Source organism: Momordica charantia (assembly GCF_013281855.1).
Source record: "Momordica charantia cultivar OHB3-1 chromosome 6 unlocalized genomic scaffold, Mcharantia_2.0 BLBB01000006.1, whole genome shotgun sequence".
Classification (NCBI taxonomy): domain Eukaryota; kingdom Viridiplantae; phylum Streptophyta; class Magnoliopsida; order Cucurbitales; family Cucurbitaceae; genus Momordica; species Momordica charantia.
The window spans coordinates 33,108,625-33,379,851 of NW_028275164.1; the positions used below are offsets into that span (position 1 = coordinate 33,108,625).

At 35.7% G+C, this 271,227-nt stretch overlaps 47 protein-coding genes, 1 long non-coding RNA gene and 1 other non-coding gene across 114 annotated transcripts; 24 read left to right on the forward strand and 25 right to left on the reverse strand.

The window, feature by feature from the left end:
• Positions 1–4,120: 4,120 nt before the first annotated feature.
• On the forward strand, positions 4,121–7,191 carry LOC111022743 (Long-chain fatty alcohol dehydrogenase family protein). Its single transcript, XM_022299974.2, has 3 exons — positions 4,121–4,465; positions 4,573–4,851; positions 5,409–7,191. The coding sequence occupies exons 1-3, from the start codon at positions 4,247–4,249 to the stop codon at positions 7,149–7,151; spliced, it is 2,241 nt and encodes a 746-aa protein (XP_022155666.1). The 5' UTR covers positions 4,121–4,246; the 3' UTR covers positions 7,152–7,191.
• Positions 7,192–7,692: 501 nt separating this feature from the next.
• Positions 7,693–10,362, reverse strand: MRL7 (polyadenylate-binding protein 2-binding protein). Of its 2 annotated transcripts, XM_022299980.2 has the most exons (5): positions 10,191–10,362; positions 8,806–9,857; positions 8,446–8,530; positions 8,209–8,320; positions 7,693–8,117 (listed from the first exon to the last, which is right to left on the reverse strand). In XM_022299980.2, exons 2-5 carry the CDS (start codon positions 9,642–9,644, stop codon positions 8,014–8,016), a joined length of 1,140 nt encoding a protein of 379 aa, XP_022155672.1. In that variant the 5' UTR covers positions 9,645–9,857; positions 10,191–10,362; the 3' UTR covers positions 7,693–8,013. The 2 variants fall into 2 exon arrangements, with proteins under 2 accessions (XP_022155672.1, XP_087980860.1); XM_088124734.1 differs by lacking the exon at positions 10,191–10,362 and having other exon boundaries at positions 8,806–10,184.
• A 1,118-nt stretch (positions 10,363–11,480) lies between these two features.
• Positions 11,481–13,558, forward strand: LOC111022683 (large ribosomal subunit protein eL36). The gene is made up of 4 exons (XM_022299892.2): positions 11,481–11,637; positions 12,568–12,671; positions 12,861–13,060; positions 13,276–13,558. Exons 2-4 carry the CDS (start codon positions 12,570–12,572, stop codon positions 13,304–13,306), a joined length of 333 nt encoding a protein of 110 aa, XP_022155584.2. The 5' UTR covers positions 11,481–11,637; positions 12,568–12,569; the 3' UTR covers positions 13,307–13,558.
• Positions 13,559–17,348: 3,790 nt separating this feature from the next.
• Positions 17,349–21,776, forward strand: NPGR2 (no pollen germination related 2). 5 transcript variants are annotated; one of them, XM_022299964.2, is made up of 6 exons: positions 17,349–17,686; positions 18,151–18,480; positions 18,950–19,202; positions 19,445–20,664; positions 20,901–21,054; positions 21,325–21,776. In XM_022299964.2, the coding sequence occupies exons 2-6, from the start codon at positions 18,217–18,219 to the stop codon at positions 21,642–21,644; spliced, it is 2,211 nt and encodes a 736-aa protein (XP_022155656.1). In that variant the 5' UTR covers positions 17,349–17,686; positions 18,151–18,216; the 3' UTR covers positions 21,645–21,776. The 5 variants fall into 5 exon arrangements, with proteins under 5 accessions (XP_022155656.1, XP_022155654.1, XP_087982115.1 ...); XM_022299962.2 differs by having other exon boundaries at positions 18,194–18,480; XM_088125989.1 differs by having other exon boundaries at positions 18,194–18,480; positions 21,340–21,776.
• Positions 21,777–23,304: 1,528 nt separating this feature from the next.
• LOC111022755 (rho GDP-dissociation inhibitor 1) lies at positions 23,305–27,243 on the forward strand. The gene is made up of 6 exons (XM_022299993.2): positions 23,305–23,440; positions 23,556–23,748; positions 24,233–24,296; positions 24,386–24,607; positions 25,074–25,198; positions 26,903–27,243. The coding sequence occupies exons 2-6, from the start codon at positions 23,566–23,568 to the stop codon at positions 26,969–26,971; spliced, it is 663 nt and encodes a 220-aa protein (XP_022155685.1). The 5' UTR covers positions 23,305–23,440; positions 23,556–23,565; the 3' UTR covers positions 26,972–27,243.
• Positions 27,244–30,160: 2,917 nt separating this feature from the next.
• Positions 30,161–32,947, reverse strand: LOC111022726 (heterogeneous nuclear ribonucleoprotein 1-like). Its single transcript, XM_022299952.2, has 2 exons — positions 32,580–32,947; positions 30,161–31,623 (listed from the first exon to the last, which is right to left on the reverse strand). The coding sequence occupies exons 1-2, from the start codon at positions 32,799–32,801 to the stop codon at positions 30,532–30,534; spliced, it is 1,314 nt and encodes a 437-aa protein (XP_022155644.1). The 5' UTR covers positions 32,802–32,947; the 3' UTR covers positions 30,161–30,531.
• A 103-nt stretch (positions 32,948–33,050) lies between these two features.
• Positions 33,051–33,135, forward strand: TRNAM-CAU (transfer RNA methionine (anticodon CAU)). Its single transcript is given in 2 exon segments — positions 33,051–33,088; positions 33,100–33,135. It is a non-coding gene; the product is annotated as a tRNA-Met (tRNA).
• A 1,864-nt stretch (positions 33,136–34,999) lies between these two features.
• LOC111022744 (phosphate starvation response 1) lies at positions 35,000–39,660 on the reverse strand. Of its 2 annotated transcripts, none has more exons than XM_022299975.2 (8): positions 39,502–39,660; positions 37,872–38,653; positions 37,555–37,762; positions 37,395–37,471; positions 37,072–37,111; positions 36,798–36,855; positions 35,927–35,996; positions 35,000–35,645 (listed from the first exon to the last, which is right to left on the reverse strand). In XM_022299975.2, exons 2-8 carry the CDS (start codon positions 38,541–38,543, stop codon positions 35,304–35,306), a joined length of 1,467 nt encoding a protein of 488 aa, XP_022155667.2. In that variant the 5' UTR covers positions 38,544–38,653; positions 39,502–39,660; the 3' UTR covers positions 35,000–35,303. The 2 variants fall into 2 exon arrangements, with proteins under 2 accessions (XP_022155667.2, XP_022155668.2); XM_022299976.2 differs by lacking the exon at positions 39,502–39,660 and adding an exon at positions 39,341–39,483.
• Positions 39,661–41,571: 1,911 nt separating this feature from the next.
• Positions 41,572–43,170, reverse strand: LOC111022733 (acid phosphatase 1). Its single transcript, XM_022299960.2, is given in 4 exon segments — positions 41,572–41,856; positions 42,229–42,438; positions 42,694–42,743; positions 42,745–43,170. Coding segments are annotated over 4 exon segments (774 nt in total). The 5' UTR covers positions 43,081–43,170; the 3' UTR covers positions 41,572–41,678.
• Positions 43,171–46,620: 3,450 nt separating this feature from the next.
• LOC111022746 (large ribosomal subunit protein uL14x/uL14z/uL14y) lies at positions 46,621–50,728 on the reverse strand. 2 transcript variants are annotated; one of them, XM_088125397.1, is made up of 6 exons: positions 50,572–50,728; positions 50,157–50,441; positions 49,416–49,457; positions 48,772–49,156; positions 47,792–47,897; positions 46,621–46,963 (listed from the first exon to the last, which is right to left on the reverse strand). In XM_088125397.1, exons 1-4 carry the CDS (start codon positions 50,582–50,584, stop codon positions 49,074–49,076), a joined length of 423 nt encoding a protein of 140 aa, XP_087981523.1. In that variant the 5' UTR covers positions 50,585–50,728; the 3' UTR covers positions 46,621–46,963; positions 47,792–47,897; positions 48,772–49,073. The 2 variants fall into 2 exon arrangements, with proteins under 2 accessions (XP_087981523.1, XP_022155670.1); XM_022299978.2 differs by lacking the exon at positions 47,792–47,897.
• A 30-nt stretch (positions 50,729–50,758) lies between these two features.
• LOC111022711 (Glutathione S-transferase family protein) lies at positions 50,759–54,565 on the forward strand. 3 transcript variants are annotated; one of them, XM_022299929.2, is made up of 4 exons: positions 50,759–51,688; positions 51,932–52,181; positions 52,774–52,967; positions 53,943–54,565. In XM_022299929.2, the coding sequence occupies exons 1-3, from the start codon at positions 50,892–50,894 to the stop codon at positions 52,918–52,920; spliced, it is 1,194 nt and encodes a 397-aa protein (XP_022155621.2). In that variant the 5' UTR covers positions 50,759–50,891; the 3' UTR covers positions 52,921–52,967; positions 53,943–54,565. The 3 variants fall into 3 exon arrangements, with proteins under 3 accessions (XP_022155621.2, XP_087981521.1, XP_087981522.1); XM_088125395.1 differs by having other exon boundaries at positions 53,958–54,565; XM_088125396.1 differs by having other exon boundaries at positions 54,070–54,565.
• On the reverse strand, positions 53,935–58,167 carry LOC111022710 (homeobox-leucine zipper protein ROC2). Its single transcript, XM_088125285.1, has 9 exons — positions 58,081–58,167; positions 56,774–56,908; positions 56,355–56,648; positions 55,941–56,048; positions 55,624–55,836; positions 55,210–55,372; positions 54,550–54,791; positions 54,367–54,474; positions 53,935–54,285 (listed from the first exon to the last, which is right to left on the reverse strand). Exons 2-9 carry the CDS (start codon positions 56,861–56,863, stop codon positions 53,935–53,937), a joined length of 1,569 nt encoding a protein of 522 aa, XP_087981411.1. The 5' UTR covers positions 56,864–56,908; positions 58,081–58,167.
• Positions 58,168–61,019: 2,852 nt separating this feature from the next.
• Positions 61,020–63,007, forward strand: LOC111022745 (plasmodesmata-located protein 1). Its single transcript, XM_022299977.2, has 2 exons — positions 61,020–62,057; positions 62,590–63,007. The coding sequence occupies exons 1-2, from the start codon at positions 61,301–61,303 to the stop codon at positions 62,718–62,720; spliced, it is 888 nt and encodes a 295-aa protein (XP_022155669.1). The 5' UTR covers positions 61,020–61,300; the 3' UTR covers positions 62,721–63,007.
• Positions 63,008–66,628: 3,621 nt separating this feature from the next.
• Positions 66,629–67,379, reverse strand: TOM22-V (translocase of outer membrane 22-V). Its single transcript, XM_022299979.2, has one exon. The coding sequence runs from the start codon at positions 67,264–67,266 to the stop codon at positions 66,949–66,951; it is 318 nt and encodes a 105-aa protein (XP_022155671.1). The 5' UTR covers positions 67,267–67,379; the 3' UTR covers positions 66,629–66,948.
• A 2,946-nt stretch (positions 67,380–70,325) lies between these two features.
• Positions 70,326–75,072, forward strand: LOC111022706 (auxin-responsive protein IAA11). The gene is made up of 4 exons (XM_022299923.2): positions 70,326–70,948; positions 73,007–73,341; positions 73,846–73,969; positions 74,422–75,072. The coding sequence occupies exons 1-4, from the start codon at positions 70,569–70,571 to the stop codon at positions 74,489–74,491; spliced, it is 909 nt and encodes a 302-aa protein (XP_022155615.1). The 5' UTR covers positions 70,326–70,568; the 3' UTR covers positions 74,492–75,072.
• Positions 75,073–75,165: 93 nt separating this feature from the next.
• LOC111022705 (Leucine-rich repeat transmembrane protein kinase family protein) lies at positions 75,166–78,928 on the reverse strand. Its single transcript, XM_022299921.2, has 2 exons — positions 75,923–78,928; positions 75,166–75,770 (listed from the first exon to the last, which is right to left on the reverse strand). The coding sequence occupies exons 1-2, from the start codon at positions 78,588–78,590 to the stop codon at positions 75,361–75,363; spliced, it is 3,078 nt and encodes a 1,025-aa protein (XP_022155613.1). The 5' UTR covers positions 78,591–78,928; the 3' UTR covers positions 75,166–75,360.
• A 3,747-nt stretch (positions 78,929–82,675) lies between these two features.
• Positions 82,676–85,627, reverse strand: SDD1 (Subtilase family protein). The gene has a single exon (XM_022299990.2). The coding sequence runs from the start codon at positions 85,251–85,253 to the stop codon at positions 82,947–82,949; it is 2,307 nt and encodes a 768-aa protein (XP_022155682.2). The 5' UTR covers positions 85,254–85,627; the 3' UTR covers positions 82,676–82,946.
• A 2,544-nt stretch (positions 85,628–88,171) lies between these two features.
• Positions 88,172–95,094, forward strand: LOC111022757 (pentatricopeptide repeat-containing protein At4g21065). 11 transcript variants are annotated; one of them, XM_088125944.1, is made up of 6 exons: positions 88,172–88,354; positions 89,158–89,263; positions 89,470–89,549; positions 89,700–89,771; positions 91,286–91,535; positions 93,059–95,094. In XM_088125944.1, the coding sequence occupies exon 6, from the start codon at positions 93,328–93,330 to the stop codon at positions 95,002–95,004; it is 1,677 nt and encodes a 558-aa protein (XP_087982070.1). In that variant the 5' UTR covers positions 88,172–88,354; positions 89,158–89,263; positions 89,470–89,549; positions 89,700–89,771; positions 91,286–91,535; positions 93,059–93,327; the 3' UTR covers positions 95,005–95,094. The 11 variants fall into 11 exon arrangements, with proteins under 11 accessions (XP_087982070.1, XP_087982071.1, XP_087982075.1 ...); XM_088125945.1 differs by having other exon boundaries at positions 89,158–89,249; XM_088125949.1 differs by lacking the exon at positions 89,158–89,263 and adding an exon at positions 90,140–90,188.
• A 998-nt stretch (positions 95,095–96,092) lies between these two features.
• MUR3 (Exostosin family protein) lies at positions 96,093–98,936 on the reverse strand. Of its 2 annotated transcripts, none has more exons than XM_022299994.2 (2): positions 98,791–98,936; positions 96,093–98,506 (listed from the first exon to the last, which is right to left on the reverse strand). In XM_022299994.2, exon 2 carries the CDS (start codon positions 98,353–98,355, stop codon positions 96,592–96,594), a length of 1,764 nt encoding a protein of 587 aa, XP_022155686.1. In that variant the 5' UTR covers positions 98,356–98,506; positions 98,791–98,936; the 3' UTR covers positions 96,093–96,591. The 2 variants fall into 2 exon arrangements, with proteins under 2 accessions (XP_022155686.1, XP_022155687.1); XM_022299995.2 differs by having other exon boundaries at positions 96,093–98,662; positions 98,791–98,920.
• Positions 98,937–102,535: 3,599 nt separating this feature from the next.
• Positions 102,536–109,965, reverse strand: AAS (Pyridoxal phosphate (PLP)-dependent transferases superfamily protein). Of its 3 annotated transcripts, none has more exons than XR_015791818.1 (13): positions 109,759–109,965; positions 109,523–109,643; positions 108,562–108,634; positions 108,120–108,350; positions 107,281–107,444; positions 106,436–106,576; positions 105,867–105,926; positions 105,020–105,184; positions 104,634–104,690; positions 104,417–104,481; positions 103,390–103,506; positions 102,960–103,097; positions 102,536–102,810 (listed from the first exon to the last, which is right to left on the reverse strand). XR_015791818.1 is itself a non-coding variant. In XM_088125917.1 (13 exons), exons 2-13 carry the CDS (start codon positions 109,622–109,624, stop codon positions 102,691–102,693), a joined length of 1,440 nt encoding a protein of 479 aa, XP_087982043.1. In that variant the 5' UTR covers positions 109,625–109,643; positions 109,755–109,961; the 3' UTR covers positions 102,536–102,690. The 3 variants fall into 3 exon arrangements, 2 of the variants coding, with proteins under 2 accessions (XP_087982043.1, XP_022155577.1); XM_088125917.1 differs by having other exon boundaries at positions 103,383–103,506; positions 109,755–109,961; XM_022299885.2 differs by having other exon boundaries at positions 103,383–103,506; positions 109,759–109,960.
• A 3,121-nt stretch (positions 109,966–113,086) lies between these two features.
• Positions 113,087–116,599, forward strand: EMB3129 (GTP-binding family protein). 4 transcript variants are annotated; one of them, XM_022299955.2, is made up of 10 exons: positions 113,089–113,372; positions 113,679–113,816; positions 113,918–114,034; positions 114,400–114,543; positions 114,628–114,714; positions 115,080–115,195; positions 115,392–115,573; positions 115,821–115,878; positions 116,126–116,290; positions 116,373–116,599. In XM_022299955.2, the coding sequence occupies exons 1-9, from the start codon at positions 113,226–113,228 to the stop codon at positions 116,247–116,249; spliced, it is 1,113 nt and encodes a 370-aa protein (XP_022155647.2). In that variant the 5' UTR covers positions 113,089–113,225; the 3' UTR covers positions 116,250–116,290; positions 116,373–116,599. The 4 variants fall into 4 exon arrangements, with proteins under 4 accessions (XP_022155648.2, XP_087981920.1, XP_022155647.2 ...); XM_022299956.2 differs by lacking the exon at positions 116,373–116,599 and having other exon boundaries at positions 113,087–113,372; positions 116,060–116,200; XM_022299954.2 differs by having other exon boundaries at positions 113,090–113,372; positions 116,126–116,599.
• Positions 116,600–116,799: 200 nt separating this feature from the next.
• On the reverse strand, positions 116,800–118,898 carry CSP41A (chloroplast stem-loop binding protein of 41 kDa). Its single transcript, XM_022299953.2, has 6 exons — positions 118,451–118,898; positions 118,201–118,322; positions 117,815–117,917; positions 117,575–117,713; positions 117,212–117,489; positions 116,800–117,128 (listed from the first exon to the last, which is right to left on the reverse strand). Exons 1-6 carry the CDS (start codon positions 118,826–118,828, stop codon positions 116,946–116,948), a joined length of 1,203 nt encoding a protein of 400 aa, XP_022155645.2. The 5' UTR covers positions 118,829–118,898; the 3' UTR covers positions 116,800–116,945.
• A 392-nt stretch (positions 118,899–119,290) lies between these two features.
• Positions 119,291–121,193, forward strand: LOC111022690 (GRIP/coiled-coil protein). Its single transcript, XM_022299901.2, has 6 exons — positions 119,291–119,446; positions 119,544–119,669; positions 119,750–119,872; positions 119,974–120,204; positions 120,300–120,464; positions 120,564–121,193. Exons 1-6 carry the CDS (start codon positions 119,396–119,398, stop codon positions 120,885–120,887), a joined length of 1,020 nt encoding a protein of 339 aa, XP_022155593.1. The 5' UTR covers positions 119,291–119,395; the 3' UTR covers positions 120,888–121,193.
• Positions 121,194–121,305: 112 nt separating this feature from the next.
• On the reverse strand, positions 121,306–123,851 carry LOC111022677 (uncharacterized). 13 transcript variants are annotated; one of them, XM_088125802.1, is made up of 5 exons: positions 123,587–123,851; positions 122,552–123,006; positions 122,379–122,450; positions 122,221–122,262; positions 121,306–121,680 (listed from the first exon to the last, which is right to left on the reverse strand). In XM_088125802.1, the coding sequence occupies exons 2-5, from the start codon at positions 122,906–122,908 to the stop codon at positions 121,483–121,485; spliced, it is 669 nt and encodes a 222-aa protein (XP_087981928.1). In that variant the 5' UTR covers positions 122,909–123,006; positions 123,587–123,851; the 3' UTR covers positions 121,306–121,482. The 13 variants fall into 13 exon arrangements, with proteins under 13 accessions (XP_087981928.1, XP_087981927.1, XP_087981923.1 ...); XM_088125801.1 differs by having other exon boundaries at positions 122,537–123,006; XM_088125797.1 differs by having other exon boundaries at positions 122,221–122,292; positions 122,537–122,967; positions 123,587–123,847.
• Positions 123,852–124,148: 297 nt separating this feature from the next.
• FZL (FZO-like protein) lies at positions 124,149–132,015 on the forward strand. 2 transcript variants are annotated; one of them, XM_022299935.2, is made up of 11 exons: positions 124,154–124,834; positions 125,184–125,737; positions 125,865–125,933; positions 126,736–126,933; positions 128,428–128,559; positions 128,943–129,029; positions 129,132–129,563; positions 129,665–129,832; positions 130,040–130,270; positions 130,689–130,804; positions 131,609–132,015. In XM_022299935.2, the coding sequence occupies exons 1-11, from the start codon at positions 124,330–124,332 to the stop codon at positions 131,889–131,891; spliced, it is 2,775 nt and encodes a 924-aa protein (XP_022155627.2). In that variant the 5' UTR covers positions 124,154–124,329; the 3' UTR covers positions 131,892–132,015. The 2 variants fall into 2 exon arrangements, with proteins under 2 accessions (XP_022155628.2, XP_022155627.2); XM_022299936.2 differs by lacking the exon at positions 130,689–130,804 and having other exon boundaries at positions 124,149–124,834; positions 131,609–131,776.
• A 914-nt stretch (positions 132,016–132,929) lies between these two features.
• Positions 132,930–135,180, forward strand: LOC111022741 (protein FANTASTIC FOUR 2). Its single transcript, XM_022299970.2, has one exon. It carries the CDS (start codon positions 134,373–134,375, stop codon positions 135,045–135,047), a length of 675 nt encoding a protein of 224 aa, XP_022155662.2. The 5' UTR covers positions 132,930–134,372; the 3' UTR covers positions 135,048–135,180.
• A 1,778-nt stretch (positions 135,181–136,958) lies between these two features.
• SCY2 (SecY protein transport family protein) lies at positions 136,959–147,134 on the forward strand. Of its 3 annotated transcripts, XM_022299900.2 has the most exons (14): positions 136,981–137,115; positions 137,330–137,392; positions 139,778–140,296; positions 140,431–140,519; positions 141,716–141,795; positions 141,916–142,005; positions 142,302–142,393; positions 143,327–143,410; positions 144,328–144,469; positions 144,738–144,854; positions 145,008–145,137; positions 146,034–146,157; positions 146,271–146,377; positions 146,646–147,134. In XM_022299900.2, exons 2-14 carry the CDS (start codon positions 137,377–137,379, stop codon positions 146,733–146,735), a joined length of 1,680 nt encoding a protein of 559 aa, XP_022155592.2. In that variant the 5' UTR covers positions 136,981–137,115; positions 137,330–137,376; the 3' UTR covers positions 146,736–147,134. The 3 variants fall into 3 exon arrangements, with proteins under 3 accessions (XP_022155591.2, XP_022155592.2, XP_022155590.2); XM_022299899.2 differs by lacking the exon at positions 137,330–137,392 and having other exon boundaries at positions 136,959–137,115; XM_022299898.2 differs by lacking the exons at positions 136,981–137,115; positions 137,330–137,392 and adding an exon at positions 137,917–138,028.
• Positions 147,135–147,252: 118 nt separating this feature from the next.
• TT8 (basic helix-loop-helix (bHLH) DNA-binding superfamily protein) lies at positions 147,253–150,555 on the reverse strand. Of its 4 annotated transcripts, none has more exons than XM_022299896.2 (7): positions 150,021–150,551; positions 149,853–149,949; positions 149,724–149,738; positions 149,546–149,602; positions 148,818–149,196; positions 147,899–148,743; positions 147,253–147,596 (listed from the first exon to the last, which is right to left on the reverse strand). In XM_022299896.2, the coding sequence occupies exons 1-7, from the start codon at positions 150,389–150,391 to the stop codon at positions 147,510–147,512; spliced, it is 1,851 nt and encodes a 616-aa protein (XP_022155588.2). In that variant the 5' UTR covers positions 150,392–150,551; the 3' UTR covers positions 147,253–147,509. The 4 variants fall into 4 exon arrangements, with proteins under 4 accessions (XP_022155588.2, XP_022155589.2, XP_087981227.1 ...); XM_022299897.2 differs by having other exon boundaries at positions 147,899–148,740; positions 150,021–150,550; XM_088125101.1 differs by having other exon boundaries at positions 149,724–149,949; positions 150,021–150,555.
• A 12,343-nt stretch (positions 150,556–162,898) lies between these two features.
• LOC111022698 (aluminum-activated malate transporter 14) lies at positions 162,899–165,433 on the forward strand. Its single transcript, XM_022299913.2, has 5 exons — positions 162,899–163,766; positions 163,917–164,189; positions 164,500–164,618; positions 164,740–164,883; positions 164,962–165,433. The coding sequence occupies exons 1-5, from the start codon at positions 163,325–163,327 to the stop codon at positions 165,280–165,282; spliced, it is 1,299 nt and encodes a 432-aa protein (XP_022155605.1). The 5' UTR covers positions 162,899–163,324; the 3' UTR covers positions 165,283–165,433.
• Positions 165,434–169,405: 3,972 nt separating this feature from the next.
• On the reverse strand, positions 169,406–178,578 carry LOC111022713 (protein trichome birefringence-like 10). Of its 8 annotated transcripts, none has more exons than XM_088125780.1 (7): positions 174,509–176,258; positions 173,515–173,653; positions 173,264–173,409; positions 171,973–172,131; positions 170,859–171,536; positions 170,404–170,561; positions 169,406–170,219 (listed from the first exon to the last, which is right to left on the reverse strand). In XM_088125780.1, the coding sequence occupies exons 1-5, from the start codon at positions 174,967–174,969 to the stop codon at positions 171,179–171,181; spliced, it is 1,263 nt and encodes a 420-aa protein (XP_087981906.1). In that variant the 5' UTR covers positions 174,970–176,258; the 3' UTR covers positions 169,406–170,219; positions 170,404–170,561; positions 170,859–171,178. The 8 variants fall into 8 exon arrangements, with proteins under 8 accessions (XP_087981906.1, XP_087981904.1, XP_087981900.1 ...); XM_088125778.1 differs by having other exon boundaries at positions 169,406–169,880; positions 169,970–170,219; positions 173,264–173,653; positions 174,509–176,247; XM_088125774.1 differs by having other exon boundaries at positions 173,264–173,653; positions 174,509–176,247.
• On the forward strand, positions 169,580–170,240 carry LOC148211103 (antifungal protein ginkbilobin-like protein). Its single transcript, XM_088125781.1, has one exon. It carries the CDS (start codon positions 169,580–169,582, stop codon positions 169,982–169,984), a length of 405 nt encoding a protein of 134 aa, XP_087981907.1. The 3' UTR covers positions 169,985–170,240.
• A 138-nt stretch (positions 178,579–178,716) lies between the features above and the next one.
• On the reverse strand, positions 178,717–179,219 carry LOC111022685 (outer envelope membrane protein 7). The gene has a single exon (XM_022299894.2). It carries the CDS (start codon positions 179,079–179,081, stop codon positions 178,869–178,871), a length of 213 nt encoding a protein of 70 aa, XP_022155586.1. The 5' UTR covers positions 179,082–179,219; the 3' UTR covers positions 178,717–178,868.
• A 706-nt stretch (positions 179,220–179,925) lies between these two features.
• On the reverse strand, positions 179,926–183,102 carry LOC111022752 (small nuclear ribonucleoprotein SmD1b). The gene is made up of 4 exons (XM_022299984.2): positions 182,948–183,102; positions 182,747–182,823; positions 180,330–180,521; positions 179,926–180,194 (listed from the first exon to the last, which is right to left on the reverse strand). Exons 1-4 carry the CDS (start codon positions 182,959–182,961, stop codon positions 180,133–180,135), a joined length of 345 nt encoding a protein of 114 aa, XP_022155676.1. The 5' UTR covers positions 182,962–183,102; the 3' UTR covers positions 179,926–180,132.
• On the reverse strand, positions 182,140–182,740 carry LOC148211104 (uncharacterized). The gene is made up of 2 exons (XR_015791739.1): positions 182,366–182,740; positions 182,140–182,277 (listed from the first exon to the last, which is right to left on the reverse strand). It is a non-coding gene; the product is annotated as an uncharacterized LOC148211104 (long non-coding RNA).
• A 111-nt stretch (positions 183,103–183,213) lies between the features above and the next one.
• On the forward strand, positions 183,214–187,076 carry LOC111022673 (uncharacterized). 3 transcript variants are annotated; one of them, XM_022299867.2, is made up of 7 exons: positions 183,214–183,370; positions 184,452–184,850; positions 185,171–185,242; positions 185,501–185,566; positions 185,834–185,899; positions 186,477–186,536; positions 186,690–187,076. In XM_022299867.2, the coding sequence occupies exons 2-7, from the start codon at positions 184,476–184,478 to the stop codon at positions 186,846–186,848; spliced, it is 798 nt and encodes a 265-aa protein (XP_022155559.1). In that variant the 5' UTR covers positions 183,214–183,370; positions 184,452–184,475; the 3' UTR covers positions 186,849–187,076. The 3 variants fall into 3 exon arrangements, with proteins under 3 accessions (XP_022155559.1, XP_022155558.1, XP_022155561.1); XM_022299866.2 differs by lacking the exon at positions 183,214–183,370 and adding an exon at positions 183,424–183,637; XM_022299869.2 differs by lacking the exon at positions 183,214–183,370 and adding an exon at positions 183,888–184,106.
• A 788-nt stretch (positions 187,077–187,864) lies between these two features.
• On the reverse strand, positions 187,865–188,460 carry LOC111022709 (uncharacterized). Its single transcript, XM_022299927.2, has one exon. It carries the CDS (start codon positions 188,422–188,424, stop codon positions 188,008–188,010), a length of 417 nt encoding a protein of 138 aa, XP_022155619.2. The 5' UTR covers positions 188,425–188,460; the 3' UTR covers positions 187,865–188,007.
• A 418-nt stretch (positions 188,461–188,878) lies between these two features.
• Positions 188,879–198,265, forward strand: LOC111022702 (CBS domain protein with a domain protein (DUF21)). 7 transcript variants are annotated; one of them, XR_002603003.2, is made up of 15 exons: positions 188,880–189,526; positions 189,645–189,721; positions 189,878–189,961; positions 190,045–190,158; positions 190,918–191,001; positions 191,184–191,255; positions 192,371–192,438; positions 193,052–193,139; positions 193,356–193,429; positions 193,494–193,866; positions 194,090–194,136; positions 194,216–194,310; positions 195,604–195,781; positions 195,917–195,989; positions 197,100–198,265. XR_002603003.2 is itself a non-coding variant. In XM_022299919.2 (13 exons), the coding sequence occupies exons 1-13, from the start codon at positions 189,286–189,288 to the stop codon at positions 194,935–194,937; spliced, it is 1,431 nt and encodes a 476-aa protein (XP_022155611.1). In that variant the 5' UTR covers positions 188,885–189,285; the 3' UTR covers positions 194,938–195,565. The 7 variants fall into 7 exon arrangements, 1 of the variants encoding a protein (XP_022155611.1); XR_002603006.2 differs by having other exon boundaries at positions 197,125–198,265; XR_002603005.2 differs by having other exon boundaries at positions 197,129–198,265.
• RTFL14 (ROTUNDIFOLIA like 14) lies at positions 197,875–198,372 on the reverse strand. Its single transcript, XM_022299920.2, has one exon. It carries the CDS (start codon positions 198,293–198,295, stop codon positions 198,179–198,181), a length of 117 nt encoding a protein of 38 aa, XP_022155612.1. The 5' UTR covers positions 198,296–198,372; the 3' UTR covers positions 197,875–198,178.
• Positions 198,373–201,146: 2,774 nt separating this feature from the next.
• LOC111022751 (putative glutathione peroxidase 5) lies at positions 201,147–203,555 on the reverse strand. Of its 2 annotated transcripts, none has more exons than XM_022299982.2 (6): positions 203,391–203,555; positions 203,206–203,282; positions 203,063–203,124; positions 202,782–202,900; positions 201,460–201,627; positions 201,147–201,368 (listed from the first exon to the last, which is right to left on the reverse strand). In XM_022299982.2, the coding sequence occupies exons 1-6, from the start codon at positions 203,442–203,444 to the stop codon at positions 201,336–201,338; spliced, it is 513 nt and encodes a 170-aa protein (XP_022155674.1). In that variant the 5' UTR covers positions 203,445–203,555; the 3' UTR covers positions 201,147–201,335. The 2 variants fall into 2 exon arrangements, with proteins under 2 accessions (XP_022155674.1, XP_087981835.1); XM_088125709.1 differs by having other exon boundaries at positions 202,992–203,124; positions 203,391–203,473.
• Positions 203,556–204,494: 939 nt separating this feature from the next.
• LOC111022676 (mediator of RNA polymerase II transcription subunit 33B) lies at positions 204,495–220,760 on the reverse strand. Its single transcript, XM_088125867.1, has 13 exons — positions 220,538–220,760; positions 220,120–220,452; positions 219,374–219,484; positions 217,656–218,009; positions 217,133–217,449; positions 216,948–217,039; positions 216,059–216,419; positions 214,766–214,976; positions 211,847–211,961; positions 211,558–211,719; positions 210,484–211,141; positions 206,841–207,047; positions 204,495–205,908 (listed from the first exon to the last, which is right to left on the reverse strand). The coding sequence occupies exons 2-13, from the start codon at positions 220,416–220,418 to the stop codon at positions 204,788–204,790; spliced, it is 4,008 nt and encodes a 1,335-aa protein (XP_087981993.1). The 5' UTR covers positions 220,419–220,452; positions 220,538–220,760; the 3' UTR covers positions 204,495–204,787.
• Positions 220,761–221,418: 658 nt separating this feature from the next.
• Positions 221,419–227,638, reverse strand: LOC111022742 (Exonuclease family protein). Of its 2 annotated transcripts, none has more exons than XM_022299971.2 (7): positions 227,483–227,638; positions 224,714–224,865; positions 224,511–224,644; positions 224,114–224,325; positions 223,724–223,930; positions 223,355–223,435; positions 221,419–221,846 (listed from the first exon to the last, which is right to left on the reverse strand). In XM_022299971.2, the coding sequence occupies exons 1-7, from the start codon at positions 227,521–227,523 to the stop codon at positions 221,585–221,587; spliced, it is 1,089 nt and encodes a 362-aa protein (XP_022155663.1). In that variant the 5' UTR covers positions 227,524–227,638; the 3' UTR covers positions 221,419–221,584. The 2 variants fall into 2 exon arrangements, with proteins under 2 accessions (XP_022155663.1, XP_022155665.1); XM_022299973.2 differs by lacking the exon at positions 227,483–227,638 and adding an exon at positions 226,964–227,445.
• Positions 227,639–228,089: 451 nt separating this feature from the next.
• Positions 228,090–231,182, reverse strand: LSM2 (Small nuclear ribonucleoprotein family protein). Its single transcript, XM_022299895.2, has 3 exons — positions 231,025–231,182; positions 230,653–230,811; positions 228,090–228,502 (listed from the first exon to the last, which is right to left on the reverse strand). The coding sequence occupies exons 1-3, from the start codon at positions 231,025–231,027 to the stop codon at positions 228,383–228,385; spliced, it is 282 nt and encodes a 93-aa protein (XP_022155587.1). The 5' UTR covers positions 231,028–231,182; the 3' UTR covers positions 228,090–228,382.
• Positions 231,183–233,769: 2,587 nt separating this feature from the next.
• Positions 233,770–240,323, forward strand: LOC111022721 (uncharacterized). Of its 2 annotated transcripts, XM_088125369.1 has the most exons (6): positions 233,770–234,110; positions 234,444–234,627; positions 234,978–235,386; positions 236,545–236,738; positions 237,123–237,206; positions 237,735–237,874. In XM_088125369.1, exons 1-5 carry the CDS (start codon positions 234,015–234,017, stop codon positions 237,140–237,142), a joined length of 903 nt encoding a protein of 300 aa, XP_087981495.1. In that variant the 5' UTR covers positions 233,770–234,014; the 3' UTR covers positions 237,143–237,206; positions 237,735–237,874. The 2 variants fall into 2 exon arrangements, with proteins under 2 accessions (XP_087981495.1, XP_087981494.1); XM_088125368.1 differs by lacking the exon at positions 236,545–236,738 and having other exon boundaries at positions 233,782–234,110; positions 237,735–240,323.
• Positions 240,324–240,824: 501 nt separating this feature from the next.
• RRP4 (ribosomal RNA processing 4) lies at positions 240,825–245,451 on the forward strand. 2 transcript variants are annotated; one of them, XM_022299986.2, is made up of 8 exons: positions 240,825–241,126; positions 242,159–242,315; positions 242,438–242,539; positions 242,660–242,705; positions 242,970–243,059; positions 243,252–243,317; positions 243,993–244,058; positions 244,740–245,451. In XM_022299986.2, the coding sequence occupies exons 2-8, from the start codon at positions 242,161–242,163 to the stop codon at positions 245,199–245,201; spliced, it is 987 nt and encodes a 328-aa protein (XP_022155678.1). In that variant the 5' UTR covers positions 240,825–241,126; positions 242,159–242,160; the 3' UTR covers positions 245,202–245,451. The 2 variants fall into 2 exon arrangements, with proteins under 2 accessions (XP_022155678.1, XP_022155677.1); XM_022299985.2 differs by lacking the exon at positions 240,825–241,126 and adding an exon at positions 241,587–241,745.
• A 1,822-nt stretch (positions 245,452–247,273) lies between these two features.
• Positions 247,274–251,219, forward strand: LOC111022724 (DNAse I-like superfamily protein). 3 transcript variants are annotated; one of them, XM_088125675.1, is made up of 4 exons: positions 247,274–248,554; positions 248,632–248,764; positions 248,834–248,979; positions 249,915–250,052. In XM_088125675.1, the coding sequence occupies exons 1-4, from the start codon at positions 247,571–247,573 to the stop codon at positions 249,957–249,959; spliced, it is 1,308 nt and encodes a 435-aa protein (XP_087981801.1). In that variant the 5' UTR covers positions 247,274–247,570; the 3' UTR covers positions 249,960–250,052. The 3 variants fall into 3 exon arrangements, with proteins under 3 accessions (XP_087981801.1, XP_087981802.1, XP_022155642.1); XM_088125676.1 differs by lacking the exon at positions 249,915–250,052 and adding an exon at positions 251,094–251,219 and having other exon boundaries at positions 247,275–248,554; XM_022299950.2 differs by lacking the exon at positions 249,915–250,052 and having other exon boundaries at positions 247,275–248,554; positions 248,834–249,130.
• On the reverse strand, positions 249,188–253,085 carry LOC111022723 (Major facilitator superfamily protein). The gene is made up of 18 exons (XM_022299949.2): positions 252,687–253,085; positions 252,542–252,604; positions 252,377–252,466; positions 252,209–252,268; positions 252,064–252,129; positions 251,889–251,954; positions 251,666–251,741; positions 251,506–251,570; positions 251,342–251,434; positions 251,167–251,247; positions 250,915–250,999; positions 250,735–250,778; positions 250,601–250,663; positions 250,455–250,514; positions 249,969–250,022; positions 249,831–249,890; positions 249,643–249,757; positions 249,188–249,444 (listed from the first exon to the last, which is right to left on the reverse strand). The coding sequence occupies exons 1-18, from the start codon at positions 252,840–252,842 to the stop codon at positions 249,329–249,331; spliced, it is 1,413 nt and encodes a 470-aa protein (XP_022155641.1). The 5' UTR covers positions 252,843–253,085; the 3' UTR covers positions 249,188–249,328.
• A 2,745-nt stretch (positions 253,086–255,830) lies between these two features.
• On the forward strand, positions 255,831–258,892 carry LOC111022674 (receptor-like cytosolic serine/threonine-protein kinase RBK2). The gene is given in 9 exon segments (XM_022299870.2): positions 255,831–256,073; positions 256,466–256,811; positions 256,920–256,931; positions 256,934–257,170; positions 257,248–257,402; positions 257,647–257,726; positions 257,811–257,946; positions 258,072–258,218; positions 258,582–258,892. Coding segments are annotated over 9 exon segments (1,314 nt in total). The 5' UTR covers positions 255,831–256,016; the 3' UTR covers positions 258,726–258,892.
• A 1,508-nt stretch (positions 258,893–260,400) lies between these two features.
• On the forward strand, positions 260,401–263,058 carry LOC111022693 (histidine-containing phosphotransfer protein 5). Of its 2 annotated transcripts, none has more exons than XM_022299908.2 (6): positions 260,401–260,791; positions 261,090–261,220; positions 261,405–261,473; positions 261,800–261,871; positions 262,265–262,337; positions 262,686–263,058. In XM_022299908.2, the coding sequence occupies exons 1-6, from the start codon at positions 260,732–260,734 to the stop codon at positions 262,692–262,694; spliced, it is 414 nt and encodes a 137-aa protein (XP_022155600.1). In that variant the 5' UTR covers positions 260,401–260,731; the 3' UTR covers positions 262,695–263,058. The 2 variants fall into 2 exon arrangements, with proteins under 2 accessions (XP_022155600.1, XP_022155599.1); XM_022299907.2 differs by having other exon boundaries at positions 260,427–260,791; positions 262,652–263,058.
• Positions 263,059–265,675: 2,617 nt separating this feature from the next.
• Positions 265,676–267,334, forward strand: LOC111022737 (uncharacterized). Its single transcript, XM_088126011.1, has one exon. The coding sequence runs from the start codon at positions 265,798–265,800 to the stop codon at positions 267,007–267,009; it is 1,212 nt and encodes a 403-aa protein (XP_087982137.1). The 5' UTR covers positions 265,676–265,797; the 3' UTR covers positions 267,010–267,334.
• The last annotated feature ends 3,893 nt before the right edge of the window (positions 267,335–271,227 follow it).

Consider the following 271,227-nt stretch of genomic DNA (forward strand, 5'->3'; position numbering starts at 1 on the left):
TAGGTTATATTCCTCATTTAAATTTAGTTAGTTAATTAAGTTTTTTTTTTCCTTTCATTAACAGATATATTAAATTTATTTTAACCCATCAACTTAAGCTTTTAGTTGATTGATTGTTTAATTATATTTAACATGTTATCAAAGCGACATTTGTGTGTTCAAATCTATGTATTATTATTTCCTCCTAATTTATACTCATTTTTACTTGTTGGGTCTTGTCCAATTTTTCAAGTCTACAAGTGAGGAGAAGTATTAGGTAGGTTAAATTTCAGAATTAATTGGTCGTTATTAAACGGTTAGCATTTTAATTATATATTGTTGAATCCTTCATCTTGCAATTTAAAAGAGGTTAGCTTTTTTTAATAAATGATAGCTACTCTTGGTATGTGCAAACTTCATAATCAAAAGATGGGGTTTATTTCCTTTTAATAAGTGACATTACACAAAAGATTGTTTTTGTCTTTATCTTTAATTTATTATCTTATCAATTTTCAACAAAAAATTTAATTTATTTCAAAACTTAATACTTAACCTATCTATATGTAGTTTAGCTACACAATTCACAGAAACGTTTATTCGCCTAGTAAATAAATCTAAGATATATCATAGATTTTAGACCATTTATGAATTATTATTATTTTCTTAAAATAGTCAAATCATTTATGAATTAGACTATTTCTCAAAAAAAAAAAAAAAAGTACGAAATAGGCATTAAATCGCATTTACACGTTATGTTAATAGTTGTCTCTAAAAGGTTTATTAGTTATATATATAATTGGTTCACCTACTGTTTTGACCCACTTTGGTTCATTTTAATCTCCGTACTTTGAAAATGTTCATTTTAGTCTCTATATTCTAAACTTTGGTTCATTTTAGTCCATGTACTTTAAAAATGTTCAGTTTGGTCTTTATACTTTTAAAAAGTGATCATTTTAGTCTATTTTTACAAAAATCTTAACACAAATTTTACACATAATAGAAACTTTTACCATAAAGTATTGTTTACATTTTAAACAATATATTGATTTTAATGTCGTGTTGAAATGATGATAGAAAAAATTAGATTAAGGATAAAATTAAAGGACAAAAATAGTCACTTTTTAAAAATACAAGGATCAAAATGAACATTTTAAAAGTACAGTGACTAAAATAAACCAAAATTGGAAGTATATGGACCAAAACGAATATTTTAAAAGTATAGAAACCAAAATGAACCAACTTAAAGTACAGTAAATTAAAACTCTGATAATGGTCTGCACAAATATAATTTTTTAATTTTGGAATTTAAAAAAGATTATTGAAGTGTTTTAGAAGTTCAAAAAAATATAATAAACAAAGACGAATAACTTTAGAAATGTAATCTTAATTCAGCAAGACCTGAAGAAAAATTCTTCCAATACTTGTTTTTATTAATGGGTAAAAAATCTACAATGCCAGCTTGAACATAGTTTAAGCATCTATTTTAGATCAAAAAAGTCATGAGTTTAAATTTTCATTCTCACTGTATTGAAAAGAAATATGAAACAAGTTATCTGTTTATTTTAAATTATTAAACATTTATTAATATGTATAGTTGCATTAAATAATCATAAACATAATTTCAGTATTTTCGCCTTTTATTTAAGAGATATATGCAAACAAGCTACGACATTTCTTTTAAATTATTATACATTATTAATATATAGTTACATTAAATTAAATATTCATAAATATAATTTCAGCATTTTCGCCATTTATTTCTAAATGGAAATTTTAATCAATGGATAGTATAAATTTAAAAATGTTGAAATTTCTAAGGAAAAATACACTTTTAGTCCCTCAAGTTTGAAGTAGGTGTCTATGTAGTCCTTCAAATTTTAAAATGGATACTATTAGTTCTTAAAGTTTGATAAATGGTTCTAAAGGGTCTCTAGACCATTTTGACGGTTAGTTGATTAATGTTAAAATTTTGCATATTTGGCCAAATAAATTACTTCAATAAATTTCTTTTCTGATGTCTGGATTTTTCAATTTCTTTCTTGTTTTTCACAATATATCATTCCTCTGCCTCCACTCTTACGGTGAAACTCATCACTGGCGGCTGCCGTCTCTATCCTTGCCATACATCACTGTCACTGCCGACCATGATGACCTTCTCCGACCACAAAGAGGGGATGGAGGTTCTGTTAAGGATCCCACATTGAAAAGAAAAGAGACCTAACAATAGTTTATAATAGTCATGGACTACTTCTCTCATTGTCAATTAATTTTGGGATTGAACCCCATGAATATTGATATTGTATCAGAGTCCAAGACATCTTAGGTTTCGATCAATTTTATGATTATTCAAATTAGGACAATGCAACCAAATCAATATCCCAACTTCTCACCCACATTAGCTTTAAAAACTCTTTTAAACTACGAATCTCCAACCTCTAAATTTCAATGAAAAATGTTCAAAGATTAACCTCAAAATCCCCTCTAATGGTGGTGACCACTCTTGCTCCTCCTCTTTGTGTCTCTCCTTCTCTACCCCCTCCCATGGTGACGTCGATACTGATTTGAGATACCCTCCCCATAAAACGTTTGGACTCCATCTTGAAATTGAAATTTGTTAGTTGTTAGTTGTTAATTAGGGTTTTGAATTTGGGCGCGCAACAAAGAGGTTGCTGGTGGCGCCCGCGGGCCACGATGGGTGGGGAGGACAGAGACGGCAGGGTGATGAGTTTCACCGAAAGAGGAAAGGGAAAGAAGGAGATATTTTCAAAAATAAAAAAGAATTTGAGAAGTCCAAGCAATTTATTTTGCCACAAAATACAGGCAGTCACATCATTTTAACATTAGTCAATTAGTCAATTAACGGTTAAAATGATTTCAGAGACCATTTTTTTTTTCTTTTATGTGAATTTTTGTTCTCTTTTTTAGTACAATTCTATTTTGTTATCTTTTTAAGTTCCATCATTACGAAAATGGGAGACCTAAATTAACTTTTGATATTGTAATTTTTGTTTGGTTTAAATGATGTTATTTTTATAAAAATTTTAAACCTCATATTATATTTAAACTACATATTGATTTTATATAAACGTCTCAAATTTAGAATAAAACACAACTATTTTATATTATTTGTTTAAAATTTTACCTATACTTCCTCATGAATTTACCAATGTGTAGTAAATTAGTAATTACTTTCCGATCACTAAAAATATGACGATTATTTAATTTTTTAATATAAAAAATCTATATTTTTAGATTATTTTTATTCTATTTGTGGGAGCATGAGGAAGTAGCCAATGGAGGCAGGCATTTATTGTTTGTTTATTTGAAAAGGATAAAACTGAACTTCATAATCCATCTACGTGTTTGAAATTTGACGAGCATTCCAATTTTACCGATCATCTTGGGAAAACAAATTCGTTTTCTCTCACTTTTTTAATATAAGATTTAAATCATTTTTGTTTGTGTATTTCCCATTTTAGATTATTTTCGCGATGTAGAAAAAAATATAAAATTGTATTAAGAAAAATCATGAAATGATTTTTTTAAATCCACGTTAAAATCAAGGTATTAAATATTTGCTGACATGTCAATATTTTCATGAAATTGAGACTTCAACATTTTCATCGACATTGATATTTAAAATCGGAAATGGATTACAAAGGAGTCGGGGACACAAGATTTAGTTAAATATAATTTAGTTTGCTTATTTACCAAGTTGTAAGTCTTTGGTCGGTTGGCAAGCCCCTTCTACCTCTCATGAAACTATGATTCCAAGTCGCCTAGTTCGAACCAAACCATATACGTATATATAAACAAAAAATTATGAAATTGTGAAAACTTGATTGCATAAGAATCCATGGATAAAACAATAGGCTCATGGCATATATTGAAAAATATTTATTTGATAAGTGTTTGGGGTCAATTTGAGAACATATGAAAGTTACAATTACAATATTATTAAATGAGCTCCATCTACAAATATTTTGAATTTTTTTTTTTATTGTATCTTACCCTTTTTTATATAACGTGTTAAATTTCTGTTTCCGCCACGGTTTAAAACCTGAGTTAAAATCTTATAAATAATGAGTAAAAAAGATTTTCCCCGCTGACAATGAATATAATCGGAATCAAAACAGGATTTAAATCGCAGTATAAACATCACAGGAAAACCAATCCATTCCATAGACACACCCAGCAAAATCCAGACTTGGGCGGAGTTGAGTCTCCTCCATCGGAGAAGTTTTCGAGTTCCAAAGGGAGAGCTAAAATGGCGGATAGAGAAATTAGCTCCCACCCACTACTGAGGAGACGAAGAACAGAGTTCAACCATGGCTTCTCTTCCTCCCAGATGGAATCCATGGCCGCCTTCTGTGAAGCTCTCGTCCCCCCTCTGCCTCTCTCTGCCATTGACAAAGAACACCCACCAGACCCATCTCTCCATTCCTTCTACCAAGCCTCCGCTTCTCAAACCCCGATGCCGGATGAGGTCATCTTCTTCCTCTGATACCCTTTTAAGTTCTCGTCAAAATTTGATGATTCCTATTCCGAAATTGAAAACTTGTTTGTTTGTTTGTTTTAATTCGGGAATTTTAGGTAGCTGAGCTATTGGCGGCGAGGGCTCATCCAAAAGCTGTGTTTCTTGTGAGATTAGTGCTGAAACTTGTGTCTTTCAGATTGGGGACATTGTTGCTCTGTGGTTGTCTTTGCTTGGATTGGAGATGGCCTTTCATTCTCAAATTCTCTGAAATTTCTCTGGAGAAGAGAGAGCGGATTCTCAGCAACTGGTCTGGAGCTCACCAGAAGTATACTGTGCTTCTGAGAATGGCTTTCATGATTATTAAAGTTTTCTGCTGCTTCAATTTCTTCTCCAGGGTAAGATTTCCTGGAAATCTCTCAGCTTTCTCTTTCTTATATCTTTGTTGCTTTTAGTGAGAGAGAGTGTGTGTGTGTGTGTGTTCGTGCTCAAACATTGCTTCAGAAGATTTGGCCATGGACGATGATAAGATGGTATAAATATGTACTGTAACTTCAATATTGTTCGAGTTCTGTTTGGTTGTGAAGTTTTCAACTTGTGTCTAAACTAAGTCTCTAACAGAGATACACTATATTAAATTCAAAAGTGAAAGTTCATGAATCTGTTGGACGTTCTTTCAAGTTTAAAGGTTTACTAGGCACAGTCTTAAAAGTTTATGTACCAAACTTATATTTTAACCCATAATTAACTCTTCTCTTGTAACACCACAAGAACATCTTAATTTTGTTATCCGATCAATCTCTCCTCCAAGTTTTCATATATATTGACATTTACAGCATTCCTTCCTTTGATCGTTAACTAAAGGCTGACACCCTCCTGTTCTCTGGTTCACAATCATGAAGGATCTACTGATATTGAGTATTATAATAGAAAGGATTCTTGTGTTTTGTTTCAGTTTGATGAGAGGTGTAAAAACAAAGCATGGGAAGTGATGGGGTATCGAGTAGACACCCGAAAACGGTTGAACGAAACCCAAAAAGAGCGGCCTCTTGAAAAGGGGGTGATAGAAACTGGCAATGAAGATGATTCCACTCTTCTCCGTTCTCTTTCCCTAAAAGGCCTTGAAGCAACTGAAGATAAAAAACATGGTGCCTATAAGATCAAATGTGATGTTGTGATTGTTGGCTCGGGATGCGGCGGCGGAGTTGCAGCTGCAGTTCTTGCAAGATCTGGTTTAAAGGTAGTTGTTCTCGAGAAAGGGAACTATTTTGTGCCTGAAGATTATTCCTCTCTGGAAGGTCCATCCATGGATGAACTATATGAATCAGGTGGACTGAAGTCAACTCTTGATGGGAAGGTTATACTGTTGGCTGGAAGTACTGTGGGTGGAGGCTCTGCTGTAAACTGGTCTGCATCCATTAGAACTCCGAAATCTGTTCTCGATGAGTGGTCTACCGATCGTAAGATTCCTTTGTTCGGGAGCTTCGAGTACCAAGCTGCAATGGATGCAGTGTGTAATAGAATTGGAGTGACAGAGGGATGTTCGCTAGAAAGTTTCCAAAATCAAGTTCTTCGAAAAGGCTGTGAGAATCTTGGTTTGAAAGTCGATTCAGTTCCGAGGAACTCTTCAAAAGATCACTATTGTGGCTCTTGCTGTTATGGTTGTAGAATTGGTGATAAGAAAGGGACCGATTCTACTTGGTTGGTCGATGCAGTTGAATCTGGTGCAGTGATCCTCACATTCTGCCAAGCTGATCAACTCATTTTGGAAAAAACCAATAACATAAGTAGAAACAAGAGATGCTTAGGAGTGATTGCAACTTCGTTGAGCAAAAACGTCACGAAAAAACTTCATATCGAGGCAAAAGCAACGATCTCGGCTTGTGGTTCTATCTTGACGCCCCCTCTGCTGATTGCGAGCGGATTGAGTAACAAAAACATCGGCAGGAATCTCCACTTGCACCCTGTCATATTTGCTTGGGGACACTTCCCTGAACAACTGTCCGATCTCACAGGTAAAATATACGAGGGAGGGATCATTACTTCCCTCCACAAGGTAGTCTCAGAAGACTCCAATGTCCACACCATAATCGAAACTCCGGCTGTTGGACCAGCCACATTTGCCACATTGTTTCCATGGACTTCCGGGCGTGATATGAAAGACGTGATGGTCAAGTATGCTCGAACTGCTCTCCTTTTTGCTCTAGTAAGAGACCAAGGTTCAGGAGAAGTAATGGTAAAGGGCAACGTCAAGTATCGACTCGACAAGGCTGATAAAGAGAATCTAAGAAATGGCTTGAGGCAGGCGCTGAGAATCTTGATTGCAGCAGGAGCCACTGAGGTGGGCACCTACAGAAGTGATGGGCAGAGAATGAGATGTGCAGGGAGAAATAAGGAAGAGTTGGAGGAGTTCCTCGACTCGGTCGATGCGGTCGGGGGGCCGCTGTCGAGGGGCGAGCACTGGACCATATACGGCTCAGCACATCAGATGAGCAGCTGCAGAATGGGGAGCACAGAGGAAGAAGGAGCAGTGGATATGAATGGGGAAAGTTGGGAAGCACAAGGCTTATTTGTATGTGATGGAAGTGTGCTACCAACTGCAGTTGGAGTTAACCCCATGATCACTATTCAATCCACTGCGTATTGCATTTCAACAAATATTGCACAGTTTTTGAATAAAGAAGAATCTATTTTGTAATCTTCCTGAAAATTTATCTAATAACTAGTCCCTTCGTCGATTTGTCTTCTTTTTTAGATTGAATCAAAGAAAAGATGATAAGCTTGTGATTACAACCTTAATCACTATACTTAATCCATCTCGAATTGCCATGGTCAACACCATGTTAACATTATAGGCTTGATGGGTTGTACAATGATATAGAATTTGAACCTCCGGACATATAAAATACTTTGGATGATTGATTATTTATATATCATGGTGTTGGATATTAAAAATTTTAAATTTAATATTAATAACTTATGGTATTAACCCGCTTACATTTGAATTATGCTTTTTTTCCTTTTAAATAAATTTAAATAGTATTTTTGGTCACATACTTTCAAAACGTTCATCCACTTTCAACTTTATTTATTTTAGTCTTCAAAATGTCCATCAATATAAGTTGATTTTTTCAAAAGGATAGGAAAAAATAGAAAAGAAAAGGAAAACACTGCTCCCACAATTGTCGAGCGAAGTTTGTCAGTAACAACTGATGAATTTGTGAGTTTCAGGTCATGGATGCTACAGTGAAGACTTACTGACTAAGCCAAATGATTAAAAAATATGCAAATTTCAGCTCTTGAAACAGATCATTGAGCAGTTCAAAGGAAGCCTGTGAAAGACATCTATTTAGTTCAGATTTTACTGCCTTCGAATCTCTCTTGAAACTAAAGATTACAAAATAGATTCTCAGAAAAACCAATATATTTACTTGTTTTGAAGTTCTCACTGAAAAACATGTTTCTCTTATGTTGTTGGTTGAGAACTTGGGATCATATGTATGTTTATCAGTATCTCCGCAAGTATAGAGTATGTTTGAGCAGATGGACGAGGTTCGAGGTCAAAACGGTCGAGACAAAGCTTTATCATCGATCCATAAAGGCTTCTTTGCTTTGTAGTAGAAAAATGCAATCATCTGAACCAATTCATCTGATGTCCGAAAGTCTGCAAAAGAATGTAACAATACGTGGGTGGTAAGTTTAAGAGAAAAAGTTTCAGAAACCGAAATGGAATGTGGCAGGAAATAAATGTGGACCTTTTTCCCTGTACAAGACCTTGTTTCCTCTTAAAAATAAAATTTGAGGGCATTCTCTAACTTTCAAAGCGTATGCTAGATCTCTCTCGATGTTGATATCGATCTTAACCGACTGCAATACAAGTTTAACCAGGCTAGAATCAGGTAAGAAACGAAGTTACTTAGACCAATCAATCTGTTTATGTGGATAAATCTGGAGGAATCAAACAGCTTAAAAACGCGCAATTTAGCCCATACCCGGGGTGGCAAGCGATCTTTTGCATTCCAGTATACTTGTAGTGCTTTCTCTAGTTCTTTCAAAGTCTTCCAATTATCAGTGGCCCTGGGAACAGAATAATCAATTCACAAGTAATTTAATATGGAATGTGTCTTCTGCAAGAAATTTCAAATTTCCTACATATATCACTCAATATTACCACAATTTTAAGTACTATAAGATAAGAATGCATGATGCATAATGCTCGTTAAGATTTAAGATAGAACAACAACAGCTATTACTTTTAAAGAACATTGAAGCCTGTTGTATTGCTACTGTTGGTCTCAGTATATTGAAGAATCGAAAATTTTCACAAATTTGAAAGGGTAGAAGGAGAGCACCTGTTATATCTTTCGAAAACAAGAACAACAAGTGGACTAGGATGGAAAGCAAAGCTCTCCCACTCCAAGCAGTTGATTTCCTTCACCCAGTTGTCATCGATTTCCCCTTCCCAGTTGATTTCAACACCATCATCCCCAACTACATTCTTGATCGGGTGCTGTTCGAAATATTCCGATGCTCGAACTCCCCATCCCACATCAGCATCCAGTGGCCAATTCGGATCTTCTTCCTCCACTACCATCTTCTTCTTCTTCTTTCTTCCAGTTCCATCACTTTCATCTATCTCCTCTTCCTCCTCGTCATCGTCGTTGTCGCTGCTGCTGTCAAACTCAACCTTGTCATCAGCTCTTTCCTTGAATACATTCTCCTTATTTTCCATTACTTCTGCATTTTGCTGTCGAATCGATGCAAATGTTTGTTCAAGTGTGTTGCGAACAAAATCTTCAAGAGCTGCAGCTTCACTTCTACGGCCACGTCGAGGCTTCCTCGGGATCGTTGATGGAAACATCCTAGCACCATTTTCTTCCTCCTTTTCAGAAGCTTTGGCCTTCTTACTGTGACTTCTTGATTTCGGTTTCACTTTAGAATCAGCACTAGGTTGAGGGTCATGTTCTGAATTGGATTTAGATGAAACAGCAAGGTAAGGAAGTTTTCGGCTGTGGCTATAGGGTACAAGGTTCAGCAGAATACCATCCGAATGATATTTAGAATAACAAGAAGGCTTAAAAGTCCGATATTCAGTAGGGACCGTCAAGAACCGATGCAAACTAAAAGCATTACGTACTGCATATTGAGGTGAAACTGACATCGAGATGGAAGAGGCTTGGAGAAACATCATTTCCTCAGTTTCCAAAATACAATTACATAAAAGGGGACTGGCGTAGATGGAAATAAGCAGAGAGGACTGTTTCAAACACAGATGAGACCAAAACAAAACAAAAATGAAAGCAGCCACAATTGCCCAATTCCTCTGCAGTTAGACCCTTGACTTAACCGAATACCTCAAATTCAGGTCTCCTCTTAAGCTTACACATGCACTTTATATTGATACCTAAGCATAGAAATAAAATTAATTGCAGAAGACAGAAACCACAATCATAAATTGATTTTCAACACATCAAGACATGCATAATTTGTTCCCTTCCCTCTTACAAGTCTTCAAACTTGACTGCAATCAAATGGACAAAAGACTGTATCAAGTGGCCTAAACACTTCATTTTCAATTTCTCACGACACCCACTAAAACTAGACAAGAAACACCTTCAATGGTAGCAAAAGGACAGAGGGAAAGAGTACCCAAGGGAAAAATCGAAGTGATAATAGAGGCAAAAGTAGAGCAAGAGGGTGGAAATTTGAGCAAGTTTGGAAGCAATATTCAACATACCATTATTGGGTGCCAACTGAAAGCGGGGAAAATGCTGCCGAAAGATGTATGGAGCTTCCGTGGCCCAAATGTTTCAAGCTTTTACAGAGTCGCAGTCGCGCGGGGAAAGAAAGAACCAACTCCCCATATCCAAAGAGTCTCTCTTGGAAGGATAAATATCAGGTAAAATATCCATTTCTACTCCCTAAACTTGGAAATTAATTTTATATTCACGATAACCAACCTATCGAAATTTTGCCATTAATAAAATGAATGCTTATTCTCAGTTTTTTAGTTCTAGAGAAGAACAGAGTTTCGTGGGAAGAAGTGAAGTTTTTGTTTTTTTTTTTTTTCCTTTTCAAATATAACGATGGGTGAAAATTTGAATCCATGATCTCGATCATATATGTCAATTACCACTTAGCTGTATTTATGTTGCCGAATCTATTTTATCTTTTTACCACCTTGATTTTTTTAGAAGACCTATTACTTTGTATTAAATATGCAAATACCATAAATTATTTCGAGGAGTTAGAGTGGTTTTGCTTACCTTTCCTACCTTTAAAGAAATTATAGGTTTAAATTTCAACTCCTAATATTCGTGATGACTTAATAAAAAGTAAAATCATTGAATTTAGTCTGTAACAATTTAGTTAATAAACTTTTGTGTGTAACAATTTAGTTCTTATAGTTAAAGTTTGTAACAATTTGGTCTATATCGTGATTTTTTTTGTATTAAGTTTCTTATATATAGATCGATAAATCGAGCCAAAATATGTTTATAAAGTATAAGACTAAACCGTTATATGATAAAAATTGACACTTAATTTTGATGAAATTTTTTATCGCATGGACTAAATTGTTATAAATTTTAAATTATAGAGACTAAATTACATACTAAAGTCTAGAGACTAAATTGTCACCAATTCAAAAGTACATAGATTAAATGGTTACAAACTAAAGTTTAAAAATTAAACTGTTGCTTTAACAAAAGTATAAAAATCAATTGTGTTTTTTAACCGCCAACTATAGCATATTTCTATAGGTTAAGGCATATTTATCGAATCATGAGTTTAAGAGTTCCATCCCTCGAACCAACGTGTTGTTCTCGAATTTTTTTTTTAACCAATTGAATAAATCCTAAACAAAAAGGTTGGCAAATGCCAATGAGTCTGTCACTCATTTATCACTGGTTAAAGAAAATAACAAATTTATCATTATATCCTTTTAATTATATAAATTAAAAAGTTATTTTTATTCCTCTTTCAGCGTTTCCTTTTATTTGTTAAAAAACAAAAAACAAAAAACAAAAATAATTACATCTAAAAAATAATTAAAAGAGAAAACCCTAAATTCTACCCTCCCGACTCCTTCTCTTCCCCTCTTATTTCTCCGTATCTCAGCCGCTCTGTGTTTCTCTCTGCTGCAACGCGACGCGCCGGCACGCCTCTCCGTCGCAACTACGCCGGTACGCCTCCATCTCCCTTTTCTTTCTTCTCTTTCTATCTCATTCTCTGCACGCCGGCACACCACGCTTGTGCTCTCCTAGCACCCCTCCATCTCTCACTCTCTAGCACACAGATCAAAGGTTTTTTTTTTTTTTTTTTCTGTCAATTCGACCAATCTCACGTTATGTAAAATTGGAATGAGGTCAACTTTAATTTAAAAATCCTAACACTGAAAATGATTTGAAGTCCTTGCAAATTCAGGCGGGAATAAGGGCGTAGATTTCTAGTTCTGATACCACTAGTTTCTTTAGCGCACGAATTGAAATTTTCTCTGTGTTTTGCGAAGTTTTTATATGACCAATCGTTCTGTTTCTGAGTCGTTCTCATTAATGCTATATGTGTAGTTAGCTGCTGTTTTGAGTATAATGTATGCTCTACATTGCATCTTGATCCTTTGTTTTCTAGTTGATCGCGTTATATGGAGGCGACATAATAATCTGCTGCAGGCAATTTTTGTTTATATTAAAATTTTTTTTGGGTGATTAGGACTATTATACACACGTTTTGGGTTTTCACCTTCTTCTCAAGAATCCTTCATTTTGTTTGGAACTCTTCAACAAATAATATTTACACGTTAAATGTGTCGTAAAGTTTGGATATTGCTGGAATTTGCATAGTTATTACTTGACTAGAACTCTTAAAAGGGAAAAGAAAAAGTTTAGTCACGTATGTGCTTTTCTGATTTTCATGATAATGACCTGAATTGTTCTACATTTTTCATGAACCTGATGATATGCAGATTTAGTTACAAAAATCAAGTGGCAGGAATCACATTTTTGCTTTTTCTATTGCTTATATCAAAACCAACTCTTGTAGGGTCTTGCAGAATCGAGGTTTTGTAATTAAGCTTCAAATTTTTAGAGTGAACTGATTGGTTTTTGTGCAAACAGGTATGGCTCCAAAACAACCGAATACAGGCCTTTTTGTCGGGCTGAACAAGGGGCATATAGTCACCAAGAAAGAGTTGGCCCCACGCCCCTCTGATCGCAAAGGAGTAAGTTAACATATCCCTCAATGTATTAGAGTTCATGCAATAGTTGGAAGTGGAAGCCATTGGATTTTCTTTGTTTAAACATGTTTTTCTAGGGGATGCTATTTACCTTATTTTAAATTTCCTGTTAAGACCACATCATTCTGAAAAGGTTTTGTTATATTGTGCATCTATCATGACTAATTAATGTAGAAAACAAGTAAAAGGGTTCTCTTTGTCCGGAGCTTGATTCGGGAAGTGGCTGGTTTTGCCCCATATGAGAAGAGAATCACTGAGCTTCTAAAAGTCGGAAAAGACAAGCGTGCTCTTAAGGTAGCCAAAAGAAAGCTCGGAACTCACAAGAGAGCTAAGAAGAAGCGTGAAGAGATGTCGAGCGTTCTAAGAAAGATGAGGTAATCTTTTAAGAACAATATTTAGGTGCTAACTGGTGAACATTTTTATGCCGACCATCATTTAAAAATTATCTAGTTTTGCATATTCCTCTCTTATTTGTAAAAATTTAATGATGGTCAAAGCAAGATAGGTGCATTTCCCATCCTTTAAATGGTCTTCGGACGAAGTTATAATTAAGATTCTGATTCCTTTTCTGGATGCGTTTTAATTGCAGGGCCGGTGGAGGTGGTGAGAAGAAGAAGTGAGATCTACACTTCTCTCATTCTTCTCTCATTCATTCAAAGCTTTTACTTTCGGCTTCTCATTTTTTGTTGTTTTACTATCGAATTTGTTACAAGACCGAGCTCTATTTAGTTTGCGTGCTAGTAGATTAAATTCTGTTGTCTTTGGATTTGTTTTACTAATACCCAATTTTGTTACATCTCAAGTCATGGTTTTGAGTTGTTTGTACTTTTAGATATTCACTCAACTTGCAACATCATCTTCTCCTGCGTTCACTCTCATGTCAAATTATTGATATTTATAATCCTATTATCAATCTCAGTTACTTTTTTTTTTTTTTTTGAACTTGAGATGTGCTGGGAAGTTCATATGATTATGTAGTGACATGCTGATGGGAAGAAACTGAACTGCAAACTCTAATCTCCTTCGTTAACGATCTTGTTTTTAGTTTTAGGCTAGGTTGTGTAGGTTGTTTGGCTTGATTTTTTTAACACTCCCAAGTCTGGCATATCTTTCGATAATATATTTTTAATAGCCTTTTAGTTTACTTTAAATTGTTTAATGAGTTTAAAAGAAAACTTCCTATATCCTTATTATGTTTTTACTATTTATTTTTGAAATTATTTTTAATTGATTTATCTTTGTAAAATGCCTATCGATTATGATTCTCGGGTGACATGGATTTAAGATAATGGTATAAAATCAAATGTATTTGATATGAAAAGATTATCAAATATATTTTATGTTGTTTTTTAAATTTATATTTTTCTTTTGGTGGTTCAAATGGAATTGATAGATGTAAAACTTGTTAGTGGGAAGACTTCTATACAATGTTATTCTGTCGGGAATTATCCTTTAGATTTCTTTTCCCTCTAGTTGAAAATTTTGATATATATATATATATATATATATATACATATATGATTTCTTCTTATAACAATTTCATTTTAACTTAATTTTTATTTAAAAAAACTATACTTTTTTTAAAGCGTGTTTAGAAAATAGATTAAAAAGTTTTTTTATTTGTGCAAAAAGATAGAAAATTGTGTGAATAAAGAAAATGAACAAAAAGAAATAAGAGCAAATGAGTAGGACCTGCTTTTGTACTTATGTTCATAAAGGAACAAGACGAGGCAAAGTGACATTCATAGTCCAGTCCATAACTTTCATAAAAACCGTATAATTTTTTTCTATATATATTTTTTAAAATTACACTATCCAACATAAATGTAATATTTAATTTTAAAATGTCACGGCTTTTCATTTTTTTAATATGGCATAAATTTAACTTTTCTAAATCTACTTTATATAATATTTAAGTTTAAGTCTGATTTTGACTGTGCGATTTTTTGTAAAATTTTAAATTTGATACTATTTATGTACATATCCCTATTTAAAATAATTTTTTAAAAAATTAAATAAATAAATAAAAGGAGCTTGCTTGCCAAAAATTTCAAACTTAAGGTAAATTTCCATAGACAATTTACCCAGTTTTCATTTGATCTAACTTTTTTTTAATCAATTTTTTAAAAAATACAATAGAAAGTAGATTAAATTTTGCTTAAAAAAAACTAGGTTAAAATATTAGTTTGGTACATTCCATGTACTTTTAAAATATTCGTTTTGGTGCCTCTACTCTCAATTTTAGTTAATTTTTTAGTCCCTATACTTTCAAAATGTTCATTATGGTATCTGTACTTTTAAATAGTGACCACGTTGGTCCCTTAATTTTATTTTTACTCTCATTTTTTTTTGTTATCGCAATTTCAATGCAACGCTGCAGTCAATATATTTCTTATAATATAAACATAACTTTATACTAAAGTGTTTTTGTTTTGTGTAAAATTTATGTTAAAATTTTGTAAAGCAAGACTAGAATTATCACTTCTTAAATATAGAGGCTAGCATGTTCAAAGTACATAAACTAAAATGAACCAAAGTTAAAAATACATAAAAAAAATAAACATTTTCAACGTAGCAAAGTGAGACTACCTAGTGATTTTTTTAAAGATAAATCTACCCTAGTGAGTATTATTCATGATTATCATCTTTTTTAACGAATCCATGATTGTCATTGATACTAGTAACATCGTGTCAAGAAAATATTAATGGAAATAAAAGATTTTAGTCGGTCGAATCATTAGAAAATTTTATTGAATGGGACCCACTTTACCTATTTAATAGAGTTAATTGAAAAAATATTACAAATCTAAACAATAAAAACCATAATCTACCCAAGAGATTATTATTCATGATTATCATCTTTTAATAGTAAATTCATGATTATAATTTATGCTAGTAATTATTGGAATATTGGGAACAAAAATTTAATCGGTCGAATTATTTGAACGGAACCCATTTTACCTTTTTTTTTTTTGCACATTTAATTTTAAAAATTTTATCGACCCATAAATTTGATAAATATAATATAGGTGTATAAATAAATATATAAAGGTATTATCCATGGATTGTGGAAGAGTTAATAATAAATAAATATATAAAGCTTTCTTTCCAGCAGTGACCTAAAAGACTTTATTCTAAAGTTGGGGAACTAACAAAAGTAATTATTTAAATATCAGCATATCATAAATTATATTTCAAAGTATTTAGGGAAAATACTTTTTATTATGTAATCCAAATAATATGGAATTAAAAGAAACTACTTCATTTATTTTTTTAAATACAAAATTATTTTATTTTTTACATTAAAAACTATTTTATATGTCGATATATATATATATATATATATATATATATATATATATATATATATATATATATTTTATAAGAACATGTCAATATATAATTGCAACTTTATTAATCTTTTTATTCATGCGTTGAATTACATAAAATAATGTAAGTGTGAAATTTCCAACAAAAAAAAAAAAAAAAAAAGAAGAATCTTCTTTCTAGAATATAAAAAAGGGGGGAAATTTGTTAAATTTATGTGATAGTTGCAATGAAAATCGACATCATTAAATTAGGCGCAAAATTATCTCTTCAATTGAAGATTTTATTTGTCAATGATCTTTTGTTGGCTTCACGAATTAAAATAATGTATTTAAAAAATAAGTTTCAAACTATTATGTTTGGAGAAATTTAAAAGTTACCTATATATTGAATGTATTATGTATAATGAGTAATTACTTGCTAATTTTTTTAAAAACTAAAAATCCTTCTGCTTTATAAAATTATTCATTTTATTCATAGAATTAATTATTTTATTAGTATATACAAAAAGATCCTAATGTTAAAAAAATAAAAATAAACGTAATCACTCCTCCACTTTATAAATTTTTCTTTCTATGTCGAACATAGTAACTAATTAAGATATATATCACCTATAAAAATGTTAAAGTTTAACAAAACTAGAAAAAGAAATGGTTAGTTTGTGCATCAATATTAATAAAAGTTAGGTTAAAAAAAATTAGTGATATCCGTAATGCAACTTTAGTTTGAAACAATTTAATCCCTCTCATTTCAGATCGATAACAATTCAGTCTCTACATTTTAATATGTAATAATTTAATTATTGTAATTTAAAGTTTACGATGATTTAGTTTCTAATATTTTTTCTTTTTAATATATGTAGAGCGATAGACCAATAAAAAATAACACTTATTTTTATGGGATTTTTTACCATAGAAATTAAATTGGTTACAAATTTAAAAATATAAAGATTAAATCGTCAGACGAAATAAAATTTGATTCAAACAACAAAACGAAAGAAAAACAATAGAGGTAGTATTTATTAAAGGAAAAATTAATTCCCATAATATTTTTTTCCAAATTTCCTTTATTCTTCCAATAGTTCGCTTCATCCATATTCCATATTTGAATTGTCAGAAGAATAATCGAATTAAAGAGAAAAAAAGAAAGAAGAGAAAAGAAAAGCAGAGTCTCTGACAGTCAGTTGATAAACGGTTTACCGCCGGCGCGTAACACAGATAGCCATGAGATGTGTGCCACGTGGCGAAAGGAAAACCTCAGACAACGTGGTAACTTACGGGGCGTGGGACCCAATTTTGCATTTCGACTCAATAAATTTCTCCTAAAATTCTAATTCCTTCTAATATCTCTGATTCTAATTCTAAACCCCAAAACCAAAAAGGCCAAAGATCGTCTCCTCTTGGATTCTGTTTCCTTCCTATCAATTTTGATTTTTTTCCTTGTTTTCATCCGAAAGCAAATCCCAGAGCTTAGTAAAGGAAGAAAAAGCGAGAGAAAAAAGAAAGCCAAACAATAAAGTAAAGATTGTTCGAGCTTTCGTCTGCTTTTGGTAATTTTTAATTTCAAAAGGATTCAAAAGCGCTCTTGATTGGTGAAGAAATTCAAGTCATGGGAATTGCTGTTTCTGGCTTCTGCCTCCCCTCGCTCCTCTTTTACTTTTGGGAAAACAAAAGGTATTTGCTGATGCTCTTTACCCTTTCGTCCTATATATTTCTTGCTTCTTTAATCGCTCCGATTGTTTCTCTTCCTTATACTGGGTTCTGGGTTTTTGCGAATTTCCAAACTTTCGTTTCCTTGGATTATCATTTATGGGGTTTGCTTGAAGGAGGCTGAAGTTGGAATGTAATGGTTTAATTTTCAAGGTGGGTTTTAGAATTTTATATGGTGTTTTTGGGTTTTTCTTGGAGTTTAAGAACGCCATGTTTAGGGTTTTGATAATTAAAGACATGCTTTCTGATTTTTCTATCATGTATCAATCCTTCTTGTTTCCCGAGTTTTGGTCCGGAATTCAGACTCTCTTAATTTAAACGTTGATGAGACATTTGTGTCTTACGGCACTGTAAATGGGCTGATAGATAACAGAAGTTGCAGAACTGTTGTAATGACTGATTTTGTTTTATTTTTTGAATTTTTGAAGGCTTTGATTTATATTTGATGGTGGGTGGTTTTTGTGGTTGAAGATTTTTGGCTGCAGTGAAACAATATGAGGAGTGACATTAAGATAGAAAGGGGGAGGAGAGCTGGAAAGGGGAGGAATAATATTAGGAAGATAATGAAGTGTTTATGTTCTGGAGAGAAATTAAGACCTAGGGACGATTTGATTCCATCATCCGAATCACCTTCCGCTTTGGAGAATTCAGCAAGTGAACGCTCTTCGCGGCCTGGTGAGATCGTCAAAAAGCCAGAAATCGGCAATATAGAAGAAGCCGAGTCTTCGCTTCGTGAGAGTGGTTGTTTGAATTATGAGGTTAGATTCCTTAAGCTTTCTAGATTACAAGTTATCTTTCTTGGTTTATTGTTTCATTTACAAACTTATTTCCTGAGGAATCCTATGGAGCAAGGAAGAAACAAGTTCTTTTTTTCTTCTCTCATTTTTTCGCATTGGTTTGTCATGACAATCCAGAAGAAGCAAGGTATTGTTTTACGAAGACAAAGTTTAGGGAGGATAACTTAACAGTAGTTCATATGAGATTCATGAAAAGAAATTTAAGTGAAACAACTCATAGAGTTTTTTCTTCTCTCTACACACTTTTTTGGTCTCTCTCTTATAGTCTCACAAAATGGCTGTCATTGAAATAAAAGAGAGTTAAGAAAATAGGGGTGATTAGGATCAAGGTGATAATTAGGTTCTACGCATCATAGTACCAATATTTTTAGATATATCTTTGTTTAATTTGGAGGAAGGATTGCAATTAATTTATGCCTGTTATTTGAAGGAAGCAAGAGCATTGCTGGGAAGATATGAATATCAAAAAGGAAATATTGAAGCTGCTCTTCATGTATTTGAAGGAATAGACATCACTGCAACAACTAGTAAGATAATGATCTCCATAGCTAGAAGAGGAGAACGCCAAAGAAGACGGTCACAAAATTTTACGACCCCTCCTATGTCTATGCATGCTGTCAGTTTACTCTTGGAAGCCATCTTCCTCAAAGCAAAATCATTGCAAGGCCTTGGGAGGTTCGGAGGTATTATTTATTAGTTGAGTTCTGGGAATCTATTTATTTTGTCAAACTCTCTCTAATGTAAATTTTTGGTTAAATACCACACAACTCTGGTTTTGAGTTTTGGTTGGAATATGAGCATTCACTTTGATTTTCTTTTTCTTGGTTGTCTGAACTAAAAGGAAAAACACTGTCTGAGGGGGTTCTAAAAGTAAAAGCATCGATGCGTAGCTGATATATATTTTCCTTTTCCATCATTCTTGCAGAAGCTGCTCAATCTTGCAAAGTTATTCTGGACATACTTGAATCTTCATTTCCCGAAGGCTTGCCTGAAAACTTTGGTGCTGATTGTAAATTGCAGGAGACAGTTACAAAGGCGGTCGAGCTGCTTCCAGAACTATGGAAACTAGGTGGTTCTTCTCAAGAAGCGATCCTTTCGTATCGGCGGGCACTTCTTCACCAGTGGAACCTTGATGCAGGAACCATTGCTCAAATTCAGAAAGAGTTTGCCATTTTTCTTCTGTACAGCGGTAGTGAAGCATGCCCTCCGAATCTCCGGTCCCAAATTGACAGCTCATTTGTACCAAGAAACAATATTGAAGAAGCTATACTCTTATTTATAATATTACTTAGAAAATTTGTTCTTAAAAGGATTGATTGGGATCCATCAATCTTGGATCACCTGTCCTTTGCTCTAACAATATCAGGGGATACAAGAGCTTTGGCAGGTCAAATAGAGGAACTGCCTCCCGGGACTCTACATCGAAAAGAAAGGTACCATACTCTGGCTCTCTGTTATTACGGAGCGGGTGAAGACTTGGCTGCTTTGAATCTGTTGAGGAAACTGTTGGGTAGTCATGAGGATCCTAAATCCGTTCCTGCTTTATTAATGGCATCAAAGATTTGTGGAGAGAACTGCGACCTTGCTGAAGAAGAAATGAGTTTTGCTCGTAGAGCTCTTCAAAACTTGGATGCTGGATGTGATCAATTGGAAAATGTTGCCAATTGTATGTTGGGCGTCTCACTTTCTGTATGTTCTAAATCAGCCGCTGCTGATTCCGAGAGGTCCACCAGACAATCCGAGGCGATACAGGCACTGGAGGCTGCACGGAAAAAGACTAGAATGACCGATCCTAATGTCCTCTACCCTTTGAGTCTAGAATACGCTGACGAGAGGAAGTTAGATTCGGCACTTTATTATGCAAAGCAGTGCCTTAAACTGGAAGGTGGATCTAATGTTAAAACTTGGTTACTACTGGCTAGGATTCTCTCTGCTCAAAAACGATTTGTGGATGGTGAAAGTATCATAAATGCAGCTCTGGATCAGACAGGGAAATGGGATCAAGGCGAACTGCTTCGAACAAAAGCGAAGCTTCTAATTGCACAGGATGAATTGAAAGGTGCTATTGAGACTTATACTCAGTTACTTGCTGTTTTCCAAGTTCAGAGTAAAAGTTTTGGCTCGGGAGATAAGAAGCTACATAAGGTCTGTTTCTGTGTTTCCTTTTCATTTTATACTTATTTCATGATTGATTTGCATGTAATTAACTACATTGAAATGGATGATGTAACAGTCTCTTAAGATGATCAAGTCTTACCATTTCAATATATTTCTGTAATTCTAGATCCATTGCTATTTTACTTATCGACCGTCTTGACTTGAGTTTGCTTTAGATGTATTGTTGCTGTCATTTAATGGTTTTTGGTGCGGCACTTTGACAGAGCCGCAGAAACTATGCTAGAAGTTTGCAATTGGAAGTGTGGCATGATTTAGCTCTAGTTTATATAAGGCTCTCACAGTGGCAAGATGCCGAGGCATGCGTTTCGAAGTCGGAGGCCATCTGTTCTTATTCAGCTTCTAGATGTCATATCACTGGTAAGACATTATTATCAGATAGATTATCTTATCCTTACTTTGTTGTTAAGCTTCTCTTCTCTTTTGAATGGACGATTTTGAAGGCGCCCAAAAAACATTTAAGATCATTTTAACTCCCTATCATAATAGATGCCATCGATTTTGTGTAATACAGGATATACAGATCTGATGATAATATCTTGTGATTTGAAGAAAACTGCAATATTTTCAATATAGTTTTTAGCTCAATCATCTGATGTTGGTATTTGGAACTTGTTATACTGACTACAGGTGTGCTTTATGAAGCAAAAGGCTTGTACAAAGAAGCTCTGAAAGCTTTTGTGGCTGCTCTGGACATCGATCCCATCCATGTCCCGAGCTTGGTTTCGTCTGCCATGGTTATCAAACAACTCGGCCACGGATCGCATCCCGTTATACGAAGCTTTTTGATGGATGCTCTACGGCTCGACCAGACGAACCATGCAGCATGGTACAATCTTGGGCTATTCTACAAATCTGAAGGTACCAAGTCATCGTTGGCAGAAGCTGTTGAGTGTTTTGAGGCTGCAACTTTTCTTGAAGAGACTGCTCCTGTTGAACCCTTTAGATAAAACAGAACTGCTCAAGTATTCTTTTAAACAAATTATTTTCCTTGTGTATCTTCTGCTTTCAAATATAGTTTATACCCTCATATTGTACAACAACAGAAAGTCAATAAATGGAAAAGTTTCTTTCTATGATTCTTTATGGTTTCAGTTCCCCTTCTCTCAATCAAACTCGATTATTTTGGAATTAAACCTTTTTCCTTCTTCTCAATAAGTTTTAACCTAGAAGACTGCTTTTATTCCAATAGCATGAGAAAAAATGGGAGATGAGCAGATATTTTCAGGACCTTAGTTTTACATCCATTCATACAAAAGGTTAGTGTCCTCCATGGACTATGAAAAATGTTTAGTAGTTACCAACTTTTAATTTCTTGTCTAACTAGTTTTTTTGAATTTTGATAAAAAAAGTTGAATTTTGTTTCTAATATAACAACTTGACTTTTCAATTTGATATCTAATAAGTTATTGAAATCAATAAAAAAATGTCTAATAAGTCATAACTTGTTAGATATTTATTAAGGTTTAGGAACCCATGACCTTTCCATTTGCCACTCCAGACCCACGAAGACTTGTCTTTTTCGCTATCATTTCTGTCATGGAGCTTCGAGGAGACTTATGAATACCTTGGCTTGGCTCTAAGTCGTATGTACCAACATTCAATGTTGTATTATGCAGCGCAAAAAATTTGTCTTGGTGCATTAATTGATTCTCCAAATAAGTCATAATTATGACGAACACATTTTTACTATTGCACTAATACTTATATTGCTTTGCTATTCTGTCTAAAAATTTGGAGACTAACTAGTAATTTTGATCTTACATGATGAGATCGGGTTAATATTCATTTCATGTTTTTTTAGTATAACATATGGGAGTGGGAGATTGAACTCACAACCTCTTTGTTGGAGATATATATTAATTATCAAATTATGCTTGCTTTCATGTATTAATATCCATGTTAAAATATTAGCAGATATGAATAAGAAAAATATGTAATTTCAGTTATTATATTTCTCATATTAGAAACTTATATATAAAATGCATCACACGGTACCGTTTTACTATTATTTACTTATTTACTATATTAAAGTGGAAAAGGATTCAAAATTATTTTATTTATTATATCATAATTACAAAATAATCTACCAAAATGATCGTAGGCATTTTATGGCTTCTCCTGGGAATGTAAAGCCTAACAAGGTTAAAAAAATATTTTGTCCTAATACTTTATTAGAATAACGATATAATTTATAAAATTTAATTTGTAACGATTTAATTCATGTAAATTGGTAACAATTTAGTATCTGAAATTTAATATATAACATTTTAATCAACAATTTAGTTTAAAAAAATTCATCAAAATTAAACATCGATTATTATTATATAACACTTTAATCTTTCTAATTTATAAATACATTTTGTTTTTATTAATTTATTAATCTAATATTTTTTTACAATAGAGATTAAGTCAGACAAATATTAAACTAAAAATACTATACTACGCAGACTAATTACTTAATTTTTTAACCAAAAAAGAATGAAGACAAAATTTACAGGAATGAAGTGGGTAGATTTGAAAAGGCATATTCTATAGGGACCTGAATGTAAAATAAATTGGATAAAGATTTTTGTATGTGAATTAAAAATTTAGTTTCACACGATTATCCACTGTGCTGTGTCCAAAGAACAGCACGCCGACAGAGCACTGTTTTCAAAGACAAACACAAAAATCGCCACAAACAGACAAAAACAATGGCCACAAACATGCTCTGGAGCAGAATGTTTATGTGAGAGTACGATAGGTACATTTTCGCTGCCCAATTTCGAACCCCACGCCATTGTTCCATCAGGTTCTGCTTTTCACACATCTTAAAATTCGAAAGCTCTGTTTTTTTTCTTCTTCTTTTTGGGAGAAAGGGTAGCGCCGATGGAGGAAGCAGGGCCGTCGTCGGCCGGAAATTTTGACGAGCAACGGCGAGAGCAGCCGGCGGAGGAGGCGAGTGGGAAGCAGAGTGATGCTTCCGAGGCCGGAGAATACGATGCTGATGATAAAGATGGTTTCACTCCTGGGCCTCTGCTTTCACTCAAGGAACAGATTGACAAGGATAAGGTCTCTCTCTCCCCCTTTTCAAATCCCCATTTTGGTGTGGATGATTGAGTCTGGTTCTTGGTTGTAGCTTTTGGATTAAAGGGTGTTTTTTGGTTAGGGCTATGGTTATAGGTTAGGGTTCACCTCTTGTATTATGCTCATGGCCTACCCCGTAGATGCTGAGGAGGCTTTCACCCACTCAAGGCTACCTATAGTAGACAACAGAGGTTTTAAGTTAATAAGTTTTAAATTTTGGGGCTTGAACCTATAAACTTGGGTATCTACAAACATTTCAAGCACTTACCACTAGGGCACCCCTTAGGATATCTGTGCATATTCATAAACATTTTTTACTCATCCCTTGCAACTTGCAAGTGTGGCTCTAAACCTTGCTAAACAATTAATGCCTAGATGACCTTATTGAACATTAGAAGGCAATCACTTGGAACAAGTGACTTTTGTAGGGTCTCTGAATCCCGTATCAATGTTGGTTGTGCCTTTACAGGATGATGAAAGCTTGAGGAGGTGGAAAGAAAAGTTGCTTGGTTGCTTAGAAAGTGATCTGAGTGGTATATATTCTCTGAATTCTTTCTTCAATAATCCATACTTTTGTTGCACTTGTACATGTACTTGAACATTTTGCTTTCTTTTACATTAGAACAAATGGAACCTGAAGTCAAATTTCACTCCATTGGAATTATTTCTGATGAGTCTGGGGAAATCAATACTCCATTGCCTGTTAACGAAAATCAAAGTCGTCGTGTTCTTTTCACTCTTCGAGAAGGATCTCGGTACCAACTTCGGTTGACATTTACTGTCATGCATAACATCGTCTCGGGCCTGACCTACTCCAATAAAGTCTGGAGAGGAGGATTGCTAGGTACGTGAAATTTTAATGTCCTACTTTTCTTAAAGCATGCATTTTAAAGTCAAATCTTAACTAATTTTTTAACACTGCTATTTTTCTTACGATGTTAGAACAGCATTTTATATGGTGAATAACAAATGTTGTAAATTTTAATCATGATCTTACACAACTTATACATCCTTTTAGTCTACCATTTTCCATCTACAATCAAACCTTGCATTATGATATAAAATTCTTTACCTTAGTGTTGCCTTTACCTCATAATTTCAAAATTCGTTACCTTATACTATCTTCTTTTTCACTCGTTTTTTTTTCTTTCCAAGTATGTATGCTTTTTTACTATCACAATCTTTTTCCTCCCATCTTTTTATCTTACTTTATACCGAGGAAGAAAATTATCTACTTCAAAATCATAACCACTATTCATTTTGTTGTCTTTATAACCTATTGTGCTTGTGTTTTTGGCCGTTGTTGTCAGTTGATCGGACACAAGGAATGTTAGGTACTTTTGCTCCTCAGCGGGAACCATATGTCGAAACCTTGGAGGAGGAGACCACTCCATCTGGTGTTCTTTCAAGGGGAATTTACTTGGCAAAGCTGAAGGTATGCATAAATAAATACACGAGTGCAGGCACATTGTTGAGCCTCACACCGAAACGGTTACTTAAGAGCCCAAATTTAGTAGTCCATACTTTAGTCACCATAATCATAAGTTCATATGAAAGGGAAGTCCACCTCATGCACAATGGGAAAAAGTAAAGAATACTTGAGCAAGAATGACTCTATTGATACGTATTGTCATATAGTTCATCTAGAAGACGATTAACAATCTCTGAGATCATCACAAATTTCCCAAAAAGTCTAAAATGCAAAACCTGGGTCAAGTAGTTCTCTCGGGAAGATTGATGCATATGGTATACTTTAGCTGATTTTCCTTCTCATTTATACTAATTCATTTTTTTGCTAGAGGCTTGTTTGAAACTTTCTTGAATTTCATACCTTAATTAGTTGGGAGGTGTTTTGTCTTTTGGGTGGATAAAAATAATTGTGGACCTTGTGGGAAACCAGTGAAAATGAAAACAACAGCCAGATATGGTGCATACTATCAAGATTTGCATACAAGTTCTTGAAGGATGAACTTGTGCTTGAGAATCTGAAATATATACCAGGAAATATTAATTCTTCTTAAATATTAGCAGTTTATCTAAAAGTTGTATATAATCTTTTATTTAATAATTGGAGTATTGGAGGTCCTACACCCTGCATTATGCTCATAGCGTTCTCCACTAATCTCTAGAAATTTTCCATTTTGCCCACCCCTCCAATCTACCAAAAAAAGGTCTTTTCTATTCCAATGTCAGAGACAACAAGGATTTAAAATTATTTAATTTCCACTTAGAAGCTTAAATCTAAGACCTTGGAATGTATTTCCAATCATCTCAAGACCTTACCATTGGGACCACCTTGGGGGCGGTCATAATACTGTATATATTGGTTCATTCCATAAGAAACAATTTCATTGATGCTATAAAATTACAAAAGAGGGAAGTATACCCATCCAAGGAAGTTACAATAAACTTTTCTAATTGGATAAAGAAAAAGCTATAATGGTGAAACATTGGGAGCATTTACACCATGATATAACTAATAAGATTAAACCATTAAAAAAAACTATCGAAATGACGCTCCTTGAAGATTCTATAATTCCTTTTTGATATGAAATTCTCTTGTGCTTGGAGTATCAGGTGGCTCAAGTCATTAGTCAAGCACAATTCAAATGGATGCTTGAGCCACCTTTGGAAGAAATCAAAGAAGGATGACTATGGCCTATTTGGTAACGTTCCCATTTCTAGTCAACACCCATGGATTCAAGCATGATAAAACAATAGTTTTATTTATGTTTTGGAACAAATTGGAAATCGGAACAAGAAACAAGAAACTTGAAAATGTTTCTAAAAAAAATGAGAAATAAAAAACGTAAATAGTTAAAAATGGTTAGGTTTCTTAATAAAATTAGAAACGAGAAAGAAGAGTGGGAACGTTATCAAACAAACCCCTAATGTCTCGTTTTTCTTATATGTTAAATAACTGCTTGAAGGGATGAGAAAAATTCTCTCATTGCTTTTTGATGAGGGATTTCTATCAGTGACATAAATTGATTTTGATGTGTTTTTTGAACTAAAAGCTTTCTGTCCAATTAACATATTCTTGTGCTTTGCTGTTGAATATAAGATCACGTTGCATTGTTTATATGGATGAATTGCAGAAATCCATCTGGTTAAACCTTTATTTGTTGCTTTATCACAGTTCGAAGATGACGACAAACGGTGTTACATGGAACTCGAATATTCCTTTGAGATCAAAAGGAGCAGTTAGCTCGGTTCACTTCACATCGAGTCGATGCACGTCTTCTCCCTTTGCTAGGACCATTCCTCCCTTTTCTTTCTTAATTGTTTTCGTTCATTGAACTATGTCATCATCTTTTTTCCCCTCTTCCTTTTTTAATCCACAGTTGGAATTGTGCAATTGGTTTTTGGATTTTCATATTTATTCTTGTACTTCCAAAAACCTCCCTCAGAAACCAAATTTTGAATCTTGAAAGCTAGGAAATTGTTTTGGAGATGGAAAAGTGAAACATTCATAACCTACATGTGTTCCTTCTCATAATATTAGCACCTTTACATGCAAAACTATTGACAGAGCATACTAACAAAACATCTCAACTAAATTTTGGGGCATTATTTTCACTGGCATACAACCGAGTTTTTCATATAATAATTGGAAGAGAAGCTCTACTGACGTTTCTTCTATTTTTTACAATGTTTGTGAGTTGAAAATGTTCTTTACCCTCGAGGATTCTAGGCACCAACACCTTCCCTGCTTTCTCCGACTCTGAAGCATTATTAACCTCTCGTTTTAGCTGGAATTTGCCATTTTGGCTACAAGAAATTCTATTTGTGCAACCTGCAAGTTATGGAGGAAGACAACAGCTGGAGTAAAACGTAATGATTACGAATCTCGTTATCTATATTATATTATATAATGCAAAAAATGTATATTTACCCATCCACAACACATCTGGGAGTGGTGTTTAATTTTTAATCGAAGATATATACTTTAACCACAAACTCAGAATTTTAATTTTAAAACAACCAAACATTAATGCATGGTTAGAGAATGCATTTTCAGTTTCTATATTTTCACGCTTCGTAGGTCATTTCAAAAAATTCAATCCGCAGCACCAAATCCTTTATTAAAACAAAAAACAAAAAACATATAATAATTAAATGGCCAACACCCCCACATACTCATTTCATTACACCCCGTAAAAATTAAACTCTTAATTTTCACAAATAATAAAATCTCAACCTCTAAATTTTCAATAGTAAAAATTAAACTAGAAAAAGAATAGCCGTCGGATAAATGTAGGGCTCCTTTCGAGTTTAAGTTGGCAGCTTCGCAGACAGTCCGACCTGCAAGACATGATTCACCTTCGACGAGGTAGGTTGCAAAGGAGATGACATTACAAGTTTTAACAATAGGAACACCGTCGACGAGGTAGGTTCAACCGTACGGGCAACTTTGGGATTCACCACCCGAGCGATGCATCTATCGGATTTAGTCAGAGCGGCGTCGAATACGACGGAAATGGAGCACTTAGAAGAATCACAGGTCCAATAGAGGAGTGTAGAGAGGAAGGGGAGATGGATATAGTGAAAATAGAGGTGATGTTTGCAGAAACAAACAAAAAGACCAACCCAAAAACCGACGCTGCTAAAGATAGTTGTATGGTTTAACTTTTAATAAAATTTTAAGTGAGTGTAATTACAACCACTACCATATTCTAAGAGTGATTTCTACAATTTGTCCAAATTAAATCATTCACATTAAATATCCTCATATGGTTAGACCATATAATATATATTATAGGGTCTCACTTAAATTTTGTTGTTTGTCAACTTTACTCACTTGGTTTGGTTTTAAAGCATAAATTGCTTGGCATAAATCTTCTCCCGGTCAAGGGAGATTTTGTGAAGTTTAAATCAGAACAGAATATCAATAAACAAAACTAAGGTTTATTTTAATCGCAGAACAAAATCAATAAATTCTTATACAAGATAAGGAGTTGGTCCTATGCAATTATAACATCATTTGGTTAACCTAAGCTAGTTTTACGTATATATCATTGACCAAAAATCAGAGGTTCAAGTCTCTGCTCCTACTTGAATTCAATTAATAATAATAATATTAAAACATCATTGGTCTAACACTAAGATAGCCAAAAAATGTCACGAAATTCAAACCGGTTCATGCAACTCAAACCACAATTTGGAAACCATAAATTTTCTCAACCCGTAACCTAAATACATTAAAATCCCCAGACGAAAAATATCTAATCTATGAACTTGCATCAGATGCTTATGAAGATACAAATACCATAGTCAGAATCAGCATGAGAGAACAGACTCCAATTCAGAACTTACTTCAAACAAAAATTCCGACTTCGAGAAGCAGCTAATCATACAAAACGAAAACTAAAAGAATTCATCCAGAAGAGAATATCTATAACCTAAATGAGAAATATTGATTCACATGTTAATTTATGGGTGAAATGGTAAATGACAATAGTTTACAACGGAAAGAAAAAAAAAAAAAAAGTAATAAAACAACCAAACAAGTAGATGCTGGAAACTAAGGGATGGAAGAAGGTGATGCCGCCTATGTAACTCCCCTAGCTTGCCAAGCACTTGCTATACCACTGATATTTGAGCTAAAATCTGGGATCACGTACATTCAAAATATTGAAGCAGAAACTGAAGGTTAGGATGACAAAACATAGATGAGTTTAGGATAATAAACAGTATGTTGCACCTGCACGCTAAAAAACCTATATGTTATATTGGTGTGATTTTTGTTATACCTTTGGATTCCATAGAGATGAAGTCGGTTATCTTGATCAGGATGATATCTAAGTTCCTGGGTTCAATTGTACAAAGCCAAACAACTGAACTAACCACCTTAATAGTCCAATATTAAGTAGTTATGCCAAAAATTGTAGAAAAAAGGGCATGAGATCTAAACTAGAGAACGGATGAAAAAGACTTACTTATGCCCACAAGAATATCAAGGTGACATACCACAACAGAGATGGGCGGTTGAAGAATATCCGAACCTCAGTCCATTAGCTGCATGAAAGATTTGTTAAACAATGCATTCAGCAGCTCCGAAACTCCACCTGAAATTCCTGTGCATGCCACAAATCCCATTCAATAACTTGTGCTAAGCACAGTTCGAAACTCAAAAATGATCCTTTTTCCTTATATAAAAACACTATATCAAAATAATTCTCCATCTCTAGAATATCAGCTAAAATGATGTTTACTTGGCTTTCAATAATCTGGAAATGAACGAAGTTGTAAAGATCCCCCCATAACAAGGAGAAGCTGATGGCGTATTCTACCTGAATGCTACAAGTAAGCCACATCCACTAAGGAACTGCAGAAGCCCAGTACTTAGCAAACATTGAATGCATAAAAAGAAATAGAGCTACATCTTATACCAAAATTACCACGAAAAACAATAAGTTTGCAATATAATAAAAATATATAGAATATCCTCATAACCACCCATCATAAACATAAAGAAAAGTAAATAGATACGATTCTAGCTTCTACATGAGATTAAGAAAAAACATAAAAGAAGTTTATCAATGTTTTCAATTTTCCAAATGCTCACAACAATAAGCAACCTCAAAATAACAAGCCTAAAAATAAATATTACTACTGCTAGAAAGCAATGGACATATTCAACTACAGAATTACTACTGCCTGATAGCACTGAGAATGAAGAGATCCAACCATTCTCAGGATCTGTAGCTATCCAGCATAGGTCTTGCACGTGGAAAAGGATGGCATGTGTAAACATTTGGTGACTGGTTAACCATGCCTGGACTGAGTGCCACCATATCCACCACCATAAGCACCAGGAGTCTGTGAAGCATCAGATCGCCAGCCACCACTAGAGTAACCTGAATTTCCATTGGTGTCACCATAGCCACTCCCCATGTACCCACCACCACTCATGCCATGTGGCTCTCCACTTGAACCACTACCAACATTGCTATTTGGGGCGCTCGTAGCTCGTCCACCAGAGGCTCCATAGCCACCATAAGGACCATCACTTCCACCATAATAACCTTGATTCCCATACCCAGAAGCCCCACTAGGAGATTGGCCCCTCGGGGCAGAAGGAGGTCCACCAGCACCTGAGCCACTCCAAGGAGCTGCAGCCCCAAAGCCTGGACTAGCACCATAGCCAGGGCCACCATATCCAGGAGCTTGATTGGTCCAAGTACTTTTCATGCCCCCAGGTGCTCCACTTAGATAACCAGCATTGACTGCACTTGGATTTCCAAATGGTCCAGCTGGACCACCAAATCCAGCACTAGCACCACCATACATACCAACACCATAACTACCATAACTTCCATAAGGAACGCCACTGTTTGGTCCTCCATACCCATAACTTGATACACTATATCCAGAATATGGGGGGAAACCGCCAGCAGTAGACTGAGGTTGCATATATCTATTACCATCTGATCTACCATCAAAGTTGTTAACGTTAGTGCCAGAAGCACCATAATTCTGATAGCCTCCACGCCCACCACTTCCTGGATTTGCATCTTTAGGAAGTGCACGTTTCACCTCTACAAGTTTACCATTCAGTTCATGAAAGCTCTTATAAAGTACTCTATCAACAGAATCTTCATTGTCAAAAGTTATGAAACCAAATCCACGAGGTCTCTGAGTATTTTGGTCATACATTATCACTACATCAGTTACTTGGCCATAATTTTCAAAATACTGTCGGAACCCATCTTCAGTTAGTGCCGAAGGCAGACCTCCCACAAATATTTTTTTGGTCCTAAAATATCCACTACCTCCGGAGCTTCTGCCAGAGTTAAAACTCCCACTTCTAGAGGAAGTTTGTTGTTCCTCTCTTGATAACGCCCTTTTTGCCTCCACCTGTGTCAACAAAGAAAATTTTAAAATTGCTGAGAAGACCTCGTGGGAATGCAAATAAAGGAGACGAATTCACTGCATGCACATGTCATCATCCTCATCAGTTGTCATGAAACTCGTAGCAAGCTAGAAAATATAAAATTTTGCAAGATTTTCAACAATATCTATACATAATCATATGTCATGATGGGTTAAGTTGACGTCTATTGACTCCCTCACTCAAACCTAAATTGACTTGCTACAGTGCAAGGACAGGAACCAGAAAGGCATGTGCTAGATAATCAACTCCTCAGGCATACAGGTTCCTTCCCAAAGTAGGGATACATTCACTTTGGTCCAAAAATCACGAAGAAAAAATCTAGTATCATGTGGCGGTATAACTGTCATAAGAGTTCACTATCAGCCCAATAAGATACAGCTCATGTGTTCCAGTATCAAACGAATCATAAACCACAGAACCAAATTTCGCATAAGCTAATGGAAGTACTTACAAAGTCTAGAACCCTAGGAAATACGATTACTAATGAACCGAGTTAACTATACAATTGAGAAGGGTACCAATTATAAAATGATCCTATAGCGCAATTCCAACTTCCCTAGCAGTTGAAAGAGGAAGGGGGAATCGCCAAAGACGAAATAACCCAAGCGTTAAAATAAACTATTCTGACCAGTTCCTTACTGTTTAGGACCATTCCTAGGCCAGAGTCGATAACAGTAAAGTAAACCAATTACAAGCTGATGAGATAAAAGGGGACTGAGAATGGGTTTCACTAGAGAACCACTGTTAATATTGAGGACCTAATTTAAAGTAATCAGTAATCAATCACTATTACAGCTTACAAGAACATGATTCCCGAAATCCTCATAATGATAACTTCAAGAAGTAAAGCTGTCGAGGAAAAGAAACCTAATTAAGCAACGAATTAATGCATATTGAATTGCAGGAGAGGAGGGAAAACCTGGCGGCCATCGATGGTGTGCTTATCCTGAAGAACCTGATCAAGAGCGGAAGGATCAGAGAAAACGACGAAGCCGAACCCGCGGGGACGGCCAGTGGTCTTGTCGCGCATGATAACGGCTTGGATAACATCGCCAAATTGGCTGAAATAGTCCCTGAGCTTCTCCTCGGAGGTGTCCCACGCTATTCCTCCGATGAAAAGCTTCCCTTCGTCGGAGTCCATGCCTCCGTTGCCAGAAAAACTACCGGAATTTGCTGCTACTTCTCGTTCGCCAATGAGTTGGAGTTTCACTCGTCAGCTCCGAGAGATCGAGAAAGTAGAGAGAGAAAGAGAGGAATGGAGGGAAGGGAATGAGCGCGAGAGTACGAGGAGGGAAATTGGGGGCTAGGGTTCCGCAAAAACGATGTCGGTTCATTGAATAATAAAACAATTATAATTATGTAAAATAAAACAAAATCTTTACCAACAATTGGGGTGGTGGCGCAGTTGGCTAGCGCGTAGGTCTCATAGCTTCTGAGTTATCCTGAGGTCGAGAGTTCGAGCCTCTCTCACCCCAATTATACCTTTTCCTTTCATTTTCCTCTTTAATCACCAAAATACACATAATCTTGTGCCAATTTTATTTATTTCAACTATCACATAATTTTTTTTTTCTTTTGCCTTTCTTTTTCTAGAGAAAAATTATGTAAGTCTGATATTTTTTTTCCCTGACCACCAAAATACACACAATCTTTGTCCCAAATTTATTTATTTCTCAAACTAAAAGTTTGTAATGTTCACTTATACATGTAATTGAAAAAAACTATGTTTATAAATCTTGGTTTACACCAGAAATACTTACAAGTACCTACTTCCTTATATTATAAAAATAAAAAATATTTATTAATTAGAAAATAGAGAACTAGAATGTGTATTTATTTCATTTTGTCTATGAATTAAGTATTACTTTGTTTGCACATGAGATAGATAAAAGACCCCACAATGATTAAATGGAGGGAGGGTACAAACATTGTCATATTCTTAAATTCAACATTGATTCACTTTGGTGAAATTTTGAAAGGGAACAAAAGTTTCTTTTCTTCTATTTTTCAAACAAAACAATTCTATTTCTATAAAATATATGTCAGGCCACTATATCAAAATGCTGATGTGGCATTATATTAATTATGTTTTGGATAAAGTGTCATATATTTTATTTTTAGAGACAAAAGTGTCCCAGTTTAATAGCTGATTATTCTCAAAAAAAGAAAAAAGGTTTAATTGCTGCTTGAATTTATTAAAACATTGGACTTTTTGAAATGTTGAATTAAGTTTTGAGAACGACAGTCAAGTTTGGCGTAGCTAAATTGTAATTATCAATGTTTTTTAAGTTGAATAACATATGAGTAAATGGATTTCAATATTGGACTTTTCGAACTAGAATATATTTGAACTATAGTTACATTTGATGAGATATTATTTAAATTATATTTAGTTTAGATTATATTATTTGAATTAGATTTCCTATTCGTATTATTATAAAGAATTATAGTGGTATAAATGGATTATTAGGTTTGTATCAAAAGAATTGAATTCAATGAAATTTTACATGTTACTTCCCCTATTTCTCTCGTTCCAGCAAAGAAAACTACTTCAGGTACTATTCTCCTACCTGAAATATGTGATTCAACGGTCGTAATGTGATATTGGAGGGGAATACGAGTATTCTGACACTCGAAAAGTCGTTGGGGTAAACTCTTTTTCTTGACAAAATCCATAACGTCAGGAAAAATCTACTTCTCCCCGATATTTTATAGAAAACATCGGGATAATTAAGCCACCTACCGACGTTTTCTAAAAAAGATCGGGAAAATGTTAATTTTTTCCGGCGCTTTTGAATAATGATTTAAAATAATATCAAAGAAATTCCCAAACAACTTTTCTCCCACGTTTTTTAAAAAAGGTCGGGAAAAAGTAACTTTTCCCGACCTATTTTAGAAACCGTCGGGAATAATGATTCATAATGACAAATTAAATGTACTACTAGTGACAATCTTTTGCATAATTGAAAGATTCATAATGGAGAAATAAGAGAGTGAAATTTCTGACAATGTATAGCTGGAGGTTCTTGGTTGTGCTGTTGAAGAATTGAAAAATGAAGGAGAAGATGGTTACATTTTCAAATTTGATTTTGTTGAAGGGACATATTTTAGGATCCAACCAAATGAGAAATTTGAGTGGCTTGAAGATGAAGCTCTTGCTTAGAAATAGGGAAAGGAAATTGACAATGTAACTGTTGTTTATTCATTTGTTTTTAAGAACCATCTACATCATCATATGGACACTCACTGACAGTTGGACCAATATCACTTGGGGAAAAGAGATTTTTGGGTAAAAGAAATTCTAAACCCAACTCTACTAAGTTGCTTTGACTTTATATATAAAAAAAAAAAGTGTGTTTTTTCACTTCGTAAATTGATTCTGTTGTTGCAAAAGAGGTTAAGAATTACACAAATGGTATCATAGAAGTTTGTTACAAAACACACTTCCAGTTGCATATTGAAAGGATCTCAGCGCCTAAAGTTGCAACCAAGTGTATGATCTCCACATACAAAGAGAATGTGAGAGACCATATATATGTAATGCCTATATCATACTCAAAGCAAAAACCAGGGAGCTACCCTTTCCCGCAACCTACACTGCCATTTTGAAGATTCAGTATGGACAGACTATAGACAACATGACCTACTCATCCGTCCTTTGGCGCTTTGATAGCTGAGAGCTAGATTCAGAAACATTCGGCTCAAGATTCGCCCGTACTTCCCTACGAGGAGCTTCTGGTTGCCCACATACTTCATCAGTAACCTTTTCAGATATCATGTCAGCATTAGATGGATCGGTGTGGATCGTGCGATTTTCCAACCGAGAAGCTTCCAGCTCTGTTTTGGAAGAGAATGGAGAATCCTCCAAAGTGGAGGCCGATGTTGATGCCTTTGTCAGGTTATTGCTCGATTTGCATTGTTTTTCAAACATCATCTGAAGGTACTTCCCCTGTTCTTCTATTCTTAACTGTAAATTTCGTTGGATCTGTCAAACAGTGAACAAGATAGGAATTATCTCACGGATCATAATATACCAAATGGAGGCATGGGTATTCAAGGATACAAATGTTGGGAGTCGGAAGTAACGCATTCATGTCCACATGAATATGAGACCACATACATACACACACTATCTTTTAGAATTCATTAAACACAGATTGGTTCAATAAACGAACGGTCAGTAATTAATCCTTTGGCCACACAATTTCAAGGAGAGAATTTAACTCGATTAATTGGCAGAATCATTTCAAAGGAACAAATACATACCTCGAGTTGTTCGTGTAGCTTTTTCTGAACTTCCATCTGCAGGCGTAGAGCCTCTGTGATATCAATACTCCTGTTATGCAAAACAAGATTGATGTTAGGAAACACCACTTCATACTTGGGAATTGGGAAAAATTGATTGTTCGCAAGACCACAAGTATGTAAGGCCACAGGTTTGGTTCATTTTCAAAACAATGTTATTACCAAATAATTCCCAAGTTAATGTACCCCCAAGGCCTAAAGTATTCCAATATGAACATGATGGACACAAATTACTGGAGTCTACCAGCATAAGCGTGTGAGGAAGAGGGAGCATTACGCACTAGTAGTTGGGCCCATAGGGAATATTTGTTAGTTATGTGTGGGCCATATGGGTATATGGTAGAGGGGGTTGGCTATGTTGAGGTAGCTTTTTGCATAGGGAGCTCTCCAAAATTGGATTTTTGGTAGGGAGCTCTCTAATCTCTCTTGGCTTGTGTTGTTAAATTAAATTGAGGCTTAGGCTTAGCAGAACAGTAACAAATCCGCTAGCTTAAGAAATACTTTAAGGGGCATATTCGAGCATCATTTAATATCCCCCAACAAATTGGATTTTTGGTACTTCATCCAGAATGGTCTAAAATCCCCTTTATAGTTAGAAATACCCATCTGCACTCATAGTAACTTTTTGGCATCGCAAGAGTAGATGAATAGTTAAAAGGAACAGAGAAGTATTGAATAAACAAGTCCAATTAAATATGAAATCTAGACAACCTTGAGTGAACGCATAAAGCAAGAAACGATAGCACCAGAATTTAAGTCAAATATGGACAAATCAAACCGCATATGCTTCAATTATCCAGAAAAGATAGAGAGAATAAAAAAAATGACTTACGTTTTCAGATCGAGAGATGAAATATCCTCAAGCGATGTGGTGCTTTTCTCCGTTGACCCTGCAATGAAAACGAAAATCAACCAATTTTCACTCCAGAACATCACAATCAAATAATATGAGCCATCTAACTACTGTACTTAATTACAGGGGTTCAAATTTGCATGTATTACAATTTAGGATTTGGATTTTTCTTCCTTGGGAGAAAAGTGCTGTTTATAATTGAGAGGTGATGGAATAATTAACACAAGTTAGATGTCACAGGTATTTTGCATACCTTTTGATGATTCTGGCTGATATCTAGCCGTTCTATATTTCTGCAAGCAAGAAGCAATATAACTATTTACACAAGTATCGGATATAAAAACACACAACCACACACATTTGATTCTTACCCAATAAACGTTTGGACATATGCACACAGTGTAGAACGGGTGGGTTCATTCATTTGCAACTGCCTTATTACTAAGGTCTAAATCATTTTTATTTCACTCCATTAAGGAAATTGTATTCTTTCATTTTATTATTAAATGAAAAGTTCATATATTGTTAAAAAAAAAAGTTGTCTAACTCGACTTATTGTACAAGAAGTAAATATACCTGCAAGTGGCTCTTAACATGATAGATTGTCAAACCCTCCACTTGCATAAGCTTCAGAACACCCTTCGGAGTAGCTCCTGGGAAATGAAAGTAGTAAACCCCATTAGCTATAGTAATCATTATCAGGACGTGAAGCAGGTAAGGGTACGGCAATACACACTTTCACTACCACCAAGTTTGTTTACAGCCTCTACAAATGCATCATGAAGTTCTGGTGTCCATCGCATTCGTGGCTTGGAGGGGGGTCCATTTGAAGAGGGAGTTGAGGTGGCAATCATAGGAAGTTCCCCAGAAGAAGGAATCTGATTTTGAACTTGAGACTGCTGCAGTTGCATTTTTATTGCCGGTTTAGTTGCTTGGTGCACCATCTAATGAATAGCCATAAACCATAACCAAAGCATTTATAAGTCTCACTTGGAAGGAACAAACCAATCAAATGGACAAAAAATTTGAATAGCATTGTGTAATCATTCCAACCTTTGGTTCCAAATCTACACCACCATTGGCATCCGCTAGAAGGTCACTCCAATTAGAAATCAATGAATCATCAGTTATTAGTCTATCAGTCCATTCCTGCCAATCATTTTCTTTGTCGAATTCATCTGATACAATAACAGAGCTGCAACTATTGTTTTCTACATTACTATTGCCAAGGGGGTTATTTTCAGGACCTTCCAGAAAACCTGGCAGTGCATCCGAACACCAGGAACTGGCATTTTCACTAGTAGGATGGCTTGTTGACGACAGGAGTTCTGAATGAGAATGAAACAGTGGCCCATTCGTTGATGACTCGGGAATGAATGGTGCATCTGATTGATTTTCATAAAATGAAACGGACGAGTAATGGAGATCTGTCGAAAACCCTGGAGAAGACGAAAATATATGACCAACTACTCCACTGCTAGAGTGTAAATGACTTGCATGAACGAGAGGCCTTGATACCAGCTCTCGTTCCATTGAAACCTGTTGAGAATCTGGCAACTTAGGATATGTCTCTTCCAAACAAGGGGGCAGCAGGGCCCTTAATGATTTAGATAATTCTTCAGCTACCCCTGCACCACTATGCCTCCTTGCACTTGAACTTGGAACGGATAAGGCAGGACTCGCCTCAATTTTCATCCTTGAATCAAAGGAGGCAACAAATTTCATCTATTTGCAGCAATAATTCAAGCTCCACATGGCAATCCATCATATTGTAGAACATAACTGGCCCTTAATTTACTTGAGGAGAAGTTACAGCTTATTTCTAAGCCCAATATCTAAAAATGGAAAAGGGGGGAAAACCCATCAATTTAGGAAGATAATAGTACAAATAATTTTCAGAGAGACCATATTACATTTCAGAAAAAAATAGTTTCTTCTAAATAAACCAAGGCACAAGCATATCATCACAAATAAAATGGTTTGCACTGGCTAGATTATACAGGACCCATGAATCGTCAATGTTTAGATGATTGTATTTGGAGCTAATCTCCAAGAACTTAACAAATAGGCTATCGACAGCAGCACAAAAAACTTTATTCTACAATTATTCAGGATTGGGGTAGGGCAGTCGTCAAACCCTTCCCAAAATACTCATCAAATTCCGTTTTCTGAGCGTGTACCCAAATAAAAAACTATAGAGGCAATTTTAGGTGATCATCTTTACCAGCAGCTGAAATCATATCAAAGCTGCATCAAACCACGTACAATCATTATTCCATTTTTTATTATTTTTAATAAAATTTCCATGATATAATACCACAGAAAGCAATTCAACTGCATCATAACACACTGATGCCAAATTAACAAGATACCCAAAGGAAATAAGTCGTATATCAAAACCTTGAGACATATAATTCCAAGTAAAATAGCTTATAGAGTAACTGAGAGACTGATTTCAACAACACATTGATGAAACAGATTAGCAAAAAAATAATCGACTAAACAGAGAAAAAAAAACATACAATCAGGAGCTTATGCAATAGAAGAACATGAAAATTTTGAAGTAGCCAAATGGGTGAATCCCAAAACGAGTAACAATCAGCCGCAAATGGAAAGGAAATTGCGCAAAAAAATATATATATATAAATCTATCTAATCAAATTGGATAACATGAAATTCTTACCCAAAAGCCGACCAGAAAGGCTGTGGAGGCGAGAAGAAAGAAGAAAAAAAGAACCCCGCGAAGAAAGAGACTCGGGGAATAGAATCCGAAAAACCAAATGATTCGGCGCTGAGAAATTGGAGGTGTAGTTCTCGGGTCACAGGCGGGTGTTTTAAATACGTCACCGGCACAGCCGATGAAGGCAACTGTGAGCCGTGAGGTGGCGGCTCTCATGAGCTTCAGCTTTGTCGTTATTGCACTTCTGAAACGTACGGAGCTCATTTGTCGCACGCGCAACCACGGCGCGTGTCTTCAATCGTACCCGTTTGGCCAATGGTTTGTACAGACGAACGCTTCTGATTGGCTGTGAACAGAAAAGATAATAGGCTGCGACTGGTAGTGCGACTAAGGTTGTCAATTTTTCTGCTCTTTGTCCCAGTGGCCAATACTAGTCGTTTAAAAATTTAAAAAAAATTTATATTTTAGGTTTTTGCCGAATAAGCATGGCCAACTTTCCAAAATTAAAATTATAGATTTTCTCCAAATTTTAATGATTTAGATTTAATTAATCATAGTCTTTTCCCTTCTTAATTCTATTAACTTTAGATAGAAAATCTTTTAGTACAATAACACGTGGATATGAGTAGTGTAGCTATGCTCATATTGATTAGAAAGATTGGCGTCTCGATTTATTTTAGATGAAAGTAATATTAATAAATATTTTATTTATATTCAAATTGACTATTTCTTTATAATTATTTTTGAAATCCTAATATGACATATTTAAACTAACATTAATTGAAGATGGTAAAAGGGAGAAAGAAAAAATATTTAGTTATATCATTATTATAATTGATATTTTAAAAAATATATTAGTATTCTTTGATTCTTTCGACTATTTTAAAAGTGTGAAATTATCTTACATAAAAATTCTAATTCTATTCTCAAGATGTTTTTTTAGGTTCATATTATATTTCTACGGTACATTTTAATAGAATATTATTTGGCACCACCGAATTTATGATTGGTTTTCTATTGAATTTGAAAACAATGAATCTAATTAACTTTATTACAAAAGTCCAACAAAAAATATCAAAGCGGATAATTAGGAAAAACTAAGGATCAATATATATAAGTAATAGATACCAAAACAAAAGAAATTAAAAAGTTTTGAAAACCTAAATTTGATCCTCTCAACAAAGAACAATTCTGAGGTATAAATTATAATTTTATAAAAAGAAAATTGCAAAGAAAAAGGGAGCATATGGAATCAGCATCCACTATGAGCAATTAATTGTATACTTCTTTTTTTCTTTTTGTTTGAAGGATATTATCAAGAAATTGGAACATGAAGCAGATTCCACATATCTAAACATTTGCAGAATAAGAGACAGCTTCTTTTTGTATAAAGATGTTTCCCTTTGCCAAATTCCATCAGCTCAAGTTCCTCCAAAAAGTTCATTGCGTGAGTAATTAAGATTTTTTTTTTCTTTTTATTTAAGACGTGCCAAGTGTCACCATAATTTTGCAATTGCATCATACCAATATTCATTTTAGTTTTTTACTTCAACTTTTACGATGCAACTCCCATGAAAATATCGTCTATTTGAAAGAATCAACCAAACCAACTCTTTATGGTTCATAGGTCGATCGTTTGAAATGAGAACATAGTCTCTCACCACATAGAATTAACAATTAGCAAATACTATGAGTTTATAAGTAAGGCCAACATGTTTATTAGTACGAGTTCTTTTAGATAGAGTTCTAAAACAAATTAAATTGGTACATATTTAAGTCTAAAATCGATAATATTATACCGCTATTAAAGAGAATTGAAGACCCCACTGTCACATTGATAAATATGGTATACGCAAATAAAAGAGGAGATAAAGTTTTCTATAAAAACTCAACTTATACATGGAAGCATTTAATAGGATATTGTACTCAAAGGAAAAAAAAAGCATTTAATAGGATATTATCCCATTTTATTAAAACAAATATATAAAGTATAAATTTTTTAAAATATATTCCATAGATTTAAATACTATTTTAATCTCCTTATACTAAAAATTATTCTCCCTCAAAAAAGAGTGACAATTAATACTTATAATATTTATAATTAAGTAATACCAAGTCCATTTCACCTCTCACACAAAATAAAAGTTGATACATATTTTATTAAAATATAGAGAGAGAAGTTAAGGCACATAGTACATGGAATTGGGGAGCTTGAATCTTCTATTAGCAGTGGGAAGACCCTCAAAACTGCTCCATTGGTCACCAACAATGCCCCAAATGTGATAGCCTTCATCAACAAGCCTTTGCCTTGCTTCTATCTTGAACTTCTGCACTTCCTTTCTTTCATCTTCAAGTCCCCTGTCCATGCCAACAACCACCCGACCCAACTGAGTTTAACGTTTGTTTGACATGTTCTTTTTAAGTGCTTATAGATGACCAAAAGTGTTTTTTTAAAGAACGGTAGGATGGTGTTTTTGATCGATAAAAATTACTTTTTATGATCAAAACTACGCATAAAAAACACTTCAAAGTGCTTTTAAGAACACTTTCCCCAAAAAATATGTCAAACATACTTAGTAGGATTCTATTCTAAGATGTATTCTATATACAAAAATTCACCTTTGGAACATAATCTACAACTCTTTGATATGTATATCTAAAAGGGTAAATCATCCAAAAACTAAATTTCATTTTTGTTGATTAATTTTAGAGAGAAAGAGAGGGAGAGACCTCAATGTGAGAGCAGACCATCCATGGTATCCAACTTGGATCAGATTATCAACAGTTGGAGATCTGAGGTGTTCCCTTCTTGAAGAGATCAAAAAAATTTTAACCCCTTTGTCTCTGATGAGATTGAAGAGCTTCAATGAATGCTCAAGAGCTGGTGCCTTGCTGCTTTTCATCCATTCCTCCATCGCTGTTGCATTCAACTTTTCTCCCCTGTTTTACACCATATCAATCACAAACAAAAACAAAAACGTTATCAAACGCGATCTTAAAGTCTCCAATCTCATCCCATGTCTTTGTTAGTTTATGCCGAGGGCAAAGTTTTACACTTGAGAGATGAGTTGAGGTTAGTCCCGTTTGACCGATTTCTTGAAAGAGTTCTACGGGGATAAGCTCAATGGAGTCAGTTACAGTGATCCTGCTACTGTAAAAAAATATGCTAGATCCAAGCATACCGAATTGACTTACCCGAAAGCGTGCTTCTTGAAGAATGGAATGGTGGACAAAAGGGTATCATCAAACATCAAAGATCCAAGCATCAGTGCCATCGCCTTCAAGGGTGCAACAACTGCTAAGATAGAGCTTGATCTCCTCAATTGCCCTCTCAGAGTCAGCAGTGTATTGGGGAGAAGTCATGTACTTCTTGATGTGGGAGATGCATTCTTGAGGCACAACTTCAAATCCTCTAACATTGTCTAGCTCCACATTCACTCTCCAACTCTCACAGTACATTTTCAAGGTGTCACCCACATCAAAATTGCTGCTTTTTTGCCTCAAAATGTTCCATTCTGCACCCACAAAGAAGGGTGCCAAGGCTGGCAGAAGAATTACCCAAAATGACACAACATTTGCCATATTGCCAATATGGTAGGGGAGGATGGGATTGTGGGGAAGTTTTGAAGGCCAAGAAAATGGAGATTGGGTTTGTGGGGTAAAGTGTAGTCATTGAAATTTATGGGAAATTCAAGTGGGAAGGATGGCATATTAGCTGTGGGATTAAGGAGAGCTAATTATGGCCATGTGTACAAAAAGCCAATTGACAACTGGGTTTGGTCCCATTTTCTCTGCTTGATTTAAGGGTTGCTTGTGAACTAATAATCATCAAACCCGTCTAAAGGGAGGAAAAAGAAGACCAAAAAGAACAAAAACTTCCATATATTTTGATCCAATCCCTGGATTGGAGTTTGAACACAGGATCTTTTAGTCGGTGATACATACCTTAATTAGTTGAGTTAGACATAGGTTGATCATTTTATAAATTCTTTGTTCTTAGATTACTCTATGCCTTCTATTTTAAAACTTTGACTAATTTAGTTTTTAAAATGCAAAAAAGTACATAGTTACTCATTAACAGAGCCAAGTATTACAAGAGACAAAGAGCCAAATTACATAGTAATTAAACGAATCAAAATCCTAAAGATACCACTAGACTCAATGAATAAAAGAGTCTCATGGCAATATATCCAATATCTAGAGCCTAAGTTTTGATACCAAATCATATGAAAACTATAGTGAATTGGAATTAGGAAGAACTCTTTTGATATGTGAACCCCTCATTCTCAAACATTAAAACCTTCGAATCAATTCGATTTCAACCATAAGTTTAGGTTAAATACAGATTGCCTTAAGATAAAAACTCCGAGACAAATAACAATTTTCTTTGCTCAACAATCGAACAGTCTACAAGATATGACGATCATTCTTACTTGAATATTCTTGACATGCATAAACTCAAAGAATCATAAAGTGTAAAAGATTTGAGTGGTTCTAAGCTAAACGTGAAAGAAAGCTCGAAACTAAATTATCTTATCTAAAACAACTTGATAGCTTATGGTAAGACTTAGAAGATAGCCTTCCAACTAAATTCTAAATGTCACCTCATATTCAATATGCTCTAAAAGATAAAAATTAGAAAATAATAAAATTACATTAATTAAAATTATTAAAAAGTATGATCATAATTTGAAGTCATAATTAATATTAGGAAAATTGTATTGGGTAGTTAAACTTTTATATATATTTACAAAATGTCAACCACTTTTGTATTTTGCAAATATGGTAAAATATTTGAATTTTTATTTTTGAAATTTTTATTATTCCAGTTTTACCCTTATGATATTTGATATATACCCGATGTATATTTGATATACGCTCGATAAATGTATATCTGATATACGCCCGATGGAAGTATATATGATATACGTCCGATGGATGTATATCTGATATACGCCTGATGGATGTATATCTGATATACGCCCAATAGATGTATATTTGATATACGTCCAATATATCTCTGATATACTTCCGATCTACATCTGATGTACATCCGATCTATCTTTGATATACATCAGATGTACGTATTATACATCTAATATACATCTAATGTACCTCTAATTTATGATATACTAAATATATTTGTAATGATATACCTATGTATATCTTATCTGATGTATATCAGTATTATATCAGTGGTATATTAAAGACATATCAATAATATATTACATACATATTAGTGGTAAATCAATAAATAGTAAATAATATAATCGTATAAGAAGTTATATTAGTAGATATCATAGTTATATCAATGATATATCAGTTGTATATCAATAGTAAATCAGATGTATATATATATATATATATCAGTGTTATATCATTGATATATCAATGCTACAAGGGTAAATTTGACATTTTATTATTGGACCTCGGTTTTTTCTAAAAATTTTGCTATATTTGCATATCTAAAATGCAGATGCTAAATTTGTTATTTCCTTAAATTTTTTTGTCATATTTGTAACTGTCTTAATATTATTTATACATTTCAACTCTTCAATCAAAAATCAATTTGAGCATAACTAAACTAGTTAAGACATCAATCTTCGACAAAAAATTTATGAGCTCAAATCTCCTCCCGTACCCTAATAAAAAAACCTCTTCAATCAAAAAATTTGTGTAGGCCCCGAACTACACATTATGATTGCAAGTGAGAAGAAGCAGCAACTTTATTTATTTTAATCTGTGTCACAAAAGTTCTGAGAGAGCATTAAAAGAATGAAAATAATTGAGATACCAAAATGAAGATGATACTGTACATCTACATAAAAGCACTATTGTATGGGGAAAAAATGTCCACTATTCCTTCAAACAAAACTTTGGCTTATGAGCACCTTAATGTGGGTTGCAAATTAAATTTCTTAAATAATTGATGATGTAGGAGACAAAATAATATTCTCTACTTATGATATAAATAAAGAAAATGTGAAACATAAGGTTCTAAAGAAAAAAATATATAAATATAAATTTAGGACATGTTTGGTATAGTTTTCTTTCTTGTTTTTTTTCCTCTTTTCTATTAAAAAAATATAGAATTGTACGACTCCAATGTCCGTGGATATAAGAATGAATGAGAAATGAGAAAAAAACAAAAAAATTTTTTTACATATTTTTAAAATGTCTATACAATTTTGAGAATATTTTTAAAAAAATAAAAAATATAAATAATTATCAAATATTTAGATTTATTAATAAAATAAAAAATGAGAAACAATAACGAGTAGACTGATTATACCGATGGAGAATTTTGTGGGTAATATTGAAGTTAAAAACAAACAAGTAATTGTGTACTTTTTGACTATTAGATTTGAAAAGGAAAAAGAAGGAAAAGTTCACTACAAGCTTTGAATGGAATCTTTTTTAGTCTATTTTGTGGGCCACCAAAAGGAATAAAGACAAAGGATGGTGGACACAAAAGAAAGGGCCAAGATTTAACCACTGATTTAGCCTAATCTATAGCTAAGCAATTAAAAAAAGAATCCTAAAAGTATGTATACGGGCCACCCACGTGAAACTTAGGTGTAATTGATACCTATCTTTAATCAAGAGATCATGTATTCGACTCTTTCTACCCCTAATTGTTGTACTAAAAAAATGGTATGTATATCGTATACGACCATTTATGTAGCTCATACGTCACAATTGAGATTATTTAAGATTTGAAGCTCTAAACTTATACTTTTAACTAGCATGTTTTTAAAAAGTGAAAAAATTAGAGGTTATAGTTTTCAAAATCAAACTATAATATAATCACTACTAAACCGACTTAATAAGATATCCATACCCACATATGTACTGAATAAAATAAATGAAATTGTAATGAGAAAAAACACCAGCAATCGTAATCCTGCAGGCAAACAAAATCATGATTTAGACAAAAACTGCATTTAATTTTTGCTTCAGCGCACACTGACTAGAGAGATGTTAGCAAGCCTAGATACTGCACAGAGTTGAAGGAAAAAATTAGAGTTAAGTTACAAAGGCAGAAATCCAATATTTGGAGGGCAGAGAAGAACCCCATCAGAAAGAGTGAATTTACATGTTCTCCCAAACAAGGCTCAAAGAAAAGCAAAAGAAACCCATTTATTGCAGATGATCATTTCATTGTATACAGAAATGGGTTAGAAGAGAGAGAATCAATGAAGAAATCCATCATCAAAGTTGAGAGAGTAGCTGTGGAGATCGTAAGTGTAGTGAAGTGGTCTGTTTTGGGATCTGAAGATGTGCTTCCAGTGGGATTTGAACTTCAAGACCAGGTTCCTCAAGGCAGATGATGATGCAGAGGAGCAGCTCATGGGGGGCTCCCTTTGATCCTCCACGTATGAATTTGCGATTCTGTTCCCCAGTCTCATGAATTGCCATCTCCACAAGCACAGCCTTGACATTTTCATGCCCACCCCTTTCATCACTGCAAATCAGAGAGAGAGAGAGAGAGAGAGAGAGAGAGAGAGAGATGTTATTTGTGATGAAATAAATTAGCAATCGAAGTAGAATTGAAAAGGAAAAAGATTGAGGAGGAACAGAAGGTGAGAGAGAGAGAGAGAGAGAGAGAGAGAGAGATGTTATTTGTGATGAAATAAATTAGCAACCGAAGTAGAATTGAAAAGGAAAAAGATTGAGGAGGAACAGAAGGTGAGGGCAGGGGTGGTCCCAACTTTTTTTCAACTTGGGGATTGCATTGAAGGGTCTGAGGTTGAGATGAGTGGTGTCAGTATCATCAGTAACGCCAACGGCACTAAGGGGGAAAAATAAAGTTGAGACGACTTGTCGTTTTCTGATTTCCGTTTCCCTCTGTTTCACTCAAGGAATTGGTTTACTTTCCTGGAAACAAATGCTTTAAAACCTGCTCACTGCTCACTTCTTCTACAACTTCTTACCCACCTTTTTTTACCCAAGTAAATAAGAGAGATTTGAAACACAAATTTCAAGGTTATTTAACCATGTCATTTCTCCTTTGATTTATTTTTTTACTTAAATTCATGGAAGTTGAGGCGTGCAATTCAAGAACGTTAACAAGCGAACCTTTACAAATAAAAAAAAATGATAAATTAATACTTTTATCAAAGTTTTAGAAAAAAAAAAATTAAAAAAACTTTAATTTTATTGTTTATAAAATTTCTAGATAATTTTGGAAACATTTTTTAAAAACTAGAAAGAAGAACCCTACTTTTTAAGCCTTTTTCTAATCATAAATTACGTGTAAAGAAAAGCGTCCAGAAGGATGTGAAAAGATAACCTGATCAGATTGTAATGAAGAGAGGCCAAGCTCCTGCGGATTCTTACTGAAAAAATATCTGCTACTTCGACTTTATGTCAGATACAAACATCTCCTCATTCGAATGCTGATTTTTAACTTAGATTAGTTGAAGGATATTAGACACAATTCTTTGACATTTTCATATTTTTAAATCAAATATATATCTAACAAAAGTCGACAAAAGACCTCGACATTTGTTGTAAGGGTTTAGAAATTACATGAAGAAGAAGAAGAAGAAGAAGAAGAAGAAAAGGAACTCTTTATTGTTTTCTAATTATCTATGATTTATGAGGGTTATTAGAATATGAATCAAATTTAAATTTAAATTATATAGATTATAAAACAAAACTAAATTAAAAAAAGGGAAATGGTACAACCAAAAAAGAACGGGGGGAATGAAATTATAGTATAAACTACTGCCGTGGGCATATTTAGTCACACGGACTTGTTATAATAATAAATAAAGTAACGTATAAGGGATGACATATTATAATTGAAAGCATAAAACGCAACACAGTGGGACCACAAATCCTTCTCAAAACATACACAATGAACTTCATTTTATGTTCTTTGATAAAGTTAATAGTGGGAATGGAAAGTGATTTTCATTCCCTCAAAGGAAACATGAGAGTAGAATTCCCAAGAGCCCCTCTCGGGTTACTTGAGGAAGGAAGAAAGAAGTTTTAAAAGAAAAAAAAAAACCATAACAATCAAGAACTTGTTTATATATATACACACATATACAAACTTCCAATATGCTTAAGTACCTTGTCCAATTGAGCTAACATTCGTCCAAAAGGTTCAACCAGCATACATGGGAAGAATCACAAATCAATCGATAAGGGAAGGCATATATCGGAGAGCAACTGAATATACCATGCAATAGAAACTCTTCCCGTTTGGTTTTCCTCTTCCTAATTATAATTATAATTTTTTTTTCTGTATCAAAATTCAAATACCTCAGTTCCTGATAATCCATATTCACGACCCAAACTCTCACTGCAAGGCGAGAAATGACAAGGTTTCCTCCCGATCATTCCCTTTTCTGCCCTGCAAACCATTCTGATAGGTAGGGGGTTGGATGGGTACCAGGATATCAAATAATAGGCAGAAACGTATCAATTATCAACCAAAACTCATAACTCATAATGATCATTTTTTTTTCTCAAGATAAAAAACAAGCTAATCCCAGACAATGAAATTGAATCTTAAGATCCTACTCTATAGAGAAGGAAAAAAACGAAATCAAGTCACTTGATATTCAAACAATAGCATTAGCAGCACTTGCAATTCTGGGCCAGAGATCAGCACATTCCTTTCCAATAGGGCCTGTTATGGCAGAACCTGCAAGGTCCAAGGAAATAGCTATTTAAGTCCATGAAAGTGAAACAAGACGGGATATATGCCACTATAAGCACTCCAAAACTACAATTTTAGATAAGTATGCAACTGGCTTTTTAATCTTTTATTCACGGCATGCTGATTTCTCTCCTTCCATTGTAGACAAATTTAGAAGATTCGCAGTTACATGTCATTTTTTAAGAGTTAAGACTGCATACGGAGGACTAGATACTTTATACCAGGACAAGATCATAATTCATACCTTTCATCTCTCCTTTGGGGTTCACGATGACACCAGCATTATCTGCAGACACAAGAAAGCCATTATTCAGCGCAATTGTATAGTTCTATATGGGGTGAAGACATGAAGTACAGACGGTAACCCAATCTCTGATTAAAATAAAATAGTTTAACTCCATTCTGTGAAACAATCCTTCTCATAAAATGACAACAATACCATCCTAAACACATAACTTGATAGCCATTCTTATCACGAGAAGATTACAACTAGATCACATGGTTCACAATGAACCCAGATAGAGAATGGAGGTATTCACATTTCTGCATAAACTTTCCAGTAAAATTAAATAGAAACCAAAAAGAATACTCCCAATAAGAACCTTCACAGTCCAATGGCAAAATATGAGTTCCAACATAACGATGATCACTTTCATACAACTAAACAAAAATCATGAAACAACACTGACAGAGTTCGTAGCTTTGCTTAATATTCATCTACAACACATTAACAGCCGAAAGAAAGCATACAGAAAACCCGAGTGTCCAAATCCTTAAACCTCTTCAAATTAAGATAAGATCGATCCAATCAGCAAAAAATAAACCGCGGATAATACATATAAAAAAAAGATCCACCGATCAAGGTTAATTACAACAATAACCATAGACAAACAAACCTAATAGCAAGCAGATAACATGTGTGAATAATTATAACGAGAAAATGATCGAAAACGAAACAAGATAGATAAATTTAGTAGTGTATGACCTTCAAAGTACATGAAGACACCATCCTTTCGGCGCCAGGGCTTGCGCTGCCTGACAATAACAGCAGGTAACACCTTCTTCCTGAGGTCCGGCTTTCCCTTCTTGACGGTGGCCATGACCATGTCACCAACACAAGCTGACGGCAAGCGGTTGAGGCGGCCCTTGATCCCCTTCACCGAAATGATATAGAGATTCTTAGCTCCTGTGTTGTCCGCACAGTTGACTGTAGCCGCCACTGGTAGACCCAGCGACATCCTGAATTTATTCCCAGCAGAACCTCCCCTACCTAAATAGATACACGGCAATAACAAATCTCAAATATAAGAGTAGCAAACAAAAGATCGAATCAACTATAGCGCTTTCAATGGCATTCGTAGAAAATGTCTAACGAACGGAGATAGAACGAGAAACCATACCTCGCTTCGACATTGTTAACGGGCTCTCCGGCTGCCCTCTCTCTCTCTCTCTCTCTCTCTCCTGCGACCAGAAAATGAATGCGGTTCTTAATATATGAAAGACGACGGCAAAGAGTGCTCTTTATGGGGTTAGGGTTTTAGTCGTGCTGTGGTGTTTGGACGCAGTTTTTACTTGTCCTTTCCGTGTTTTGCCAACCCAAAACGTGCGTTTCACTCACATGATTATGGTATAGACACGACGTCGTTTATGCCCTAACTGAGTGGAGACTCATAACAGCGCATTTCTCGCCGCCAAATTCTGGTGGCTCAGAAACTGGATAATGCCGACCGGCACCGGCTCCGTCTTTTCCGCCTCACACTTCCCCGCTCCGACGCGTAACGCAACGCCGGCGACTCCCACGACGAGATGCCACGTCACCCCTAGAATGTCTCTGAACCAAAGCCCACCTGGCCCACAAACGCCCACCTCTTCTTCCCTCGTGGCCTCAGTCACGAACCTCTTCTGGGGCCCATCTCTCCCGCCGGGGCTCCTCGTGTCCACCGTCCGCACTGCCTGGCAGGCCACGTGGCAGCTCATGATGTCCCAGCTGGCCCCCTCCGATAGTTCCGGCGGTTACTCGAGAGCCCCCTCCCAATTTCGCGCCGCCCAAATCTCCCGCCAAAGCTTCAACAATCTCCATCTCTACATCGGCCTTCCATGCCCTTGGGCCCACCGTACGCTCATCGTCCGGGCCCTCAAAGGCCTCGAGAACGCCGTGCCGGTCTCCGTCGCCGGTCCCGGATCCGACGGGTCGTGGGAGTTCCGGGAGACTCCGGCGGCCGATAGTGAAACCCTAAGCCCGGGATTGGATAGGGCAAACGGGTGCAGAACTTTGAAAGAAGTTTACAGACTGAGAAGAGGAGGTTATAATGGGAGGTCCACTGTGCCGATGCTATGGGATGCGGAGAGGAAGGAGGTGATTTGCAATGAAAGTTCTGATATAATCGAATTGTTCAATTCGGGCCTAAACGGGTTGGCTGAGAATCCGGGTTTGGATCTCTCACCGCCATTGTTGAAGGGAAAGATTAAAGAATGGAACAGCATTATATATCCCAATGTCAACAATGGAGTTTATAGGTAAAAATCCATATGCTCGTCTTTACAAAACGAGTCTGTGTTTCTCTTGAAAATGTCAGTTACTGCATTCTCTTTCTTGTAGTTGTCAATTTTGATCTGCAATCTATCCAATTTTTCTGAAGTTCATGACATGATTCTACAGATGCATTATGAACTATTATTCTTGTCCATTTTGTTTCTTTTCTCAAGAGTATAGTTGTTCTGGATGTGTATAATTGTTCTATAACACTATATAGTTTGCAGATGTGGATTTGCACAGAGTCAAGAAGCATATGACAAAGCTGTCAATGAGCTATTTTCAACTCTCGACGTGTTAAACGATCATTTGGGCCGTTGGCGATTCTTGTGTGGCGAAAGCTTGACTCTGGCTGACGTTTGCTTGTTTACAACCTTGATTCGGTTTGATCTGGTGTATAATGTTCTGTTTAAATGCACAAAGAAGAAACTGCTTGAGTATGCAAATCTTCATGGCTATATGCGAGACATTTATCAGGTAAGCTGTTCTTTAACACTGAAAATGCCTTTTCATTGGACTAACTACTGAAAGCTACCCCTGCTAAGTGTGCATTAGAAGTAAAGTTTCACTGCTATCTTGCATATGGTTCATGTGTCCAGGTTCGTGAATCAACTGAATATCAAAATTCGCCCGTGATGGAAGAGTGTCGTATAGATTAAACGATTATACTTAGCTTAACAATCTGAACTTTTAGAATCAATGTTAAGCAGTCTAAATCCAAGTAAGCTATGGCCTATGATCCAACGGATCCCTTCAACCAGTCAATCATGCTTTCGTCAGGCAATTCTCGAGATTGGAAGATTAGAATCAACTCCCAATTCAATTTAATATCTTTTAGAAAATATTTGAAGTCATGTTTGCTATTTTCTTGACTTTTAAATTCAAATTTGCTACATTTCAACTTCTTCTAAAAGTTTTTAGCTTTAATCCTACATATAAGGGATCCTGATTCTCAGTTCTTAGTAGTGTGCTTGGCTTCTATTTCCATATCTACTGACTCTTCTTCTTGTTCGTTCTTAACTTCCATCATCCCTAATCAGTAATCAATGTAATATTACTCTTTCATCAGATTCCAAAGGTTGCAGCAACTTGTAACTTTACAGCAATAATGGATGGCTACTACAAAACATTGTTTCCACTAAATCCAGGAAATATTCGACCAACCATGCCTACCAGTTGCTATCATGAAGCACTATCAGTACCATCCAAAAGGTAGTCACTGCCATTAATAGACAGCAGCAAGCAGGTTTCAGTTTGATAGAGGTAATTCACCAATACATTATAGTTCAGGATTTATATATATGTATTTTGGATACTGTCTTATTTCCCAGCTAAATTTAAATCTAATTCTCGACGTCTGTTGGGACGGTTGTGTGTGTCTGTCAGTAGTAAAGAAACCAAATGTATTTCAGAGGGCTTTTATAGAACATATCTGTCAGTATCTGGGTTCAACCTCTCCAACTGACTCTGTATCTAAGAAAGTACAAATAATAAAGGAAATATAATTTTGTATATTGAGAAAAAATTTGAAAATAATTAGGTTGAGACTCCTTCACAGGGAAACTCAAGACCTTTTTGTGATATGCTTTTCTAATTCGATGGATAGATCTTCTCAGAATCTGTCTCGTTTAGAATACTACCAACCAAGTTTGAATAATTCTTTTCTAGCCCTAAGAGGTAGAACATTCCAACTATGGTCAAACACTCTCAAGTCTCAAGAGGAGAAAGTAAAAGAAAAAATACTCTTGAATTGTGTTGTGTGTCAAAGTGGTAAGGAGTATTCATATGATTTTAAGACTGTGAGTTTGTTTTCATTTGTCAAAGTTCGGTTTCTTATTTAAAAAAAAAAAATTTATGAAGTTAAACTCATAATTAATTAGAAATTATTTACTTGGAACTTAACTTCCAAAAATAATAATATTACTATCATATAAACCTCTCTGTATTTTGATTCTAAAAGTAAAATGTTACGACATTCAACTAGAGAAAATACTACAAGAAACGAAAACTTCAAGAGGGTTCGAGGAAAAAAAAAGTAGAATCTTTGCAATGCTGAATTTCAGAACTTATACTGCTAATATGATGTTTATCCTCCAAACTGAAGCAACAAACTTGCATAAATTGTAGTAGAAGACATCATGGGTTTAATGGTAGTAGAAGTAGAAGGAATAGAAAGAAAGAATTGTGCATGAAAATTTTCTACGTTACCTGAGAGTTTAATCCTATATCACTATTTAGGGCTATCCTGTACAGGATCCTCATCATCTGCAACGCTTGGTGTTTGCAACTGAATTATCTGATCAATGACATCATTCATCTGCTTACTCATTGCTTCAATTGCTTGATCATCTTCCATATTTTCAAGCTCCCGACGTATCAAAATCGTTACAAAGGATGCCTCAGACTGCAGACCTCCCGGTCCAGCAGGCATTATAGCAAAACCAGAAGGTCTCAAAAACACACTGTTCCTACAAAACCTTGGCACGAAAGAGAGATGAATGTCCATTTCAGTCATTCTTGTTGATAGGACGAAGGAGCAATATTCATTCATTGAAGTCTCTTGTAGGAAAAACTCAAGGTCCTGTCATGATAAACGAACACAACAATGAAGTACAAGTTTTGGGCAAGTATGAGGTAAAGAAGTTTATGTAAAGATAAGCACCTCATCTCCTGTTTCAGATTTCATACATAAAGTAATGCAATTTCTTTGATCTTCTGTAAAACATGCAACCGCCATTTCCAGCTGTTCTGGGTGCATTATGCTCAGCCACTGTGCTAGTAGTCATGTAAGTAAGCCTTTTTCTAAATATATAATGTTTAAAACTCGTAAAGCTAAGGAGCGTACCTGAAATTTCACATTATTTCTGGCCAGAAATTCGAAGAGTTTGGTGGGGCTTTGTGAAATATGTATGGTACTTGTGGCAATATAATCATTTTGGTAGCCAATGCAACTTGCACTCATGTCTCTCGAAATCCTTATTTTATCAGTAGTAAATAACTCCCATTTTCTTTCGCTTGGAAAAGGATTAATTCTTTCTAAATACATTCTCTTCATGTTCTCCGTAATTCTCAAGAGTTCAGATATCTCTGTCATTCCAAATCATTTATTAAGATATATAAAATAGCATGAGAATTCAAAGCTAAAAAATTAAGAAGTACGGATACGGACACGACATATGATACGACACATACATGATAGCAAATCATTTTCTAAAAATATAAGACACGGACACGACAATGATACGTTTATTAAAATTTGCAGTTTTCTTAAGTATAGATCATTTTTATTCTAGAAGAAAATTCGAAGTCAATAAGTTTATATAAAAATTTATTATTATATTAAGTGTTGGAGTGTCTGATACGGATACGTTACACAAACGAAAGTGTTCGTGCTTCTTTAAGCTCAAAGTTACTACCGTGATAAAATTCAAGTGCTTCTACAAAATTACGTAATCATATCCTCTTCCTCTAACTTAAACTCGGAAAAAAAGACTATACACCATACCGTGAGTTTTTTTTAGCACCCCTGAAGCCATTAACCTGCTACGTCTTCGATTCAAATTATGTGACAAAATGCTCACCCAGTTTTTTGCAGTTAAAGTAAAGTTTGACAATGCATTTTTGGGGACATCAATCACCTCCACCTCTGCATTTTCAACCCATACCACCTGTAAAAAATAAAAGCAAACAAAAGTGAGGCAGAACAATTAAATTTCGTATTTAAATCTTATTTGGATCATTAAATTTCTAAACTTTTAAATGTCGTTTATTTTTTGGGACTAAGTTTTGGGGGAAAAAAACTATTTTAATATTTTTCATTAATTTTATTTAATTATTTAATAAAAATCTTTATCTACTTTAAAACTTGAAGAATACCTCATTCAATCTAGACATTTTCTCATCAAGTACATAAACAAACCTCAGACTGTTCATCACGCTGCCGAATTATCACTCCTGATGGCCTCCGCTTGTATTCAATTCTCTGTGTAGGATCACAGACTGTATCCTCGAAATAATCAGTTGACACATCGAAAATTGCGTAGATATTTTGGCTGACCAGTTTCTTAAATCTCAAAAAGCAAGTGCTCCATCTCGGCAAGAATTCAGCTGGCAATCTAAACTGGGCATTGACCTATCATATGATAAGTTTAAGATTTTTTTGCTTCCATGTCCATATGGATGAACTATCGTTGTCCATAGTTTTAAAATAAAAGGTGATTGAGCAGGTTTGGTTACCAATATAACTTCTGTATCAGCTGTCGACAAGAATGTTCTCAAAGGCTTGAGAACAACCTCATCTGATCCATGACAAATGATGTGGGAAAACGTGGAAGCCCATTTCTCCTATAAAAATAGTGTGAATAAGGTTGCAAAATGTCAGTAATATATATATAAAAGATTTAAATATACTGTAACCTATCAACTTAAAGATTTAAGTGGGTTATTTTTCCTCTACGTCGTATAATTGCCTATTTATCCGCGTTGAGCTAATTTTCAAGTCTATATAGGAAGAGAGTGTTAAAAATATGTAGAAAAGATGAAATATATCATAATTTACCAGTAAAGAAACAAAAGGATCGTATGGTATGAAAGAAAGCTTGCTGCAACTGATCGATATAGAAATTCAAGGCCAGGTTAAAGGTATCTCACCGCATCCATCATTAACGAGATCAGAAAATGTGAAGGAATAGGAAGAATTGCACTCTCAATGGAACATTGAACTGTAGATCCATGAGGTGGTGGAGTGTGGAACATCTCTTGGAACTCCTCAATTGAACCTACCATTGGAGGGCTCAAAACCCAAGCGTTTTCTTTGGAAGCTAGTGTCATGAATTCCTTGTAAGCGGCTCTCACGATATTATTTACCCTTTGCACTTCCAGGAAGTCAAGGCCATCATTAAAAAAAATGTCCATCGACGTACCCGGTGGACTCGTCTGCAACACCTAGGAAAAACGAAAGACCTGCTGTTTAATGTTTGTTTCTGTTGTTTAATGTTGTCCAATTGCAGTTCAGGAAGCAAAAAAGTCCAGAATAGCAACGAATAATCGTTGGTAGAAGCAGAACATACCGCAGATGCATTAGGTGAAGCTGCAAAATCCTTGTCAGAGACATTGTTTTCTGTATTAGACTGTTCTTCACGATTCGAATTTTGTTCCATTGATGGTTGGTGATTTTGCCAAATATCCCGCAGCCTTTGGGTTGCCTGAAGTGAAAAGCAAGAGATTATAGCATTAACTTATGTGACATAATTCGGATCAAACTAAGTGATAAAACTTCGTAGCTGGCTTAACATGTTTCCTAATGACTCATCTATAAAATAAAATAGAACTTCAGCGAAGGCTCCAGCGAAGAATTCTTTGAATCTTTGATCATTCTTAATACTGCTCTCTCATTGCTGTCAAGGATGATTCTAGGACATAATAGGCTAATCACCATCTTTTAAAAGAGAAAATATATGGATACTGCCATCTTTTTGGAAAAGCACCAAAATTCTTTAAATTCTTCATTGCATACACTACCTTTCCAAGTCCCACCTTAGAAGTTGGACGACACTACAGAAAGTATTGCATTACACTGGATGCTCCTGACTCATATCAGCATCAACAACTGGACAACACTGCTAAGATATTTCCAGGAGAGGAACTGAGGGCAGAACAAAGGAAGTCAAATTAGAACGGCAAAAAATAACGACGAAAGACCTTGGACAACGAAACCAGAGGCCAGATTATAGAGTCCAATCTAGTTTTCATCATTTCTCTCTACTAAATATCATCTTTACAAGTGTGGATAATTTCTCCAAAACAGTCTAGATTGCTCTTCTTTTCACCTAATGTGACTTAGAAACGCTACCTTTTGATGGTAGGCTAAGAAAGGCTCTGTTCATAATTTCCATTCTTGGCTCATAGTCTGAATTTTAAGGCTTTGATGACCATCCACTGTTGCGATTCAGAACTAACACAGACAGAAATATCGGAATATGCTCCAGTAAAAAGAGTACAAAATGGTAATCGGCTTAACTATTCCACAGTATTCAAAACGAACCGTGGCTTTAGCGTTTACTGTTGATCTTTCAAATAAGAAGTGAGCTTACGATTATACATTTCTATCAATAAACCCCAAGAAAGAATCATCAAAGAAACGCTCGTCGTCTTTCGAGTTCTCTAGGAAAAAGATTGTGTGCAATAATCCGAAAGTCCAAGTGATCAAAGCAAAGAGATAGTAGACTAAAATGTGGGCTCACAGCCAAATTTCTAGCGACGAAACAGAGAAAACAAAATTCCCAAGCAAGATAAAAAAAATTACGGCGAATGGCATAATTATGACAAAAGAGCATATGATAATACTTGAAAAAGATTCGAGGATTGGTTTGAGCACCTTCTGAGTAAACGGTTTGAGCCTGGTGCTACCTTTAATGGCAGAATAGCGGGGGGGAGAGAGACGGAGGAGCGAGAGGGAAGTGTCAAACGCGGGATTCTGTGGATTCGCGTCCGTATATAAAGTTTTGGGGTCAGTTAAGGGCACGTCACTCGCACCATGATTCTCTCTAATTCAAATATCATCTAATAAATTATATAAAGTTTAAATTAACTAAAAATTTCCTATTAAAGAATTCTCAAATTTATCGATCTAAGTAGGTTGTTTGAGCGTTAGTAAGATTTAAAGTTCGAATTTTTTTTCTCCATGGTTTCCGTGCTATATTCTTTCAAAAAAAAAAAAATCTAAACAAAGTGGATATTACTCTCATTTATTCATATTCAACGTAACTTAAAAATAATATGGGATCAACCTAACTTAAAAATAATAATGTGGGATCTGCTAACATTGATAACTGAAGATTGAGGTTATTACTTTCAAAATCATGAAAAAATAAAATAACATGGAGTGCAACAATATTACATAATTATTTTATTAAAGAAAATTCATAGTATGAAAGGAGGGAGTGAGTTACTAAAAATAATTTTATAAAATTATATATCCAAACTCAATTAAAAATATATATCTAGCATGATCAAACGAATTAATACATGTTGATATTTAATTCAAGGCTAATAACACGATAGTCTAAAAATAGGACCTCTCTAATCTGAATTGCTACGAAGAGTCTTGTCGATTCGAATCGGTACATGCATGTCGGAAACTAGCACCTATCATGCGTTTGCAATCCTTTCACCATAGAGTTTTAACAGAAAAATGTTGTATGTATCTAATGCAAGACACGTCAATAAGCTAAGGCTACGACATGAAGGTGAAGAAGTCCATTCAATTGTTGTTTCGTCTTCGCCCTCTCGTGCACCTACCTTAGGTGGGGCCGATCCTGTGACTAAGATAGTCACGCCAGATCATCTGGTCCGTCCGGTTGGGCTCAACCTTAGAGAAAGGTTGAGTGAACAGGAAAACGGAGGTCTTTCGCCAGCCAATGTCTTCCAAAGAGTATCGGGTGTCGAGAGAGATCTTCTTCATGGATCAACGAAAATATGCTAAAGCTCTATTTGTCTCTGTCATTCTAAATCCATGTGGCATCATGGAAGTGGACCACGTGTTTCACCCATAATAATAACTATAATAATAGTCTCATTCATAATTAAGAAACTAAACTTAATTAATTGAGAGTGGTCCAAATCTCATAATACCAATTATTGTTGAATTATGCTCATGCATGTTATAATTACACATAGATATTTTTCATTAATTAGACTTGTTTTAGTACATGTGTAAGCACCTCAATTAAATTAAAATTATTCTTCTTGGTAAAATAATATTTGAGGTACAATTTTTTATATTCAGTAAAAAGTAAAAACATTTATTGATAATGTATAAGATAATATCATAAACATACTTTTACTTAATTTTAACTAATTCATGTGGTATATATATTCACATAATGTGAATATAGTTGAGTGATTATACCATCTAAACTTTTTATAAAGTTGAGTTATACTCATATCTCACCCATATCAGATCTAAACTTTTTGTTAAGAGAGTTTAGTACAAAACAATGTATCTTAAACAATTAATCTTTAAATAATCGACTTTTTAGACTTTACAAAATTCAAATTAAAAATTATATAAAATCAGAATAATTTTTTTAAAGTTTGACTATTTATAGAGAATAAAAAAAACATTTGTACATTAATATATATAGAAAAATATTAGATAATGTATAAATTAGAAAAGAAAAATAAGATTTGAACTAACCATTAGATCAAAGAGACTAAAAATGTATATATAAATTGAAAAGAAAATATATTTTTTAGATTCAAAATGGTGAAGTGTGGTAGTTGCACATTTAAAAGTGTTAGAAAAACAATTAGTTTTAGAAATGAGAAATTACAGTGAATATCAAAAATCTTTTATGTATTTCAAAATATGTCACGTGCTTTTTAAATTTACAAATATAACCAAAATTTTCAGTTATATGTGTATTATATGTATATCTCATACATACTCACAAACACTCATATAAGTAGTATATCATATTGCAAGTATATCAAACAATCATACCAGTAGTATATCAGATGCATATCATGTACATATATCAGTAGTCAGATATATTACAAATATATTATAGATGTATATCATTTTAGTAAAGTTGTCATTTTAAAATTTGACTTCCATGTTGTCGTTATTTTACTAATTTTACTTTTGACATATTTGCAACGGTCCCTTTAAAAAACTTGCAGGTTCAAATATTGCACCAAATCAAATATATGTGCATGTCTTTATAGTAAAGACAAAAAGTGCTTGCGGTAGGATTCAATCCCCAACCGTCTTCCATCAACACCCAATTGTCTAGAGGGGCTTGAGCGACTAAACAATTGCAACAACATGAAATTTTATCACAAAATTGTGCTATTAGTACATGTTACAAAGTTGAGGTTGTACATCCGCTCGTGTACCTCATAATTCTTGAACTAAAAAAATAAATTACAAACTCTATTCAGTAATTTGTTGGTTGTGTCTAATAAATTCTTGAATTTTTTTTAATATGAAAATACCTCGACAGCAGATAAGATACATTGCTCATTCGGTAAAATTGGAGGTCAATCCTCAATTCTTGCACTAAACAAAATTATAAACTTTCATTATTACTAGGGATGTTGACAAACTCCATTAACCCAACAACTAAACTCTTGAATACTCATAGCTACTGCCACATACAATATTCAAAATATAGAGACACGTGAGATAAAGTTTAGAAATTTATTAAACTGGATACTCAAAATTCAATGACTAAACCTGTAATTTCACCCTAAATTAATCGCAAAAAATAAAAATGGAGCACTAGTAGACGTGTGGAACCGTACGGATAATGCAAAAGAATTAATATTAAGTCTCACACAGAAGAAACAAGAAAAAGGTCGCAACAGAACAGAGGAGCGAGGCCAAGCCAAAAGGGAGCGAGCGAAACCGACTGTACAGAGAGCCAGCTTGCAAATGAAAAACCAGAGCTCTCTCCCACTCCCCTCCTCAAATTTCAACTAAAACTAAAATCCATCTCTAGAAATTCCTTTTGTTCAAAAGCTCCTCAGGCTCAAACATGGAATCCGAACCTCCACCTCCATCCATTCCTTGAACAAAAAATTGAAATCCCCAAATGGGTTTTCTTCACAAACCTCCATCTCTGTTCCTTTTCATTTTCTCACTCTGCCTCTTGATTTCGCGGCTCTTTTTCTGCGCCATAGCCGCAACAGACACCACAACCCTGGTTTTCAAGGGCTGTTCGCAGCAGAAATCTCAAGACCCGTCTGGGATTTTCTCCCAAAATCTCAAATCCTTCTTTTCCTCTATGATCTCCCAATCTTCCCAGAAACCTTTCTCCTCCACAAGCTCCGGCGATGGCGGAAATGCGATTCAGGGCCTATTCCAATGCAGAGGGGACCTCACACTCCCGCAGTGCAGCGACTGCGTGAGCAAGATTCCGGCTCTGGTGGACAAGCTCTGCGGCCAGGCCGTGGCGGCCAGAGTCCAACTCGCCGGTTGCTATTTGCGCTACGAGGTGGCCGGATTCCGGCAAGTCTCCGGGACCGAGTTGCTGTACAAGGTGTGTGGATCGATTCAGGTGGCCGGAACTGGGTTCGAAGAGAGGAGGAACGCGGCTTTTGAAATGGTGGAAAATGGGGTCAAAAATGGGGGCGCCCTGTTTTACACCGGAAGTTATCGGTCCCTTTATGCGTTGGGGCAGTGCCAGGGCGATTTGGGCGGCGGAGACTGCGGCGACTGCCTAAAGACGGCGGCGGAGAGGGCCAATAGCGAGTGCGGTTCCTCAATTTCCGGTCAGATTTATCTGAACAAGTGCTACATCAGTTACAGCTACTACCCAAATGGAATTCCCAGTATATCTTCATCCTCAGGTAAAATCAAGAGACAGTACTGTCAAAACTTGATAGAACCCTTAAATTTTCTGGTGTGAATATATTTATATTTGTTCAATTTGGGCAGTTCAAATTTCACTTTCGAGATAAAGATAGAGAGAGCTCATGCTTTCCTTTCTTTCTAGAAAATGAGCTCCTACTACTGCTGTGTGAGCACGCATTTGGGGTCGGCAAATAATTGAAATTCAAATCACTATTTCTGTTCTCTTAATAAAGGATGATTTGGAGAGGGAGCGTTGGAAGATTTGGTTGAATAATAATATGAGGTGGTGTGTTTGTGGGTCATATGATCCATTTGGTGGGAATTGGGAGTGCTAAATTATGATCTTTAGTAGTAGTATATTCCATTCTTTGCTTTTCTTCAAAATGGAAACGAAAAGACTCATTCGATATAAAATCGAGAGAGAGAGAGAGAGCTTTTTGGGTCATTTTCAGTTCATGCAAGTATAGAATATGCATTTCTTGGTGATGATTTTCAATTACTTGGTTGATCTGGGTTTCAATGGTGTAGGGTCTGGCCATAATACACAGAGAACAGTGGCTCTTGCAGTGGGAGGATTTGCAGCTTTAGCATTTCTTGTTGTTTGTTTGCTGTTTGTTAGATCAGTACTGATGAAGAAAAGAAGTAAGCATGGAGGCTGACTTCTCTCTCTCTCTCAATCTTTTTAGAGTCTTGTGAATGAAGATAGGGCATAGTACTTTCTCTCTGTAGTTATATTTTATAAGATAGGATTATTATTATTATTATTATAGTGGAAACTATATGATTTTTATGCAGAGATTATATAGAAATTTTAGATGGGTTTTTTAGATCCAATGTTGATTATTTTTTTTCTATGTTAATGAAAAAGAGATGGGCAAAGTTAGGTGGAGATTACATGGAAAACAGTGCTACAAAGAAAGAAAGAAGGACATTTGTCTTCCTCACTTACCCAATCTTTACTTTATAAATCTCGTCCTTTTTCACTTTATTTTTCTTTATCTTGCAGCCATATGACTTAAAGAGCAAGAATGATTTGTAATCTTGTGAGACTCCACTTTTTTTTTTTTGAAGAATTACCATTTTAATCTGTTGTATACATTGGGGCCTGGGAAAAGACTTCATATATATATATAAATAGATTACCTAAACATGGTTAGCTAAGTTTAAAAGATGCATGTTCTTTGGTATTTTCCTTTTTTTTGGCTATTTCCTTTTCTTCTCCCTTTCCCACATGGCACATGGTATGAATTACCTTCATGTCATATCATATTTTTTTCCGAACAAGAGACAACGATAAAAGAGAGGGAAGACGAGAAAAGAGACAATGATGTAACACAAGAAAGAGCGACATGCCCCATTTGAATAAGAAAATCGAGAGATTCTAGTTCTTTTTTAATTTTCAAACAATGTTTTTAGAATAATTAAAATTTGGATGAAAATATGCCTCAATTAGTAAAATCTAGTTAATTCAAAATTTTCACTCAAATTTCGAATCTCTTTCATTCTCATTACCATTAGTGCTCTGCTTTTTTGTGCAAGTGAGAGATCGAATTCACAACCTCTTAGATATATGTCAATTAACACTAAGTTGTTCGCTTTGACCATTAGTGCTCCATTAAATGAAAAAATGGAGTTATTTTTCTAGTTATCTTTATTTATTTTAAGCCTTAGGTAAAGTTTGATTGTCGACTTGAGCATAAGAAGGCTATTGTTAATATCATACTGGTAAATAAATTTACATGGAACGTACCTCAAACATCCAAATTATTTTTAGCAATATCTTGAGGAGTTGAATTACACTCAAAAGGGCAAAATAATTCATATAATTGGATAATCCTGTTATACCAAAAGCACTAAGGTTCTTTGGAAACGGTATTGAAAAAAAATTATGTTATTATGAATACTGAAATCTCTATTCACAAATATGTGACTAAAAAAACCTATTTATGTTTCTTTGGTCAATGCAAACTGCAAAACGCAACGAAAAGAAAATAAACAAAAGAATAATCCTCCATTTACAAAAAGGAATGACTTTACTACTTTACATCCTTTATGGCTGTGGCTGTATCTGTCTTGAATGGACAAACTTTTGCTTTTTATGAACGGACAAGGCCAGCACTCTATGATTATGATTGAAAAACTTTCCCAATCTTCTCCGCCAGCAAAAACTTCATCTGAAATTGCAGTGAACCAATAAAAGAATCTTAGTGCATACAAAAAATGCACAAACTTAGAGATCAGAGAGGAAGAAAGCCATTATTTCTAATAAAAATATCCAATTTGATGACTCTTACTTCATACCTAAGGAAAGATCAAGCCCACCATGAACCATGAAGCTTTTTATTAGCTAATGCTCACTAGACAGCCAAAATCTTTACCTTCTTTCTTTCTCCCCAAAATGGGGGATCAGAAACAAACCATAAAGGCATCTCATAAACTTTTATGGGCATTATAATTCTTCAGTTCAGTCCATATGCTTCAAAATATACTTACTCTTGAAGCAATCAACTCCGAAACTTCTTCCCAAAATTGCTTTGCTTGGATCGTCGAAACTTAACCGACTTTAGGATTCATCATGACAAGAGACAGATTTCATGTACTGAAAGGCTACTGAAAAGTTGCACTTCATAGTATCTCAAGCCTGAAGAAAAGGTCTCTTCTGTTCATTTCGAGTATAATTGTGCAGTTCATTCTTAAAGCTGAATTTACTAAGAACAATGGAAATGATGTTATAGGAGCATAAGATCATATTCTCTACACACAGTTCATCTCCTCGTGCACTCCAGAAGAAAGAGAAAACAGAGCCATTTAAAAACAGGCAAATAGAACAGAACCAGAAACAAAGTCCGAAATGATTATGAGAAGGCGGCTTGTGTTAACAACGTTAAGGATGTTCAATCAAAAAGCACAGAGAAGTGTAAAGAACAAATATGAAAGCTGTAAACAGGACATCGTCCATGTAGTTAACTCTCTCTCATACTGATACAAACAATAAAAAAATGAATACTTCGTCTCTAAGATTGGAGGTGCACAGCACTCGGGTTCACTCTCTCCAAATCCTTCATTAGTTAACACCTCACAAACCGTTGGAAGGGCTAGCCTTTGCAATCCAAAGTTAGCCAATCTAACATTTTCCAGGGACATCCAATCAATGATTCAATATGATCAAATTCCCTTGGGCCAGACCTCTCAATCGAGAGTTTTTTCCCGGCATATCATACAAGCAGGTCTTCTCACTATATCCATCCTAAAATCACATTCCCTCCGAAGGCCTAATATGCTCTGAAAATTAAATAACACAAATCCCCAACAACAATCATGGCTAGAATTAAACAAAGAAAAGTTTCTGCTTTGCTAACCATCTGCAGCATGAAATGAAATAAGGTAATTGCCCTTCATTATCCTTCTTTCATATAGCTCCACAATGGACAAAGCAACTTCACTATAATGCAACCATGAAACTGATTTTCAATTCAATATGCCTCAAGCTCTCATACAGTTAAAAAGCATATCTTAAGCCCCCAGATAAAATCAACACAAGATGGCCTTTCTTGACTATGATGACGTCAATCGAATAACACACACTATACACATGACGAATTAATTAATACTTCCTTTCTGTATGAAAAGGCCAGAGCAACTAATAGACGTGATTGACTTAACAGAAATGTCTTAATTAGGGAACCAATTATAGCAAATAGTCTTACACTTAACACTTGAGAATTGATACTTGCACGTTCAAGCAATGACAATTTATGAGGATCAAGTGTCTTAACTTATGAAGCCAAGACAAGAATATAATAATCAGATGGGGTAATTGAAGACCGTAGAGTAATTGAAGGAATGAACATGATATTTATTTATTTCCATGGCAGGGCGTTGAAATAACAGTGCCTTGGATATTTTGCAAATGGACCATAAAATTGTTGACAAACAATAACCCCATAAAATGCTGCTTATAGTTCATCGAATGCTAAAATTAGGTAGAGAAACCCTTGTGACACTACTGTTACCAAATAAACATCGAAAATCATCCTAGGAGTGAATTCCCACTCACTACCCATCCAAAGCTCTTACAAAAAATAAAATTCAATAGCTATCTTTTTAATAATGTTTGCTCCAGCAGGGAATGACTGCAGTATGCATATATTTTTTTCCCCTTAACCTCTTCTAGAGTGGTTTTATTTCATAACAATTAATGAAACCAGATAAAGAATACCTGAGCGACCCATGATAACTTAAACTCCTTCCCCTTCCGAGGTTGAAGATATTTATTCATTTCCCGGGCATGAAATCAGAGCCACAAGGACGATGCCAGTAACTCCTTTGCTGGCTCGCTTGAATTAAAGTAGCAACAGGGTATCAAATCAAAGTATCCAGAAAAGTCTGATGCACATCACTTCGAAAATTAATCATAGTTATACGGAAGGACGTTCATATACCATCAGGCATCGTTATCAATGTAGATAAATGTATTGGATAGATCATAAATTATTTTCAAAATACAACATCAACTTCATCAAGCCAAGGTATTCTGATTTAGAAGTTAGAACTTAGAAGGGGGCGGTGGGCTCGAAATCTGGCATGTATTATTCTAAATCTCGTACCTCGTAAATAAGGCTTCGAATTTAAAGTATCAATAAACCGATTCATAGTGCATTAAGAACTTGAAGTAAAAAACCACTTCCAATTTCTCCCAATAATGGGACATCAGAAAGTACGAGACAACCAGTTCCTTTGCAACTCATTAATCAACAATCTCGGAACTACCGCTAAGCAACTACTCTATCTGCAAGCTTAAACAACTTAACTAGAGGAGCAAGAAGCTGCTACAAGTGAGGAATTAATACCGATGAGCCTCCATGAAGCACCGACGAGACCGATAACTCACTTATGTGGGGGGCCAACGGATGGGGCTCCAAGGAGGCTAGCTTGCTGGAGCTCGAGCTCGTTCATCTGCTGCTCGCGATCCATCTCGATGATGAGAGGGACAACGAGGATGACGAAAGTGGTGCCGGCGATCCAAGCAGCTTTTCCAGTGCTTCGGAGGAGCTTCTTGGAGACGAAGACCGCGCTCGAAGCAGCCTCTCTTCCTCGAGACACCATGGAAGACTGAGAAAACCTGGAGATTATGCCGTTTTTGTTGCCTTCCGCCTTGGACCCTCGCCGTTCCGGTAGAGATACTCCGCCTTTTCGGGACGCCATGGCAGCGGGACTTCGAGAATAGCTGGAAGGATTGCGGCGGTGAGGGATTTTCTTTTTTCCCCCTTTCTGCGTTTCTTAGTTATTGATTTTCCCTTTTTCTAGAGATTTATAAAATAGGATTATTCAGCCCTATTTTAATGACAAATATGTTGGATGTTTACATATTTTAAACAATTTATTTTAGTTTCTCGACTCTCTCTCTTTTTTTTGTTCCGTATCTCATTTATTAAATATTATATTTTATACCTCCCCTCTATCCATCTATATATATTTTATACATTAAACTTGGAAGTAATGGTAATTTTTTTTTCTAGGTTAAAATCTTGTTTTCCTTCCCATATTTTTAGGGTTTGTTGATTTAAGTTTTTATATTTTCGAAATGTTCATTTTAATTTATATATTTTTAAAATATTTATTTGATTTTCTGTACTTTTAAAAGTGATAATTTTCATCCTTATTTACAAGAGTTTTAATACAAATTATACACATAATATAACTATTTAACCAATTCAATTATACTCAAGTTAACAATAAAATGGAGATGTTTAATGCACGGTGTAAATTATATAAAATAATACATAAGTGATTTATTAAAACAATATATAGATATTTCTTATCGTGCACAATAGGTATACAAATCCATAGGCAAACTTTAACATCTTATTAAGTAAAGACAAATTATCAAGATGTTACAATTACGTATCTATTAATAGGAAATGTAGATTTAAGAGCAGTTGTTAGGAGACTTGCATGGAGATTCAATGTTAGTGGTAGAAACTTTTTTTATGGTCGCAAGTCATATGGAGCTTGTAGAAGTAATGGATTGAAGGCATCCAAAGAGCACATTAAGCTGGGCTGAAGTCAATTGCCCCTTTCTTAAATCTTTTGGAAGCTTGTCGTATGTGATGAACATGTGGCAAATCAACTTCAATTTTTGTTATTAATGAATTCAAAGACCATTTGAGGCGGATTATCGTTTATTGGTTTTCTTTCACTCCATACACTTGTAATTCTGTTGCCCACGAGCTAGCATATCATGCTCGAAGAAACAAACGTTTGCAAATATGGTTAGAATACCACACACCATGAATAATTGATGCTGTCATCAAATATGTAATTTTCCTTTAATCTATTTTGTTATGCCTTTTCTATTTGTACTATGAAAAAAGAGAAACTACATAGATATGATATTTACCAAATTAATTGGAATATTTAAATCGGAGAACGTACAATATAAAAGGAACTTTAAATAAATGGCCTGGTAAATAAAGTTTCGTTTCTTGTTATCAATTTATTAAGAAACTTAGTGCTTGACAATTATTTATATATTTTTTTTTTCATTTTTTATAAACATTTTAAAAATTGTATATAAATTTTGGAAGGAAAAAAAAGTTTATTGTTCGTGATCTCATTTCCAATAAAAAAAAGGTTAATAGAAGAATTGGGTCACTATTTTAGTAAATGATGTAGAGAAGGCTATTTACATTGATCCACAAGAGATTTAGTAAATTCTTGAAATAGTGGAAGCTAACTTGAGGAAAAATAGTTACCCGACGTAATTATATATATATATATAAAATACAGGGAAAGAAGAAGGGATAACGTCATGAACAATCCTAAATTTGCATAAAATTCAAAAAGAATTTAATCTAGAAGATAATATAATTGCATATATGTAAAATTCCCGCAGCAATTCTCCAATTTCTTATTGATGAGGGTCAAGCGACAAGGAGGCAGTAATCCGACGAAAGTCGAGTCTCCGGCCTCTCGGTCGTCGGAGGTTTAAATCCGATGTCTGGTGGGGCCCGCCTAGGGGGTTTCGTGTTATATGAACGTGGGTCCCACGCGGTTCAACTTCCGACGTGTCCAGCAGTGTGATAGGACATGGGCCCCACCTTGTCGGGCTCTCTTTTAGAAACATATAAGTGCGGGCCCCGCTCTTTCCGCTCGAGTGCTTTCTTTTTTCGTATCGTATCGTATACTTACCCGAAACAATATCGTCAATTTATCATTTATCGTGTGCATCTAGCTTGGGACTTCATGGGCTTAGCTAACTATTTTGGGCCATTATCTTATTACAATTTAATTGTTTTAAAAAATGCAAATTATGGTGTTAAACAAACAACTTGTTTTTTTTAGTACAGTAAACAAATAACTTACTGTAATACAGTGCTGTCAAATGATATGGAGTTTTTTTTTGTTGCTGTATCTTATATATCCAACATGATTTTGTTGGTGCTTATCCAACAAGATTAACAAAGGAATTGTCGTCGAGAATGTTTATTTTATCCACCACTTAACGTTATAGCTATTAAAGTCATTACACTTAAAAAATATAAAGTTGGTGCAAGAATAAGATTTGGACAAAGTTTATATCCTATAACCTTGTTTTTTGACTTTTTTTTTTAATAAATTTTGGCTCAATTAATTATTATAAGATCTATTGAAACAAAATTTCTAGCCTATTCTCTTGCTAGATTAGCGGTGGTGAGAAGACTAATAATACTTAATTTGTAAGTTTTGACTATGATTTATGGTTTAGAGTCTAAAATATTGTCTCTTTCATTTCAAAACAAAAACAAATTATGCCTACCAATTTGAATTTCAACTACCACACGTTGAACTTAAAAAAAAATTATGATTGAACTCAAAATTACAAAATTTAAAGATAAATTATATTTAAAAATTTATGTTGGGAGTAAAAAAAACAATACTCAGGTGTTGATGCATCTTTGAGCTGGCCACATTTTTTTATATTTTTGTCAAAATTTTAGTAGTAATCTTTCGAAAAGAAAATGTGTAAATATTTAAAATTGACGATTTATGTTAATTGCTGAAAATAGAAAGGCTAAGGGAGTGTATTGGGCTGGGTTGAAGCCCAATGGGGGGGGGGTGACGTATAAAAACGTAGGCGAGAAACTGAAAATATCAAAAATGAAGAAAAGAGAAGACAATGATGGAGATGGAAGCGCACAAAGCAGACAGGTGGGGCCCGGTTTGTGATAAAATTCAATCAATGCCGTTGCTTCAACTTCAATTTCAATCTCCATCCTCTTCTTCTTCTTCTTCTTCTTCACCATTAAACTTCAAACCTACCATCTTCTCTTTCCCAATCTCCGCCAATTCCACTCTCCACACGACATTGCTTTTTCTTTGCTCGTTATTGTTAGTTGTTTGTTCATTTCCCCAACAACGCTTCCCTTCTAATCAACCACCGCCCTCGCCTCGCCCTCCCTCCTTAAATCTCCCCTTCCACTTTCAATTTCTTCGATCAACCTCTCAAAGACTGAACCCGGCATTTTATGCTCTCTCAAGGACAAGGAGGAGCCGGAGCCGGAGCCGGAGCCGGAGCCGCTGTATCTATGTCGACTATTTCCAAAGATGACAACCTGGTATTCTCGTCTGAGGACTCCTCCTCCCCAGACGACTCTGACATCGAATTGGGCCTAGGGCTCACCCTCCGTGTTCGCGATTCCTCACGCAAGATTCAGAAAGTTGCCATGCTTCAATTTGCCAAAATTTTGACGGCTCAGGACTTTCCTTCCTCCATCTCTTCTCACTCGTCTATGTCCTCATCCACTTCATCCGTGTGTTCCTCGTCTTCGCTTTGTGGACCCAATAATGTCACTACTGGCCGCTCCAACAGAATTTCTGATTCTGCAGCGCCCACTAATGGCGGCAGGTACCGATTACTCATTCTTGCTGATGAGAGGAATTTGTTGAATAATTTACTCCACCTTTTTTGGTTCCCAGCATGCGAGTTTAATTTCTTTGCTTGATCCCTATCGATTTTAGATTTGAATATTAATCCAATTTTTGGCAATATTTTAACGTGCTAAGTGAGCGTTTTATCTTTTCACTTTTGTGTCTCTCTTTCTGTCGTTTAACAGTTTACTCCCGTAGCAGTTAGCTGTGAAGTTGCATGTGCTTCTCTGATTTTGCTTTTCAGTACAAAATTGATTCGAATCTCTGGATATTTATTTTGATGAATCTGATACTGACAGATATGTTTACTGTTACTTCCTTTTATGGTTCCTCTGGTTCACTCTTCCTCATCCGAAAAGCAAACAGTGAGCTGAATATATATGGGGAATCATTTTGAATTTGTTCGGATTGCTGCACTGCCGTACTCCATCTAATTAAATATGATACGGCTCTGAAAATTTTTAAAACTGGCCTTTGTTGCCTTCAAAGGACAAGATACCCTAGATATATATGATCTGACAGCACTAGCACTACACTCTGAAATCTTTTTCCGAAACTTTCCGAGTCATGGCAATTTATAGAGTAAAACTTGAAGTTAACCTTCAAAAGAACACTGGTATTTTTTGCTACAACAAACCTGACAATTTGACCACAAGGCCAATTCCCAAATTTCCATGTTTTGTTGCTTTTATGAACTCTGTGGCATAAACACCTATAGAAACAAGAAAGACATACAAATATGTTTCTGGTCTAGTGTTCTTTGTAGGTTGACTTCCAGTTTTATTGTAAAAATTGCAATGCATTGAAGTCTAAGAAAGGTTTTTCTTTCCACCCTCAAAAAGAATCCTAAAATCTGTCTGGGAGTGTTACAAAGACAAAACCAATCCTAGTTATTGAAGTCGTTTTCCAATTATAAATATGATTTTAAGCATACAAATCTATAATTTTACTTTTGTTCTTAAAAGCAGTTTACAATATAGAAACAAAAACCTATTTTCAAAAGCATATAGCGAACAAGCGCTGATCTTTTACTTTAGAATTCCAAACCTATAGATTTTTGTACACTTCACATTGTACCGTCAAATTAATATTAGTCACAGTACGTGAGAAATTCTTTTAGTAACATAGAGAAGCTAGTTGACTATCTTGCTTCTCAACCATATAGCAAATTAATAAATTAAAAATGAAGTGTGATTATTCTTCTTAACCTTCAAGTTGAGAAATTCCGAGTAACTTAACTAATGAATTGTCTTCTAATTGTAGAATACTAGTCTTTAAAGTTGAGTGAAGTAGATTTTACTTGACTTTTTGGATTAGTAAATGAATTGTCTTTTAGTTTGTGAATACTAATCTTTAAAATTGAGTGAAATAAACATTACTCGACTTTGTGGATAAGTAGTATTATAACAACTTAGTAATACAAGTGTGCGTTAAATGGTGTATCATGTGGATATCTTGGCTAAGTGGATTAATATAATATTACCATATACACTCTAGGGCTTATTTTCATCATTTGTAGGTGGCAATAAGAATAACAGAAGCTGAGAGTGAAGCTGTTTTCAGTTTGGGTGGTATCACGTATGTAGACTAAACACTTTAATGAAGGTTTTTGCTCCTCCATGATATCTGCACATGTTTTAGCCAACTTCCAAATAGTTTCCCAAGACATTTAATGTTCTGTGTAGTTGGCTATCAAGATTTACCTATGACGCATCACAATCTACAGCTTATTTGTTTGGGGTCGGCAAGAGGGTGGTTGCGGTTTTGTAATGTTTGTCTCATGAATTTTTGAAAAAGAAAATTTCAAAATTATTCACTTATATGTAAAATTTGAGCATCTAGAAATGTGTAGAATTGTGTACTCCTATTGCATCAATCTTTTTCTCTCACGTAACTTTAAATTTCACATTGGTCCCCTCTAAATAGAGTAATCTGAAATAAAATGCCTTAATTATGTTATTATAGCTTCGATTTTGGTGAGAATAGGATACTTTCTTGCATTGGATTATATTGTAATATTTTGATATATTTTCAGAAGTAGCCAGGTCGTGGGATGGCCCCCTATCAGAGCTTCTAGGATCAGTACCTTGGTCAACCAGGCAAAACCTCAATCTGGAGAAGAAGTCAAGGTAGATTCTGGCAAGAATAAGAGCAAGCATACGGAGGCAGGGACACTTGATGGTGTTTGTGAGAAAAACAAAGCAAATCAAGAGAGTAGGAATTCCAGAAGTTCTTTGTTCGTGAAGGTGAATATGGATGGAGTTCCCATTGGGAGAAAGGTTAACCTCAGTGCTCACCGCAGCTATGAAACATTGGCCCAGACGCTAGAGAATATGTTCCTAGATCCCACTGCACTAGTTGATTCATCTGGTAATCTTTCTGACCTCTCTGATCTTATGTATAGAAGTGAATTTTGTTTTCAATCTCTGAAATTGAATATAACAAGTGAATGTCCTCTGAAGTTAAATATAATAATGTTGATGCTATCTTCTGCCCTGAATGGAATTAAGTTTTGTGATGGACAATCCTTTGCTTAAAAGATCTGTAGGGTTTACTTAAAAGCTGCCTAAGATGAAGGTACTACTACTAATGTTGAGAATATCTGGAAGAAAGGCCCTCAATCTCTGAAATACTTAAGGCAGCTAGTATCTTTTTGAATTTATTGCATGGGTTCAAACATTTTATTTATTTAGCATGGTTATGAAAGTTGTTCTTTTTATCAGTAGTGAAGAAACAATTTAAACTCTTTTATGAAGGATCGCCTTATTAATTTATTGAGATTTTATCATGAAATTTGTGTTGGTTCTAAAATCAAGTCATAAAGGTAGATACTTTTTGTCTGGTAACCAATAATGCATTATCGTCTGTAACCAGGATCGAGCATAAAGGAACGTGACATAGTGAGACCCTCCAGACTTCTAAACGGACTGTCTGAGTACATGCTTACTTATGAAGACAGGGAAGGAGATTGGATGCTTGTTGGGGATGTTCCTTGGGGGTATGCGTCTTTTCACTTTAGTTATTCTAATTGAAAGTTACCTATCGAAGCAAGAAAATACCTAAAATTTCCCATGTTTTCTGTCAAATACTTGTAATCTCACACAATCTTTTGAGTTTGCAACTCTCTATATTTCATGGTTCTTTCATTATTTTAAAAGGGGTCTTCTTATTCTGTTTCTTTCTTTTTCTGATCTTTTATTTTCTTTCCTTCTTTTTGTTGGTAACTTTCCTTTGGCGTTGGTTCAAGTCTCAAATAATGCAAAATCCTAGGCCAACTTCTTGGAGAGTCATTTTTACTGACATATGTCTTTAATACAAAAACTAATGATCTTCTCTCAAGTGTTTAACTCTCTTGTCAAGTGGACTCGATTTTCACCGACATCCTTGTTCTCTTTATTTTATTTCTCCCAATGGTATAGTGGTTTTGACTTTTTTCAATCATCCGTCCAGAATGTTTACCAACTCCGTGAAGAGGCTTAGGATAATGAGAGCAGCTGAAGCTAATCGAATTGGCACGTGAGGTGCCAGCAAGATTGACTTCACCAGTTTTTTTTCTGTACACCACCTGTTTTCTGAGGGCAATTTGCAGCTCTGTAAGCAGCCAGAGAAGGGATTAGTAATATATGAGGAGGCCAATATGTATGGGACTGAGGCAACCGATTTAAGCTGGAGAACTGTGCGAAGGAGAGGTAATATAGGCTCAGCGTTTTGAAAAGAAAAGGATTGTCCTTTTTTCTTTTCCTCTCTTTTTTTCTTTTTCTTTTTCTGGAATCTCTGATCTTGTTTCCCCTGCTCTGGGAATTGTCAACTTGTGTATTTTTTAAGTCACAGCCATGAAGTTATGCACATATACAGATGTGGGGATGTTTATGTTGTGAATATGAGAGCACAAAATGCTCTGCTTAAGCCTTCTCGGCCTGGGGATGATGCTTCTTTCTTCTTAATGCTGTAATATTCCCTGTTCTAGTTTTCTCCTCACTCAATGGAGATTGGAGCATATGAGTGGTCCTGTGTGTGTTTGTAAACAGGGCAAATTTTGGAATTTCAATAAAATGATGGATTATTGCTTATAATAATATATATATTGCTTGAAACTTGAAATGCTATTTGTTATACAAGCTTTCCCATTTTCAGTGTTCATATCTGTGCCCCCACCGATACTCCAAGATTTCTGGTTTTGTCCAAAAACCGAAGAAAAAAAAAAAGAATTAACATTCTGATGGCAGATATGCAATTTATACTATACATCATCTGCTCTTTTACACACCCAAATGAGCCAATCATTACAATTAATTAAGAGAGAGAAGGGAAAAAAGGACTAATCCTACTTACAGAGATGAATGTAAAAGGATCAAAATAAAGGGGGCAGTAGAAAACTCCATTTTCCTCCTACAGAAGGCCATTTACAGGTGAAGTGCTGAAAACTGGCTTCTCTTTGTTAGTTCCAAATCCTTCATTGCCACCACTATTGCTTTTTCTCCTCGGTTTTGCTTCTCCCAGCATTGTTATAATATCTCTCATGGAAGGCCTGTCTTTTGGATGCTTTGCAGTGCAGAGAAGTGCTATTCTAAGAACGAACAGCATTTCTTCCTGAACATGCTTGAAATTTCCCAAATTTGGATCTAATGCTTCTTCTAAGGATCTGTTGTCTCTAACCTTCCTTCTAATCCATTCAACTATGTCCACAGATTCCCCAAACTCGGGATCTAATGGCTTCTTTCCTGTCAGTAACTCTAAAAGTACGACACCGTAGCTGTAAATGTCGATCTTTTCATCTACCTTTAAAGTGTATCCATATTCTGCATAATGGGTAAGAAAAGCAACAGAAGTTACAAAATTTGCTCATCAAATTGAAGGTTTGTTAGTCTCTTTGTTTTTCCTCCCCTACCAGGCTGCATTTGTTATTTACCATCCATAAGTTAATAAAAACTGTCGCAAATAAAAAACTTACCGGGGGCAATGTAGCCATAGGATCCAGCTACCATCGAAACTGTCTCGTTCTTTCGAGCCATCATCCGTGCCAACCCGAAATCAGCTAACCGTGCGTCAAGACTCGAATCAAGAAGTATATTATTTGGCTTAACGTCCCGATGAATGATGGGTGGGTTGCAATCGTGATGGAGATAAGCTAGCCCTTGCGCAACTCCGAGTGCTATGTTGTATCTTGAAACCCAGTCCACAAGCAGCCTCCCTGCTTGTTTACCATGCAAGGCTTCTCCAAGGCTCCCATTTTGCATAAACTCATAGATGATCATTACATCGACATCATTATGCATAAACCCAATTAATCGAACTATGTTCCTGTGCCTTAACTTTCCCAGTAAATTCACTTCTCCTACTAGACCTTCACTGCTTCCAAGTTCAAGATCTGATTCTGATCTCCACAGCTTTTTGACAGCCACAACTGTCTTTAGTTGTGGCATTTCAGCTTTGTACACAATCCCAGTTGCTCCCATTCCAATCACATTTGATTCCTTGATGCAAGCCAAAATGTCACTGCTTGTGAATCCAAGCCGTTGGAATGCCATCAATCTCCATGGCCAATATCCACTACCCATTTCATATCTCTCCTCAAAGCAACTTCCATTCGAGTACCACCTCTTATACAACGATCGAACACCGAAAAGAGTAATAACGATCGCTAAAACTGCAGATATTCCAATGACCCAACTGGTGATAACATGCTTCATGTGCGAGCTCCCGTGCCCTGATGCAAATGCTGAATTTGGTGAGCATGGAGGCAGGACAGCTCCACATAGACCAGCATTGCCCTGAAGATCACTTGGGTTGATTGTTCTTAACACACCATTTAATGGAACTGGACCTTCAAGCTTATTGTAAGAGACATTAAGCGATTCCAGTGCAGGAGAGATACCGAAATTATCGGGTATTCTACCAGTAAGAGAGTTGTTGGATAGATCAAGGACGGACAATGAAGGCATATTTGCAATCTGTTTTGGGATTTCTCCAGTTAACTGGTTGTTTCTGAGATTCAGATTTACCAATCTCTCACATGAAGCAATGTTTTCTGGAATGCTTCCTGTAAAATGGTTCGAGGAGAGATCAAGCACAGAAAGTGCAGGACAATCCTGAAACTGGTCTGGAATTTCACCTTCCAAGTTATTGTCAGAGACTATGAAAGTTTGAAGATTTGGAATGGACAGAATTGAGGAAGGAATAGAAGAATGAAGTTCATTTTCAGAAAGATCAATAAAAGAAAGGGATGTAGAAGAGGAAATATCACTTGGGATACTCCCAATGAGACTGTTGTTTGCCAATTCTAGCCTTTGAAGCTTCCAAAGCTTTCCAAACCCAACTGGAATCGTCCCAGATAGCAGATTGTTCTGCATTCGAACACGAACTAGTGAGTAACATGACGATAATCCAACCGGAATCGGACCCGAAAAAGCATTGTTGAAAAGGATGAGCTTGGTTAGATTGCCCCTATTGCACAAAGAAGCCGGAATTGGACCAGAGAATGAATTGGATGAGACATCCAACCATACCAACTCCGAGTTCTTGCCGAGATCGCCAGGAAGTTGGCCCGAAAAAGAGTTGTTCCATAGCTCTAGAACCTGCAATTTTGTCAACCCTCCTATTCCTGGAGGTACTTCACCAGACAGCATATTACACATTAGATTCAGTAGCTGCAAATTCTTCAGTTCAGCTATCTCAGCTGGAATTTCACCTGTCAACTTGTTGTCTGAAAGATCAAGAAACACTAATGAAGTAGCATTACCAATCCACTGCGGAATTCGCTCTTCGAAACCGTTCTTGTACAAGAACAATGTCTCAAGTTGTTTGAGCCTCCCAAGCTCAGCAGGAATCCCACCACCAAGATTTCCCACAGCCAAATCAAGATATTTGAGATTGGTGAGATTTCCGAACTCTGATGGAATCCCTCCTTCAAACTCATTGTATCCCATAATAACAGTCTCTAACGACGACAGCTGACCGATCTCCGGCGGGATTCGCCCGGTCAGGTTGTTCCCAGAAAGCCCCAGAAACTTCAACTTCTGCAAGTTCTTGAAAGATATGGGAATTGACCCTTCAAGAAAACTCCCTCGGAGATCCAGAATCTCCAGCAGAGTAGCATTTCCAAGATCTTCAGGGATAAAACCAGAGAAATTGTTGCTTGACGCATTGAAATTTGTCAAGCCGGCCATCGTCCCGAAGCCCCCCGGAATGCTTCCGACGAAAAAATTTTGACTCACATCAAAGCTCTTCAGGGAAGTGAGATTGCCCATAGATTTTGGCAAGGAAGAAGAAAACCCATTGCAGCTCAAGTCGAGAGAAGAGAGGCTTCTTAGTTTCTGCAAGTCGTTCGACAAAATGCCACTGAGATTCATTCGAGAAAGGCTCAGTTTCTCAACAGCTCCTTCTGAGTTGCAAAAAACTCCCGTCCAATTACACTGCCCTGCAAACTTACCATTTCCATCGCCCAACTTCCAATCTCTGAGCCACTTTAACGGATCAACAAGTCCAGATTTAATCGAAACCAAAGCCAATGCTTCTTCACTAAACCCAGCAGCGGAACACTGGGTAAGATAACCAATACAACAGTAGAAAAATACACAAAACAAAATCTGGGTTATCGACTTCATCGTCTTCTCCATCATACCCACTTCTCAATTTCTCTCAGATTTCCACCATTTCCAGAAACAGCAGGAAAATTGAGAAGATGGGTCTGTCTCTGCGAGTGAATCACAGTAAAGTTTTGGTCAGTGGGAAGAAGTTGGTTAAGAAGTGCTCAGAGCTTTAAATATATAAATGGTGGAATCCGGTATGGAACTGAAAATTGAAAATTGAGGGGATTTGTGAGGGAGGCATTGGGCAATGAAACAGCTGTTTATCTGCAAGTAATGACGAACCAGAGTTTGGACTTATTTGGAAGTTTCTCCGACATTAAACATGGAAGAGGATTATGTGCTCTCCCTGTTACTAATTACTATACTACTACTGCTGAATTATTGATTTTTGCTTCTCCTCTCGTTCTATGAAGAAGATAGTCAACTTGGTGTGACTCATCATAGCTAATGTGATTCTGGTTTAATTTGCACCATTTTTAATCCATATTTTATATCCCACGTCCATTATTTCTGGCATTAAAAATCAGAATATTGATCATTGCATGATATGATAATTAAATATCAGGCCTTTGTAGGGTAGGGATTAGCATCAAATTATCCCTATGATCTGAAAATTTCAAGAGTTTCTGTATAATTTATATTTGGATGGACACAGATTAAAAATTTTGTAGAGCATATGTTTGATCAGTGAGTAAATTTGAGATGTGTTAGCAAAAGTCGAGTTGATGGTTAATGGGTAAACAAACTCATACTTAGAATTAAACAGTTAAATTACAAATTTGATTCATAAACTTTTAAGACAATATCTATTTCATCAATGTATTTATAAAAATTTATAATAAGTCTCTAATCTTTTCATTATATTGGATAAATTTGAGCGTTAACCAAATTTATTTAAACTTGCACCACAAAACATGTTCAAAATCAACCCACCACGTAAATTTTAAATAATAGTCAATAGTCATCATGTTATATAGACGTTAAACTATTAAAGTTAACTAGCGATGCATTAAACACCATATTAAAAGTTGGAAAACCTATTAAATTCTATTTAAATTATGGGATTAAATATTCATAATCTTAAAAAAATATATATATACACATATATATATATAAGAGCTGCATTGATACCATCCTAAAAATTCAAGAATAAAATTTATAATTTAATGTAACCTTAATCTATGTATTTTATTTTTCTCTGATCTAATAATGTCAGATAAAGAATTTAAATAATTGAGTTAACTTCAATCTTACATTATTAATTTATTATAATTGATATTGTAAAGAACTTTAATAAAAGAGAGAAAAAGCAGAAAAAAGGAAAGTTGCGAATAAATTTATAGTGAAAGCCACTTTGAATTTGCCTTACATGCTAATATCACAATAGGTGCGAAACCCAAGACTACATGCTCAAATGATTTAGGCTTTACTAAATCTCCTTGAAATTCTCAACTTTGGCAATTAAAATTCAAAGGGTAACTTCTAAGTATGACAAAGATTCATAAAAATGAAGCATAAATTAGACTTAGACCAAAATTTATATAAATAAGCATATCATGTAAAAGTAAACCCATAAAATATTGCTCTAGTAATTCTTTGCACCATTTGATTGCCCAATAATCATTCTCACCTTTTTTTTTTAAATATTCCTTTTCTTTTAAATTATTGGTTCATAAAAGGTAAAAAAAAAATAATAAAAATAAATTGACCATGCAGTTTTGAAGTCCATGCTAAAATCCACGATTAATTTTCTAAAAATATTATTAAGAACATGGTGATCCACTAAGTGATTGAATGGGCAGCCATAAAACGAAAACCCACTGAACAAAGCACTGTTGGATGAACAGTTTGATTGAAACAGAGGAATCTTCCCATGTTATAACAACAACACAACACAAAAATAACAAAGGACAAAAAGCCCTTAATAATCCCAATTGATATCAGCCACACCAAATCTTTCTTGTAGGACACCCCCACCCCTAAATCCTAATCCTCATCCCCGTTTTTGGTAAAATATTAGAAGAGCAGAAATTACTCTAATTCGTGACTTTGGATTTTACTCGATCCAACTAAACAAATAATGTCAATAACTATAAAAACAAGCTAATTATTGAATCACTTAATGCAGCAAGTTCGTATTCAATTTAATGCAGCTAAAATTAAAAAGTGAAATTTGGTCGAGGATGGGTAAACAAAAGGAGTGGGTGCTCAAATCAAGAGTGGAGTATTATGAGATATAAAATAAAATAATTGAAGTGGGGAACAAAACTGAGAGAAATTGGATCCACTATTCCAATCATGGTCTGAGCCCACCAACTGCCATTTTTTATTAGGCAATCAATCTCTCTCTCTCTCTCTCTCTCTCTTTTTTTTTCTCTCTCTCTCTCTATGGGCTTTTTTTTTTCCCTGTTTGTTAATCTGCCAAATTTCACATGGTCACATGTGAAGCTTCCCCAAATTCCTACATTAAAGAGAGAGAGAGAGAGAGAGAAGTGAACCAATTAATACACTCAAATCCACTTTATTTTTATGGCCCAAAAGTGATGCAAAAACAGAACTATTGTTGAATTAGAACATACCCATGTGAAATAGCAGCTTCTTAGCTAAGTACCTCTTTTCCTATCATTGAAGAGAGAGAGATTCAATTTCAACTCAATATGTAATGTATTTAACATAGAGTTCAAAATTTACAAAAATGACGTAATTTAATCACCCTCTAACTTAGATGTGATGGAAAATATACTGAAAAAAAAAGTTAAAATCATGCCATGAAAAGATTTGTGACATTTGTCAAAATACTATTAATTTTAGGTTATTGAGCAAAATTTCTCAATTTGAGATCAATGACAATGGAGAGAGGGATGAAATGTTTCCACATGCCTTTATGCTCTCACCTCAAACAATCCAAGGCAGTGGGAGAGAGAGAGAGAGAGAGAGTAGTGGTTGCACATGTGGCACGTGCTTCAGATGTGGAGCCCCATTTGCGTGGGACCCACATTTGATATTTTTTTTTCTAGAAAAAATTGCTTATGAACAGAAATGGTGTACCTTCTTTGATAAATTGATTTGACAATTGATATGATTCAACTTTCTATGTAATGAGATATATGATCCAAAAAGATTACATCTCTATAATGATGATGTCAAAAACATTATATTTTAATTTTTGATTATAAATTTATCTTGTTTCCCAATCCACTATCAGATTGATTAATTAAAAATGTGGTCCATTTTTATAAGTGTTGTAAATTTATATCATTTATCAACATCAAATATTGTTTTAATCACTTTTGGAGACACACTTCCTTTTTTTTTATTAAAAAAATAATAATAATAATGTAAAGAGAAACTAAAACTAAAGCAAAAACAGCACTATTTTTTCCATTGACCTAGCATTGGGCCCTAAACTTGGAAACTTGGGCCAAATTTACTGGTTAGACGTTTAGCGGCCCAAGCCTTCAAAGGGGCAATAAAGGTAGCCTTTCTTTTCCTTCCTCTGCAATACTGTGAGGACTGAGGAGTAATATGACACAATTCATAGGAGTTTTATGCAAATTTCAAGCCCATAAACAAATTTTTGTCAGACATAGACATAGCTCCATGTTGGCCACAATCTAAGTTGATACCACCTATGGCAACTGTCTGTCCTCTAACCGCCTAAAAAATAACTGCAATGATCTTGAATAAGAACCATATGGCGATAAAATCTCCATCACAATGCCACTAGATCGAGCACTAGTTTGTTGTACTTGGTTAATTGATCCAAGAGTAAAAACATATATCTGATTATCTTGAGAGATTGGAGGTTCAAATTATCGCCCTCCAAATTTATTGTTCTAAAAAACTATAATAATTAAATAATCATTTGATTTCTATTATCTTACTTTTTATTCAATCGAAATGTAAAATTGACATTCTATAGTCCAAAAGATTCAAATTCATTCTTTAGAATTATTTTATTGAATGTATATTTGTGTGGGACACATGATCCAATGAAAGATAAAAGGATATGATTAATTAATTTCGAAGTTAAATTTATTCAAACATAGTGGTTGTTTGACGAGTCATCTTTTATTTGTTATATTTCGATAATAGATTAAAAAAGAAAGGCAAGATATATAATCTAATTTCCATTTTCCACCATGCAAGAGATATATAAAACGAAATCTTTGTTGACCGGAAGACAAGTACATCAGTCCAGTTCCGCCTCTGTGAGATGACAAAAGGCAGATTTTTCTACACTAAATAATCTCAAAGGAAGAAATCTATGGTAGAAATCCGTGAAGATTATTAAACTAACCTGACTGTGACTCAATATCAATATCTTTGTGAATCATAAAACACACTCCCAAGTCCCAAGCATTCATTCTAATCATGGTGGTGACTTCAGTTCTTCCAAGTCACTGCAATTGGGCTTCTAACTCGGTATTTGCCGTTCTCAGAATGAACCCATGTCAAATACCCTTCTCCGAAGCTCACTTTTCTTCCTTCTCTTCCCTTCTCAGAAATAAACCATACTCTATAATTCAAACTTTGATTCACATGTTTGAACACCAAGCGACGAGGCTTAACTCTTACTCTTACTCCTTCGGGCGCCGATACTTCCACCGAGTAGATGGAATTTGGGCTCCCCACGTTCGTCATTCGTCTTGAAACTGTTTTACTCGTTGTCCCGTGCTTGAAAACAACAGACATGGAAGGGTAGTTCAAGCTGAAGCCTCTGTTCATCTGGAGAACTTCATGGCAGCTCACATTCATGTGAGTGATAATGAAGATTTCTGAATGAGTGTATCCAAGAGCACAGAGATGGATGACATATTCATATGGCTTGATATCATATACCAAACCAGGATCGACGGCTCTTGTTGGATTTACATGGCCAGCTCCCATTGCAAAAACTCCAGCTGGTTTATTGCCATCAAGAATTGGCTTTCCAAAATGATCGGAAACATCAGCAGTTGTCATAATGGCCGACTTAATAGCTGCAGGTGTCCATCTGGGGTGAACTGAATGGATTAGAGCTGCAATTCCACTGACATGGGGACAAGCCATGGAAGTTCCTGACATGACTGTGAAGTTTGACCTTCTAGTATCTTCTGGAAGGCCAGTGGGGCCAAGATTTTGAGGCCAAGCTGCTATGATGTTGACCCCAGGAGCAATTACATCAGGCTTGAGAGTTGAAGGGTTGGAGAGGCTTGGTCCTCTGGATGAAAACCGAGCTACAGATGGAGCTCTTGATCTCCCGATCACAGTTCCTCCAAATTGGATTCTGGCTTTTGGGTTATTTGTGGTGTTAATGTAAGCTTTCAAGCGATTTGCTTCGGCAAATCCGATCAATGTGGCTGGCAAGACATGGACATCTACCAAGTTTTCCTCCTGATTTACCTCGGCGTTTGCTAGGATCATTTCAGCGCCTCCGGATTCCTTCACAATTTGCCCTTTTTCAGATCTGCCATTGACGCCACGGTCACAGACCACCATTTTTCCTTCTACTTTTTCTCGTGGAAGAGACCCTTTTAAGCAGAGTTCACCTCCCATTTGCCCTCCGGTCAGATAAACCACTTCAAGCTCTTTGGTAGCTTCCATGAGCTTGTTTCCGGGGTACATTGATTCGCCGTAAATGGCTTCTCCAGTGCTCAGTCGAACTACAGCTGGGAATCTTCGGTCGAGTGTGCTTGCTCCAATGGTGGTGATCCAAGGAGCAGCATTAGCAACAGAGCTTTGAATTGGGCCATTATTTCCTGCTGCACAAATGACCGAGATGCCATGCTGCATTGCTCGGAAACTGCCAATGGCAATGCTGTCATCGAAAAATGGAAGTGGAAAACCGCCAAGCGAAAGGGAGAGAATGTCAACACCATCCCTTATTGCAGCATCCATTGCTGCTACAATATCAGAGCTATAGCAACCACTGAACCAGCAAACCTTGTACACCGCAATGCGGGCTCCCGGGGCCATCCCTTGTGCGACGCCAGCTCCATTACCGAACACACTTGCTCCTGCAACGGAAGCTCCCGCAGCTGTAGAAGACGTGTGAGTCCCATGGCCATGAGAGTCCCTCGGGGAGACGTATTCCTGGACTATATCAGAAGGTGGCGATGAAGCCACATGATGTCCTTTGATAAAGAACTTAGCACCAATGAGTTTCCTATTACAAATTGAGGAATTAAACTCCTGCCCTTCTTGGCAAGCCCCTCTCCATTTTATTGGAATTGGGGGCATTTTAGAATCACTAAAACTTGGACTCTCAGGCCAAACTCCAGTGTCAAGAACCCCAATTATAGCCCTCTGGCCCATTGCAGACTTATACCAAACACCTTGTCTGCCTTCCTCGAGTCCCAAGAACTTAGGAGAGTAAGTTGTCTGAATTTCATACTTTTTGTCAGCTCTTACTGCCACTACATCAGGCAATTTCTGCAAATACTCCAGCTCTGTTTCAGATAACTGAGCTGCAAACCCTTCCATGGCGTTAGAATATGAGTAAAGCAAGCGAGAAGAAGAGTCTTCTTCAGCAGATAGAGTTTGTTCAAGAAAAGAAAGGTGCCATTGAAGCTTAGAATCGAACAGAGAGGTGGTTATGCCCTGTGGGTGGAGTTGAATTAGGTAAGTTTGAAGAGTGGAAGCGTTTGCTCGGAGTGAAAGAAAGCAGAGGAAAAGGGTGGAAAGAAAAACCATCTGGGTGTTGGAATCCATGACTTTCTACAGTGATTCTTGGAGTTGGATTCATGATTTAGGACCAAATTTTGGTGGGTATTTGAAGGAGGACGAGAAAATTCAAATCTGGGTGTGGTTTGAGGAAGCGTTACTGAAATTCTGGGTGTAAAATACGAAACTCGTGAAATATAAGAGCTCTTCATCACGAGGATCCCTTGTTTGCAGAGAGAGAGAGAGAGAGAGAGAGATTCACAAATTTGGTCGATGGAGAAGCTGAAGGCGTTGCTGGTTGCTTCAAGCTTCACGAGAAGTTATGGTGAACATAAATTAGAAAACAATTTGAATTCGAAAAGTTGTGTGAATCTCTGTTTCCCAAATGAAGGCATGAGTAGAGAAGTTGTTGAGATTGAGAAACGTACTTGGAAAGAATATAAATTTGCGTTATTTAATGCAACACGCTCTTCGTTTTCTTGGCTCCAATTTGCCTCCTTCCGCTCTCTCTTGGACTTGGACCCTTCTGCCGCTGACGTGATCCTTTTTCTTTCTTTCCTTGTTTTGTTCCCGTAGGCACAAAATAGCTATCATAGTTTATATTTCGTCATTTTACGTTGAAATCTTAGGTTGGTACTGGTAGAAATACAATTTTAGTCGATTACAATTCAACTTTTAATTGATGTATTTTCAAAATATTCAATTTATAGGAGATTAAATACTAGGTAGGTGGCATCGGTTTGAATCAATTTCCTCCAAGTCTATTGACATTGACACACCACGACGGTTCATTTTTTTTACCTATTTTCAAAAAAATTAATACAAATTAAATACATAACGAAACCGTTTAATATAAAGTCATTGTTACATTTAAAATAAATATATTGAATATAGTGTCACGTTAATTGTGATCAAATAAGACTAGATTACTAAAATGATCACTGTTTAAATCGAAGTTGAAAGTAGAGGGAAAAAAATGAACCAAAAACTAAAAGTATAAGAATTAGTATTTCTACCCAAATAAAATGAACATATCCTGCCAGGAATGTTAAGTCTTTTCGAGAGATTTATTATTATTCAATTATGATGTAACTTTTGTTTTTTATCTGTTATTTTTGCATGCTTATTTCTTATTTGGTTTATGATTAATATAATATTTGGTTTAGGATTAATATAGTATATATATTGGTAAAATGAAAAAAAAAGATATATGAGAGTTAAAATCGAATCGATTTGAGGGCTAATTCACAAATAGATTCGATTTCAACCCTAAGGTTTAGGTTAGACGCGATTGCCTTAAGATCAAACCTCTCAAGATAAATAACAAGTTTCTTTGCTAAATAGTTGAACACTCTACAGATTAGGATGATAAATCTTACTTAAATATTCTTGGCATACGACTCAAATGAACCTGAATCGTACAAAAGAAGCAAGCTTCCTGACTAAACTTGAAAGGAAAAGGTCATGACTCAAATTCCATCAAATCAGATCTAATATGTCATTTGAAACAACAGAATGACCAAGCTTTAGATAGCTTCCCAGCTAAATCCTAAATACCACATCATCAACACAAAGAGCAGAAAGACAAAAATACCCCAACTTAATATGTTCAGGTAAATTTTAAAAGAAATGCAATAACGTAATAAACTTTTAAATAAGAGTTCCCTCTTTGTTTCAGTTCTCTTTCCTAGACTGCATTTCTCTTTTTCGCTCTCTATATTCTCTATTTGTCCCCTCCCTCTCTTCATCTCATACGTGTCAAGCATAGATTAAAAAACATAAAAGTAAACATAAGAAATTAAATGTCATTAAAGTCGAAATTGACTGAAACAACCAGTCGGTCGGTTAGTGAAAGTACGTTTCAATTTTGGAAAACCAACACGGTCAATTTTGATGACAAATCGACAGGCGGATGGATATGCCTACTGATATGAACCATCATAGGACTTGAAATTATTATCCATGTTTTATTTAATAGTTTTGGTGTAATTTTATTGCTTTCTAGTTTTTATCTTCTCAGAGCATATTAAGTATGGATATTTTTCTCTTTTTGTTATGATTTAAGATGTGGAATTTTAGATTTAGTTGGATGGTTAAGCGTGACCATTAGATCCTTTTACACTTAAGATCAGTTTAGAATGAATGAAGTTTGCAACATTGAACTTGATAACTAAGATTTCATCATTGGTTTATAATTCTTGTAATTCTTGATCTAAGTTGTAAACTTGAAATATTCAAATTAAGTTGGATCAACCTTCTTGTAGAGTATTCAACATTGGGTAGAGAGATAATTCTCCTTAATTGTTGGTCTTTAGTCAACAAGCATCATCTAATACTTCCCTTGCTAATTTATTTTTATGAGTTTTAGATATTGTTAATTAAGGTTCTCCTTTAATTGAAGGGTTTTTATCTACAATCTTATCAGATGACTTAATGACCGAGCTAAATGAAATATGAAGAGTGGATTCCTTGGACTATTCTTCACTTTTACCCTTCTAGCATGTTTCCCTAGGGATTTATATTTTCAAATCACAACCCTTGGATTTTTAGTTGCAATTTTCAAATAGAAATTCTAGTCTCTTCAATTTCATTTTATTATGACTTGAATTTTTGGTATGTTTTTCCAATTTTCTTTTCTCTTCCAATTTCCCTCTTTATTGTTTCGAATTTTTATTTTTAATTAATATTCGTACCTTGTTTTTTGTTTTATTTTCTTTATTTTTACGTTCACACCCATTTGAGCTGGCCCAATATAATATGATATTGGACCTCAACTTGCGTGTGTAAAATGTAATCGGGCTTCTTTGAGCCCATTAATCTCCTAATATATGACCCGATGCACTGACCTTCAAGTAAAACGCTGCCGTTTTGAGCATCTGCGTAAAACAGACGCAGCCCATAACCCTTTTACCATTTTCTCCTCCGTAAGTAAAACGCAACACCAACGCAATACCATATATAAAGGCTAACGGCAAGAGCGGGAACTTGGAACTTGGAACTTGGAACTTGGAATGGAATCGAGTTGAACGCAACAAATTAATTTGCGCGCGAAAACCTTTTGGTTTTTGAGATTGCTCTGATGAGAAAAGTGTGATCAGAATCGAGATTATTGTACGAAATTATTGTGGCTCGCGAATCACTGCAAACAGGTATGTCGGATGAATGATCTTTTGCTGATTCATTGGATAAGTTGACGGTTTACTTTTGAGAAAACTTAACGATTTCTTCTTTAAAAAGTAATCGTGATTGCTACGTCTCGTCATTCCCTTCTTCTTTATTCAGTTAATCGTGATTGCCAGGTCTCATAGTTTCTAATTACTGTACGATTTTGATTAGTCGATGAGAAAATCAATTAGTTTCATAAATTAATTATCGTGATTGCTAGGTCTCATATTTCCCAATAACTGTACTTACGATTTTGATTAGTCGATGAGAATCTTAATGACTGTATGATTTTGATTAATCGACAAGTTTCTAAATTAATGATCGTGATTGCTCAGTACAAATAGTTTCTCAGAAGTCCTTCCCTCGTCAATCCTATCGGACTAGGTGTGTTTTGGTTGATCGGTTTGTTTCGTTCATTGCTGACTCGTGTCTTGTTATCCCGATATGATTTATCTCTCTCGGTACTTTTATCTATAGTTATTGTGATTACGAGTTCAAATTAAACTCCTTCCACAGTGAGCTTTCAGGTCTTCTTTTTCCTTGTTTTTAGAATTTGGTGACGGCTTTTTGTTTGGTGGTTTCTGTTGATGAGTGAATGGGATGGTTAAGAACATCATATCGGTATATATTTTATGTAATCTGTTTTACTTATATAACCTTTTATTGAGTTCATCGTGTGAACAATATTTTGAACAACGAACTTCTTATTCTTTACTGAATCTCATGCTTCCTAATTTCTTTCAATTATATGATATATGATTGTGACGTTTTTGGATTTTTGTTAAAGGTATTATTATAAAAGGTCTATACATTCAAGAATCGAGTTGCTTCCGCTTAACAACATTGTGATATGAACTTGGAGTTTGTTGTAACATGCAAGTAGGAGAACTCCGGTCGTTCTATTCTCTAAATGTTTCTTTAAAATATTGTTATGGCTAAATCAAAAGTTGTAATGTAATATTTCTTAATAATTTTGTCTACTTTTTAACAGTCATTATTTTCAATATTTCGATATCCTACTGTATTAGAGTGTAAAAATCTGAGATTAGACATCGATAATAGAAACTCACTTTCAGCTTTTCTGATATTTTGGCATCAGCCATGGAAGCCTTCTAATAAGTGAAGTGATTCTTTTTACCGGAGAGAAGCCATCCATGACATGAGCAAGGTGGATCCGAAGTATGCATCATTTCTTACAATCCTTCAATAGTAAAAATGAATTACATTTATTTCCTTGTCCTTGAAACGACAGATCTTAATCCAAGCATTACTTTGTGCAGTTTCTCTTCAGGATGTTAACTTTGTTTAAGCTATTTGGTTTGATTACAGGCGCGGGTGCAGTTTGCATCAGTTTTTTAGCTCGTGAAGATCAAATGAGACTTTACCGACAAAGCCTATGAGGTTAGTAACTCAACACTCTTTCTCCCAATTTATTATTTCAACCTACTCGAAACATAATAATGAATAAATATGTGGAAGCTCTAGAAGTTTTGAGCACTTAGAATCTGACTTGTTTAGTTTAGCCACAAACTATGAAGTTCTTACGAGGAGAGAGCTTCCTATGAGGTACAGCTTCTTCGGCAGGAGAAATTTGATAAACTTTGTCTGGTTCACTAACTTTAGTTTGAGTTTCTAAGCTAGATTATTTCAACTCACACAATTAGCTTGTTGGTTTTCACTCAATGAAAAGAGAGTGCAATTAATGTCTTTTGCCTCTACAAAAGTACCTTTAGTTTCATCAAACTCACATCCCCGGGCACTGCTTTCAGATTACTATAATGATCCAATATAGTTCTGACAAGGAGAGCTTCGTATGAGGTACATTTTCTTCTGCAGGAGAAATTTGATAAACCTTTTCTGGTTCACCGACTATAGTTTGAGTTTCTAAGCTAGATATAAACTCACACATTTACCTTATTATTTATTACTCAGTGAATTGAGAGTGCAATTAATGACTTTTGCCTCTACAAAAGTATCTTACTATCTTTACTTTCATCAAACTCACCTCCCTGAGGCCACAACTTGTTTTGGAGGCTATAATTAATAATTAAACAGTATCTCAAACCTTGCGCATCAATTTTCCTCTACCTCGATGCCTTCTGAAGATGAAATCGGATTGCAAATTTAGTTTTCGAATCAAACAATTTCCCATGCCAGTATCTGTGCCTTCACCTTGTCTTTTTATATACGGTGGCTTCTCTGTAAAGACTCTGCCCTTCGTTGGGGTATCTACTTCTTCCCTAACTGTTTCCCTCAAACAAAACTAAGCAGACATCTTTTTTTCTAATTGGGGAACCTGGAAAAAAACCGTTGAAGTAGGTGGTATCCAGACAATGTTTGCCTTTGTAAGTGATACTTTTGATTGTCTCATCAAAGCTGATCCAAGATACCTCTTCTCTAACAAGTATTTCAGTTGTATGTTCTCCTGTGCTTTTCTGCCATGCCTTTGGCTTTGCTGCAAAAGGGATTTCATAAATTTCCTACCTTATTTGCATTTTAAACTTTGGTGAAGGTCATTTTCAAACGTCTAACCTCCTAAATATAGGTCTTCACCTTTCACATCTTGTGATTTGCCTGATCCAAAGTCATATATAGAGCAATAATCTTCTTTGCCTCGTAGAAGTCAACACGATATGTCTACGTATCATCCTCTGCATATACCACCTGAAATCAGGATCTCCAATTCCCAACATCATAACAACTATCAAACCTTTGAATAAAGTGGGACGAGTTTCTTCCATCATTATATTTTTTTTAATGTATTTGCCCTCTCTTTTTTCCCTTTGCATGCAAATTTGATTTTGGATTCCCATGTTTTCTTCATTCTGCAGTTTATGTGGGGTGGAACTAGAAAATCCCTTAATAAATAGGTATTGTCTATCGTTGGTACATTGATTCCATTATTTTCTCTTCAGGCTCATAATGATCATACTCGAGTTTTTGCCTGATCTTCTAGACCTGTCGATCCACTAAAAGTTTCAATTCACAAAATTCTCCGTCTGATCTTCGTCATCCTCGCCTTCCTGATGCCTAAGAATGGAACTCTACACCCTGTTCTTACAATCTCAAGATTTTCCTGATGCCTAAGAATGGGTCTGTCAACTCCCCGTCGTTAGCTCTGATCCATGAGGCGTCGTTGAAGGCGGTTTCTGATTTCGGTTAAGCGTAAGCCTACTCTGTTAACATTATTACTTAATATTTGACACGCTAATTAAAATTAGTTGAATTAAACAAGGCTAATACTTCTCTTACCCATTCCATCTATTTTGTTTTATTTAGCCTCTTACTTTCTTGTGCCGCATTGCAATATATTGTCATTTGTCAGTCCAATAAGTGCGAGAAATTGAATAGTGAGGGTTAGCAACATAAATTTATTAGTGTAATTTTAGAACTTTTTAATATTTAAAGATTGAATAAACATATACATCAAATTTTTTAATTAAAATTTGAATATGCATCAAAGAATTTCATTCACATTCCTAAGCTTCTTAAAGAAAAAGAATCAATTTATCAGTGTCAAATTCTTAGGCATCCGAGTACATCATAGGTTTTTTGCCTCTGTGCTATCTTTATCTTTTTGCTTAGTATGTCTTTCAACTTAGTTCAAGATAACTTTTTAATGATGAAATATTCAAAATCTTTTGAAGAACCATACTTTTATAATCTTATTTATATGTTTTAAATATTGATAATAAGAAACAGGAATAAAATATTAAATCTTTTTAATACTAGAATTTGTATGATATGTAAACGTTCAAAAAAGAAAAGAAATAATAAAGAGAGAGAATGTTACTTATTAATTGTCTAAGTCAATGAAAAGTAGAATTTGAGAGTTATATGATTGACAATTTGATTGATTCACATAGTTAACGGTTTTCTAATCTCCATAGTAATTCTTATAAAAAAAAATAAGCTCCATAGTAATGGTCAACAGTCAACACCCTATACCGCTTAAAAGATTGGTACCATAACAGTGATGATGAATGTTAGATTTCAAACATTTACAAATGTAAATAAAAGTGAAACATATCAAACAATTATATGAATATAGGAGCAGAAAAGTTATTAAAAATATGGTATAAATAAAAATCATAACAACTATATGTATATATGTCTTGCTTTTTTTTGTATATATATCAATGTTCGAAATGTCAATGTCGAGATTTTACGGACATATCAAACAAGGAAATTGTAGATATTGACACAAATTTTTTGAATTAGTAAATAGGATCTTAATGGTAGTTTAATGAGCTCATAATTGTTTAATTTTGACCGTCATATCAAATATATCAATAATATATTATTTACCATGGTTCTTATTGACCACTAGATCATGGTTAAATATTATAAAAAAAAAACCTTAAATGATTATGGATTAAAGCTTAAACAACTTTATTTTTCCAAAAACAAAGGCATGTTTAATAATGTTTTTGAGTGATATTTAAAAGAGAAAAATAAGTTAAATGGAAAGAAAAGTTAGAGAGAGAAGTATGAACTAGAGAGGGATAAACAGAAGATAGAAGTCGTTGAGAGTTGTTCGAGAAGGAAAGATAACTGAGAGAGGAAGAAAAATTATATAGATGACAAAGTTAGTGAGACATTTTAGAGTTGAGTTACAGGAGGAAGCATTTTTTCACAAGGAGATTATTTCTACTGTTTTGTTCTTTATTTTTAATCTCTTTTTGCAGGAAATTAGAGTGATAAATGATAGTTCCCGGTAGATTTTCCTAATTGCTCTGCTTTTCACGGCGCGGCAGTCTGAAGGCTTTCGGAAGAAAATCAATTCACAAGCACAAGCAGAACTGTAGAAGAGAGGAAGAAGGTACGAAATTTACAGTGTAATTCCACGTACCTGTTATTGGATGCTTGAAGGAATTTCAGCTTTGGACTCTAAATTGTATAAGATTCCTCCGTTTGGTCAATGAGAAAAACGGGACTCGAGCTGTCCTCATAATACATGAATAATGTTTACAAGCTCCATTGTTTCATAATCAAAACCGGCAAGCAGAATGATCTTCTCTACCTCCGGAGCCTCCTTCTTTCCTGTGCTGCCGCAGCTCCAAAAAGCGTATCTTATGCTCGCTCTATCTTCTCTCGCATACCTTCTCCAGATACCTTCTCTTATAATACCATCATCCGAATCCACGCCCACTTCTTTCCTTCTCATTCTCTGTCCTACTTCTCTACTATGCGGTGCCATGGCGTCCCTCTTGATAATTTCACATTCCCATTTGTTCTTAAAGCATGTGCTCGACTCCAGATTGACCTTCATCTTCATTCCCTCATTGTTAAGCATGGTTTCGATTCTGACATTTTTGTGCAGAACGCTTTGATGAGTGTTTATGGGTGCTGCGGGTCTGTAGAGCTTGCATTGAAGGTGTTTGATGAAATTTCTGAGAGAGACTCTGTTTCTTGGTCTGCCATTATTGCTTCTTTTGTTAATAATGGCTATGCATCTGAGGCTTTGGCCTTGTTCAAACAAATGCAATTGGAAAATAAAGTAGTACCTGATGAGGTAACTATGCTCAGTGTGATATCTGCAGTCTCACACTTGGGAGCATTAGAATTGGGTCGTTGGGTTCGGATGTATATTGGTAGGATTGGCTTGGGAATTTCTGTTGCTCTAGGCACCGCTCTTATTGACATGTTCTCCAGATGTGGGTCCATCGATGAATCGGTTAGAGTGTTTGAGGGAATGGCGGTGAGGAATGTGCTGACATGGACTGTGCTGATAAATGGGCTGGCAGTTCACGGGCGGAGTAGGGAGGCTTTAGCAGTGTTTCACAGCATGAGGAATTCGAGTGTGCAGCCAGATTACGTTACATTCTCTAGTGTCTTGGTAGCTTGTAGCCATGGTGGTCTTGTAAAAGAAGGTAGACATGTTTTTGAAAGCATTCGAAAGGATTATCAGATGGATCCTCTTCTAGAGCATTATGGCTGCATGGTCGACCTCCTTGGTCGTGCAGGCCTACTGAGTGAAGCTTATGAATTTGTTGAAAGAATACCAGTGAAGCCAAATTCAATCATCTGGAGGACTCTTCTTGGAGCCTGTGCAAATCATAACAATCTTGATTTAGCTGCAAAGGTTAAGGGGAAGATCTGCGAGCTGGACTCTTCGCACGATGGCGATTTTGTGCTTCTTTCTAATGCATATGGAGCAGCTGGTAGATGGGCTGAAAAAGCATCAGTAAGGAGTTGGATGAGAGGGAAAAGAATAATGAAGGAACCTGGCTATAGTTTGATTAATGTAGACCAAGTGACTCACGAGTTTGTTTCTGGAGACAGTTCTCATCCTCAATCTGAGGAGATAATGAAGTTCTTAAGCTCAATAATAGGAGAGCTAAGAAACGGTGGTTACACTCCCCACACGGAATATGTGCTACACGATATCGACGAGGAGGAAAAAGAGCATTTTTTAAGTTATCATAGTGAGAAATTGGCTGTGGCTTTTGCTCTTCTTAGTTTGAAAGATAAAAGGACCATAAGGATCATGAAGAATCTTAGAATTTGTCATGACTGTCATTCATTTATGAAATATATTTCAGACAAGTATGAGAGGAAAATAATCATTAGGGATCGCAACCGATTTCATCATTTCGATAAAGGATCATGTTCATGTCATGGTTATTGGTGAAAGTTTCTCCTATAAATGGTTCCCTTTTCCCATATGTGTACTTCAGTAGTGCCAATTCTTCAATGGTATAAAGTTCAATTTTTATTTTTATTTGAATATCTGTGAAGTTCAATTATAGATCAGAACCATTTCATTTCTGCTGTGCCCATTTGGAGACAGATGATAATCCTGTTTCTCATGGGTTGAAAATGATTGTTTTAAAAATATCCATTAAAGATTAAATGCATAGTATTTAAGTTTTTTAGTATCTTGTGTTTTTCAAGTGCTTTAAAAAGACTAAAAGCAAAGCGTTTTTCCCGTTTAATGGGTAGTGTTAAAATTTTAAATGGTACTTTTGGACAAATTTATAGGTATTTTTTGCTTAATTTTCAATAATTGAAAGGAATTTGAAAAAATAAAAAAAATAGATTAAAAATATTTAAAATACTTTTATAAAATGAATGCTTCACTTAGAATTTAGAAATATTTTTTGAAACTCAGATAAAAAGAGTTATTTATCGGTAAGCACTCATATTTTGTCATAATTAAATTTTTCCGTTTTTTAATGGCCAGTAATTTCCTAAGTACTGTTCATTCCAATTTACGACAGGAAGACTCTTCTTATAAAATGTATCGACACAAACTCTCATTTATAAGAATTATTCTTAGAACCGATCAATTGTTGTTGCTTTCACTGAAGAAAAGAGTTCAATTCCAAAACAACACGTTTGCTTCCTTTGCAAATTCCTCAATTTGCCTTCTCTAGCCTACTGTGAGATATAGACAGTTTGAAAAGATCAAGAATGAATTTTGCCAGTTATCGTGCTGGCGGAGCAAGGAGCCTATAGGGAGGATTGGGACAATGAGGAACTCGGGAGGAGCTCAGCTGCAAACAAGACTTATGTATCAGTCTTAACAAGGGTAGAACATTCTAAATAAAATTTCTAACATTCTGTAACTTAGAGTTGAAATTTTGCACTAACATCAAAATTAATAAGGACCTTTTTTCTATTGAAACATTCTCAAAATTAAGTTTTTTGTTTCAATATGTTCCGAAACGGTCCTAAAAGACCCAACTGCCAATGCTAGAACTCAACCCAAAGAACAAATTAAAAAAGGCTCAACAATGGCATTCAACTACAAGTGATAGGGACACTCACTGGCTATTTTGCCAACTGAGGCCAATACATGCCTGAAGATCTAAAAAAAAAATTAAATAATCAAGGCCAATTCTGGTATCATTCTTCTGGGATGAGATTCAATGCTCACTTCAAAAAGTGAAGCATTCATGACACTAAAATCTACATGATTTGATTTACGCATTGATTGGAGAAGAAGAGTCTGGCTAATAAAATGACAACTTTCAATACAAAGAATTACTGACAAAAACATGTAATGAACTATGGTTTCTGTATAAGAAAACTATAAGCAAAGGACATGTCCACCACGCTTTGTTTTTGGCCCTTTAGCTGGATGATGATTAAGCTTCATTCCTTGTTTGATGGTGCTCTCTTCTTTAGGCTTCTATTGAACTTTATCTGTGGAGATCATTAGAAATCACTGACAGTATTGTTTATTCATGCATCATTGAACTTCAGCCTATAAATATCATGATTTGTCTCTCTGCTCATTTTTCCATGAATTTTTTGCAGCCTCTACAGATCTATCACCAGAATCCCCATCCTTCGGTTTGGAGAAGAAAGGATCCCATTCATGAGGTCCAACTTCGCGCTGTCCCTCTTCCAGTAAGGCGTATTTCCAACTATTTTCCTCAATAAAATTATCATCTGTGCGTCCTTCAATAATGTCTTTCCTCAACTTCGTAACCTTGTCGATAATAGCTTGCACCGAGACATCGAAAGCATCTTTCAAGGTCTCCAACTTAGAGCGCGGATCAGCATATACCAATCTCGGAATCATTCTTATTACCTCCTCCTGCATTAGCTTCAGCTGCTCAGGAGAAATTTGAGAAAGCCTTTCTTCTATGCTAACATTCCTCTTGCGGATGTCATCCTCTGGAATGAACACAGAATATTTTGTAAAGTTCTTTGGGAGATGCCAAGTATATTGGGTGTATGCCGACCCTGGATGGAAGAAGACGGGTATGCAACCGGCTAACATTGCATCAAAAGCAGATCTTCTGGTATACGAGTCGCCCTGAGGTTGCAGACAGAAGATGGAGCTCTGGAACATTTGCATTATACTGCTAGGAGAGTGACACTTGCTCTCCCCAAAATCACATTCCAGCAGCTTGCCCACCTTAGAGTTTTTGCATTGATCAATAATCTGCCCTCTTATTGACTTGGGATTGTCGGGACGTGGAGCACCAGCGAACGAGAAGAGCCATTTCCGTTCTAGTTTTCTCATCCGGTCCTGCCAAATAAACACATCAGCATCCTTTGCGGGATGGAAATATGTCGGATATGGAATACCAAAGTCATTAGCATTCCATGGGCTTGATTCAACCACAAGCATTGACATGTTCTTAGCAGCAGGTAAAAACAGGAGCTTATTTCCCCAATCTGATTCTTCCTCAGAAAGCCTCCTGAAATCCCATGTTATCCTACCTGCGACGAGGAAGTGATCTCGACCGCCCATAATGCCCCATTCGGGCCTTCTTTCAAGCCAGTGGACCAAATCAAGTGAAGCTGCATCTCTAGTAGATATATTATATCCCCAAAGGTATCGTGCAATATCAAACCCAGCATAAAATGGCACAAAAAATGCAGCAGCAATTGAAGCATCCTTTGTCAAACAATCATATTGCTTCATTCGATTGCTGAAGATCACATCGACCGCAAACTGATTCGTGGCGTACCACCCTGTATCTGAGAACACTCCTTCCACATTCTCAAGTGGCGGACCAAGCCCAGCATTAGTTGTGAACTTGCACATATTTGTCCAAAGGCTTAGACTCTTGCACTCCTTCAGCATATCCTCATTAAACCTAGAAGGGAGGTCATGAACAAATATATACCTTCCGCCGCATGGATCGCTCTTGTTTTCAATAGTTTTCAATGCTTTAAGGAACGGAAAGTTCTGAATCTCAGGTTTGGCGGTGGACTTAGGTTTCCGGTCCACAGGCTGGGTAGGCTCGCGGATTGATTTCACATCGTCGGCTTTCGGTGCGCCGACAACACGTGAAGGGGCCAATTTCCGGACTACTGGCAAGTTCACAGGTCCATCTTCGGGGCGTAATTTGACCGATTCATCAACAGAATTTCCTCCAAGCACTACAAAATGAAAATACAGCAATAGAATCCAGAAGCACGCCGACAATAACGCCAGAAAACAAAGCCGAGAGTTCGGATTCTTTCCGGCACCCCTCTCCATATGTTCCGACGGGGCACTCGCTACCGGCCGGCGTCTCATCGAATGGAATCACCAACTCCGGATAATCGCCAGGCATCCATTTCGCACGAATCACTCACAAATCCATCTCCAAATCCCAAAATCCATCAAGAACAGCAATACCTCGCTAGACTCCAATTTCCGATGTGAGGAACAGAATTAATTGAAAAGGCTGTAGAACGCAATGCGAAATCGAGTATCAGAAATAGTAACCACGGGATTGGAACCCCGTGACGGACACTCTAGAGAGACAGAAAGAACTAAGAAGATGCAACCCAATGGAGGGTGTGCACTAAACGAGACACGAACCACGAGGAATTATTGGATGCTGTGGTCGATTACATTACATTTAGAAGCAAAATCAAGAAATAAGAAGGAAAATGAAAACGAATCAGAAAGAATCTGAGAGACTGCGAAAATGGAAGAAGAAGAAGAAGAAGAGAGAGAGAGACTTACAGAGTAGACTAGGAATGCTTCCGAGAATTTGGAGTGAAATTTCTCTCGAGACCTTTTTCAGTTCTCTGGGCTGTGGCGCTGTGAGAGAAAAGGGAAATGAATTTGCAAAGTAATATAAGAGAAATTAGAAAATGTGACGCCGTTAAGGAACCCGCGCACGTTAGCAACTCGATCCGCCACCGTATTGGACTGTTGTCGGTAGTCGCTACGATTGCGCCACGTGTGACTGATCTACGTGTCCCATAGTGAAAATTGATGCCATCCGGAAATTACGGTGGCATGGCCAAAGGGTAAAAAGGGGAAATTGAAATATTGAAGACCGTGCCAGATGTTGGGGTTGATGAGGAATACGTGGAAGGCTGTGATTGGATGGAATAAACTTAGATCTAATGGTTTTTCACCCTCACTCGGTTTGTGGGGTCAGATCTCGTTTTATATTAGCCGTCCGTCAGCGGGTTTTTTACTGGCTGAATTATTTCACTCATACAATATATATATTCTTGATTTACGCGAGTTGAGAAAAATAAAAATTCAACCTATAAATATTTTTAGGTCTTGCCCAAAAATAAAGAAATAAATATATGTATATATATAGGACTTGTCTCATCTCTAAACCGGTTACACGTAAGTAGTTCTTCTCTAGATGAACTTACAAATGGAAATTAGTATTAGCATGGAGTTTGACAAAATATTTTTCGATACCTAAATTAGAACTCAGGAGGAGTAATGAGTGTGTCAAATTAAGATTGATTACAAGAGTTCGTATACCTTTAAAAAATGGTTTGATTATAAATTTTACAAGTGGAGAATGTAGAAAATGTGAGGTTTACTTCACAAAAGTCCTTAGAAGAACAATGCAACAACGTAAAAGAAGATTTCCTTACACCTTAATTGTCCTTCTACCGAATATCAACTAATAGTCCGCTAATGAAAGTACTCGAGACTCGAAGCTTCTCCACACTCCCATCTTCCTCGCCTCGAGCTACCTAGCGCCCAGGTTAATATATGCAAAGCAATGATAGTTCATGTGGAGCTTCAAAAGTAGATGGTGTTGAAAACTTTAAAAAAAAAAACTTTTAGAGTTCTTTGGAATGTGTTAAAAATAATACTTAAATTTTGTTAATTGTCTTTCATTTTTCAAATAATTTATTTGTCTATAGTGATTATTTTTTAAAAATATGTATAGTCCAAATATATTTTTGAAAAATACCCTTTATTCTTCCATAGAGTAAAAAAAGAAGAAAAAAAGGGAAAAAGTCACAAGTAGTAATGCGTAAATATTTGAAATTGAACAGTACACAAATTCCTTTTCAGACACAATTTACAGTATTGTTTAGTGGAAAAAAAAAGGTTTAATTTAAAAGTCAAAGGAAAAAAAAGGTTCAATTTCTTTGATGACATTAATGACGTGATCCTATTATTGAATTATAATATTGCGTTTGAGCCTTTGAGGATCTCCAGTATCCTTCAATTAAAGAGTTATTAATATTATTGTCAAATAATTAATAAAATTATGTTTTTTTTTCTCTCTTATTGAATTAAATTACAGCTGAGGTTGCAGGCCTGGCGGCTGGCGCCACATGCAAACTTGTGAAACCATCATTTCCCTTCTCTCTTGTGGAACGGAGAATCGCTTTCCTTTTAAAAGATTCTCTCCCTCTCTAAATTTAAGAGAATTACAAAATATTAAAAATTGAGCACTTTTTTATCCTATTTTATCTCTCTTTCTTTATATATTTATAATTTTTCCAACCTTGCATCTAAATATTATCTATTGGGTATCTTTGGACGCACCTCAACTAATTTCACTAGATAACCAAGATAACTTGTAGAATATTAAATCTACGTAGGTGGCTACCATAATTTGAACTCGTTTCTTCTAAACTTTTTATTATTTACATTGGTCCTCGTTGATTATTAGGTCACATCATGATGGTTCATTTAAATTAATAAATAAGAATGTTACTCTTTTAAAATAAACTAAAAATTTATGTAGGAAGTCAATTCAAGCATAACTCAATGAATAAAATATTTATTATCTTTTTAAAGCTCAATGTTGGATCCTTACGATCACCCCATATTTGTTGGACATGTTGGGTCAACTAAAATCCATAGACATAAAAAATGTTGATCATGCTTTGATCACTTATCCATTTTTGAAAACTTATTACTTTGAATGTGAAATATTAAAATCTAATTTAACGAGTGGCATGAAGTAAATCCTCGAATTAGGAGCTTGACTTTTAGTTCATGTTTTAAAAAAATTATCATGATTAAATATAAATGGGTTTGGGGAGAAATCAACACCTACTCTCCCATTCTCTAATATTCTATTTTTATTTCTATGAAAATTCTCATAATTACTCTTAGCATTTTAGAGTGTAAAAGAGAAACTTGGGGAAGGAATGTTTGAGCTTCTTTGCATTATAAAAAGGAAGGTAAATCTAAAAGATTAGACAAGTTTTCAAATCACAAACCACCATTTTTTGACTTATTACCAAAACTAATAAAATAAACAAAATATAGATTAGTCAAAATTGGACATAAAAATAGGTATTTGTCCAAAACAGCCACCTCGCTGCGAATCAAAAACCATTTCCGAAACACCCCACGTAGGAAGAATTTGGGCGACCGAAATATTAATAAAATAAGTTTAAATATTATTTTTGTTTACATACTTTCAAGTTTTGGTTCTAATAATTTTAATATTTGTTTAACTACCAAAAGGAGAAGAGATCCTTAATCACTTGCATCATAAAAATGGTAAATTTTTAGTGGTCCTTTAAACTCATTTATGATTTGATTTTGTGCATTAAGTTACAGCCCTGCATGTTGGGAAGGCCATGTCTGCAGGTATGGAATCATCCCATTTTATTAAATTTGGTTGAGTGGGCTGCCACTAAGTTCACAACACTATTCACCATTTCTACATTGTGGGGTGACTCTCTTGACATCATACCAATTTAATTAAGAAATATGATGCCTAACTTTCATACATTATCATGACTTTGCATTTGGGTTTTTTCAATTGAGGTAATTACATAAATTTTGGTATCTCATAAAAGGTAAGAGCTTTTTTTCTTTAATAAATATTTTGTTTTTAGAAAACAAAAGGCCTAAAAAATGAACGGTCAGGACTGAATCATCCCCTATTTTTCATGCATTTTTAGATGTTAATGTAACAAGAGTCATGAATCAGGAATTTAATGCCATGGCCCTCTCTAGTGTCTTCCTTAAATACTTTGACATGCACCAAGGGAGCAGTTGCTGGGTTTTTTGGGGGCAACCCATGAGATGGTTGATTCATCTTTTCATGCATATTACTTGTACTGAGAGTTGTCTGCATCAATTTTCTTACTATTTAGTATTTTCGCTCATTGTTTCTCTCCCCTTTAAAACAAAAATTACAAATAATTTTAACATCAAGTATAGATATTCGAATCAAGTTAATTGGGTCATTTAATTTGATGATTGGAAAATATTATGCTATGTACTTCGCTCAATAGCTTAATCTTAACCATCAGCTTTAAATCATCACATTAAACTCTAAACTTGAATAAATGGTAAAATAATAACAGTTAATATTTTGTTGAAAATTAAATCTTATATTGGGGATGCTATTTTGTTGCTAAGAACACTTTTTCCTTATGTGACTTTTTTGCTTAAGACAATTTAAACATTGTTCTTTGAAACTTGCTCTAAGTACTGATTTCACGAGATATGATGATATCTTGCAAACCACCAATAAAAAATTAACAAGTTTCTTATTTTTTGAAAACAGAAAAAATCTAATTTTTATCTCTCTCCTACTTGTCACAAATTTAATAGTGGTCAGCAAAAGAAGCTACTCACGAGGAAGCACCAATATTTTTCTGGAAATTAAGATAAGTGACCTACGTTTCAATTTGCAAGCAAAATGGAAGCCTCATTTTGCAGTAACTTCCAAGCAGCATCAACATGCTTTTCCTCTGTCAATGGCGCCCCTATTGCAAATCGAAGGATGTATTTTCCTGATAAAACCTGCAATTTTGTTGACATTAAGTTAACAGAAACAAACCTCACGCAACTAATATCAGTATTATCCCACCTTTACATTGCTTAAGGCGACCATGTAGTGACAAGACAGGATTACCAGCTGGGGAATTCTACAACAAACTGAAACTACTTACCGTGTGAGAAATGAAAATATTTCCAGTTGCATTTACAGCATCTAATAGGCTTTGGTTTAGTTTGTTGCCATCATCTTCACTTTTGCGAAGAGGCCGAAGGCGAAAACATACTAGGGAGACTGTTCTGGGTGTAACAATCTGCACAAACAAACTTAAAGAGTGATGATTGGAACGAACCATACTTAACAATCTGCATTAGCGGGTTAGTATTGAACCTCCGCTTCCAAAAGAAGGAGTTGATGCATAACCGCTAATTTAGAGTCATTTTTATTTTATTATTTATACAACCTTTCCCTGCACATTAATTTTCTCATCCTTTTTTCTATATCAATGCCACAAGATTATGTCGTGACTTTGTAATGATGCTGAGGGTCTAAAGGAAGCAATATCGTAGATCAAAAGAGTATGATAAGAATTTACAACCTCAAACCTTGGATCCTGAGATACAAGCGCTTCAAAATGTTCAGCCAACTTGACATGGTTTCTTATGTATTTTTGAAGGTTTTCTACACCGTATAGTCGTAACACCATCCAGAGCTTTAATGATCTAAGACACAAAAAGCATAAATTACTCTGGCAGTATAACATTTCTCAGAAACATTGAATGGAAATGAAAAATGCTCATACAAAATATCCGTGCAGGTTTCCTTTTGTTCTTTTCCTAGTTTATTCAGGGTGTATTGTGGTGCATTTTTCTTCTCAATCCCAAAGATTTGAAAATTTTTAAACTTGATATATTGATTCCTGAGAAGGCTTCGGGACAAAACATCCGTCCAAAGTTGAACTGTATCTAGATGTGCTGTCTTCTTGTCACATTATAAATATTAATAACCCTTAGACTGAAAATAGGTTAAAAACACCTTTGATCCATGTACTTCTATTGATGTAACGATTTAGTCCATAAACTTTAGTTTATAACGATTTAGTTTTTATACTTTCAAATGGGTAACAATTTAGCCCATGAATTTTAATATATAACAATTTAGTCCATGAACCTTAGTATATAACAACTTAATTGTATTTTGAAGTTTGTAACGAGTTAGTCCCTATTATGAAAATTTTTGTTAAGTTTCTTATATATATATAGATTGATAAACCTACAAGGACCAAATGTGTTTCTAAATTATAAAACTAAATTTTTAATACGATAAAAATTGACACTTAATTTTGATGAGATTTTGCACAATAGGTACTAAAAATTGTTACAAATTATAAACTATAAGGACTAAATTGTTACATACTAAAGTTCAGGATTAAATTGTTGTCAATTTAAAAGTACAATTGTTACCACTTTAAAGATACAATGGCTACCAATTTGAAAGTACTTTGATTAAATCGTTACAAATTAAAGTTTAGAGACTAATTGTTACTTTAACAAAGTATAAGACCAAATGTATTTTTTAAAATTTGAAAATATAAAAACGTTTCTAGACAAGACACATTGTTTAAAGGCACACCTAAAACGGCGTCCAAGTGGAATTTGCCAATCTTTATAATCCAGGACCATTTCTGCTTGAGATGCCTGCAAATATCAATTGCATTTGAGATCGAACATGAAAAATAAGTTATACGGATACTATAACGATTTCAGTTTCCCCATGCATCCACACTGCTCACATATTTTGCTGCAAGCGTTCTCAAAAGATTAAGAAGTAGATTGTGGGTCAGACTTACTTTGTTCTTCAAGTACTCGGGATTAGTAGAGAGGGACTGAATCAAGGCACGCCTGTCCTGTGGCCATAATATACGTGAATTACCATTAAAATAAGAAATTTTAAAAAAATATCAGATCCACCAAACAGTTATCCAATGCCTCCCTTTTAATAGTGTAGATGAAGAAATAAAAGAGAACTCGACTACATTTAATTTCTATTGTTTTTCCAGTCCTTTCTTTTTCCTCTTTCTGGAGGGGAGGCGATGGGAGGAATCTATCAGGCTTAGGGAATTCGTATATGCAACTATGAACAAAGTACATAAGCATGCTAACACATGTTTTACTGAATAAAGCAGTCATTTCATGGAATCCTATCAGTGGACAGTAGATATTGTTATGCATATACCTTGACCCACAGTGTTGAACAATCAAAGTTCGTCAAAAACCATTTATGAGCATTCATATTGAATGAGTCAGCTTCTTCAACACCATTGATGTATTGGCGATATTCAGGGCATATACATGCACTTCCAGCATAAGCAGCATCCACATGAAACCACATTTCATACCTCTGTCAATGACTCAATAATAAGGATTCTGCTCATAATAATTAAAAAAAAAAAAAAACTGAACTTCAATCAGAGATTCAGAGCAAATCTATGAAGCACAAATATAAAAAGAATATAGTATTTTTACAAATGTGTGCACTGTACATGAATGAAGTCTACATAAACCTATATGGTAGGTAGCTGGTTTAATATGCTAGCAGAGCGAATGTTACTTTATTCCGTTTAGCCCTAACTTCCCCAGTTACATATATTAAATCCAAGCAGAATGTCTGTTTAAATTGAAGTTATTATTGCTTGATGATTAAATTCACCATAATTAAGCCTTAACTTTTGAATGACTAATGTAACTATTTGATTCTGTGAAAATGAGGATAAGTGTATGAATACAGCCCATTGTATTTCAAGGGTCTGCAACGTACTGAATATATGAGGGCTTTTGTTTCCAGCTCAGTTCTTTTTGATACAATATTAAGTTGAACAAGATCATATGCTTAGACTTTCCTTTATCCAACTATGGTTAAGATAATGAGGCTTGTCTTTCTGGAGCATGATAAAAAGTAATAGAGAATGAGTAAATCATATAAAAGCGTCTCCATACTAATATGATTTGTCATTTTATGTTTAATTTTAATTTGTAAAGACCTTGCAGAAACTATTCCATTCTATTCAGAAAACTGTGTTAACCTTAGCAATACTTCCAAGCGCAGGGAGAGGGTCCATGGCTGTTGATGACGTGGTTCCGACCTGCATGCATGAGCATCAAATCTGAATTACTGAAACACATTTCTGCAGCCAGTACTATGATGTTAATACATGTGGCTCATTAAAATCTGGTAATAAGACAATTCAAATCCTAGTTAAAAGACTAAACATGGTTCTAGCACAGAAAAAAATCTAGAACACAGGTTCTTCTTCACTGTCATCTTTAATGTTTTTTTTTTCTTTTCTTTCTTCCTAGAAAAGATAAGGTTGAAGTTGGCCAATCAGATTGGCCAGTATAAACCCGAAAAATCAGGCAGCTCTGCAAATATATGTAATTCACTGATGACCTTCTAAAAGCCACTGTTAATTTATACTAAGTGTAGACGAACTAGCCTCCATGAAACTCCATCAATCAGAGAAAGTGGCTGGTACGTTAATTATTCGAGAGCAAGTATAGGGGAGAGGCAGGAACCATAGGTACTTCTGCAACATGACAACTTATATTCAATGGAAGTATAGAGATGATGAGAAAGCTTATTCTTCATTCTTACAGTAGCACATAGGAAAAGGGGAATTAATCCAATGGCACTGTCGTGGGAAATTTCTTCAGAAAGAACATTAGAAGAAAGGGCATAATTAGTAGATAAATCTGCTTTTAACAATCTGCAATTCTCAGGATGAATGCCTGCAATCTGCCAAAGAAACACAAAACAAAAATATAGAATTAAATATAGATCAATGGTCATTATTATTATTTTTTCCTCTTTCTTTCTGAAGTCCAGATTTATTAAGCAACTGACAATTTATTTATTTATTATTTATTTATTTTGACAAAAAACAAGAACTTTTCTTGAAACCGAAGCCAACTGACAGTCAAAATAGTATCTATGATAGATAGATTATAATAGGACTTTTTACACATATGGCTCAAGGAAAACTTGATAGATAATGATAGGACATTTTTTGGGGGGGTTTAAACGGATGATGATAGGACTTGTACATATACTCAAATACAAAAAGAAATCAACAGTATATTTACATCATATTAACGTTGAGGAAGCCAACAAAGCAGGAGACACAATCTTCAAAATAAAAGAAGAGAAACAACAGTAAAAACTAAACTTCAAAATTAAGCATCCCCTGTAGCCTACGCTTTGTACTCAATAGCATCTCCAAACTTATATAATATAATGTAGAATCTTGTACACAAGAGCAAAAAGGTATCCCACGTTAATTAAATATGATGTGTATCAATAAAATTGTTCAAAGGATTGTGTTTGGAATGGGTTATTGCATCATTCATAACATAAATATGCCAATGACATGGTAAATCACCTCGCTGAAAGAATAAATATTGAAGGCTGATTCAAACTTGAATATTACACCTTCGAAATACCTGGCATGCTTTTTGTAAAGCACTATGTGCCTGATCAGATGCATAAACCACTAGTTTTTTAAGGTAATCTTTTCCAAATCTCCTCAGAGCTCGATCACGGGCTGCTAGTAGCACAACTAAAACAGCTTCACTGGCAGTTCCCTGTATTACTCCCCCACCCTTTCCTGCAGCAAGATTTCCAGTTTTGTTACATGAATCTCAGAGAATAGCTTAATGCAAACCAAAGTCTATCATGCAATCACATCAAAGTAATAATCACTTTATGCCCTCGTCTTTTCATATTAGGCCACTACAGGATTTCAGGATTACATATGGAAATCAATTACAAGTTTCTCAAGTAACCTTGACTTCAAATTATTTCAGCATGGAAGTATGTCCAGCGATTGTTATGTGATTACTTGATACTCTTTTCCATTCTAAGAGTAACTGCAAACTCCCCCACAAGACAAGAGACTCTTCCTCTTAGTGGAGATGGAGAGATCAAGTAACCACCCAACCAAATTAACTTTCAAGCCCACTATGTATATTAATATGGAAAGGATTTATTAGTGAAAGGTACGTGACATTAATTGATTGATTTAATAGAGAAACATATCAGATACTTAAAAAGATGAATCAGAATCACTCAGTAATATAATATTTAATCAGTTACTTGAGCTTTATAGCTTCCCTTGTTTGAATTGACCAACATTAGCTGAGATCTCCACTTAATAAGGAAAATTTTATAAATATGAAATGGACACTTCAAAAGTTGAGTTGAAAGGAGAAAATAACGAGGGAGGAGGCTCCATTGTTCACCAGAAAACAATCAAAAGCAACATCAGAATCCAAGGGACTACCTGACGAGAGAAAGTCATCGGGCAGCTTAAGTAATTTGGCAAGCCAATCAAGAACAATCGTCTCAAGTTCTGTAGCAGCTGGAGAAGTTATCCAACTAAAACCCACAATGTTAAATGCTGCACTGAGCATTTCTCCAAGAAATCCGGCAATACTGCTATTACTAGGAAAATAAGCAAAGTAGCTCGGGCTCTGCCAATGTGTTACACCCGGTAAAATATTTTTCTGTACATCTGAATCACGAAAATAAATTATTAACAATAAGATTACAGCTTACAAGGTCCACCTCCCCCTATAACCTATGATTACAACCAATAATTTAAAATTATGTTACAGTTAAATCCATAAAATGACTTGAGTTTTAAGCCTGTCCCCAAAAGAGTAAAACGTTTTTGGGTATTAACTACAACTTCATCCTTCCATAAGAAGATTAATAAATTTTACCATCAAGAACACTTTGAAAAGATTCCGGATGATGAGGCGCGGATTCTGGTAGAAGGTTTCGAAGATAACCGGGCTGCATGAAAACACCAAAATATAAAAAATTAAAAGGAAAAAATGTCATTCCTTTAGGCGAAAAGAAAAAAAATCACCTCCCTGTACCTGATAAACTTACTACTTTAGAAAAATAAAAATTCAGTATTTATTTCTTACTTCTTGCTTTTCACTTTTGAAAAAATGATGAAAATCCATGTGCTCTTGATTATATTTCTTTTCCCCCTTATTTGTTATTTTAAAATAAAGATAAAAAAATTCATCATTGATGGAAACTGAAAATAAATAATTCTAAGAATAACGTTATTAATCTTTTGTAAGACTAAAAGTAAGATAAATAAAAATAATGATTACCATCCATTTCAATAACAATTTTATTTTTAATATGCTTCTTTACTTTTTTAAATCTCTAGAAATTTTAGCCAAATATAAACAATAAAATGTAACTTTGAACTATTTATTAGTTTTTAAGAAAAACACTTTAAATTTACAGATAAAAAAATAAATAAAGTTATTCTAAAAATGAAAATAGAAAAGAAAATGGTCGTTGGGCCGTATATTATTTCAATTTGTTCGCAATTTTAAGAACTAAATTTTAAAAAGCAAGGAAAAGAAATTGGTTAAGTAAGAAAACAAAAATATTACCAAAATTAATTTGGAAGGGTTGCAAAATTATAATATAAAACCAAAAAAAAATGAGGAAGAAATTTGTGAATATATTTGAAGAATGAAACTAGGTAATGGATAAAATTGTCTACTACTGCTGTGAGAAACGTCTAATTAACAGAACACATTCACATACTTTGCAGTTTGCAGGCATTATACATAATTTTGTTGAGAAGTTAACCAAGTAAAGCATAATGAATGCGTAGAACGGTAAAAGGAGGAACGAAAAGGCGATGGAATGAACCTCTACTTGACTGAGCACAGGGAAATCCTGGATGCTTTTGTAGTAATCAGCAATGAAATCCACCATTTTATGAGCATGCTCTCTGAGTTGCTCCGCGTCCATCGGCTTCAAGTCATTATCCCTGTGGACTCAAAAATCAACCACAGAAGAAAAAAAAGCGACAATCAATGGCTGAAATTCTGCAGTCAGAGAAGAAAACGAAGATGGAAAAAGCAGTGTACGAGCTCGTAACCTACATTTCTCTGCTCGTAATCCTCGAAATTGGCTACGGAAAGTGAAACGGGTGTCCGGATGATCCGACGGAGTCAGCAACGACTTCTTACGAAGATTTGAGCGCAACAATGGTGGAGGGGAAAAATCATAAATAACGACGATGGTATTGGCCCGGAGATTATGTACTGTGACGCGCCTTGAACCATTCAAAACTTACTCACGCTCAAATAAAAAATATTGGTTTCGTTTCTTATTTTCTGTTTCTAAAACTTATAATTGTTTTCTCGTAAATTCTTTATTATATCTTTTACATTTCCTTCTTAGCTAGTTTTTAAAGATAAAAACTACTTTTTTCAAACTACTAATTATTTGCAAAATTTGGCTTATACTTTTAAAAGGTTAATAACAAGATAAAATAATACATATAAATTTAAGTCTAATCAACAAAAAAACGAAAACAAAAAGATCATCGAGACGAGCATAAATTATTTATAATATCAATATCTTCAACTTGAAACTACTTCTAAATTTCACCATTTAAATTGATTAAAATATGTTCATGGACTATTTTACCATTAAAATATATAACAAAAACTAATGTCATTGTTTGAGATGTAATTTTACCCATGGCAAATATCAATGATCATTAGGCAATTACTTTTCAGAGTCATATTTGCTATTGGTACTTTAAAAAAAAGAAAAAACATATCATATTTGCTATTTTCTTTTTAACGTACCAAAATGGTTTTTTTAGTACAACACATGTAGAGTGGAAATTTGAACCACCAAATAAAAGTTATATGATATTTCACTTTTAATTAGTTTATATTAATGATTTTTTTACACATAATTTTAGGAAAGAAGTACATGAATAACCTAATTGAAAATCCAAACTTCAGGTGTCCAAATTTACTAAAAATTCACTATTGTCTTCTTAGTGCCTATTTACGATAGAAGTCTAATGGTAAATTACAACGAAGTCCCTACAAAGATATATTTTATTTAAACAATTGATTTTAGTAAAACTTAAAATCATTTACAATTGATTTTTAAGATATCATTTGGACGATGATTATGGAAAATCAATTATTATTATATAGAATATGAATAAGTAAGCTAAGTCAAGATACGAGTAACAGCCAAATAAACAAGACATCCGATCAACTAAATATCAATAGGACTCCATATCTAAGAGAGAAGGGCATGTGGCACGCGCCAATTAAATTTAATTGGTAAAAACAATTAAATAAGTGTAAATTAGTTGAAGTACTAATACTTAATAATTAAATTGATATTATAAAATAGTTAAGATAATATGAAATATTATTTATAAATATACTATTTTTTTAGAAGATACTCATTTTTTTAATAAAGTATAAATATACTAATTAATTTTTTTAGTATTAAATATAAACAATATATTTATGTTAATGGTTAATTAAGTCCAATAAGTAATAACTAATTATTTTTTATGATAGGAATAATGAATTATTATTAAATAATTAATTAAGAAACTATTTATTTATCATTAATATATTATTTAAAAACTTTATTATTAATCTCTCAAGCATAATTAATGGTTAATTAAGTCTAATAAGTAATGATTAACTAATATTAAAGATATTCTCAGAAAAAAAAAAACTAATATTAAAGAATGAATTAAGTATACTTGTTATGGGAAAGAATAATGATTGGAGACACAACCTCCACGCAGTGAGAAAATTCGACATGGGCCCAAGTTGAAGTATAGACGAGTAGAAAAGACCTAGAAGCCCCACGAACGAACAATACTATAAAGTCGAAGGTACGACTAGGTTCAAGGTGTGACCAAGTCTAAAGTCTGGAGATCATGTCTCAGCCGCCAACATACTGATTATCGATGAGATTATGCTCGCTTTTATAATGGATTAATTATACTATTTATTTATTATTAATCTCCCAATCATGTTAACTCGAACTCAATTAGTTAAAACATGTATCTTCAACCTATGATAATATTATATTTATTGATACTCTTCGTTTTTCTTTTTCCTTAAGTTTTTTTGTTCTACAAAAACTTTGATAAGTTCTCGTATCCTTTACTATCTTAGCACCATAACTCTGATTGTTTGAGTCAATTCGACAAATACTACATTGGTGTTGGTTGAATAATATGGTTACCTTTATCTATTTTTATAAGTCGTCATTATTGGTTTCTCACATTCTATCAAACGTTATTTTTAAATCCTTTGATTATATCAAAACATTTCATCCCATTCAATTCAATTTCTCTAGCCCGTCTCAAATTCAATTCGATATCTTCCGGCACTCTCTCAGCAACCAATGGAGGTCGACAGCGTTCCCTCCACGACGCTGAATTTGTAACGGTAGCAGATCCGACCCACGATAGATTCCTCCATCAGCAACCACCCACAGCAGCGCAGCTCAGACACAACGACTCATGTAAGACTAGCGTTGGGGTGGTATCCCCTTCGAAGGCACAACGCCGAAGATTTGCAGCAACCCGACGCCACAACTTCCACAACTTCAAGTGACCTCCAGTGATCTGTTTGTGGGTTGCCAAATATGTTCGTGGTTGCCACTGGTCATCGATCTCGGCGTCAGCCATTGTTCTAGGGGGTCTCATCACTGGCCTAAGGTTTCCACACGTGGGTATGGCGAGGAGTTCACAGGGGAGGTCGCCACTAGGTTGACGCTTGTTATTGGAGAAGACAACAGAGAGATGATAAAGAGGGGGAGACCAATGATGTATATACCATTATATATTATATAACACATGGGGTACATGATTATTGTAAGTTTGATTAAATAGTATATATTATGTAGCTTTTTAATTTAGTATATAACAATAAAAAATATATATTATATAATCTTTTGAGAAGTATATATTTATCATATTGTATATGAAAAAATTAAAATGGAAAAAAAGATGTAGAAAAATAGAAAAGCACCAAAAAAAAATATACGGTCGAAAATTCAGAAAAGAACTACCAGATATATCATGCTTAATACATCAAATCCAAATATGAAAACTTTTGTACAAAACAAATTCCAATAAATCAACAAATGGAAAAAAAATTGAATGATAATCAAATCTAATTATTTAGTTGAGGACAATATTGAGATCATAATGCAAAATTAAACTCTGTAAAATTTGAAAATCTAAAATCATATGTGAAACAAGTCTCCAATATAATCCAAGAGAAGAGAATTCCTCCCTCAATTATTAGTTAATATTGGTTGGTTGGGCCTTTTCTCCATGATCCATGGGAGCAGTGCGATTTACAATGGGCCGAAGCTAGGCCATCATAATTCAGCTACTGTGCTTCAGTCTTCACATGTCGCCCGCCCAACCGGTGACCTGCTGCTGCTGCAAGAGACTCGACAGAGAACAAGTACAAATCCTTCATTTTGAAAGGAAAATACCTTGATTCTTGAACTCGCTCGCTGACGCTGGGAAAGTGCAAAATCACCGTATTGTGGCGCCACAATGGCTGTTAGTGTTCAGCTCTCACTCTCAGGGCTCTCCCTGCACTTGCCCCCCACTCGTGCAATCCCGCCTCACGTTTTTCACTGTCGAACCGGACCATCTCTCGCGCCTTCCCATTCTCCATCTTCGCCCTACCCCACAATTCAGGTAAACGCATTCAAATTCTTTTCTTTTTTTCCCTTCATCGCCTCAATTCGCTGTGTTCGGAACACTAAGGTGGGAAATTTTATCTGTATAATTCGCGGGTTGAGTTCTAGCATTGTAGCTTCCATCTTCTATATCACTACCTCCAGAATTCGTTATTGGTTTCATATGAGCTGTATTATTTTCATTCCTTTGCTTTTTCTTGAAAAATATCATCCTGTATTCTGGAACTACTCTATTATCATGTTGTAGAACTTATCTTAAGTAGTAACTGAATAAAGTTATGAAATTGTGATACGAATGTTTTAGATTGTTGGTGGGAAAACATCAAATTTCTTTGGAGATGGAAGCTCCCAAGGTACATCTAACAGCGGCCAAGTCGAGAGAGATTGGGTTGATTTTGAGGCTGATCTGTATTACTGGACAAAGGCCTTGCGTCCCGTCCAGGTACGGTTAAATTCTGTTATAGAAAATTGGGCAAGAAGTTTCTTGATGAATAAATATTTTTCTTACTTTTTTGTTTGCACTTTGTACTGGCAACTCGGCAGTGGTATCCTGGCCATATAGCAAAAACAGAGAAAGAACTGAAGGATCAACTAAAGTTGATGGATGTTGTGATAGAGGTTCGAGATGCTAGAATACCCATGTCTACAAGTCATCCACAGGTTTTGCATCCAAGTTCTGATTTTATTCATTGCATTCTTGACTCGCAAATTTTATGTTTTATGTATTTAATTCATTAAAATGTTTGGGAGATTTGACTTGAATATTTTCAGTTTCTAATTGGACTATTAGACACCCATAGCTCGCTAATACGGTGTCATAGAAGTGGAAATATGTCCAGAGGCTAGATTTGTCTTTTTTGGGTCACTAAAATACAGAGTATTAGAACTGCTTTTATTCACCACATTTTAGTGTATGTTACACTGACTGTTTACTAAAGGTAGAAATTCTTTTTCTTTCATCACGACGAATTATCTTACCATGTTCTTTTCTTTTCTTTACTATTTATTTATCATTCCTTGAATAGATGGACGGATGGCTTGGTAATAGGAAACGAATATTGGTATTGAACAGAGAAGATATGATATCTTCAGCAGACCGGAATGCTTGGGCAACTTATTTTACGGGACGGGGAATTAAATTAGTATTTTCGAACGGGCAACTTGGAATGGTATCTAAATTAGTGAATTTTTTTTCTGATGATCCTGACCTTGATGTTGTATTAGTAGATAATGCTCTCATGTGGTAACTGTAGGGCACAATGAAGCTAGGGCGGTTGGCGAAGACACTGGCAGCTGATGTAAATGTCAAACGTAGGGCAAAAGGACTACTTCCTCGCCCGGTTAGTTGCATGAAATGACTAAATTCTAATGCTTAACCTTCTTTTTTTAAGGTTTTTATATATCTGGAGTTCTTTTATGCCAAGTGTATATCTTCACATCATAAATGATTTTTGTTCTACTTCTTACATTAACGGACATACAGAAGCACCAAAAGGACATTAAGCCTTAAGCTTGAGTGAAGCATATTATTAGCTTGTAGAGGATTATTTGGATAACTGCTTAACGCTCACCATGTTGCTATTTGATATTTTTCTGGGCAATGACAATTTGTGAAAATTATGGTGCTATATTGGGTTTATCCTCTATGGTAAATCAGAAATATTTTCAGAACATACCTTAGAGAACCTTAGTGATTTTTGTATAGGTTCGTGCTGGAATAGTTGGATATCCTAATGTTGGGAAATCATCTCTGATCAACCGCTTGCTCAAACGTCGAATGTGTCCAGCAGCTCCAAGACCAGGTGTCACCAGAGAGTTGAAGTATGCCACCTATTTTTTGTATCTGTATAGTGTTGATTAAGATGTAGAATCTGGGAACGGGGGAGGGGAATGGGTTGTATAGCCATTTTTCTTGCATTTTGGACGATGACATTGGATTCTCTTCTAAGTTGATTCTAATTGGAGTTCAATGATCTGTTTCAATAACTGTCTCCTTATTTCCTTTCTCTTGTAAAAGGTGGGTTCGTTTTGGGAGTGATCTAGAGTTGCTTGACTCTCCTGGTATTATACCAATGCGGATTAGTGACCAGACTGCTGCAATAAAGCTTGCTATATGCGATGACATTGGAGAGAGGTCCTACAATGTTGCTGATGTTGCTGCCATCCTTGTACAGATTTTGACCAAGCTTCCATCAGTAGGTAATACCATGCAAATATTTTTATCTCTTGCAATTTTCTAGAATTCAAGTTATCTCTCTTGGTGGGACATAAACATTTCCTGCACTAGTAACGTGTTAGTCAATTCATTTATATTCACCGACTTCATTACTTGATGGAAAACTGCAACTCCTAAACTGCAGCATACATTTGCTAACACGTTTCACCTGCTAAAATGACATGTTTCCTAATTGTTGATAAATGATACTAGTTCTTTTCAAATCTCCAGGTATAGAATCACTTCAAAAGCGATACAGAGTTGATGCAGACGGTCAATGTGGTGACATGTACGTTATTGTATGCTGATCAACAGTTTTATCTCTACTTTAGTCTTTCATGCATGAAGCATCATGATTTCTTGATGAGAAAACTGTATCTCGCTTCACTTTCCTTCCACATTGTCACCTTGGGTTAAGTTCTTTCTTTAATCGGTGGGACGGAATTTTTGACTCAAGAATCTCTCTGCAGATTAAAAAAAGAAAAACATACATATTTGGAGTCCACAAATAATTCCTAGTAAATTGTTGGTGGCAGATTTGTTCAAAAGTTAGCGCTCCAATTGTTCAACGGGGACAGTCATCAAGCGGCTTTTCGCATCTTATCAGATTTTCGCAAAGGAAAGTTTGGTTGGATTGCTTTGGAGAGGCCTCCCAGATAATGCTGTTGCTGTTGGATGAGTCGATGATGGCTTGCTTGGAGGTCGGAATTTCAACTTCTCACTCTTATACGATTCATATAAATGCTACAGGCCACCTGGTTTAGAATTAGAAACTCTTAACAGACCAGAAAGCTTCACGATGTCTATATTGCTCAACTTTCGGAGTTATGGAGGAGAGCACAAAACTGGAGTCCTTGATCTCATAAAGTCGTCAAGGAGTCTCATTAATTTGTGAAGCCCATGTGTTATATTATGTAATATATGTTTTTAAACTACTCTTGTAATTAAAATTGTCTATTTGGTTAACTTGCATTTGTATTCTAAATGAATTTTTACCATAAATATCTTTATCAGCTGGTCTCATGTGCTGCATACTGTACATTGTTTAGGCGTTTATGATGTTGGCAAAACCAATGGAAACATTTTCACTAGAAATGAATGAAAATGAGTACATCTTCCTGGATGGTTTTGCAAACCAAAAGGGAGCTTGAATATGCAGACGATATGAATCTCTTCGGTTTCTTTCTTTAGTAAATGCAAAGCTCAGCAATGGGGCAACAGAAGTAAAAGCTCAATTGCTTCACTTCTGAATCAGGTTATTTGAGTAAGTTGATAGAAGCACAATAAATGAGAATCCATGTACTGAAGGTACTGTAAGATGGACGGTACAGTTCTGCACAACGATCATAAGAATGGTCAAGCAGCTACTGGAACTTTTAGGGACTCTAGTATCTTATCATCTAAATCAAACTGAATAGATTTCTTGTCTCTACCAATCTTCACGTACTCTTCAAATCGCTCCTTCAAATCTTGAGGAAGATATGTGGTGCCTTTCCAGCCTAGAATATCCTGAGCCGCTCTCGGCTCTGCATAGAAATGCTGCAGAATACAATGGGTAGCAATGTCTTGAGAGTCTATATTGACCCACCAAAATGCCAAAGAAACTATTTCATTTTACTCACATATGTCCTGAAAGGAAAAGCTTTCTTTGCATCAATCCCAACTGCTTTTGGATCATAATGCACAATCTTAACCGAACGTCCTGCTGCTTGAGCACATAACTTGGCCATTCCATCAAGGGTCACAGCGCGATGGCTTACACAGTTGAATATGTTAGAGTGTGCTTCGTCTGGCTTCTCTACTGCCAGTGTCAGCATAGAAGACAAGTCCCTGACATGGGCGATGTTCGTCAGCTGCATCCCTGAGCCTGGAATTGGAACCGGTCTGTCCCGGACGATTCCTGCATTGTGTATTTATCAATCAAAGTTAGAAACCTACATATCATTCTAAACAGTTGACAGGTTTAGAAAGATGTGTGGTCTTACGATCAAAGAACCACTCTTCACAATCTTTGTTGTTGCCGGATCCAATCATGTACTGTGGACGGAATATAGCCCAACTGCCGAAGACCTCTGCAATATATTTCTCAACACCAACATGACTAGCATTAGCATTCACAGTATCCTGTCATGGTAAATCATGCAGATTTATTAGCAGTTTGGAACTAAAAATATGTATTTATTCTATTATGGCTGGCAGGAACACGTTGAAATTGCAGCATTTACCCCTTCAACATGAGGAGGTTCGTCAGTTGGCTTATAAATTCCAGCACTGCTGATAAATAGAAACTGCTTCACGCCAGAGCTCTTTGCCCAATCAATCACAGGTCTGTGTCAGAAAAGGGGCCAAATTGCAGCTTAAATTTAATCTTACTGAAATCTTTGTGAAAAAGAGTAATCAACATGCCAGACAAACTAAATCATGTTGATTACTCTTTTTCATAAACAGCTAAATTACGTTTATTATTTTTCTTGGCACTTATAGCCAGGTTAAAAAGGTGGATTAATTTCAACAAAACAAGAAACCTATCCTAATATTCTATGGCATATAAAGAATAACAAATAATCCACAAGAAAGCATGAGAAAAAGTAGTAAATCTCAAGTGACAGACCCCACAGTTTCAACGTCCTTGCCATTGTTATCCAATACCACGTCAAATGAGGCCCCTGCCACGACCTTCCCAACTTCTGCAGGATCCCCCCATACAGTCTTCCCTCCGGCACTCACAATTTCCTGAACAACATTCCAAATTGCACAGACGGTTAAAAGATTAATCCAAGAAATTCCCATTGACCACCACCATTTCAAGTTCCCCGTCAGAGTAGAGTTGCAAAAAGGAAGTTGCTTGAGTAATTACTAACTGAGAATCTGTTAAATGGAGGCTTGTTCATCTTGTCCGAACCCTGTTCACCCACAGTGAGAATTGTGACCTCATGGCCGGAACCCAGAAGCTGTTTTGCAAAGTAGAAGCCAATTATGGCATGGCCGCCGCTGTTCGTATTGACAATCAAGACCTTCTTCTTATTCTGAGCAGAGGTAGCCCTGAGAGTGAAGGAGGAAACGTTGGAGGGTCTGGAAATGGAGGGGAAAGAGGGAAAAGAATGGGAGATGGAGAAAGTGGATGAGAGAGCAGAAGGGGAAGAGAGTGATAGACGTGGAAGATAAGGAGAAACAGAAGGTGGAATATGGATGGAGGGCGTGGAGGAGAAGAGGGAACATGAAGAAGCAAGAGCAGCCATTCTGTGCCTGTGCTTTGCTTGATCGCGTGAGATGAGAACCAGCTGTTTCAGTTGTGTAGTTAGATATAATAAGATAACGCCCAATCATTTGCCATGCCCCATATACCATATACCACTCGGCTACTGTAAATATCATTTAAATCGATTTTTTATTATTATTATTTTACAACATGTGACATGGAGATACAGATATATATCAAATGGAAAGGTCAAAAGTTCGAATAAATTTGCGTATTCTAATCTAATGGGTGCCTGGTTAAATTTGTTTCTAATTTACTTACCAGATGAGCTGTCCGATCCGTTTGAATTTATGGGTGGGTCCCACTACTAGCGGTGAAAAGCTGAAGGATCCATAAAGGCTACTTGTTTTTAAGATCACATAAAATAAATTGAAATTAATAATTCAGACGGATTCGGAACGTTGGTTTGGGTTGCCTCTTATTTAAATCTTGAGAATCAGCTTAAAGTGAAAAGTCCCTTCTTTTAAGACTAGCCGTTGCGTTCATATTTTCTCTCTTTCATCTTTATCTTCCTCTTCCTCCTCCTCCTCCTCTTTTGCTCTTGCCCATGGCGGCCTCTGTGGATTCTCCGTCGTCTTCACATCCCAACCACAACCAGGTTCTTCTTCTCTCTCTTTCTCTCTTCCAGTTCCACTTAACTGGACTCGTGTTTTTGGGTCTTCTTTTTCTGATGCATTTTCAGCAATCAACTATAGGGTTCGTCGCCATTGTTCAGTCCCGCTTCAGATAAGCGTTTCTGGAGCTCCCTTCAAGGTAGAGTAGAATCGCTTCTTGAGGAACGAAATGGAATTTCTTCAAATCAGGATCCTACCGTGCAAATAGTGAGTGCCTTCTCTCTTCGAGCCTTTTCCCCTTTTTTTGGGGTCGAGTTTTAAAATTGTGATGGGGTTTGTGGGGATAGAATACGAGAAAATCGGAAAGGGCCAAGAGATTGAAGGAAGATTCTTTGCTTTTGCTGAGAGGTTTCGACTCTGTTGGCTATACTCTGTCTCAGCTGTCCAACAATTTGGATAACGCCTTGCAGGTAACAAATTAAACAAAATATGAAATAGTTACTGATGGATAAATTATATCAAATGCTCTTAAATCCAACAAACATATGTTGATTTTGTCGTCTGATTTCAGGGCGCTAGAGATCTAGTCAAGGCACCAACCTTGATGGAGATCTTCCACAGCAACCTCAAGGACTCGGAGGTTGAGGAAGATGATTCCATAAGGAAAGGAAATGAGTTGGTAGAGACCAAGCAAGCAACAAAGAGAAAATTTGATGACAGCCATTGCTCAGAAGAATTAGGGGATGATCTAGAGAAAAAAAACCAGCCAAACCCAAACGACAAGCTTAAGAAGGCCAAAAATGTTGGTTCCTTTTTCTCTCATTCATATCTGAATATAAATCATCATTCAGCCAGTTCTTTTGCGGTATTTTAACCTTTTGGCTTTCGTTTCTCCAGCTTGCAGTTACAATGGCAACAAAATCAGCCTCCCTAGCAAGAGAATTGATATCATTAAAATCCAATTTATGTTTTATGCAAGAGCGATGTGCCATACTTGAGGAAGAGAATAGGAGACTTCGCGATGGCTTCTCGAGAGGCATCAGACCCGAAGAAGATGATCTGGTCGGTATCGAACTTGTTATTATTCATTTTTTCTTTCTTCCCACATCTGTAAATTTAGGTGATTTATGTGAAGTTTGATTGGTGGTAAATCTGAATCAGGTCAGACTTCAAATGGAGGCATTACTTGCTGAGAAATCTAGATTAGCAAACGAAAATGCAAACTTGACCAGGGAAAATCAATGCCTTCACCAGCTTGTGGAGTACCACCAGCTCACAGCCCAAGATCTCTCTGTATCTTACGAGGAAGTTATTCAAGGCATGTGCTTGGACTTCTCGTCACCACCACCAGCCATTGCTGAAGAAGATGAAGAAGAAGAAGAAGAAGAAGAATGTGACAGTAATGACAAAGAAATCACTCGAACACCTAGAGCTGATCTTTGTAGCTTTTCGTCCTCTCTTGGTGAGCTCCACCAAGAAGAGTAGAGAGAAGTGATTTTGGACCAGAAGATGCAGTTTTGCTATTCTGTTTTTTTTTTCTTTTCTCATTTTACATTCCTGTAACTGAGTACCTTAATCTTCACTGCATTTAGTTTAGAAATAAATCCTTTTACTTATCAAACCAAAATTTCTAATAGCTCTAGGCTTCTGTGAGTGATGGCATGATAAGACTATAATCCTGTTTTCTTAACATATCAAAGCCTTACTGTAACACTCCATGCTTTGCTACCAGGTTCTGAAATTTGTGACGTGTGTAATCCAAGAGGGAAAAATCAAGTCCCATTTGTGTCACTAACTTTATTATTGAGCTCTGAGTCAAGAACTTATTTAAAAGATATCCCTGGTTAGATGTTTTTACTTTTTAATACCATATTGCATCATGTTTCAAACGGAAATTGGGAGGTTTTAGTGGTGAATAGTGGTACCGTTGCAACTACTTCCAAAACATATCACAAAAATAAAGATTCAGTGAGTTTTAGACATACTTAACAGCTTAATAACATAGTTGAGAGACGTTGCTCTCAAGTTGAAAAGAGAAGATAAGATGATGGTCTTTACAAATCCAATATTTAAACTCTGTTCACTTTGTTTTTGTCCTTTTCTTTCCCTTGGCTGCAGAGGTCTTGGCTTTTCGACCCATGCCTGAAGACATAGCCTCACGAATTGCTTGAGAAGAAGCATTGACGGCTGTTTCAGTAACTTTGGTGAGATTGGAGACTAACATCACATCCTTCAGTTTCTCCAGCACTTCAGAAAAATTTTGATTCCCTTTCTCATACTACACAAGCAAACCAAAAGAAAAACCCCCAATGAATTACTCTTAGGATTGAGGTAAAATTGTATCAACTACATGCACATGAAGCCATAGCAGATAAGGATTCCATAATTACAAAATCTCATTCTCAGAAACCTACAGCAAGATCTAAAAGACCTCTTAATTTCCATAAAAAAGTTCCCGAATTCCTTATTTCATTAGTTGAGAGAGAGAAAGAGGAGGGGAGATACATGCAATAAAATTGTTCAAGAAGTGTACCGCACCAGCACCAAGATAAGTAATATATTGCAGTAGTAAAACATGATGATACAACAGAACAAGCAGAATTTCCCATCTAATCTAAGAAAATAAAGGAAGTAAAAGATTTAGCTTCTGGAAAAAGCATAATTCATGAACTAGATGGACTGATGAAGACACTAATGGATGAGACTGACTATCCCAAAAAGACTTTTGATCTACTGGTACAAACAACTTGGTTACAGAGTTATATCGTTCAAAGGTTACCAATTGTTATGTACAAAGCATGGAATCGAAGGTACTTACTGCTTCAACTTTACAAAGGGCAGTTTCCAACTTCTGAGTAAGCTGCTGGTTTTCATCCATTAAGGTTTGAACCTGGCATGAATCGATAAGGTACCATTTCTAGATAAATGGATGAGAATCGAGATTCATAAACACAACAGGAAAACAATGAAATAGACCTTTTTTTGGGATTCAATATATAAGCTCTTGTATCTAACCTCTGTTGGTGATAAGCTTTCACTCAGCAAATTCTTTGAGGCATTGAACAACCAATTAAAACTAATCATAGAGCTGAGTAAATTAAAAACATATAATGTCAATTAATATGCTTTAGTACCTTAGTTTTCAGTACCTTTATGGCTCTTCCTTGAGTTTCTAGTAGTTTAACTACATAATCAATTTTTCCATGTAAGTTTTGTTCACATGAGGTTGGCTCATCTAATTCCTTTTCGCCCTGAGCTAGCGGCTCATCTTCTTTTTCACTATCACTAACAGCTATTTCTTCAACCACAGGTTCTATATCACGATTTTGATACGGCTGAACAACATTTTGAATTCGTTCGGACCGCCGGATAACAGAAGGATAGGACTTCTTTGCCCTCTTCTTTGAGGAAGATGAACCAGATGTCTTTTCTCGAACCCGCAGTTGTGATCTCGTCTTCTCAATGGAAGGATTGAGTTGTTCAGGACTTGGCAGTTGTGACCTCATTTGCAACAAGGATGGATTTGTGCCTCCAGGCCTTGGTTTTGAAGTTCTTTCAAATAGTTCTAGTAAGTTGCCCAAGCCAAGTTAAAATTAATCTGGTCCTGGTCATATCAAACAGACATAAATATAGGGGGAAATAGAGAAAAGAAAACATGGGGGAAGCAAAAAAACACTGAGACCTATCAAAAGCATGTCCCAACTAGTTCAAACCACTAAACCATAGAGAGAGAGCTGAGAATGAAAGGAACTCTGAGACCTCACACAAACACCGCCGTGGTTGAGACTGATTCAGAGAGCTTCCTCCTTCCCATTCTAATATTCCCTTTATTCTCCTAAAACTCAAAGACACAATCTTACTTGCATATCAGAGATTCAGGAGCTAATCAACCCTAAGAGCGAAGTGCTCCTGTGTGATACGAAGGAATAAAAAAACCCATCTTTTTTCCTTGTTAAAACCCGAAACAGCACCGTTTCATCAAAAACAGGTTACAGGAGTAAAGGAAACAAGTTCATAGAACTTTTGCAGGCACATGCACCACACTATAACTAAAATAAGCCAAGTACAAAACTAGTAAAGCAGAAACTCTCCAGAAAACTCAAACTTGTTTAGGAAAGACAAAAGTATACCAAAGAAAATAAGTAGTACAACTTGGAAAGGAAAAAGGAAAAAGAATGAAGCACCTGTGTTAAGATGGAGAAGAGCAGAGAAGAGAAGAGAAGGAGGTGGTGATGGCAAAGTGTAGTTAAGAGTTGACACAGAGGCAGCGAAACCGTCTTCTCATCAGACCTCTCTGTTACTCCTACTCGTTACACTGACCAAACTATTGAACCTCGTTATCGGAAACAAATTTTATTCTAATAAAATTGTTTTATCTAAATTCCCAACTCTCAGATTAAATGCATATTATATATAATTAAAATTTTGATAAATAAATAGTAAATACTGTTAATTGAAAAATAAGGCTGAGCATGGTTAATTGAAACGTTTCAACACAAAACACAGAGTTATGCACTCAACCACTGTACTGTATACCAAAACCAGCAGCACTGACCTCACTTTACACACACGTGTGAGCTTCTCATTGCTATTCCTTTTTTTTTTTTTTTTAATTTTAGCTTCCATCGAAGCAAATATTTTTTGTTGTTAAAAATTAGATTTTTATAAAATTTGTGCTCTGGAAAAGAAAAAGGATAAATCAAAATCTCTAATTCTTTATTAAGTTATTTTAAGGAATCTTAGCTCCTAAATGGAAGAAACGACACTGCTCAAAAAAGAAAAGAAAGAAAATCCCTGCAATCTAATCTATTCAATGGCCGCCTAGCTTCTTCGCCACTTCAAGCGGATAAGATGTTATTTGAAGGCGCCAATTTTGTCTGATAAGCAGAAGCGGAAGCGGAAACTGCTGCTTGACATTCCACTTCTCATGGAAATGCTGCTCCTCCACCACAATTCCCTCTTCCGCATTCCTTCCTCCCCTATCTTCTCCAAACCAGTTCCTTCCTTCGTAATTCACCCCCCTCTTCTTAAGACCTCCCTTCGTCGACACCCTCGTTTTCCCGTTAACTCAGTTTCGCCGAACCCATTTCAATCCAGCGAATCGATTCCTCAAAACCCAGAAAAGCAGCAACCTAGAACTCTATTCCCAAGTGGGTTTAAGCGGCCGGAGATCAAAGTCCCCAGTGTGGTGCTGCAATTGGATGCAGCGGAGGTATTGGGTGGTGGCGATGCGTTGGATTTGATCGATAGGGCCGTGGCCAAGTGGGTTGGGATCGTAGTGCTCAATAGTTGCGAAGGCGGTGGTGGGAAGCTCTACGAAGCTGCCTGTAAATTGAAGTCGGTGGTCGGGGACCGAGCTTATTTGTTGATTGCCGAGCGTGTCGACATTGCGACTGCGGTTAATGCTAGTGGTGTTCTCCTCTCTGATCAAGGTTGTACAAAACAAACTCTCTGTCGCCATAAGTTATTCGTCGCGTCAGATTTTAGATTGTGCATTTTTATGTTTAAAATAAACTTTAAACTTCAGCAAAAATTTTGATAAGGCACCTGCTTAACAGTTTAGAGCATATCGAAGGCATCTATTTATGTAGCCAGCATGGGATGGGAAATATTCAGTCTGCTTTGCTATACATAGAATATATGATATTTATAATTTTTAATCGAAGGAAATTAAAAGAAAAAAAAACTACTTTGTTTGTATATAAGACATTTTCTTCGCAACTGTCACTTGGAAGCTGTTGGATGGATTTGATGGGTAATCTGTTTCCCCATTTGAATCAGGTCTTCCTCCTATTGTGGCCAGAAACACCATGCTGGACTCTATACCAGATTCCCTGTTTCTACCTCTGGTAGCAAGGAACGTAAAATCCTCGATTTCTGCCGTAAATGCATCCAAATCTGAAGGAGCTGATTTTCTCTTGTACGATGTTGGTGAAGAGAAGCATGATGTGACAACAAATTCTGTGTTTAACAATGTAAAGATACCGATATTTATACTATTTTCCTCATCTGGAGAGAACACAATGTTTCACGAGGCATTAAAATGGCTAGAATTGGGTGCAAGTGGCTTAGTAATCTCTTTGCAAGGTTTGAGGCTGCTGAGCGATGATGTTCACAGTAAAGCATTTGACTCTATATTTACAGAAAATGGAATAAAGGAGGACGATTTTGAAAGTGCCAATACCTCTGATCTATTGAACCTGGACAATGGTTCTCTTGGAACGACACAAATAGCTGGATTTGTTAGATTGGAGGATAGAGAAAAACAAGTCATAGAAACAGAGAAATTAGTATTGCGTCAGGCTATAAATATTATTCAGAAAGCTGCTCCACTGGTGATCATTTAATTAAGCCATTTGGTAGTTGGTTTTCAAATTACATTCCAAGTATCTTCCTTTTTTACCTTTTTCTTTTTGGGATATGATCTACATTTTCTCATTCCAAGATGGTTCTAAATGGCAGATGGAGGAGGTTTCGCTTCTCACTGATTCAGTTTCACAAATTGATGAGCCATTTATGCTGGCTATAGTGGTAATTGTGTGCTGAACTTCAACAATCTCTGGTTGCAGGATATACATTGGTATTAGCCCTAATTTCAAATAAATTCAATTTTTTTTTTTTCATTTGAAAGAATCTAGAAGTGGACCGGCTTTTGCCAATTCTTTTTTCATTTTTTGGGTTTGAAAATTATAGAAAGAATGAAGGAACTTTTTCCTTGTATGCTGAAAATTTTCTGTCTTTTATACCTGGGTCTAGACGTGAATCCTCTTTCCCTGCTAATGTAACCTCTGAAGCATTTTGATTTATATATGGTATTTTATCATGAGGGATCGGCAAGCCAATTTTTATTGTTTCATTCTACCATTTGGGTAATTATTGAGTCATACGACGACTCATTATTGTCCAATTTTATACAAATATTTCCATGTCATCCACCTCCTTATGGGATTTAGTAGATGAAAAAAGAATTACCAACAATTTCCAACTTACGGGGTGTCTTTAATCTACTTTCCACATTATTCAACTGAGACATTAGTTTGAAAAATGATATTTTTGTCAAGGCCTTCGCCTTGATTATTTTTCTTTTCGCTCTATTTTCCCCTTCAGATATCAATATGTATTATTTTCTCAACCAAGGGGAAACCAACATTATCTTCTTAACAAGCCATCGTTTTGTTTTCCTATGTATCATCCCTTAAACATTGCTTTAAATCTTTAACCAACTGAGGGAGTCCTAGTTTCCCTTGGTAATGATATTTACCTCTTTGCTTTATGCCGTAGACTTTCTTGGCCTATTTTATCAAGTCTTGTGCTTTTTTTTTTATGTGACCAGGGTGAATTTAACTCTGGAAAATCAACAGTTATTAATGCACTTCTTGGAAGGAAATATTTAAAAGATGGTGTTGTTCCTACGACTAATGAGATAACTTTCTTAAGGTTCTCTGAGTTAAATTCTAGTGAACAACAACGGTGCGAACGACATCCAGATGGTCAATATATATGCTATCTTCCTGCTCCCATCCTTAACGAAGTGAGTTTACACATAATCTCGTCTTGACTTGGGAAGGGATCTCCTCCTCCCTTTTGTTTCTCATATGTTATATTCTTTTTGTGATGAATGGTCTCTTCCACACACTCGAAGATCTTATCATTAAAATAAAAAATCTTATGGTCTCTTCCACACACACACACAAGAAAAGATGGAACGGTTCTTTTGACTTATTATCCACTTTTGAAGTCTCATCTTGAGAGTTCTTGTTCTTGTCGTCAGAAGAAAAATAATATTTTTCTCTTTCATATGCTTAGAGAACATGTGTCCACGCACACACGCATGTTCATCATGTATGTTTATTGTCATGATCGATACAAAGTGTTTATATTTACCAATCATGAATTGTTGTTGCAAGGTTAAACAAGTTTAGTCTCTGTACTTTCAAGTTTGTGTCTAATAGGTTCCTGAATCTTAAAAAGTATCTAATAATTTCCTAAACTTTCAACTTTAGATCTCTAAATTTTCAATGTTGTGTCTAATTAGTCCCTAAACTTTAAAAAGTGTTTGATAGACCCCTTAGCTTTCAATTATATATCTAATAGGTCCTTGATTTATTTAACATTTTTTAATAGTAAGGAATCTATTAAACGTAAAATTAAATTTTGTATCTAATAGGTCCACGAACTTTAGAAAATGTCAAATAAGTCGATGACTATTAGATGTAAAATTATAAGTTCAAAGACCTCGCGGACACAATGGAAAATTTTGGAATTTATTAGATACTTTTTAAAGTTTAACCATTTTGTAGACACAAAATTGAAAGTTCAAGAACTTACTAAGTTTTAGGTACTTATTATATACAAACATGAAAGTTCATACTGAACTTACAATTTAACCTTGTTGCAATATATGCTTTATATAATAGAATATACCCAGTGGAATTGTTATTCGTATTTGCTTTCATGTTATGTTGACATGAGTTTATTCTCCATGAACTACAGTTGCTTACCTCGTAAGGAACTGGTCCTATAAAGCTCAAAGGATACTAAGTGACGTATACTAATTTAATACTTTACCCAACGCATGAGTTTGAATAATGCTTATTTTAATTTCACCACATTTTATCTATTACCTTGGTGTATATCTATTGGTTTTTCAAGGAACGCAGAAGTAGTAATGAATTTACATTTGTAAATTAAAATTTAGTTAGTTGTTTCCAAAATACTATTTATAAGTTTTACAAAAGACTACTCTATCAGCGTGTTTTTCCGAGTAGTTCATATTGCATGCCTTCATTCTATTGTCAGCAACAGACTTTAGAGCACTCAGCCGGTTGGTTTGCAAGGCATTGACAAGAAACTTTGAGTGATTACATTTACATTATATCCATCCATTAGGATGCCTATGTGTGTGTGCTTGTGAGTAGATTTATACTTGCATATGAATGTATGCGTGCACATTTTGTTGCATATTCGCTTATTAACGTGTGTTAACTTATGTATAATTAGAGTATTTCTATCCTTTTGAATGCAGATGAACATTGTTGATACACCTGGAACTAATGTGATTCTTGAAAGGCAACAACGCCTAACGGAGGAATTCGTGCCTCGTGCAGATTTGCTGCTTTTTGTCATTTCTGCAGATCGCCCATTGACTGAGAGTGAGGTATGAACCATTAAATTAATCATTCTATTTTGTGGCTTGCTATTTATGGCCTGCTGTTAGGACCTCAATCATGCCCTGTTAACTGTAAAGACCACCATTTTGTTACTTATATAGTTGCTACTTGTTACATATTACTCGTAGTTAGGAAGAAAATTATGGAGCAAGCATTTAAGGAGCCTGTAACGTGGAATACAACATTTATACCTTTACAAATTACAAGGGTCGTAGTTGGTACTGGATTGAATGGCTTCAACACATTTGAACAAAATCCCCTATATTCTTGAAGATAAAGATGGACATTGTGGATCCTTTGTTGCCAACAAGTTTGATACAACTTTAGTGGATAACAGCTGGTTCTAAAATCACCTATGGTTTACTTTCAGGTTAATTTTCTTCGTTACACGCAGCAGTGGAAGAAGAAAGTAGTGTTCGTGTTGAATAAATCTGACCTTTATCAGAATAGCCACGAGGTTAACTTAAAAAGTGCTTGTTTTCTTGATCTTACATAAAGTAATTATTAGATTCATTCCGAGCTTTGTTTTAACCTAGTAATTTTTCTGGCTTGGTTGCAGCTGGAGGAAGCCCTATCCTTTGTCAAGGAAAATGCAGCAAAATTGTTGAATACTGAACATGTCTTAGTATTTCCAGTATCTGCAAGATCTGCTCTGGAAGCAAAGCTTTCTGCTTCTCTGGATAGTGGAGAAGTCTTATCGCTCTCTAATTCTCATTGGAGAAGCAGTAGCTTCCACAAAATTGAAAGTTTCTTGTATAGCTTCTTAGATGGGTCAACGAGTAATGGAAAGGAAAGAATGAAACTTAAACTCCAAACACCGGTTTCAATTGCAGAACGACTACTTTCTGCCGCCGAAACTCTTGTGAGACAAGATATACGTTTTGCCAAACAGGATTTGGCATCAGTAAATGAATTGGTAGATGATGTAAGAAATTATGGAATGAAGATGGAAAGCGAAAGCATCACTTGGAGAAGACAAGCTTTATCACTGGTATATACCCATTCAAAATTTCAACTTTCAATCGTTCTTTAGGTAGAAACATGAGCTTTTTTTTTCCCTATCTTTATTTACTGTTCCAGTGAAAACTGCAGATTGATTCTACCCAATCACGTATTATGAAGCTCATAGAATCCACTCTACAGTTATCGAATTTTGATCTAGCTGCATTTTACTTCTTGAAAGGGGAAAAGAATACCACTCAATCAGCTACCTCAAAGATTCAAAATGACATTATTTCCCCAGCACTATCTGATGCACAAGTAACAATTTTTTAATACCAGCTTTTCTGCGTTTTGAATTGTTTAGTCTTTGCTTTGATGTTTGGTCTGACAATTCTTTAATCATCAAGAAACTTCATGTCTTCTATTTGTGGTTGAAGATTTTCTGAAGCTTTCTTGATCGTCCATGCCGTTTTCTTGACTCCCTAACTTCTCTGATTTTTCTTAATTTATGTTGATGGCTTCTAGAAACTTCTCCAAGACTATGAATCTTGGCTGCAATCAGGTAATACTCATGAAGGAATAGTGTACCAGGAATCCTTGCAGAAACTTTGGCCATCTATTGTTTTTCCGGCTACACAGAAGCATTTGGATACCTTTGAGTTGCTGAAAAAAGTAGACGATCTAAGCTTGAAAGTAGTTAAGGACTTCAGTCCAAGTGCTGCTTCCAAACTGTTTGATCAAGAAATTCGAGAAGCGGTGAGAGGTTCTTCTTAAGCCATATCGATCATTTTTAAGTAGAAAGGTGGAAATTTTCATCAATGATTATGATTTTTCCTTCCTTTTGTAAGGACATGGATATGGTACAATGCTTAAAGCGGATATTTGCATGCTCATTTTGAAAACTCCTGTATTTTTCAGGAGTTTGAAAAGAATTTTGCATAAAATTTCCACATTAGCAGCCGTTTTTTTTTTTATTTTTTTAATGGATGGTTGTCTTTGGAATGTTGGTTCATAAATATATATTCAGATGAAATTAGTGGTTCGTTTCTAATTTGTTCATGAGTTAACCTGTCATAGGCAAATTAGTAATCTGTAGTTACACTTGTAACTGATAAGATTTATCATCAAACATCGTGGTATGTGTTTTTTAATATATTACATTTTCCAACTTCAGTTTTTGGGAACGTTTGGTGGACTCGGGGCAGCAGGTTTATCTGCTTCGCTTCTAACTTCAGTACTTCCCACCACAGCAGAAGATCTTCTTGCTCTTGGCCTTTGTTCTGCTGGCGGGTAATGTGCATCTTCCTTTGACCTCATTCAGTCTTTATTCCTTAAACATAGTTCCATGTATTTTTATAGCCAAAGCCAGCTCGTCCCAACTTCCCTTTCCCATAATTACCAATCCATGCTGACTATAGATCATGACCTCGAAATCAAGTAACCGATAGTGATGAGATATACAAAATGAGCTTCCAAAGTATTACACAAAAACGTTGTCCCGAGGACAATCCCATTGGCAAGGGTTTGGGGTCTCTTGGTCATATCAGTTTAGAGTCTCAAATTCAAACCTTTCGGTGAGCTTAATACAAAAAACCTTTGATGTCTCCCGGGTGCCCCTAGGTATAGGGGAGCAAAGCTACGACTTAAGTATTACACAAAAATGTCCAAAATTCTAATTGAAGGAGCATACTTACGGAATTCCTTGGAACAAGAAGCAAGAGAGGAATCAAACAAAAACGTTGTCCCAAATTTCGCTCCCAACCTCTAGTTTCCTCTCAAAAGACACCCACTTCTTTAGGTACCCAAAAACCAGCTACTGTTTGAACTTTGATTATTTTATTATGGTCAACCTCTCCGGAAAGCCTCTAAATGCTATATTTAGATGCCTCCATTGGAAGTCTCCATGGTATTGGTAGACCCTCCAGTTAGGGTGGATTAAACTGTAACTTAGGCACTGTATTTCTTACTGAATACGCACCTTAGCCATTTTGACTTGTATCTTCTGCAACTTTTTACAACTATGCATTCGGAGGAATAATTTAACTTTAATGGGAATATCTGAACTTCTGATGAGCTTTTTATTGTCCGTGATAGGTTTTTGGCAATTTCAAACTTTCCAAGTCGTAGGCAACAGTTGATAGATAAGGTGAAAAGAACAGCGGATGCATTTGCTCGAGAACTTGAAGCTGCTATGCAAGAGGATCTCAATGAAGCAGTTAGAAATTTGGAAACCTTTGTGAGTGTCATAAGCAAGCCGTATCAAGATCAAGCACAAAATAGGTTAGACAAACTATTGGAGCTTCAAGACGAACTGTCCAATATCGGGAAAAAGATAGAAAAGCTACGAAACGAAATTCAAAATCTTCACGTGTTATGACTAAAAGAGCCATATTTTTGTTAGAATTGTACCATATTTCAAGGGTCTCCTTTGTCTCAGACGTTAAATGTAATGATGCCATCTTCAAAGTATAATGTTCATCTCCCTGATCCTTTTTTTTTTCTGGATTCCCTGTTAGGTAATGGCAACAGCTCTTAGAGAGGACAGTATTTATTTATTTTTTTAATATCTTCTCTTTTTCACAATTTATTTCAACATCTACGGTCTACAGCGTGGGATGTATCTCCATAAGACATCAGGATTTGAGCAAGGCTGGAGAGTTCTCAAAATTTGATATGGAAATTTCATTGCAGATTTATCAACTAGATTTCTACAATGGTGCCACTGCCTGGTATTTGGTGATGAGCCTTATATTAATGGAATCTTCAAAGCACAAATATTATTGCAAATTTTTGTTAGAAAAACCATAATATACTAGACGCAAACAATGAAAGGTTCTGATATAGAACTGTGTTCTCTTCTTTTTATTTTATTTTTTATTTTTGGCTAAAAAAAGAAGAAAAGTGGAGAGACCAACAAGGTCAAAACGCTATGACATTATTTTGATTCCTTCACCTTTTTGGTCTGATTCCTTTAACTTTCTGGTTTAAGATCCTTTGAAAAGTCTATGGTAAATAAAAACACAGTTAATACAAGACAAATAATCAAACATAGGCTTTAATGTTTCTTGACCCTTGTTATCATTTGGGGGGCAAAGCTAGGCAAAGATGTCTGAAAGTTAGCCTTTATGTAATGGAGGGGTTTTAATTTTTAGTGAGATTGGTCAATCTATATTAAAAGCAAACAAGTTGGATGGTGAAAGAAAGTATATGATGGTTTGGGGGCCATGGGCTTTTGCCTTTTGGAAAGACTCTTTCTTTCTTAATAGTAATCTTAGAGTTATATTCCATGCAAAAGGTAGGATTTGTCACACGGACAAACATGAAATGGCATGAGGTATTCAGGTTTTGTGAAGCATATTCATAAGCACTTGCCTTTTCCAAATTTGAGAAATCGGTTGAACGAGATCATCTCTTAGTATATGAAACAATTTTGTTGGAGAAAGAGAAGTTGGTAAAGAAAAGGTGTAATTGTTCTTGTTGCATATGTATAGGTAAACTGTGATGACGGACGGCTACCTAATTAAGCCCAAAATATGTAATTAGTGAATAAGTTTAGTAACAATGGTGGCATTAAATATGAACAGGCGATGACACATAAAAGACCAATCACATGTGAGAAGAGAAGAGAAGGGTTTCCATTTCCAATATCAGAAGATGCAGGTGCTGGCAAGTGGCTTGCAGAGGAATGGTTTCTTTTCTTTGGAAAAGCCTTTTCAGTCAACAACTCTTCTGTTCAGTAAAGTTAGTTTCTTTGCTCTCTTTTGGTTTTTCAAGTTCCTCTCATTTTCAATCATGACAATGCTTTGCATGTCTCTGTGAAACAACTTTGATTTTTCCTTACTACGTTGGTTGTACAAATAATACACGTAAGATCCAAAATGGCCGCTCCCTCACCCAGCTTGGAAGTTGTATCCCTAAACTTTAACTAATAAAATATTTACAGAATGAAGATGAACAGTTGATTGGATTCTGTGGTTTTGTGGGAAGAAAACTTCATCCTCCATAGATTAACTGTGGTCCTGGGAGTTTATACGCAACCCATGTTAGACGTTCAAAAGCTGTCAGAAAGTGGTATTATAAGCTCTGATGTTGCTTTCTGTAATACTACAATGGTGCATGTGGTGGGGTTTGAGGAGCACAATTGAGATGAAAAGAAAAGTATGAGAGGTCGAGCAGGGCAGTTGGGCTCAACTTTCTTTGTTGGTCGGTTGAGATTGTTCAGTTAATCATAGGCTGAGGCTGAGAGGTATGGCCACTAAAACCACAGTCGACCATCAGAAACTTTAGTTTAGATAACTCAATCATGAAGTTACTTTGGGATGACTGACTTTGGTTGGGTTTCACACTTCTAAAATAATGAAAAGAAAACAAGGACAAATTCTCAAATTCTTATGAGAACTAAAAGCCCGTGGAGGGTTGTTTCAGAATTAATCTCGCATATTATCTGAGAGTCGATAATAGGAAGAAAATAGAATTGTAAGGGGTTTGTTTTGCTTGATTTGCATTTTGTTTTAGGTAAGTATAAAGATCCCCTCCCCTCCCCTAACTTGAGTTACATTATGGTATGGGTTTAATTAATTCGTTGGACACACGTACGTTTGTTTGTGCATTATTTGATGAAGATTGAGACTTGTGTACATTTGTAGAGTTTGGCCCTACACAGCTCCTCAACTTAGGGTTCTTCACAACTATAAATTCCTGTCATTCCCCTTTCTTTCCTCTCCACCCCTGGCCCTGCACCTGCCTGCATGTTCCTTATCTCTCTCTATCTCGCTAGTTTCAACACAACTTGAATTTTTGTCACTAAAATCTCCCCTGTTTTGGTGTTCACTCATTCGCCCTTCCTCTTGTTAAGAATATGGCGAACTGGAATAAGAATGTCCATAAAGAAGGTGAGGAAGTGGAAGAAAATTGGAATAGGAACAGAGGTGAAGATTGCAATGGAAATGGAAGTGGAAATGAAGAAGAGAAGGCGTACGTTCATGGTGGGTGTGGGTGGTCCAGGACGACGACGAGGCTGAGCAAGAAAAGCTTGGAAATGTGCACCGAAGGGTTAGGGAGCGAGAGCGGGAGCGACATGGGTGATGACATGTGTTTGGAAGTGGATGATGATTTTGCATCTGCCCACACGGCCGTCAGATCAAAAGGGAAGCGAAGAATTAGAGACGCCGCTTCCGCTACTACCTTTCCACCTCCGTTGACATCAGGCAGCGGCAGCGGCAGCGCCTCCACTGGGCTCAGAATTGAGTCCTACAGAGAAGATGGGCGGCTGGTGTTGACAGCCGTGGCTACCGGCTCTGCTTCTCGCACCACCTACTTCCATGCAGAACGTACCAAAGGGAGGCTTCAACTTCATTTGGTGAAGCTGAAACAAATGGAGGATGATGATGATGATGATGATGAAGCGCACTCGCCGGAGACTACAGAAGAGAGCCACGGGGAACAAAATTTTACAAGGCCATGCAGTTGCAGATGCAACTGCAAACACACCAAGGAGTTGCTGAATTGGGAGCCACTCTGGGTTTCTACATAGTTCGACACAACACAGCTTTTCTGGCTCTAGTTATGATTTTAGTAAATGATCTCCCGTCTACTCTCATTGTATCTTTAATCCTATGCTATCAACATTATTTTCTTAATGCTAATTGTTCAACCTCGTTGCTTAATGGATTTTTTTCAAAAAACAAAACTAGTGTTAGTCGAAACATGTTAGAAAATTATAGAGCGTATGGTAGGAGGACGGAGCGGGCGGTTGTTATCAAAGGTGGGGGCCACGGCCAGCACATGATTCATCCATGTGCTATTGTGCTTCGCTTTTCCCATTCTAACCTTAATGTGCCTCACACGAAACTTCCTACATATGCTTCCTCTCTAACTCAACAAAACCAATTTTACCCATATCATCTATATGTTATTACCAAATTAATATTATTAAATGGTATTAAAAAAGAATTAATGGATAGTATAGTGTGATTATATATATAGGCTATAGTGACACCTACTTTCTAATTATGAAGTTGATTTGATTGTGAGGTGGGATGTTGGGGGATTTATAACTGCAAGCAAAGCAGGCAAATGGCCAAATGGCAAAGAATAAGAGGAGAAAAGTGTGGGATCGTGGAGTCAGGAGACCCATATAATAGTAGTTAAAGTGGATGTGGTATGAAGTAGGATTCTACACAATGATTGTCCGTTGCACATCCACAGTTGCCTCATCCATCAGTCATGTGCTTTAATTTATTTTTCCCCTTCACAATTCAGATCTTTTTAATTTATATGGTCACGGGACGAGGATTTATAATTAAGAAGCGATATATATACGAGGAGAGGTCTCTAGGAAGAAACAATAATACATGTGGGAGTAGAAAGTAGAATACAAATATGTCTATGGAGTAACGTGTATTTACACCAATGTAGATTAATCAGGCTTTTATGATAATTGCCTTTAATTAACTACCTTTCGGTCTTTCTCTCCATTGCTCTCCACACTTTAATTTGGTTCATGCAGATGCAAGGTGTAAATTGTAATGGAACTAGGCTAATTAGACATGAAAGATTACACTGTGTCTAGCTCTCATTATATGAACAGTGTGCATTAATTTTTAGCAATTAGATTCATTAATATCAGCTTTGTGTCATGGAGGGAGGAGGCCAACCAAGTGCTCCCATTATAATTTTACTTTTGCTTTATTACACAAAACCAGCTTTGTGTCGGTTATTATATGAATTGATCGATTGAATTCTTCAAACAAAAAAAAATTGATGATGCTTAATATATTATAATTCCAATCATACAAACTAATTATTATATATAAGATCGGAAATAATCATCTCAGTTGATGACTGGTGGCAAGTACCAGCTGCGATTAATTACATCACACTTCACCTCCAGTGTTCAAATCCCGCACGTGCGTGCCATGCCATGCCATGCACAAAAATTTTCAGTTTTTTTTTTTCTTTGGAGAGTTTGTGTCAATACACACATATGTTATTTATTTATTTAATTTTCATTCCCCCAACCATGCATACATATCCACGATTAATTAATAATCTCCTATCACTAAGCTGCCTCAATGGCCCCCGCCCCACTAGTCAACCTAGCTAGTTTAAATTATTATTAATTTCTCTTTCTCACCTCCCGAATATGTCACACTCTCACAAACATTACGAGTGGCATTATGATCCATGCATAATGAAAATGTATTTTCTACAAAAGAAAATTGCAGAAACCTAATTAATAGCCCAACCCATCTTATTAAGCCCAGCCCAGCCCAGCCCAGCCCAGCCCACCCCAACTCCCTCCTTCTACTTCTCTTAACCCTAACCCAACAATCCCACGGCCACAGCCGCCCAGCTCTCTGACTTCGATTCGAGCGGTTCGATTTCAAACATATTACCGGTTCAATCGAGCCGAATGGAACCGTAAACACCCTAATTTTAAAATAGGAAAAGAAAAACATTTTCGGAGGTACGGAGCTCAAGAACTAACTCGCGCTCACTTGGAGCAATTCCAAGTCCCGCCATGGAAGCAACACATCACAGCACTCGTCTTCTCCATCCCATTCCCATTCTGTTCCCTACTAGAACTTCTAAGTTTCGAGGTTAGCTTCCTAAGTTTTAGTTTCCGAGAAAACATAAGAAGAATGACAAAGAATCAAAATTTTATATTCTCCTCTGGCGTGTTTTATTTAATGTCTGTTATAGTGAAACTAGAATGGTTGAAGCGTATTTTTATTTTCTTAATCATTCAACTAAATAAATAGAATGTCCCAAGCACGAATTGTTTTTGTTGAGTTTGTTTCCCTGTTGAATTAGTTTGCAGGTGAAATTACTTTACTTGCTTGAAGATATTTGGAGTGGCAATGAAGTATAGGGCATGTATGTGAACCATTTTCTTCGTTGTTAATCTTTAATACTACATGGAGTCCTTGGCAGTAATTTTAGAGTGAGTTGGGTACCGACTATTTAGCTCAAGTTAAACTGTATGCGAAGGTTCAGAATGGGATGATGGTTATAGCTAAAGAAGGACAATGGGTTGATGACAAAAATGGGATTTGGGTGGAAACATATATCGCATCAGTAGAGCTGCCATTTATTAAGGGGATTTCAGACTTGAATTCATCTAGTAGGACAAAGACACATGAAGCCTTTACGAAAGTGAAACCCAGTTGATGGAGTGGAATTGAAATTTTTTGTTTTGGTAAGGCCTCAAACATGGAAATCAGGCATTTCCAACAACTTTGACAGAATTTATTCTGGCTTTCTCTTGAAATATTTCTTCCAAGGTGATTTCTTGCCTAAAACATGTGTTGTTAGAAGGTAATTTATCAAGTATAAAGCGTGGAGAAGGCTTCCCATCAATAAGAGAGGGGCATTAAGGACCATTCTGGGCACTTGCACCATCCCTTTTCAACCATATGTCAGTACTTTCTCTCAACACAACCATTCTGGGCACTTGCATGAGGATCAGAGTGCTGAAAGTGCATGCCACTGTTTTAAAGAAAAAATGGAAAGGTACAAAATTCCCATCCACAATTGGACCGTAGAGTTCTGATCTTGTTTCCTTTTTTTAAGTTCAAATTTGTTTTCCATGGGATTTTTCTATTGGAGGAAGGTGTTAAGGGCTTTTCCTATACTTTTCAAAGGATAGATGCAACGTAGTCTTGTATAGTTATCCATAAAACAAATGTGAAAATATACCCATGAGATGAAGCGATGGACAAAGGTTCCCAAAGACTCGAGTGAACTACTTCCAATATTTGCAGCAATTGGAAAGTGTAGAACATGTGACTTTTCGAATTGATAGACACCATAGAAATTTATGGTGCATGTTGTTAGTGATCTGAGAATAGGAATTCAAAAACGGATTTAAGGAAATTTGAGTTGTAAAAAGAGTGACTTGAGTGACATAGGTTCTCTTCCTAGTGAACAACTATATGTTTCATGTGTGTGCCAGGTATTCACCTTTTTTCCATCATCCATGGATTATTTCCTATTTGTTTGGAGAGAGGTATTCAGTTGGAAATGCCAAATTATTCTTCAGTAGCCTTTAGAGATCTCTTGAGGAAGTAAGCTCCAAAATTTCACTAGCAACTTCAGTCTGCACAGATCCTAGAAGCCAACCTAATAGGGATTGGTCTACTATCTGTAATTTTCCATTCTCCAAACTTGGGATTTCTTACTAGTTTGGTGGAGCCACTCTCTTCACAGATGAACTCTACCAACTTGGGTTTTGTACCAAAGGGGAAATCTATATGCTTTTCTTCTCGAAGTGGAGCAAGGACCATTGATTTTCACAACATACAATTATTCTTATAATTTCATTAATAAAGCGAGAGAGAAAGCTTAGTAGACTGCTGAAGTTGAAGCCTGAACAAGAACATTGGGATTTTGTGGTTGCTGTAGAGTGGTTATGAGACGTGAGTGGAAGTGTTCATCTAAGTGGAGGAGCTAGATTCAGTTGTCTTGGTGGTGTTATGGGTTTTGGTGGCTATGGAGAGAAGAAGATCGTAAATGATGAGTGTGTGCTTGTGATGCTACGATGCCAAGTTAATGAAGGCTGGCTACTCAGGATATTATTTATATAGTAGTAGCTGTACAGCTGAGCCCTGGGTAGACAACACGTGGCCTGCTACCTTGAATAAAGGAATGAGTAATGCTATTGATGATTACAGATTATTGGGAAAGAATGATCAGTAAAGAAAGGACAACTGATCTAAGAGAGAGGAAAACTAAAGTAAAGGAAGGTTCAATGTCTGTTTGGACTAGGTTGCTGCTTTAACATAAAGTTCTTTTCTATTTCAGTTGAATGGTAGTGTAAACGTGAGATCACCAGCTTGTCCGAATTCCATCTCTTTCTTTATTGCTTATGTTCAAATACATTCCTTTTGAATGAGGAAATACAGTTTGTGTTTTCTTTTTTACTTCAGATATGCTTTCAGTTGCTATAACTATAAGTAAACTTTGGTGGGGTGACCAACAATCAATTTACAATTTGGTTCAGTCTAGGCTAGAACTATAATGTATCACCTCACCACCATATATTTGTTCTATATTTTTTCATCAGGATTAACTGTAACCTGTTAACATTATTGAATATGGAGAAAATATTCATTTTCCTTCCAGAATTAAGATTGCTATACTGAGATGTAATTTATGTTTAACCGATTCTGCTGCTGGCCATGGGAGGTTTCTTTGTTGTACAAAAATGTTTTGCATAGAGTATGTGCTATAGGGCTCACTTTGCCTCTATTGTTCTTTCAGTTGCTGTGGCTTATGATGTTCGATTCTGTAGATTGCAATTTGGTAGATCCTCCACTGTGATTAATTCCAAATCTCTGGAATTCAAGGGAAGAACTCATATGTTATCAAATAGGCATTTTGCCTATAAAGTGAACCAAAAGTCTTTTGAGTGTTTGTCAAATCAGTGCCAAAGCAGCCATTTGAATGTGAAGGCAACTTCTGAACAGTGTCTAGACCTTGAAACTTTTCCACAGGAATCGCAGGATGGGGATGCTTTTCTCACTTCTCCCAATGGCAGTGACTTTGATACCTGGAAACCTAGATCTCAAAAGTTCATGAACAGATTTTTGAATCTTGTACGTCTCCGTTCTGTCCTCAACAATGCTGCTGAATCATTTTTTAAAAGTGAAATACGACGAAGATTATTCGTGACAGCTGTACTAATTGTAATAAGTCGTGTTGGATACTTCATTCCTCTTCCTGGGTTTGATAGGAGGTTAATACCACAAGATTACTTGAGCTTTGTTTCTGGATCTGTTGGTGAGTTCAATAAAATCACTATACATGCGTTAGTTATATACATCACATATTCCTATTATTTCAGAATTCAATTTCATTTCAGACTTTCTGCTTGGGTGATATTGATCGTCTTTTACTACATGTTCATGTGACAGATGAACTTGGTGACTTTACTACAGAGATGAAAATGTCCTTTTTCCAGCTAGGTATCAGTCCTCAGATTATAGCATCAATCATCATGCAGGTTTAATATTTTTCTTCAGATCTATCTTCAATGTCTGTATATTGATGTAGTGAGTGACATACTCGAAGTAGAAGGCATTCGGGAATACTGAAGGGCTTGTTCCCTTTAGAGAAACCTGGCTTCGAAATAGTTCAAAATCTTTCAGAATTGGGAAAGTTATAATTCACATCTACTCAATATAGACAATATTGAAGGGTAAAGCTTTTAAGGAGTAAAAAACCCAAAATCATATTTGGATAACTTTTTTTAGAAGTTCATTATTTGAAAATCACGAGCTTGTGGACATTAATTTTACGCATAAAATATTTAACCATTCCAATTCTTACAAGTTTGAACCTATAATCTAAAAAACATTTCCATTTACAACCTGTTCTTTATAACCATTGGTACCTAGAAATTCATCGGATATTTCTCCTTTCCATCCTTTTGGAGTTTGTGTACTTTGAAGTTGTTTGTTTCTTTTAATAAATTAATGAAAAGTTCATTCCTTTCATTCTTCAATTTTTTTTAATATGAAAAAAGTAAAACCATTGTGTTTACTAATTTTTGGTTAGAAGTCTTTAAATGCTGTTGATCTTCCATTGTATGACTATGGTTAAGGAAGAAGAATACTTTAGCAATTACCTTTGTGTTTTCTAGTTTATTAATCATGCAAATTTTAGGAATGCATTTGGAATTTAGAATGCATCCACTGTTTCCTTTTTGGATATGTTTGTCATTAGCAGTTTAATCACGATAGAATTAAAGCAAGTTCTTACGTATCCACAGAATTGAGGAAACTACTATGCTTTGAAGTTGAGTTTACTTTTTTATCCCTTTTACTTTCCAAGTCTTTTCCATACTCAAGCTGTTCTTCATTTTGCTTTCCATTTTCTGGAAGTTAAAAAACATGTCAGTATTATTTCCTAAGCCAGTAGCGTTGCTCCCCTCTTCTCCAGAATTGAGATAAAAGAACCTTCAAGTTTGCATTTTTCCTTGATGGTATTTTGTCACTTTATGTCACCAACAAAACAACAGGAGCAGAGTTTTTTGGTCCTGACAATTGCTTCCATGATGGGTTTCCATGGCGATACTTCTTGTTTATGAAGTTTAATCTGAAAGTTCATTAGATTTTTGTTTTACTTTTTATTATTATTATTTTTTTATCCATCTAGGACTGAAGTTCAATGCTTAACCTCTCAAAAGTTGATACATAGGTACTCTGTCACATTGTACCCTCTTTGGTAAAGCTAAGAAAAGAAGGCTTGGATGGTCACGAGAAGATTAAAAGTTATATGTACGTCTGATATTCATTTCAACCATCGATATGCATTTTTCTATTTGTTTCGTAATGGACCTTGCTCTTTTTCCTCCTTTATTTTGGGTTGAATTCCTATGATTCCTCGTGTAACAACAGATGGTGGATGTCACTTGGCTTTGCAATTTTGGAGGCTTTAATACTATCTTGTTACTCACTTCCATACTCGATCTATGCAGCAAATCACAGGTAAATTTTGACCATATGAGCATCAGTTTGAACATTATTTTGGGATTCCAAGCAGTTCTATGCATCAAAGTAAAATATTCTTTTCCATACTAATGATATCTGCATTATCTTTTCATTGGTTGCTGCACTTCATTTTTACTCTACTCCAATTTTGGTTTTTGCTTCAAGATTCTCATATTTATTATTATCAGAATTGTTGGTTCAGATACTTTTCTTCATAGAATTGAGGTTGCATACCTTATAAACGATTTTATTCTTAATTTTTATTTTTATTTATTTATTTATATTTTTTTCAGAGTTAAGCATGTCATGGTGACTAGTCTATTATTGGTTTGTGGTGCTATGACAATGACATGGATTTGTGACACAATCTCAGAATCTGGATTCGGTAGGCCTCTTACCCTTTTTCTCATGTAATTTTGGTCACTTGGTTCAATTTTTTGTACTCCATATATACTGTTCAAGATACCGAGAGATTCCTATTTCAAAAAAGAAAAACATAGAGTTACGCATTTAAAATGAATTCAAATGGTGGATTGTATTTTGTTATTTGTCGTTCGGGTGGTGCTGCTTTGATGTTCAACCATTTAAATCTATTTAAATAGTTTACCTACATGATTGTTGTTTCTTAATTACATTATAAACTAAAAATGATCTTCAGTAATATTGTAAAAAGATGGGAGGCATTATGACTAGTATGTGGATTCTACTGGTACTTACTGGAAAATCATTCTGATTTTTGCTAAAAAGCCAAACGTTTATTAAAAAAGTAAAAAGTACGCAGGGGAGAATTTTCTATTATCGTATTGCAGCTGCAGGTTAAATGAGTCAAGCTTTGCTGCGAGACCTTTCTGTTGTCAATCACAATTTCTTCCTATAGTTTGTATCATGATAATAATGTTCATCCATTAAATGAATACTTCCTTTTTTTTTCCTTTTGAATGAAACAATTTATTCATTTATAACCATCATGGGTGACTTATTGGTCCAAAAGGGCTAGGGTAAATAGAAAAAGAATGAGTTCAAATCCCATGATGACCACCTACCTTAGGAATTAATTCCTATGTATTTCATGGCACCAAATTTGTGTGAACATGTGGGGATTAGGTGTTGTATCCTGAGGGGTTCACTCTCCATTCTATCCTTTATAGATTCAAATTTTGGCTTTCTTATTTTATCCTTTTCCATTTCCATTGTCTATATCTAGGTGATGTGTTATAAGCAACCCCACGAAGTTTCTTTTACCATACTCAAACGTGTTGTGTCTTACTTCTGTGTACAGTATTCTTCTTCTGTGATCAATTAGCAATGCATTTTGCAGGGCAAGGTTCTTCTCTAATTATATGCGTTGGAATACTGACGGGCTATACAGAGACATTGTACAAAATGTTGTCTCAGCTATCAGGTATGCAAATAAACTTGATGGTTTAAAAGTTCTATATCTTATTGGAGTTGCATTTTTTATTTGGATGGTGAAATATCTCTTCTTTTCTGTAAATATTCTTAGTAATAACGGAATAGCTGTGAATGAAATAATGAAGCTTCTTTTACACAACCATAACTCTTTGAAAGATACCACATAAATTCCCACATGCACTTCTTGCTTCTAGTAAGTAAGTTTCAATACTATGAGAAGGAATCCAGTCTAAACATAAAATTTGGAGTGTTGCCGGGTCTTTTCTCAGAGCCTTTTGCTGACTTCTCTGGGTACAAGGTGGGATTTGGAAAAGAAGGGTTTTTTTTTTTTCAATGCTATGAGAAGGAATCCAACCACACAATCAGGGTGCTGTTTTTTTAATAAATAAAAAGTTACGAACTATTTGGTTTTTATTACTACAATCAACACAAGGTCCCCCTTTTTTTTGTCAAAATTTTTATTGTAAGTTTATACCCATTTCCTTCTATGGAGTGAATCTCAAACTTACAGACCTGGTATTGGAAATTGAGTTGTGAGAGCTTTATGCCACCTCTTGGACCTCTCAAAGACTTGGGCGACTTAGTTCTCAACCGAATTCCTATATTCATCTATGGGTGCTCTTAGTTGAGGTGGTTTATGCTTGGAGTATTCAAGACTGGTAATTAGTTTATTTTGTAAGAAAGGTTTATGCTTAAGGATAATGCTTGATGTATATTGTTTATGTGTTTATCAAGGTACAATTATTCTTTTTATTTTTAATTTTTTTATTTATATATATATATATATTATAAGAGAGGTACAATTATTCTGGATAGAGTAAATAAACTTCATGTATATATAAATTTTTTTTTAAAACATTTCCATATTTCAGCTTTTTGCTTGCTTAATAATGTAATATATCGCAGGACGTGCTGTGATTTGGTTGCCTTACGTACTTACCTTATTGGGCATCTTTACCATAGTTACGATGTGGGCGGTTGTTGTAACTGAAGGTTGCAGGAAAATTAAGTTGCAGTATTATGGGTTTAAACTTGCTTCAGCTGCAAGGTGTTCTAATTCTTTTTCCTTGAATAGATTTTACTTGTTCCATGCTGCAACACTTTTAGTTTTTTGTTACAATAAGCACATTCATGATGTTGAATGAGACAGATTTTATGCAATCCGTTTAGTTTCATCCCTTTGGTCATACATGCTTTTATTGCTTTCCTTCCACCCGATGTCTGGATTTTGTATCATGCTTAAGCCCATTTCCAATTTTCTCTTTTGGTTCATCGCCTATTGTATGATGCCCTTCTTCTTTTGGTTTTTTGTCCAGAGATGACTCACCAATCACTGAAGTAGAGCCTTATATCCCCTTTAATATCAACCCCGCCGGGATGCAACCAATTCTCACGACCACTTATCTCTTGGCGTCTCCCAGTATCCTTGCTAGGTTGTTATACGAAATATATCCTTTGCTCCCTTTTGATGACTTTAGTTATTTTGCTTTATGTGATTGATACTGAATTTTCTTGTGAAGATAGTGATGCAATTTCTTATATAAAAAAAATAATGCTGAATTTCTAACACCAAGTTTTGTACACAGCCTCCTAAATTCAACATTCTGGGAGCATGTAAAGGAGATACTGAACCCTGAAAGTTCTATTGGTGCAGAGCCTTGGGTTTATTACTCAATATACGCGGTTTTTGTATTCTTATTCAATATATTTGACATTGTAAGTTTCTCTGCCTCATGTCTTACTGCCAACATTTCTTGAATATTACCTTTATTTTTCTTACAAATAACTCCTGCAAAATTATCCTTTTGTATGATGAACTTGCTAGTAGGTTGGTTTCAATCGTGAATACTTGCATATTGTAAGTCCTCTTGAATGCATTTGATTGTCTTGAATAGCTTCTTCACTTCAATTGATTCTTCCTAATTATGCAAATCCGTGGTGATTGTAGACTGCACTCCATACTTTCATGTGTGGATAAATTAAATGATGGTATAGGAATGGTTAATAAACAAATCGAACACTAATGTATCCAAGAAAGGATAAATAAGGGGAAAAAAGGAAATTAGTTATATCAAATTGACAAAGTTATTGACTTCTTGTACACATGTGGTTTATGGTCTCAAACTGATGTCCTTTATACAAATCCATTTGTAATTTTTATATGTTGCTCATTAACTTAGATTTGAGGCCTTTTGATTGACTCCTATAAGGCAAAGGGAAACCTTGTCCCGCTGGCTTTTAGGTTGTTTGGATATTTATTATTTTATACAAGTTATCACGTTTTCTATCTAAAAAGATTTATAATAAAGGTCATAGAAAATTTTACCTTTCAAAATGTGGTAGTAGATACATTTTTGCTTCTGCATCTCTAGAGCATATACTCGAGTATGCCCAAATCATTCTTGTGTCTCAACAGCCTGCAATTCATGGAATGAGTTATTGAATTTTTAATTTTCTACCCTTGATATTTTTGTCATAGGAAGTAAATCAATTGACTCTTATGGCATCTCATTCATGCACAATATATCAATTGAAACTATATGATGTATGCATGTAACCATATAACAATGAACTTGATTGTCTTATGCTCACACATTTCTTTGTTCGTCCAGGCCAACTTGCCAAAAGAGATATCAGACTATTTAAATAAGATGGGAGCAAGGATACCAAACATTAAACCTGGGAAAGCTACTATCGAGTACCTCACAAAAATTCAAGCATCAACACGCTTTTGGGGTATGTTTTATCATTGACTTTGTGGTTTTAATGCTATTGGCTTTCCTAGCTGACCCATATTTTCATATTTTGGTTGGTTTTTCCTTTTAACTTCGCATTATGGTAAATTTCAGGGGGGCTATTGTTAAGTATTTTGGCAACAACATCATCTGTTCTTGACCATTACTTACGCAGTATTAATGCTGGGTTTGCAATTGGTTTTACATCAGTTCTGATTATTGTAAGTACAAAAATGTTTACCATTACGTTATCATTACTTCAATCCTCGGAAAACACAATGACAATGGTTCTCCCTCTACACACACAAACACGACTAAATTTCTGATAGGCTGTTTTATTTTGCTACAGATAGACGGTATTTTGATAGAAGTACAAATAATATATACCATGCCAAACTTTTCTAGGGGAAGATTTGCTAGATTAGTTATTTTAACAAACTGTTCAAAATTTCCAACTTTATTGACGAGCTCAAGTTGCTGTACGTTCAGGTGGGTTCCATTATTGAACTCAGAAGATCTTACCAAGCATATAACGTAATGCCAAGTTTAAGCAATGCTTTGAGGCGTTATGGTGTATGACACAATGTCAAGTTCAAATGATACTCCAAGAGCTTATGTATTTGAGCTTCCAAAGGATCCAACAACCTCCTTCAACCAGAATTGTCTGCTTCCTCCTGGCTCAAACCTGAACTTGAATAATGTTTCAGAGTGTCAGAATCGTGTGCATCCATCACCACTAAATGCAAATATCCACAAATTTTTTGTCCTCCAGACTTGAAACACCTAGCGGACAAGGGCACACACAAGTATTGGAATAACAAAGATACTAAATGCCAGTGTGTTGCTATGCTACAAGATCTCACAATCTTGAGTCTAATTTTGATTGTACTCTCCCAATTTTGTATAAAAATAGCGTGTTGTACGAGAACGAACATATTTATTAAATTTATGACAATTTACGACCACTAGATTTATTAAGCACCATTTTAGATCTTAACGGCAGTCTTATAATTGTATGAAAGAGACATTATTTTGGTGATTCTACCGATCAACCCTCACCGTGAAAAATATATTATACGCATGTAGAGTGTAGATGTATCAAACATGGGTCTTGCATTTCTTAATCTATACGCAGGCTAATTACATACTCAACAGGAAGAAAAAATACAATGACCTTAAGGTACAATGACTTTAAGGTGTGCATTCCTCCTTTTACCTCATACTTTATCTAGTTCGTAACATTTTATTTTTGTGTAATAGGGATGAGAACTTATGGCTTGCAAAAATTTTGAATCCTCGATTCTCGGCTAATCCTTGATTCATTGCCCAAAATTTCCTGAATGCACGTATTTGCTAATTTTCAGTGCGAGGTATGATTTGTTGTATTGCCCTCTTCACCTCCAAAATGCTTGCTTTCTTCCCATCCGCATTCTCCTTCACCTGATCATAAAACAACATATCACAATCTTAGGAAAGTTATGCTTAGGATATGCACTTGAATTGAATATGTGATCAGTTGCACCATTTGTTGGTATAAGATGCATTAGTGGGCACTATAGACTTTGCACGTCAACAGCCAACATATATGAATTTCATTTTGAGTGACGATGTAGTTGGTCATTATTGAAACTAGTGATGCAGTCATAACTCATATCATATGTAATGTTGAATCAAAGTTGATTGTTTTTGTCCTCAAAAAAAAAAAAAAAAGAGAGAGATTGTTTTATACTATATATACGTACCTTGGCCCGTAGCTCAGCTATAAAAACTCCATGACTCAAGGTTGAGCATACTGTTGTGGTCTCAATCCGAAGCCCTTGGAGAATGAGCAGGATATCCAGCAACAATCCTTCCTTGTATGGGCAGTGGAGCTCCAACAATCCCTCACTTCCTATTATTGAAACCTGCAAATTGGAATCTAGTGAGGTTGGTGAGTTGAGCACTTTGTGCTTTATACATCCATCCCCAACACCCTCCAAAATCCTCAACTTTCTTTTGTCTGAACATGGTTGATCGTATCGAGTCTGATATGCTGCTGCATTCCTTTGTAACTGTTCAAAACCGGACCTCTTAGTGATCTCCAATTCTCGATTTTGAGCTTCTAAATCCTGGATTTTCTGACGAAGTTGTTTCAGGTACTCCACCGTATCCCCCAAAATAGAGACTTTGTCCATTTTGGTGGCAAAAGGTAGAATCGACCTTAAGATGAAAAACTTGTGGTGGAGGTTTTCAGGGTGGCAGAGTGTCTCGGCAAGAAAATGGTTTCCGCTGAGCTGGTCTTGTGACGTCCCCTTCTGCCATCGACCATCACAGGATTTAGATGGATTTTGGTGATGGTGATGTTTGGCATGAAGGAAGGGCACAATGTGTAAAATGTGCTTGAGTAGGCATTGGGATGTGCAAGTGCTAGTGCTTTCCAGGGGAACATGGTGAACATCTGAGCGGCGATTCCACTCGGAGAAGGCTGATTGGATGGAGCAAGTGAGGTTGGCGGCGGAGGATATGGACTGGTTCTGGTTTTGGAGGATGGCTGAGACTGTGCTGGAGTAACGGGTGTCTTCCTCTGTCAGCATTGCCATTGCCGCTGCTGCTTCAAGTTGCGATTAGACATGTGATGTGAAAGTGGTATGATGAAGATGCAATTAAATCGAATTTGGTTACCTGGAGGAGGTGGGTGTTTAAGCGGTGGACGGTACTCAAAGTCAAAGTTGTTGAGGAGGTGTCCTGAGTTAGGGAGAGGGTGGAAATGTGCATCAAAATAAGTATTGTTGGAGGCATCATTATCAGGTGAGGCAGAGCCAAGTGGGATGTGTTCAGATAGCTCAAGTTGCATTGACTTGCTTGGTTCGCCCACACCTACGCTGGAAGGACTGTCATCCTCTTGTCTTCGGATAATGTTACAACAGTAGTGCTCCAAGGAAGTGGAAGCTGAGTTGGAGGTGGAGAGCTCAGAGAGTGCTACTGCTGGTTTTGGTGCTACGGACTGAGTTTCTGCGAAGATAGATTTGATATGTTGTACGAACCCAATGTCTTCTTTGACCTGAAACGTACCCTTTCACTTTCCTTTCACTTTCACTTTCACTTTCATACATATTTTACCTCTAACTATAAACTTAAAACTTGTTCTTCACTGTCAAATTAACACAGTTGATTATTTTCTCACGACCACAAATTATCCTATAACTTCAACTTATAGAGATGGTACAATAAATAAAATAAAACTACATACCAACTTAGATTATAGACACGGTGAAGTAAAATTATAACAACAATCAGACAAATATATGTAGTATAGGGTTTGTGAAAAAGAAATCCTAGTGTATAACGATGTGACGAGTATAATAGTGAATACAGTGGAATTGAGGTACGAATAGCTTATGGAATTTGACCTTATTAGTGGTGCCGAGTTCAACCACAGCATCCATGAGAGGAATGCAAACCACCGTCTGCAATTGCATGAGAGATTAATGGTACTAATCATAGAGTGGATTTGTATCATGTAGGAGAGATTTGAAAAGGCAATGCATGTGAGAAATTGATGAGATATGAGTAGTGTAGTAGAGTTACCTTTATACGAGCACTCTGGTGATAAGATGAGGAGGGATTCCACATATCGGAAAGCAACAACAAAATGTGAATACAGAATATATAGATAGAAATGTGTGCAGAGTGCAGGTGTAATGGTTGATAGGATACCTTAGCAAGAAGAGCTCTGGAGAAAATTTTGGTGTGAATCTGATTGGCAGCTGTAATCCAGACGTGTTCGTTGTTGGAAAATGCGTTTCCAGGCAATCTGTAATGTGATTATTGATTAGGAGGATATGGAAGTTGAAGTCGGAGTTGGAGTTGAAGTTGGGCAGTTACCCGATTCCCGGAGGAAAAGAGAAAGAGATGCAGAGCAAATAGAACCACTCCAAGTGGGTCAAGTCCTCCGGGGAGAGGGCGGCGGAGGGAGAAGGGGTGCCGGTGGATAAGGAGTGGTAGAGATCCCTAAGCTGATGGGTTCTGAGAGCGTGAAGATCAGAGGGAGAGGGAGAGGGAGAGGGCGTGGGCGTGGGCGTCGAGTGCAGCGTCTTGGTGGTCTTTATGGGTCCGTTGTAGAACCCATCTCCCCACACCAACGCCCCTCGCTCAGTGCACAATCGCCACACCACACAGTAGCTCCATTCCACGGATTGCGCCGCCAACTGCAACTTCCCCTTCAACTCCAACCCTTCCATGCCTTTCTCCTCCATGTGAGATGTGAGATACCGATCACGCCGGCGCGGGGGCTCCGCAGGGCTTATAATTCAACTCTACAGCCTATAGGTAATAGAAATAGGGGACCATAAATAAAATAATACAGAATTAATATAAAAGATGTGATGTCCCATGGGCCATGTGCGTGAATTGTGAAGGAGCAGATTTGAGGGTTGATGGTTTTGCTAAGGATGCATGAGGTCACTTCACTGGGAGATTTTAATCATCAATGCCTTCACTTCACTTTAATAAATAATAATAATAATAATTTAATTTAATATCATCTCTCCCCAACCACCATTCAATTTTCAACTTTTTATAAACGCTCTCTTACTTACCCCTCATTTATATCTCCTTCTGCTTTACAGTTTCATTTGCACACACATCCTGCTTTTCTTTTCCAAACCAACGCACGTACAAAACCATATATTTGTCGTAGTAATTGGCATATTCCTCCAACCAAGACTTTTTGGTCAGAATAGGTATCTTAATCACTTGAACTATGTTCGGTTTGGCCAAAACACACATAATATTATTGACTGGGGCACAAATAATATTATTGATTGCGGACTTGTAAAAGTAGCAAAAAATAATAATAAGAATTTGCAAAGTAATGACTTTTTAATTTTGCAAAAATATTAGAATTCAGGTTCAACCTATGTAAAAGAAAGCAAGGTTTGGTAGAGATTAATGAATACATGATCTCAAACAATGATTTAATCCATGATTGATATACCAAATAATATATTTGATTTGATATAATATTAATAAAAGTTTGTAAGGTGAAATCAGAATAACTAAAAAATCAAAAATCATATTTCAAATATTTTATCATATTTACAAAATACAAAATTATTGCTATGGAAAAATAGAACAAATATTTGAACTACACATTACAAATCATCTTTTTTATTTGTAAGCATGTAGCTGAAATAGGCACTAGGGAGATAGCATTGTATTGATTAGGATGATCTAAAATGTGGGCTATATTTGTAGGTGGGAGAATCATATCAAGGCCCAGTTGAAAAGAACCAACTGTCCAAAGTGCTACTCAATACTAGGCCCAAATTTACAACTTTTTCTTTTCACAGCAACACAAACCATTTTTACATAAATATCTAAAAACTCTAATATTTACCATAGGTAAATATTACAAATTTATCTAAATAGAGGCTGGAAGCCTTTAAACAACTTACCCATATTCATATATTTTTAACAAATAAATAAATAGTTTACAAGAAGAATTTTTTTTTTGTCAACCTCCATATAACTCTCTCTTTCTCGCTGCTTCGCCGGAAGGTGTGCCGAAAGTCGACCCACGAACCCACCGATTGAAGAAGTTGACCTCACCTGTATCCACAGGAGCCCCAGCTATTTTGCCAATCTACAATGCCTTAGCCCCCTGACCCTTCCATCACTCTGGCACCGAGCCCCAGGGGAGCCCACCACCACATCGACGACGGCCATGGACTGGGTGCGCCATGAGGTGACCCGTTGTAGAGAAGGTCGTCGCTAGCCACAGGGGTTGTCATCCGGTCTGGTCGTCGCACCATCGTACATGGGTAGCAATCATTGGGGTTGTGCTACAAGGTGAGCCGTTTCAGAGAAAGTTTGGCGCCGTCACAGGGGTTGCTGTTGTTAGGTCGCTTCGTCGCAAGGGTTCACACCGTTAGGCCATGGGTCATCGCCGCAGGTCTGGGCTGCGCTACCGCATGTCGTCGCCAACGAAGAGGGGGTGGGCGGCGGGAGTATAATGAGAATCAGGAAGTGAACGAAAGATTAGGGCTTTCAAAAGGAAAACAAGACATGACCTATTTTGTGGAGGCTATGTGTTGTGTTGTTACGTAGTATGAGTTGGGTATATGTTTCTTTTAATTAAATTAGATTTTTTGTATTTAATTCCTTGGTCTAGAACCGTGAATGATGAATCCTAAATCTTACGGCGTGTATATTGGATATAAAGTATGAAGTTAATATGGAGAATATTTTGGATATATATAGGTATATATATATTTTATAATTTAATATTTTAATATACAGCATGTATATACCATATAATAGATTTGGATGACTATATTATTATCAGACTGTAGGTTAGATTAAAAAATATATATTATATAACTTCGTAGTTTATGATCTATACCCGATAAAAAGTATATATTATACAATTTTTTGGACAAGTATATCTTTATCATATTGTATATTAGATTAAAATGGAAAATATATTATATAATAGACACTGGAATAATTTATAGTTGTCGAAAAATTAATGTTAGTCAAAAACAGAAAAGTGAAACAAATAGCAGGAAAACCAATGGGTCACTAGAACAATTCAGATCCACGGTAAATCGGTAAAGTTGCCGCCTTAAGCTTGAGAAACTAAGTAATGATCGGAAGTTTAAAAAAAATGTTGAAAAAAATAATATATACCAGAAGATTCAAAAAATAACCGTCGAAAATTAAGCAATAATAAGTACATTGATTAGTTACTATATTTGTTTAATTATTTATTATAATATTATCATTTAATCATTTATGTAAATATTTACATTAAATGAATATCAATTATCATTAGAAAATAATAATATTTATAATAATAAATATAATAGAATGACATTTATTGATAGCAAATTTGAGGAAAAAAAACTTATTTAAATCTTGAAAATCTAGATTTATAAATATTTTAAATAATAGACATTTCTAAAATATGACGTGTAAATATGATTTATTATAGACAACTTCTATTTCTTTTCATGCAGATTTAAACTAACAATCTTTTTTATTAGAAATAGGTGTCTCAACTAATTGTAATTCTCAACTTTGTACCGATGTACCATGTTTATTCATTATTTTTAGCATGAGTTAATTACAAATTTTATAAATGGTTGTTAAAAGACATAATACTTGGGAGTGCTTTTCTCTTTCTTTTTATTTATTTATTTTTATTTAACGAATGTGAGTTACAATTTTTGGTTTTATAAATTTAAACTGATCATTACATAAAATTAGAAAAAAATCAGAGTAATATCTATATCCATATTTGGCACGATGGTGAGAAATTTTATCTCCTCGTTTTGCCTTTTAATTTTAATAATTTTCTTTAAGGTATTCTTGTCATTCATCTCCCTCACTCTCTCTCGAACTCCTACAACTCCTAAATGGGGACAGGAATAACAGAAAATGCATTCCTCGTCTCCCACCTCGTATTTTTTAATATATATATATAGATACATACATACATATTAAAAAATCTTTTTATTCTTTCTCTACTTACATATACTAATAAAACTGTATTTTTCTCTACCACTAAATATATAAAAGAAAATTAGACCATGTGAACAAAGTTTTTATTGTTGAAAATTAATTAATTAATTAGAAATTTCCTTAGAAAAATATTTAATTGAAAAATATTTTTAAAGTAAAAGAATAAACGGAAAAAAATCCCCATGGGAAACTCGATCCCCGTGCAATTTCGTGGGAAATTTCGCGGGGATGGAGAATTAAATAGAGGCAGGGATGAGGACAGGGAAACCATGAATAGAAAACCCGATCCCCGCCCCGCCCCATGAACATTCTTACTTTCCACGCCACCCTCCCTCTCCAAATTTTCTCAAATTCCACTAATTCTTTTCTCCCCTTTTTCTCTATTCTTAATTTCCAAATATTTTCTGTCATTTATAAATTTCACTTTTTTCAAACAATTTTCTCTCTCTCGCAACAACTTCATTTATCTTTCTTAATACTTTTGTTATTTTTCTTTTCCGTTCACTTTTGGATTTTTTTATCCATCTATACAAAATCCTTATTCAAATTATCATTTATTTAAATTTATTTGGAATTTATAAAGGTGGAGAGATAATACTCTAGAAAGAGAGAGAAATTAGAAGGATGTGAAATGGAGAAAGAAAAAAAAAACTATAAAGATTGAGAGATAGTATTAAGAAAGAGAGACACAGTTAAAGGAATCGAGAGGGAGAAATTCATATTTGAAAAATAAAATTAGTCTTAAAGTAATAGTAATAAAATGATAAATTTTACGGGAGCCGTGTTGACTAATAAAACTAAAAAGGTTGGACATGCATTGCACATGTGTATTATAAAATCTGAGTTCAATTCTAAATACGATAGGAATAAATGAACCTGCCTATTTTGAGTAAAATTAGTGTTTCACTCCAAATTTTTATCTAGAATTAGCCGATTTATGTGGTTAAGTTTGACCATTAGTGAAAGAGAAAGAGAAAAAGAAAATGTTTTGATTTTATGAAAACTATATTTTGACTAGGATAGTAAATACGATAATTATAAATAAGTTTGACATTATAATTAAAAGGATTCCAATGGACTATATTTTTCCACTTTCTTCTAGAATATGCATATAGATAAAAACAAAAATATAAAAATAAATAGAATGGGCCATAGTGCAATTATATATTATGATGAATTAGATTTGAGTTTGAAAATGAGAGGAAAGGAATGGTGGGCCCATGGATGTGCATTATCGTTTTCCATGGTTATTGGTTTAATAGTGATGTGACTTTGGATACCAAAAATGGGTAAAAAAGATATTATTATTAGATGAAAGAAATAAGATTACACAGTAGAGAATATGGTGTGAATATGATTTAGTGGAGAGTCCACTACTAATTCTGGGGTAATGGTTCTGTCTGTTAGCAAAGGATTGGTGTAATTAGGGTTTCTGAGAAATTTTTACTGTACAGTATCCAGTGTAATTTTTTATTTAGGACTTTGCATTTTGTTAGTTTGGATGCTTCCAAGTAAAATTAAATATATATCAATTATCACTAACCACAACCAAAAGGAACAAGGTTAATTAAGAGGGAATGAGCTCAAATGTGACGATGACTACCTATTTTAGAAATTAATAATTCTTATGTGTTTCCAAACTACGCATGGACCCTCACGGATATCATAATAATAATAATAATAATAATAATAATAGTGATATATTGTTTATTTATATATGTGATGTAAAAAGAATAAAAAGGCCAATAATGAATATGTCCAAAAATACAATATAATATATACAATGATATATGTATGCACTTGGGGTTTGGACGGTTTGTGTAATAAGAATTTTCTTGCCACCAATTATTAGCATTTAGCAATCCTATTAAACCCTTTTGCTTTAGTCTTAAACAAATTATAGTGTTGTATATGTTTGGAGGAAATGGGAGGTAAATTCATTGCCTTTTTACTATTTATCTCAGCAGACCAGAGACCGAGGTTTAAAGTAGCTACACCGACCCATATTTTTTTGCCAACTTTTGAAACTTTCGTTAATGCGTACGCAGCTCCATCTTTATTATCTCTGCTTATTATACCTAATTAGACTTATATTTTGATAACTTATAAAACACATCCAAACTCAAAAAACAGATCAATTTCTTTTACTTACCACAATCATTGTCCTTTTACTGTTTAAGATTTTTTTTCCGAGAAAGAAGTATTATTTTATTAAGAGGTAATATACATTAAAAAAATAATACCCTAAAAAAAGGCTGTCCAATTATAAAAAATGGTAGCTGGAGGGTAATTAAAAAAAAGAATTTGATGCTTACACGTGAAATGGTATAATTAATGCTTACACTGTTTAAGAGATTTAAAAACTTGTAGGTAAGATTAATGGTTATAAATGCATATGTATCTCAATATGAGTTTAGTTCAAAACATCAAATCGTTTTGTTCTTTCTTTAAAGGTGGGAGGTTTAATCTCTCCTTTCTATAGTCATTTTTTTTTAATACAACATATGGATAGGAATTCAAACTCACCCTACCTTTTGCTGGGAGATAGATGCCTTAATTAGTTGGAGGACTATGCTCAAATCGGTCATATTCATATATATATTATCACATTATTGTTAACAAATAAAAATTATAGGTTACTAATTTAAATGAAAAAAAAATTAAATTCGTGGTAACTACCTTAAATTCTTGCCAACTTGAACATACATCTGATTCGGACACGTATTAAAATATCGCAACTTCAAATTTACCCTAAGATTCTTTTTCCCAGTTTGGCTCTGGTTTTCAGGTTTGTGCTTATGGCAGTTTAGACACCAAATTTAATATTGAACACTCCCAACATATATACTTTATTATATTTTTATTAGAACATGAATATATGATCAAAGATCCAAGTTTCTGAAAAGTAACTATTTTTTTTTTTAGAAAAACCATGTTTGTTGTCACGTAATAAGATGTGACATTGGTCTTATTTATAAAATTGGTTCTGTAGTAGAGTAATTGGTGTGGTCATGCCACACTCGGTAGAGAGGGATATTTTAGGGCATGTTTGGTATATAATTTGGACATGGAAAAAACTTCGGGAGGCTCCTGAATTCCTATTGTTTCTTGTTTTTTATTAAGCGAATATCTATTTTATAGATTTATTTTTTCGAATTTTGTGATCTAAGTAGTGCATGTTTGGAGCGTTTCAAATTTTTAATGTAAAACTTTAAAATTCAAAATGATAAAACTTTGATAAGTATACTATTTTATGCTAAAAATCATTTAATTTTTGTTAACATTAAAAATTAAAATATACAATATATAATATTTGTAAACTAACCCTTCTACAAAATTTATGTTAATAAATTAATAATACCATATTTGAGATTAAACTAAATATTTAGGGATGGAGTAAGGTCTTTACTCTTGCAAATATATGACTAAAAAACGCATCTCGACCAAGATTCAATTTGCAAATTTGCTACTAAAATACATATTGAAGAATATTGAAAACATGAATCTCTTATTTTATTTTAGGATGGTTATGGTTTGAGGAGATTCGGAAGCAAAATGAGAGAAAGCATGGTCATTGTTGATATGAGATTTTTGAGAGGTAAGATAAGGTAGATGATATTTGAAGGAAATGAAGAAAATTAGGAAAATGAAACAAGTTGGAAGTTGAAATATGTTTGAACCCGAACCCCCATCATGCAGACATTATGGATGTGTAGAGCACGAGAAGTTGGGTCATCCCAATTTTAATCTCAACTGATCCATCTATGCGGCCTTGCCCGGCCACCAATGAAAATGCTCCTCCTTACACTAAGATACCTCTCAGTCCAGATCAGTTGAGTTTATTCAACACCCATATATATATATATATATATATATTAATAAAAGAAAATGATAGAAATAATATGATGGTGGGAAGGAATTGGAAAGAAGTATTAATTAGGTGTAAGGGAGGAGGAGAGGTGGGAATATGGGATGACGCTACATCACACTCAAAACTCAATACTCAAATTGAAGGCCACAATATAATCTAATCCACATTTTAAATTGGGAATTGGACTGTGACGTGTACGGAGGATGTTCCGTGCCACGGATTGTCAGACGTACTTTGGTTGGTAGGAAACCACACCCACACCCACACCCAATGACTTATATTAAGATAAAAGTTGAAAGGGTGAGAACATATGTTTCATGACATTGAAGACTAAATAAACACTGCTAATTACAAAGTTTGTAATTCAATGTTATTAAATTATCTATCTCACCTAGCTTTCCATCTCAATATTAATATCAACATATATAATCTCCTATCCCTCTTTATTACCAACTTTACCTTTTCACTTCTCCCACCTCCCAAACCTATTTCCTTTGATGTTTTTAGGCCAGATGTTGATATCTAACCCAATCACAATAATTTCTTAATCTTATAATGAATTCCTTCTCTTAACTTTGATATTATTTTACAAAAAATATTATGATTATTTGATTTTTTTAAATATTTATCAGTTTGTTGTCTATGATGTTGTAGTATTTGATATTTATTATGTACCACTAAATAACGGGCCGGAGACAATTAATTAGTTGATGGCCGTTTGATAAAGATTTGTGTTTTTTTGTTCTTTTATTTTTAGCTTTCGGTTTTCTGTTTTTAGAAAACAAAATTTATTACCATTTTTTTGTTTTTTTTTTAAAAAACAGAAAAGAAACATGTTCGGTAATTAACCATTTTTAATTTTCTATTATTAAAAAGTTTGAAAATTGAAAATACATATTAGAGAGAGAAAATTCTATGTAGAGTAGAGATGACAATGGTGTGGGTGGGAGTGAGCTCACTCTCATTCTCGTGCTCATGAAAAATTTTAGTTCTCGTCTCCACCTCGTTCTTCGGTCCGAGAAAAACTATCAATTTTATAATTAATTTTAATTATTTTTAGAATTTAAAAAATAAAAAGTATAATAAATATATATTAATTATTTAAAAATTGAAATCAGGAACAGGGTTGTTCTTGGAGCAGGAAAAGATATGTTAAAAGAAAAAACAAAAGAAATTAGAAAGAATGAGAAAAATTATAGTAGAAAAAAATGTAGAGATAAAAACAAGATTCAAAATAATAATTTTTAGAGAAAATAAATAAATACAGAGAGAAATAAAAGTTGCCGTGAAAGAAAATTGACTGAGAAAATAAGATATATTTTCAGAGGAAAAATAGATTAGGATGAATTTTAGAAAGAAAAAAGATTAAATTTTTAGAGAGAACTTAAACTTACAATAAATATTTAAAATATGAAATTTTAGAGAGATAAAAATAAATTTTGTGGAGAGAAATTTAGAAAAAAAAATTTATAAAAAGAGAAATTTTTTAGAAATAAATATGAGAAAGAAAAAAAAAAGTTGGATACCCAGAGGAATAATCAGATTTTAAATAATAAAAATCTATTTTTGAAAATTATTATTATTATTATTATTATTTTGAAGTTTTCGTAGGATTTTAAAATGATTTTTGAAAAATAAAAGGGTGGAAAATTGAATACCATATTTTCAAAAATAAAAAATAAAAAACAAAATAATTATTAAACTGGCCCGAATAATATTTAATGGAAGATTAGATGGAAGATTAGATGGAAGATTAGGGAGAGGGCAACCGCGTAGGAGAAAAGCGTTAAACTTTACAGCTGTGTCGGGTTGGGTTGGGATTCCTCCAAATTACGCCCTCCTCGGTCTTGGCTTCAAACACTTAGCCTGCCTAAAAACTAAATTATATATTTAATAATGCTTTATTAGTATAATATGATATAGTTAATAATTTTTTTCTATCATAATATAGTTAATTAATTTTAAAGTTACACTTTGCAACCACTTTTCCGTAATCATAATCAAATAAACGCAACATAAAAACATACTTCCTACCCATCCCGCGGTCTTTCCGTGTTTTGTGATAACTCATTCTTTTTAATCAGTTATATCTTTTTTCTTATATATTAAAAAAAAAAAACTCAATTATCTTTTTTCCAGAATTTAAACTATACTTATCTTTTATTCCCTCCGTTAGATATAACACATATTTCTTGAATGTCAAACCTAGTTTAGCTTTTAAGACAGCTTATTAATTTTCTAAAAGTTGGAAGTTGAATCTCTATCTTTATATTATTATTATTGTATTTTTGAAATTTTGATATTAGATGAATATTTGCAGCTACACGATTTATTATTTATTCATTACTTTTTAATACAATAAATGTAGGATAAAAGGAATTGAACCCCAGAGTTCTAATTATTGAGCTAATCTCGAATTGTAATTGACTATTTAAAGATATCTTAAATTAATTTATTAATTAACCTCTTAAATAAAACATGAAGTTATTTTAAAATTACTCCGAAACAATCGATATATCATTTATAATACTCTCTTTTCTTGGAAACAATATTCTGTTAAAAAAAAAAAGTTTTGGACACAACACAATTAAATTAAGACCTAAAAGATGAAATTATTATATCCGTGAGTTGTTGTCCTATTAAAAAGATTTATTAAAGATTTGGGAGAGGAGGCCTGGGTGTGACCAAATTAAAGATTTACTTATTAAATAAAAAGATGATGTGATGAAAAATATATTATTATTATTATTATTATTATTATTATTATGATCACCATTTTAACAAATAAATTATTGTTGGTCGTACGTACATGTACTATCAATGTGAATGCAATAAGATTATTAGGACGGCGTAGATTTTGAATTTAATGTTTTTATTGAATGAAAGCAGAAGTAATTAATAAAAGAAGACACAAAAAAAGTTGGTATTCATGATTAAAAGAAAGATAGACAAAACTAATTAATTGCTAGGTTTATGTCAGCGTCATGGTTGTATTAAATGTGGTGGTGGTGTTTAGTGAAAATATTTGTGTAAGCACTAAGAAAAAGTTTGCGCACTTATAAAGTCTTTCATTTCATTTTCTACACACACCAACATAACATTTTGACAAATCTAAAACAAACCCTTTTTTCAAACCCTTTTCTTTGTTTAATTTTATTTAGTTCTATTTTGACTTGTTTCTCTCTCTCTCTCTCCCACTTTCCCTGAAAGCTTCCAATACGCGTATGGAATGATGAATCCTTTCTCTCCTCATTAAGATCATATTTTCTATAATTTTACGAAATATAATTTCTGTTATACACAGTAATATCTAGTATATTTGTATGTGTTCAGTTCAATTCAATTTTGGTGCATTGAATTATACTTCCCTACAAGCTAAATTTGAAACAACAATCAAAATTGGGTGACACACGTATCAAACAAATGGCAAACTTAATTATGTACGTAACAAGCATACATGTGGAGTTGAAAATTAACGATGCAAATACTTAATCAACCTAACGTAACATTGATCTTTTAACGTCATGATCATAATGTTCAATATATTATTATTGTCATGTCATCTATGTTATATGTACTAAATATTTTTACTTAGTATCTTTCCCTTAAGTTATATAGACGATTACAAGTGACCTTTTTTCTTCTTTCTTTAGACCCGTTTGAGCTGCCAGCATGATTAGTTTAGAAAAGTTTGGTTTAGACACTTTAATTTACCAATTCATTGAACCTGATCCACTATATGGAGTTGGTTTCATTATGCATAAAAAATGAGAAAAACTTGGGGTAGCTCGATGAACCCACTAGCAAGATTAAAAGCAAGCTCAGCCTCACCGTTATTAACGTTGGACATGTGACACTAAAAAAAATAAGACCATCCACCTGAGCTGGAGAAATTAGATTGTAGGAAAGCTTTTTAGGCTGCATAACAAGAGGGCAATTAAGCCCATAACCAGAAAAGGAGAAAGTTTAAAAAGTTGCTTGGTAGGGCACACCATAGATTGTGTAATAGTAATCATATTAGCTTAGCTACCCATGCATATATTTGGTCAAATCATAGAGGCAATAAGTTAAGTTACGACGTTTAATTAACACCAAAAGTTGATTGTGAAGTTTCACAATGATCACGTCGAAGTTATATATTGATGTAACATAACTCAAACAATGGTAACTTATTATGAGCAAGATCATACGTAAATTGACATATATTACAAAACTGCTGAAAGGTAAGTTGTGATACATATTTGTTTTTTCATATTCAATATTGCCATATCTTGGCTCTATATATGTAATTATAATCCTTACATTTCGTATGAGGGAGGCGTTCAAAGGCATATATACGATCATCACTTCCAGCAATTAATATTTGATATGATGAATTGTATGGAAATTGGGAATGACAGCAATCATTTAAACTCGAGTACTCCTTTGCATTTCATGATCTGTGATTGGGCAAAAATCATGTTGCGGGGATGACAGCAATCAGTTTTGGTTTGTGTTTTAATTGTTTTCCCTGCTCGTAAAAATTATAATAAGAATGAAAGGAATGAAGTGCCGTACAATTGCAACAAACAATAACATAATTATGTGCGTTTTAATATATATATATATATATAATTTGTGCCCTATTGAAACCGAACTAAAAATTTGGAAGCAATATCAAACACGATCACGTAACAGACAGTTGAAAGTGGATACAATGAGATAAAACACTGAAATTTCTTTTATAATAGATCTGTATATTTTAACACGCACACTCGTATTTATATATATATATATACAGACAAATATTCAACCCAATTATTTAGGTTCTTGCTTATTATACAATAATCTCCCGAATCCCTTAGCTTTATAACACTTTCACAGTACTTTTTAGTAATCAAATTATGGTATCTGGTTGTGAGTTATTATAAGTATTATTCCCAGTAAGATATTATATTATAAAAGCTAGCCATTAACTTTTCTTTTCTTTTCCTTTTTTTCGTTTTTTATAATACCTCATATATGATGAAATGAAATTATTAATAAATATTTACGAATAAGAGTATGACAAATATATATAGTAGACTGGACATCATAAAAGATGGAGTTTTTATGTATGTTTGGTTGTAGGGAAAAAGTTAAACGATGGATGTCCCAATTTGCTATACAAATGGTTATCTATTCAAGTTTTTCTCTCATAATAAAGCATTAATATGAAATTATAAAGTCTTGATTTTATTTTGTTGAGATTAATCATACAAATTATAAAGTCTTAATTTGCATCTAATAATTAGAGCTTTCTCCACTTACAAAGTTGGCACAAATAACTTGTGAGACCTAGTTTTTTGTTTTCCTATGGTGGGTTCAAGCATTTTTTACTCACATCATAATGTTGCATATTTGGTATTGAAAGCAAAGACCTTCCAAAAGAAGAACAAATTAATGAAGGTTTAGTTCCCCTCAATGGAGCACGTATTTATTTCTGTGGAATGAGGATAAAAGTAAAGTAGAAAAAGAAATGAAATGAATAAATTAAAGGGTTGATTATTTTGGGTTTAGTTGGTATTGTAATTTGTAGCAGTGTTCACCCAAAAAGAGATGTCAAATAAGGTGAGTGGTGTAACTATTGAGCAGTGGAGGAGAAGATGGATGTTTTGGCATTAATATAATAATTATTATTGTTCCCAGCGACATGTCATAGTGCTGTGATCTGTTGCATGAATTTGTGTATATAAATGGAGGATAGGAGGATCCCAAGGCCAAGCCACATATCCCATTGCAAAGCTAAGAGAGAATTGAGAGAAGTGAGAAGATCATGGGGTCGGCAGTAATCTCCATTCAGCTTCCAGAATTAGATCAAGATCATGGACATGGAGTTGGAGTTGAAGTAAAAGAGGAGAAGAAGAAGGTGCAGTATTGGTGGTTGCTATACTCGGCCATCACTGACAGAATAAAGAAGGTGCAAAATATGAGGAAAATAATCCACAGTGTTAAGGTTGGGATCGCCTTGGTTGTGGTCTCACTTCTGTATCTCCTGGATCCTCTCTACAAGCAGGTGGGAGACAATGCCATGTGGGCTATTATGACCGTCGTTGTTGTGTTCGAGTTCTACGCTGGAGCCACGCTGAGCAAGGGCCTAAACCGAGCCTTCGGAACCATCTTGGGTGGTGGCTTAGGCTGCTTGGCCGCAACTTTCGCCCAAGATGTTGGTGGACTTGCCAGCGCCATCATCATTGCAACTACTGTCTTTCTCTTTGGTAACTAATTTTACAATCATCTCTCAATATATATCAAATCTGATCCCTACCATTACAATAATCATACAACAGTACTAGCTAGCTAGTACGAAAAAACAACATTATGTTATTATAAATGATCGACTTTGAGATTTTTCGATCGTTTGTCAGGAGCGATAGCGACGTACTCGCGGCTGGTGCCGAGCATAAAGAAGAGATATGACTATGGAGTGATGATATTCATATTGACGTTTAATTTGATAGTGGTGTCTGGTATGAGAGCAGATAAGATAATGGGATTGGCAAGGGAACGGTTGTCAACCATTGGAATGGGTTTTGCAGTGTGCATCCTCATAAGCTTGCTCATCTTCCCCAGTTGGGCTAGTGACGAGCTTCATCATTCCACAGCCCACAACTTCCATGACATAGCCAACTCCATTCAAGGTTACTAATGATCATCAGTCCATATATGAAATTATCAGATATCATGCAAATCAATTATCCAAAGCTTTTGTTTTTTAAGAGACCAAAGTTAATCTCTCTTTAGCCACTGTTTGTTTATTGAGTGTGTTTTGGTTATATATGTAGCTTTTTTAAGTTAAAAATTAAAATGGGAGGGATATTAACAAATAGTATGAAGAAGTTAATTAATAAGATATACAAGTATACAACTTTGAGTTTAGCTTGTTGGCTTCAATATCTTCGTTTTCAAACAATAAAAGTAAAATAACTGAAGCAGTTATTTGTTTCTCAGGATGCATGGAGGATTACTTCAATTCAACTGATGAAAAGAAGAAGAAGAAGAAGAAGTCGGATACCAGTTTCAGCATTTGCAAATCAATCTTAAACTCAAAATCAAAAGAGGAGTCACTGGTATAATATAGTACATATTTATATGCTATTAACTTTTCAAGAAAGTATAATACAGTGTTTTCTCTTGAACTCACTCAAAGTAATCAATAAATAAAAATATTGCATTCTTGGTCTTGGTCAGGCAAATTTCGCGAAGTGGGAACCATGGCATGGAAAATTTGGTATCAACTACCCATGGAAGAAATATCTGGAAATTGGAGAGCTTGTAAGAGAGGTAGCTGCCACAGTCCTTTCAATCAAACCTTGTCTTCAATCACCAAGACAGGTATGCTATATGACTATGACTGCATTCTCATAAATTCAATATAATAAAGATCCCATTAACTCAGTTGTGTGAGATCAGGCGGCGGCGTCATCAGGCATGAGAGAGGCAATGAAGGAGCCATGTGAGACGGCTGGGTCATCCATAGCATGGACTCTCAGAGAGCTTGGAGAAGGCATCAAGAAAATGAAAAAATGTGAAATAGGGGGTGTCATACTGCCCAAATTGAAGTCGCTTAGACAAGAACTGAGCGCTGCTTCCAAGCTAGGCCCACCGGACAATTCTGATGCACTTGCAACTGCTACCTTCCTCTTCTTCATCATGGACATTTTGGAGAAAGTAGAAGAGCTTGCAAAAGAAGTTGAAGAGCTTCAGGACGCTGCTGGGTTTCGTACCTCTTGAGTTTTCATCATTTCTTCTGTATGCTTCTATTGGTCTTGTGCATACAATCACTTGCAAAATTTTTTATATGCTCTTAAAAGATACATGTATATTGAAACACGGAGAATGATAAAGGAGTAGAATAAGAGATAAAGCTTTAAACTTTGCAGTCTCCCCTATTTCTAACCGATGCACTGACTAGGATAAGACAGAGAGGAATTAGTTTTAGTTTTATCATTTCACCCCAATAATTTCTAGTTTATATTTAGAAGGAAAAACAGTAGACAATTAAACTGAGTTAAAACTATCTGAAATGAATGGCTAAAGTTCCGCTATCCCAACTTTGAATAAGCGCCAACTCTGTCTCAACTGATCTCACTACAACTATATACGTGCAACTGACTCAGTGGCGACCCATTACTCCGTACAATTATCACATCAAAAAAGCAATTCTGTTATTAGAATATTTAAGACTCCATATGGCCCAAAAAATCTTCTGCTTTATTGCTTCACAATCTTGAGGATCTTCATATTATGATTTCAATACTAAGAGCAGTTGCATTCTTTAATAATAAATCTGAAAAGGAAAAGTGGGTTTAAAGGAGAGGAAATAATAATAAAAAAGAGTCCCTTTTGCTGTGGAAGAAACACGTTAGTTGACAGTGGAGTTGCAGCAGATCCAGACCATTTTCATTTTTGGCTCTCTGCAACCCGAGAAGATCAGCCAAAGTTGGATCCATTTTAATAAGCATAGCGATAGCCGGGCTGTAGACTGAACCAAAACAAATTTCAAGCTGGACCAACCAAAAAGTAGGCATCTTTTTTAGATTTGGAAACTATAAGGTAATGAGCATCTTTTTTCATCTTAATAAGGCAGCTCTGGGAGAGGAGGGTTTTAGGACAACAAATCTTTGTGTATCTTCACAATAGTATAATATTCTCCACTATGAGTTTTGCTTTTAAAACTAAAGTCCATATAGTTTTGTTTTTGAATTCTACCCCAAAATTACTCACATCAATAGATATTTCTACATCAATCAATAGAGATTTTGTTTTTACTTATACATTGTAGATCTCTCTCATTTTTAACTAATGTTGAATGACTTCGTTAAATTTGTGTAACAATTTTCCTCTCAAACAAAAGGCCACCAAGCCTTCCTCCAAATTGTATCTATCCGTATCCTAGTCAATTCTCTAACTCTTTATTAGTGCTCAACCACAAATCCTTTTGAGATAATCTCACAAGTTCTGTTCGCATTTGAGAGTTTCATTCACATAAAGGCTCTGGATTTGCTGATTTTACCCTCAATCTCAATCTCCTCCATAGTTTCTATCAATTTTCTCTTTTTCTTTTATGAAAAGTATGGAACAAATGTTTGTGTTTCAACGAGTAAAAATTTTGTTCGTGTTAAATTTTACATTTAATGAACAAGGCCAAAATTGTAGATAGATGAAATCAGCAAAGTGAGCCTCCTCCACCTCTGTTTGTCTTTCAAGGATTCTATCCACATAAGTTAGGTTCAACTTCTCTATATTTTTAGAGTAGTATGATATTGTCTACCATTAGTGAAATTGGGATTTTTGACCCATTCCAATAACTACTTTGGACTTTCGACCCCCTTTTGATTTTTACCTATTTATGACCCCTCCACCTCAGATTTCTGAACTCTCCCCTTATTGTGCTTGGTAAAATTAACAAGTTACCCTCAATTTAAAAAAAGAAATCAAACCCAGCCCTCTCCTCCTTTCCCTCCCTGTCTCGGTCCTTCCCCTCCCTCATTCACTATCTCGTTGTCCATCCCAGTCTTCATCCCGGTCTCTCCCTCACAACCAGAAAGTTCATCTCCGCCGTTTCTTCTTCGTCTCCCTCACTTCGTCTCTATCAGAGCTTTCCCCCTTCCCTAATTGAGGTAATTTTTCTTTCGAACTCGCGATCTTATTGTGAATGATTTTCTACCTTTTTTTTCTTCGTTCTTTGCGTGGGTGTGAATGATTTCAACCTTCGGCTCTATCTGAAGTAGCCAAGGTTATTATGAAGTTTGATTTATTGTTTCTTCCATTGTTTTGTTTTAATTTTTGACTTTCAGGGTTCCATCTCAGCTTTAAGCCCGGTGGATTTAGGACCGAGATGAAACCCTGAAAGTCCATTCCAGAAGGATGGACTTTCTGGATTCCATCTCGGGCCTCATCTCGGTTCGAAATAGACCGGGATGAAGACCGAGATGGTATCCAGAAAGACCATCCTTCTGGAATCCATCTTGGGACTCATCCCGGTTCGAAATGGATCGGGACGAGGCCCGAGATAGAATCCAGAAAGTCTTTCTCGATCTCGATGTTTCTCTACCTATTTCACACCCTATAATTGCAAATCAATGGAGCTTCTCTCGTTCTCGATATTTCTCGCTCTCGATCTTTCTAGCTCTCGATCTTTCTAGCTCTCGATATTTCAAGTTCACTGTCGAGATCACGATGATTCTCGATTTCGCTCTTCCTAGCACACTCACGATAATTGTAAATCAATGGAGATTCTCTCGTTCTCAATATGTCTCGCTCTCGATCTTTCTAGCTCTCGATTTTTCTAGCTCTCGACCTTTCATGTTCACTGTATTTCTCGATCTAATTTTTGGTTCTTTGGCTATTTCAACATCAGCCCCCCCCCCCTCAGTATTAGTTTTCAAAAACACGATTTTAGTCTCAATCGATTCATTTCCCTGGCGCCGATTACGTATTATTTTCCTCTTCTTCGAAAGCCCTAGATGTGCAGTGTAAAAAATCCACAAAAATCGGTCCCGATCCCGGTCCCGGTCGTATCTGGACATGAAGGACCGGGCTTAAGTTTACCTTCTATCTCGGTCTCAAACTCGGTTCTAAATTTCATCCCGGTACCAATCCCGGTCCAAGATAAATTCTAGACTTCATTTATGTTTTCCATAAAATAACATGTTTTTCTAGAAAAATGATAAAATTTCGTATCATTACAAGTTTGAAGAAGTACAATATTCTAAAATGATGAAATGGACATACCTATATTGTGAAAACAATGGATTCGAGATAACGGATTATGTGGGGACCGATCGATTGGATAATGTGGGCCAACAATCACGTGGAGAAAATCTTGAGTATTGGAAAAAAAAACGTGACTTGCATGTGTGTGGTGATTTAGAGTTGAAAAAACAAAGTGAGAATTGTTAAGTTGGTGGTTGGTGGGTTTGTTGGAAATCCATTATATCATAAATGCATTTATTATGAAATGAGGGCAATTTAGTCAATTTACATGATAAAATTAGGGGTCAGAAATCTGAGGTGAAGGGGTCATGAATAAGTAAAAAACAAAAGGGGGTCAAAAATCCAGAGTGGTTATTGAAAGGGGTCAAAAATCCCAATTTCCCCTACCATTGGTATAGGCAAGATTTTATTTTTGAGTTTTACATAAACTGCAATTCTTATACTAATAAATATGTTACTTCTTACTTTTATATTTGAAAACTTTTCTTAGTTCTAACTGAGGTGAAATTTGGTTCCATCCAGTTTTGTCTCAGAAAACTGTACTTTTCCTTTTCCGGAAGATGATGTTACACTGGAACCTTATAACACTTGAAAAAAATAATAAAAATAAAAAAAATAAAAAACTGCAAACTGCAAAACAATTGAGATAAAGTGGAAGTATATCCTATCCTAAAAGGACAGAACTTCCTGGTAAGTGAGATCTGTCCTATTTTCTTTCGACCTCTAGCTCCATTACAAATGATTCATTTATTCAACTTGGGATGACTCATTACAGCAAAGAGCCATTCTAGTTGACTACCACATAACAAAGAGTAATTTGTCGGCTATAAATCTTCAAGGTTAAGGATTATTGCTTCTCAGAATTTATATTACCATGGACTGTTCTACCATCACTAAAACTCTAGAAGACGAAATCTTAATCAGTTTAAAAGTCCGTCTCAAATAAGGAATTACATGGCTTTGACAAAAAGGATGTGCAAATTCTCCAATCAAGAGAACTCTTCACGAGAACTATTTTGATTAGCTATGATTTGACTATTTTTCTCATACCAAAAGAAACTGAAATTGTGAATAGAACTCATTGGTTTCTCCTTCGAAAAACTGAGACATTATGAAAATGACAAATGGAGGGAGAACAAGTCAAAACCAGAGAAAGAGATAAACATATCCAGACAATATATGTTTTTTTTTAAAAGAAAGACTATTCACAGAGAATGGGAAAAAACCAAGAAAATAGATTGGACCCACTTATGTTTCAACTTCAAAGGTCGTCCATTCTGAAACCAGATCAAAACTCAAGGAAGAAGAAGAGATGGATGATTCTAGTCTGAAGATCTCAGCGGCTTTTCTCGCTTTCTTTGGTTTGTCCACTATGGTGGTGTGCGTTCCAAACACTGGAGTGAAGTCTGTTTTGTGCAACTCTGGAATATTCACGGGGGGCGATCCTTTTGCAGTGAGTCTGAGTTATGTTCTGGAAGAGTTGGGGAATTCAACTCCCAGCAGCAAGAAATATGATTTCTACAACATATCTCCTTACCCTAATGCCTTCGCTTACGGTCATGTTTCCTGTAACCAAAATCTGACAACCTCAGACTGCACCACTTGTCTTGGCGCTGCTAAGAGCAACATGTTGGGAACGTGTCAAATGAGAATTGGGGGTCGTGCGGTGCTCAATGACTGTGCAATTAGGTACGAGCAATACCCATTTGATGATTAAACGAAGACTCTTCAGTTTCAAACCATCCAAACATATGCGTTCTCTTCTATTCAATGGATCCCATCCAACTAGTGTGTGCGTGCTCAATCCTATCTTTTCTCTTTGAATTGCACTCGTTTCACTTCCTTGCAAGTTGTGTCTCTTTGTCTTATCTGGTCGGGATTCGGGATCGTGTTTTTCACTTTTTCTTTTTCAACTTTAAATGAAGATATCAGGACACCTGATTGGTGCTTTCCTGTGACATGATGTTCAGAAAGGCAATAAGTGTTGTGTGCGTTGTGTTAAACCAAAGCAAAGGACTCGAGTTTAACCTTGGAATTCTTGCAGTTAGTCTAAGAAACAGAATCTTGGAATTACATCTTAACATTTCAGAAATTAGACCAAAAACCGACACTTGTCCTCACTGAAGGGTGCCTAACCTCATTGCTTCGCTGAAAAATTGTTATTCAATAAATCTATTGACAATCTTATTTATTCTTCTCTGAACACTATGCCCAAATGGGTATGCAAAGACAGGAAGAAGGGCTTTACTGACAGAGCTCAGTCCTTCCTTTTTCTCCCAGAGGATGGACCACCCCTTCACAAAGCAATAAAAGGAAAGGAAAATATAAGTAGTATGACAGAGATGTTTTCTGAAAATTAAATAGGCTAACAGATTGTAGTTCTACAAGTACAAACCCAATTTACATCATATTTTTCGTCTCTTTTTATACACAGAAAGCATAGTGTAAAGATCAAGTTTTGTACAGTTCTCTTTCTAGATTTCCTTCTCCTATCCAGAAAACTTGTATCACTAAATGACATCTGAAACACTGTATACGAGTGAGGGTAAATCTCAATTATCAAGCTTGGGTCAAAAAAAAAAAACGCATACCAGAGGTTCTTCAATTCGATTTCTGACCCCTTGGGAAAACAAGTGCCTCAGCAGCCTATATCCAGCAACCAAGGGTGTGATCCTAGTTTGATGTCATGCCGCCAGCAACTTGTGGTTCGCCTGAATAATGCTTGGCAAATTGCAGCAAATACCAGCATGTGAAGTTGTGAACACTAGTAAATTTCACCCAAGGAAGAAATATTCTTTGCTTGGTAATTGAAAATGCTCAAGCCATGCTTTCCGAATGTGAAGTTAGGTTGTCATACTGAGTTTGGTTGACAACCAAGGAACCAATATCCAAAATCCTGCATTAATGTCACTCAAGGTTTCGTTGGAACTTGAGGACGAACGATGTCTCGCTTCATGAGAAGAGCATAAACAAGCTCATTCCAAGAATCAGGAACTCCAGGAAGACACCAGTGACTGCAGTCTTGATGGTGGAGAAAAGCGGGGCTAGTCTTTCCCCCAAGGTAATACACCGAAGGATGACCATCTTTTCTACTTAATGTCATGGTAGTCACATTCAACAAATCCAATTTCACCATTTGTGACTTGTTTGACCGCTCTGATAACACTTCTATAACCGTTTTAAAGTGAGTTCCCTGATAATCAAGTAATGACCCCAAATCAGGGAGCGTTTCTAAGTGACAACCACCACCAGCATTCCAATTACCGCCTCTGTAACATCAAGCATGACATCATGTTTTGTGTATCTATAATACGGCAAAACTTCAAAACTAGCAAATAGACGGTACTTTGCATGTTGAATGTTTATCATGAAATTGAAACTTTCCCACTGGTCATTTCCAATTTCTGATGTTCTCCAACTTGAAAAATGGAAAGAACTTAAAAAATTACTAATGCAAATTGTTATTGAACTTGAAAATTGCTAATGCAGAATGTTATTTGCAGGCGAAACCTTAAAATTGTTACTGTTGTTACTGAACTCAGTAATTGGAAGATAGATAAAATGACGTTGATCTGGTAACTATTAATGCAAAATGGTAGAGAAAGTATCCAAACTTGTGGCAACAAATTAAGATCCAAAGAGGAAAAGGATAAAAGGAATCTTTACTAGGCCAGAAAAAATGAAATAACAGCAAAAAAACAGCACCTGAAATGAACAGGAGAATAGGTTCGGAAAAGGACGTAAGTCTTGTTTGAGTTCACTTCTTTGCCTATCCAATCAATTACAGTCTGAATTGATTTTCTGAAAGCGTTACCAATGCTCATATTCATCTTCACCTCTTCCCCTTCTTGAAAGTAACAGCCCCTAAAATATTAAATTGAAAAAAAAAAAGAAAAAAACAGGATAATCAATCAATTTTTTATAACTTGAGCTACAATAGTTGCATTAGCAACACAGAGAATACATATACTCTAGAGATTTAAGCACTCGTTTTGTTAGTTGAGAACGAAAAATGGCTGGATAACCATTCTAAGGTTAGAGAAGTGTAAGAATCTTGATATAACACACAAACACAGCCTTATAGCATATAAAATGGGTAGAAAAAACAGAAATGGATCCATAAAATCAGAACGAAAACTTAAAGGCATTCTTTTAAGCTCATTTCTGTCTGTGTCTAATATGATCATGGTTCATCAGAACAAACTGCACGTAGAAAAGTATCACAGATTTTCCATTGCCAAGAAATCGGTCTAGATACAACCTTCTATCCACTACCAAATGCAAGATGCCAAGAACTGTATGCAACAACTATGAAATGAGAAACATACTGTAGTTTCTAAAACACTGAAGTAAATGTCTAAAATTTGTAGTGAACCAAAGAACATGCTGCTCTTTAGTTACTTGCTTTGAAGTAAAAGTTTATACCATATGATGCTTGAAAATAAGAGCTTTTCACTGTAAATCTATTTTATATTGAACCAAAGAACTAGAAGACTTAAATCTGTTGCAACCTCTGAAACGTTTTGAAGCAAAAGTCTATATCATATGATGCTTTGAGCATGCTGCACTTAAATCACTCGCTATTGGCTTCTATTACTAAGGATTAATGTGTTATTTTCCCTTTAATGAGACAGGAAATAGTTGTTTTGAACGCCAAATGAATGCAGCAAAAGGGGGGAGGAAAAGATATTCTCCCACTTCGACAAAGGAGTTACAAAAATGTTTTACAATCAACATGAATCAGAAAAAAGGAGTACGAATGACAATGGTAGATAAGGTATCAACTCAAAGCAAAGTGATAGGAATTAAAAAAAATCCATGTCCCGTTATTATCCATGAAATTATCATCTTTTATACCACACCAAAAAAAGAAAATGCATAATATATGATAACTTTCAAATCCTGTTTTTATGTTGATTCCTGGGATTGAATGCTAGACTATAAAGAATCATATATTAGGTTGTCTATTAAAAAGATCATATGGAAGAAATAATACTCTCGTATTGTCTTCTCATAGTTCCACCAATGTCCAGCATTGAGAATCAAGATATCTGCATCTCTCCACTGGTAAGAAATCCAGTCAATTTGATCCACTTTTAAAGTCATCTTCACTTCTTTTGGAGCATCTACTGGAGGATGTCCCTGAACAACAAGAAAGGGTGACCTGTAGTACTCAACAGTGCAGTTGAAGTCCTCAAACTTGAATACCAAGGACCCTGAGTGCTTTGTTATTGGGTTCCCATTCACCTCATAAACTAAACTTTTGTTGGAAATAGCAGAGGAGAGCATGCAGAGCATGGACTCCCATTGATTCCTCCCAATTGAATCACCAACAAATATAAGTCGCTGGTTACGTAACTTGTCTAACATCTTGCTCGCATCAAACCTGTTTCTCAAGAGAAGGTAATGAATATTATATTGTCAGATACTCACTGATCTGGTGCAGTCAAGAACAGAGTTCAAGAAAAAAAGCTGTTGAGCAGAATAATATTCAGTTGAAGTACCACACCTGGATGATTACTGAAAACATACTCAAAACGTATAAATGGCCAGAGAACAATACAAGCTGACCCTAACCTCTAACAAGAAATTCAATAGCTAATCAATGTAGATATAGCCCCTTAATTAAGAACATGAACAACTTAAATAATGAAAATATTAAAGACTCCCCACCCCCAAACGATCAATCAGTGAGACAACTTTAAGATGAAGAAGTATGTGCAAAAAGATAGGAATTTTATTTTGAACCCACCATTGATCAAATGTCCAAAACCAAACATACCCCTCGGGGGTGGGGGTAGGGAGGCGTAGTGGTTGCGAGTGAGATGATCAATAGTACAGAAGCAATCAATTATATATTATTTATGGTAAAAATGTGAAAGGATCCATCAAGAAAGCAGAACTTGAGGAAGTTTTCCCTTTCAACTGAGCTAATTAAAGCTATCTGAAATCCAAAAAGGAGAACCATTAACTGACAAAACTAGAACTCTTATGTAATAAGTATTGATAAAGGCCCATCTTACATGCAAATTCTACTGACTTCATAATTAACTAATTGAATTGAATGAAACGTACAAGCGGTTTAATTACCAAAAAGAATTTCGGAAGATTTCTGTTCAACTAAGCTACTTAGAGCTATCAGGAACGTAGAACACGCGTAATAGGAACTAAAAAGGTTTCTTCTATACGTTATCTTGGTTTCCAAACAAATATCTATAGTACGAAAAAAGAAACTAGAAACCTGGGCAAGTTGCAGTTTTTAGGTTGCCAACGCCACTTGGTATAGAAGACATCAAGCCTTCCTTTTTCATTACACCTGAAACCTTCGTCCAAAAATGAACAAGTTTGGGATTGGTACAGAGGGTAGCTGTCATCCCAAACCCAAGTCCCATCGAAAACATCACAACCATCCCCTCCTTCATCAAGGAATCCTGGCAGTGCATCCCCCACCATTGACGATGAAGAAGAAATACGCAAACCAAGCCAAGCAGTCCCACTATTACGAAGCCCACTGGCAATGGACCGGTAATCAAAGTAAAAGATGCCGCAAATGAACAAAATAGTGACGAAAAAGAAACCAAGAATTGCAAGGGAGGGCTCGAGAGGGTTCAAACGCTTGAATTTCCTAAAAAACTGTAAGTGGGTCATTGTGTTTTCTGGCGGAGGATTGCTCTTAGCCATTGTACTGTGATTAGGAGTCATGGTTGTGATACAGAAAGGCCCCGGAAGCAGCTCAAACGATGGATTTAACACACGAGTACAAAGACAGGTGGGTTTGGAGCGAAACGGTGGGGACTTCGAGTAAAAGTAAGCATTACTGGCGAAAGACAGGTCAGTGTTACGGATTTTGCTTCTTCGGGCAAGGGAAGTAATTCAAGCATTAAAATCTGAAAATACCTCTGATTTAATAGACATTATAGGACAGAGGTGTAGGCGGAGTTTGTAAGGGAGATAGTATCTGGGAGGGAACAAGCAAGTTACAAACTTACAAGTAGTTCACTTTACTCTGAGTTTGGAACAGAGGTCAATACATTGGATCGAGAGAGCTTGATGGAATCCTTCTGTTCACAAATCAAAAGAGTCGATAACAAAAAAGGCCATGAGCTGGAAAAAGGTCACTTTTGTGACTGCAAGAGAAGAAGGAATGAGAGACAAATGTGCAGTAGAAGAAGACGGAGAGATTGTTTAGGATGGTTTTAGAGTGGGGGTTTTGGAGATTGGAGTCGGCGATTAACTTGTCGGTACGCTACGTGCTGTCGTGGCGGCGGACTTGCCGGTAAAGTGGACAAGATTTTGGGCCCTTCAGGACAAATATACCGCGTGCGTGCCAAACATGGGTCCTTAAAATGGAACATACTTTGACCTTATTTTTCCACTTTTACTGCAAATTCAACTTACAATTTTGCAACAAATTTAAGGATTAAATTCTATAATACATCAATTTCTGACACTATTAATGCTCTCCATACTATACACATGCATTCTCTCTTACACCAAAACTCCACATAGACACTTCCTTTTATGAACTTCTCTACATATATCTCTGCCCACACTGTTTTTTCACCATTTCTTTTTATACATTTACATTCTTACATTTTTTTTTTTGAAGGCTACGGACTGTCTCTTACTAGTTACAAAGAAAGGGATAATTTTTTTGTCACCACAATCAATTAATTTGAAACTGAGGAATTATAGTATGAAAAGAGAAACTGAAGGCTTTTGCTTTAGAAGAAAAAGGCGTAGGACAAGGTTTCATATTAATTATTATTGCTTGTTCGCATCGAGAAGGTTCAAACGTAGAGGGCCACATGATTTGGGTGGATTATCCTCTTTTAAAAACTTTAGATTGATTACTACCACTCCAATTCAAACCAGAGTGCCCCACCACTCCCACTGCTCATTCCAAATTCCAATCCAAGTCTCCCTCTTTTCTGCTCCTCTCCATCTGGGTCTTATCATGCCTTGCTCCACTTCCACTACCATCTTCCTTTACTCTTCTTCCATCCTGCCACTGCCACCGCCACCGCCACCATCGATTTTGAACAGAAAGATAACATAAAGAGATAACAATGTGTCATGGACGGCCCACACAGAGAGAGAGAGAGAGATATGTAGCATGTTAAATTAAATTTGGGATGCCCTTGGGAAAGAAGAACACATGAGAAGACTCCAACTTGAATGCAAAATATAAGAGTCTTTTATGGGTGTTGGAATCCAGCTTTGCTAATGCTAATAAAACAAAGCCAACAGTGGAATTCTAGCCATTTCAGTTTTCATTTTGTCAAATATTGCCTGCCTGTATCACCATCAACGTTTAACCTCTCTCTATGATGGAGGCAGCCTCATCTCGTTCAACGAGTACGTGGTAAAAAACTTGGGCTGACAAGGACTCTATACAAAGATATAGAGTTACTTCCCCACCCAAATAAACACTAGATTAAGAAAATCAAAACAAATTTAAATAAAAGAAAAATCAACTGATTTATAGTACGTTGGTGAGCAAACAAACTGGGAACTCACAACTACGTGGTGCAAATAATCAACGGCCTTTGATTTCCACTATGGAATAACCCATAGGGTTCCTAACAGAGTACTCTACAGGTTTTGATTTCAAATCCAACACACAGAATGGGCTTTAAGCCACTGATAGATACCCGGTAAGGTGAATTCCTTATAGAACATTACGAAGAGGAAAGTAAAACGAAAACCAAGATGGTCCTCTCCTTCGACAATAATTGCACTTCAGGTCTAACGAGCGAGCTCAAGAGCCTCAGAAGCATTTTGCTATTGCAAAACCTTCACTTCCAGCAATTATGCATAGGCAACGCATTCACCTGGGTGACCTGATAATCTAAGACAAAAGCTAATTCTAAACTTCTCCAGCAGTCTGCTAAGTTTCCAACTAAAGCCAAAGGCACCCCTGGTTTGCCTTGGATTAAAAACACTGTTGAAAAAGGTTAAGATTTTAAGTTTTTAGAATTGAGAACTAATATACCAAAAAAGCTTAAATGAACATTTTTGCCCCTTCCTATGAAAATTTCACACCTTTGACCTCCACAATCCACATGGACAAAATTAAATCACGTGGTCGAGTAAACCTCATGTAAAGAAGTGTTTGAGATTTGAGAACATTTGATGGTCAACCGAGAATCATAGATAGGTCCCTCCCTTAAATATCTTTGTATGGGATGTATGATGAGTGAGAATGACAACTAACCAACCACATGCTAACCCAGCATCATTCATTTACCACACAAGGATGCGATACTCACTCCAAGACAAACCTACTGTACTGTCAACTTATACCAGAGAGTTCAAAGTGATGACCAAATTAGCAAACGGCTGAGCACAATAGTATGTAAAGAAGTCATAGTTGGCAAATAATATCCATAGTGTAGTGATTTCTTTATACTTTGCAAAAGTAGTAGAAAGCCGCATATAGCCTATCGTTGATCTGAAAAATGCACACCATTTGTATAATAAAACAGTAGGATACAAACACTTGACACTCTTTTATACATAATCATTTGTACAACTACTTGTGCTCTTGTTCCTCAGTTCGATCATGGATGGATCCTATTATATCCAAGTTGGTTCTATTCCATCCGACAATTGGTAGAGCTATAAAAACTGTTCAAATTGAACTGCTAACCATCAATCTTCGACTAATCTTTAGAGTTGCGATGAGTCATCTAGATCATGTGTGAAGTCGTATTAATCCATCTCACTACCATTTATCTTAAGGTCAACACCAACAATTGGGATGTGGCGATACATAATCAGCATCTAATGGCATTAAAAGCTAGTCAATATAATAAGTTTAGAGATTAAAAATGAATCTTGATATTAAAACCAAAGAAGGAGGATGCAACTGGTATCAATCAACCCCGGGTTGACCGTGCAGCTAGGCCACCGAAGAATGTTTCACAAAGATACATCATTATCCTGTCAAACACTCGGTTTTAGTCAGTTTTGTTACCTAATATAATTTGTCGGCAACTTTTTCCAACATTATGATGATATGGACAAGATCCATCACCCAACTAACATTTGATAGCATCTGATTTAATCATCAACTCTCTCGTGGCCACGATAGAATGTGATTTTCAACACAATATTTTTTTTTTTTTTTTGTTTCTACCAGTCTAATCAAATTTTATAAAGAGGGCGTTTCGCCTCTGAAATTTTGCAAATGAGAAACCCCATGAGCATAGCATCTGATTTAGTTAATTTCAAAACATAAATTTGCAACGCGAAGCTGCATTGTCAAAAACCCACCACATTGAACAAGGTTAACCACTTATTTCTCTTAAACCATTCCTCGAATACGCAACCCGCACATCCTCCAGCTACAGGCTTCTAGCTAGAGTTACAGGAGGTGGAAGTTGTGGAATTGATTAGGAATTCAAGCACATTCGGAAACGAGGAACCAGACTTTAGAAGCACTAATTATAAAAGCTGAAGGACTTCAATTGAATTTAAAATGGTCCAGTACTGACCTTATACGGTATGGAAATATGTAAGATTCCAGTTCTCATACACAAGATGACGGCGACAAACTACACTATTATCCGACTCTCTCGTACCTTCCAATTGCTAGTTTAAGCAGTGGTAGATTCATCGTCATCGGATGGCCTGTGATCAGATAGATTATCGACAAGGTCGTCGGGATCCCGAGTGGGATCAGACTTGTCCATGGCCGAGCGCGCCTTATCGAGGAAGGGCTTGAAAGCCATCTCTATGGCGAGCCAACCCAACGCTAAAGCTCCGAAGAGAACAAATGCTTGCTTGGTCCCGGACGGCTTTTTTCCCATTTTTCTTCTTGTGACTGAGTTCGCTAGGGCTAGGTCTCGCAGAAACCTTCCCTTGGCGTAGCGACGAAGAAAATGTTAGAAGCGGGAACCCATGAAACAAGGGTCAGTTAGTCCAAGGTCTTAAAACCACGGAAATTGTTATGAAGACCTAGTACAAATTTTTTTGGACTCGTGTGAGTGCGATGCCTATAAGTTTCTGAAATGAAAATAAAATAGATAATAATAATAATAATAATAACCCCTCTGCTTCCATTTAATCTGTTTATTTTCTATACTTTCATCCGTTCACATTGCATACCCATAAAGTAGAAGTAATACTCTCCAACATGTTTTTACACGATTTTTTATTTTAAAAAATGAAACCTACTTTTGAAATACAAGTCTTATTTCAACAACATAGGGGTGGGCTACAAAGTCTCGTGTGCTAAGTCTCAGTGAGGACATACTTTGAATTGATTAAACAGAGTCTTAATTTGCACTTCTCGAGTTCCCCCCTCTAAATCATAACGAAACAAATATCAATATAACACTACTCTAAGGACAGTAATGAGACACACAAGAACCATAAAACTGAAAACTCTCTTTCAATTGAATATGGAGCAGAGGGTTCACATAGTTAAGCTTCTCCTATTATTTGTACTTTCCATTATTTCCTTGCACCTGAACCAACTTCGAGGGGAACTTCAAGAACGGGCAGGACCAAAGCTGAAGCTTAGTGTTTAGAGTCTTACTAATATTTTGTCGATGGCAAGCATATGAAACAAGTTGATATTCATCGTAACCAACTCAACCACTGCATGATAACATCTTTCGGAGTTGAAAGTAAAAAAATGAGATAACAATCTAAACACATGGCTGAGTTTGATCACTGTGATGATATTAGAGTAAATCACTAATAGCGGAGGAAAAAAAACTAGATAGCATTGTAAAAATGATGAGATTGGACAGGGAATTGCTATACCACTTCTCCACGTCACTAAATTCATAAACTTTCCCTACAATACAAGTGTTTACACTACGGGACACAAAAATTGGAACAACTGCAACAAATCTAGCGTCCACGCCCACGACCACGACCACGGCCACGTCCCCGCCCACGTCCCAAAGGCCTTCCTACAGTTGCAGCAGAGTGGAGAAATATATCAGCAACATATATGATAATGAATGTGTATATAATTCAGTATAAAACAAATTGACTTGCAGGAAATGCCCATAAAGTATAGGCCAGAATGCAAGGACAATACATACCCGCAGTTGGTTTCTTGGGCTTGACCCTGGGTGTCTCTTCAACAAGTAAAGTCTCAAGATTCAAGCTGTCAGGTAGAATATAATATCTGATGTTGTTACCCCTCACACTTAAATGATCCATGGTAACTGGATTTTTCCCCTTCAGAGTAAGCTTCACAGCCTTCAAATGTGTATTCATGCTAATATCCACGCCTAAATAATACAAGAAAATCAACCCGTCAATGTCTTTTTTTTTTTTAATGAATGCAGTGTCCTTGAAGAGACCACATCTAAACTTAACAGCTGCAATGATGTGGTGCCAATCTCCGTGGTGGTCATCTAAATACCGCATGTTTTAGAAGTAATTGTTGAAAACAACTGAAACATGTAGCATAATCATGTAACTTAAATGCTTCTGTGGCCAGTTGCTCCTAGGTCCCAATCTCTAAAGGTCCTACTAGAACTTTGTGCACCAATGTAATGCTACTCTTTCGGCGTTTGCAGTTTGAGAGAAATTGGAGAAAATTTAAAGGGATCTACTCTAGCTCAGAGAGCGTTTAAGGTCCACACATCATCTAGGGGTCTTCTTTTTGAAGATTTTTGTAATTATGAGCATTTGCATATTTTTGCCCACTGGGAAGCCTTTTTGTAACCTCAGGTTTTATGGGATATCTCATTACCCTTCTTTTTTATATGCTCTTGTGATCTAATACATTCTCTGTTTCTTATCAACACAAAATTTAGATGCTACTATGTATCATGGTCAAAACAAGATTTTACAAGGCATAAGAGTATTATAGGTTGTTCAAGCATATTGTCTGCATTTAGACAGTTAAAGTCTCAAGTGAAATCCTCCAACAGAAAATGTAACAAACTAAAATTATGGCATTGAGTCTTAACTCTCCATAAAAACATCAAGTAAAGAAAGACGCTCACCATGAACAAATAACTAGTCTCATTAGTAGTGTAGAGATATACAAAATGCCCCCCACCCCCATAAATAGTTATGGAGATTCATCCATGGGGGAGGGTGATGGTTGGCATCTAAGGGGTGGAAGTGGAACCACAAGGATAGATGGCGAAACCTACACCAAAAGGTATTTCTCTTGTAATGGTGTACAACACATTCCTCCTTGGTGGCATTCCAAATGCAAGAAACCCCTTTATTAACTACAATCTTCTTATGATTAACTCTAATTGGAAATCTCTTCTATTGTAGCTCCTTTGGAAGAAGTTTTCTCTACCCGGCTTATTCTCTTTTGTTTATAATACAGTCTCTGTGATCCAAAAAAATCATAATTCACCAAATCTCATATTGGCTACACAACCCAAAATGCTGGAGTTCGGAAGAAGTTAATGTAATAACTCTGGGACTGAGTCCCTACTATGCTAGTGGAGGTGAAAAAAGGTTCAAGTTAAAGTTGAAGTATGTACACTTCAGGGGAAAGAGAAGGAACTGTTGGAGTCATTCGCTGCTGGTGTAGGAGTTTCCACAAAAAATGTGAGGAGACATTCTAAACATTTGTTTAGATTTACTGATATGTAATGGGATGAAAATAATGCATGTATATTAAGCATCATCAGTAGTATTATTTTTTTTCTCTTACATCCATGAGCGTCTGCTTCCACGTCAACTTGCGCATATCTCGACTAATCTCATGGGAGAACCGTCTGAGAAATTCATAAGTTATTAAACCCTAGGTAGGTGACGACTATGTTTTGAACTCATTCCCTCTATTAATAAAGGATTTAAAACAAATCCTGAGTTGCCATATCTTTTTGTTTTTGATAAGAAGTTACCATATTTCTTTATTAAAGATGAGAGGGAGGATGACACCCAGAAGGAAAGGAATTCAATTTCCTGAAAGGTACCCATGAGTTTAATACCATTTATTAAAATTAAAATTGGGAGCACGTTCGTGGTTCTCCGAGTGTGCACTTGCCAGAACCTTTTTGTTGGCTTTCACACCTACAAAATTGCCGGAACATATGTCGGGAGATATCCGTTGAGTAAGTTGCAAGAAATACGAGAGTTATACACGGGCGGATGACTGAACCTGGGAGTGACTTCGGGTAGCAATTTACTATTAGCCACCGCAAGAAAACAGGCACACGTAGTTTCTAAAGAAAGATCAAGATTAGAAGTTTAGCAGCAATCTTGCAGATAGAAATCTACGTAGTCCAAGGTTATCAAGACTAGAGAGCAGATGGTATATCATGAACCACTCGAAATTGACAGTAACAATCGAAGTTCCAATTATCCCTTTGGACTGAAATGTTCTACAACTTCCAATGATAAAGGGATATAGAGCATAAAACAGAACGGCAGTTGAAGTTTAATAAATGCTCTGCCCGCAAGTCTCTAAATCTAGGGTTTAACAAGACCAAGAAAGTGTTTATGCAGTGAGCGTGTTTGTGAGAAAAAGAGAGATTGAGACCTGTGATAGTGCCATGGACAACAGTTCCATTTTTGAGTTCGATTGAGACGGTCTCATTGTTGAGCTTCATCAAAAACCTGCGGATACATCAAGATCAAGACCAAGTTTCTAAACATAAAAGCGACCATTCAACGTTGTGAACAAGATCGAGACGGAAGAGTCTCCCAGAAGAATAAAAGGAAACGAAAGAAAAGCGCATACCTGACGAGCTTCATGATAACAGAGGAAACACACAATGTAGGGCTTCAAACTTCAGACAGAGAAACGAAGCGGGAGACGAGGAAATATGTACGTGCTGCGGTGTGTAAGAATTAGCAATTTGACAAAGTAGATGGGGGTATAAATGAAAATAAAAAGAATAAAAGGATGGAAAATGAAATGACACTCCTACCCCTACCCAAGCTTATAAAACAAAAAAAGAAAAAGAAGTGGGCCTGTCGTGGTATTACGTACTGGTTTGCCGGCCCGGAACCAGCACGTAGGTAGAAGTAGAACTAGCTACCCGCGTCGTTCCCTCAACTCTCTCTCTGTCTCTGCTCTGCTCTGCTCTGCTGTTGGCTGTTGCCATTTTCCTCTCGTCTTTCCCTTCAGACCCTCGTCTTCCCGGTTTCACCATTGTTATCCGTGAGGCCCCTTTCTTTCCATCGTTATGTTTTTTACATCTTTTTTTCTCGTTGCGTAACATTAGCATTGTGTAATAGCTGCACACCACATCTTTGTTTGTAGTAGTAATAAATCTTAGTTGAATCCTTTTTAAACATCGATGAGGAAGTTGGACCTAGTTATATGGTGGTGCTGGATTTTACATTCGCTCAACGCTCCAACTCTGTATTTCCCCCAACTTTCTCATGGTTCAATCAGATGAGTATTTTGGTGTCTTTTTTCTGCGTGGTAATCGCGGTGTTTTATGTTTTCAGCTTTCCGATTCAGAAAGTTTAAAAAATGAAGTCCTGATGCTTAGTTGCATTTTCCTTCGTTTCAGTTCTAGTTGAAGACCTGTTACTTAGAACCTGTCTTTCTTTTCCTTGTTTGTTTATTTTCTCCATCTGGGCACTGGTTATGGTAGTGATTAACTTTAACATTTCTTCCTCTGTGCTTTGCTAATTTTTCCTCTTGATTTTCCCTTTTTCTTTTCTTAAAGCTTCTATGCGACCCATATTGCTATTTGTCGGTGACTTTGCTTCCAGCATCTTCTTTAGTGTAGCTATGCCCTGCCGCGTTCTTTTTCTTCATGAAAACCCGGCCCCTACGTTTTCTAGTTAACATCATACTTCCGAAGAAATGGAAAATATGGGGAAAATGCTCATTTCATAAGTTCTTGTGGCGATGAATTTTCAAAGACCTCTTGGTTGGTACTCAGGTAGGATCAATGTACTTTGCGACTTATGTGGAGTTGGTCTAGGTTCAAGTTCCATAGAATGGGTTGGTCTAAGGTGAGACATTTATGCGTCCAAGAATTTCCAGGTCTCTGTAATCGATTACTAGTTTCCTCTTAATTGCTCAAACAATGGTGACTTCAGACAATTCATTCTTCTCGGTTGTATTAATTTTAGGATGAATTGACTTTTTGAAGCATCTTTAAGACATTCTAAGCAAGCATTAGCTTCCTAGTTTAGTTGTAGCAGTACTGAAGCGTGGCCAGTTATTGTTTTATTCTTGTTTTAAGTATTTCAGTTTCAGGACTGACTCATTTTGACTTGTTAAGGTTAGAAGTCACGACCCAGGTAAAATGGAAGGACAAAATGGCTGCAACAACTCTGTACAAATTCTCTCAGTGAAACTTGGTGCGAATGTCAACATTGTTTCCCGTGTACCAGGAGATTGTACAAACCATCACCATGTTTTACCTGCTGATAGGAGTGTAAACCAAACCAACTTCCCCCTCTTAACTGAGTGGACACAAAATGTGAAAACAACTCCCACCTTTGTTGAGTTTATTGCTGAAACTTCAAACTTTTCTAGAAAGGCGTCTACCAAAGAGATGTTAGCAAACGTTCCTTTCAGTACTATTGAAGCTGTTGATGGAGTCTCTGAGATTCATGGAGAATTTTCATACAATCATCCCACAGGTTCAGACAGTTCGAAACCTACCGATTCACGCAAGGTAAAGTCGATCAGTGCCAAGCTTAACCTATATGCAAATGTCACCAGCGTTACTGTCTGAAGTCAATATAGATCTTGTAAACATAAGGATATAGGCAAATATCACCTCAGGTTCTCTGCTTTCAGTTTTGCGCTGTATGTAAATTAACCATATTTGTAGCTTAATCAATATTTATTGGCTAATGTCACCTCAGGTGCTCTGCTTTCAGTTTTGGGCACAATGTATGTTAACCATATTTGCAGCTTAATCAATATTTCTTACTCGATTACTCCACTGTCTGTATTTTTCCATTTTATCCTAATAAGTGCCTTTCCGAGCAGAACAAGGCACCAGGTATACTATCCAAACCACGTTCCAGTTCATCAAGTCGAAGAGGCTATTCAACTGATCGCGTAAGCCAAACCCCTTCTGGTTAAACGCCTAAATTTTTCTGTTACAATGCTTACTTAGAAAAGGAGCAGAAATGTGAAACCATAAGTGTGAAATATAAACAAACCAATGTTATTTAATCATCCGAAGTGAAGACACAAATTAGTGGTGATTCCATTCTATTTATTTAATTATTTATAATTTTACTTTTAACAGTTAACAGGACTGGATGTTATCCCTTGGGGCCAAGTTAACCTGTTTAACATACCTTCTTATTTCAGCAACGCAGGATAAGGATAGCTGAAAGACTTGAAGCATTGCAGGAACTTCTTCCTCAGTCTTCAAAGGTAAACTTGTGTGTCATTATGCCATAGACTAGCATGAACTTTTATAAGGAATAAGTGCAGGAGCAAAATTCCAAAAGATCTTCAAAGCACTTGCTTGAAACTGTTCAATATTTATCATTGTACAAATGCAATGAGTAGACATGTTTGAACCATTCGGCTGTCAAAGGATGAAAGTGATTGAATGCTTTATCTCTTGAACTTTCCATTTCTCTACCCGCAGTATAGGCTGACTATTTCTTTAAATCCATTTTAATTTTGGTTTTTAAGGGAAATCAAGCATCTGTTTTGGATGATGTTATTGACCACGTAAAGCACTTACAGCTTCAAATAAAGGTAGGCGGCCTGGCTTTTGCTCTGTTTTGCACGTTATAGGGTGCTTTACAGTTTGGGGAAATCATATTTGTGTAATTCTGATCCATATGTTGGTAAGACTCTCTTTGTAGCTTGTTGGCTTCTTGGGTCTTCTTAGCCCATTCGAAGGGATGTTGGTGAGAGAGAGAGATCCATATGGTGGTAATGTTGATAAGAATTTGCGTCAACAGTGTTGAAGATGTTTAATATATCATTTCTGGATTTAATCTTTTGAATCGTATGAGCGTCAATCTGAAATATTGGGGACTTGTAAAGAGATATAGTTAGCTATTAACTAGTAGGAATAGTGCGGCATGTCGTTGAGAAATAAGGGCCAGCTATATTGTCTTTTGCTTGTAGAGGCCACCCAAAGACTATATCATCTATAGCAGAGCAAGTTAAAGCTTAAGATGCTTGTTTACTATGTTTTTGTTGTAGTTATAGTGTAAATAGTTCTATAAGCAGACCAATACTGTGAAATATCTTAACATATAATGATAGAGTGATGTTGTGGGTGTGGAAGAGACTAAGGGCCTAAAGCATCTATACGGTCATGCAGGACTTGAGTCAGAGCAAACTAGGAGGAGAATCATCTTCTGAGCCTTTTAGATTCGTTGAGGTATCAACACATACTTGGTTTTAACGTTTCATTTTCATTTTTCTCTTGGGAAGTTCGTTCAGCAGTACTCGTGTAGGGTTTTCTAGTATTCTTTACATATTTCAATATTTTTGGATGAAAAATAGAAGCTCCTGTATCATTGTTTTTTGGTAGGGATATGGTCACTACATGAGCCATCAAGAGATGCAGGGCGAACCACTTGAGGAGATGGTGGGAAAACTGCTGGAAGTTGACCCGTCAGCTGCAGCTCAGCTACTGGAGAACAAGGGCCTGTTTTTGATGCCCATGGATTTTGCTGAAGGATCATGCTGAACCGTATAATCAACCTGAACATTCTTATCATCTTATGTGCAACAATTCTGCTTCTGCTTTATTAAGTATGTAGGCCTTGTTAATGAACCGAAAGAACAGGTACCAGGTACGGCCTTGGTAACACTGAAAAAAAATAGTTATGTTGATCTGTAGCATCCAGTTGAAGTTGGAAAAGACCATGCAAGTGAGATGGAGGAATATCATAGCAATGTAGTTTTTGACACTCCATTTATTATCTCTTATATTCCGACCAAACTTGCACACATTACATTGTCATATGCCTGAAACTTAGCTTGTACGTGCTGAGAAGCTACAGAGAACGAATACAAAGTCAACTATATATGATGCATGACACCAAAACCTTTTGTCATACGTAATGTATAGAAGAAAATATATAAAAGATGGGCATTAGTAATCACCGTCTCTTGCTCCCTTACCCCATTGAGTCAAATAAATTGAGATGCGATCATAGAAGCGATGGAGCACCACTCTAACTCTTGGTGTGTAAAAATTGTAGTTGATGGAGTGGCAATTGGCAATATATGCAATTAGTTTTTATATTTTTCTAATTAGTTAGATGCAATGTGAGATCCTCTTATGCGTGTAGGAAAATTTCTTTAAGATATTTGAATCAATTCTTAAAAGCTGCTTTTTGTTAATTCAGTTTGGGAATTAAGAAAGTCAATTGGGTGGTTGATTCACCAACTCACTAAATTTGATTGATTGTTGTTCAATGTTGATATGGTAGTTAGGATTAATGCATTGGGAAAGAGAAGTGAGAAGGGTGTGTAAATGATGATGTGATAGCATTCGGCATTTGTATCTTAATTCTCATGCAATTACTCTCCTTCTTCATTTTGGGCCACTTTAGCCCACGTATCTAAGTTTCGCCCCAATTCCAATGGGCTAACATGACTGCGATTGTTTATTTATTTGTTTTAAATAAAAAAAATTATATTCTCGAAAAGAAAGATAAACTGGAGTTTCGTTAGTTATCATCTTCATCACTAATAAAATTGACATGGAAAATTTGAATTACATATTCGAGGGCGAGAAATGAGTAGAAACTAGAAACATAAAAATGTATTTATTAATTGCGATGAATAAAGCCAGGCTACGTGTTCCGAAATGTGTAATTGAACACGCAAAGTGGTGTGCTTCAAATCTTGATTCGTCCATTGCACGAGTAAGTGACAATGCAATCATCTGTGATGGCGACGGTAAATGCATGAGAGGGTCGAATCAGGAAGTTGGCCAAGTGAATTAATGCGTCACACACGCATTCGCTATCCACCTCCCTCGCCCATCGACAACATTCCTCTGCCACCGGTGAGTGGGTGTGGTGGCGGCGCCTATGGTGGTGTTGGTGCTGATGGCCGTGCCCGTGCCCGTGCCCGTGCCCGTGCCCGTGCCCGTGTCCATCCTCATCCACCGGCGAAGGAGGCGGAAGAATTGGAATGGGTTCTGGGTTCAAAGGCAGCCTCGCACATGCATAGCTCGCCAGTGCAAATTGTGAAGAACATAGAGGACGTGGAGGCAACAACGGCGACGGCTGTGACCATGCTTGCCCCTCCATTTGGGGTATCAGAACTAAAACACACAATGCTGCTAATAGGTGAGCAATTTTGAACCTCCCCATCTGTTTCCGATTGTAACACAACTCAGTCACTTTTGTTTCTTGACTTTGTCGGCGGTTGGTTCATTCTATTTATATAGAACCCAGCATCTCAAGGGGTCGGTTAATTCTAATTGGTTTTCTTGTTGTGGGGTATATGAAAATGGTAAAAGGATAGAACTGATAAAGAAGATGAGCTAATTTGTTTAGGTACCAAATAGTTGATGTTATATGCCTCATCCCTTTTCAATGAGCACCTAATTGTTGCCAGGTAATATTGGTGTGTTATATTACAAAAGGTTCTAAATGGTGTGTTGTGTGTGACGTTGCTCACACTTGTCTGTTTTTATCCTCACATTCTCCTCTTTGAGTTTTTAACAAAACATAGATGCCCCAATATTAAATCCGTTGCCTTATCTTTGGGCTGATACAATTCAAATGTTTAAGCATTAGAAAGAGGAAAGGAAGACACACATCAGGTTGAGCTTGCAATTGCATTTGGAGTTTCAGGAGGCAGCCACAGGTAGGTGCCGATGGTGGGAGGAGCCAAAGACACGAGGTCAAATGCAAGTTGGTGATATTTTAGTATTACAACAGGAGTCACTGTTGCCTGGCCTGAAGTCCGGTCCACGTGGAATGAGGAATCGGAGGGGCAGATGATCTTCCCCACCTGCCCCTGCCCACCACCGCACCACAAACGCAAAGATACGACAAAATCAGAAGCGTTATTCAGTCCACAGAACCCATTCCAATATCCCGATTCTGATACTGCGTTTTCCTCTTCCTTTCCCTTTCTGTCCCTCTTTCTTTCGGCAGACGGCAATGTTGTTCCTCGATACCTTAACAACACTAGCCAGCGCCAGGAACAAGCAGGTTGGTGTGGGCGTGGGCGACGATATTCCGTTTCCTACTGCATGCTGGTTCCTCTACGCTGGCCTCTCCTGTGTCCTCGTTCTGTTCGCCGGTATCATGTCTGGCCTTACCCTGGGCTTGATGTCCCTCAACCTCGTCGACCTCGAAATCCTTCAACGTACCGGTACTTCCACCCAGAAAAACCATGCTGGTCCGCTCCTTCCCCATATCTCTCTCTCTCTCTCTCTCTCTCTCTCTCTCTCTCTCTCTCTCTCTCTCTCTCTCTCTCTAATTCTATTTCATCACTCACTGCCTTCCCCTCTGCGCAGCTACTATTATACCAGTGCTCCACAAGCAGCACCAATTGCTCGTTACCCTCCTGCTTTGTAATGCTTGTGCCATGGAGGTACTTTCTAATTGCTACTTCCTTTTTTCGTCTCTTCTCTCCATCCACATCCATACAATGGGGTTGACTTTCAATTTCTGGTCCCCTGGTTACGAGCATGAATGCCTTTTCTTATTCCTCATTCGTTTATTTATTTATTTATTTTTTTTCTTGAAGGCTCTTCCCATATACCTGGATAAAATCTTCCACCCCTTCGTCGCGGTTTTTCTGTCTGTAACCTTTGTTCTTGCCTTTGGCGAGGTAATGTTTCTTTCCAATTCACAATATGTTTCGTTCTACAACAAGTGTGTCCCACTTTGCGTCTAATTTTCCTTATTTACTAGATTATTCCACAAGCAATATGCTCCAGATACGGACTTGCTGTTGGTGCAAATTTTGTATGGCTAGTGCGTATTCTGATGATCATTTGTTATCCAATTTCATACCCTGTTGGAAAGGTAACATTTGAAGTAGGCGGCATATCTTTACTTTAATGGACACATATATGATCGTGTGGACACGTGATTTTCTCAAGATTAGACATCGCCAAAAATTCCACATTCCTTCAATATCCTGTTAGCAGCCAGAGAGCTGCTGCTACTGCTATATTCTTTTATTTCTCTTGTATTAAACATATTCTCTTGTGCATGCTTGCAAATGGATGATACTTGCGTTATATTTCCTGATGCTTCTCCACTCTAATCATAAACTGACTCCGAAAGGTCATGAAGCAAACAAGAAAGCATAGATTTTGCTTTTAATAGCCTTCTGTTACTTTTTTTTCTAGATGTTTTTCTTTCCTCTGATTGGAGAATCGAGATTGATTATTCTGTAAATTTCATGATGGTTGATTATATGAGGATAATCATGATATCAATTATCAGAGAATGAGAGTTACTGAATAAAGTAAAGTCTTAAAATCTGAGCCCATGAATCATAGCGACCTATGAATCGATGATAAACTTAAAATACAAAGCATCATATGCTTCTTCTTTGGTTCCTAAAATGTACTTGACTTTTGCAGAATGAAAAAGTTAACCCTAAAATATTCATGTTATTCATCTTCAACTTCAAGCAACAATAATGAACTTGTAACTTCTTTTTTGCTATCTTTTTTGTCTTAAATCTTTTGGAAAGGAGATGATTGTGTTTTTTAGATTAGAGAGATCCACAGTAGGTTATGTGTTACTTTACACTGACCTATATTTTCATTATAGGTGTTGGATGCGGTACTTGGACATGATGATGCTTTGTTTAGGAGAGCACAGTTGAAAGCGCTTGTTTCTATCCATGGTCAAGAGGTAACAAGAAATATGATATGCTAGCATTTGAAGCTTGTATGATGTATAATAATAAGCCATATTCTAGTTTGGACAAAGAATAAGTAGCGTACTGCAATATTGTGAAATGGTGCTGAATTTGGTTAAGAGAAAAGTTTCAGGGATTTGTTATGAAATGGTCCTCAAATTACTTTTTTATTTAGGCTGGGAAGGGGGGTGAACTCACACATAATGAGACAACCATCATCAGTGGGGCACTTGACTTGACAGAAAAGGTATCTACTCTTACAAATTGAGCCTTCTAATATTTCGATTTCTGCATGTCATAACTTATACATCATATTTATTTTCATGCCACTTTGAATTAGGAAAATTCCTGCATTTTAGTGTGGTATGAGACTATATTTTTTTCTGATGGCACATATGTAGAACATGAATAAAAGGCTGATCTAATTTAACTAGTCTACATGTTTTTCCTCTCTTAAGTCATAATTTAAAGGAACCCTTGAAAAATTCATGGATTTACGGATAGTAGTTACTTTTTAAGTTTTATATTATCAACCACTGCTTTTGTCTCTGGTCATATGTATTATTCATATGACCAAATTTGGCCTGGTATTTTCAATATAAATTTAAGGTTAAATATATGTGTTCATCCCTAATATATTTTCCATTTTCCATTTTCCATGTTCAATTCAGTTTTTTCTTTTTTCTTTCTTTAATTTTCAATTTTCATCCTTTATGTATTACTTTTAGTAAACGCTGAATGAATGAAGATGTGGAAATTAAAGATGGTAATTTTTACTGAGATGGCCGACTGTTGGTATTGTTGTATTCTTTAATGATTCCATTTGCTACAATAACATTTTGGCTGGATAAATTATTATGGGTAGAATCATGTAAAATGTGTAGTGTTTTTTTTTTTAATTATTTTATGGATGAACATATCCAACTAATTCAGTTGAAACATGAGGTAGTACTAAACTAGTTAAAAATCGATACTTTAATGTCACATTCACTTTGTTATTATTATTAATTTTTTTTTTTATAGGATGACTGATTTCATTAAGAAGAATGAAAATCCACTCGTATCAATGAATTTTAACTTACTTACTGTAAGAACTTGATTGGAGAAGCTTAACACATAGAGAATAAATTTGAAACTTCTAAAAAAGTCACAGGCTCAATTGAAAAGTGGTAGAAATATTAAAGATGAAATTATAATTACCATTTTTTTTATGAAAAATAATTACCTATTATCATACCCTACATACATTAGTCTCCTCATAAAAGTCAGGTCTGACTCCTTTAAGATTTTGAGACAGCTTCACAGTTACTTTGTTGTATAAGAAATGCACTGATCAGTTGACTGGGCTTTCTGGAATTACAGACTGCAGAGGCGGCTATGACACCAATAGAATCAACATTTTCCTTGGATGTGAATTCCAAATTGGACTGGTAGGTTTGACAACAAAATCATGTTCAATTTATTTTTCATATAAAATCCTTGCCTTTTATGTTGATTTATGTTAATAATGTCAAAGTAAAACTCTAAAGCGTTGAAGGTTGCAAATATCTTTCTGGAAGCTTTTCATTGTTTAAGAATTTTAGTTAAATATGACTGAGCAACACTAAGTTGAGTTGTCCATTGGTACATCTTCTGTTTGTAATATTTAATTTGAGTGAATGGTCCTTTCTCTTTTCAGAGTCGTAGTTGAACATGAATATAGATGCATATTCTTCTCGAGTCATAGGAATGAAAAATTTTAGCAATCGACCTATGGTACTACGCCCTTTTTTTTTTTTTTTTGTAGCTTCCTTCACTGTGAAGTGAAGTATTTTGGACTCGTTATATTCAATTAGAGTTTCCTGTATGCTGGTAATTACTCTTCTTGCTTGTTCCTCTGCTTTTCCTGTACAAGACAAAATAAAATTGGTGGACTTCAAGGACTTAGTGAAAGAAAAGTAGATGTATTTTGCCTTGCACTTTTGCTTCTTATCCTCTGTAGAACTGCCCCTAAGCTTCATTAACCAAGTAACTGCAACCGGTTTTTACCCTATTTCTGTACAGGGAAGCAATTGGAAAAATCCTTGCACGAGGTCATAGTCGTGTTCCAGTCTATTCAGGGAATTCAAAGAATATAATTGGTCTACTATTGGTATCAGTAGAATTCTTAGTAACTTTATTATGCCTTCTAATTTTTAACCTCCATCTGATCTTTTATGCATCGCTTTAAATGCAATGGCAAGCCAACGTCTGGGAAATAACATTGTTTATTTTGTTTAAAATAAATTCTAATTTTCTGGTTACTGGTTTCTCTCTGATCGTCGTGCCCTTCACTATCATTTTCAATTAGTTTTTTGCCTGGATTTAGGTGAAAAGTTTACTGACAGTGAGAGCAGAAACAGAAACTCCAGTCAGTGCTGTCTCCATACGGAGAATTCCTAGGTATGATATGTCCTTCCCATATATCCAATTAAAAATGATTTTCACCTATTCACATGTTATGCAGGGTTCCGTCGGATATGCCTTTATATGATATCCTAAATGAGTTCCAAAAGGGAAGCAGTCATATGGCTGCCGTAGTCAAGGTAAAGGAGAAGAATAAGAACTCTATGCTTACCAATGATGGAGAGAAATATGAGGAAGAGAAAATTATCTCTGGGATATCTCCGCTAGCCATTCCCTTGCTCACCAAACATGATAATGATTTGGAAAGTGTTTATGTTGACATTGAAAAAGCTCCAATAAATACTGGACACAAACAAACCATGAAGCCGAATGTGGCTGCAATGAATGGAGTGTGCAATTTGTTAGAAGAGATTGAAGATGAGGAAGTTGTTGGAATAATCACCTTAGAGGATGTTTTTGAGGAACTTCTGCAAGTGAGCACAACTTCCATTATTTATAATAGAAAATATATAATTTTTGGATTATAATGGCCAAGTAGGATTTGGGAGCTGAAATATCAGCTTAAATTATTTTTCCTGATGAACTAATATTTTTATGCAAATACAGTCCATTTATGGTGAAAATGCATGTAACTAAGTTGAAACATATATTGCAATAATAGATACTCGGTTTTCACTGACTTGCCTCATAATGCAGGAGGAAATTGTAGATGAGACAGACGTATATGTGGATGTTCATAAAAGGTAGGTTCCTTTTTTCTTTAGCATCGAGCTCATTCATCAGACTGCATACTTAAATGTAAAATATGTCTCACATTTGTAGGATACGTGTGGCTGCGGCCGCGGCAGTGGCTGCTACATCTGTGGCGTGGGCTCCATCAGCTCGTAGGTTGACGCTTGACAGGTCAAAAGTTCACTGTAAGTTATAAAAAACTTGTCCAATTCTCAAGTTGCTTAGTACTTCTGTTGCTATTAGCATTTCTAAAAACTAAAATTGGTCCTACATCAAAATATTATTTCATGGTTTGTTCTACTATAATTTCATAAGTCTTTATTGGTCAACTATTATACATCCTGACTAAGTTAAATTACATAAAATTTTGAAAAATGGACTCCCAAAGTATTGTTGCCATATGATAACGTATATAGTGAGAATTCTCCTTAAAAATAAAGAAAGAAAGAAAGTAAGAAAGAAAACATATGTAGTGGGAACCGCTTTGGTGGGGTTGTTTGGTAATAGTAATACTTTCATTTCCCTTTTATTTATTTATTTTTTATTATTATTATTTTTTTGTCGTTTTCATTCTTTGATAAACAGGTATGTTTAGTAACTCTATGTTTTTTTACTCATTGCCCGGAAAAATTTTGAAAATCTCATTTTTGTTTCTCCTTCCATAATATTTAGAAATAGGGGGAAGAGCGCAAAAATATCCATGTGGGCCCTTATATACGCATAACACATGTACTTATTGACTAACAAATGTCTGGTCTTCTGAGTATGTATGCAAGTTATATTATTTGTACTTCACAGGGAGTTCAAAGTAGGGTGGTCACGATCCCAGTAAGGCTGCGGAAGATGATACACTCAATGACTCAAAGAATCGAATGGGAATTTCTACCAAATAATAAAAGATGAATCAACAAAGTTTCAAATGGATTTCTAATGCATGCTTCACCAAGCTTAAACTCTCCATCTTCTGTAGTGTCTATTAGAAGGATTTTAACTTCAGCTTTAGAATCAGAAATCATCCCAGGGAAGTTCCAGTTAAATGTTTAAAGCTCGCCAGTGCTTCAAGCAAACTAATAATTATAATAGTATGATATTCTCTCATTGTTGTATACAGTAGAGGATAATAATAGCTGCTAATGTAAAGAACGAGAGAGCAATGTAGTAAGTTTGACTCACTGGTAAGTTTGACTCATTGGCTTTTGCTTTGTATCTTCAATGGGTTTGGGGGGAAGAAATACTCAAATACCGAATATTAAAGAATGGTGACATTCAAGTCTCTAGACCCACTACTTTAGGAGTAGTTACACGTATTTGTCAGTTGGGGTTTTGGCATGGTGTAAGCTACCAATTCGAGTTGGACTCTTTCGTGAGCACATTTTTGTATGATATTAGAAAAATGTATATGCTTATGAATTTAATAGTCATCAGTCGGATTTGATGATATCAACTTTCTTCAACCCGTAATGGGAGGTGATAAATAGGTACAATCATTATCTGGCGTAGATCGTGCTTGGGAATTAGTATAACCCTGTCATCCGTCCTAAGGACACTGAACACTACGCAGCTGCAAATAACATTACAATGGGGATAATAATCAATACCTCGATTGATGATGCTACCTCACAGTATCCCAAATTTTACTCCATCAGATGAAGAGAGGTACTTTTATATGATCCATTAGCATTCTAATTCTCCACTCTGTTTTTCCCCCTTTTCCATGTTGCCGTTGTTTCCACTAGTCATTCTAATTCCCCACTCTGTTTTCCCCCTTTATCCATGTTGCCGTTGTATCAGTGTCTTGGATTACATTTAGAGAGTGGAGACAAGCTGGAAAAGAAACACTGCACTTAGTTCTTTTACCTGGCAGGTTAGATTTATATTTACGTAGTATTAAATTTATGTTGATCTTTGTTTACAGATAAAGTTGAATGACATCTCCAGTCCGGCGTAGGAATTGTTATTGTCTATTCAGATCGGAATATTGGATGCTGCCTTGGGGGAAAATTTTTTTTATGTACATGAACTGCCAGATCAGATAGTAAATAAACAGGGATGATCATGCAACAGTGTTAGATGATGCATGGGATAGAGTTGTCAAAATTTTGGATTTGGTTAGTGATAGAACCCATATTACGGAATACGATTGACTAGGAAATTGAGAATGATACAGCCCTAAATCAGACTTCCGAGAGGTTCACTCTCTGTAGCATACCGAAATCAAACAGGAACTTGTCCTGTAAAATACCCCACTATTCTATCTGGATAACCGAAATGCCATAGTAAACCATGTGTACAAGAAACCGCCATCAACCTCCCACATTACATAAAAGTCACTTTCACAGCGACCCACATGTCCTACTAGTATTTTTGTGGTTCGTTCTCCTAGCATAGGCGTAACGAACTGGAGGAAAGATAGAACACTTGGCTGTTTCCTATTTCCATTTAGTTTCATAGACTTGAAATCCATTGAAATTTTTGTTTACAGAGGATATAGTACATTGCGAATATGGGGTAGAACTATTGGGAGCTTTTTATCCTGCTCGCTGGGTACGTCCAGTGGGGAATTCTAAAGAGATGGGCTCAAATAGAGTAAGCTTCGTATAGTGCATTCGGTGGCTTTGTGTATAGTATACATTGACTCTCCTATCAATTTGGGGGAGATTGATTCACCTATTCAACATGAATAAATTCTTATGTATGTCTTTTGTAGTGTTCTCTATGTCAATTCAATTGATAAGTATAATGACTCCTGTTGCCGTCTACTCTTGTATCGCATAAACAACATGGAGGAAAGATATATATTGAAATTGTGACACTTCTATTATCATGAAGAATTCAGTGTTACATCAAGGTTGAAAATTGTCAATATGAATATTACAGCAAAGATATTGTTGATGTCTTCATCCCTGTTCATAAATCATGTTCACTCTTTTTAATTAGATGGTCTCTCTTTCTAACACATGCTGTGGTTGCGAAGGTCTGCTGAAATTATCTTTTTCTAGTCAGTGCAAAACCGGTTCAATCAAGTTCACACAGATGCTCTGCCAACAGTACCGCCACTTGGAACTATGATACAACTAATAAGTATGAAGTTATGGACGTTCTTTAAGGACTTGGACTAGAGTGATAACTCAGAATGGAGGCCCACATAGTCAAAGTAAATATTGGTTGGGAAAAGAAAACATTCATTAAGTTGAAATGTTGGAAAGAGCTCTTTTCCTGAGAAAATAGTGCAACCCTGGCCCTCTATCTTCTTCCAGAAACTAGTAGGAAGACTTTGTACTTTGTAGACTTCTGGACATTGCCCGAGTAGGGTGGACTTCTCAAAAAGTGTACTTGGAAAGTTTTTTTTTAATCATTTAACCACAGTGAATGTAGGAGAAAACTGCTATCCTTCACGGAAAACTAGTTGAAGGCAATTGGTCCATCTACAGTGTGGATGGTACCACAAATGCTATTCAATTTGGTACGAATTGAAGTTAGTATGTGGTGATTTTGTAGCCAAGTCGCAACTTAGAATTCAAGGTTCCGAAGTAATCCAAAGACTTGGCTCTCAAACTTCTTGATGTGACAACCTATGATTGAACTAGATTAACTTAACCAGATTAATGGCGAATGCTATGATTAAATAAAAGAACATCTACGCAGTCGCCTTTTTTAATTGGCAGATCATGATTATAATTTTATATGGGTTGCGGTTACGGACCCCCACGAGAATGGGAAGGAGAGAACAGAAGGATTAACAGCAGAAATAAAGGGGGGAAGTATTGAACTTGATCTCTGTTTCAATGGAAGAAGTACTTAACATGGTATTCAACGCGGTGAAGTAAAACAGTAGTCTCTGCAATCCTACTTTCTTCTACCTAATTACCAAAATGACACGATTCTATCTTTCAATGTACATAATGTCACTTGTTCTCATCTACCACTCTACTCAAAAACATTCCCTGCTTCTTCAACTCTGTATGCTATAGTTAGTGCAAGAGAATTTGGAGTCCCAGTGACAATTTGACTTCTCTTCGATCTCTACCTTTAGCTTTTGATGGGTGGTCAGTCTTAATCATGCCAGCATAGAAGCATCACAGCACATCTCCAGATGATATAAAGCCTAGCCCTCTGCTCTCTGATTTGCTTTGAACACTGCTGCCACGACCAAATCTTTGAACTCCTCATTGTGAATGAAAGAAGAACTATAAGGAGAGCAACTGAATCAAGGTTTAGTTTTTGTGGCCTGAAGGAATAGGCTGAGAGGGTAGTGATTAAATAGGAAGAGGATTGTGAGAAACAACATGTGGTGGGAGACAGGTGTTGGCCCATGATTGGTCTAGTGTCTAAAAGAGATGATAAACAGACTTATTCCCCTTGTCTCCTTGCTAAGCCCACCTGATAAAGACTTCTCATCTGTTTCTTCCATTGTAGGGAAGCACTTGTCTAACTTATTCGCACGTTCTATTTCATGAATTCCACAGTCCATTAAATAGTTGAGCATACAAATTAAGCCAAAAGGTGGGAGAAAATATCAATTTGTTATGAATATCAGATCAGAAGCAGTTATGATAAACATAAGCCATTGGGTCCAACCCTTCTTTGGTTGGTGTGGAATTTATATCTGATTATATGAAGTCTCCAGAAAGAAAGAAGGGTTGGATTAGTTATATTCTAAAATGTGTTTTTTAAGTCCATTTGATAAACCATTTTATTCCTAATTCACAAATTTTGAAAATAGAAGAAAATTATAAATTTTGTTATATGTATCAAAGGAGAGTGCGGTCTCAAGAACTTTCAGATGAGCTGGCTGATTTTAATATCATTTATTTGCCTCTTGGCTTGGAAGACAAATGCTTGGTAGTTTGTGGAATGCTTCCAGCCTTATCACCAAAGGAGTTATTTATCCTACTCTCAAATGGATGCTTCCAATAAGCTAGGCCTGTCATTTGTTGATGGAGGAGCTAAGAGGCAAACGTAGTTTCCAATAAGCTTCCAATACATGACCTTATAATATATCAGAGAAGAATTTCCTCACTTTGAAGTGTCGCTCATTTGAAGACAAGCTTTATTTGCTTAATAAGAAGTTGGAAGCCCTTTGAGAATTTGAAGTCTGAATATCTGAAGCGATATAATGATGCCATCTATGATAAGAAAAAGCTTGTTGATGATACAATAGCTAATCTACATTTTTTTTTTTTTGGAGAGATGCATAAGTGACCCAACCAAAAATTCCATACATAAAGAATAGAACCACCTCAAGATAATATAGGGCCTAAGATAACTTATATGTATTACATTTTATAATATAATTCACACGACTTTAAGTACAATTTAATTAATTTTAGTTTTCAAATATTGTTAATTTTACCAATATTTTATAAGCATTATATGCATTATTATTAAAAAGATTTCATAAGTTAGAGAGAAAAAGAAAAAAAGAAAGAAAATATTTATATCTAATAGAAACTTTAATATGTTGGATAAATAAGATAGATGAAGGTTGAGAATATATGAAAAGATTAGGACGGCCTAAAGCCATGGAGATGAGATAAAAATTTCTATTTTACTCTAATGTCGTAAACAAAATTTATAATTATTACTTCAAGTCTAAATATATTTGTTAATCAAATCATCTTTATATTTATAAATATTTATATTGGTTCTTTTATTTATTTGGGTTCTTTTATGAAACTTTTATTCTATAAAAGGAACCGGCCTAGGCAATTTATGATATGAGTAGAAAATAGAGACCTCCAAAATCACGAGACATTAGACAATTAAGTCGGTACCGTATAATATTATGCATTGCATGTATGGAATATATATTGAGTTTATACCAAGGATAGTGGGGAATTCGAACTTCTCATCTTTTATGGGAACTAATGAACTATTCTCAAGATTCTTTTTGTAATGATTAATGAGTAGATTTGCAAGAGTGGTCAAGTTCTCCTGGAATCTTCAATGAGCTTGGATGATTTAGTCAATTCTTAATATTTTTATTTTAATTTCGTTTATGATTACATTATATTATTATATAATTAAAAGGAAAAATAGAATGCAAAATGAAAGCTGAAAAGTAAAGTCACAAGATGTAATGACATTGAGGCAAAGTCAAGGTTTGGTGCATAGAAAGTTTAACTAGGGAGGATCTAAAGAAAACAGTTTATTGAGCTGAAAAGTAGAGTATGTCATTGGAAGCAAGCACATAAGTAAAGTAAAGTAAAGTAAAGTAGCTTTAACTACTAAGAAATATAGGCAGACAATGCAAAGCCAAGCATGAAGCATGAACCCAATCTCATCCATTATTGAAACCGTGGAAAGAAGTAGAAGTAGAAGAAGAACCCACGGATAAGTATGAAGGGCGCTTACTAGTTGTTAGTTGTTCCGACATGCCGTCCAGTCCCAATCTCCACTCCTCAAAGTCAAGGCTCAAGCCCTTTCATTTTCCTCTTGGTTTCTGCAGCCCTTCATCCTTTCCTCAGGTTCGACATGTCGGCCCACCCCACCCTTTTCATTGGGCCCAGCCCACGTGAGAGTACTGCGTGTATCTCGTGGGGTTGCCGTTCGTGAATCATGACTTGCGAGTGCCGAGTGGCAGTGCATGCATCCGAGGAGTCCTCATGTAATCTTATCTTCTTTTTCTTCTCTTTTCTTTTTTGGTTACAGTTTTCTTTTTGTTTTTGAGGAATAAGGTGTTTGAGCCTAAGCTAATTAGATATTTGGACGGTCCATGGTTGTGATCCAAATTCCACTTTGCCCCACCCCTAACTCTTTCAAGTCTCTATCTTTGTCCATCTCAATTTCATGAAAATATTTGATATCGATAGATATTCTAGAAAGATTTATTAAAATAAAATAAAAAGAAATTGTAAAAAATATTTAAATTAACAACTTCAACATTTCTAGACAATTTAAAATTTTAGTGATATTTTTTAATATTTTTTCATATTTAAATTGACTGGATCGTCCGACTCCCTTGACAGCCCCCATCAACTTACTAAAAACATGCCATGCAAGGAATTTGATGAAGCATAAGTGACCCAACCAGAAAGTCCATACATAATCAGTCTCAATGTATAAATATAGCCATCTTCTGTCAAGTGTCAACCCAAATAAAGATAAGATTATACAATTTCGAAATCTGAAGACATTGCAACACGATATTTGCTTAATAATGTCTCTAGTTGAAGGGACTAAGCTTGATCCAAATTCACTATAACCTCACTCAAACCTCTCCCAGTACTTCCTTTATATCTGCCTGCATCACAACGAAACACAGTATTCATTAGGCTCGTTTTCATTTGATAAACAGATCGATATAGATCTTAAACAGCTCTTGAGAAAAATACCTCAATTGCCAGGGGCGTAGTCGTCGTGCCATAGCGTTTGATGGCACGACCTTCTTTGTCAACTAAGAACTTGGTGAAATTCCACTTTATTCTGGACCCCAAAAATCCAGTTTTACTGGCTTTAAGGAACTTATAGACGGGTGCCGTATCAGGGCCATTCACACTTACCTGAAAACAAAAGATGTGTTGTTTCAAGCTCAGAATTAAAAGTTTAAAGAGAAGAATGTAAATATAAATAATTCTGATTTGGAGGATGTGACCTCTTTGTAACATCATGCATTGATAAGTTTAAAGTGCAGCATGGTATATTACAGAGTTCAGCTTGTTGCATCACACGATGAGTTTCTCCAAGCCGTATAGAGTTATTCAATATCCATAATGGTATAGAGCTTAGGTTGACAATTCATAAGACTAGCACAGCCATTTATTGCAGTAATACAATAATACAAGGAGATTATACAGTAAATAACGTGCATCTGTTTTCCCCTAAAAATAGACTCCTGAGCTAGAGATCTCTGACTCACAAGAAATTGGTTCATTTCAAAATCAAATTAACCAAGCAAGAACGTCATTCATTACGGATTTTGGCCCTAAAGATAGTTTGTCATTCATATATCTAATAAAAATTTGTAAGAGCTAGCATATCAGTGCTTGTTCTCAAAATATCGTTTTAGTTTTTCATTTATATGTCAGCATTGTCTTATTATAACTGCAGACAACATATGGAGATTGAGAACGTTATGAAATAGAGTCTCAATGGAAAGGGGGGAACTTGGTAGAAAAAATAGAAGGTTATCTTCAATAAGAAGACTGGATTTTCTATAAACATTGTACACTAGCTGTCTGAAAAGGGTGAAAGAGGAGGACGAAGGAAGAATGAAATTCTTTCTTGTATTGAGGAAATAAGCTCAGCCTATTGAGCTAGAAGGGAAACACGCACAGTATATATACAGAGGAAAAATATGGCAGACAAAAGGAGAAATACCAAGCTAGCCCCGTGACAGCAAGGGGAATTAACCACATGGGACAGTCTCAATTGTCATGCAAAGAGTCGAAGGCAATTATAAATGAGCAACTATATAATTAAACTTGTAGTCCTCTGCAGACTGACAGGAGTAGTAACCGCTGGAAGTTTGGGGTGTAACCGAAGGAAAAATGCTTGGCAAAGACTAAAATTTTTATGATTATGTAAGACAAAATATGGAAGAATAGTTGCATTCTATTCACTAGAGTTACATATATAATGTTATATGGACAACAAGAAGCAAGGAGGATATGCTCGAGTAAAAATAGTTTATAATAGGTCAAGAATCCTAAGATACCTTTTGGAATATTGGATACTCAGCTTTGAATCTTGTACAGGCAAATTCCTGTGCCTCCTGGCTCGATCCAGGTTCCTGATTCAAAAACTGATTACATGGAAAAGCCAAGATCTCAAATCCTGGAAATCAGCACATAGATTTCGTCAACGAAGTAAAACAAGGAAACTCAATTAATCCGTAATTGCGCACAAAGGACAGGAGTAGAAAAACCTGTAACAAAAACTAACACTGTACGAACATGAAGATCATGAAGATCATGAAAATTAAGCAAAAGTGCGGACCTTTGTCCTTGTACTTGCTGTAAAGCTCCGTCAGCTGGGTATAATTTGAATCTGTGTAACCACTGCACAAGCAATTCAAAGTTTTCCAGGAATAAGAATCCCAAGAATTCAAGTAGCGAAGTACAGAGGAAAAGAAGACGGACCATTTGGAAGCAACATTGACCACAAGAAGAACCTTTCCCCTGTATATGCTTAGGTCTACATCTTGCCCTCTGGCATCCTTCGGCATGCCAACCCAAATACCTCAATTTCATTAGTTTTAGTTTTGAAGTGTCTTCGAAAATAACCAGTACCAGTAGCAAGCAGGAAAGAGGTTTGAGAATTTTACCTTGACCACGAATTCATGAATGGACTTCTCAGAGACTGATTGAGAAGCACCCATTTTCTTCCGTTTTCCTTTGTTTCTGCGTTTTCTCCTGTTTCTTTGTTTGTCTTTTTTTTTTTTTTTTGCTTTTGTAAAAGGGTTTTCTCTTCTGTTTCTTGTCCTTCGCCGGGCAAGATAACGTGTTTATTATATTACCGAAAGAATGAAGGAAAAAAATAAAAATAAAAAAAGGAGAAATTTTAATGGGCCGCAACCTTGGCATATTTGTAAATCTTATCTGACGCAAACAAAAACAATTTGAAAATATATTTTTTTTAATTTTCTCCAGCTTATTTAGATATTTTTATATAATATTTTTTTTACCCAAGATATTATTGATATATCATTTTCACGTCTCCTTATAGAAGTCTATAGTTATTCAAGAAAAAAAAATCTATTAGCAATAAAGGCAGTAAATTTTTATAATGGTAAGATGCTACACGTGATTGACTATTTCTATAATCCTCGGAGGCTGCTATTTTTTGGCGAGACGGGCGTTGCAGAAGAAGGAGAATGCCATCTGGATGGAAGAAGGCCCTTTGGGGTTGTCCCGATTTTAGAGAGATTGTATTTTGGGTGTTTCATCTATTTAGTTTCTTTATTATTTTTCTGCTTCAAAAAATAAATGATACACCTGACATTAAATTAGCAGTCATATAGAACATTGATAGAAAATGAAAGTTACATTAATCACTCTTATACCATTTTTACATGGGTGATAGATAAAATATGAAATAAGCATGAAAAAAAACATGGATAAATGAATTATAGAATCCTTATACATCTTTTTTATTGACTTTATCCATTTTTATTTATTTACTGATCTACATATCAAAGATAGATTTTATCATTGATGTTGAGCCTTTCAAAAAGAGACGTGGGGTCGAACCACCAAATCTCAATCAATTTACTGTCATTTTTATATTAAAAAGAAAAAAGTTGCTAGAATTAAATTTTGTGTTGCATGAATTATTTGTGAACGTAATCTCGCTATCTACTTTTTGAGTTTTTTGGACAGTCACCCTCAATTATCATAACTCACGCCATCACATGAAACAAGTAGAAAAATAAATAGTCAATATGAACTTAACTTAACGATAATTGATATCTATCTTTGACCCAGAGGTCATGAGAACTTGTTGTACTCAAAAAAAGAAAAAAAAATCCCCTGATTTTTAGCAAAAACAGTGTCTGATATGGTTATGTACAGCAGCAGCACGAACCCATCTGTGTTACATCAAAGTTACATAACATGGGACTATGATGCTAAGAGAAACCTACGTCAGTTGAAGGTTGAGTTATTTCTAAACAAAAATTGTATTCACTGATTCAGTTGATGAGTTCAATGCCCAAGACAACACTTAAAAGCCACCTTCAATGATGAGTTCAGCTGCTGCACCCATTGCAGTCACCCCACCACTTTCCAGCAAGGCAAGAGCCAATTCTTCCTCGCTCAACTGCCTTAATCCGTTGCTCAACCTCTTCAAGATGTTCACGTCCACCTCCACCACCCACTTCGGTGCACAACGCACCATCAAGCTCACAAACCCTGAAACATAAGCCCGCCAAGTAGCCCAATCACACCCAATTGAAAATTTTCCATCTAGGGCACTCGCAAGAAACTCAAGGTGGGAATCTAGAATCTTTGCCCGCCTCTTCGATGCTGAAGATACCGAGTCTATACCCCACGAAAACGTTCCACAAAGAACTGAAAAGAATGCAAGTGCATAACCCCCAAGCACAGCAACCATGCCTCCATATTCTACACCTTCACGCTCCAGTGAATGGACCGACAAAAACCATGACGGCAAGGTTTCTTTAAACAAAGATTGGACTAAACCTGATCCACCGGATATCCAAACTAATGAAGCTCCTAGGGAAGCTGCAAGCTTGACACGTGACATTGCTGAAGCAAAAGAAACCTGTTCATATCGCATTCCATGTTTGGTCTTCTTTAGTTTTTCAGCTTTCTCCCTTGGTAACCCGCTAACTGCAATATCTCTGACAGAGAGCATTAGAAGAGACACGATCTCCTCCACCATGAACAAAGCATCTCTCACCGATCGATGCACTCGCAGATAGAGAATACCAGGAGCAACTGGAGACATCCCTCCTAAGACGTGAGAGCCAAAACCATGACCAAGGAGCGTGCCTACACCTCCATTACTGTTTAAATTGGAGTTTCCTAAACCGAGAGTTGAAGTGAAACAACTCTTAAGCAGCTGGACAACAGCATCACTATTATGGTGAAAAACAGTGCGAGAGGCAGAGAAAACAAGGAAGTCATTCCATCGCTTCACCTTCTGAGCCCATAATGAGGCTATAATAGGTGTGCATGGCCACGAACAACTAGCAGCAAGGGTGTTCAGCGCTGGGCCAACAAGGGCAAGAAGTCGTTCAGAGGCTTTATCCAGTTTATAAGTTATTGTGAGGCTTATTAGGGCAGCCAATGGTAAAGGAAGCATAGCTGGAGAATTCCCACCTGCAAATACAGTTCAAGCTCAATTTCAGATTGAACAGAAAACGAATGAAATGCAATAGCAATAGCAATACCAATTAAACTTTTTTATGTTCAGCAGCTTAATCACACTTCAAACACTGTAAAGTTTCTATCACCTTCCACAATAGGTATTTAGATTACTATATCTAAATGGACATTATATTCTACACTCCAGAACTTGCAACTACTTTTTTCGCTTTGTCCAACTACTTTGTCCGAGACTCGAATTTTCTAGAGTGTTGATGGTGGAGTTGTTTCACTTAATATCTTTTCAGTGCAATCACCAGGAGGCAGGAAGGGGGGCCTTCTTATCCAATTTTTGTTCAGCCAACTATTCAAGCGTAAAAGGAAGATTTTGTGGACCGACAGCAGGCTGTGCTTTTGGGTTTATCCTTTTAGACAAAGAGAAATAGGAGAGCTTGATGGAGAAATCTAAGGATAGAAGGGAGATTTCGGACAGTGTATTTTCTTAGCTTTTAGGTGGTGTTTATATGATAAAGAACATTTTTATTATATTTTCTGACAAGAAACAAAATTTTTCATAAACAAATGAGGTGAAAGATAAGAAATGCACCTACCTATTCCAGTCGATAGATTATAAAAGCGGCCTTCAAAAGCATCTCTTGTTTGTAAGGATTTTTGGGAACAAAAAGTTTCATAGGGTGGAAGATAAGAAATACACCTAACTGACAAAGGGAGGTCATAAAAGCACCCTTCAAAAGCATCTCTTGTTTGTAAATATTTTTTTCATATTCCTCCTTTTTTTTTTATTCAAATCAATGGGAATAAAAGTAGGAAAATATTTGCCAGACAAGTCATAACCTTACCATACGACTATCCCACAAACAGAAAGAATTATTCTACCAAAAAAAAAAACAAAACAAAACAAACATTAATTCACATCAAGAATTTACCTACAGCAAGACTAGGGACATCAACACCAGTTGCAGCAAGAATTTTTTTTATCTGCTGCTCAACGATGGACAAGGTTGCAGCAGGACTAGGCCAATCAGTTCCATTCATAAATGCTGGCTTCCATATACCCCGTGTAACTTCAGCTGAAAAGTAGCTCACAATAGTAGCAAATGATGCAGGTAGGAAATCAGCAAGGTCTTTGAGTCCTGAAACAATGAGGTAAAGAACTTACCAAGCAAACCAACAACAGATTCTTCCTACATCAGTCATGAGAAGAAATTTATTTTCATAAGACATGATAGCCATCAAAAGGGCACAAATATGGATTTGTCAAGAAGAAATCCGTACACAAATTCTTAATCAACAAAGATAGCCAAGTTCGATGAAAACAAAAAGGCAAATATACCACGCCCCGAAACAAAAATCTATGAAAGACAAGAAACCTAAAATTATAAGATTTTCCCATTTATTTAAATTGAGAAAGGAGGCATGCTAATAAATTCTCTAAGAAGCTCGTTGAGAGGTTTTCTACCATGCGAAATAGTAACTTATAGCTATACCCATGTTTGGTTTCATTTAAGAATAGGATGCAAAACTCGTGTTTATCCTATAACCCTCTCCCGTGGGTTTTCGAAATCCTCTCAAATCCAAAGCTATCCTTGTTTCCTAATGGGATGGAGAGAGAGAAAGGTGTGGGTAGAGAGAGTGCACCAAATTAATCTTGCTCCTAGGCATCTTATCCAACGCATCTCGTTCTCAAATCTTATATTCTCATGCAAACCTTGGAACGAACTGCAGAAATAAATGGGTGTTCACTTGATGAACATCTTAAGGGTATATGGATTACCGACTTGGTAGATGGAACTTTGAACATTATCACACATCCTTGGATGCCAACAAGCCTTTTTGAGCATCTAGACTGGAAACGATGACCTCACATCACCACTAAATCATGACTAAAACAGATAACTAAAAATGGGCCCTACTTTTAAGTTTGAGAACAGTTTCATCTCCCTTCTTTTCTTTGTCTTTTGACCTTGGTGAAAAAAAAATGTTAAAACATTGGAGGGTGGCCTGGCGACTGGCATTCTGTCCTTTTTTTCTTGTATTCTATTTATAGAAGTTAAATGATTAAACCCAGGATTTAATCCTAGAACAGAAACGTCTTTGACCATGATAAAGAAGTTGGAGAAAATTTTAAATTATGAGAGAAATTTTTTGAGCAAATGGGTAGATGGGAAGGTCGCAAAATGGCAGGTTGGGTAATTTATCGTGCAAGAATTTTTCACCTTTCGCTAAGTGTTTGAGGAGGCTTCCTTAAAAATCTAGGATGGTATAGCAATAGGATTTTGATAAGTACAAGCACCATGCTAATGGATGGAAATTTTGGTGGTGACAGAGCACTTTGAGGAATCCATGGAAGGCAATTTCAAAGTGTCTCCCCAAATTACTGAACTTCATTAAATTTTCTTTTAGTGGTGGTTCTAAGGTCTATTTTTGGGAAGAGTTTTGGACTGGGGATGGTCCTCTTTATTTATTATTCCTTCATTTGTATGTTTTATCTTTGCATAAAATAGTTTCATCGCCTATTTTCTTTCTGTGTTTAGGGGATTGCTTTTCATTTGACTTCCACCTGAGAAGTGCTTTGTCAGATAGGGTAGGCCAGGATATGTCCTCTTGATTCCTCAGGTTTGTTATTTTCTAATCTTCTTTTCCCTTGCTTGCTTCATTCTCTTATTTCACAACTCATTTTCTTTGCTAAGCTTTGGAAGGTCAAAATCCCTAATTCTAAAATTTCTCCTGACTAGTCACACATGAAAAAGTCAACAACATCAACGTTATCTAGAGGTCCTCTTCCTTAGTTCTAGGTTCTCAATAATGTGCAATGTTTTAAAAGGCTAAAGGTGGCCTCGAGGCTTTCCTCTCGAAGAGGCGAGGCATAAGCCTCGAGGCGGTATGAGGCATCAGCTTCAATTTTTAATTAAAAAAATTATACAAATCTAAAATTTATATGATCAAGTGTTGCTAAACACAATATAGTTATATAAAATTATAAAAAGAATTCACCTGTTAATTACCACTTAAATAAAAATTCTAGAACATCCTCAATATCACTTCAATTATCACTAAATTATCACTAATAGGATTGAGTTATTCTATAAAATTTGTCTCCAATGATTTTAAAGTCTAGGTAGTAAAAGTAGTAAAAGTAGGCTTGTGTTTTTTAACTATATTTTGTTTTTTATTTCTCATTTATCTTAACGAAATTTGGTGCTTTATATAATAATAATGATGATGATGATGATGATGATAATAAAGACTGAATAAAGATTTGATAATAAAGATTTCTCATTTATGAACATGATAGTAAGGAGCAAGGGCATTCTAACAGCAAGAAAGATCCGTGAGATGCCTTGGATGCAATTTGATGTGATTTAAGATTCAATACAATGGCTGGAGGGAGATGAAAATTTAAGCTTTTCCATGGATTGGGCTCGTCAAGAAAGAATTTGGTTTCATCTAAGGAACCTCAAGGTGGGAGAAATCCAATGGTTAAGAAGAGGGTCGATTAGGGAGGCCATACGCTACTACCAGCAGCTTCCTAAGAAATTAAAGTATGACAATTTGTCTTAGAGAGCATCCAACAGAATCCTTCTCTCTCAAGCTAATAAGGAGTGGTCAGAGAGGTCTTTGAAGATGAGATCTTTGAGCTGCCAAAAACTTTGGGAAAATTTGAAAACTCAGAGTCTGTGTGGCCTCACAGGTGAATCCTATATAAAAAAGGAACAAAAATTTAAATCTTGGAACACCAACAAGAATGGAATGTTAGCAATGTTCCACAATTTTTTTAAAAGTTTATCATCAATAAATGCCTAAAGAACTAGTACATTTGCTCCATTCTTAAGAAAAACTGAAGCCTTTTCCATAACTAACTTTCGACCAATCAGCTTGGTTACAAGAGTATATAAAATTATATCAGCAACAAGAGAGAGGATTTTATGTGAAAGAGATCGCAAGGAAGCACAACTTTTTAGATGGTAGGCATCTCCTCTGATCACCACGTCATTCGTTCCCATTTTGAATTTCATCTTGAGGCGTTTCCAGTTGACGATAATATCAGTATATCACCAACAAGAGAGAGGATTTTATGTTATTGACAATCCACTTATAAGTTGAGAGGGTTCTTTTGTAATATTAATGAGGGGAGAGGGAGAGGGAGATGATGCAAACTTTTTTTTTGGTATTAATGATCTAATTTATTGTTTACGGAGTGGACTTATGATATTTAAACACCCAGTTTAATTACAAATCACAATAAATGGTCAATTCTAAATTCAAACATCAAGAATGGTACAGTCTAAAAAGAATTTCCCCATTCCTTTTTCTTATTTTTAACAGTTGGGGTGCTTTTATTAGTTCTTTGTAGTTCATTGTATTTTCTGTTTTTTGTCTTACTTTTCACTCTTTCGAGAGCTTGTATCTTTAACAATTTTGTTCCTTTTCATCACATCAATGAAAAATTCGTATCTTGTTAAAAAAAAAAAAAAAAAAAAAAAGAATTTCCCCAACATGTAGAATTCAATATTATAAATTATAGATTAACCTCTCATTTTTCGTATTAAAAAAATGATTTGGACTTACCTGTAGCCAAATCACGAGGAGACAATCGCCCATGAGCACAAGCAGTAAGAGCAGCATCCAGCACGAAGGGAGTTGCCTCGAGAATGTCCCATGCAGGAACTTTAAGCTTAATGGAGGCTTCTTCATTTGCAGATCCAGACGAGTTGCTGCTTCCTGAAGTTGTCGAAGTCAAAGAGTGTCCACCACGATTTATCTTCCTGAACATCATAGTCAAGAGTGCATCAACAATTTGATGAACAGGTGCCCCAGGTACAAGACCAGAGAGAATGGAAGCAATGCATTCTTGATGTTGCCGGTACCAGCCCTTCAATTTTGGAAATGAATCCATGAATATAGGTTCTAAAGAAAATTTCAAAAGTTTTGACAGCCGTCTGACTTTAAATCTATCCTTGGGCGACTTTCCAAAAGATGCCAACTGAGAATTTCGAACCAATAGCAGATATTCAGGAGTTAGTTGAGATCCCACAGGTCGTGCATCTCTCTTCACATTTTCAACAGGTGGGTGATGAAACCGCCACAACCTTAGCAGAAGTGTAAATGCCAAGGAGAATACTGCATGACAAGTAAGCTCTTCCCCAGATGTAAGGACCCATGACTTTGGCGGACTTAATCCAAAAGCTTCGCAGATTGGCATTAATTGACCTGCAAGCAGAGGAACCTGGCATCAACCAACAAAAAATATAAGCTCACAACACTATAAAAACCAGAATTTCTCAATTGCTTTGTTAAATCATCTCTTTAAAACTCTTGTGTGTGCCAAAAATCTAGTATTTTCAGAATCATTCAACAAGGTTATAGATAATTGAACACAATTCTAATCAAATAAGTATCTAAATGCTCTTATAATGAACTGTAGTCATTTTGATCTCTGCCAATGGGCCTCAGTCTCACCTATCAAAATCCAGGTATCCAATCCTTCCAAGACTTCTCTGAAACAATTCAGCTCTCATACTTAGGCATAAGATCATATATAATACCACTCCTAAGCTTGCACAAATAATCTTATAGAAAAACATAACTTCAGATTCAGAAGCTTATAAGTAGGGTCATATGCAGACAAGCTAACATTCTTACCATGCCATGCAAGGAAAAAATCTGCACACAATCAACTGATGATATTCCAACCAGTAGAACATTCAGAAATGGGGCGTAGTCGATCAAATAGCTATCACTGCCAGAGTAATCTGCAGGAATTGGGGGCGATAATAATCTGGCAATAAATAGAACGGTGTGTTCCTAGAAGAAAATAGGTTAAAATAATCCCAGAAGGTGAGAATGAGGATGCAAAATTACGTTTAGAAAAATTGGAGGAAAAAAAACCACAACCGTGCCATACAAATCATAGGCATCCACTGGCACTCACCTGTAGATTCCAACCACGAACAAGTGATTCCCCACACAAAATGGAAGCTGCAGAGATCTTCTCGTCACCTGAACCATTGACTGCAATCTCATAGATCTTCTCAATCTCTGCTAAGCTTCCGTCAAATCCATGGGTGTAAGTTAAATTTAATTGTCAAACCACTGGGTAAAATTACAAGGCATCTGATGTACATGGCTTATGTCGTAGATAAAAAATCATAAACGAATTACACTGATTTCCCATATATTTTTATTCGTCAAATTGTTTCTTATGAGTTTCTATTAGAATTATATTACAATCTATATTTGACATTATAATTCTCCTTCCAAAGATCCAAGTGTGAGTTCCAGTGAAACAAAAATTAGGTTTCTAGCCAAGGGTTAAAGGCACATTATAAAACCTGTGGAAATACACTGCTTCTTGGGCGCATATTCTTGAGGTTCTCCTCAACGTGGGTCTTTAACTCTTTTTAAGATGATTGTTGGATAGAAGATACCCCCTTCCTCTTATGTTTCTTTATCTTTACCACTTATCCTTTTTGAAGTTCGCTTATGTGAATTCTATTCTTTTTTTTTCTAGGAACTCCCTCTCATACAATTTCGATTTTGGGCATCCTCTATATGATAGGGAGTCTTCAAATGTCTCTATGTTGCTTTCTTTGCTGCCCAATCTCTCTCCTCACCTAGAGGTTACAAGTTGTTTGTTTGTGGTTTCACTTTCCTAGTTTTCTTGCAGCTCCTTCTCTCTTTTGTGAAACCAATATTTTTTCCTGTCAAGTTTCTCACAATACAAGTAATACCATGGATGATTTGCAGAGATCGTCTTCTTTTCTTTTGCAGCTTCATAGTGCAGTCTGTAAAGGTGCCTTGGAGGAGTTGGGGCATATTTAAGGAATTCATTTTTCCAGGTGCTATACGAGACAGTTTTTTGGATACTTTTGGCATGCAGCTAGCTCAGAGTAGATCATATTGGTCTGTAATAGATGAGTTGTTATTTCACCCTCCTTCTGGGGAAAGGGGACAGCTCCTTTGCAGGCCACTTATTTTCAGTCTAATGGAAGATTTGGCATGAAAGAAATAGAAAAATACTTTTTTTATAGGAAACAGAACTTTTCATTAAGATAAATGAAACAAAATATTTAGAGGTGTGGAGATCTCTTGACAGAGGTTTGGGCATTTGCTAGGTTCAATTCCCTCCTTTGGGCTTTGTTGATAAGGATTTTAATGCTTTTCAGTTGTCTCTCATCCTTGTTAATTGAAGGAGCCTTTTCCTGCAGTGTTTAACTCTTGTAGTTAAGTAGTTGTTTTTTTGTTCCAGTAGGCTACTGTCATGGGCTATCCTCTTTTGTATTACATCATTTTCCCAAAGAAAGCTAGTTTTGCCACAAAAGAAAATAGCTCATCAAGGGGAGGGGGAGGAGTGGGAGAGTAAAAACTTCTAATATTATGCACCGCATCCCGTTTGGATGACTATATCACCTTTCTAAATGAAGAGTTAGCTAGCATTCATGAAGAAAAATACGTCTATTATCTTTCTTATCTTGAGAGGAGGATTCAGATACTTAAAGATTACTTGAAGGAATTGAATGAATTAAAGTTTGCTTTGGAGGATTCTCCTCCTTCGGATTCTTCTCTGTCCAAGTATTTTGAAATCCTATGGTGCTCCAAGATTTGTTTTTGAAGTTTTTTGGTTTCTCCCATGCTTCTCACCTGATATTGCTCCTTGAAGTTGATTTTATGTCGCTCTTGTTCAATTGGGTTGTATTTTCCTTTTTTATTATTATTTTTCCCTTTTTTTTCTGTTTTTCCGTTTTCTTTCTCTCCCTCTAGGAGATTGTATCCTTTAAATATTTTGTCCATTTTCATTAATCAATAAGAACTTCACATCTTGTTCAAAAAAATATTATGCACCGACTCCCGAGTAACAAAATACTTTTATAGAAACCTGTCTAACAGATTTTAGCACATTCATGATTCACATCAAGAATTCAAGTATCCCAAACATAAGATATTCTCAGGAAAGGATTGTCCTTTCAAGTAAACGATCTCAGGTGGATTTTTCTAAGTAGCTATAGTGAAATGCTACAAGCGAAACCTTGTGATTCCAGAATAGAGACCAAGCTTCAATATTCCCAAACATTGGAGTAAAGTGCAACATAATTGCTCCTTCATTGTGGGCAGTGGCACTCATATTCTTTTTTGGCAGGATGTTTGGCTCGAAAATTCAAAGCTCAAGGACCATTTCGCTCACTTATACAGAGCTATTAAATTCCCTTTTCGTTCTATTGTTGACTGTTGGGATAAGGATACTCTCTCTTGGAATATTGAAGCACGTAGAAGTCTTAAAGAAGTTGAAACTGAACAGCTCCTAGCTCTTCTCTCTTCGTTGAGTTTGATATCACTCTCAAATCAACGTGATCAAATCCGTTGCGATTTAGAAAAATCAGGTTTGTTCTCAGTCAAATCCCTCGCTCTTGCACACACCAAAGTCTCCCCATCCAGAGAAATCGAGTAAGAATTGTTCCTTATTTATGTTACCTTCGCCTCGCTTCCCCTGGATGAAGTGTTGACTCCTATCCTAAAAGTTTTGCTCTCAACCTTCACAAACCTAGGTCTATATGACCACCACCCCAACATTTTCAAGGGGTCATGCACAACGAATCTAAAAGGCGGCCTTGTTGCAAAAGTGGTATCCTCTAATTTTAGTCCCCATTGCATTAAAATATTAGTCATCACTGTTTTCTATGTAAAAGCAATCGTCAGAGAAAGGACAACATTGCCACATGATAGTCCCAGTATGACAACTTTACAAGTAACAATGCTCACACATCTTTGGGAAACAGAAAATACAGACCCTATTCACATCTTCCGTCAATATGGCATAATGACAAGATACAAACAGATACATGTAAGAGCATACCTAGAAGCTGGAGTGGCCACTAAAGCATCCACCATTGACAGAGTTAGAGAGGATCCTTTCATGAATGATGACCAACCAACAACCTGACCAGATGCACTACGAGGCACTTGACTGCTGCGTGCATTCACGTAGCCTGGCCAAAAATATACTGATGTATCTAGAAGGTTCCTAGAAATACAAGCCTCAACAATTAGATGACGCATATTTCCAGCTGCAACAAGAAAACAACAAATTAGCCAATCACAAAATGATAAATTTCCAATACAAACGTATGCAAGCATGAAAATATTGTAACAATGTGTGCAAGAGAGTTCTAAGATCAGAAGTGCCAGTAAAAAAATAAAAGTAAAAATTCAGGATGCATGTAAATGATGACAAAGACCAGTATAATACATCAGGTCAATCTGTACCCCAAAATTTTTTAACTTGTTCACTGAATAAAAATGTCCAGGATACGTTCAATTGTCCTTTATGAAAGATTAAATTGTTTATAGCAGACCAGGAGTTCCAAGTAATGAATAAAATAGTGATAGAGGCTGCTCTATTATTTAGGTACAAGAGGGAAAATTACAGGTCAAGGGAGTATTTGAGAGCTCCCTATTCTCTCCCACAATTCCTTACACGGAAATACAAGCTAGCAAAAAGATGATCCCCTCTTCAAGAGCAACACCTATATATATCTATAACAGCCTTACTCTCTCTGTAACAAACTCCCATACCTCTATAACAAACTCTCTCCTTACTCAAAACGTCTTCTAACTAATTAGGGCCCACAGAAATATTCTTCCTTCCCTTATTACCATTCCTCCTAACATATTTCTTTATGATCGGAGGTCTATCAAATAGTTCTGAGCATGCATTTCGTTGTACATAAATTATCTATCAGAATTGCATTAGTAAGAATTCTTGAAACATTGAACTTCAAAAAAAAATTTTGAACTTGCAGATGAAATAGTGCTGACTACTGAATCAAACCAATCTGAGCATGAAGTCAATAATGTCGTTTTGTGAAGATTAAATTTTTATAACAGAATTCTATTCCCAAGAATTCTTGAGAAATCGAGCATCAATCTAAAAGTTTGCATTTGCAGATGAATCAATATACATTAGCCCATTTAACATTATCTTTTTCCACAGAGGAGACAACTTTTTTTATATAGAATAGCTCATTTAACTATGTTTAGTAGTTTCAAAAGAATGCTAATATTTCACCAATTTAAATCCTTAATAGGCCATTTTTTTACAGGATTCGTATAACCAATGTTAAATGCTAAAATTAGAATAAGTACTTACAACAATTAACTGGCGTGTCATTCATACTAACACAGTCATAGTACTCGTTGCCAACTGCAACCCCTGATATGAACATTACTGCTTTTGCAGCAGCTTGATTGGCTATTGCAGTAACGGATTGAGGAGGAGTCAACAAGCCCTCATATTCACCCAACATCTGCAGGCTCGTAATCAAACCTTTGCGGCACTTTCCTGAACACTTCTTCTCATCTCTGCCTTTACTTGGGCTGCATTCATCCTCCTCCTTCAGTTCACCTTCATCTTCTTCAATTATAATGGTGACTGCTAGGGTTGTAATAGACAACAACATGCACAAGCATGTATCCAAACGAGGTACAGGACCCTCACTAGGATCCCTTTCCTAAAAAGAATGATAATAATTAGCATATATATGTAGGTTGGAATGAGTTAGATCCCAGGAGGCAGATTAAACATGAATTTTTTAGTTTCCTAAATGAAATAAAGATAAAACTCATTTCCTAGAGGAAATAAATACTCAAATATTCTTTTCCCTTTTTTAATTAGAAACAGAGGGAACATTTCATTAGAAAAGAGAAGATTGAGGAGTTATAAGAGAGATCTCTATCCGATTAAGAGCATAGAGAGAGTAGTTACAAATATCTTTAGACCAGAGAGTCCAAAAAATTATTTAAAAAAAAAAAACCAAAAACCCACACAATGCTCCTTTTTTTATCCATCTCCCTTAATTAAAGTTGCCATACAATTATCATAGGACAAAAATCAAAGTTTTCTCAACTAAAGACAACAGGCCAGCTAATTAAGTAAATTGTGAATGTGAAATCATTTCAGACAAAAATTAATATCTGAACATAAAGAGGATGGGAACAGCTAAACTTGATACATTTATCAAGATTCTAATTGATCCTACCCTTTGAATAAGTCGCAAGGCTGCAATCCACAAACCCATAAAAGTGTTGTGCCAGGAGGTATCATTAACTGCCTGCAAAGATTTAATCAAACCTGTAGATAACTCTGGATCAATAGAATTCTTGTGGAAACTTATCAATTTAATTCAAGAATCACTAGAGAACTATAAAAATTTTTAGCTCATACAAATAAGACGCTCAACAGCACTAGTTGCCAGAACTTGTGATCCATCCATGGCATCTTCCAGGAACAAATCAATGGGAAGCCACAATGTGGACCAATTAACACCATGAGATTGACCGGCGGAAGAAAATAGTGACCCAGAAGCCATTACATTACGAAACTCCTGCTGAGATGTTTTTCCTTCTCGTGATAAAAGCCTATGTTTATCAGATGTCCAGTGCAGAAGGACCTCTGGAGTTATTAGCTTTGTGTTCCTCAAAACTGCTGAGTTTGCTGCAAGTAGTTGTAACCGCTGAGCAAAACCTGCCCAGTGCAATGGCCTAAAAACCAGATAGCATAATTATGTTACATATTTTTCATTGAACTGTTCCAAAATTTTGGATTCATTTTACACTGAATCAGTAAACGTTACTCCAACAACTGAAGGCATGGCCTTTCTAAAGATCAATACGCTTTTCTTTCCTTCAGAAACTAAAGAATACAGGGGTAGAGAGTAAAAGAGGTTAGCAAGAATTATACTTCTTACATATTTCGATGGGCCAAGTACAAAATCCTTGCAGTTTTTTTATTTTGCAGAAACTGTCCAATTATCTCGATAGCCTTTGCCGTGTTTACTTTAAGCAAACTTTCACTGTTCTCAGTTCTCTTCTCACTGAAAGAATCATGAACATCTAGTTCCATATCATGTGGTTGTGGCCTGATTAACCAGGCTGATCTCTCTTCTGCAGGAAGTACCAGCAATCCTTCATCATCCAATGATGCATCAAGTAACTGCCACACAATTGAAAAGAATAATTCAACCATAAGTAGCCCAGGTTCACATGCTTGGAGACTGAATATCTGGGACAAATGAAGGACATCATCGATGGTTTGCATGATCCTGAAATGGCATAAAATAATTCATCAGGCCTTTTCCTCCAGTTGAATAAAATAAAAATTTGGTCGGCAGATGATGAAACATCATGGCACGATAAAGTTGAAATACTCTTCCATTATTGTTCAGAGGGTAATTAAGAATTTTTTTTAAGGAATCATAACTTTCATAAAGGAAGATGATTAAAAAGATCAAGCCAAGTTTAAGGATTCTCATTGGTGCTCGCTTTCACTGTTATTCAAGGATTACTCAATTTCTACAATTTATTCCTCTTGGGAGCGCTTCTTAGTACCTTAATTGATGTCTTACTTTGTTTAATTTTACTTTACAGCATCTACTTTTTCATTCCTTCAGAAATTTGTATCTTTGAACACTTCTACTTCGTTTCATATACCTTAATGAAAAGTTTGTTTCTTGTTTCAAAAAAAAAAATTGCAGAGATGATTGTTACTGGAATTTTCACCAGGCATTTCCTTGTTTGAGGATATCACCGAAAAAGGAAACTTGTAGAACCCTGGCCTTTATAAGGTGATCAGGCACTCTAAAATCTCAAGAAAGTGCTCTAAAATCTCAAGAAAGTGAAGTTCTTTTCTTTTAATGGGAGCTTGCTCATGAGGGTATCAATACTCATGACAAGACTCAAAATAGACTCCCCAACTAGTATCCCTCTCTGTGGTGGTGCACTATGTGCAAGAATGACGCTGCAACTCAAAGCCATTTATCCCTAAATTTTTGTTTTAGTCAGAATTCTTGAAATTTTATGCTCCTCAACTTCAGTTGACGGGTTACTCTATCCCTCAAGATGAACAATCTTCTCTCTCGGTGCTTGATCGTCATCCATCAAAGAAAGTAGAGGAAGCCCTTTGATTGCAGCTTGTTAGAATATTATTTTACCAATTATGCTGGAAAGAAACCGCATAATCTTCAACAACAAAGAAAGTCTCTTGATTTTTTTCTTTCCAGTTCACTCTTGTGGCTCTTTCTTGTCATAAATTTTATGACCTCTAATAACTACAAACTTAAATACTCTTTATGCCACTTGGAAGAGTTTTTTGAAACATCATTTTTTTCATTGAATTTAGTTTCTTATTAAGCAAAATATAGCTGACAAAAAAAATAGAGGACAAGATCTACTCAAATAAGAAGACAGGAAAAATAAGAACCTCAAAAGAGAAGGGTAAATTTTATTAGCTGAATAATCTGCCACTGAAGTAAGGAGAAGCAGTGACAGAGGATACCCTCGAATGCCTCTCGAGGCAAAAGGTTTCCTCTAGGTTTACCATTAAGAAAGAAAAATGATTGAATAGAGTAAAAGAAAGAATGAGGTTATCCACTATTATGCAAACGAATAAAAATACAGTCAAATATACCTTTGATAATTGGGTCCGTTGATTTGCGATGTTGATGAAAAGACATGTCGGCTGAGAAGTTCCAGGTAAAGTCTGTATGCTGCAGGTCGGAGCTTTCTATACGGAATTGCCCTGAAGTAAATCAGAGAAACAATGCCATATATGTCAACTTTGGACAGTGAATAGTGGACGAGAAAAACAAGCGAAACAAAGTTAGAAGCAAAAATGAGGAAGAAAAATAAAATGTTAACAAGTTGCAGACATCTTCAAAAATCACGTCAGTATTTTATGCAAACTTATTTATTGGATAAACGACAACCGATACGATACAGACTTGAACTTGCTATCAACAGTAGATAACTACAGCTTATCAAAAACAGTAGATAACTACAGCACAACGAGATTATTGATGACATGCAAGCAGAAAGGCAATTACAGAGCAACGCAGGAAATCTATGGATGCATTGAGACGTATGAATGTTGAAATGCATATGTATTATCTTCAGTTCCATTTTTCTTTATGCTCCATAACTTAAGTTCACAATGGTCTAACCGTACGTGTACAGGAGAAAAATAAGCGAACTCAAAATATTACTTTGAAGTTGAACTACCCCGGAAAAAGCGTAATTCACAAGCCCCCAATATGAAACATTCTGCATTCACAACGTCCAAACACACCCGTGAATAAGATTTAAACAAAAATTCGATGAAGCGAGGAAGCTTGAAGAGGGAAGCGGTAGTAATCAAATTGATAGAAGAAATGAGACCTCGTAGAAAGAAGAGCAACAACCAGCAGGGGAGGAACGATTTTCGCAGTCATTGCCTTCTCAAGGAACTTCCACATGATAGGCACATGATTGTCCCAACAAATATGGGAGACCAAGAGCTGGGCGAGCTCGATTGACGGCAAGGAAACGCCAGCAGAATTGAGGCTGGAGCTCAACTGAACCGCCCAGAGCAGTGGATCGCAGTTCTTGTCCTGCGCCGACTTCGTAAGCTCCAACACACTGTCCCATAAACCAGCCATCCCCTGCAGTTGACTCGGCGGTTGGACGGAGACCACCATTGGGGACTATTTCTAAGCCACAGAACCTCTTCCTCTGCAAGAGAAACAAAATACTGGATCACGAACAGATTTCTTAAATCATCGGATTGATAAATGAAGAGTCACTGGAATTAAATTACTTGATCAAATATGCGAGCTGGAATCCCCACGAAGTCAGTTTCGAAGGCGCGTAGTCATAGTCATAACTCGCACAAGTTTTCAACTCACAAAATTGTTCGCCTCGCATTACACAATCAAAGTAGAAAACCCTTGTTCAAGCAATTGAATCAATGAAATTAGATACATGACTCAGCCCTCTAACCCTAAATAGAAAATAACTTTTAAATCCTCCAATAAATTATTCTAAATTCTTTCATCTGATTTAGAATGAGAATGGTTTTGAACGAATATAATTAAATTTTTTGGTTGGACATTCGCTCGAAAAGAAAATAAAATAAAAAAATTAAAGATTTGAAATTATGTAGGATTTCAATAATTCTATTTCATGGTATAATAAATAACAAAATTCATTTGAAATTTGTCTAGATTTTGAAATTACCGAAAATCTTAAAACTACCGAACCGACCACAAATTCATTTATTTGAAGTTTCCAAGAAGCTTGAATTTCTTTGCCACCTGTAAGCTGGTCGAGGCAGATCAATGGAATTGGTAAATTTGCATAATGTTATACGTCTGTTTAATAATATTTTTATCTTGTTCTATTGTAGTAACTCAATTTGGTATTATATTGCATTGTTTTTTTTTTCTTTTCATTTCTTGACAAATTATTGCATTGTTTGTTTGCCTACGATTTCGAGTGATTTCAAATTCTTTATAGATTTAAAATAAATTTCATTGTTGGTTATCTTTAGATCATCTTCAGATGCATCTTCCAGCAAGTCCGCAACACACCATCGATGTTCTCCTCCACCATGAGCTTCGCCAATCTGTTACAGTTTCTTCGGCAGTGGGTGAAAAACATTTAATCAAACATCACTTTGGCTTGAGAGGTACATTTGAATAATTTTAAGTCGTAGAAGGGTGAATACATACAAAAAAAAACAGGTTATCGAACGTTTCAACCAACAATCTCATCTCTCCCCAGTAAAATCACCCTGTCTATACAAATTGCCAACACTGCAATGAGGTTCTATCCTTCCCCGGCAGAAAATGAAAACGATCAGTTCCTAAGTCTGCATTACTCGCCGTGAATCAAGACACCAACACTTAAAGTTTGACCTGGACATCTCATAAAGTTTATCTGGAGTCATCTTCTCAAGATCTTTCACACTATGGGAATCAAGATTGTGAGCAACATACTGAGCATGAGGAGCAACCGTTGGTATCATAACTTGTCCATGATGATCAAGATTACGCATTCTCTTGTACAACCGCATCACTGATACACAATTTTCATACGGATCATGCACACCCTGCTGAATATCATACCTGCAAAAATAAGATACCAATGTGTTACCAGCTACCACAACAACATTCTCTCATTTTCTACCCACATCATCACATATTCACATATTTCATCTTCTCTGTACTTTATTCATGCTACATAGATCAATTTTTTAATACTATGTGAAACACCATATTCTTCATGGGTAAATGAATTCGATTCTTCAATGTGGAAGATGCAGAACGTTGATATAGTCACATTTCCTTCGGAAGACTAATTTCAAGTTCATTCCCTCACTTTATTATTAGCTGATTCTAAATTAGGCTAAATATATGTTTAAATCCTTAGACTAATTTTTCAATTTAGTTCCAATTGTTAAAAAGTTTCGATTTTGTTCGTTATGTTTTAACATTTTTCAATTAGTCTTTCACAATGGTAAATATTAAAATTGTCTTATATATATGAGATAATACGATAAAAATTTAGAGGATGAAAAAAGTCAAGAAAAATTTATAATTCCTCCCCCAAACTTCTAAAAAATAAGTAGGAATTTCAGTTTCTTCTCTCGATGACCTTTTTTCTCCTCATTTCTATAAATTTACTAAGTATTATGTCATGTAAGTTCATCATCAGTCAATTTTAGCATTCACCAACGATAAATTGAAAATGAAGAAACTAAATTGAAAAAAAACACTCAAACATTAGTGACTAAAAATTATATTCAGCCTATAACTTAACGAGGAATTCATTACGATGATTTATTGCATACACTTTTTCCTTCTTGTGAATATGTAAGCTTCCTTGTGCTCGATGTATGTCAAGTAGTCTTCTAAGGCTAACTCTATAACACTAGGAATAAAAAGACTCAACGGCTTTTATGCAAATGACCAAACTCATGTTTTCGCAATCATTTTAAAACGGTTATTCTTTAATCATTGGACCAATATAATACCTATTAGTAACAAATATAGGCAGCCCGTAAGGTATTAGAGCAGATTGATAAGCATTGAGAACCAACATGTAAGATGTGATAAAAAGCACATGAGCGATCTCCATCATTTCATTGGTGTTGTTCTCAAGACATCCCCTCGTTGCTCACCTAGACCCCCTCTGGTTGATGGTTTCACAGTAAAGCAAAAATTCACTGGAGGAATCCTACAAGCCTACAACAACAGCTTTAACTTGACTTCTTTTGATTGCGAGGAACAATAAAAACTTCAAAGATTAGTCTGGGGCTCACGGTAACGTTTGGAGACCATAAGGCATACTACCTCCACTCAGAGTGATTTGCATAGAGTTTTATAAATTATTACTCTTCTTTTCCTATTAATCCTAATTGAGGTTGTTTTTTATGTACCCCTGAGGTTTAGGTTTTGGCTGGGTGATATCCTACATCCCTTGTCCTCTATTTTGTATCTTTTTTCTCGAGAACAATGACCTTTCTTATGTTTCTCATTTTATTTATAAAAATACTTGCTCCTATTGAAAAGGAAAAAAAAAATTTGCTCTATTATTCTTTAAAGCAATATGAACCATAACTAAAGTATCTTACCCCAAATATGTTCGAGTAAGGTACTTGAGGGAATGGCTAACCAAATTCGTCTTCATCAATGGATGATATCTTGCAGTGTCCCTGCATAAAATATGTCAGGCAAAAGATGTATGTCTAAGTCTAATACACACATAAAAAGAAAAGAAAAGAATACCATGTAAAATTCAGAGAAAACACATTTTCTTTCCTCAACGACAGGAAACATTACCAGAAAAAAAAAATAATAAATAAATGTGCCTTGTCAAACAGTAGAAGTGGGTGGTTATCTTTGTGCATTTCATTTCATCAGAACACTTCAAATGCATATGAATTTCAATAAAAGTGAAGGAAATACACACATAATTACAACCCAAGTTAGTGAAAGCTCACCTTAACATATGATCAGGATAATTCATTCTCAAGCAATCTAAATCATGCTCCAAATCATGGCCGACAAGAAGCCTAGCTCTACCACCATTTAATCTCAATCTCCCAATGGACTCTCCATTTATCAAGATTCGTAGTACTTTTTCTTGGACTTCTTTCAAAGGCATGGCATACCTCATATGTTCTTCCGTTAGCCCAGTTACTTCATGCCTACACGTTAACAGGATATGATCATCAATAAGTAGGTTCTTTTTGAACAAGAAACAAATTTTTCACTGATATTATGAAAAGGAAGAAAAATATTCAAGGATCCAAACTCCAAATGGAAGCGATCTATCAGGCTGGTTCTTAAACGTTAAAACTCTCTTTAAAGAATAAGGCAATGACACATACCTGTAATTTGTGATTGGTATTTGTGGTCGTACGAAAGTATTGAAAATCAATTTCTCTTCTTCATCAACAAGGCACACCCCAACGCAAAGGTCCAATGTGCCATCACTTCCACCGCCAGCCATGACACAATCCATAGCTATTGCTCCAAGGACTCGATCAGAACGATCTTCATCATAACAATCTGATAAATCAGTTGGCAATAGACTTGTTCCCTACGATAGTGTCCAAACCAAAATTTGAAAGGCATTTATAATGTCATAATAAATGGCTCAATTTCAATCTCAATCCAATAATATATACTACAAGTAAAGAGTAACCAGTAACCTTATTAATTATCACAAGTAACGAGTAACCTTATTAATTATCATAAATGATGCATAGAGCACCAGCAACTTACTTGGTGAACGGGTGCTGTTAGGCAGCAAATGTCACGGTGCTCATTGAGAGATCTGCGGCCATCAAGTACTCTCAAACAAAGCCCACAGCCTTGCTCTATGAAAATTTTTGAACAATTTGATTTTGAAAGAGGACCTAAAAGACCGGATATAATGAGATAGTGCTATGATATATTACCACAAAAAATACACAAAACCAACTCACCCTGCAGATGTTCCCTCAGTGATTCAAATGATTTGCAGTGCTTTCCACAAACCCCACATCTAGGCTGATGAATCGAGTGATATGAAACTTTCATATGCTCAATAAGATGCTCTTTCTTCTTATATTGCTTGTAGCATGCAGAGCATTTATGCCTGTAAACAAATGTACTAGTATGATATGTTAGCAAGGGGTAAACGAAGAGATGCCAACCCAAGACATTCCATGGTGATGATAGAAGTTACCACGATAGCTTTATTTTTCTTTTTAATGAGAAGCCAATTAAATTCAATTTAGCTAAAACAACAGTAAAAGGTCATTAAGTATGGCAGTCAACAACATTACATACTGTAAGGGTTTTTCTTTTATAGGAAAACCAACTTTTATAGAAAAAATTGAAAGAATAAAAACGAGGCAACCAAAACAAACAAAAGCCCAACTGAGGGAACCACCACCTGACTTTAGGGTTTATAGTCAAACCCCCTAAAATTGTAAAACTAGCCGTTGAAGGCTAGTAGTTGGAATATAGCCGTTGGTGGCTTGATAATACTTAGCCGTTAGTTGGTTATTAGTTAGTTCGGCTTCTGTTAGCTGCAATACTAATATAAATAGCAGTGTTCAAGTTTTTCCCTCTGCATGTTGAATTTTTTGATTCCATAACTATGCACATTGGGTTCTTCATATTTTGGCAACTTGTAGGGGGAATACTGGTAGCATTGGGTACTGGATTATGGACACCGTTGGTTCTCCTTGCAAAAGTTGTGCATTGCAAAATGTCGTTATTATATTATTTATGGGTTATTTCAATTGTTTGGGCATTCTCCAATTGGTGCTCCCATCAAAGGCTTTTGGATGTGCTTTTCTCCTATTCAATATATTGGTGTAGCCTTGGCAAATTGAAGGAAGTGGTTTTGGTTGTACTTTCATCTCATCGTTTTGTTAAGATATTAGCATTTTGTTCTTCAATGTTTTATTCTCTTGTAATTTTTGGAGATTTGTTCTTTATTTGACTGTTTAGTCTTTTTTTCGCTCCCTTTTGGAATTTGTATCCTTGAACATTTTTCTTCCTTTTTTATCTATCAATAAAAGTTCGTTTCTTATCTAAAAAAATAAAAATAAATGAATAAAATAGTAGTGTTTAAGTTGTAAAATCAAATTATTTTTCTTTTGTAAAATCATATTATTTTTCATCAATAAAGTTCCCCTCATAATTTTTTTAATATCCATGAGTGTCCGGGTCAAGTTACACACACCTTGACTAATCTCACGAGGCAACCGCTTGACCTCACAACATTTAGTGCCGGAAAACATATAGAAATTACTAATTCCTAAAGTTTCTCTCATAATTACAAAAGCAGAACCAAGAAGTTGTATGTTACATAAGATTACAAAAATCATCTAGGTCTTATCCCCAAAAATCCATTTGTTACGCTCCATCCAAATGAACCAAAGGGTACTACAAACCGCACGACTCCAAAAAATTCTAGCCTTCCCCTCTAATAAGGTTTCTCCTAGACTCTCTGAAAGCCAAAAATCAACGCTCTCTTGAAAACAGAAGGCCAAACCAAACCCATTCAAAAATCAAAATGAAACCCCAACACATGATAATAAAAAATAAAAAATAAAAACTGTAAATTTGGGTATTGAATGTTTATAACAAAATTCATGGCAAAGTTAAAATCTACAAAATAAATATGGGTATTAAATATCTATAACAAATTGCATAGCAAGAAGACCCTCGAAACAAACAGGCCCTTAGAGGCTTGAATTTTACCTATAAACTTTTACCACTAAAAATTATAGAAAAGTTGGCATTAGATATGCAACAAAAAGATCCAGCATCTCAAAAGAGCCATGAAACTTCTCTTGTCAAGAATGGCATCTGGGAAAAGGTACAAAATCTATCTTTTACCAACAAAAGTTGCTTGAATCTAATGCTAGGCGTGCTTGATCAATGTATACTTCTTCTGTTTTCTTTTCCTTTGGCTTGTTTGTAGTTGACCCTGCAACCTCTAATTCTCATTTCCTTAACAAGATAGGAAGTGGATAGAACTTCGTATTATCTATTGTAGATGTTTATTCACAATCAAAATTTGAAAGGTTTAGAGATAAAGAGCATCCTTTAGAAAGGAGACAAGCCTTGCAATTCTTCTGATAAACTTGAAACCATTTAGCCATTCTATGACGGGAGACGGAAAGAGATAGTAGGTAGGAAAAAAACAAAAATACGGAAGTAAATTTCAGAAAGCCTACCATCTTGAGTCAGGCTTTCTACCTTCGATCAGCTGTTTAGCTAACTCTTCTCAATATCCGGCTCCCTAAAATTGACCATCCTAGGAACGAAGCCGAAGTAAACCGTAGGGGCCGATCACTTACTTTTAAGCTCAGCCAATGTAATAAATTTATAATAAAAAAACTGACGGTCAGTATGGTCATTCCATAGATAACCTTGAAGGCCGAAAACCTCTTTGAAACCCAAAAGGTTATGCTGAGGTTGACGAAAAAATCATGTTCCTCAGATACAAAGAGGATGAAGTCATGCGCAACTGGAAGAAACCATGAACAGAACAACATTGATTCTCTTAAGTTCCCCTAAGAATCACATTTTGTAAGCAATTTATAGACGATGAAGACCGAAAAGCAAGGAGGGACAGCAGATATGCTGTTTTACGTTCTCGTCGCTCCGATAATATAAAACCCAAGTAAGCAGGAACGAGGAAAGCATGTTTGAAACCAAAAAATAAAAAACTGAGTAAGAGCGAGAAATGCGACCTCGTGGTTGGGGGGTTGAGAGGGTCTCGATCGGAGTCCATAAAAAGTGTTAGCAGTAGCACCTGTTTCTCTCCTCTGGAAAAGGAAGGAAGTTGGGTGTTTTGAGACTTGAGACGACGGCCGGGGGTAGGGGTCTTGGCGATTCGGTTCGGCTCCAAACCGAACCGATCAAATTACAAGATAACATAAAATCGGTCCCAACCGTCATGTATCAAATCGAACCGCGGGCACTGGAAACGAAAGAAAAGACATGCTGATGGTTGAAGCTAAATGGGCTGGACTTTAACCAATTTTCACATGCTTGAAATGAAATTTGTTTAAATGAAAAATAATATATATGAAATTCTTCTCCTCTTGGTATTTTATAGTTTCAAATTTGGTTGCGTGCTCTATATCAAGCATGTGAAATCACTAAAATAGCATCAACAATTGACTACAAATTTGAGTTTTCCTTTTATCGTAATCTTGTTCTTTTTTTTCTTTTCTTTTCTTCTCCCCTTATTTAATGGTTCTTTTCTTCTCCTTTTATTTAATTGTACGACAATGATATATATATTTATATTTTTAGTACAAGATGTAGGTATGGAGATCCGAACTCATGGTCGTATACGTCGCTCTAAAACATCTACTTGCTTGTGAAATTAATTATACATCAATTTTTTCTCCAAAAATAAAATATTTATATGGGATTCACGACTAAAATAACATTTTTGTCAATGGGAGACCTCAACTCAACTTTCACCTGCTAATCAGAATGTCATTGGGTTCTTTCCGCCAGAATACTTGAACAGAGAAGTGCGGCAAATACGAAGTACAAACTTCTAATTGTCTCGCATTGTATACTGAAAGGTGCACATCAATTTTCATGCAATTCCAAACAAGCTTTCAGGCTAACTGACATTAGCCACCCCGAGCCTCGCGTCTTGTAGCATCATGCAAGAGCTCAATATCAACACCATCTGGCGGAAGTTGAACATATCTCACCACCGATCCCCTGATAAAACAGTTTCTCACTGAAAGCTGAAATGAGAAAAAAAAAATTCACGATTAGTTCAAGACAACAAAATTACAGGCAGCAGATTACATGATGGATACGGGCACAGTAAATTTAAGACCGCAGGGCAGAACATAATGAAATAATGGATTTGCAGATGTTCTTTTTTCTTTCTTCCTTCTTCTTTTATATATATATGAGATTTGCATATGTTTTTGGTCAAGCAAAAACAAGAGTATTCACCAACCATAAAAGAATCAGCAACCAACAAGCAACAACAGTAAGTCTTCCTACTACCTACATTCAGATTTTTTATATGTGTCGAAGGGAAATTTCATGTTGGCTTGTATCAAGAAAGAAGAACAAAAAAAAAAAAACTCATTCCACAAAGAACAAGAACTAGAGACTGGGAAAAAGTTCCTGTTCATACACTTCAAACTCATTCTTATATATCCCATACCCATCCTACGACATCTTTTAAACCAAAGTTTATACAGCACAACCATGATTGGTTTCGAAATTTTACTTTCTTAAAAACTGTGGCCTTACGACTCACAGGAAGCCACAGAAGGATTTGGAATCTATCAGAAATCACCGCCAGATATTGAACAGAGGCTGAAGAATGAAGATGGTACCTTTGTAACAAGTTGTGTTAAACTAAGATTTGGTAAGATAAAATAATAATAATAAACACACCACAGCACTTAGGCTATGTGTTTAGTTACACGATCTATAAAACTACTTTCTTGATACAAAACGAGTGTTTTTGGTCTGATTTTTCTGAAGATGGTCCAGCTCTATAAGCACCACCATTTCTTGGCCTCTTCAGATATTTGCATGAATATTAAATGAGAGTTCTCCCCCAATCGACATTTAGACTCGGAAACAAAAAATTCTATCCCATTCAAAAAGTGTTGAAGATACAAAAGATCATCCCTTTATTATACAGGTAGGGTAGTAGCCAACTAACCGAAAAAATAACTAACTAACTAACTAAAAGCAATTAATCTACAAAACTACTTGGCAAACAGGTCAATCTCCGACTAAAAATAATTAATAAATTGTAGCTAAAAAACAACAATTAATACCAAAAAAGTTCCTTCTAATCTCCTACATCATAAAAGTTTGTTAAGTTGAGTAGTTGGGGAAAAAAATCATGAACTAGATACAACATGCACCTGATAGTCAATAAGAACTAGTCTTTTAGCTTCCTAGTGGGATTAGAAAATCAAATTAAGCTCAACCAGGAAACCCTCTACATTCATAAATATTTCCGACTTCTCTCTTAAACAATTCACATTCATTGATTCCAATCAATGTGTATAATCTGTAAGAATACTGAAATTGACATAAAAATATAATGGATTCATAGTTAATCCAACTATAGCTACGTAGATAAGCCACCTATTACGTTCCCTTCCGTTGAAGTTTTGAGCTCCAATCTCCACATTTATGTACTATATATATATATATATATATATATATATATATATATATATATATATATATATATATATATATATATATAAGTGCTGTGTTGACCATAGTCAAATTTATCACACTGATAAATTTAACTTGCATCAAATATTTAGTTTACGAGAAGAAGAGGGGGCGAAATGTCAGCATAAGTTGCCAGAACAGGACGTGGAGATCCAAAAAGAAACGGAATAGAAAAACATAAAGAAGACTCGCACTAAATATAATAAACCCCTGTTACTCTCCCCCTTCAAAATCAGCAAGAAAGAAACGGATGGTCCCCGCTAGGAACTCTAGCCAAGTGACAAGAGAGAAATCCACCGAATTGAGAACCACCCACAAAATTACTAGAAATATTTAGCTAAAGAAAATTCATGAAAGAGCAATGGATGAAAAGAAAATGAATGTTAAGATGAAGATACCAAACTGTGCTACAAATAATCTGTGAATATAAGCATATATCATACATCTCGCCAGAAAATCTTTCAATTAATATAATCAAGAGAGCATAAAAGGGTAAGTGGAATACAAAATAAGCAGAATGAGGAGGAGGAATGTGCCTACCATAAATGCTAAACAAATAAAAACAAATTCGAAGTAACCCTCGTCTGAAGCACAGGTCTCATCAGAGTGCGTGAGCCCATAAAATAAGCAATCAATTATATCGCTTAAATATAATATATGTAAAGAAGTTATGTACCATATGAGGGTATTTGTCTTGATCAACAACCCTCGTGTTTTCAAGTTTGATGTTGAGATACTGATCGACAGAGTGCAAAGTTCCTCTAATTGCTAGGTCGTTCTTCAACTCGACCGTCACCTCTCTGCCCACCAAATCCTTGAAGTACGAGAAAAACAACTGACAAACAAAACCCAACCAAATTTCAAACGCATATAAACCAAAGATTTTAGAAACCGTGAAGTATATGAGATTCGACGGAAAAAGAAAAATCCCGAGGGAAGGAGAAATAATAACAAAAAAAAGAGCCAACAGCTTGAACACTGAAGTACGAGTAACAATAACGAAACCCTTGGACGACGGAAGCAAGCAGTTGAATGGAGGAGTAATTACCATTTTCGCTAAAGATTTGAGGTGCCTGCCTTCAGTAACTCTGCGCTCCACAATCAATCCAACCAACCAGAAGGGAAAACGATATTATTATGGATCACCAAACCAATAGGGGTTTTTTCCTCCTTTTTTTTCTCTGTTTTAAGTAAATCAACCATGGTATGGCAAGAATGAAACTTATTTTTAAAATACAGTTGTTCAATTAAAAATATGGCAGATTTTGAAATTTATTTTAAAAATATTGTACTTTTAAAAAACTTAAGGTTGGTCTCCGACCATCCCACATGGTCGTCTCGACCATTTAGACGTGGTGTCTGAAATTTTTCTTAAAATTTGAACGTGATCATCTATTGAAGGGACGACTATTCGGTTGGTTCATTTCTGAAAAAAAAAAATATAATGTTTTATATTCTATATTATTTAGTAGTTTTAATATAAAAAACTTTTCAGTAGTGTGGTGGGTGTATTGCTATTTTAATATCTTTTCCATCTCATGTTCGATTCTTGGGACACACATCGAAGCCCATAAAATTCTTCGTGTGGATATGAATGTCAGATATACTACTAATGTCATAGTCTCGTATATGTTTTACATCAATATGTATGCTGATATAAATGTTATACTACCAATATGAGTGTGCGATATATTACTAATATGTATATCTGATATACACGTGATATACTATTTATATGAGCGTATGATATACTACTGATATTAGTGTTTAATATAATACTGATGTGCTAGTTTTATGAGCGCCTAATATACTGTTGATATCAATGTTTGATATGCTACTAATGTGATTATCTTATTATATACACGTGATATGAGTATTTCATATCAATATGTATGTTTGTTATATATGTGATATACTATTTATATGAGTATGTGATATATTACTGATATGTATATCTGATATACTATTTACACGAGCGTATGATATATTGCTGATATCTGTGTTTGATATACTACTGATAAAAGCGTATGACATACTACTGGTGTCATAGTCTCATATACGCCAAATATACTATTGATATGAGTGCTTGATATACTACTTAAATAACTATTTGATATACTATTAATACGAGTGTTTGATATATCGTTGATGTGATAGTATAATTTACATATGATATATTGTTGATTTTACTTCAACAGATGAATGAAATATGGTATTTATGGTGCAAAAGTGCAACAATATTCAAAATTATAATCAATAGATAACATTATAAAGATGCTAACACTAACCCAAATAGAAATATTTAGAAGATGACAATTTTGACACTTCTTGTCATTTAATATTAGGAGATGCATAATACAGTTATTAGTGCATCTAATTCGCCGAATATTTTAAAAGAGCCCACGAGATGCACTGATATTCAATATCAATGGGAACTTTGTAAGATTTGAATTTAAGGAGTTTAGCTTGAATACATGTTTAAACTATTTGGATGAATACCATAGCATTGACCAGATTTAGGAGTAAATTAGATGTATATGGGGTACATCAGATTTATATAAGAAGTATATCATAAGTACATCCGATGTACGTCGTATATATACTAGATGTATATCAGATACAAGTATACATCGGATGTATATCAAATATAGATCAGACGTATATCGATTATAGGTATACATCAGATGTATATTAGATATAAATTAGATGTATATCATACATGGATACACATCATATATATATCAAATATCATAAGGGTAAAATTGAAATAATAAAAATTCAAATATTTTAATATTTTTGAAAATTGAAACACCTGTAACATTTTTTGAAATACATAAAATATTTTTACTACCCACTACAATTAACCTTATAATAATTTTTTTTCGAGCTTTTGATAAATTATAATAATTAAAGGTAAAATCGAGGGCAAATTGAGGATTAACTAAATATCAAGGCTCGTTTGTTTGGAAACTCGGATTGTGTTTTTGGTTTTCAGATTCACTCCATCAAATTGGTTCAGCGAAGAGCCGTTTGGCATAATTTTTTATATTCGTTGATCAAAACGGTAGAAATTATGAAAACGACTTTTTTATGCTTCAGAATTTGAAAATCTGTAAGCAGCAGAATTAGATAAAAAAAATTGATAAAATATATTAATTAATGTTATAAATTCATATATTAATTAATGTTATAAATTCATTTTATGATCGTTAAAATTGAAACATGCATTCTAAATTATAAATTATATAATATTGTAAAATAATAATTATACAAAATTGATTCAAAAAATGTTAATAAATTAATGAATATAAATTTAGATTAAACTAAAATTTAGTTTATAACTATTCAGAACAATGTTTTAAATTGAGATTGGATTATCAGATCTCACCATTTTTTTACGACCGCAACGTTTTAAATTGCCAAACAAACGCACACTTACGTTTGCAACGTTTTTTATTACGTGTAGCATTTGTTTGGAGGTAAATTTTTTTTGCAAAGGTTGTTTGGAGGTAATTCTCGACGTGGATTTGCAGGATCGACTAAGAAAAATCAAATAATATTTGATGCAACAATCGCAGCCGTTGATTTGAGACAAACGCCAGATCCCTTTGCCAGCAGTAGCAAAGCAGCAAACATGGAGCAGGTGATCCCATCTGTATGTAGGGCAGGAATTGGAAATGCGAGGGGCCCTCGTCCTCGAGTTCCACGGACGGCGGTGCAAGGTGCAAGTGCACCGAAGGGCAATAAGATATTTGTTGTCGTTTATACTTTATGAGACGTCCAGCCTGGCTTGGGTTCCTATTCCTCGATTCGTGTCGCTGATATTGAAAATCAGAAAAATTCTGGACCATCACACACAAAACCCACTCCATCCCTCTCTATCTCTTTTTCTTGTTTGGATTATTCTAATACCAATTACCAGCCCCATGTTGTGACTGGGATTCAGAGGTCCGCTGATGGGTGAGTCTATGGTGGTTTGACGAACGCACAGAACGGAGAGAGGTTTCGTTTTACGGAATTCTTGGGTTTCTCTCCGACATGTTCCAGCTTTGTCTCATGGCTGCCCATGGCCTTGGCTACCCTTCGGCTCTTGTTATACACCACCACCACCAAAACCTCTCCAGGGCAATCAAGGTACCCTATAAGCTCTTCATTTGCGAATTTTGAAGCTTATGAACTATGTTTTTGGGATCTAAGTCCACTCTCAAACTAACCCTGGATTAATTGAATATAATCTCCGCACTCTTGGTCTGTTTCTATATTGATTGATTACGCTAAAAATTGTTCATGTGTTCTGATCATTATTGGCTTGGAACATCTTTATATGGTCAGCCGTTCCTCTTTGTCTCTTCACATTTCAGCTATCATGCTTACACCATTTTGTCCTGGTCTTAAGACATTACTATCTCGAGAATGATCCTTGACTTGTTTTGGAGTTTAAACTCCTTTACTTCTGTAATTAATCAGGATTGTCAGCCTTTTTTGTCAACATGTGGAGCTAGGCGAGAAGTTATGATCGGGTCAGGATTTCGAAATATTCAGCTTCAACAGAGCGACGAGCCATGGAAATCCATTATTGGGTTGTCAGAGTCCAAACAATTTGTCCAGTTTGACGCAAAAGTTAGAAGTCTGGAAATGGTCGATGCACAAGGTTAATTGTTTAGCGAGTTTTGGCATCATTTTCAGGAATTTTTTTTTCTATTATCTTTCCTATCAAGGTTTGTCTACAAACAAGAGCAGGAAACAAATTATTAAACTTCATCGTGATCCATTTTACTTCTCTCGCGAATTGTTACTTTTGAAGGAAACACTACTCTAAAATGGCAAAAGTTGTATTAGTATTACACGCATGAGTGGTCTTTTTATAATTTGAAGATTAGACCAGACAGTAATGTCTGTTTATGCCTTTCATAGCCGAGTCTTAATTGGAGAGTGCATCTCATTTGTGGAAATTGGCAAACTGGTTTCTCTGACCCAGCTACCCCTTTGATTTGGTTGCAGATAATCGTGGTGACTATTTGATATTCAGTTCTGAATGTGATGAAAAATTTAAAAGGTACAAGAAAGTCTTGGAGTTCCTTGTCTCCTTTCCAAGCGAAGAGAATAAACGTGCATTAGATTTACCAGACTTAAGGGGGTTGCAAGAATTAAAGACCCAGCGGTGCCAAGGGCCCTTTGCTTCTTCTCTTATCTTTCCTAGCTGTGAGTTTGATGCACAGGAGCCAGTCATAGACTTCATTGGTGAATTGGTTAGAAGCTCAAAGATTACGATTCATCCTGATGGACAAGTGCTGTTCACTGAGACTGGGACAGAGATCAAGGATTTAATTTCAGTTGTTGCTGAGTTTTATTTGTCGAAGAACTCATTAAGTTGGAGAAAGCAGTCAATTCTTGTTCCAAACCATGAAAGGTACACATTTCTTTGCCTATATTATCATCAATGAATTTTTTTTCTCGCACATATATAATTGCAAAAAAAAGTTTGTGATTTTCTTTTATTTTCTGATAGTAGGTAAGTTGGCAGTATTCCACGTATGTAATTGCACAAACAATATTTCGTTTTACCTGCTTGTGTTGGGGGGTGGGTAATTATCCTCTCTCACACATGCACATTTCTATACTGTACCATTTATTATTTCGTCTATCGAAAGTTATAAGACGGCTTCACTGTTCTAAGATTCTAAAATATATGGTTGACATTTTGTTGAAGATGTCGGGTAAGTTTGGCCTACTTTACTTTTTGAAAGATACTTTTTCATTTTTAGTTATAATTAAAACACACATGTGTTTGGTTACATTTTCTTTAATTATTTTTAATCACAAGTTTGTTTAGCTACACTATATTTAAACGGGATTATACAAGTGTCAAATCACCATAGTGAAAGTGATTTTCGGTTAATTATTTTAAAACCATTTTTTGGAGCATTAATTTTGGAGCGTTACTTGTTTCTAAATCGATATAATTTTTTAAAAATTGAATTTTGTTCATTACCAAATATTACAGTTATTTGAAAATGAAAACACTTTTAGTCATTTCAAACCACATAGGAAGCTATGCCTATGTCAAACACACTTTTAATTGATGTTATATTTTTTGTACGATTAAACTTTGTGCCTAAGTTGTTCTTTCCCTAATTGATGTTCTTAATTTTTATACCATCCAATTGTAAGGCATGTTAGACAAATGAAACTCATAATATTTTTTTCTTTCCAACAATTGGCAACTTTTCGTCAGTAAAAGAAATTTTTTGCATTAAAATTCAAATTTTGAATAATTTTTATGAGAACCTGTTAAAAAAATGATAATCATGGATCAAAAGAAGTTTTTGGTATAAAACCATCATGAATTGAACTAGTGGTCAATAAGGGCTTGATAAAGGTTTAGAGAGAATGAGTTAAAACTTTGGAGTGATTGGTCGAAATTCTGGGGAAAAAGTTCTTGCAGCTTTGGCCAAAACTTTCGATGCGCACCTTGAAACGAATTTCAAATGAATTTCAGCACCTTGAAAGTAGCGGAACTTTCAGCCATTCGGGAAGGTCTTTATCTTGCTTTTCAAATGAATTTCAGTTTGGTGCGGATAGAATCGGATTGCTTACAAGCAATTGAGCTAATGTCTGGAAATAGTGATTGTTGGCTAGAAGCAGGTACTTTGGTTGACGATATTCGTCATCTTGCTTCCAATTTCTCTCAAATTTGCTTTCTGCATGTGAGGAGGGAAGGAAATCGGGTGGCTCATCAGCTAGCGACGAAGGCGTTTGTGGGTGAGGTTGCCGGCGTTTGGTTTTCTAATTTTCCCATCTGGATATTAAATGAATCCGGAAGGGACTCTTGTAATGATCGGGTTTTAGTTGGCCCATTTTAAGCTTCAATAAATTCCATTCTCAAAAAAAGAGAATGAGTTCAAACCATGATGATCATCTACATAGAATTTAATATCCTACTGGTTAACTTCACAGCCAAATATAATAGGATTTGATAGTTGTATTATGATAATATTCGAGATGCAAGCAAGTGGCCCAAACACTCATATTTGAAAAAAAAGTTCTTGGTATATCTGGTCAGGATGCGAGAAATAGGTTTTTACTTGATCATGATAAAATATTTTGGATAAAAAGATTGTAATCCTTGGAATCCTCTGTGTCCAGGTTGTATGGTGGTGGAGTAGGAAGCCCTGATGTTCATGGTTTATCCGTCAAGCTTCATGCAACAACCATTGCTCCTATAAAGAGGTATGTGCAGCATGCCTAGTCATACAAGTCTGATTCTTTTCACTTGACTGTTGTCAAGCAGCAACTACTTGACTTCGCTGCAATGAAGTTTTAGTTGCATGTTCTTCCGCATTTTGTTTTCAACTGGAGATGTTTTGACAATAGTGAGACTAGACTACAAAAGTATAGAAAATATATGGGAACCGATGACCTAATAGAGCTAGGAGTTTATTTTCCATTGAATATTTTTCTTGGTGATTTAGCTCTATTTGAAGTAGAAAATAGATGGGAACCAACCGCCTAATAATTTTCTATTGAATAAATATGCAAGTTTTAGAGTGGTATTCTTATCTCATTGGCCAAATAGATTTGCGAAAAACTTCATTTGCCACCCTCATGTTTCATGGGCAGAGTAGTCCGAATATCCTAGAATAAAAACGACCTAATGACTATTTGAGACAGTACTATCATAAGTTCATCTTTCAGTCATTTATTTTGCTCATGGCTTTTGCTTTTAGACTTACATTACTCATGTTATATTCTTGACAGCCCTGATACAATTAAGGTCAAGCCGTCACCAAAAAGGAGAAACAGTAAGAAAATAGGCCACGAGAGAGATTTATACAAAAAAAAAATTATTTCCACGCATGTGAGAGTTTCCTGTCCTTTATGTTTAACAAGCAGCGGCATGGGAGAAGGGCAATACGTTCACTTAAGAATTCAGGGCGTGAGCTTCTTACTCAGTTCTCTGCTGGTATTGCTGGGACTGGTCTTGCTGTTCTTTTCTCAGTCATGTTTAAGGTTACGTGCGGGAGAGTGCCATTCTGTTCTTCTAAACTATTGAACACTGGATTTGGTCTCGGCCTGGTTTGGTTATCTTGTGCTGTGAATAAACTGAGGGATACAATAATCTATATCAGGAAGAAGTCGGGCAAGGTTGCCTTGAAGGAAGATGAGATGATGAGGAGAGTAGATAAGAGCATAAATGATATTTTCTTCAGAGCGGCAACTTTAATGACGGTAGCAATCTTGAGAATTGGTTAGCCTCACCCAAGTGACTTAATCCTCCAGTATCATCCTAGCTTATCGAAGTGTAGATATGCTTAGCCATGAGTGTGTTGCCATAAGTGAAGAAAAGATCACTTGAATTCAGAAAATGGTAATTTCAAACCGATCTCTGGGCATTGAGCTCATTTGCTTTGGTCGATTTGAACAGCCCACTTGAGAGTCCAGACTAATTCTCCTATCGTATCAGCTGTCCAAATGGTTTAGATTGGGGGGTTACACTGTCAAATATTTGAAACAGAGTGGAGAAGTAGTCATTATGCAATTTTGTTCTTGAGAACTTGGCAGTTGGCCGTGTTTATAATATATGGCGTGTGCTTCTAAAATCCTTTCCTTTTATGAAATAACTTCAAAATATTTCATTATAATGAACTGTTTTCGGTCTACGTTTTTTTGTTCACATTCTGTATTCCCTATACTTTGAAGAAATCGATCTGTTTCTTGAAGTTTCCTCTTTATTTGTTTCTCATTTTACTGAAAAAAAAAAGAAGTTTTCAATTAATGTAACAAAAATATCAACAAACAACGATACTAAGTAAGAAAAAACAATTAGTTGACTTGTTGAAATAAATTGAAATCGGCAAAAAGTGACTAACCCGAGTAAAATTAATTGATGAAATATTTTGAATAAAAAGACATTGACGTGACACTGAAATAAGTAATACTAAAGTGTTGTATAGTGGACCCAAGTGAACAGACTTGTTCTCATCATTCCATGAACTCTGCAGAATACATGGAATTGCATCATATTACTGACAGTACATAGTTGGTAGAGTGTTGTAAAAATCATTGCAACTTTGATTCGCCTTTTTTAGTTTGCTTTGCAGCAAAAGGGACAAACTATTCATAGCAGGAGAATATGTGTTATTTTCTTATGAAGCGGGAGAAGGAAGAGGCGCAATTGGATGCTGACTGCAAAAAGGCGATTCCTTCTTCCATCTCTTTCAGTAATTATGGAATGGAAAGGGTGGCGCGGTTTCTTAGCTAACAGGATGGAAGATTCTTCCCTCCACCCTTTTCAAATTTCTACCGAATCAATACTCTGTTGGATGCTTTGAAAACAGCTATTATGTAGTTATAATTCTGCTGTCTACGAAGAAAATTGGGCAGAAACCATAAGTTGGAATATGGTTCTCCTCTTAAGTGTCATATCAATTGGAAAACACTCACAAAAGCACCCCCTTTTAGACTTCTTAAACTCTTATCATTTATGCAGGGCAGGATAGGATCCATGAAGCATCCTTGTGCTTGTGGTATCGTTTAATAATCAATCAATCTCATCCTCTTCTACTGTTCACTGGTTCCATTCTCACTTTGTGATCATTCGCCAATCACCTTCACCACCTACAATATAAATACCAGCTGTAGTCTTTAATTATTTCCCAACACCCACAGCACCTTATACACTAGACCATCAAAACATATATTACCGAATGGGAAGGAACTCAAAATCCCCGAAGCGCAATCCCGTGTGCGAGAAACTTCGCAAGATTCTTGGCGGGTATCCTAATTTGATAAAATTCCGTCCTCTCTCAAACCGGCAGCCGGAGGATAACAAGGTGCTGGGGGTGGCTCCCGAAGAGGGCAAAGTTGGTGACGGTGATGGTGATCGAGGAGTGGGAGTGGGAGTGGGAGGTGAAGGCAAAAAATCAGGAGAAAAAGACGTAAACGATGTGTTCAGTGATTACATCAGTCGGGCAAAACGTAGGCTCGGGAGCATATCAATCAAGCGACACGATTCGGGTTACAAGGGAAAAGACAACAACGCCAAAGACGATCGGCGCTTTTCAGATTATATCAGTCGTGCACGTGCTAACAATAACCTCAGGGCTACCTCCTCAACCTCAATCAAATAACGCTCCTCTGCCACTGCCTACTGCTGTTGCTCTGCTTTTATGCATTACATTACATTGCATTCTGCTCTTTTTCCCCTTCTGCTTTCTGGGTTTCAATTTTACTGCTTTGCTCATTAATTGTGGTTATTGATTGACGGTTGTGATACAAGCCCCATATAGATCATACACTACACGTCTGTAATTCTGGTTCATTCAGTGGATTCAATTATTCCAGTTACCGTACCATTTAATTAAACAAGTCTCATTTCACATTTAGGATCATATATTATATTGTGTCATTTCAAGCAAATGAGTGTAAAAATAGGACATCCCAACACTAAAATTGAGAAATTGAGAAGAATGAGGCCCAAGTGTTAGTTCAATCCTCTCACAATTCACAAGTCCAGCCCATAACTTTTTTTACCGGACCTACTTCCAGTTTATTATCCTTTATTTTCTCTAATCACAAGCAAAAATAAATAATTACAAAACATTTGCCCTAATTCTGTTTTTTTTTGCGTTTACAATAAAAGCTTGCCTTGGTTGGCGCCTTAACTTATTTCATTTTCATTTGAAGTTCCGGTTTCCTCGTTAGAGGAGTTAAAAAAACCCGGCAACCTGTCCTGAACAACCTAACTCAATTCACAAAAAATTTCGGTTTGCGATACGTTTTATTAGAATCGATAAACCGGTTCGACCCGAACCATATATATTAAATAAAAATAATTTATATAACATTTACATTTAGGGTTTCGCTTCCCCTTTTACTCTCTCAGCAAGCCACCCGTCTCGTCCTTCATTTTTCTTTTCTTTTCTCATTCTACACGCACGGCAACGGCACCAGCCCTTTCTCTCTCCCATTCTTCTCTCTCTCATTCTAGCAAACCAGCAGCCCGTTCCAGCTCCGCCGACCGCCGCACCTGTCACCGTCATCCCATTCCGTCGTCCGTCGCAGCCCGCAGCGCCAGTCCTTTACGTCGACCGCCGCAGCCCGCCACGTTGCAGTCTTCCTCGTCTCTCCACCAAATCCAGCCACACGAGGTACATCTTGCTGCTGTCATGATGTTCTCTAGTCTCTAGCCCTGGTTTGATTGTGAACTTGCATTTGGTCTACAACTTGTCCCCCTCATTCGGTCTATCGGGTGGAAGAATCGTCGAGTTGGTCCAAAAAACACTAACTTGACCCGACTCGACTCAACCCGTGCACACCCCGGTTTCCTTGTTCAATGTTCGCACACCATTCTTGGGATTTTCTTGACAGTAATATTATCTGGTTTGATTTATGATACTGAAATTTCACCTTATTTCCTTAAATACATAAACGAACTTTCTGTATAAGTATGTATATAGTAGTCTGCGATTTGGTTTAATTCGGTTAAGATTTGAAGGTCGATACTCCCCGGTTGTTCTTCTCCGATGGAGATTTAGACTTTTCTTTTGGACGCTACTATTACGAATGAATTCTTATTCGTATTGTTATTTTTAAGATAGCAATAATTTTTATCTTTACAATTTATATGAAGTTGGCAAATAGTAACCGATTTTTTTTTTATACAATATGCAAGGGTGGGGTTCGAACTCATCACCTTTTGATAAGAGATAGGTGCCTTAACCATTTGAGCTATGTTCGGTTTGGCAATAGTGACCGATTTAGAAGTTGGTAATATCTCATGAGAATATTATTTATTTTATTGCTATGCCACGTAATAATAATGAAGGGAAAATTAGGAATATGAGTTTCATGCTTAACATGTTTCTCTTGTTTGTCAATTTGAGTGTAGTAGCTAACGGTTAAAACAATAGAAATTTCTCCTACTGGTTGAAGCTTTGAATCCCCACCTTATATTTGTAATACTATATTCTCAAAGCACCTTTTCCTGCATTTCACTTTGTCCTACCTGTTTACTTGTAGGCATGGATTTTCTTGACCAGCTCCTTCCAACACTTTCCAAACAATGCCTTCTTTATTTTCTTGTCCGTTTGTAAATATTTTGTTCACGAGCATGTAAAGTTTAGGCTTTTACTCTCCCTGTAGCACCACTATGTTCTAACTTAAAAAGTTTCTGAATGCAGATATGAGAGGATTACAGATTTCTTTGAATCAAACTCAGAAAATTCGGCTCCAGAGTGCCTTAGAATCACTTGAGTCGATCTCTTTGAAGGCCAATTCTGATGCTTCTGTTATAGTTGCTGATACTATCCCTGTCAATTATGAGGATGGCATCCTCAAGTATATAATTTCCTCAACATCTTTATCTTTATATTGGAGATACTTGGATTGTATAAATGTCAGTTTGAATAATTATGTGTGAGATATGGATGCACCGAACTTTAATTGAAATTTGTATACAGGGGACACGGGACTTTTGACCTGCATGGTGAAGTGGTTGCCACTGTTTGTGGAGTGGTTGAGCGAGTCAATAAGCTCATCTATGTACGTGCATTACGTGCCAGGTTGTCCATGAAGCTTTGTAGTTTGATTTTCTTTGATCATGATGATAGTTTAATATCTCCCTTTCCTTGGTTTATTATTATTACCTATTTTCTAATGCAATTGTCCATGTTGGTTATTAGATATAAACCAGAGGTTGGTGATATTGTGGTAGGGCGTGTTATGGAGGTAAAACTAAATGCTTTTTATTATTTTCATAAATGAATGTAATGGCAATTTTGTGAGAAAGCAAACAAAGAAACTTATTCGGGAGTGGAGCATTATATTCTTGATGCAGAATAATGGTTTTTATAGTCTTTTTTTTTGTTGCTGCTGCTGTTAAAGTCGACCATTTTTTTGTAATAGTCATGGTTGTGATGTTGTAAATAGGAAAATGTATTACGATGCGTTTTATCTCATTTCTGTTCTGTCGTCTGATGTGGTCTTATTCAGGTTGCTCCAAAACGTTGGAGATTGGATATAAATTATAGTCAAGCTGCAGTTTTGATGCTTTCTTCAATGAACTTGCCTGATGGTATTCAGGTATTGGCAAACTTCTTTTTGTAATGTATATAATAATGGCGCCTACAGTTGCGTCTAATGATGAACCACCTTGCCTTCTGCTGAATTGTAGAAAATTTTATTGAATTTATTGATAAAAATGATTTTTTTAGATTGGTTAAATTTGTGTTAAAGCTGGATTATTTGTTTGGAATTTTTTTTATGTATTCTTAGAGGCGGCGAACTGCAGTAGATGAACTCAACATGCGGAGTATTTTTGAAGAAAATGATGTTATTTGTGTAAGTTTTATAATTCTTCCATTCACCTCAGAAAGGTGTGCCACTAATGTTCTCACGTGCCATGCATATAGTGGGTTTTCTCCTATGTTCTGACATGTTTGGAAAATGAACCTTTGTTATTATTATTATTATTATTATTTTTTTGACAATTGCCTAATCCTACGATATTTGAAGATTTTAATATTTTAAGTAGCAGCTGTTATGGGATTTAAACCCCATAACTTTTTAACTTACCATCTTCCCACCAATTGATGGTGGTTTAATGAAGTGTTGAAATAATGACATTAGTTAATTAAGTTAAAACCTTATTTAAGACTTTTATGAATTTAAAATACTATTTTTGTCCATGTACTTTTAGATTTAGTTCAATTTAGTCCTTAAACTTTTAAAATATTCATTCATTTTGGTTCCGTACTATCAACGTTGATTCGTTTCAGTTCTTATATTCTCAAAATGTTCATTTTGGTCCCTAAGACTTTTAAAAAGTATATCTATTTTTGCTTATTTTTCTCACCTCTCTCAGATTCAAGTCATGCCTTGTACATTCCACAAAGGCTTAAAAACTTTTGCACTTCTGTGTACCTTGCACTGTAAACAAACACTGCTCTCACCAATAATTGTTTCACATTCTTATTTACCATTAAGAAAAGATAACATCAGCGTAACTTTTCTCAGGCAGAAGTTCGTGGTTTTCAGCATGATGGTCTACACCTTCAAGCAAGAAGCCAGAAATATGGAAAGGTAAAATGAGTCTCATGGATAACTTCTAATCTCCTGGATGTTGACGTAAAATACAAAATAAGCTTCAAAAATAGATATTCATACGCCTCTCACATTCTCACTGGTTTCTTAAAGAGAGAACATCAAAATATTTGTGGAAGCACGTGAGTACTAATTTATGGAAGAATCTCCTTGGGCAAATTCTAGCAGTTAAAACGAATTGTGGAGATTAATCTAAAGTTGCACAGGAAAAAGGGAGACGAGAGGTCTGTGCCTGTGATTAAGGTGCAAAGACTTATGGTTGGGAATCATTGAGTCAATATTAATGGGAGCTAGGGAGAGGGGTTGAAGGAAGCAACAAAAAAGTATAAGATAGTATTTAAATAAAATGATTTTTGGGGCATAGAGTGATCCACTGCCAGAGGTGTGAATCGACATGAAAATTATGTCTACTTTTGATTGTTCTATTTTCCTGTCTCGTAAAAAAAAAAAGAAATAAATGATCGTTCTGTTTTCCTAATTTGTCCAGTATGATAAATTCTGCAAAGTCTTGGAGGCTACCTATATTTGAATATGATATCTTCGTTTCAATGGTTACTATGTTCCTGACATCAAATCTTCTGAAATCATCTCATTTTATTTCCTGTGACCATCGTAAATATTTTTTCCATAATCAATACGGTTAATGTATTTTGTACTCAGCTTGAGAGAGGCCAGCTGCTCACAGTATCACCATATCTAGTGAAGAGACGCAAGCAACACTTCCATCATTTAGAGCAGTACGGAATTGACTTAATACTTGGATGCAATGGGTTTATCTGGATTGGGGAGCATGTTGATCCCGCCGAGGATATGATGATAGAAGATCAAGTTAATAAATTTGAACAAAAGGGTCCAAAGTCAGAAGGAAATTTTGGTAACCTTGAAGAGCAGGAAAGAGTATATACCCCATTAGAGACACGGCGGAATATATGCAGGGCTGCAAATGCCGTTCGGGTACTGTCTACCTTAGGTTTCATAGTTACAGTAGAAGTTATTATGGAGACAGTTAATTTAAGTCTTTCTCTGAACATCGATGTGCATGAAATGCTTGGTTCAGAGTTCTGCGTTCTCGTTGCAGAAAATGAGGTTGAACGGAGGACCTCAAGTAAGAAGAGGGGATGATTTGGTTCTTAGAATTGTGAGTAAATTTGAGTGTCTACTCTTCATGAAAAATATTGCTACGAAAAATTTAGTTTGCAGAGAAATTGGTTTAGAGGTATTATTGCTCACTATTAAGCTATGTGGTTTATAGAATTTTAGATTACCACCATGTCAATGTCTGTTGGTGTTAACGTTATAGAAAATGCAATATTTGCCCCAATTTTTCTCAGTACGCGGTTCCATAAATACAGAAGAATTACTTTTAGGATTTCATGACGTGTTACTATTTCGTTATTTTGTTATTATTATTATTTTTGGTTAAGTGTTATTACTTTGTTGGTTCAGATTATAACTTTACGAAACATCTATAACTCAATGAGATGTATTATTTTTGCTGATGGTATCTTATAACCGTGGGGTGGCCAAAAGAAAACCCTCAAAGATCACTTTTTTTGTTTAAAGGAGGCATTGCCCATATATCTGCCGAAGTTGAATGGGTGGACCTTGCAGATTTTGGTTTTTGTTTGGATTTTTTTGATAGTACAATACGTGAGATAGAGATTTGAACCAACGACTTTTTGATTGAAGATAGATTTATGTTCAAGTTAGGTGATTTTTCTCTAGACTATTTTCTCGAGCTCCATTTTCAACATCTTGATTTGTTTTCTCTCAAAATATTACAGCCTGGGTGATCCATCAACTTAGATCTTCCCAGTTATTCGTTTTTGATTGCTCACTAAATCCGTTATTTTCACGTGTGCATTGATAAAACTTACCATTAAATTTCAAGGTGTGTTATATTCATTTAAGTCGGAGATTTAAACTTCCATACCCCAATTTGTTGTACTTAACAAAAAAAAGTTTGATTTTCCTACCCAGGGAAATAGAGTAACAAACAAATACGTTGGCCATTCTTTTCTACACTCTTTCAAGCATTTTAAGCTTTTCTTTCCTCTGGTAATCTAATAAACCTTTTGACATTTGAGGAGCAGTTGAGATAAGGGTTCTGAAGCCTAAATTTTGGCAGATAGGTTTTCTTATTCTATGTTATTAGTTGTTAATTTTGAAAGTTGTAAGAGCATCATTATATGAATGATCAAATTTTGATATTAAGAATAGATAAACTATATATGCAAACACTAGAAAGGAGATGGGAAAGCAATGAGGAGGAAGTTATGTTTGATGAATGATGATGATGAAGAATGGAAGCAACATGAGACATTGTTGAATGGGGGAAAGGGATGAGTGGATTGAAGGAGTAGGAAGTTGGTAGTGTAGTGTCAAGTGTGTGGGAGATGTGAAACCATTTATCCTTTTACAGTATCCAAGTAGGAGAGCAGTAGGGGTTGAAGCCTGCACCCTACCACATGAAAACCAGATATGCAATATGCAATTGCAAGCTAAGGTGGGGAAACAAGACAAGAACAACAATACAAGAGAGGTATAATACCCCACAATACTATTTGTAATTACTAACTCAACCAATAAAACAATTTCTAAACTTCACCTAACCTTAATAATTAATTCTCTCTCTTCCCTTTTCTTTTCTTATAGTTTATTGCAGTCGCAGCAGCAGGCCAGACCAACACCTCTTTTATTTTAGTACCTAAAATATTATGTGGGGTCCACCGCCATCTCGGCCAGAAACCATCACATATGCATTGGATTTGGATATGCCGGATTTCCAGTGACGTGGCGTTCCAGAAAAGGCATGCATGACTTCGTCTTCTTTCAATGTGAGATTGCATTGTTGTAAGTTGTCGTGTTTGTCCTTTAGTTTTCCCCCATTATTTTATGTTTTTCAGATAGATTTCAATTATTTCGGGAATAGGCATATGTTACACTTATACATCTGTGCTGTGCCCGTGCCACTCAAATACACAAACCTTCTGAAGTTTAATTGTTAAAAAGAAAAACATTTAGCAGTTTAATTGTGCAACCAAAGAAGAGTCGTTTATCCAAATTATTTTGCTTAGCAAATAGAGGATGCCATTTGAATTTTGATTTCTCTAGTTGGAGCAGTTGGCTGGCGTTCTCTTATTATTTTATATATATATATATATATATATATATATTATAGAATAGAATACAGAAAATGAAAAGTAGAAGTCAACCCTTAACTGACTGTCAAGTGTCACCAATCCATTTCTTGGAAGGTATCTCTCTGTGTCTGTCTCTCTCTCTCTCTCTCTCTCTCTCAGCTGTTTCCAAGAGTTGGACTAAACTAAACTTGGTATTGTCAATATTAATTCCTGCACTCAGGCCGAGGCCAGTGCCAGTGCCAGAGCCAACGCCATACAGGTGGCCGGTGGGCTGTAGGCTATAGCCAGAGTTGAGTTGAAAACTTTCACGCTTATTCCTACTTGTCATATCCCATTCTCCTACCTACAATGCTCGAAGTCCTCAACCGGAACCTCCGCCGCCTCTGCTCCCGTCTCCGCTGTCCCCTTCGCCGCAGAACCAGACCTAGAGTTGTCTTCAATGTCATCAACAAGTTTGGAAAAACCACCTCCAAAACAGAGCCCAACTCCATCGTTAATGGGTCGTCGTCGTCGTCGTCGTCGGTGGTTCATCCCAATTCCAATGCTCAATTTGACGGTCACAGAGATCAGAGACCGATACGGATTGCAACATTTAATGCTGCCTCCTTCTGCATGGCACCTGCTGTTCCATACGCCCAAAAATCTTCCCAACGGAATTTAGATTCCAATCTGCGGACTAAATCCGGAAACGATCGCCCGAAAAGCATTCTGAAACAGTCCCCATTCGGAGATCAGAGCCTGTCCAAGTCGAAGGCGAAACCCAAGCAGCGGGTTTCGATCAACTTGCCGGATAACGAGATATCTCTTCTCAGAAATCGACAGGCGAGCTTTAGTGAGTACGAAATGGAGAAGGAGAACCCTTGTTGTTCAAGTTACAGATGCAGTCGGACGGCGTTGGAGGTGCTGAGAGAGTTGGATGCTGACATATTGGCGCTGCAGGATGTGAAGGCGGAGGAGGAGAAAGGCATGAGTCCGCTTTCGGATTTGGCGGATGCTTTGGGAATGAACTACGTGTTTGCAGACAGCTGGGCGCCGGAGTATGGAAATGCGGTGTTGTCCAGGTGGCCCATCAAACGCTGGAAAGTTGACAAGATTTTCGACCACACCGATTTCAGGAATGTGTTAAAAGCTACGATTGATGTGGCACAAGTAGGAGAGGTGAATGTGCAGTGTACCCATTTAGATCATCTGGACGAGAATTGGAGGATGAAACAGATCAAATCCATAATCCGATCAAGCAACAAGGATCCCCACCCCCACATCTTATTAGGAGGCCTCAATTCCCTGGATCCCACCGATTACTCTCAACAGAGGTGGACGGACATCGTGAAGGTACTATTGTTATTTGTTATATATTCAACATGCAATGTGTTATTAATTGGGATATTATTTTGGGGTTGAATCTTCAGTATTACGAAGAGATAGGGAAGCCAAGTCCGGAAGGTGAAGTGATGAAGTTTCTGAAGAGCAGCATGCAATATAGGGACGCGAAAGAGTTCAGTGGAGAATGCGAGTCGGTGGTGATGATAGCCAAGGGTCAAAGTGAGTAACTGAACTCAGCTAAACTAAACTGATGATTAGATTTAGAGAATTGAATTTTGGTATGGGCAGGTGTTCAAGGGACTTGCAAGTACGGAACGCGAGTGGACTACATACTGGCGTCTTCCAACGCAGACGCAGAAGCAGAATACGAGTTTGTACAAGGATCCTACTCCGTCATTTCCTCCCAAGGAACCTCCGACCATCACATTGTCAAGGTCGATTTCCTCAAACCTCAACCTCACTTCCACTCTTCTCCATCACATTCACAACGCACCTTCTTTCATTAATTTCTTCGACCCTTTGATTTTCTATGTATTTCCATTTTCCTGTTCCTATTACCAATCAAACTCGTCATTTGCTCCTCTACTCTACTCTACTCTACTCTACTCTACTCTCTAGTAACAAATAACGAATATATCCCTCTTATCACAACTTTAACCAATTTCCCATTACTTAATTTATTAAACCATTAGCATGCAACTTCAGTATACCATAATAATTTAATCACAACTGACCAACATGTGGAATACAACCCAGAAGGAAAATTGGTTTAAAATAAAATCACTATCCATTAATGGCCGCTTGGATTTGTTCCAGAGATCTCCCTTTCGTCTCGGGTACTACCATCACCACAAACCCTATAGCCAATGCGTTGATTGCTGCATAAATAATGAAGGTACCTGGGGATTTCACAAACTCAAGAAAAGTCAACACCTCCAACTCTAACCCTTTCCAGTGCTTAAATATACTGAACAGATACTGCCATCTCTATTCAAAACGAAAACGTATATTTTGCATCACAACACACATAATCTGATCCAAGTACTCTATTTCGAAAGCCAAAAAGTTAAAATGGTTGGTTTTGGTGAAATAATTACCATAGGAGCTCCAGGCCATAAGGAAGTTAAAAGTATAGGAACAAGCCCAAGCACCAAACCAGTTGGTTAGAGTTGCCATGCTTCCACCCAGTCCTTTAATGTTTATAGGGAATATCTGCACCAAAATAACCAAATCTAAGTCTTTGGTTGAACTATCAACTCTTACTTCAAAACTTATCAACTCTTACCTCAGACATTACAACCCAAGGAACAGCTCCCATTCCAATCGAAAAGGATCCTATGTACACCTGAATTTCAATCAATGTTGTCAGGCAAACAAGGACTTCAATACTACAATGAGATTTGAAGAAAGCTGATGCACTTACCAACACCCCGGCTACAGTTAACATTGGAACTGTCTGGATTGCCACTTCATTCACCTGGTTTTCAGCAAGTGCAAATTTAAATAAATCTCAAAACATATCATTGTTATCAACAATCTTCAGAATTACAGAAGAATATTCTGGAGGGCAGAACACTATTCTTCCGTTCATCCATGCATCAATGATATTTACCATTTTGATCATTCTCCATCCCCTATCTTTGACTATTGACTACTAATCTAATTCAAGTAATCTAAACCGTCGGCTTTTTGTTTCTTCTTTGAATAATTTTGTGAAATGATATTGAAACCTACACACATGGAAGTAAATAACAGAGTATGCATGTACGGAGATAAAATGGTTATGGTGTTATCTCTAGAGGCGGGCTGGTAAACTTGAAAGAAAAAATGTGTGGTGTGGTGTGTACTAAGAAACATTTGTGAGAACCAAATGCGCAGCTCTTTCAGAAAGTACCAGACGTGCTGTTACCTTGAGATAAAAAGAAACTGCACATAGGATACAACCGAGGACCAACCCTGATGCAGAGACCTAAAAGCAAAAACGTAAAAAAGAAGGAATTGAGCAGCTGTTTGTATTTAGTTTTCCTTCTCTGTTGAGTCAAAACTATAATTTACCAGTATCAAGGGCTTTCTTCCTGCCTTGTCAATTAAACCTGCACTAATTCCTGTTACTATAACCTGTCAAAAGCACCATGTTTGTAATTGGAAAGGCAATATCACGGGAAATGATCTGATGAAGACTGAAGTACCTGAAGAATAGCATAGGTTATAGTTCCAATGCTAACCGAAAATCCTGCAAACATTGAAAGATTTGGAGATTTGTCATGAAAATCCAGACATACAACGGGTTCATTCCAGTTCCTCAACCTCTCGAAAAATTATTCACAAATATATGTCATCAGTTAGATAAGAATTCTGTCTTACGGTACCTGCTGACTCAAAGATATTGGCGACATAAAAGCATATTCCATTAATTCCTCCAAATTGTTGACAGACCATCAATCCAACTCCAATCTGATCAGAACAGTTCAGAAACCGGAGGTTATGGATTGCAGTGACAGTGAATGTCCACAATTTTTAACCTATATGGTTCTCTTCTACTTTTCAGGTGAAATAATTAAAAAACCAAGGGGATTAAGCATGTAAATCTAAGTCTACAATCAGTTCAATGAAGAACTTACAATGACTGAGCGCAAGTACATTCTCTGAAACAAATCAGTCAGTTTGGGTTTTGGGAGTTGTTCAAGCGTTGTTATATAGTCCTGTTGAGAAAGTTGAGCATTAATGTAATGCTGAAAAAGTAACTTGCAGTTCAAGTATCGGAAAATATATCACACAAGCAGGAAGGAGAAGAACCTGGATCTCAGCTGCCTCTTGGGACACATCAACATCCTTGCCACGAAGTTTTTCGAGGGCTGTTTCAAATTCTTTTTGACGTCGCTCTTTTGCCTGATTCATGTTTAGCATCATATGAACATCCAAAAACAATGGTTTGTCCCGACTCAATTACTTTTCCTTACCAGCCATCTTGGAGATTCAGGAATGAAGATAAGACCAAATGTCAGAATGGCACAAGGGATAAGTCCTGCAAGCATTCAATAAAAAAAAATTAAAAAAAAAAAACTCGGTTGTTCTTTTTCTTGATGTTTTTACTTAGAATGGCACGGTCAGAAATTTTACCAGTCAACGCTAGAGCCCTCCATGAGAGTACATTCCCAATTATGAAGGATACAGATACTGCTGTGCAAATCATTAACTGTAGAATAAGGATAATCGAGGATGTTACTTGCAAGCTAACCAGCAGCCTAATCAAAAGTCTTAATTGCCTCAAAATTTTGAAATGCTTATCTAGATGGTGTTTCTATGATGGACAGTTTTTTTTTTTTTCTTTTTCTCCTTTTACCTGATTGAGTGTAGTTAGAGCACCTCTAAGGTTCTTAGGTGCAATCTCGGCAATGAAAACAGGAACCTAGAAGAGTCAGAAAAATGAGTACCTAAATATATATTATGGATAGGTTGTTTTACAGGAAGCAGAGGAGAGCAAATAAGAAGTAATTGAAAGGGATTGAAAAATGCACCACATAAGAAAAGAATCCCATTCCATATCCAGTAGCCAATCGTCCAATGTCCAAAGCCACTGCTCCCTTATGTAGTAATCCAACTTACAAATGGTCATTGTACTTGCACTTTAAGGAAAGAGAAAAAATCAGAGGAAACACCAACCTGAGCAAAGTATATTGTTAACCACCCAACCGCGCAGGCACCAGTAGCGACTCTCATTGCCTGCCAAATTTTTTAAAACAAAAAATTAGAGCAGATGATTTCTACAACGTGGCTCGTTGAACTAAATTTTCACTTCCAATGGACAGATTATAGTGTTGGTTTGGTCACCCCTTTCCGGCCGAGTAGGTCAGCAATAGGTCCACTTGTAATTGCACCAATCATTGCACCAAATGTGAGTATGGAGCCAATTAGTGAAAACTGCATAAAGAAACCAATTTACAAGCCATAACATCCAATGCACTTGAATAACCCAACAGCAGATTTGAATCATACCTGGGCTAAAGAGAGATTAAGATCGTTTACAATAGCAGTCTGAGTGGGCGAGGAGTAACCTGCCTGAAAACAAAGCCACATAAATTGATGCGAAAAAGCACAACACTTGGGATTGGGAGATGCGAGTATGTATGTATACACTTACACAAGTTCCAAATTCGTAGGAGCCACAGACTGCCACAAACGTGCTAAAGTAAACCATCCATGGAGGACTGCTGTGAGTTGACTTATTCTCATCCTGCACTAATGTTTGTCGTATCGCTTCCCGCCCACCATCCTCCACATCCTGAGCGATTGCCATTTCCCCTTTTTTTTCCTCGACTGAAGGAGGCCCTGAAGCTACTCCATTTGTGCCCAGTTTTCTAAATAATTCAGACTTGTGGGCGTTGAGTTGATAGAATGAGAAAACACATGTTACAGCAGGAGTTGGAAGATCAGATCGGTGTCGTCACGTAATGGTAAAAGCAATTACTTAATTAGTTACATCACCACAGCAGCCAGCCGTGACTATGACTATCTATGAGTATGAGCCAAGACCAAAGCCAGCAGCTGAGGAATATTCGACTCCCCTTTTCTGCGCACCTGATTTTGTTATTTATTATAATAAATAATACACAGAGTTACTAACTAAACTATTCAAAAGCCTAAATCCAAAAGCATAGGTGGAGGCTTGGAGCAATATTTTTGTAAGAAAACAATGGGACCACAAATTTTCTCTTCTATTTATATTTATGTTTCTATGATTGGTGGATGGGATCCAAGAGTAGATATTTGCAGTGCACCAAACACATGGTAACGCTTTGCTTTCCTTGATCCAAGAGGAGATATCTCTTCTGCTTTTCCATGCTTTAAATACACTGCTTTTATGCCTTTTTTCATCCACCCTTCCATTTCATTTGCATTGGAGATTTATAATTTTAAATTTGTTACTAAAAAAAATGAAAACATTCCTGTATCTCATTTCAACTTCAAATCCCTCTAGTGGTCACCCAAAGACTGTCAAGGAATGGCAAATAAGCCTACCCAAGCACAACCCAATATTGGAGAGTTAGTGTATGGATCCAAATGAAGAGGGTGGACTACCTGCACAAAATGACAATAATGTTGTGTAAGGCCCAAGAATTCAATTTTTGGAAAACAACCTGCCATGTCCAACTGCTGGAATTTGAATGGATGGATATGGAGAGGAATTTGTCTTCTTTTTCCCTAAATGGACCCTTTTATTTTATTATTATTGTTGTTGTTTTAACAATATAACTTTACAATTTTGAGAATAAAGATTCAACCCTTTTAAGAGCATTCTTTAAGCGTAGTTAACTTTTATTCTCTTGTGATGGAAGGTAGATACCAAGGGAAAAAGAAAAAAACTCTTTGAGAGTAAAATAAATGGTTGCAATTCATCAATAATATCAAAGTTTATTTGATATAGCTACTGCGATTAAGAAGCATGTATTTTACTATAAATGATTATTGTATTCGTAAGGCAGCAGCAATGAGTACAAGTTGGACGTTTAATGATGGCCCATCTCTCTCTATGGGTCGAGTACAACTTCATCCACCCCAATTCCAATTCCAATTCCTCTCATTCTCATTTCTGATTGCTTTTAAATCATTACACAAATAATTCCCAATATAAAACACAACAATCATCTCTTCTCTTCTCTTCTCTGGTAAGCCAAAAAGCAAATCTTGATCTGATCTGATGATCATTTTTTTCTTATAAATTAAAATTTGTTACTATTTTTCCTAAAATGTTTACATTTTAAAAAAATATTGCTCAATTTCCTAGCTAAAAAATGTTTTTTTGAAACTTTTTCTTTTTAATTTTTACCATTTGGCTAAAATTTTTAATACATCTGGTCGACGTATGATTTTTTCAAATTTTTTATTCAACGTCGACTCATATGATATTGAGTAAAAATGTGATGGACAACTTGAGCAGCTCAATGAATCAAAACAGTTATCTCCGATAAAAAAGCCATGAGTTTGAACTCCTACTCCACGTGTTGTACTTAAAAAAAATGTAATGGATAATTATAAAACTACGACCATTGAATTAAAAATTTTCATATATTAACAACAAAATAAGATGTTTTAAATATTAATTCTTTCTCATATTATATTTAATATTACATGTCATTAATGTGATTCTTTTTTTAGCAGGTATAAGAATTTGAATCTTAAAAAAAAATCGAGTAAATGTCATTTACTATGATGCTTGTGTTGGTGTGTTATTAATATTATATTAGTTGCTAAATCGAGTTTAACTCAATTGGTTAAGACATAATTGTCCGACTAAGAGGTCATGAGTTTGAATACCTCACATATTGTTATATATATATATATTACACATACTATTGTATTAAATATATATATTACCTTAGTTATACTATTGTATTAAATATATATATTACCTTAGTTAATTTGAAATTGAGTGTAATCAGGAGCATAATTGTTTATTTCTTCAAATGCGGACTTTCAAAACTAGGTTCTACATTTTTGCTTTCCATATTAAAACCATTCTTCTAAAAGAACGATCTTTGAGTCTAATATAACAACAATAATGCAGGCATTACGAATATTGATTATTATTTTATTCGTTGTTCTCTTTCTTTTATCGGTATAATTAGGTTAAAACATATGAATTATATCTCTAAACTTTCAAGCATGTTTTAATTATATCCTATTATTTTAAAAGTTTCATTTTAGCTATTGACGTTTTAAAATTATTTTAAAACAACCCTTCTATTAACTTCTTCATTACTATTAAGAAAAAAATATGACAGTTGTGATGAGTTGTAAAAATGAAAGTTACACGTGGTAGTAAGTTGTAAAACAAAAAATCTATTATGCCCTTATCAAATATGACGTATGAAACTTTTAGATGACATATACATAATTGAAACCAAACCTCCATCCTCATTTTAAGAGAGATTTAGTACAACAATCGCGATAGAGAGATTTAAACTCGTGATCTCTCAATCACATGTGCCAAACTAAAACTCACTTTGAAAAAATAAATAATTAACATTAATAAAGTTGAATTATCCAATCTAAGAAAATGTTGGTTATTTTTTTGTATGACTGACCCGTCAAGAAGAATCTTCCTATGGACCAATGGCTAGAAATTTGATAGCTTGAAAAAAGAAAAGGAGCTTTCTTATTTCTGTGTTTTTATATTCAGAAATGGCTTTGGGCAAGTTTTTGTTTATTTAAGAAAATATGAAGTAATGTGGGCAAAAAGAGTGTTTTTTACGCGCATCCACATCCACATCCACATCCAGGACAAAATGTTGGGATATCTTTCATGATAAGTTGTAACGATTACTCCTTACGAATCTTAGAATTCACGACTTAGATTTTACACCAAACCATAGCTTAATATTTGCTTCTCCTCCTTACTCCCGCGTCAAACTTCGATTGAGGTTCAGGCGGTTGTTTTCATCTTTCTTTTCTTCTGAGTTCTGAGTGCTGAATGCTGAATGCTGATGGACAATTTCTGAAACTCTTCATCTTTTTCTGCACCGCCACGGTACCTTCCATTTTTCCTCACAAGTCACACCTCACTGCTCTCTCTCCCAATTCGGTTCCTACTTTCTGTTCCTGCCCTTTATGTTTTAACTTACATTACATTACATATCAATGTTTATGTTTCTTCAGCTCTGTTTTTTGTGTTTCTCTTATGGGGTTCCCCTTCCCGCGTGTTGTCTCGGTCTCTCTTTAATTACCCTCGTTTATTTCACTCACTGCCTCCAACTCCCAGTATTGTGATTTTGAGTTCTCTCTACAACAACAGTTGTGCAAATTATCAAAATTGATTTACTTTTCTGCTATCAAATCAACTAAAAGAAATTTGAGCACTCTTTTCTGCAACGCCATGAAGCTATTTTGTTTCTGTTTTTGTTCTTGTTCCTGGCACGCTAGGTCTATTTTTTTTCCATTATGAAGGAGAAGGTAGATTCATCTTCTCCCACTGGAATTCTTGAAGACTACTTTAGGAGCTCAGGATCTGAATCAACTTCTTCCGGGGAGCCCAAACCGCCACCTTTTTGGCGTGGAATTTTCAAATTATTGAGGTCAAAATCCAGCAACCCCGTAAGTAAATTGCATCCTCTTAGTGTACTCAAGCTCTCCAAAAGACTGAGTAACAGTATGAGAGAGACTTTGCATCTTCACTTTCGGTTTGATTCCAACGTCTGCAATTTCAACTCGCCATGGAAGAATTTCACTCTGCGTGACCTCCAAGCCGCAACAAACTATTTCAGCCCTGGTCCGTGCACCCAATAGATCATATTTGTATGTCCAACCCAACACATAAGAAAAATTTCTGAACAATCTGACGTGTCTGTTCCATTTTCTTTTTGGTTGTACTTTGTAGAAAATCTGATTGGAAAGGGGGTTATGCTGAGGTTTACAAGGGATGTTTGAAGAACGGACAACTTGTAGCTATCAAAAGACTGACAAGAGGAAAATTTGATGAGAATATTGGTGATTTCTTGCTTGAACTTGGAATCATGGCTCATGTCAACCATCCCAATACTGCCAAGTTAATTGGCTATGGAGTCGAAGGTGGAATGCATTTAGTTCTTGAATTGTCTCCTCGTGGGAGTTTAGCTTCTAGGCTCTATGGTTAGTCCATTACCCTTTATAGATGTTATAATTCGATTCTATCTTCTGTAGTTTAAAGAAACAAATGCATCCCATAGGTTTAAAGGAGAAGCTGGAATGGAACATTCGGTATAAAATAGCCATTGGAACCGCAAAGGGTTTAAGATATCTCCATGAAGGATGTCAAAGAAGAATTATCCACAGAGATATTAAGGCCGCAAACATTTTGCTCACTGAAGACTTCGAGCCTCAGGTAACACTCTCCCTCTTGCACTTTAAAATCAAAAGCTGGGTAGTTGGTTTCCTTTTCTCTTACTATAATGTTTCTGAACCCTCATGAAGATATTAGTCAGTGACTCAGTACATTATTCAGTGCTCCTCCCTCCATGTATACAGAAACCAAAAGTAGTACAATATTTAGTATTCATTTTTGCCGTTTCTGTTGTGTATCAGCCACAATATTATTTACAATATACAATTCAAAAAATTTCGAACAGATTTGTGATTTCGGGCTTGCAAAGTGGCTACCAAAGCAATGGACTCATCACATAGTATCAAAATTTGAAGGAACATTCGGGTTTGTGAATCTAATGTCATTCTCAGCTTATTTACCACTTGTTCATATACAAAACTCTGATTCCTCTCCGTCGTGCTTTTGTAGCTACTTACCTCCCGAATATTTATCACATGGTATAGTAGATGAAAAGACTGATGTTTTTGCATTTGGTGTGCTACTATTGGAGCTAGTCACTGGACGCCGAGCTCTTGATTACTCTCAGCAAAGTCTTGTTTTGTGGGTGAGCCTTTTTTTCAAACTTCCCTTAACACTCGCTTTTATGCAGGAGGTTGCAAAGTTTGGTTCAATCATACTAATCTCAATGGATGGCTACTGTTTAATTCATATTTTTGTACCCTTCGTCAGGCAAAGCCGTTGCTGAAGAAGAACAACGTGAGAGAACTTGTTGATCCTTTCATAACAAATTACAATTCACGGCAGACCAATCTCGTGCTTCTTGCTGCTTCTTTATGCATACAACAGTCCTCAATTCGGAGACCTTGTATGAATCAGGCATGTTCTTGTTTTTATTTCTCAAATTTGCAACCTTCATACTTAGCAATCGTGTTCGTCCGGCCAAAGGACAACTGTCAAAACGTTATGTTACTAAAACTAACGATTGTAGAAATAGAGATGGGTTGGGTTGGATGGTGAATGATAATAGTTTAGCAATTTAGAAGTTGAAAGTTGGAGCTTAGATATTGCATTTAGTAGCTGTGATTAATAACTTCTGCTATTGAGTAGAACAGTTTGATGTTGAAACATGTCAGATGTTTCGCTTGAAGCTTGCTTTAATTCTGATGTTTGACATAAAGAGACCATGAGCTGCTCGACCAAAAGCTGAAGAACATTACCGTCCAAACATGTGATATGCAGGTGGTTCAGATCCTGACTGGAGACCTGAGCTGCATAAAAGGGACCAGAAAAAATCAAATACCTTTCCTTAGAAAAGCTTTTCGTGAGGAGTTAATAAGAGCGGAACAGCCAAGAATGAGAGACGTTCTTATGGAGCATTTATAGGTGGTTGGGTTGGTGAAGGACACAAAGTCAAATGCAGAGGTGAGGTATAGCCATATTGATATTATTAATATGTGGAAACTGGATGCTGGCCTGGCCTCGTCCTTAAGCTTTATTTATTAATCAAAGTATAAAAGAAAACAAAGACCAGAAAGGGATTGTCACTTAAATATATTTTGTACAAAAAGACATCACTAGAAATTGCAGAAGCATCAAGCATAATTAATTTGGCAAACTTAATATACATCACATATATTATTAAAACAAATCCACATTACCATTTCATCCCTCCCATGGAAGAGAGTGACACAGGAACAAAAACCGTGTTAGATAGAGAGCGGCAAACGTAACTGTCATAGAAGTGGAACACAGATTCACTGATATCATTGTCATTTTGTATATATGTTCTCTTATCTCAGCACTAAATCCAGTAACCTCCATGTAACCCACCTCTTTTTCCACACTCGTCGTAACCTACCTAATGCATCAATATATAAGTGCTTCTTATCTTACATTTGAAATTAATTGATGCAGTAAAATTACTCCCAAACCCAAACTGTGTTTCATTGGTCGATCTGATGTTAGAAAAAATGTCATATTACCTTTACAGATTGATTGAAAATATACCAATGAGATATCCTCATTGCCATAGCCCATAGACGGGGAGATCTTATCGGGAACGTGACGAGAAGATTTTCCTGATATGCTTGTGCAAGGGTAACCAAGATATATCGATCTTTTAAAGGTTGAGAATCAATTATTTCATCATTTGGCCAAATCTCATAAGTCCCACAATTGCCGGTTGATTATCCTTAGCAGGCATTTTCCAACAAAGTCAAGTTTTTGACAAGGGACGTATATTTCTTTGTCCAGAAGAGATGAAAAGCAGCATGACATGCACCTGCAATGCCCTAACATTAATACCCTTGGACTTGGCAGCTTCTTAGCTCGGAAGTTTCCAATTCCCACCCTGTTGCTTCATCAGGATAGTATTGGGACCAGCATAAACCATATGATTATCACAATCCTTTACAATGAAAGGGACAAAACTCTAAATTCTACAGTGCTCAAGATAAAAATTGTATGCTAAACAAATCATAGGCACCTCCAGCCACTGGAAAAGTTAACGAGGTTACTTTGTTAGAAAAAGTTTTTGAAATGAGGCATAGTTAGAAAAACTTATACCTATCCCACTTATATCACTATTTTACAAATCACCGTCACTTGTCTACTTTAATTGGAACGAAAAAGTTAGGGAAAGGGTATTTTGAAACAAAATTAAATTTTAAGAATAAAAAATAAAACTTCTGATGGTTTTGAGTTTTTTTAATACAGTAAGCGTGGAGATGGTAAATATGAACCTTCCATCTTTAGAGAATAAAAAAATACCTCTTGAATTAAATATAAGATACCTCTTGAATTAAACTTATGTTTACCATTCGATTTTTAGGGAATAAAAAAAATACCTCTGGAATTAAATATAAGATACCTCTTGAATTAAACTTAAACTTATGTTGGCAATTTAGAGGTATTATTTAAACCTCGCTTAAATTCTAGCAACAGTATGATTAAAAAAATAAATAAATAATAGCCAGCCTGTAGCTCAGCTAAGTCACATATCTTTTTATTTTTTATTTTTTATTTTTTTATTTTTTTATTTTTTTTAAAAACTAAGTCACATATCCTTCTAATAAAAAAGTCCCGAGATCTAAATTCTAATACCTTGCTAAAAAATAATATTTAATAAAAAAACAAACGAGGAGCCCTAATTGGGCAAGTCAGTTTACTGTATTTACCGACACAGCATTAACTTCCCTCCAATAGCACGTTGTCAATTCCCTTTCTATTTCAGTTTACGCTTTCTGATCATTTCTGATCTTTGTATTTTCGAGTCAAACCAGTAATCTCCATTTGGCTTTATCTATAGTTGGCGCTTTTCCATTTCGTTTTCGGGCCATTTTTATAACCAAGTTCTTCAGCCATAGGAACAGATCCAAAATCCTATCACCATGGCCGTCAAACAGATGCTGGCGCAGTGGAACGAGTTTACAGCTTCTCTACGTGCCGAGGTCTGTGTTTGTTATTCTATTTCTCACTCAATCAGACTATTTGAAGTAGAAATCCTTTTGGGACTTGTATAATATTTTTGTCTTCCTGGTGGGGAAAAGATAAAAAAAAAAAAGTAATACTTGCTGTTTACAACACGGAAGTTTTGCATCCATTTTCTGGACTAATTTGTTTAAAAGGGGTTTTAGCCCTTATTTGCTCTTTAATTCCTTATTTCCTTTTCAAACAAACTTTTTTTTCCCTCATTTTATTTGGTATTGGGTGATGTATTGATTTTATGTTTATGTTGGTGGTGAGAAGAGATTCGTGGATGATCAGTTTTCCCAACTTAAGCAACTGCAGGACGAGAGTAGTCCAAATTTTGTGATTGAGGTTGTCTACCTCTTCTTTGATGATTCACAGAAGCTTATAGATGAAATGGGCAGAGCCCTGTGAGTGCTTGTGTTTCCTTAAGCGCCTTTTGTATATTTTCCCAATTCCCAGTAGTTGGGCAAATTTTGGAAAAGCTTTACTTGTTCTGTGTTTTGGTTCTCCATACTATGTATTGCAGGAGAAGTTGGCATCTTCAGGGTAGGAAGAACTAATTAATTGGATTTTTGCCTTTTGGTGTTGTAGGGAGCAGAACAGTGTGGATTTCAAACAGGTAGATGACAATGTACATCAACTCAAGGGTAGCAGCGCAAGGTAGTTGAATTTTGAAAATATAATATATTATGCTCCTTGGAAAAAAGAACAGGGTAGAGGGCGGGATACTGGAACGTCTGCAGTGCAGCTGTGAGACAATGTTATGTAACCCATGTAGATAATATATTATGCTCCTTGGGTGTGAAGCCCGCATATCCATCCAGAGGAAGGATATAATTGCGATTGCCAATTGGATTGATGTGTTTTTGTAGTTTGAGAATGATGTTGTTGACATGAGATAAGCGGCAGTATGTTCTTATGGTTTGTTTTGCTTAACCATGTCATGAGTGCTTGATTAGAACGTGGATTCTTTTTGTTGTTGACAGCATTGGTGCAGCCAGAGTAAAAAGCTGGTGTGTTGCCTTCAGAGATTTTTGCGAGACCAAGAACCTTGAAATGTGAGTGTCTGCTTTCTTTCTTTTCAATGTGCAAGCTTTTTGAGTATACGTGCATCTTTCAAGGGAAGATTTGGCACGTGCACGTGCTAAAAGTTGAATTACTTTGTCAGTGTCAGGGCAGAATACTATTGCAGCTGTTCCCTTCATTCCCTCGCTTCCCCTTTTTTAGGCGTCCTAGAGAATTTTATTCAAACTTCAAATTTGGGCAATATTTGCCTAGTGTTACTAATGTCTTTTCATTTTCTGTGTGGCTAGCCTAATACTTGTTCGTCTGAAGTTATGTTTTGTTGAGGACACAAGTTCCATTATTTTGGGACGGCGGGGGCTAGTTATTCCTATAAAGCTTAGGTTTGTTATTTCGGAATGAGATTACCATTGCATATGTGGATGCAGGTGTCTCAGATGTCTGCAACAAGTACGATGTGAATGTGTTCTACTGAGAAGCAAGCTTGAGTATTTGTTTACTGTAAGCACAATTTCTTTTCTTTGGCATGTTTTCATTTTCTTAAAAACACCGTTTGAAATTTTAACCAAATTTTAAAAACAAAAACTAGTCTTTTTTAAGTTTTTAAAATTCGGCTTATATTTTCAAAACGTTTTGAAAGGAGTGGTTATAAGCTTAATTTTTAAAAGAGGTAGAAGATCATAAACAAATAAATTACCAAATAGGGATTAGCTTAGAGTTTTTCAAACTGGCACGGTTGATGTAAGAAAAGATCATGCTACTCTCCCAGTCGTCTTAAGCCTTTATATATGTTGTTGTTTTATTGGTAATCGAAGCTGGAGCGTAATATTGTTGAAGCTGGTGGAACAGTTCCTATGATGGAATAGCTAGCCAGGAACTACGAGGGGAAAGAAGTATGTGAAAGTGAAACTGGAGGATGCAGTGCTCGAGTCTTGAGTCTCGACATTTACAAGTTGTTGGGTTGGAACTTGGAGGAAGCGCCACTCCCTTTGCTCTGGTTTTCGTATACATATATATAACATTGCCATTAACTTGTCGTCCTACTTTTGATCTCTTCCTCAGTGGCTTTCCTCTGAACTATTTTATGTGGTCCTTGGTAGGATTTAATGCTCGACAGAATGCATGTTCGCCTAAATTAAATATATCGGAGCAATTAATTAATTTGACAATATTGGGTGGTGTATGATTTAATTAATCAATCCAAATTTGGTTTACTGGATAAGGTATTCATTACTTTCTTTCAACTGTTCAAACCTTTCCTTCCGACCTTTATTGTACTAAATTTTTTCTGGTGTTTTGCTTATATTAAATGCATGGCGGTAGGAGCGATGGAATCAAATCATGCATGCAAAAATAAATGTATTAATTATATATGGTGAAAGAATGCATAGCTGTATGAAAATGACTCGACATTACCCATTTACTGACAATAGTTTCTCATTCTCATGCCCATCTTCATCTACCACTTTTACAATCAAAATTCATTTACTTTCTTTAATGGGAACCAAATCTCATATGGATCCCTACCACAGCTAACTTAATTTATGGTTGTTGGGGTTGGTCGATGGATTTGGCATTCCCACCTTTTGCTCCTAATTTTTTCTATCTCAAAAAAAGAAATTAATAATAATAAAAATAAAAATAATTGTTCAACTATGTTTTACTTTTGTCCTTTTTTTTTCTTCCTTTTGACAACATGTCTGTTTCTAAGCCTTTGGACAAAACCATCTTTACTTTTTCTTTCTTTTTTATGCAAGGAATTAGATACTCTCTCCAATATAGGATAGAAAGTGCGATTCCATATTACTTTGGAGTCTTTTAAGATCTATGTCAAAACCAAGTCATCTAATTTTGTGAATCGTAGATGTGAAATCTTTTGTAGGAGATACAACAACGTTTATTAGTTTATATTGTTATTGTAGGATGAATCAATTAATAAATTAGCATTATTTGGTTATGCTTTTGACCTGTCAGAGAAGCTTTAAAATTCCCAATATTCTTCCTTTGAGCTCAAGCTACATAACTTTGAAATCCACTAACATGCGTAGTGTAGTGTATGTTTGAAGAAAGTAAAAGTGGTTTCCCTCGGCGCAACACAGCGACAGAGTAGTTGTTTTACCAATTACTTTGACTTCCCCACCTCTTGCTGCATTGCATATAATACCCGCCCATTCCTCTCTCTCCGAATTTTTATTTATTATCACATAAAAAATTAGCAAAATAGCAATTATGTTTTTTAAATATAGCCGTTTGCTATTTAATTGGCCTTGACCACCAGGTCACATGTGAGGTGGGGGTTCGAACTCACAACTTCTTAGTTAGAGATGTATGTCAATTATAAACTATGCTCATTCTAACCTCTAATAATTATTGCTTCATTTTACATATTCATTTAAAATTTTATTATCGTAACTCCTCATAAATTAAAAGCTTGTAATTTACATAAGGCAACACCATAATAGCACAGACAATATTAATGCTGTATATGTAATCATAATTAATACTGATATTACCTACATACTATTACCATCATTTGTTCATTCTTTTTTAAGAAAATTTTATTAGTAATATGGTCAATATGATGGATTGAAACTAAGCATGCCCTCACTCCAAAACCTTTCGTGCTTACCTAAATATTTATGAGATATTAGTTCATAGTTTTAATAAATTTGTACTTATATAATTTAATATTAGGAAGTTTGAATTAGTGTAAGTGTTTGAATTGTATAGAAGAATGAGTTGCAAAATTTTTAATTTGTATGACATATAGATTTAAAAATTACAAAAATTTGAATGTAGTATGAGATATGTGGTAGATATATCTAAAAAGTCTATAAATTGAAATAATAAATAGAACATATTAAATAAAAGTTTGACACTATAATTTTATATCATACCATTTTTTTAACAAAATTCATACAAAAACAATCCAGGAGCAAGCAAAGAACGAGTCAGATAAACATAGTTCAGTACATCTATTATTTCATTTAATGTTGGAGGTTCAAGCCCTCGTACTCTTAATTAGTTGTACTAAAAAATCGAAATTAATCAGATGATAGAATATGTGAATCTAAATCATTAGGGATAAAATTTAAATGTTTACAGATGAAGAGCGGCTATTTATTATATTTTCCACTCTTCCCTAGGCACCGATAATAATTTATCCTTGAGCGGGCAGGGTTTGTGTGGCTGGGGAATTTTACAGCGTAGAGTTGGTGGTAACTTTGGGAGTGATGGTCCCCCTACCCTACCAGAAGGGGGATGGACGGGAAGGGGACCCAACAACAAAGCGTATGGCCACGTGATCCCCGTCCCTTGATACACCACTTCCCTAATTCCTCCTTGTAGAACCGATTACCAAGCAACCTCAGCAAGTCCCGACCAAATCGCAATAAACAAAGCGTATGCAACACAATTACTAATTCTCCAAAAATGATAAGAAGAAAACGTAAAATCCCGACACTGCCCTCTCTTCTCTTCGTTTGTTGTACTGCACACCACTGCAATCATGACTCGTATTCTGCAATCTGCATCTTCCCTAACAAGCCTCAACCCAATAATAACAACAACAATAATAATAATAGAGCTCCTTTCAACCAGTGACAAGACAAACATTAGTGAGAGCTGAGAGTGCCGGTGCTTGGCGTCGGGAAGAGACTGCAGCAGCTTCGCTTGTTCCTCAAGCCAAACCACGCCATTTTCCTTTTTGTTCTTTCCAATATATCCTTTTCTCAAAATTTGGTTGCTGATCTGTAGTTCCGCCATTAAAAGCTTTCACAGGTGATTTCCGGGCTTGTTCATCTCACGGAAAAGCAATCCTCCCTTTCCAAAAGGCAGGCACTCCTGTCCTCTATAAATCCAGCCCCACTTGGTATTTCTTCTTAATTAATTAAATTCATTGGACCCATACTCGAACTCGACTCACCTTTGGCCTTTTGGGGTTTGGTTCCCTCCAATTCCAATGGGCAAGGCCAACCACCGCAGGGTCAGGCTTCCCCTTCTCTGCGTCTTCATCCTGGTGTTGTGTGGGGTGGGGGTGCATGTATCCGCGATGCTTGACCCGCTTGACTTTTTAGCGCTCCAATCCATTCGGAAGGCTCTGAAGGACCTGCCGGGGTCTAACTTTTTTGCTTCCTGGGATTTCACTTCGGACCCCTGCAATTTCGCCGGCGTTTCCTGTGAATCCAACAAGGTCGTTACCCTCAATCTTGGAGACCCCAGGGCTTCCTCCCCTGGCCTAATTGGTCGATTAGACCTCTCCATCGGTAAGCTCTCTGCCTTAGCCGACTTCTCTGTGGTTCCGGGTCGGATCTACGGTCCTCTTCCAACAACACTCTCCCAATTGAACAACCTGCGTTTCCTCGCCGTCAGCCGTAACTTAATCTCCGGCCAGATTCCTGCGGGTCTCGGCAGCCTACGCAGGCTTAGGACACTGGATCTCAGCTACAACCAACTGGGCGGACAAATTCCTCGCTCCATAGGAACGCTACCGGCATTGTCCAACCTCATTCTGTGTCACAACCGCCTAACCGGCCCGCTTCCTCTCTTCCTCTCCCGAACCCTGACTCGTCTCGACTTGAAGCATAACGCCCTCTCCGGTTGGCTTGCTCCGGACTCCCTCCCTCCCTCCCTCCAATATCTCTCTCTCTCCTGGAACTCCCTCGGTGGTCCCGTCGACCGCCTCCTCACCCGCCTCAACCACTTGAATTATCTCGACCTCAGCTTGAACCACTTCACCGGCACAATTCCCGGCCGCCTATTCACATTCCCGATCACCACCCTCCAGTTGCAGCGCAACCTGTTCTCCGGCCATGTGGAACCGATCAATCACGTTTCAATCGCCACCGTGGATCTCAGTTACAACAAGTTATCGGGTCCAGTATCCCCATTCTTGTCAACCGTACAGAATCTATACCTGAACAACAACGGCTTCAGTGGTCGGGTGCCCGCTTGCTTCGTCCAACGCCTACTGTCGGCTAATATACAGATTCTGTATTTACAGCATAATTATCTCACCGGAATAGAAATTAACCCCACGGCTGAGATTCCCTTGAGCAGTTCCTTGTGTTTGCAATACAACTGTATGGTGCCACCCGTACAGACGCCATGCCCGTTGAAGGCTGGAAGGCAGAAGACCAGGCCTCCACAGCAGTGCAACCAGTTGAGAGGGTAGGCCACGAAACTCACATGTTGTTGTTGAGGGCATAATGGGAAACAATTTTTGCATTCATCTTAAATTAAAATTTCTATATATTTTTTTTTTTTTGGGTTGTGCCGTGTTGCGGCTGCGGATGTGGTTGGGTATAACTTATAAGAGGCAGACTCCAGCGGGTAGAAAATTATAAAAATTAATTATGTGAATATCATCGTCGTGTAATGTAACTGTGAGTTCTTTCCATGTTCTCCAAAGAAAAAAGAAACGGTGAGTTTTGAGAAGAGGAGGAAAACTGTGTGTCCTAGTCCTATAATATAATAATTATTATTACTATATTTTTGTACGAGGCTAGCATTTGCAAGTATGTTGTTCGGTTATCATGTCTTCAGTTGGATTACTAAAATTTAATACTCCTTTCCTTCGAAACCTTTTTTTTTTTTAACTTGTCTTGTAGAATATAGTACACGCACAGAAACAATGAAAGATGGTATCAATACCATTACATGTTTGATTTTGAGGTTCGATATTTGAACGGCTCTCTTACTCTGGTCTCCACCAATTGCCGAACCCAAAAATCACATAATTAGTTATGAATGAATGCTTCTTTCTTTCTACTATGACTCGGATATCATTACTTAATAATTGAAGTTTTTATATTCATAATCCACAATAAAGTTAAAAACGTGAGATTAGGCGTGGGGTCGGTATGATTAAAAAAAGTACCAATTTTGTTTGAAGTGATTGCAGTTTAACGGTTTGGCAACTCCCAGTCCCAAACCCAATGAAATGGAGGGGTCCACTCCGTTTTGCGAATGCAGGTCGAGGTCAATCACCCTTGTTATTTTAATTTCATTTCTGAGCCGGTCCACTTGGAGCATCTGACTTGTTTTGGAATAATTTTTTTTTTTAATTTATTTTTTGGACATGTGCATTAGCATTGGAATTAGGCATTAGATTAATTAAATACTGATGCAGCAGTGGAGTTGGAGGGGCTCAGGTTCGTTTTTTTAATGCACAAATTAGCTAAGCGATGCCTGATGGATGTATGAGTAATGAGTTTGCCTTTGCCATTTCCTCGGTCTCGAGTGAAATACTGAAACTTAGTTTGATGGTTATGTCCAAAATTAAATTTTTTCAATTACAATTTTGATTATTCTCAAAAAAGAAAATTACAATTTTGACCTAATTAATAAGTCAGTCACTGTCCGTTGTTACGGTTCATTTCGATTTAGTTCTTTTCAATATTTACTGCAAATTTAATCTCTATGGTACAATATAAGCATACCTTTCCTATCTATATTTAAGTTATTGTTTGTGATTATTTTACAATATATTGTTTACTTAATTGATCTCCTGAGTTTTTCTATACCCTTAATAAGTTTGGCTTCTCTATATGCTTTATATATATATTTCTCCTAAATAATTTGCTAAGCTCTATTGCTTGATATGAGATAGTGTTGTTCCAAAACCAAGTTGTGTACCGTCCGGTTTGCAACCCCTACTACATCTGCCTTTACGATATTTACTATATTTCGTACGTTTCCGGCGGCAACCGTGGAAATTCATTAATTTCAGCCTGTCTCGGATCTTCGGCCAAATACAATATACAAGTGGGACCTGCACTATGAGCAAGCTGTGACTGGTGTCATTCACATCATAATCAAAAGTAAGTAGTTGGTTTTTTTTTTTGGGTTAATTTGAAAGTTTTCAAGAATATGGAAGTTTTGCATCCATTTTTAACGTTTTCGTTTTTTTTATATAATTTTGTTAAGAAATCTAAGCATTTGACAACAATTTATGTTTCTTGTTCTGATTTTAAAAATTAAACATTTTTCTAATACAACATGGGTGGATGAGAATTTTGTTAGAAATTTGAACTTGCAAACATTTTGTTAGAAATTGGTGCCTTAACTAGTTGAGTTAAACTCAACTTTACTTAAAAAAATAGGTTTTTAAAATTAAATCTATAAACGTTGCTTATGCTTATGTATTTCTTTGTTATCCTACCTTTTTAAAAAGCTAAAGGCTTAAAACTAAAATAATAATAATAATAATAATAATTTTTTTATTTTGTTTTTATTTTTTAAATTTGACTTGGATAAGGCTCACATTACCTTCACTTGACGAGAAGATCAAAGTCATGTCAAAGCTGAAGTCCTATTTTATTTTTCAAATCCAACTTGGAAAGCTCGAACTTTTTCAAAGAATTACCACAGAGCTAGAGTCTGTCGCTTTGACGGACCGACCAAATCGCGGATACCTTAAGCTTAAGTAGCATAAAGGTCATAAGTCGGAGACAACCATAACATAAGGCTATTACTTTTACGTCTTTCAGGAACTTTTTCAATACGTTCCGGATTGCTATCTCCCATTCATAGTTTTGCTACATATTATACACGAGAAATCCTTTTATGACAGTTCATGTATTTTTAAAGAAGGTGAACTACGTCAAGATAAAACGTAGAAATTAAGCATACTTTTTGAAAACATAAAATCCAAAGATAATTTTGAACAAAAACATGGTAATATATAAGATAATTTTGACTTTATAAATCAATTTGTTTAACATATATTTCCTAAATTGTTCAGTATAATTATTGTTAGTAGGTTTCCTTATGAATATGTCACATTAGGTTGTTGTATTAAATTATTCTTTAGCATTGGCTTTTTTAGTACATCAATAGGAATTCGAAAATCTGACATTGTTGAATATTAGTTTTTGCGTTAAATATCTAGCAATAATTGCATGTCAAATTTAAAGAAAAAGTCGTTGTTGTGAGATTACGTTAATAAATAAATAAAAATCTTGATTTTTTGTAATCTACAAATAAATATTGCATCAATTACTAGTAAGAAACACATGTGGTGCATTTGAAATTTCATAGTTTTTATTTCAATGTTTAAAAATCTAAAATTTAATTAAATAGTTAAAATTTATAATATAATTTAGTCTTTTTATCTCTAAATGTTTACCCCACCAAGTTTTTTCGTATTTTCAATGTTTATTTCATAAAACAACATCTCAATAATTCTCATCACCCACTGATGTGGTTAGTGTGACTAAATGTATTTTTCTTCAATTACTTAAATTTTTTTCTACAAAAAAACACATATTCATGGATCTTTCATCTTTTTTTTTTCCCTAAACATATCAATAAATAAAAGGAAATACAACTTTGTTTCAATTTCTTATTTGAGTCATTGAAAAATAAAATGACAACAAAAAAAAGTGAGAGATAGAGATGCGTTCAGGGCAACCATTCTTTGCCATGTTTGAGTTCCGGTCCAATTCCTTGCCCTAGCTCGCCGGGAATGCCAACCGCAATCATGTTCCGATGGATTGCTCCGGTTATTTTCATCACACGATGATCACCTTACCAAGGAGGAGGTCATTGAGAGAGTCCTCACGGTTACCAAGTGTCATCCTAAAGTGGATCCGTCCAAGGTGATTCGATCTCATCACTCATTTTCACTTTCCTTTTTCTAGTTGATTGAGTCGTTTGGAAAAAAAACTAAAAAAGTTGAATATTCAATCAAACAATCTAACTAAATATAAGAAAATACAAGAGATTGACTAAAAGAGAAAATTTACATACCAAAAGAGAAAAGAAACTCAAGTTTTGATGAAGAAAATGTTGGGAGAAAGAGTAAGAAAAAATTCTTTATATAGTTGTAGAAAATAAAAAGTTACGAAACTTCTGAAATTCTTATTATTTATAATTCAAAATAAGTTATAACTTTTTAACATAGAAATAAAGAGACAAAACCCTCCCTATTCTAATTATTTATATTCTAACCTTTAAGAGGGAGAGTTTATTAGAAAGAGAAAATTAATTTGAGAAATGTAAAATTTGTAACGATGGAGATTAAATATTTTAAAAGAAATGAAAAAAAAAAGAAAGTGGCGTGAGAGGGAGAGAAATGAGGGAGTGAGAGAGAAAATTTTATATTTAAAAGACAAAATTGCCCTCAAAATATCTAGGAATGTTGAAATTAAAAGGGCAAAATAGGGAGAAAAAGTTTCTCCTCATTATCCCTTTTATATATACTATAGATATAGATATAGATATATGAATCCGACATTTGCAAGGTTTTTTTAGGTTTTGTTTTTACTATAAATATGACATTTGCAAGTTTTAATATTTTTTTAAAGATGATTCGATTAAATTGTTTTATTTTGTATGATTATATAGTTGGGATTACTTCTTCATATTAAAATATTGGGTCTTAACTTTT

Bases quoted from the DNA above. Each gene is read 5' to 3' on its own strand.
- LOC111022721 (XM_088125369.1), top strand. From the start codon at position 234,015: ATGTTCCAGCTTTGTCTCATGGCTGCCCATGGCCTTGGCTACCCTTCG. The intron at 234,628-234,977 runs GTTAATTGTTTA...ATTTGGTTGCAG, and splicing joins GGAAATGGTCGATGCACAAG to ATAATCGTGGTGACTATTTG. The intron at 235,387-236,544 runs GTACACATTTCT...AATGAATTTCAG, and splicing joins CTTGTTCCAAACCATGAAAG to TTTGGTGCGGATAGAATCGG.
- LOC111022741 (XM_022299970.2), top strand. From the start codon at position 134,373: ATGGCGAACTGGAATAAGAATGTCCATAAAGAAGGTGAGGAAGTGGAA.
- LOC111022710 (XM_088125285.1), bottom strand. From the start codon at position 56,863: ATGGAACAAAATTCGAATCGTGAAGAACAGTCTAATACAGAAAACAAT. The intron at 56,649-56,773 runs GTATGTTCTGCT...CGTTTTTCCTAG, and splicing joins CTTCACCTAATGCATCTGCG to GTGTTGCAGACGAGTCCACC. The intron at 55,837-55,940 runs GTAACCAAACCT...ATCATATGATAG, and splicing joins CTGATACAGAAGTTATATTG to GTCAATGCCCAGTTTAGATT.
- LOC111022690 (XM_022299901.2), top strand. From the start codon at position 119,396: ATGGCGGCCTCTGTGGATTCTCCGTCGTCTTCACATCCCAACCACAAC. The intron at 119,447-119,543 runs GTTCTTCTTCTC...AATCAACTATAG, and splicing joins CACATCCCAACCACAACCAG to GGTTCGTCGCCATTGTTCAG. The intron at 120,205-120,299 runs GTTGGTTCCTTT...TCGTTTCTCCAG, and splicing joins AGCTTAAGAAGGCCAAAAAT to CTTGCAGTTACAATGGCAAC.
- SCY2 (XM_022299898.2), top strand. From the start codon at position 137,932: ATGTCAGTACTTTCTCTCAACACAACCATTCTGGGCACTTGCATGAGG. The intron at 140,297-140,430 runs GTGAGTTCAATA...TTCATGTGACAG, and splicing joins CTTTGTTTCTGGATCTGTTG to ATGAACTTGGTGACTTTACT. The intron at 146,378-146,645 runs GTAAGTACAAAA...CTGTACGTTCAG, and splicing joins TTACATCAGTTCTGATTATT to GTGGGTTCCATTATTGAACT.
- RTFL14 (XM_022299920.2), bottom strand. From the start codon at position 198,295: ATGAGGAGTTCAAAGATTTGGTCGTGGCAGCAGTGTTCAAAGCAAATC.
- LOC111022683 (XM_022299892.2), top strand. From the start codon at position 12,570: ATGGCTCCAAAACAACCGAATACAGGCCTTTTTGTCGGGCTGAACAAG. The intron at 12,672-12,860 runs GTAAGTTAACAT...TAATTAATGTAG, and splicing joins GCCCCTCTGATCGCAAAGGA to AAAACAAGTAAAAGGGTTCT. The intron at 13,061-13,275 runs GTAATCTTTTAA...TTTTAATTGCAG, and splicing joins AGCGTTCTAAGAAAGATGAG to GGCCGGTGGAGGTGGTGAGA.
- TT8 (XM_088125101.1), bottom strand. From the start codon at position 150,391: ATGGAGGAGAAAGGCATGGAAGGGTTGGAGTTGAAGGGGAAGTTGCAG. The intron at 149,950-150,020 runs GTAACTGCCCAA...ATCACATTACAG, and splicing joins TCTTTTCCTCCGGGAATCGG to ATTGCCTGGAAACGCATTTT. The intron at 149,603-149,723 runs GTAACTCTACTA...ATGCAATTGCAG, and splicing joins ACCAGAGTGCTCGTATAAAG to ACGGTGGTTTGCATTCCTCT.
- LOC111022751 (XM_022299982.2), bottom strand. From the start codon at position 203,444: ATGGGTGCTTCTCAATCAGTCTCTGAGAAGTCCATTCATGAATTCGTG. The intron at 203,283-203,390 runs GTAAAATTCTCA...GGCATGCCGAAG, and splicing joins TTCATGAATTCGTGGTCAAG to GATGCCAGAGGGCAAGATGT. The intron at 201,628-202,781 runs GTATCTTAGGAT...TTTTGTTTTCAG, and splicing joins AGTATCCAATATTCCAAAAG to GTAAGTGTGAATGGCCCTGA.
- LOC111022757 (XM_088125944.1), top strand. From the start codon at position 93,328: ATGAATAATGTTTACAAGCTCCATTGTTTCATAATCAAAACCGGCAAG.
- RRP4 (XM_022299985.2), top strand. From the start codon at position 241,709: ATGTTCGGTTTGGCAATAGTGACCGATTTAGAAGTTG. The intron at 243,060-243,251 runs GTATTGGCAAAC...ATGTATTCTTAG, and splicing joins ACTTGCCTGATGGTATTCAG to AGGCGGCGAACTGCAGTAGA. The intron at 243,318-243,992 runs GTAAGTTTTATA...AACTTTTCTCAG, and splicing joins AAGAAAATGATGTTATTTGT to GCAGAAGTTCGTGGTTTTCA.
- AAS (XM_022299885.2), bottom strand. The intron at 104,482-104,633 runs GTAAGTCTGACC...TGATATTTGCAG, and splicing joins CCGAGTACTTGAAGAACAAA to GCATCTCAAGCAGAAATGGT. The intron at 103,507-104,416 runs GTGTGCCTTTAA...TTTGTGTCTTAG, and splicing joins CCACTTGGACGCCGTTTTAG to ATCATTAAAGCTCTGGATGG.
- LOC111022705 (XM_022299921.2), bottom strand. From the start codon at position 78,590: ATGATGGAGAAGACGATGAAGTCGATAACCCAGATTTTGTTTTGTGTA. The intron at 75,771-75,922 runs GTAAGTTTTTTA...CCCATTATGCAG, and splicing joins CTATGGCTACATTGCCCCCG to AATATGGATACACTTTAAAG.
- FZL (XM_022299935.2), top strand. From the start codon at position 124,330: ATGGAAATGCTGCTCCTCCACCACAATTCCCTCTTCCGCATTCCTTCC. The intron at 125,934-126,735 runs GTAATTGTGTGC...TTATGTGACCAG, and splicing joins CATTTATGCTGGCTATAGTG to GGTGAATTTAACTCTGGAAA. The intron at 130,805-131,608 runs GTAATGTGCATC...TGTCCGTGATAG, and splicing joins GGCCTTTGTTCTGCTGGCGG to GTTTTTGGCAATTTCAAACT.
- LOC111022702 (XM_022299919.2), top strand. From the start codon at position 189,286: ATGTTGTTCCTCGATACCTTAACAACACTAGCCAGCGCCAGGAACAAG. The intron at 189,527-189,644 runs GTCCGCTCCTTC...CCCTCTGCGCAG, and splicing joins CACCCAGAAAAACCATGCTG to CTACTATTATACCAGTGCTC. The intron at 193,430-193,493 runs GTATGATATGTC...CATGTTATGCAG, and splicing joins TCCATACGGAGAATTCCTAG to GGTTCCGTCGGATATGCCTT.
- LOC111022706 (XM_022299923.2), top strand. From the start codon at position 70,569: ATGCTCTCTCAAGGACAAGGAGGAGCCGGAGCCGGAGCCGGAGCCGGA. The intron at 70,949-73,006 runs GTACCGATTACT...ATATATTTTCAG, and splicing joins GCGCCCACTAATGGCGGCAG to AAGTAGCCAGGTCGTGGGAT. The intron at 73,970-74,421 runs GTATGCGTCTTT...TCATCCGTCCAG, and splicing joins GTTGGGGATGTTCCTTGGGG to AATGTTTACCAACTCCGTGA.
- LOC111022711 (XM_022299929.2), top strand. From the start codon at position 50,892: ATGCCGACCGGCACCGGCTCCGTCTTTTCCGCCTCACACTTCCCCGCT. The intron at 51,689-51,931 runs GTAAAAATCCAT...TATAGTTTGCAG, and splicing joins GTCAACAATGGAGTTTATAG to ATGTGGATTTGCACAGAGTC. The intron at 52,182-52,773 runs GTAAGCTGTTCT...CTCTTTCATCAG, and splicing joins ATATGCGAGACATTTATCAG to ATTCCAAAGGTTGCAGCAAC.
- CSP41A (XM_022299953.2), bottom strand. From the start codon at position 118,828: ATGGCTGCTCTTGCTTCTTCATGTTCCCTCTTCTCCTCCACGCCCTCC. The intron at 117,918-118,200 runs GTCTGTCACTTG...TTTCTGACACAG, and splicing joins AAGGACGTTGAAACTGTGGG to ACCTGTGATTGATTGGGCAA. The intron at 117,129-117,211 runs GTGAGTAAAATG...TGTATTCTGCAG, and splicing joins CTTTTCCTTTCAGGACATAT to CATTTCTATGCAGAGCCGAG.
- LOC111022745 (XM_022299977.2), top strand. From the start codon at position 61,301: ATGGGTTTTCTTCACAAACCTCCATCTCTGTTCCTTTTCATTTTCTCA. The intron at 62,058-62,589 runs GTAAAATCAAGA...TCAATGGTGTAG, and splicing joins CAGTATATCTTCATCCTCAG to GGTCTGGCCATAATACACAG.
- LOC111022677 (XM_088125797.1), bottom strand. From the start codon at position 122,908: ATGAGGTCACAACTGCCAAGTCCTGAACAACTCAATCCTTCCATTGAG. The intron at 122,293-122,378 runs GTCTATTTCATT...GATTCATGCCAG, and splicing joins ATATTGAATCCCAAAAAAAG to GTTCAAACCTTAATGGATGA. The intron at 121,681-122,220 runs GTAAGTACCTTC...TTGCTTGTGTAG, and splicing joins CCCTTTGTAAAGTTGAAGCA to TATGAGAAAGGGAATCAAAA.
- LOC111022698 (XM_022299913.2), top strand. From the start codon at position 163,325: ATGGGGTCGGCAGTAATCTCCATTCAGCTTCCAGAATTAGATCAAGAT. The intron at 164,619-164,739 runs GTATAATATAGT...GGTCTTGGTCAG, and splicing joins AATCAAAAGAGGAGTCACTG to GCAAATTTCGCGAAGTGGGA. The intron at 164,884-164,961 runs GTATGCTATATG...GTGTGAGATCAG, and splicing joins GTCTTCAATCACCAAGACAG to GCGGCGGCGTCATCAGGCAT.
- LOC111022746 (XM_022299978.2), bottom strand. The intron at 49,458-50,156 runs GTCATACACTAC...TTGTGTCTGCAG, and splicing joins TGTCTTCATGTACTTTGAAG to ATAATGCTGGTGTCATCGTG. The intron at 49,157-49,415 runs GTATGAATTATG...TGGACCTTGCAG, and splicing joins CCCCAAAGGAGAGATGAAAG to GTTCTGCCATAACAGGCCCT.
- LOC111022724 (XM_022299950.2), top strand. From the start codon at position 247,571: ATGCTCGAAGTCCTCAACCGGAACCTCCGCCGCCTCTGCTCCCGTCTC. The intron at 248,555-248,631 runs GTACTATTGTTA...TTGAATCTTCAG, and splicing joins GGTGGACGGACATCGTGAAG to TATTACGAAGAGATAGGGAA. The intron at 248,765-248,833 runs GTGAGTAACTGA...TGGTATGGGCAG, and splicing joins GATGATAGCCAAGGGTCAAA to GTGTTCAAGGGACTTGCAAG.
- LOC111022673 (XM_022299866.2), top strand. From the start codon at position 183,533: ATGGTGGTGCTGGATTTTACATTCGCTCAACGCTCCAACTCTGTATTT. The intron at 184,851-185,170 runs GTAAAGTCGATC...CTTTCCGAGCAG, and splicing joins AACCTACCGATTCACGCAAG to AACAAGGCACCAGGTATACT. The intron at 185,900-186,476 runs GTAGGCGGCCTG...ACGGTCATGCAG, and splicing joins ACTTACAGCTTCAAATAAAG to GACTTGAGTCAGAGCAAACT.
- LSM2 (XM_022299895.2), bottom strand. The intron at 228,503-230,652 runs GTACATAACTTC...TTCTCATTTCAG, and splicing joins AAGACAAATACCCTCATATG to CTTTCAGTGAGAAACTGTTT.
- LOC111022723 (XM_022299949.2), bottom strand. From the start codon at position 252,842: ATGGCAATCGCTCAGGATGTGGAGGATGGTGGGCGGGAAGCGATACGA. The intron at 252,269-252,376 runs GTGACCAAACCA...AAAATTTGGCAG, and splicing joins ACCTACTCGGCCGGAAAGGG to GCAATGAGAGTCGCTACTGG. The intron at 251,955-252,063 runs GTGCATTTTTCA...TGACTCTTCTAG, and splicing joins TGGGATTCTTTTCTTATGTG to GTTCCTGTTTTCATTGCCGA.
- LOC111022726 (XM_022299952.2), bottom strand. From the start codon at position 32,801: ATGGACTCCGACGAAGGGAAGCTTTTCATCGGAGGAATAGCGTGGGAC. The intron at 31,624-32,579 runs GTTTTCCCTCCT...TTGTTGACACAG, and splicing joins ACACCATCGATGGCCGCCAG to GTGGAGGCAAAAAGGGCGTT.
- LOC111022685 (XM_022299894.2), bottom strand. From the start codon at position 179,081: ATGGGAAAAAAGCCGTCCGGGACCAAGCAAGCATTTGTTCTCTTCGGA.
- LOC111022744 (XM_022299975.2), bottom strand. From the start codon at position 38,543: ATGAAATTTGTTGCCTCCTTTGATTCAAGGATGAAAATTGAGGCGAGT. The intron at 37,763-37,871 runs GTTGGAATGATT...GCTATTCATTAG, and splicing joins GTGTAGATTTGGAACCAAAG to ATGGTGCACCAAGCAACTAA. The intron at 36,856-37,071 runs GTATGCAAAATA...TTTTCATTGCAG, and splicing joins TCAGCCAGAATCATCAAAAG to GGTCAACGGAGAAAAGCACC.
- LOC111022737 (XM_088126011.1), top strand. From the start codon at position 265,798: ATGGGCAAGGCCAACCACCGCAGGGTCAGGCTTCCCCTTCTCTGCGTC.
- LOC111022693 (XM_022299907.2), top strand. From the start codon at position 260,732: ATGGCCGTCAAACAGATGCTGGCGCAGTGGAACGAGTTTACAGCTTCT. The intron at 261,872-262,264 runs GTGAGTGTCTGC...ATGTGGATGCAG, and splicing joins GAGACCAAGAACCTTGAAAT to GTGTCTCAGATGTCTGCAAC. The intron at 262,338-262,651 runs GTAAGCACAATT...TGGTAATCGAAG, and splicing joins AGCTTGAGTATTTGTTTACT to CTGGAGCGTAATATTGTTGA.
- TOM22-V (XM_022299979.2), bottom strand. From the start codon at position 67,266: ATGGCGTCCCGAAAAGGCGGAGTATCTCTACCGGAACGGCGAGGGTCC.
- LOC111022713 (XM_088125779.1), bottom strand. From the start codon at position 174,969: ATGACTCCTAATCACAGTACAATGGCTAAGAGCAATCCTCCGCCAGAA. The intron at 173,654-174,508 runs GTTTCTAGTTTC...CTTGAGAAACAG, and splicing joins AAAAACTGCAACTTGCCCAG to GTTTGATGCGAGCAAGATGT. The intron at 171,537-171,972 runs GTGCTGTTTTTT...TTGATGTTACAG, and splicing joins TATTCTCCTGTTCATTTCAG to AGGCGGTAATTGGAATGCTG.
- EMB3129 (XM_022299955.2), top strand. From the start codon at position 113,226: ATGGCTGTTAGTGTTCAGCTCTCACTCTCAGGGCTCTCCCTGCACTTG. The intron at 114,715-115,079 runs GTTAGTTGCATG...ATTTTTGTATAG, and splicing joins AAGGACTACTTCCTCGCCCG to GTTCGTGCTGGAATAGTTGG. The intron at 115,879-116,125 runs GTACGTTATTGT...TGTTGGTGGCAG, and splicing joins GACGGTCAATGTGGTGACAT to ATTTGTTCAAAAGTTAGCGC.
- SDD1 (XM_022299990.2), bottom strand. From the start codon at position 85,253: ATGGATTCCAACACCCAGATGGTTTTTCTTTCCACCCTTTTCCTCTGC.
- MUR3 (XM_022299994.2), bottom strand. From the start codon at position 98,355: ATGAGACGCCGGCCGGTAGCGAGTGCCCCGTCGGAACATATGGAGAGG.
- LOC111022676 (XM_088125867.1), bottom strand. From the start codon at position 220,418: ATGGTGGTCTCCGTCCAACCGCCGAGTCAACTGCAGGGGATGGCTGGT. The intron at 216,420-216,947 runs GTAGGATCAATT...CATTCTTTTTAG, and splicing joins CCTTGCGACTTATTCAAAGG to GAAAGGGATCCTAGTGAGGG. The intron at 207,048-210,483 runs GTAAGTCCAAAT...TCATTGTTTCAG, and splicing joins TCCTCGTGATTTGGCTACAG to GACTCAAAGACCTTGCTGAT.
- LOC111022755 (XM_022299993.2), top strand. From the start codon at position 23,566: ATGGAGGAAGCAGGGCCGTCGTCGGCCGGAAATTTTGACGAGCAACGG. The intron at 23,749-24,232 runs GTCTCTCTCTCC...GTGCCTTTACAG, and splicing joins AACAGATTGACAAGGATAAG to GATGATGAAAGCTTGAGGAG. The intron at 25,199-26,902 runs GTATGCATAAAT...GCTTTATCACAG, and splicing joins TTTACTTGGCAAAGCTGAAG to TTCGAAGATGACGACAAACG.
- LOC111022709 (XM_022299927.2), bottom strand. From the start codon at position 188,424: ATGGAGGGGCAAGCATGGTCACAGCCGTCGCCGTTGTTGCCTCCACGT.
- LOC148211103 (XM_088125781.1), top strand. From the start codon at position 169,580: ATGGATGATTCTAGTCTGAAGATCTCAGCGGCTTTTCTCGCTTTCTTT.
- LOC111022742 (XM_022299971.2), bottom strand. From the start codon at position 227,523: ATGGACTCCGATCGAGACCCTCTCAACCCCCCAACCACGAG. The intron at 224,645-224,713 runs GTGAGTTGGTTT...CCGGTCTTTTAG, and splicing joins ACTGAGGGAACATCTGCAGG to GTCCTCTTTCAAAATCAAAT. The intron at 223,931-224,113 runs GTATGTGTCATT...GTTAACGTGTAG, and splicing joins ATACCAATCACAAATTACAG to GCATGAAGTAACTGGGCTAA.
- LOC111022743 (XM_022299974.2), top strand. From the start codon at position 4,247: ATGGCGGATAGAGAAATTAGCTCCCACCCACTACTGAGGAGACGAAGA. The intron at 4,466-4,572 runs GTCATCTTCTTC...CGGGAATTTTAG, and splicing joins AAACCCCGATGCCGGATGAG to GTAGCTGAGCTATTGGCGGC. The intron at 4,852-5,408 runs GTAAGATTTCCT...GTTTTGTTTCAG, and splicing joins GCTTCAATTTCTTCTCCAGG to TTTGATGAGAGGTGTAAAAA.
- MRL7 (XM_022299980.2), bottom strand. From the start codon at position 9,644: ATGATGTTTCTCCAAGCCTCTTCCATCTCGATGTCAGTTTCACCTCAA. The intron at 8,531-8,805 runs GTGCTCTCCTTC...TTCTGTTCCCAG, and splicing joins GTTTTCGAAAGATATAACAG to GGCCACTGATAATTGGAAGA. The intron at 8,118-8,208 runs GTCCACATTTAT...ATTCTTTTGCAG, and splicing joins GGTCTTGTACAGGGAAAAAG to ACTTTCGGACATCAGATGAA.
- LOC111022752 (XM_022299984.2), bottom strand. The intron at 180,522-182,746 runs GTCTCAATCTCT...TGTATTATTTAG, and splicing joins TGTCCATGGCACTATCACAG to GCGTGGATATTAGCATGAAT. The intron at 180,195-180,329 runs GTATGTATTGTC...CTGCAACTGTAG, and splicing joins GCCCAAGAAACCAACTGCGG to GAAGGCCTTTGGGACGTGGG.
- NPGR2 (XM_022299964.2), top strand. From the start codon at position 18,217: ATGAGGAGTGACATTAAGATAGAAAGGGGGAGGAGAGCTGGAAAGGGG. The intron at 19,203-19,444 runs GTATTATTTATT...TCATTCTTGCAG, and splicing joins AGGCCTTGGGAGGTTCGGAG to AAGCTGCTCAATCTTGCAAA. The intron at 21,055-21,324 runs GTAAGACATTAT...TACTGACTACAG, and splicing joins TTCTAGATGTCATATCACTG to GTGTGCTTTATGAAGCAAAA.